General features: G+C 39.3%; 1 protein-coding gene across 5 annotated transcripts; it reads left to right on the top strand.

The window, feature by feature from the left end:
• Window positions 1-86,779: 86,779 nt before the first annotated feature.
• Window positions 86,780-208,072, top strand: LOC147640076 (multicopper oxidase LPR1 homolog 1-like). Of its 5 annotated transcripts, none has more exons than XM_086776796.1 (4): window positions 86,780-87,142; window positions 87,232-87,318; window positions 87,425-88,348; window positions 88,671-89,272. In XM_086776796.1, exons 1-4 carry the CDS (start codon window positions 86,855-86,857, stop codon window positions 89,214-89,216), a joined length of 1,845 nt encoding a protein of 614 aa, XP_086632922.1. In that variant the 5' UTR covers window positions 86,780-86,854; the 3' UTR covers window positions 89,217-89,272. The 5 variants fall into 5 exon arrangements, with proteins under 5 accessions (XP_086632922.1, XP_086632945.1, XP_086632931.1 ...); XM_086776819.1 differs by lacking the exons at window positions 87,232-87,318; window positions 87,425-88,348; window positions 88,671-89,272 and adding exons at window positions 203,457-203,543; window positions 203,658-204,581; window positions 207,707-208,072 and having other exon boundaries at window positions 86,869-87,142; XM_086776805.1 differs by lacking the exons at window positions 87,232-87,318; window positions 87,425-88,348; window positions 88,671-89,272 and adding exons at window positions 203,457-203,543; window positions 203,658-204,581; window positions 207,503-208,072 and having other exon boundaries at window positions 86,869-87,142.
• The last annotated feature ends 80,286 nt before the right edge of the window (window positions 208,073-288,358 follow it).

Raw genomic sequence — 288,358 nt, 5'->3', positions numbered from 1 at the left:
TGGTGATAGCCGGCAGTGGTGGCACGAGCTCACAATCGTCCCTCTACTTGGCACAGAGGGAAGCAATGTAGACAAAGGAGATGGCTTCTGTGAATTCGGGGGAGCCATCTATTCTGGAATTTTTTTAAAAAAAATCTCAGAGCATCATGTAAGCGATGGTTCTATAAGTGATGCCGCTTGATGCATTACAGTTTTCAAGAGTGGCTTTTGGCTTTGTCTATACGAGCATAATTATCTGTCGCTTTGCGGCCCCCATTGCAATAGGATTTTCACGGGACTTTCTCACATTTAAAATGTGTCGCTTAGGCGACATTTGTCATCGCTTAAGTGACGCGTTTGGAAAAATGCATCATTTTGGACCCATGCTAAGGGGGGTTTGCTATAGTGGAGTTAGGAACAAACCTACTTTGTAGTCATAATCAATCTCTCTGTAGCTCAACATCCTAGTGTTGGCTTATTGTATTCGGCACAACTGTATTAGTCATTGCTCCCCCCGGAGCAATGCCGACTAGGTGGTCTGGAACCACGTAAGTGTCAGGTCTAGACTAGACTCCGATAGTCACCCACATCCATGCTTCCGGCATTGCTCCCCTGGAGCAATGCCAACTAGGTGGTCTGGAACCACGTAAGTGTCGGGTCTAGACCAGACTCCGATAGTCACCCACATCCATGCTTCTGGCCACCTTCCCTTCCCCTCTCACTTCTACTTTTCCTACCCTCATACTTCCACTTTCCATACTTCTCGTCCTTTATCTCCTCATAGTGCTCAGTGCACTCCTATCCCAGCCATGGTGCCATCTCCCTAGCATGTGGTATCCTCTTGAGATGCCACTCAAGTGTGGTGATAGCTCGAGGGCTTCTCAAAGCTGTGACCAATGCAGTAGTGGGAGAGGTGGATGTAGCAGAGGCTTTGGGGGAGGTGCACGGTCACCTTCACCTATTATGGGGCAACATGCAATGTGCTTGATGATTTATTACACCCTAGATGAGGAGGGTGGGCCTTATATGGATGACACAGGATGGAGGGTTTATTATACCTTCCATAATTTAGTCAACCAAACCCATAAGGACACCATGGGGAGGAAGAAAAGACAAAGACCTCATGTATGTAGTTCAGTGCATGCATAAGTAGTTTCCAAACCCACCACACACATGTTTTTTCCATGAGTGGGTGAAGAATCGCATTTTAAAGATCCTCACTAACTGCTCCATTAAGGACTAAAAGAAAGTGAAGAAGGAAGCCAGGGAGGGTACTCAACACCCTCAACAAAAGGCGACGTGCACGAGTTAACTAATAAAGTATGGTGCGACGATGAAGTATGGATCCAAAGGAAAGGCTGGTTGGCTCGCACGATTTGTAAGTTTCCTCTTTGCCATTTTTCACTAGGTTTACTTCATGTGTCTTTGTGATTTTCATATCTCATGCATGTTAATTTTTTTTGTAGGAAAAGGTAATAGATCGCTCCCCAACATCTGAGGAGAATGGTTACCACACAAGCACCACAACAACGAAGCGGACACTTGAGAGTAGATCGCTCCCCAACATCTGAGGAGAATAGTTACCACAAGCACCACAATGAAGTGGACACTTGGGAGTAGCTCAAACACTAGGGAGTGGTCACTGAAACAGATATCCAACGAGCTTAGTCGGGCAACTTGGTGAGACTCTAAACTTGATTTTTAATTATCAACCAACTTGTTTTGCTTGTGGCAAATGTGTTGCATTGTATCACTATTTAATGTAGGAAGACAAGGATGTTGAAAGTGACGGTGATGATGATGAAGGTAGCAGTGCAGGTGGTGAAGATGAAGACGAAGACAATGAATTAATTTAATTAGTGTCTTCGTCTTTATTCATTTTTGGGACATAAAAACTTTATGTATTTTTCAACTTTGTATATAATTTGTAAGAAATAAACACCATGGCATCGTCGTATTGTGATTCTTTTTTAATGTTTTAAGTGTTTAAGTGTCAATAAAAAAAGATTAAATAATGTGATTTAAAAAAAAGGGGATAGAATTGATCTCACCCATTCTACCCCCTTTTTTTTTGCAGACAATGTGCGGCTATAGCTGTGCACGGCTATATGCACTCGTGTAAACGCAGCTATATGCACTACTATAATCGTGGATATTTGCACGGTTGTAGCTGCGTCCAATGGCCGCACTTATAGCCACGTGAATGTTTTTTTCCATTTATAGCTCCTTTGAAATTTTCGCGGCTCTTCATGTGACTGTGCTCTTCATGTGACTATGCTCTTCGTTTGTTTTAGTGTAGCCCATCGAACAAAAATATGATAAAAATAGAATTTCATAAATGAAAACTCTTAACCTTGAACCCTAGAGCCAAGGATTTTATGTGTGTTTTTTATGATACTTGATAAAAGTGTTCTTTTAATATAAGGTAGTTAGTTATTCAAAAAAAAAATCATGACCACTCGGGAAAAATATAATACCATAATGAAAACTCTAAAACCTAAATCCTAAAACCTAGGATTTCATGTGTACTTTAGACATTTGCATGAATTAAAATTTGCTGCTACACAAAGTTAAATTTAATCATGTCTTTTAAAAGAACATTCAACGTGTGTCACACAAAGAACGCATGTAGTTTTTGGACATTCTACAATCGTATTTTAACCTGCAAGTTTATAATAGTAGGATTATCCAAGGGTATGGTTGTTGGACCGCCCAATATTTTAATCGCTCGTTCTACACTTTCTCAATATGATGTGTAGTTTTCTCTTGTGAAGAAGCATTAATTATTTGAAAATTATCACTCTTGAACAAATGTATATAGTATTGATTAGTGGCTTATCCTAATTATTTGTCCAAACTCTAATTACCCCATTATAATATAACAAATTTAAAGTTTAAATTTTAAACTTCCACGCAACCTTATCCGTGTCGCTGGCTCTCCTCTCTGCAGGCTCTGTGGCGCAGGTTCGTTGGGCGATGCGACTGCCTGGCTTCAGCTGCTCTCTTCTTGCCCGTACAGACCTGCATCTAGGTTTAGGACTTCTCCCACTTATCTACATGCTCTGTTGTAGCGTTTAGGGTTCACTGCGCAACAATACTGCCATGCGCCTCCCCGCAGTTTGACAGCAGGTGGTTTTCATGTATGGTGGAGGGGGCGGTTCTCATGGACGCTTAAGATGCCTTCCACGATGCTCTCCGGAGCTTTCATGTCGGAAATTCTTTGACGGATGTTCCTGCCTTGGCTGTAGGGGTCCCTGTTACAGTGTTTGCCGGAGTTGCCGTAGCCATGGCCGTAGGTGGTACCCTATTGTACAGTCGGAGGTAAGTCCGGCAGCAAAAACCATTCGATCTATTCCTTCACCAGTCGGTGACCATTCCTCAGGAGCGTAGATAGTTAGGTAGATTTCTACTGCTTCTGCTCGCTAATATCTCCTGCTTCTGCTCTCTACTAGCCTGTACCAGGCCTGTACCAGCTTTTCACTATTGCCCGTATCAGTTTCAATACCTTCTCCCCTGTATCAGTTTCAACATCACCATTCAATTTGCTAAGAAGTGCAACCCAAATCTGTATCAGGTTTTTTCTCTTCAACCATTCCTGGTTTTTTGAATTCTTGCATGCTTTTATTTTCTACTCTATGTCAATGTGTATGATCTGAATTTTAATTGACATGTTCAAAACTTTAAATCTAATCATAGATAATGATTTAATATGAGACAAAAATATGTGTACCTTGTTGTATCGCTGAATTTGATAATGGATACGGTGATGTCCAAGTGCTAGTTGTCAATGACAAGATGGGAAAGTAGGTTTGTATTACATAAGCAACATGGACGTCAAGGAAAATTTGAAAAAGACCAAGACCATTTTAAATTTTTAAAGGGCAGGATAATTTGAATTTAAAATTAGGCGAGATAATTTGACTGCTCTACCACATGCTAGAGCTAGAGAAATGCATTCTAGCTCTACCACATGGTAGAGCTGGAGTTGAAATGACTTAAACTAGTGCAAGATGACTTGAAATGACAAACCACCCATCTAGTATCGTACCTCTATCTTGACTTGAAGAGTCAAAAATCACCTACTCTTACCTACTAGGCCTTTCAAGGTTCTATCCTAGAGCACTCCACCTTCTTCATAGCATAGCTTCTCCCCTCTCTCCTTGCTTGAAATTGTACTTTCCTGCTCTTACACTCTAAGCATGAGATCTATGCAAGAGAGCTCTCATAATAATGCAAGATGTAGCTCCTAATGCAAGACCTAGCTCTATGCATGAGAGCTCTTTCACTTTTTACATGAGATCTATCCATGGGAGCTCTTATAATAATGCAAGATATAGCTATATGTATGAGAGCTCTTATAATAATTAATGCAAGATCTAACTCTATGCATGCGATCTCTATGTATGAGAGCTCTTAATGCAAGACTTAGCTCTATGCATGAGAGCTCTTTCACTCTATACATGAGATCTATCCATGGGATCTCTTATAATAATGCAAGAACACTAGCATGAGATGTATGTAAGAGAGCTCTCATAATAATGCAAGATCTAACTCGATGCATGTGAGATCTATGTATGAGAGCTTTGAATGCAAGACCTAGCTCTATGCATGAGAGCTCTTTCACTCTATACATGAGATCTATCCATGGGAACTCTTATAATAATGCAAGATATAGCTCTATGCATGCGAGCTCTATGTATGAGAGATCTTAATGTAAGACCTAGCTCTATGAATGAGCGCTCTAATGCAAGACCAAGCTCTATGCATGGGAGCTCTATGTATGAGAGCTCTTAATGTAAGACCTAGCTCTTTGCATGAGAGCTCTAGTGCAAGACCAAGATTTCTATAGCTCTCATGTATGATATGAGAGATCTATCCATATGAGAGCTATTAATGCATGAGAGCTCTTACAATGCAAGAGGGATCTCATGCATGAGACCTCTTAGAATACAAGAGAGCTCCATGCATAAGATCTCATGTATGATAACTCTATATGCATGAGAGCTCATCCATATGCATAAGAGCTCTCATGCATGAGATATATATGCATGACAGCCCTCTATGCATAGGAGCTCTCACAATGACTCGCACTTGAATATAGCTGATCTATATACATGAGAGCTCTCTATGCATGAGATTTGAGATCTATATGCATGGGAGCTCTCACAATGAATCACACACAATGATAGCTCTATATTTATGAGATCTATATGCATGGATCTCTCATGGGGGCTGAGATCCACGCTTGAGAGCTTTATGTAAGATCTCTCACAATGCATGAAAATTCTCTATGCATGAGAGCTCTCACACCTTGCGTAGATATATCCTAGATCTATATGCATGAGAGCCCTCTATGCATAATCGATAACACATGCATCAGAGTAAATAAAAGTATGTAAATAAATCTCTATTGTGTTATTCTCTTGACCTCACATCCTGACCATGCTTTGGTGTTAGGTCCTCACCACCTACCGAGTTGTGGTAAGCTCTAAACCCAATGCTCTCTTTTTTATGTTGCAACCCACAAGGGTGCTATGGGAGTTTTTTATAAGAGCATTAGAGATCTCATGGCTGCAAGAGATCTCTATGCATAAGATCTCTTATTTTCATTTATTTGCATTGAGTGTACGAGCTCTCATGCGCTGCATGATATCTCTATATGCATGTGAGTTCTCTATCCATGAGAGCTCTCATTTATTAAGTCTTAGAGCTCTTTTGCATGAGAGCTCTCATTTTCATGAGTGTAAGCGCTCTCATGCATGAGAGCTACATAGAGTTCACATGCATTGAGCTCATGCATGTGAGAGATTGTTATGCCTAGAGTGATCACATGCATTGAGCTCATGCATGTGAGAGATTGTTATGCCTAGAGTGATCACATGCATGAGCTCAATACATAAGATCTCTCACATGTAAGAGCTTAATGCATGGATCTCTCACATACACACTGCTCTCAATGCATAGAGCTCTCAAATGCATAGAACTCTCAGTGCATAGAGATCTCACATGCACATATCTCTCAATGCATAGAGCCCAATGTATGATAAGATACTGAAACATAGTTCATAATATGGTTTTAATTGAAATTTTGATGTATAGAAAATGTGGATATGGGAACGAGAAGGTGATACTAGTGGTTGGAAGGCAACACACCATGACGAAGTAACATTGATAATAACCCAAACGAATCCACTCTCCAAGCCCTCATCTCAAGAAATATGGATCTAGCAGATGGATTTAGTACATGATGTAGAGGATTGTCCCCTTTGAAGCCTCCATCTATGCCCCTATCTATGCCCATGTCACTATGCACCTGGCGGAGTTCATCAGTATTGCTTGGGAAGTCATCCTTGTGCACCCCTCTCCTCTGGAGATATTGGCTCAGCTTCAAGTAGATTCTTGACTATCTACTACTTCTACTCGCCTACTGGCCTGTACCAGCTTTTCACTACCCAATCTTCTTGCCCATATCAGTTTCAATATCTTCTCCCCGGTATTAGTTTCAACATCACCATTGCTAAGAAGTGCAACCCAAATCTGTATCTGATTCAGGTTTTTTCTCTACAACCATTCCTGATTTTTTGAATTCTTGCATACTTTTATTTTCTACTCTATGTCAATGTGTATGATTTGAATTCTAATTGACATGTTCAAAACTTTAAATCTAATCATAGATAATGATTTAATATGAGACAAAAATATGTGTACCTTGTTGTATAGTTGAATTTGAAAATGGATGCGGTGATGTCCAAGCAATGACAAGATGGGAAAGTAGGTTTGTATTACATAAGCGACATGGACGTCAAGGAAAATTTGAAAAAGAGCAAGACCATTTTAAATTCTTAAAGGGCGGGATAATTTGAATTTAAAATTAGGCGGGATAATTTGAATGCTCTACCACATGCTAGAGCTGGAGAAATGCATTCTAGCTCTACCACATGGTAGAGCTAGAGTTGAAATGACTTAAACTAGTGCAAGATGACTTGAAATGACAAACCATCCATCTAGTATCGTACCTCTATCTTGACTTGAAGAGTCAAAAATCACTTACTCTTACCTACTAGGCCTTTCAAGGTTCTATGCTATGGCTGATCTTATTAGTCACACACATTTAAGTCTAGCTCTACCACATGGTTCCACCCCAGCTACTTTAGAGTGTTCTAGCTCTACCATGTGGGACAGCTACATTAATGCAACAAAAGATTTGTGAGACAATCTGGGTATGCATAGTGAATTGATTCTTCTCTTTGTATGGATGATCCCATCAGAGAACGGACCACACGGACTTGTGCTAGGGAAGTTGCTCTATGTCCACATCACTCCGTGCATGGACTTAGGCATTGCAATCACTTCTGTGCGTCAAAGTTGGGTCCCGGGCGAAGATAGTGCAAAATCGCCATAACAGAGTTTCGGATCCGAAATGAGCCCGAATCGCATCTGAACACAACAAGAAAGATCCGGGTTGCTTGCCACACATTTGTCCATGCATGATTCGATTTTCATGCCTCTTCAGCACCGTTTGGGCCACAGTTGGAAATTTCCCCATTTGGCACGCTTGTGCATCTTTTTCGAGAACTCGGATTCGGACAGTTAGAAGTTGAGGATCCGGGACCCTATCAGAGAATGGACAAAACGGACTTGTGCTAGGTAAGTTCCTCTATGTCCACATCACTCCGTGCATGGATTTGGAGATCACAATCACTTCTCCAAGTGCATCAAAGTTGGGTCTCGGGTGAAGATAGTGCAAAATCGCCATAACAGAGTTTCGGATCCGAAATGAGTCCGAATCGCATCTGAACACAACAAGAAAGATCCGGGTTGCTTGCCACGCATTTGTCCATGCATGATTCGAATTTCATGCCTCTTCGGTGCCGTTTGGGCCACGGTTGGAAATTTCCGCCATTTGGCACGCTCGTGCATCTTTTTCGAGAACCCGGATTCGGATAGTTAGAAGTTGAGGATCCGGGACCCCATCAGAGAACGGACCACACGGACTTTTGTTAGGGAAGTTGCTCTATTTCCACATCACTCCGTGCATGGATTTGGGAATCGCAATCACTTCTCCCAGCGCGTCAAAGTTGGGTCCCGGCGAAGATAGTGCAAAATCGCCATAACAGAGTTTCGGATTCGAAATGAGTCCGAATCGCATCTGAACACAACAAGCAAGATCCGGGTTGCTTGCCACACATTTTTCCATGCATGATTTGATTTTAATGCCTCTTTGGCGCCATTTGGGCCACGGTTGGAAATTTCTGCCTTTTGGCACGCTCGTGCATCTTTTTCGAGAACCCGGATTCGGACAGTTAGAAGTTGAGGATCCGGGACCCCATCAAAGAACGGACCACACGGACTTGTGCTAGGGAAGTTGCTCTATGTCCACCTTACTCCGTTCATGGATTTGGGCATCGCAATCAGTTCTCCCAGCGCGTCAAAGTTGGATCCCGATGAAGATAGTGCAAAATCACCATAACAGAGTTTCAGGGCCGAAATGAGGAATCGCATCTGAACACAACAATAAAATCTGGGTTGCTTGCCACACATTTGTCCATGCATGATTCGAATTTCATGCCTCTTCGGCGCTGTTTGGGCCACTGTCAGAAATTTCTGCCATTTACCATGCTCGTGCATCTTTTTCGAGAACCCGGATTCAGACAGTTAGAAGTTGAGGATACGGGATCCCATTAGAGAACTGACCACAAGGACTTGTGCTAGGGAAGTTGCTCTATGTCCACATCACTCAAGACACAGCTAGATCAATGCATTCTAGCTCTACCACATGGTAGAGCTAGACCTCATATGCAATTCTAGCTCCACCACATGGTAGAGCTAGACCTCAATGAAGTCTATCTCTACGATGTGGTCTAGGTTGGATACAGCTCTACAACATGGTAGAGCTAGATCAAATGCAATTCTAGATTCTTGATTCTTATCATGTGAAGTAGATCTCTTCTTGGAGTAATTGATTTTGTTGATCTGCATGGTACACAGCTAATTCTAGCGCCACCACATGGTAGAGCTAGATCGGATGCAATTGTAGCTCCTTGGTTCTCCTCATGTGAAGTAAGTCTCTTCTTAGAGTAATTGGTTTTGTTGATCTGCATGGTACACAGCTAGATCCGGGTTGCTTGCCACACATTTGTCCATGCATGATTCAAATTTCATGCCTCTTCGGCGGCGTTTGGGCCACGGTTGGAAATTTCTACCATTTGGCACGCTCGTGCATCTTTTTCAAGAACCCGGATTCAGACAGTTAGAAGTTGAGGATCCGGGACCCCATCTGAGAACGCACCACACGGACTTGTGCTAGGGAAGTTGCTCTATGTCCACATTACTGCGTGCATGGGATTGGGCATCGCGGTCACAGTGCAAAATCGCCATAACAGAGTTTCGGGTCCGAAATGAGTCCGAATTGCATCTGAACACAACAAGAAAGATCCGGGTTGCTTGCCACACATTTGTCCATGCATGATTCAAATTTCATGCCTCTTCGGTGCCATTTGGGCCACGGTTGGAAATTATGCCATTGCACGCTCGTGCATCTTTTTTGAGAACCCGAATTCGGATAGTTAGAAGTTGAGGATCCAGGACCTTATCAGAGAATGGACCACATGGACTTATGCTAGGGAAGTTGCTCTTTGTCCACATCACTCCCTGCATGGATTTGGACATCTCAATCACTTCTCCCTACGCGTCAAACTTGGGTCCCGGCGAAGATAGTGCAAAATCGCCATAACAGAGTTTCGGATCCGAAATGAGTTTGAATCGTATATGAACACAACAAGAAAGATCCAGGTTGCTTGCCACACATTTGTCCATGCATGATTCAAATTTCATGCCTCTTCGGGGGCCACTGTTGGAAATTTTCGCCATTTGCCACGCTTGTGCATCTTTTTCGAAAACCCGGACTCAGACAGTTAGAAGTTAAGGGTCCGGGACCCGATTGGAGAACGGACCACATGGACTTGTGATAGGGAAGTTGCTCTATGTCCACATCACTCCGTGCATGGATTTGGGCATCGCAATCACTTCTCCCTGTGCGACAAAGTTGGGTCCCGACGAGACGAAGATAGTGCAAAATCGCCATAACAGAGTTTCGGATCCGAAATGAGTCCCAATCGCATCTGAATACAACAAGAAAGATCCGGGTTGCTTGCCACATATTTGTCCATGCATGATTCGATTTTCATGCCTCTTCGGTGCCGTTTGGGCCACGGTTGGAAATTCCGCCATTTGGCACGCTCGTGCATCTTTTTTGAGAACCTGGATTCAGACGGTTAGAAGTTGAGGATCCGGGACCCCATCAGAGAATGGACCACATGGACTTATGCTAGGAAAGTTCCTCTTTGTCCACATCACTCCGTGCATGGATTTGGGCATCTCAATCACTTCTCCCTACGCGTCAAAGTGGGTCCCGACGAAGATAGTGCAAAATCGCCATAACAGAGTTTCGGATCCAAAATGAGTCCGAATCCTATCTGAACACAACAAGAAAGATCCGGGTTGTTTGCCACACATTTGTCCATGCATGATTCAAATTTCATGCCTCTTCGGCGTCGTTTGGGCCACTGTTGGAAATTTCCACCATTTGCCATGCTCGTGCATCTTTTTTGAGAGCCCAGACTCGGACAGTTAGAAGTTGAGGATCCGGGACCCCATGAGAGAATGGACCACACAGACTTGTGCTAGGGAAGTTGCTCTATGTCCATATCACTCCGTGCATGGATTTGGGCATTGCAATCACTTCTCCTAGCGTGTCAAAGTTGGGTCCCGACAAAGATAGTGCAAAATCGCCATATTAGAGTTTCGGTTCCAAAATGAGTCTGAATCGCATTTGAACAAGAAAGTTACGGGTTGCTTGCCACACATTTGTCCATGCATGATTCGATTTTCATGCCTCTTCGGCGCCGGTTGGAACTCGGCAATTTGGTACGCTCGTGCATCCTTTTCGAGAACCCAGATTCGGACAGTTAGAAGTTGAGGATCTGGGACCCCATCAGAGAACGGACCACATGGACTTGTGCTAGGGAAGTTGCTCTATGTCCACGTCACTCCATTTATGGATTTGGGCATCGCAATGACTTCTCCCAGCGTGTCAAAGTTGGGTCTCGACGAAGATAGTGCAAAATCGCCATAACAGAGTTTCGGGTCCAAAATGAGTCTGAATTGCATCTGAACACAACAAGAAAGATCCGGGTTGCTTGCCACACATTTGTCCATGCATGATTCGAATTTCATGCCTCTTCGGTGCCGTTTGGGCCACGGTTGGAAATTATGCCATTTGGCACGCTCGTGCATCTTTTTTGAGAACCCAAATTCGGACACTTTGAAGTTGAGGATCTGGGACCCCATCAGAGAATGGACCGCATGGACTTATGCTAGGGAAATTGCTCTTTGTCCACATCACTCCGTGGATGGATTTGGACATCTCAATCACTTCTCCCTACGTGTCAAACTTGGGTCCCGGCAAAGATAGTGCAAAATCACCATAACAGAGTTTCGGATCCGAAATGAGTTTGAATCGTATCTGAACACAACAAGAAAGATCCGGGTTGCTTGCCACACATTTTTCCATGCATGATTCAAATTTCATGCCTCTTCGACCACCGTTTGGGCCACTGTTGGAAATTTCCGCTATTTGCCACGCTCGTGCATCTTTTTCGAGAACCCGGATTCAGACAGTTAGAAGTTAAGGGTCCAGGACCCCATCGGAGAACGGACCACATGGACTTGTGCTAGGGAAGTTTCTCTATGTCCACATCACTCCGTGCATAGATTTGGGCATCGCAATCACTTCTCCTAGTGCGTCAAAGTTGGGTCCCGACGAAGATAGTGCAAAATCGCCATAACAGAGTTTTGGATCCGAAATGAGTCCGAATCGCATCTGAACACAACAAGAAAGATCCAGGTTGCGTGCCACAAATTTGTCTATGCATGATTCGATTTGCATGCCTCTTCGGAGCCGTTTGGACCACGGTTGGAAATTTTTGCCATTCGGCACACTCGTGCATCCTTTTCTCAAGAACCCGGATTTGGACAGTTAGAAGTTGAGGATCCGAGACCCCATCAGAGAACGGACCACACGGTCTTGTGCTAGGGAAGTTGCTCTATGTCCACATCACTCCGTGCATGGATTTGGGCATCGCAATCACTTCTCCCAGCGCGTCAACATTGGGTCCCCGCTAAGTTAGTGCAAAATCGCCATAACAGAGTTTCGGGTCCGAAATGAGTCCGAATCGCATCTGAACACAACAAGAAAGATCCGGGTTGCTTGCCACACATTCGTCCATGCATGATTCGAATTTCATACCTCTTCGGCACTGTTTGCGCGAATGTTGGAAATTTTTGCCATTTACCACGCTCGTGCATCTTTCTCGAGAACCTGGATTCGGACAGTTAGAAGTTGAGGATCCGGGATCCCATCAGAGAACGGACTACACGGACTTGTGCTAGGGAAGTTGCTCTACGTCCACATCACTCCATGCATGGATTTGGACATCGCAATCACTTCTCCCAGCGCATCAAAGTTGGGTCCCGGCGAAGATAGTGCAAAATCGCCATAGCAGAGTTTCATATCTGAAATGAGTCCGAATCGCATCTGAACACAACAAGAAAGATCCGGGTTGCTTGCCACACATTTGTCCATGCATGATTCATTTCTTATTCCTCTTCGACGCTGTTTGGGCCACGGTTGAAAATTTTCGCCTTTTGCACGCTCGTGCATCTTTTTCGAGAACCCGGATTTGGACAGTTAGAAGTTGAGGATCCGGGACCCCATCAGAGAACGGAACACACAGACTTGTGCTAGGGAAGTTGCTCTATGTTCACATCACTCCGTGCATGGATTTGGGCATTGCAATACCTTCTGCCAGTGCGTCAAAGTTGGGTCCCAGCGCCATTCAACACACTTGTTTATCTCCTTGGTTCTTGTCATGGTCTCTTCTTGGAGTATTTGGTTTTGTTGATTTGCATGGTACACAACTAGATCAATGCATTCTAGCTCTACCACATGGTAGAGCTACACCTCAAATGCAATCGCAATCAGTTTTCCCGACGCGTCAAAGTTGGGTCCCAGCGAAGATAGTGCATAACAGAGTTTTGGGTCTGAAATGAGTCCGAATCGCATCTGAACACTACAAGAAAGATCCGGGTTGCTTGCCACACATTTGTCCATGTATGATTCAAATTTCATGCCTCAGTTCTCCCAGCGCGTCAAAGTTGGGTCCCGACGAAGATAGTGCAAAATCGCCATAACAGAGTTTCGGATCCAAAATGAGTCCGAATCGCATCTAAACACAATAAGAAAGATCCGGGTTGCTTGCCATACATTTATCCATGCATGATTCGATTTTCATGCCTCTTCGGTGCCGTTTGGGCCACGGTTGGAAAGTTCTGCCATTTGGCATGCTCGTGTCTTTTTTTCGAGAACACGGATTCGGACAGTTAGAAGTTGAGGATCCAAGACCCCATCAGAGAATGGACCACACGGATTTGTGCTAGGAAAGTTTCTCTATGTCCACATCACTCCATGCATGGATTTGGGCATCGCAATCACTTCTCCGAGCACGTCAAAGTTGGGTCCCAGGCAAAATCGCCATAACAGAGTTTCGGATCCGAAATGAGTCCGAATCGCATCTGAACACAACAAGAAAGATCCGGGTTTCTTGCCACACATTTGTCCATGCAAGATTCGATTTTCATGCCTCTTCGGCGCCATTTGGGCGATGGGTGGAAATATCTGCCATTTGGCACGCTCGTGCATCTTTTTCGAGAACTTGGATTCGGACAGTTAGAAGTTGAGGATGTGGGATCCCATCAAAGAACGGACCTTGCGAACTTGTGCTAGGGAAGTTTCTCTATGTCCACATCACTCCGTACACAGCTAGATCAATGCATTCTAGCTCTACCACATGGTAGAGCTAGACCTCAAATGCAATTTGAGCTCCACCACATGGTAGAGCTAGACCTCAATGCAGTCTAGCTCTACGATCTGGTCTAGGTTGGATACAGCTCTACCACATACCACATGGTAGAGCTAGATCAAATGCAATTCTAGCTTCTTGGTTCTTGTCATGTGAAGTAGATCTGTTCTTGGAGTAATTGATTTTGTTGATCTCGATGGTACACACCTAGATCGATGCATTCTAGCTCCACCACATGGTAGAGCTAGATCAGATGCAATTGTAGCTGCTTGGTTTTCCTTATGTGAAGTAGGTCTCTTCTTAGAGTAATTGGTTTTGTTGATCTGCATGGTACACAATAGAGCGAAGATAGTGCGAAATTGCCATAATAGAGTTTCGGATCCGAATCGCATCAGAACACAACAAGAAAGATCCGGGTTGCTTGCCACACATTTGTCCATGCATGATTTGATTTTCATGCCTCTTCGGCGTCGTTTGGGCCACGGTTGAAAATTTCCGCCTTTTGGTACGCTCGTGCATCTTTTTCGTGAACCCGGATTCGGACAGTTAGAAGTTGAGGATCTGGGACCCCATCAGAGAACGGACCACACGGACTTGTGCTAGGAAAGTTGCTCTATGTCCACATTACTCCGTGCATGGATTTGGGCATCGCAATCACTTCTCCCAGCGCGTCAAAGTTGGGTCCCGACGAAGATAGTGCAAAATGACCATAACAGAGTTTTGGGTCCGAAATGAGTCCGAATCGCATCTGAACACAACAAGAAAGATCCGGGTTGCTCACACATTTGTCCATGCATGATTCGAATTTCATGCCTCTTCGACGCCGTTTGGGCCAATGTTGGAAATTTCTGCCATTTACCACGCTCATCTTTCTCGACAACCGGGATTTGGACAGTTATTAGAAGTTGAGGTTTCAAAACCCCATCAGAGAACGGACCACACGGACTTATGCTAGGGAAGTTGCTCTATGTCCACATCACTCTGTGCATGGATTTGGGCATCGCAATCACTTCTCCAAGCGCGTCAAAGTTGGGTCTCGGCGAAGATAGTGCAAAATTGCCATAACAGAGTTTCGGGTCCGAAATGAGTCCGAATCGCATCTGAACACAGTAAGAAAGATCCGCGTTGCTTGCTTGCCACACATTTGTTCATGCATGATTCGATTTTCATGCCTCTTCGATGCCGTTTGGGCCATGGTTGAAAATTTCCGCCATTTGGTATACTCGTGCATTTTTTTCGTGAACCCGGATTCGGACAGTTAGAATTTGAGGATCTGGGATCCCATCAGAGAATAGACCACACGGACTTGTGCTAGGGAAGTTGCTCTACATCCACATCACTCCGTGCATAGATTTGGAAAGCGCAATCACTTCTCCCAACATGTCAAAGTTGGGTCCCGAGCAACGAAGATAGTGCAAAATCGCTATAACAGAGTTTTGGATCCGAAATAATTCCGAATCGATTCTGAACACAACAAGAAAGATCCGGGTTGCTTATCACACATTTTTCCATGCATGATTCGATTTTCATGCCTCTTCGGCATCGTTTGGGCCACGGTTGGAAATTTTTGCCATTTGGCACCATCGTGTATCTTTTTCGAGAACCGAGATTCGGACAGTTAGAAGTTGAGGATGTGGGACCCCATCAGAGAACGGACCACGCGAACTTGTGCTAGGGAAGTTGCTCTATGTCCACATCACTCTGTACACAGCTAGATCAATGCATTCTAGCTCTACCACATGGTAGAGCTAGACCTCAAATGCAATTCTAGCTCCACCACATGGTAGAGCTAGACCTCAATGCAGTCTAGCTCTACCATGTGGTCTAGGTTGGATACAGCTCTACCACGTGGTAGAGCGCAATTCTAGCTTCTTGGTTCTTGTCATGTGAAGTAGATCTCTTCTTGGAGTAATTGATTTTGTTGATCTGCATGGTACACACCTAGATCGATGCATTCTAGCTCGACCACATAGTAGAGCTAGATCGGATGCAATTGTAGCTCCTTGGTTCTCCTCATGTGACGTAGGTCTCTTCTTAGAGTAATTGGTTTTGTTGATGTGCATGGTACATAGCTAGATCCGGGTTGCTTGCCACACATTTGCCCATGTATGATTCGAATTTCATGCCTCTTCGGCGTCGTTTGGGCCACGGTTGGAAATTTTTGCCATTTGGCACGCTCGTGCATCTTTTTCGAGAACCCGGATTCGGACAGTTAGAAGTTGAGGATCCGGGACCCCATCAGAGAACGAACCACAGGGACTTGTGCTAGGGAAGTTGCTCTATGTCCACATCACTCCGTGCAAGGATTTGGGCATCGCAATCACTTCTCGGCAAAGATAGTGCAAAATCGCCATAACAAGGTTTTGGATCCGAAATGAGTCCGAATCGCATCTGAACACAACAAGAAAGATCCAGGTTGCTTGCCACACATTTTTCCATGCATGATTCAAATTTCATGCCTTTTCGGCCACCGTTTGGGCCACAGTTGGAAATTCCGCCATTTGGCACGCTCATGCATCTTTTTTGAGAATCCGGACTCGGACAGTTAGAAGTTGAGGATCGGGGACCCCATCGGAGAACGGACCAAATGGACTTATGCTAGGGAAGTTTCTCTTTGTCCACATCACTCTTTGCATGCATTTGGGCATCTCAATGACTTCTCCCTGCGCGTCAAATTTGGGTCCCGGCGAAGATAGTGCAAAATCGCCATAACAAAGTTCGGATCCAAAATGAGTTTGAATCGCATCTGAACACAACAAGAAAGATACGGGTTGCTTGCCACATATTTGTCCATGCATGATTCAATTTTCATGCCTCTTCCGCACCGTTTGGGCTACCGTTGGAAATTCCCACCATTTGGCACACTCGTCCATCTTTTTCGAGATTCGGACAGTTAGAAGTTGAGGATCTAGGACCCCATCAGAGAACGGACCACACAGACTTGTGCTAGGAAAGTTGCTCTATGTCCACATTACTCGGTGCATGGATTTGGGCATCGCAATCACTTCTCCGAGCGCGTCAAAGTTGGGTCTCGGTGAAGATAGTGCAAAATCGCCATAAGAGAGTTTCGTGTCCGAAATGCGTCCGAATCGCATCTAAACACAACAAGAAAGATCCGGGTTGCTTGCCACACATTTGTCCATGCATGATTCGAATTTCATGCCTCTTTGGCGCCGTTTGGGCCAATGTTGGAAATTTTCGCCATTTACCACGCTCGGGCATCTTTCTCGAAACCCGAAGTCGGACAGTTAGAAGTTGAGGTTTCAAAACCCCATCAGAGAACGGACCACACGGACTTATGCTAGGGAAGTTGCTCTATGTCCACATCACTCTGTGTATGGATTTGGGCATCGCAATCACTTCTCCAAGCGCGTCAAAGTTGGGTCTCGGCGAAGATAGTGCAAAATTGCCATAACAGAGTTTCGGGTCCGAAATGAGTCCGAATCGCATCTGAACACAGTAAGAAAGATCCGCGTTGCTTGCTTGCCACACATTTGTTCATGCATGATTCGATTTTCATGCCTCTTCGGCGCCGTTTGGGCCATGGTTGAAAATTTCCGCCATTTGGTATACTCGTGCATTTTTTCGTGAACCCGGATTCGGACAGTTAGAATTTGAGGATCTGGGATCCCATCAGAGAATAGACCACACGGACTTGTGCTAGGGAAGTTGCTCTACATCCACATCACTCCGTGCATAGATTTGGGAAGCACAATCACTTCTCCCAACATGTCAAAGTTGGGTCCCGAGCAACGAAGATAGTGCAAAATCGCTATAACAGAGTTTTGGATCCGAAATAATTCCAAATCGATTCTGAACACAACAAGAAAGATCCGGGTTGCTTATCACACATTTTTCCATGCATGATTCGATTTTCATGCCTCTTCGGCATCGTTTGGGCCACGGTTGGAAATTTTTGCCATTTGGCACCCTCGTGTATCTTTTTCGAGAACCGGGATTCGGACAGTTAGAAGTTGAGGATGTGGGACCCCATCAGAGAACGGACCACGCGAACTTGTGCTAGGGAAGTTGCTCTATGTCCACATCACTCTGTACACAGCTAGATCAATGCATTCTAGCTCTACCACATGGTAGAGCTAGACCTCAAATGCAATTCTAGCTCCACCACATGGTAGAGCTAGACCTCAATGCAGTCTAGCTCTACCATGTGGTCTAGGTTGGATACAGCTCTACCACGTGGTAGAGCGCAATTCTAGCTTCTTGGTTCTTGTCATGTGAAGTAGATCTCTTCTTGGAGTAATTGATTTTGTTGATCTGCATGGTACACACCTAGATCGATGCATTCTAGCTCGACCATATAGTAGAGCTAGATCGGATGCAATTGTAGCTCCTTGGTTCTCCTCATGTGACGTAGGTCTCTTCTTAGAGTAATTGGTTTTGTTGATGTGCATGGTACATAGCTAGATCCGGGTTGCTTGCCACACATTTGCCCATGTATGATTCGAATTTCATGCCTCTTCGGCGTCGTTTGGGCCACGGTTGGAAATTTTTGCCATTTGGCACGCTCGTGCATCTTTTTCGAGAACCCGGATTCGGACAGTTAGAAGTTGAGGATCCGGGACCCCATCAGAGAACGAACCACAGGGACTTGTGCTAGGGAAGTTGCTCTATGTCCACATCACTCCGTGCAAGGATTTGGGCATCGCAATCACTTCTCGGCAAAGATAGTGCAAAATCGCCATAACAAGGTTTCGGATCCGAAATGAGTCCGAATCGCATCTGAACACAACAAGAAAGATCCAGGTTGCTTGCCACACATTTTTCCATGCATGATTCAAATTTCATGCCTTTTCGGCCACCGTTTGGGCCACAGTTGGAAATTCCGCCATTTGGCACGCTCATGCATCTTTTTTGAGAATCCGGACTCGGACAGTTTGAAGTTGAGGATCGGGGACCCCATCGGAGAACGGACCAAATGGACTTATGCTATGGAAGTTTCTCTTTGTCCACATCACTCTTTGCATGCATTTGGGCAGCTCAATGACTTCTCCCCGCGCGTCAAATTTGGGTCCCGGCGAAGATAGTGCAAAATCGCCATAACAAAGTTCGGATCCAAAATGAGTTTGAATCGCATCTGAACACAACAAGAAAGATACGGGTTGCTTGCCACACATTTGTCCATGCATGATTCAATTTTCATGCCTCTTCCGCACCGTTTGGGCTACCGTTGGAAATTCCCACCATTTGGCACACTCGTCCATCTTTTTCGAGATTCGGACAGTTAGAAGTTGAGGATCTAGGACCCCATCAGAGAACGGACCACACAGACTTGTGCTAGGAAAGTTGCTCTATGTCCACATTACTCGGTGCATGGATTTGGGCATCGCAATCACTTCTCCCAACGCGTCAAAGTTGGGTCCCGGTGAAGATAGTGCAAAATCGCCATAACAGAGTTTCGTGTCCGAAATGCGTCCGAATCGCATCTGAACACAACAAGAAAGATCCGGGTTGCTTGCCACACATTTGTCCATGCATGATTCGAATTTCATGCCTCTTTGGCGCCGTTTGGGCCAATGTTGGAAATTTTCGCCATTTACCACGCTCGGGCATCTTTCTCGAAACCCGAAGTCGACAGTTAGAAGTTGAGGTTTCAAAACCCCATCAGAGAACGGACCACACGGACTTATGCTAGGGAAGTTTCTCTATGTCCACATCACTCTGTGCATGGATTTGGGCATCGCAATCACTTCTCCAAGCGCGTCAAAGTTGGGTCTCGGCGAAGATAGTGCAAAATTGCCATAACAGAGTTTCGGGTCCGAAATGAGTCCGAATCGCATCTGAACACAGTAAGAAAGATCCGCGTTGCTTGCTTGCCACACATTTGTTCATGCATGATTCGATTTTCATGCCTCTTCGGCGCCGTTTGGGCCATGGTTGGAAATTTCCGCCATTTGGTACGCTCGTGCATTTTTTTCATGAACCCAGATTCGAACAGTTAGAAGTTGAGGATCCGGGATCCCATCAAAGAACAGACCACACGGACTTGTGCTAGGAAAGTTACTCTATGTCCAAATCACTCCGTGCATGGATTTGGGAAGCGCAATCACTTCTTCCAGTGTGTCAAAGTTGGGTCCCAGCAAAGATAGTGCAAAATCGCTATAACAGAGTTTCGGATCCGAAATGAGTCCGAATCGCATCTGAACACAACAAGAAAGATCCGGGTTGCTTGCCACATATTTTTCCATGCATGATTCGAATTTCATGCCTCTTTGGCGCCGTTTGGGCCAATGTTGGAAATTTTCGCCATTTATCACGCTCGGGCATCTTTCTCGAAACCCGAAGTCGGACAGTTAGAAGTTGAGGTTTCAAAACCCCATCAGAGAACGGACCACACGGACTTATGCCAGGGAAGTTGCTCTATGTCCACATCACTCTGTGCATGGATTTGGGCATCGCAATCACTTCTCCAAGCGCGTCAAAGTTGGGTCTCGGCGAAGATAGTGCAAAATTGCCATAACAGAGTTTCGGGTCCGAAATGAGTCCGAATCGCATCTGAACACAGTAAGAAAGATCCGCGTTGCTTGCTTGCCACACATTTGTTCATGCATGATTCGATTTTCATGCCTCTTCGGCGCCGTTTGGGCCATGGTTGGAAATTTCTGCCATTTGGTACGCTCGTGCATTTTTTTCGTGAACCCAGATTCGAACAGTTAGAAGTTGAGGATCCGGGATCCCATCAAAGAACAGACCACACGGACTTGTGCTAGGAAAGTTACTCTATGTCCACATCACTCCGTGCATGGATTTGGGAAGCGCAATCACTTCTTCCAGTGTGTCAAAGTTGGGTCCCAGCAAAGATAGTGCAAAATCGCTATAACAGAGTTTCGGATCCGAAATGAGTCCGAATCGCATCTGAACACAACAAGAAAGATCCGGGTTGCTTGCCACATATTTTTCCATGCATGATTCAAATTTCATGCCTTTTCGGCCACCGTTTGGGCCATAGTTGGAAATTCTGCCGTTTGGCATGCTCATGCATCTTTTTTGAGAACTCGGATTCGGACAGTTAGAAGTTGAGGATGAGGGATCCCATCAGAGAATGGACCACATGGACTTATGCTAGGGAAGTTTCTCTTTGTCCACATCACTCCTTGCATGGATTTGGGCATCTCAATCACCTCCCTGCGCATCAAAGTTGGGTCCCGGCGAAGATAGTGCAAAATCCCCATAACAGAGTTTCGGATCCGAAATGAGTCTGAATCGCATCTGAACACAACAAGAAAGATATGGGTTGATTGCCACACATTTGTCCACGCATGATTCAATTTTCATGCCTCTTCTGTACCGTTTGGGCCACGGTTGGAAATTCCCGCTATTTGGCACGCTCGTGCATCTTTTTCGAGATTCGGACAGTTAGAAGTTGAGGATCTGGGACCCCATCAGAGAACGGACAACACGGACTTGTGCTAGGGAAGTTTCTCTATGTCCACATCACTCCATGCATGGATTTGGGCATCGCAATCACTTCTCCCAGTGCCCAAAGTTGGGTCCCGGTGAAGATAGTGCAAAATCGCCATAACAGAGTTTCGGGTTCGAAATGAGTCCGAATCGCATCTGAACACAACAAGAAAGATCCGGGTTTGTTGCCACACACTTGTCCATGCATGATTTGAATTTCATGCCTCTTTGGTGCCATTTGGGCCAATGATGGAAATTTTTGCCGTTTACCACGCTCATGCATCTTTTTCGAGAACCCGGATTCGGATAGTTAAGAGAACAGACCACACGGACTTGTGCTAGGGAAGTTGCTCTATGTCCACATCACTCCGTGCATGCATTTGGGCATCGCAATCACTTCTCCCAGCGCATCAAAGTTGGGTCCCGACGAAGATGGTGCAAAATCACCATAACAGAGTTTCGGGTCCGAAAGGAATCCGAATCGCATCTGAACACAACAAGAAAGATCTGGGTTGGCACACACTTGTCCATGCATGATTCGAATTTCATGCCTCTTCGGTGCCGTTTGGGCCAATGTTGAAAATTTCCACCATTTTACCACGCTCGTGCATCTTTTTTGCGAGAACCCGGATTCGGACAGTTAGAAGTTGAGGATGCGCGACCCCATCAGAGAACGGACCAAACGGACTTATGCTAGGGAAGTTGCTCTATGTCCACATCACTCCGTGCATGGATTTGGGGATCGCAATCAGTTCTCCTAGCGCATCAAAGTTGGGTCCCGGCGAAGATAGTGCAAAACGGCCATAACAGAGTTTCGGATCCGAAATGAGTCTGAATCGCATCTGAACACAACAAGAAAGATCTGGGTTGCTTGCCACACATCTTTCCATGCATGATTCAATTTTCATCCTCTTCGGTGCCATTTGTGCCACGGTTGAAAATTTCTGCCATTTGGCACGCTCGTGCATTTTTTCGAGAATCTGGACTCGGACAGTTAGAAGTTGAGGATCCGGGATCCCATCGGAGAACGGACCACATGGACTTATGCTTGGAAAGTTTCTCTCTGTCCACATCACTCTGTGCATGGATTTGGGCATCTCAATGACTTCTCCCTGCACGTCAAAGTTGGGTCTCAGCGAAGATAGTGCAAAATCGCCATAACAAAGTTCGGATCCAAAATGAGTCTGAATCGCATCTAAACACAACAAGAAAGATACGGGTTGCTTGCCACACATTTGTCCATGCATGATTCAATTTTCATGCCTCTTCCGCACCGTTTGGGCTACCGTTGGAAATTCCTGCCATTTGGCACACTCGTGCATCTTTTTCGAGATTCGGACAATTAGAAGTTGAGGAGCTGGGACCCCATCAGAGAACGGACCACACAGACTTGTGCTAGGAAAGTTGCTCTATGTCCACATTATTCGGTGCATGGATTTGGGCATCGCAATTACTTCTCCCAGCGCGTCAAAGTTGGGTCCTGTGGCAAAGATAGTGCAAAATCGCCATAACAGAGTTTTGGGTCTGAAATGAGTCCGAATCGCATCTGAACACAACAAGAAAGATCCGGGTTGCTTGCCACACATTTGTCCATGCATGATTCGAATTTCATGCCTCTTCGGCGCCGTTTGGGCCAATGTTGGAAATTTTTGCCATTTACCACGCTCGGGCATCTTTCTCGAGAACCCGAAGTCGGACAGTTAGAAGTTGAGGTTTCGAGACCCCATCAGAGAACGGACCACACGGACTTATGCTAGGGAAGTTGCTCTATGTCCACATCACTCTGTGCATGGATTTGGGCATGGCAATCACTTCTCCAAGCGCGTCAAAGTTGGGTCCCGGCGAAGATAGTGCAAAATTGCTATAACAGAGTTTCGGGTCTGAAATGAGTCCGAATCGCATCTGAACACAATAAGAAAGATCCGGGCTGCTTGCCACACATTTGTTCATACATGATTCAATTTTCATGCCTCTTCGGCGCCGTTTGGGCCATGGTTGGAAATTTTCGCCATTTGGTACGCTCGTGCATTTTTTTTGTGAACCTAGATTCGAACAGTTAGAAATTGAGGATCCGGGATCCCATCAAAGAAGAAACCACACGGACTTGTGCTAGGGAAGTTGCTCTATGTCCATATCACTTCGTGCATGGATTTGGGAAGCGCAATCACTTCTTCCAGTGTGTCAAAGTTGGGTCCCAGCAAAGATAGTGCAAAATCGCTATAACACAGTTTCGGATCCGAAATGAGTCCGAATCGCATCTGAACACAACAAGAAATATCCGGGTTGCTTGCCACATATTTTTCCATGCATGATTTGAATTTCATGCCTCTTCGGCCACCGTTTGGGCCATAGTTGGAAATTCTGCCGTTTGGCATGCTCATGCATCTTTTTTGAGAACCCGGATTCGGACAGTTAGAAGTTGAGGATCGGGGATCCCATCAGAGAATGGACCACATTAACTTATGCTAGGGAAGTTTCTCTTTGTCCACATCACTCCGTGCATGGATTTTGGCATCTGAATCACCTCCCTACGCGTCAAAGTTGGGTCTGGGCGAAGATAGTGCAAAATCCCCATAACAGAGTGAGGACTTGCTGTTGGGATTCATTTGAGAAGGATCCCTCTTTTTATGTTATTGTTTTCCTTTTGTTTGAACTTATGTCTTGAGACTAATCTGGTTTTCCAAGTCACTTGGGAGATAAGAGAGAGTTGGGCATGAGTATGTTGTCTATGAGGTGATGGGGTTCTAAGATTTGATGCTTTGTTTGAGATGAATATATTGTCTATGTAAGATCTGAATGTGACTTGATGATAGCTGGAAGTTTATAGTCAGCTAGAGTCAGCTATGCACTAGGGTAGGTCAATTGAAGGGAATCTATCTTGTTTGGATGGAGAGTGTTCAAGTGTCAGTTTGAATTAGCAAGGTTGCAGAGGATATCAACAGATCCTTCAGGTGCCTTGGAGTTGTGATTGTGGGGTTCCCCAATTCTGATTTCATTATACTTTCGGGATCCGAAATGAGTCTGAATCGCATCTGAACATAACAAGAAAGATACGGGTTGCTTGCCACACATTTTTCCACGCATGATTCAATTTTCATGCCTCTTCTGTACCGTTTGGGCCACGGTTGGAAATTCCCGCCATTTGGCACGCTCGTGCATCTTTTTCGAGATTCGGACAGTTAGAAGTTGAGGATCTGGCACCCCATCAGAGAACGGATGACACGGACTTGTGCTAGGGAAGTTTCTCTATGTCCACATCACTCCATGCATGGATTTGGGCATCGCAATCACTTCTCCCAGCGCCCAAAGTTGGGTCCGGCGAAGATAGTGCAAAATCGCCATAACAGAGTTTCGGGTCCGAAATGAGTCCGAATCGCATCTGAACACAACAAGAAAGATCCCGGTTGCTTGCCACACACTTGTCCATGCATGATTTGAATTTCATGCCTCTTCGGTGCCGTTTGGGCCAATGATGGAAATTTTTGCTATTTACCACGCTCGTGCATCTTTTTCGAGAACCCGGATTCGGATAGTTCAGAGAACAAACCACATGGACTTGTGCTAGGGAAGTTGCTCCATGTTCACATCACTCCGTGCATGCATTTGGGCATCGCAATCACTTCTCCCAGCGCATCAAAGTTGGGTCCCGACGAAGATGGTGCAAAATCGCCATAACAGAGTTTCGGGTCCGAAATGAATCCGAATCGCATCTGAACACAACAAGAAAGATCCGGGTTTGCACACACGTCCATGCATGATTCGAATTTCATGCCTCTTCGGTGCCGTTTGGGCCAATGTTGAAAATTTCCACCATTTACCACGCTCGTGCATCTTTTTCGCGAGAACCCGGATTTGGACAGTTAGAAGTTAAGGATCCGCGACCCCATCAGAGAACGGACCAAATGGACTTATGGCAGGGAAGTTGCTCTATGTCCATATCACTCCGTGCAAGGATTTGGGGATCGCAATCAGTTCTCCCAGCGCATCAAAGTTGGGTCCCGACGAAGATAGTGCAAAATGGCCATAACAGAGTTTCAAATCCGAAATGAGTCTGAATCGCATATGAACACAACAAGAAATATCCGGGTTGCTTGCCACACATCTTTCCATGCATGATTCAATTTTCATCCTCTTTAGCGCCGTTTGGGCCACGGTTGGAAATTTCTGCCATTTGGCACGCTTGTGCATGTTTTTCGAGAATCCAGACTCGGACAGTTAGAAGTTGAGGATCCGGGACCCCATCGGAGAACGGACCACATGGACTTATGCTAGGAAAGTTTCTCTCTGTCCACATCACTCTGTGCATGGATTTGGGCATCTTAATGACTTCTCCCTGTGCGTCAAAGTTGTGTCCCGGCGAAGATAGTGCAAAATTGCCATAACAAAGTTTCGGATCCGAAATGAGTCTGAATCGCATCTAAACACAACAAGAAAGATACGAGTTGCTTGCCACACATTTGTCCATGCATGATTCAATTTTCATGCCTCTTCCGCACCGTTTGGGCTACCGTTGGAAATTCCCGCCATTTGGCACACTCGTGCATCTTTTTCGAGATTCGAGCAGTTAGAAGTTGAGGATCTAGGACCCCATCAGAGAACGGACCACACAAACTTGTGCTACGAAAGTTGCTCTATGTCCACATTACTCGGTGCATGGACTTGGGCATCGCAATCACTTCTCCCAGTGCGTCCAAGTTGGGTCCTGTGGCAAAGATAGTGCAAAATCGCCATAATAGAGTTTCACGTCCGAAATTTGTCTGAATCGCATCTGAACACAACAAGAAAGATCCGGGTTGCTTACCACACATTTTTCCATGCATTATGCGAATTTCATGCCTCTTCGGCGCCGTTTGGGCCACTGTTGAAAATTTCTACCATTTACCACGCTCGGGCATCTTTCTCGAGAACCCGGATTTAGACAGTTAGAAGTTCAAGTTTCGAGGCCCCATCAGAGAACGGACCACACGAACTTATGCTAGGGAAGTTGCTCTATGTCCACATCACTCTGTGCATGGATTTGGGCATCGCAATCACTTCTCCAAGCGCGTCAAAGTTGGGTCTCGGCGAAGATAGTGTAAAATTGCCATAACAGAGTTTCGGGTCCGAAATGAGTCCAAATCGCATCTGAACACAGTAAGAAAGATCCGGGTTGCTTGCTTACCACACATTTGTTCATGCATGATTCGATTTTCATGCCTCTTCGGCGCCGTTTGGGCCATGGTTGGAAATTCCCGCCATTTGGTACGCTCGTGCATTTTTTTCGTGAACCCAGATTCGAACAGTTAGAAGTTGAGGATTCGGGATCCCATCAAAGAACAGACCACACGGACTTGTGCTAGGGAAGTTTCTCTATGTCCACATCACTCCGTGCATGAATTTGGGAAGTGCAATCACTTCTCCCAGTGTGTCAAAGTTGGGTCCCGACGAAGATAGTGCAAAATCGCTATAACAGAGTTTCGGATCCGAAATGAGTCCGAATCACATCTAAAGACAACAAGAAAGATCCGGGTTGCTTGCCACATATTTTTCCATGCATGATTCGAATTTCATGCCTCTTCGACCACCGTTTGGGCCATAGTTGGAAATTTCGACATTTGGCATGCTCATGCATCTTTTTTGAGAACCCGGATTCGGACAGTTAGAAGTTGAGGATCCGGGATCCCATCGGAGAATGGACCACATGGACTTATGCTAGGGAAGTTTCTCTTTGTCCACATCAATCCGTGCATGGATTTGGGCATCTCAATCACTTCTTGCGCGTCAAAGTTGGGGTCCCGGCGAAGATAGTGCAAAATCCCCATAACAGAGTTTCGGATCTGAAATGAGTCTGAATCGCATCTGAACACAACAAGAAAGATACGGGTTGCTTGCCACACATTTGTCCACACATGATTCAATTTTCATGCCTCTTCTGCACCGTTTGGGCCACGGTTGGAAATTCCCGCCATTTGGCACGCTCGTGCATCTTTTTCGAGATTCGGACAGTTAGAAGTTGAGGATTTGGGACCCCATCAGAGAATGGACCACACGGACTTGTGCTAGGGAAGTTTCTATGTCCACATCACTTCGTGCATGTATTTGGGCATCGCAATCACTTCTCCCAGCGCCCAAAGTTGGGTCCCGACGAAGATAGTGCAAAATCACCATAACAGAGTTTCGGGTCCAAAATGAGTCCGAATCGCATCTGAACACAACAAGAAAGATCCGGGTTGCTTGCCACACACTTGTCCATGCATGATTCAAATTTCATGCCTCTTCGGTGCCGTTTGGGCCGACGATGGAAATTTCTGCCATTTACCATGCTCGTGCATCTTTTTCGAGAACCCGGATTCGGACACTTCAAAGAACGGACCACACGGACTTTTGCTAGGGAAGTTGCTCTATGTCCACATCACTCCGTGCATGGATTTGGGCATCGTAATCACTTCTCCCAGCGCATCAAAGTTGGGTCCCGACGAAGATGGTGCAAAATCGCCATAACAGAGTTTCGGGTCCGAAATGAATCCGAATCGCATCTGAACACAACAAGAAAGATTTGGGTTGGCACACACTTGTCCATGCGTGATTCGAATTTCATGCCTCTTCGGTGCCGTTTGGGCCAATGTTGGAAATTTCCGCCATTTACCACGCTCGTGCATCTTTTTCGCGAGAACCCAGATTCGGACAGTTAGAAGTTGACGATCCGCGACCTCATCAGAGAACAGACCAAACGGACTTATGCTAGGGAAGTTGCTCTATTCCACATCACTCCGTGCATGGATTTGGGGATCGCAATCAGTTCTCCTAGCGCGTCAAAGTTGGGGATCGCAATTAGTTCTCCCAGCGCGTCAAAGTTAGGTCCCGGCGAAGATAGTGCAAAATGGCCATAACAGAGTTTCGGATCCGAAATGGGCCTGAATCACATCTCAACACAACAAGAAAGATCCGGGTTGCTTGCCACACATTTTTCCATGCATGATTCAATTTTCATCCTCTTTGGCGCCGTTTGGGCCACGGTTGAAAATTTTTGCCATTTGGCACACTCGTGCATTTTTTTCGAGAACCCAGATTCAGATAGTTAGAAGTTGAGGATCCGGGACCCCATCAGAGAATGGACCACACAGACTTGTGCTAGGGAAGTTGCTCTATGTTATCACTCCGTGCATGGATTTGGGCATCGCAATCACTTCTCCCAGGGCGTCAAAGTTGGGTCTCGGCGAAGATAGTGCAAAATCGCCATAACAGAGTTTCGGATCCGAAATGAGTCCAAATCATATCTCAACACAACAAGAAAGATCCGGGTTTCTTGGCACACATTTGTCCATGCATGATTCAAATTTCTTGCCTTTTCACCAGCGTCGTTTGGGCCACTGTTGGAAATTTCTGCCATTTTTCACGCTCGTGTATCTTTTTTGAGAACCCGGATTCGGACAGTTAGAAGTTGAGGATTCGGGACCCCATCAGAGAACGGACCACACGGACTTGTGCTAGGGAAGTTGCTCTATGTCCATATCACTCCATGCATGGATTTGGGCATCGCAATCAGTTCTCCCAGCGCGTCAAAGTTGGGTCCCAAATGAAGATAGTGCAAAATCGCCATAACAGAGTTTTGCATCCGAAATGAGTCTAAATCGCATCTGAACACAACAAGAAAGATATGGGTTGCTTGCCACACATTTGTCCATGCATGATTCAATTTTCATGCCTCTTCCGCACCGTTTGGGCCACGGTTGGAAATTCCCGCCATTTGGCACGCTCGTGCATCTTTTTCGAGATTCGGCAAGTTAGAAGTTGAGGATGTGGGACTCCATCAGAGAATGGACTACACGGACATGTGCTAGAAAAGTTTCTCTATGTCCACATCACTCCGTGCATGGATTTCGGTATCGCAATCACTTCTCCCAGCCAAAGTTGGGTCCTGGCGAAGATAGTGCAAAATCGCCATAACAGAGTTTCGGGTCTGAAATGAGTCCGAATTGCATCTGAACACAACAAGAAAGATCCGGGTTGCTTGCCACACACTTGTCCATGCATGATTCAAATTTCATGCCTCTTCGGTGCCGTTTGGGCCAATGTTGGAAATTTTTGCCATTTACCATGCTCGTGCATCTTTTTCGAGAACCCGGATTCGGACAGTTAGAAGTTGAGGATCCGGGACCCCATCAGAGAACGGAGCACACGGACTTGTGCTAGGGAAGTTGCTCTATGTCCACATCACTCCGTGCATGGATTTGGGCATCGCAATCACTTCTCCCAGCGCATCAAAGTTGGGTCTCGGCGAAGATAGTGCAAAATCGCCATAACACAGTTTCGGGTCCGAAATGAATCCGAATCGCATATTTCCACCATTTACCACGATCGTGCATCTTTTTCGAGAATTGAGATTTGGACAGTTATAAGTTGAGGATCCGGGACCCCATCAGAGAATGAACCACACGGACTTATGCTAGGGAAGTTGCTCTATGTCCACATCACTCCGTGCATGGATTTGGGCATCGCAATCAGTTCTCCCAGCGTGTCAAAGTTGGGTCCCGACAAAGATAGTGTGCAAAATCGCCATAACAGAGTTTTGGATCCGAAAAGAGTCCGAATCGCATCTGAACACAACAAGAAAGATCCGGGTTGCTTGCCACACATTTTTCCATGCATGATTCGATTTTCATCCTCTTCGGCGCCGTTTGGGCCACGGTTGGAAATTTCTGTCATTTGGCACGCTTGGCACGCTCGTGCATTTTTTTTTAGAACCCAGATTCAGACAATTAGAAGTTGAGGATCCGAGACCCCATCAGCAGAGAACGGACCACACGGACTTGTGCTAGGGAAGTTGCTCTATGTCCACATCACTCCGTGCATGGATTTGGGCATCGCAATCACTTCTCCCAGGGTGTCAAAGTTGGGTCGCAGGCGGCGAAGATAATGCAAAATCGCCATAATAGAGTTTCGGATCCGAAATGAGTCCGAATCCCATCTGAACACAACAAGAAAGATTCGGGTTGCTTGCCACACATTTGTCCATGCATGATTCGATTTTCATGCCTCTTCAGCGCCGTTTGGGCCACAATTGGAAATTTTCGCCATTTACCATGCTCGTGCATCTTTTCGAGAACCCGAATTTGGACAGTTAGAAGTTGAGGATCCGCGACCCTATCACAGAACGGACCACACGGACTTGTGCTAGGGAAGTTGCTCTATGTCCACATCACTCCGTGCATAGATTTGGGCATCGCAATCACTTTTCCCAGCGCGTCAATGTTGGGTCCCGGTGAAGATAGTGCAAAATCGCCATAACAAAGTTTCGGATCCGAATTGAGTCCGAATCGCATTTGAACACAACAAGAAAGATCCAGGTTGCTTGCCACACATTTGTCCACGCATGATTCGATTTTCATGCCTCTTCAACACTGTTTGGGCCACGATTGGAAATTTCTACCATTTGGAATGCTTGTGCATCTTTTTCGAGAACCCAGATTCGGACAGTTAGAAGTTGAGGATCCGAGACCCCATCAGAGAACGGACCATCAAAGCACCGTTTGGGCATTTCTGCCATTTACCACGCTCGTGTATCTTTTTCGAGAACCTGGATTCGGACAGTTAGAAGTTGAGGATCCGGGACCCCATCAGAGAACGGACCACACGGACTTATGCCAGGGAAGTTGCTCTATGTTCACATCACCCCGTGCATGGATTTAGGCGCGTCAAATTTGGATCCCGCGACGAAGATAGTGCAAAATCGCCATAATACAGTCTTGGATCCAAAATGAGTCCGAAACGCATCTGAACACAACAAGAAAGATCCGGGTTGCTTGCCACACATTTGTCCATGCATGATTCAAATTTCATGCCTCCTCGGCACCGTTTCGACCACTATTGGAAATTTCCGCCATTTGGCACGCTCGTGCATCTTTTTCGAGAACCCAGATTCGGACAGTTAGAAGTTGAGGATCTGGGATCCCATCGGAGAACGGACCACACGGACTTGTGCAAGGGAAGTTTCTCTATGTCCACATCACTCCGTCCATGGATTTGGGCATCGCAATCACTTCCTCCAACGCATCAAAGTTGGGTCCCGGTGAAGATAGTGCAAAATCGCCATAACAGAGTTTCGGATCCGAAATGAGTCCTAGTCGCATTTGAACACAACATGAAATATCCCGGTTGCTTGCCACATATTTTTTCATGCATGATTTGATTTTCATGCCTCTTCAGCACCGTTTAGGCCACGGTTGGAAATTTCTGCCATTTGGCATGCTCGTGCATCTTTTTCAAGAACCCGGATTCGGACACTAAGAAGTTGAAGATCGGAGACCCCATCAGAGAATGGACCACAGACTTATGCTAGGGAAGTTTCTCTATCTACACATCACTAAGTTCATGGATTTGGGCATCGCAATCACTTCTCCTAGCGCGTCAAAGTTGGGTCCCGTGAGTGACGAAGATAGTGCAAAATCGCCATAACAGAGTTTCGGATCCGAAATGAGTCTGAATCGCATCTGAACACAACAAGAAAGATCCGGGTTGCTTGCCACACATTTGTCCATGCATGGTTTGAATTTCATGCCTCTTCAGCGCCGTTTGGGCCACGGTTGGAAATTTCCGCCATTTGGCACGCTCGTGCATCTTTTTTGAGAACCTGGATTCAGACAGTTAGAAGTTGAGGATCCGGGATCCCATTAGAGAACGGACCACACGGACTTGTGCTAGGGAAGTTGCTCTATGTCCACATCACTCCGTGCATGGATTTGGGCATCGCAATCACTTCTCCCGACGCGTCAAATTTGGGTCCCCGCAAAGATAGTGCAAAATCACCATAACAAAGTCTCGGATCCGAAATGAGTCCGAATCGCATCTGAACACAACAAGAAAGATCCGGGTTGCTTGTGCCACACATTTGTCCATGCATGATTCAAATTTTATGCCTCTTCAGTGCCATTTGGACCACTGTTGGAAATTTCTGCCATTTGGCATACTTGTGCATCTTTTTCGAGAACCCAGATTCAGACAGTTAGAAGTTGAGGATCTGGGATCCCATCAGAGAACGGACCACACGGACTTGTGCTAGGGAAGTTTCTCTATGGCCACATCACTCCGTGCATGGATTTGGACATCGCAATCACTTCTTCCAGTGCGTCAAAGTTGGGTTCCGGCGAAGATAGTGCAAAATCGCCATAACAGAGTTTCGGATCCGAAATGAGTCCGAGTCGCATCTGAACACAACAAGAAAGATCCGGATTGCTTTGCCACACACTTTTCCATGAATGGGTTATGGGTATCTCCTTGTCTAGGGAGGATGATGTACCGTCTTTTTTTATGTACAGGATGGAGGGTGGTGCAGGTATTAAGAGATCCTCATAGTTAGAGCACAATTATGGTGATCTTTTTGGGATTTTCTAAATGTTAAAGGAATGCAAGTGTGTAAAACTAGTCATTACTTTCATAGATGCCATGACATCACTTAGATTAGGTAGGAATGGATGCCAATCACTTGTAATATGGCTATATATTTTCCCTTTCTATTGCAATGAAAATATATTGGTTGAGAAAGATGTAGTCTCTAGGAGTGGGTGTACTTAGGTTAGCTTACTCAATCTCTTTTAGTAGATCATAAACTAGTGTGTGTATCTAATTAATGTTTGCATGCTAGTGCTTTCCCTCTCTGCATTTCTCTTATGTATTGTGTGGCCATGGACCTTAAAGCATTCTAGTTCTACGATGTGGTCTAGGTCAATGCATTCTAGCTCCACCACATGATAGAGCTAGATCGAATGCAATTGTAGCTCCTTGGTTCTCGTCATGTGAAGTAGGTCTCTTCTTAGAGTAATTGGTTTTGCTGATCTGCATGGTACATAGCTAGATCGCTGAATTCTAGCTCCACCACATGGTAGAGCTAGACCTGAAATGCAATTCTAGCTCCACCACATGGTAGAGCTAGACCTCAAAGCATTCTAGCTCTACGATGTGGTCTAGGTAGAATACTACTCTACCACATGGTATAGCTAGATTAAATACAATTCTAATAATTGGTTTTGTTGATCTGCATGGTACATAGCTAGATCGATGCATTCTAGCTCTACCACATGGTAGAGCTAGACTTCAAATGCAATTCTAGCTCCACCACATGATAGAGCTAGACCTCAAAGCATTCTAGCTCTACGGTATGGTCTAGGTTGGATACAGCTCTGCCACGTGGTAGAGCTAGATCAAATGCAATTCTAGCTCCTTGGTTCTTGTCATGTGAAGTATGTCTCTTCTTGGAGTAATTGATTTTGTTAATCCGCATGGTACAGAGCTAGATCGATGCATTCTAGCTTCACCACATGATAGAGCTAGACCTTAAATTAATTCTAGGATGAATACAGCTCTACCGCGTGGTAGAGCTAGATCAAATGTAATTCTAGCTCCTTGGTTCTCGTCATGGTCTCTTCTTGGAGTAATTGGTTTTGTTGATTTGCATGGTACACAACTAGATCAATGTATTCTAGCTCTACCACAAGGTAGAGCTAGACCACCTCAAATGCAATTCTAGCTCCACCACATGGTAGAGCTAGACCTCAAAGCATTATTGCTCTAAAATGTGGTCTAGGTTGAATACAGCTCCTCTACCGCGTGGTAGAGCTAGATCAAATGTAGTTTTAGCTCCTTGGTTCTCGTCATGGTCTCTTCTTGGAGTAATTGGTTTTGTTTATTTGCATGGTACACAGCTAGATCAATGCATTCTAGCTCTACCACATCGTAGAGCTAGACCTCAAATGCAATTCTAGATCCACCACATGGTAGAGCTAGACCTCAAAGCATTCTAGCTCTACGATGTGGTCTAGGTTAGATACAGCTCTACCACGTGGTAGAGCTAGATGAAATGTAATTCTAGATGCTTTTTTCTTGTCATGTGAAGTAGATGTCTTCTTGAAGTAATTGATTTTGTTGATCTGCATGGTACACAGCTAGATCGATGCATTCTACCTCCACCAAGATCGAATGCAATTGTAGCTCCTTGGTTCTTGTCATGTGAAGTAGGTCTCTTCTTAGAGTAATTGGTTTTGTTGATCTGCATGGTACACAGCTAGATCGATGAATTCTAGCTCCACCACATGGTAGAGCTGGACCTCAAAGCATTCTAGCTCTACGATGTGGTCTAGGTAGAATACTGCTCTACCACATGGTAGAGCTAGATCAAATGCAATTCTAGCTCCTTGGTTCTTGTCATGTGAAGTAAGTCTCTTCTTGGAGTAATTGGTTTTGTTGATGTGTATGGAACACAGCTAGATCAATGCATTCTTGCTCTACCAGATATGGTAGGGCTAGACCTCAAAGCTTTCTACCTCTACGATTCTAGCTCCACCATATGGTAGAGCTAGACCCCTCAAATGCAATTCTAGCTCCACCACATGGTAGAGCTAGAACTCAAAGCATTCTATCTCTACAATGTGGTTTAGGTAGAATAAAGCTCTACCACAATTACATTACACCCTAGCCGGTTACATATATTGACGTCTAGCTCTACCATATGGTAGAGCTAGAAGAGTGCATTCTAGCTCCACCACATGGTAGAGCCGGACCTCAAAGCATTCTAGCTCTATGATGTGGTCTAGGTAGAATACAGCTCTACCACATGGTAGAGCTAGATCAAATGCAATTCTAGCTCCTTGGTTCTTTTCATGTGAAGTAGGTCTCTTCTTGGAGTAATTGGTTTTGTTGATGTGTATGGAACATAGCTAGATCGATGCATTCTTGCTCTACCACATGGTAGAGCTAGACCTTAAATCTTTCTACCTCTACGATTCTAGCTCCACCACATGGTAGAGCTAGACCTCAAATGCAGTTCTAGCTCCACCACATGGTAGAGCTAGACCTCAAAGCATTCTATCTCTACAATGTGGTTTAGGTAGAATAAATCTCTACCACAGTTACATTCAACCTCAGCCGGTTACATTCATTGACGTCTAGCTCTACCACCACATGGTAGAGCTAGAAGAATGCATTCTGGCTCCACCACATGGCAGAGCTAGATTTCAAAGCATTCTGGTCAATACATTCATTAATCTTGCTCTGCCACGTGGTAGAGATAATATCCATTGAAAAACCATCACTAGAATACTTTGAAGTCCAGCTAGAATGCATTTATCTAGCTCTACCATATGTGGTAGAGCAAGAGTAATAAATGTATTGAGAGCTCCAAGATGGAGTACTTGGTTCTCGTCATGGTCTCTTCTTGGAGTAATTGGTTTTGTTGATTTGCATGGTACACAGCTAGATCAATGCATTCTAGCTCTACCACATGGTAGAGCTAGACCTCAAATGCAATTCTAGATCCACCACATGGTAGAGCTAGACCTCAAAGCATTCTAGTTCTATGATGTGGTCTAGGTTGGATACAGCTCTACCACGTGGTAGAGCTAGATCAAATGCAATTCTAGATGCTTGTTTCTTGTCATGTAAAGTAGGTCTCTTCTTGGAGTAATTGGTTTTTGTTGATGTGTATGGAACACAGCTAGATCGATGCATTCTTGCTCTACCACATGGTAGAGCTAGATTGAATGCAATTGTAGCTCCTTTGTTCTTGTCATGTGAAGTAGGTCTCTTCTTAGAGTAATTGGTTTTGTTCATCTGCATGGTACACAGCTAGATCGATGAATTCTAGCTCCACCACATGGTAGAGCTAGATCTAAAATGCAATAAAACCAATTACTCCAAGAAGAGACCTACTTCACATGACAAGAACCAAGGAGCTAGAATTGCATTTGATCTAGCTCTACCACGTGTGGTAGAGCTGTATTCTACCTAGACCACATCATCGTAGAGCTACAATGCTTTGAGGTCTAGCTCTACCATGTGGTGGAGCTAGAATTGCATTTCAGATCTAGCTCTACCATGTGGTGGAGATAGAATGCTTTGAGGTCTAGCTGTACCATGTGGTGGAGCTAGAATTGCATTTGAGGTCTAGCTCTACCATATGGTGGAACTAGAATCATAGAGGTAGAAAGCTTTGAGGTCTAGCTCTATCCAACCTAGACCACATCATAGAGCTACAATTGCATTCGATCGAGCTCTACTATGTGGTGGAGGTAGAATGCATCGATCTAGCTGTGTACCATGCAGATCAACAAAATCAATTACTTCAAGAAGAGATCTACTTTACATAACAAGAAACAAGCATCTAGAATTGCATTTGATCTAGCTCTACCATGTGGTAGAGCTGTATCCAACCTAGACCACATCATAGATCTAGAATGCTTTGAGGTCTAGCTCTACCAATGTGGTGGATCTAGAATTGAATTTGAGGTCTAGCTCTACCATGTGGTAGAGCTAGAATTGCATTTGAGGTCTAGCTCTACCATGTGGTAGAGCTAGAATGCATTGATCTAGCTCTGTACCATGCAAATCAACAAAACCAATTACTCCAAGAAGAGACCATGATAGGAACCAATCACTCCATCTTGGAGCTCTCAATACATTTATTAGTCTTGCTCTATCATGTGGTAGAGCAAGAATGCATCGATCTAGCTGTAGATCGATGCATTCTTGCTCTACCACATGATGATAGAGCAAGACTAATAAATGTATTGAGAGCTCCAAGATGGAGTAATTGGTTCTCGTCATGGTCTCTTCTTGGAGTAATTGGTTTTGTTGATTTGCATGGTACACAGCTAGATCAATGCATTCTAGCTCTACCACATGGTAGAGCTAGACCTTAAACGCAATTCTAGATCCACCACATGGTAGAGCTAGACCTTAAAGCATTCTAGCTCTACGATGTGGTCTAGGTTGGATAGATCTCTACCACGTGGTAGAGCTAGATCAAATGCAATTCTAGATGCTTGTTTTTTGTTATGTAAAGCAGATCTCTTCTTGAAGTAATTGATTTTGTTGATGATCTGCATGGTACATAGCTAGATCGATGCATTCTACCTCCACCACATGGTAGAGCTAGATCGAATGCAATTATAGCTCCTTGGTTCTCGTCATGTGAAGTAGATCTCTTCTTAGAGTAATTGGTTTTGTTGATTTGCATGATACACAGTTAGATTGATGAATTCTAGCTCCACCACATGGTAGAGCTAGATCTAAAATGCAATTCTAGCTCCACCACACATGGTAGAGCTGGACCTCAAAGCATTGTAGCTCTAGGATGTGGTCTAGGTAGAATACAGCTCTACCAAGTGGTAGAGCTAGATCAAATGCAATTCTAGCTCCTTGGTTCTTGTCATGTGAAGTTGTCATGTGAAGTAGGTCTCTTCTTGGAGTAATTGGTTTTGTTGATGTGTATGGAACACAGCTAGATCGATGCATTCTTGCTCTACCACATGGTAGAGCTAGACCTCAAAGCTCTCTACCTCTATGATTCTAGTTCCACCACATGGTAGAGCTAGACCTCAAAGGCAATGCTAGCTCCACCACATGGTAGAGCTAGACCTCAAAGCATTCTATCTCTACAATGTGATTTAGGTAGAATACAGCTCTACCACAGTTACATTCAACCTCAGTCGGTTACATTCATTGAAGTCTAGCTCTACCACATGGTAGAGCTAGAAGAATGCATTCTAGCTTCACCACATGGTAGAGCTGGACCTCAAAGCATTCTGGTGAATACATATATTAATCTTGCTCTACCACCCGATAGAGCTAATATCCATTGAAAAACCAGCACTAGAATACTTTGAAGTCTAGCTAGAATGCATTTATCTAGCTCTACCATGTGGTAGAGCAAGACTAATAAATGTATTGAGAGCTCCAAGATGGAAATACTCTTCATCTCCTCCACAGTGTTTTCATGGATATATATTGTGATTTTTGAATATGATATTTTAAGTTTTTTTTAAAGTGTAAGAATACAATAACTATAATTAACAATTGTGGTTTTTGTTGCAGGTGAAAGATGTCTCAGAAAAGAAAAGTGGTGGAAGTTTCGGTCAGTGTTAACTTTGCCTTTGGTGATCAATGACGATAGTGGTACTTAGATATCTGGGGTCTTTAGGGTTCACAATTTAACAAAATTCATCTATTTGTTGCTAGTGATGTGGGCGTGGATACTTTTGAGGATCTAGGACCAATGACTCTATCTTATATTTCTGTAGTTGATTCTCATCCCGATATTGAATGCATAAATATTGGGGTACCTCGGATCCATGAGTATCAACTAGATCCCAAGGCATTCATTATTGAACGAATAGTAAGAGATAAACAAGATACTATGTTCTCTCGAGGGTGGAAGTTAGATTGTGCAAGTCAAGAAATAACTCTTGAAGAGTTGCAAGCTTCCATTGCTTATTGTGTGAAAGGCAAACAAAAAAAAGAGAAAATGCCCTCTAAAAATCCAGTTCAAAAAAAGGTAAAAAGCAGTACAGGTATTATGGATGTAGATGAAGCAGTTCTTAAATCTACAGTAGAGAAAAGAGGCTTGGAAAATTCAACAAAAATAAGATTTATGGATCCCAAAGTTTTGGAAAATGAGGTGCAAAAGGCACTAAAGAGTGATACAGGGAGTATGGAAAAATACTCTAAGTATTTTCCATTCAAGTACAAAGAGTATGAGATCCTTGTAGATCAATGTCGGCTAGCTCCTGATCACTATATCTCCCGTCAAATAGAACCTCACCGTGTGGATGAATGCGTGTTATTTTTTGGTGCAAGTGCAAACAGGCCAGGAGCGTGTGCATACTTGATGCTTGTAAAGAATGCTGGCAAGAAGAAAGGAATTCCAATGAAACTAAGTGAGGTAACAGAGGAGAAACTCACTGAATATTCATATTGGATTATTGATGGTGGCCAACATTCCATCTATGCTGCAAAATTCTCACGGTATCAAGAAATGGAAAAAGATGGTCGTGCTCAAGACCTGATATAGGTGTATGAAAAAAGGAAGGCTCGAATTGTTGTAGATCCAGAGCCACAAGTTGCGACGGCCATATCTGCTATAGCTAATGAAGAGGCCCAATCATTATATGTCAAACAACCATACTATGATGTCTTGCAGCACTTGAGGAGTCAGTGGATCTTCGATAATTCTTCGTCAAGGCTGGCATCTAGAGTAACAGAGGGCTCATCATCTCGTGTAGACTGGGATGTATGTCCATATCCCTTGCTCTCTCATAATTATATGTTTTGAAAAAAATACTTGATTTTGATCTTTTTTTCTTTTATTTCTTTGCAAAATTTTTTGCGAATGGCTAGAATTACTGTGGGAGCATCCTTCGTTTCAAAGCAGTCTCACATGGTCATTTATTCTGATGAAGTTTTCAAAGGCTGGCTTGAAATCATGGAGAAGCAAAACAAGAAACCAACTGCCATATGCTGGGCTAGATGAACAAGAAGTCAAACAAATACAATCAGAAATCAGGTCTTGAAAAATTATTCTTTCAAAGGGTACTAAGGATGTAGATGTAATTGACATGCCAAAGCGTATCAAGAAGCTCAAGCAAGATAAAACTATTCAAGATGCATTGCTTGTAGAGTTCAACACTCTGAACAAGGACAAACAATGTCAAGATTGGTCAGAATTGACTATCACCTATAGCATCAATGAGGTTGTATACTTAGTTCCTTTGAAGTTATGTGATGTGTATATAAAGTCAAAGCTACAGGTTGGATCAAAGAAGATTGATTTTCCAGTAGAAGCAAGGCAATATGTGGAGTGGAATATGAGCCTTAGCAAAGAAAGTTCAACCTTGTCCTTGGATCTTCCTTGGTGTATTTATGCTGAGTCTTCCATTCGACGGGAGTTACTACTTGAAGCGCCACCTCAACAATCCGATTTCCATTGGGTTATGTGTTCTAGATAACACTGAAGATTTGGGAAGAAATATGCATTCCAATGTGGAATCATTTTGCAATCTTTTGAATGGCATTATGATCATTACAGCAGAGCAGGTAGATCTTTGCCATCCCAATATGTGTTGCTTACCTTTCTAAATATTACAGATTTTATTCACTTGTAAAATGCTTTAAAAAATTTGAGTGGCATAGCAAAGGAACAGTATAATGGGACATTGCATTTTCGACGTGACAACCGATGCATTGGTGCAATAGAGTTCTTCAATCACATCCTTAGTGTTTTTCAGTAAGGGAGATGCCTTTCAAGGACTAGCAAATTTTCCTGATCCAGGTACACAAGCGACAATATTGGATACTGAACTTCTTGATATAGATAATGAAGATGTTAAAACTATCCCAGACATTGAGTTTCTAAGAATCAAGAAGAATCTTTTGATCAAGCAATGTATTCGGAAGTATTGCAGAGAAGGCTACAAGCTTGTTGATCTTTTCAGTAATGGCTATATCATCGAGCTAGGGCTAGCACTAAATAAGGAAGTGATTTGCCTAGTGGAGAGTATTGAAGATCAAAGAAAGATGGGAACAAGGCTTCTTGACTTTGCAAAGTCAAGAAATGAGCAACCAGTTCCGCCTATTACTAACAATCAAAGGAATACCACGGAAAGATCGAGACATGGTGAAGTTCGTTCAGCTCGAGATTTTTTGGATTTTGAAGACAGTATGTAACTTCTTAATGGGCTTTCCTTGTATCTTGAATACTTTGATTTGGTGATATTTTGACTTGTTATATCCTTGGTTAGTAGTATTTAGTTCTTTTGATTTTATACAATGCTTTTATTATTTTTGTAGCTCTCTCCAAATTGGGCTTTGGAATCTAGAATCACCAAGTTATGGATCCTAAGATGTTCATTGACAAATTCACTTTTTACATAACCAATTAGTGAATTTGGAAAGCCTACTTAGTGGCCGCACAATGGCCAGCTGGTGAATTTGAAAATCTTACTTATAAATCTAAGATGATAGAGCTAGAGATCCTCTCATTTACTTCAATCTTACCCTGTGGTAGATCTAGATTTCAATAGGTCTACAATTTGGTGGAGCTAGCTACCTCTTCAAAGTGGTGGAGCTACCTCTTCAAAGTGGTGGAGCTAGGCCAATGCACCCCCCCAAAGACAGTTTTTGCAGAGCATCCATTTAAGTCTAGCTCTACCATATGGTAGAGCTAGGCCAATGCATTTCTAGCTCCACCACATGGTAGAGCTAGTTCAAATGCAATTCTAGCTCCTTGGTTCTTGTCACGTGCGATGAGCTAGAACCCATTGAAGTCTAGACCTAGAACCTATGGAAGTCTACTGGCTCCACCCATAAAGAAGCTATCTTGATCCCCAACTCAACCACGTGGTAAAGCAAGACTTATAAATTCTAGCTCTACCATATGGAAAATCTAAATCATCTAAAATTTTAGCTTTTCCATATAGTTGAGTGGTTTTGTGTTTCTCACCTCCACCTACTCTTGGAGCTCAAGGGTGGATCTCAAGGCCTACTTCCAACAAGAGCTCCCTTGCAAATTGGCTCAACCAAATGGTAGAGCTAGAATAATGGGTGTGTTTGGAAATCCATTTTAAACCCTCCAATTCTAGAGTGAGCAAGTAGAATTGATAATTGGTATCCAAACATGATTTCCTTTTAGATTACACCAATAAACATGTGTTAAGAGTGAGTGTTACAATTGTAAATTCTTGTAGTTTGAAAGATTGTTAAGTCAATGTTACTTTTTTTTCTTTTAGATCCCGAAATTGAGATAGTAGCACCAAGTGAAGTAGCTACGGAATGCCACAATCAAACTGTGGATGAGAGCTTCTCCCACACATTAAGTGATGTCCATCCAGAATTGAGATAGTAGCACCAAGTGAAGTAGCTACGGAATGCCACAATCAAACTATGGATGAGAGCTTCTCCCACACATTCAGTGATGTCCATCCAGAAGGTTTAAAGACAAATGCTGACAATGAAATTGGGGTACCTAAATCTCCAACAAATGAAGCAATGGGTGAGAGTTTCCAGCCCGAAGAAGAAGTACCAAGAAGTACCGACACTGCTATCTCCAAGAAATCAGTGTTGACAGTTATGTTAGACCTGAATGGTCTACTACTGAAATGTTGTCAACAACAACCATCTTCAATACATGAATCTATTCAAATGGATTCAAAACGATATATTGTACTAAGGCCAAGATGTATCCAATTCTTGAAGATTTTATTAAAAAATATTAATGTTGGGATCTGGTCAACAGCGTGACAGAGAGTAATGTTCTTTAAATATTGAGAATATTACAAGACAGAACAAGTTTGGGCTCAAGAGGCTTGCGAGAAGGACATTAGGAAATTTTTGAGGTCATTTTTGGGCCTTGTAAGGAAGTTTGACCGGAATATTCCCTCCAAAAAGGGGCACCGGATAAAATTTTTGCAAACGAACTCCAAATTTGTCGGACCTCACATATTTAGATTCTACTCTTCAAAAGCTATCCATTGATATATAACACGATAGGATTCGGAGAAGGGACAAGATAGATACCTAGAAGATTCCTTTTTGCTTGGGAAAGATTCACGTGACGTGAATCTTCCTTTTTGCCGCTTCCTTTTTGCCTGGGGAAGATTCACGTGACGTGAATCTTCCCGAGGCAAAAAGGAGTCTTCTAGGTATCTATCTTGTCCCTTCTCCGAACCCTATCGTGTTACCCTATCGTGTTATATATCAATGGATAGCTTTTGAAGAGTAGAATCTAAATATGTGAGGTCCGACAAATTTGGAGTTCGTTTGCAAAAATTTTATCCGGTGCCCCTTTTGGAGGGAATATTCCAGTCAAACTTCCTTACAAGGCCCAAAAATGACCTCAAAAAATTCCTAATGTAAAAGTGGTAAAATAGCTAGACCTGATAATCCAACAATTCAGGCAATGCTAAAGCCATTATCAAAAATCGCTTCATGTTTTGATTATGATGCTCCTAGAACGGTTCTTATTGATGACTCTCCATACAAGGGATGTGCTTCTCCTGATAATAATTGTATATATCCTACAAAGTTTGATGAGGAAAAGATGGTCGACAATATTCTCATTGATGAGCTGCTCCCTTACTTATTGCAGCTTGATGAGAGTGAAGATGTGCGTGAGATCATTGGCTCTAATCGCTACTACAGACAACCTCCAGTATCCAATGAAAATGAATACAGAGGTGTGGTAGATTTTGGAAAAAGCACAATTTAAATTGGTCACAGAAGACAATCTACAAAGATAGGCTACCACTATCAGAGATTATACAAAAGTTTGTCGACAATCAAGAGGTATTAGCGAGACAATATGAAAACAAAAGAGAAGAGATAATAGAAATTATGGCAAAAGAACGAGTTAGTATTGCTAGCATGAGGGGACCACAAGTGATTTATCTAGCTAGAAAATTGGGTTCTACGCAGTTGAAGGCAGTCAAAGCAAGGGCTTTCATAAACAAGGTGTTAAATGAGTACAATCTTCTCCAATGGGATAGAAATAACTAAGGTACTACCCAACATAAATGATAATTATAACCAAATACATGATTTTATACAACAATTTTGTATTCACAATGAAGAAACTTAATTTATGATGGTTTCTTGCAGATTTATTTCAAGGATATTGTTCCAAGGAGTATTCACTTAAAGAAGCCATTTGTCACAAGGATTGTATTTTTTTTGGAGGAATTTTATCTTTTTGTAGTCATGAATTGACAAGAAATTTTGTCCTATTTTTAAAGTAGTGGCAAATGTATTACTCTTCAGATAATTTTATAAATGTTGGAGTGCACTCTACTATAAGGGGCCTCCTAATTTGAAAATGTATGGAAGCTTGATCTTTGTCTTATGATTTTAATTCCTACATATTTGGACTATGGTAGAGCTAGATCAATGCCTTCTAGCTCCACCACATGGTAGAGCTAGACTTCAAAGCATTCTAGCTCCACGACATGGTAGAGCTAGACTTGAAAGCGTTCTAGCTCTACCATATGGTAGAGCTACATCAATGCATTCTAGCTCTTCCACGTCACCCATGGTTGAGTTGGACTTCAAACCATTCTAGTTCTACCATGGGGTCTAGCTAAAATATTTTGATACAGCTCTACCACGTGCTAGAGCTGGACTTCAAATATTATTTCTAATTTTCCATGGGATTGAGCTAGAATACTTTGATATAGCTCTATTACATGGTAGAACTAGATTTAAAAATATTATAACCCTACCACATGGTTGAGCTAGAACAGTGCATTCTAGCTCTACCACATGGTTGATCTAGATCAATGCATTCTAATTTCACCACATTCTGATACCTTCTAGCACATTTTGTCGCATCTTTTTAGAATCAAATGGAAAGAGTCTTTGCATCTTGGGTCATTTTGTAATGCAACTAAAGTCAACATTTCAGAACAGTATATAGTTTAATGTTAGCGTCACATTTGTTTTGTAATTGTTTAAAATCTATCTTTGCATAAGAGTAGTTGTAACATGCCTTCCCTCCACATGCCTACCTTTATCATTAAGCATGCTCATTTTTTTCCAGGTCATGTGATTGATTCTAATTAGCAGAGGCGACTTCTTCGTCACAGAGCATTAGTACGTCACATGTCCAAGAAAATCCAGAGTGTACGAAGACAGTTGGTTCAGCGCTGTCTTGACCGTCTATGAGAAATTGATGCAAGGTTGCGCTTTGTGCATCCCTCTGGGGGTTATCATACTGACATGGTATTTGTCAGACCCAATATGTGTACCCCTGCACAAAGAGGATGATAGGAGGGCTATTATCCTAAACCTCAATGGTTTGTTGTGCCATGTTGTCGAAACCCAATATGATGAGAAGGATCCTCCTTATAGCAACGAGTTGGTAAAATACCCAATTAACCAATATCGTTATGTCCTATGTCACAAGGATGCACATGAGTTCTTAGATTGGTGTATTCAATTCTTTTATGTTTTTATTTGGAGCGCATGTAGGAGAACTAAGCTCTCTGGAATAATTGACACAGTATTTTCATAACAAAAGCCCAAGTTTGCAGATGTTCTCTCACAAGAGCATTGTTCAAAATCCACATGGGTTGTGCAGAATAGACAAGTTTTCTTTAAAAAGCTTAAGACCTTTTGGGGTCTCCATCCTTTGTACAACAAGAAAAATACATTGATAATTGATGATAGCTACTATAAGGTGTTTAAGAATGAGCGAGGAACCTGGTTAATAGTCTCAGAATTGTAATTTGTACCATCAACCTTCCAAGGAAAGGAATAGTTTTTTGACAGAAGATTTAAGAAATTGGTTGTTTTTATGGCTACAGAATGAAGATCGGCAAGAGTATACATGGGATAATGCCTTTGAAGAAAAACCTAACCAATTCTCAGATGATGTGATGAAGAAATGGCTTGAAGAAGAGAAATTGAAAGTAGAGAATAGGAAAAAGGCAGAGGTGTGGAAGCGACAGCAGGAGGCTGATGCTGAGGCAGAGAGGCAGAAACAACTTGAAATTCAAAGAAAGCAACGAGAGGAGGCTGAAGCTGAGGCGGCAGAGAGGCAAGCAGAGAGTGAAAATCAAGCAAAGCAACAAGAGGAGGCATCATGAAAGTAATACACCACCATGAAGCTCATTTTGTTTGTCCCTATTATAATCAAATGTAGAGGATGCTTTCACCGCTGAGCATCACGGCATCAGTCCCATCAAGGACTACATTGGCCACATTTGTTGCTTCTGCACGTGTTGGACGAGAAGACTTGATCATAGACTCTAGCATCTGGGTGGCCGTGACCACAGGCTTACCCGCTGCATTACACTTGTATATCATCATTTTCTGTGCCAGGAAAATTTTCTCCACGGGTATTTCCATGCCCAAATCACCACGAGCAACCATGATCGCATCCGACTCCCTTAAGATCTCATCAAAATTCACCAGACCTTCCTGATTCTCTATCTGCATATGAATGACAACGTCATGATTGAGACCATCAGCTGAAAATATTGAACATAGAAGCCAAAGTTCAAACACAATGTGATGCAGTCTAGTACCCTTAAAGTGGAAAATGAGACCTTGAGGGCACGTACTCAATTCGAAGAAGGAGAAATTCAGCCATCCCTCAACGATGAGCTGAATACACTTAGAGAGCAAATGAAGACCCTCCATGTAATAAAAGTCCATATATTGAAATATGATATTGTAATCAGGCCTCTTATGAAGCATACTATTCAAATGTTTGCCTTTGTAAAGCATTGAACAAATTCTAGCACAAGCAATAAATTCATGTTCATTTACAATGTCGTATTATAATTGAGTCATAAATGAAGTGCATCCTTCTCTAAGGGACTCCTTTTATCCTTTTATCTTTTGGTCAAACTTTGCAAATCATTATTTTTTTAGTAGAGTAGGTGAAAACTTTTAACTATCATTTTGACAAAGGGCATCCTACTGCAAGGAGACTCTTTCTATCTTTGATAATGTTAATTTGTAGTAGTTGTGTATATAAGGATACTTTCACCATGTCAAATTATAAATTCTTATTTATTTAGTCTTTGTTCATTACAATGCAGTCTTAAAATTGGAGAGTGCATCCTACTCTAAGGGGACTCTCAATATACAATCTCTTATATCAATGTTTTTACTTGGGGGTCTAGATTGAACAAATGGTAGATCTTGGTTCTTTCAATGCGTTCTTGCTCCATGTGGTAGAGCTAGATCAGAATTCTAGCTCTACCATGTGGTAGAGCTAGAATCCCTTAAAATCAAGCTCCACCATATGGGATAGTAGAGCTAGAATTCTATGTCTATATCTACCATGTGGTGGAGCTACCATCCATTGAAGTCTAGCTGTATAATTTCATGGAGCTAGCTAGCTCCAACATGTGGTATCTTATTGAGCTCTAGCTCCACCATGTGGTGGAGGTAGTAGCCATGGTCTCTTCATGGAATTTTGGCCTTACCACATGGTGGAGCTAGTATCCATGTGTGGTAGACCTGAACCTATGGAAGTCATACAATACGACTAGAATTTTGAGTCTAGATCTACCGTTTGGTGGAGCTTGCATCCACTAAAGTCTAGCTCTATAATGTCCAAGTGGTGGAACAGGATCTAGAATGGATAAGTCATGGATCAAGAATTCCTTTTCAGCTCTATAATAGACAAGTGCTAGATCTAAAGTGAAGAGATAAAGTGATTGACGTTGGATTGCTAGCAACAAGGCAAATATCTCGCTACATTGTCCATTTCAGACAAATAACTACACGAGTTTTCTTCAAAAAAGTTCATTTCTTTTGGGGTCTCCATGTTTTGTACAACAACAAGAATACATTGAAACTTAATGATAGCTAATACAATGTGTTCAACAATCAAGATGATAATCAAGATCATAATTGAGAGAATAATCTAAGTGTGTGATCTTGTGAGTACACAAAATGAACATGCTTAAAAAGAAGCTCAATACCTCATTTAACCAATACACCCCCATGAAACTAGCACATTTTGTTACTCCCTTTTGTAATTGAATGTAAATGGTCTTTGTAAATGGTCTCTATTATAATAAAATATAACTTGGGTCTTTGTAATCTGGCCATCTTCGGGAGCGTGCTGTTCAATTGTGTGCCTTTTGCAAGGCATTGAACATATTTTAACACAAAAAAATAAATTCATTTTCATTTACAATGTTTGATTATAATGGAGTCGTAGATGGAGTGCATCCTACTCTAAGGAGGCTCCTTTTATCTATTGACAAAGTGCATCATACTTTAAGGGGACTCTTTAGTAGAATAAGCTTCATCAAAATGAAATCTTTTAACCGTAATTTTGACAAAGTGCATCCTACTCCAAGAGACTCTTTCTATCTTTAATAATGTTAATCTCTAGCGATTATATATATAAGTATACCTTCACCACCTCAATTTATAAAATCTTGTTCATTTTGTCTTGTTCATTACACAATGAAGCTTTAAAATTGGAGAGTGCATCCTACTCTAAGGGGACGAGACAATGAGAACATATGGGGTTGCTATACTTGGTGGTGATTGGAGCATATTCGAGCCATATGGGATGTGGAGAAGTGGGTAGAAGGTGGGTGTCATTGCTAGACAGCCACCTTGCAAGCAACCTTGCAAGCAACCTGTGAAGATCCCCGCCCTCATAAATGTTCACAATGGATCGACGTTCCCAGTGGACCGACAGTTGGACAGGAAAAACTATGTCCCAAGGCTGGATATTTTCCACAACAATAAGTAATGTTAAAGGAATTATGGTGATCTTGTTGGGATTTTCTAAATGTTAAAGGAATGCAAGTGTGTAAAACTAGTCATTACTTTCATAGATGCCATGACATCACTTAGATTAGGTAAGAATGGATGCCAATCACTTGTAATATGGCTATATATTTTCCCTTTCTATTGCAATGAAAATATATTGGTTGAGAAAGATGTAGTCTCTAGGAGTGGGTGTACTTAGGTTAGCTTACTCAATCTCTTTTAGTAGATCATAAACTAGTGTGTGTATCTAATTAATGTTTGCATGCTAGTGCTTTCCCTCTCTGCATTTCTCTTATGTATTGTGTGGCCATGGACCTTAAAGCATTCTAGTTCTACGATGTGGTCTAGGTCGATGCATTCTAGCTCCACCACATGGTAGAGCTAGATCGAATGCAATTGTAGCTCCTTGGTTCTCGTCATGTGAAGTAGGTCTCTTCTTAGAGTAATTGGTTTTGCTGATCTGCATGGTACATAGCTAGATCGCTGAATTCTAGCTCCACCACATGGTAGAGCTAGACCTGAAATGCAATTCTAGCTCCACCACATGGTAGAGCTAGACCTCAAAGCATTCTAGCTCTACGATGTGGTCTAGGTAGAATACTACTCTACCACATGGTATAGCTAGATTAAATACAATTCTAATAATTGGTTTTGTTGATCTGCATGGTACATAGCTAGATCGATGCATTCTAGCTCTACCACATGGTAGAGCTAGACTTCAAATGCAATTCTAGCTCCACCACATGATAGAGCTAGACCTCAAAGCATTCTAGCTCTACGGTATGGTCTAGGTTGGATACAGCTCTGCCACGTGGTAGAGCTAGATCAAATGCAATTCTAGCTCCTTGGTTCTTGTCATGTGAAGTATGTCTCTTCTTGGAGTAATTGATTTTGTTAATCCGCATGGTACAGAGCTAGATCGATGCATTCTAGCTTCACCACATGATAGAGCTAGACCTTAAATTAATTCTAGGTTGAATACAGCTCTACCGCGTGGTAGAGCTAGATCAAATGTAATTCTAGCTCCTTGGTTCTCGTCATGGTCTCTTCTTGGAGTAATTGGTTTTGTTGATTTGCATGGTACACAACTAGATCAATGTATTCTAGCTCTACCACAAGGTAGAGCTAGACCACCTCAAATGCAATTCTAGCTCCACCACATGGTAGAGCTAGACCTCAAAGCATTCTTGCTCTAAAATGTGGTCTAGGTTGAATACAGCTCCTCTACCGCGTGGTAGAGCTAGATCAAATGTAGTTTTAGCTCCTTGGTTCTCGTCATGGTCTCTTCTTGGAGTAATTGGTTTTGTTGATTTGCATGGTACACAGCTAGATCAATGCATTCTAGCTCTACCACATGGTAGAGCTAGACCTCAAATGCAATTCTAGATCCACCACATGGTAGAGCTAGACCTCAAAGCATTCTAGCTCTACGATGTGGTCTAGGTTGGATACAGCTCTACCACGTGGTAGAGCTAGATGAAATGTAATTCTAGATGCTTTTTTCTTGTCATGTGAAGTAGATGTCTTCTTGAAGTAATTGATTTTGTTGATCTGCATGGTACACAGCTAGATCGATGCATTCTACCTCCACCAAGATCGAATGCAATTGTAGCTCCTTGGTTCTTGTCATGTGAAGTAGGTCTCTTCTTAGAGTAATTGGTTTTGTTGATCTGCATGGTACACAGCTAGATCGATGAATTCTAGCTCCACCACATGGTAGAGCTAGATCTGAAATGCAATTCTAGCTCCACCACATGGTAGAGCTGGACCTCAAAGCATTCTAGCTCTACGATGTGGTCTAGGTAGAATACTGCTCTACCACATGGTAGAGCTAGATCAAATGCAATTCTAGCTCCTTGGTTCTTGTCATGTGAAGTAAGTCTCTTCTTGGAGTAATTGGTTTTGTTGATGTGTATGGAACACAGCTAGATCAATGCATTCTTGCTCTACCAGATATGGTAGGGCTAGACCTCAAAGCTTTCTACCTCTACGATTCTAGCTCCACCATATGGTAGAGCTAGAACCCTCAAATGCAATTCTAGCTCCACCACATGGTAGAGCTAGAACTCAAAGCATTCTATCTCTACAATGTGGTTTAGGAAGAATAAAGCTCTACCACAATTACATTACACCTTAGCCGGTTACATATATTGACGTCTAGCTCTACCATATGGTAGAGCTAGAAGAGTGCATTCTAGCTCCACCACATGGTAGAGCCGGACCTCAAAGCATTCTAGCTCTATGATGTGGTCTAGGTAGAATACAGCTCTACCACATGGTAGAGCTAGATCAAATGCAATTCTAGCTCCTTGGTTCTTTTCATGTGAAGTAGGTCTCTTCTTGGAGTAATTGGTTTTGTTGATGTGTATGGAACATAGCTAGATCGATGCATTCTTGCTCTACCACATGGTAGAGCTAGACCTTAAATCTTTCTACCTCTACGATTCTAGCTCCACCACATGGTAGAGCTAGACCTCAAATGCAGTTCTAGCTCCACCACATGGTAGAGCTAGACCTCAAAGCATTCTATCTCTACAATGTGGTTTAGGTAGAATAAATCTCTACCACAGTTACATTCAACCTCAGCCGGTTACATTCATTGACGTCTAGCTCTACCACCACATGGTAGAGCTAGAAGAATGCATTCTGGCTCCACCACATGGCAGAGCTAGATTTCAAAGCATTCTGGTCAATACATTTATTAATCTTGCTCTGCCACGTGGTAGAGATAATATCCAGTGAAAAACCATCACTAGAATACTTTGAAGTCCAGCTAGAATGCATTTATCTAGCTCTACCATATGTGGTAGAGCAAGAGTAATAAATGTATTGAGAGCTCCAAGATGGAGTACTTGGTTCTCGTCATGGTCTCTTCTTGGAGTAATTGGTTTTGTTGATTTGCATGGTACACAGCTAGATCAATGCATTCTAGCTCTACCACATGGTAGAGCTAGACCTCAAATGCAATTCTAGATCCACCACATGGTAGAGCTAGACCTCAAAGCATTCTAGTTCTATGATGTGGTCTAGGTTGGATACAGCTCTACCACGTGGTAGAGCTAGATCAAATGCAATTCTAGATGCTTGTTTCTTGTCATGTAAAGTAGGTCTCTTCTTGGAGTAATTGGTTTTTGTTGATGTGTATGGAACACAGCTAGATCAATGCATTCTTGCTCTACCACATGGTAGAGCTAGATTGAATGCAATTGTAGCTCCTTTGTTCTTGTCATGTGAAGTAGGTCTCTTCTTAGAGTAATTGGTTTTGTTCATCTGCATGGTACACAGCTAGATCGATGAATTCTAGCTCCACCACATGGTAGAGCTAGATCTAAAATGCAATAAAACCAATTACTCCAAGAAGAGACCTACTTCACATGACAAGAACCAAGGAGCTAGAATTGCATTTGATCTAGCTCTACCACGTGTGGTAGAGCTGTATTCTACCTAGACCACATCATCGTAGAGCTACAATGCTTTGAGGTCTAGCTCTACCATGTGGTGGAGCTAGAATTGCATTTCAGATCTAGCTCTACCATGTGGTGAAGATAGAATGCTTTGAGGTCTAGCTGTACCATGTGGTGGAGCTAGAATTGCATTTGAGGTCTAGCTCTACCATATGGTGGAACTAGAATCATAGAGGTAGAAAGCTTTGAGGTCTAGCTCTATCCAACCTAGACCACATCATAGAGCTACAATTGCATTCGATCGAGCTCTACTATGTGGTGGAGGTAGAATGCATCGATCTAGCTGTGTACCATGCAGATCAACAAAATCAATTACTTCAAGAAGAGATCTACTTTACATAACAAGAAACAAGCATCTAGAATTGCATTTGATCTAGCTCTACCATGTGGTAGAGCTGTATCCAACCTAGACCACATCATAGATCTAGAATGCTTTGAGGTCTAGCTCTACCAATGTGGTGGATCTAGAATTGAATTTGAGGTCTAGCTCTACCATGTGGTAGAGCTAGAATTGCATTTGAGGTCTAGCTCTACCATGTGGTAGAGCTAGAATGCATTGATCTAGCTCTGTACCATGCAAATCAACAAAACCAATTACTCCAAGAAGAGACCATGATAGGAACCAATCACTCCATCTTGGAGCTCTCAATACATTTATTAGTCTTGCTCTATCATGTGGTAGAGCAAGAATGCATCAATCTAGCTGTAGATCGATGCATTCTTGCTCTACCACATGATGATAGAGCAAGACTAATAAATGTATTGAGAGCTCCAAGATGGAGTAATTGGTTCTCGTCATGGTCTCTTCTTGGAGTAATTGGTTTTGTTGATTTGCATGGTACACAGCTAGATCAATGCATTCTAGCTCTACCACATGGTAGAGCTAGACCTTAAACGCAATTCTAGATCCACCACATGGTAGAGCTAGACCTCAAAGCATTCTAGCTCTACGATGTGGTCTAGGTTGGATAGATCTCTACCACATGGTAGAGCTAGATCAAATGCAATTCTAGATGCTTGTTTCTTGTTATGTAAAGCAGATCTCTTCTTGAAGTAATTGATTTTGTTGATGATCTGCATGGTACATAGCTAGATCGATGCATTCTACCTCCACCACATGGTAGAGCTAGATCGAATGCAATTATAGCTCCTTGGTTCTCGTCATGTGAAGTAGATCTCTTCTTAGAGTAATTGGTTTTGTTAACTTGCATGGTACACAGTTAGATTGATGAATTCTAGCTCCACCACATGGTAGAGCTAGATCTAAAATGCAATTCTAGCTCCACCACACATGGTAGAGCTGGACCTCAAAGCATTGTAGCTCTAGGATGTGGTCTAGGTAGAATACAGCTCTACCAAGTGGTAGAGCTAGATCAAATGCAATTCTAGCTCCTTGGTTCTTGTCATGTGAAGTAGGTCTCTTCTTGGAGTAATTGGTTTTGTTGATGTGTATGGAACACAACTAGATCGATGCATTCTTGCTCTACCACATGGTAGAGCTAGACCTCAAAGCTCTCTACCTCTATGATTCTAGTTCCACCACATGGTAGAGCTAGACCTCAAAGGCAATGCTAGCTCCACCACATGGTAGAGCTAGACCTCAAAGCATTCTATCTCTACAATGTGATTTAGGTAGAATACAGCTCTACCACAGTTACATTCAACCTCAGTCGGTTACATTCATTGAAGTCTAGCTCTACCACATGGTAGAGCTAGAAGAATGCATTCTAGCTTCACCACATGGTAGAGCTGGACCTCAAAGCATTCTGGTGAATACATATATTAATCTTGCTCTACCACTCGATGGAGCTAATATCCATTGAAAAACCAGCACTAGAATACTTTGAAGTCTAGCTAGAATGCATTTATCTAGCTCTACCATGTGGTAGAGCAAGACTAATAAATGTATTGAGAGCTCCAAGATGGAAATACTCTTCATCTCCTCCACAGTGTTTTCATGGATATATATTGTGATTTTTGAATATGATATTTTAAGTTTTTTTTAAAGTGTAAGAATACAATAACTATAATTAACAATTGTGGTTTTTGTTGCAGGTGAAAGATGTCTCAGAAAAGAAAAGTGGTGGAAGTTTCGGTCAGTGTTAACTTTGCCTTTGGTGATCAATGACGATAGTGGTACTTAGATATCTGGGGTCTTTAGGGTTCACAATTTAACAAAATTCATCTATTTGTTGCTAGTGATGTGGGCGTGGATACTTTTGAGGATCTAGGACCAATGACTCTATCTTATATTTCTGTAGTTGATTCTCATCCCGATATTGAATGCATAAATATTGGGGTACCTCGGATCCATGAGTATCAACTAGATCCCAAGGCATTCATTATTGAACGAATAGTAAGAGATAAACAAGATACTATGTTCTCTCGAGAGTGGAAGTTAGATTGTGCAAGTCAAGAAATAACTCTTGAAGAGTTGCAAGCTTCCATTGCTTATTGTGTGAAAGGCAAACAAAAAAAAGAGAAAATGCCCTCTAAAAATCCAGTTCAAAAAAAGGTAAAAAGCAGTACAGGTATTATGGATGTAGATGAAGCAGTTCTTAAATCTACAGTAGAGAAAAGAGGCTTGGAAAATTCAACAAAAATAAGATTTATGGATCCCAAAGTTTTGGAAAATGAGGTGCAAAAGGCACTAAAGAGTGATACAGGGGGTATGGAAAAATACTCTAAGTATTTTCCATTCAAGTACAAAGAGTATGAGATCCTTGTAGATCAATGTCGGCTAGCTCCTGATCACTATATCTCCCGTCAAATAGAACCTCACCGTGTGGATGAATGCGTGTTATTTTTTGGTGCAAGTGCAAACAGGCCAGGAGCGTGTGCATACTTGATGCTTGTAAAGAATGCTGGCAAGAAGAAAGGAATTCCAATGAAACTAAGTGAGGTAGCAGAGGAGAAACTCACTGAGTATTCATATTGGATTATTGATGGTGGCCAACATTCCATCTATGCTGCAAAATTCTCACGGTATCAAGAAATGGAAAAAGATGGTCGTGCTCAAGACCTGATACAGGTGTATGAAAAAAGGAAGGCTCGAATTGTTGTAGATCCAGAGCCACAAGTTGCGACGGCCATATCTGCTATAGCTAATGAAGAGGCCCAATCATTATATGTCAAACAACCATACTATGATGTCTTGCAGCACTTGAGGAGTCAGTGGATCTTCGATAATTCTTCGTCAAGGCTGGCATCTAGAGTAACAGAGGGCTCATCATCTCGTGTAGACTGGGATGTATGTCCATATCCCTTGCTCTCTCATAATTATATGTTTTGAAAAAAATACTTGATTTTGATCTTTTTTTCTTTTATTTCTTTGCAAAATTTTTTGCGAATGGCTAGAATTACTGTGGGAGCATCCTTCGTTTCAAAGCAGTCTCACATGGTCATTTATTCTGATGAAGTTTTCAAAGGCTGGCTTGAAATCATGGAGAAGCAAAACAAGAAACCAACTGCCATATGCTGGGCTAGATGAACAAGAAGTTAAACAAATACAATCAGAAATCAGGTCTTGAAAAATTATTCTTTCAAAGGGTACTAAGGATGTAGATGTAATTGACATGCCAAAGCGTATCAAGAAGCTCAAGCAAGATAAAACTATTCAAGATGCATTGCTTGTAGAGTTCAACACTCTGAACAAGGACAAACAATGTCAAGATTGGTCAGAATTGACTATCACCTATAGCATCAATGAGGTTGTATACTTAGTTCCTTTGAAGTTATGTGATGTGTATATAAAGTCAAAGCTACAGGTTGGATCAAAGAAGATTGATTTTCCAGTAGAAGCAAGGCAATATGTGGAGTGGAATATGAGCCTTAGCAAAGAAAGTTCAACCTTGTCCTTGGATCTTCTTTGGTGTATTTATGCTGAGTCTTCCATTCGACGGGAGTTACTACTTGAAGCGCCACCTCAACAATCCGATTTCCATTGGGTTATGTGTTCTAGATAACACTGAAGATTTGGGAAGAAATATGCATTCCGATGTGGAATCATTTTGCAATCTTTTGAATGGCATTATGATCATTACAGCAGAGCAGGTAGATCTTTGCCATCCCAATATGTGTTGCTTACCTTTCTAAATATTACAGATTTTATTCACTTGTAAAATGCTTTAAAAAATTTGAGTGGCATAGCAAAGGAACAGTATAATGGGACATTGCATTTTCGACGTGACAACCATGCATTGGTGCAATAGAGTTCTTCAATCACATCCTTAGTGTTTTTCAGTAAGGGAGATGCCTTTCAAGGACTAGCAAATTTTCCTGATCCAGGTACACAAGCGACAATATTGGATACTGAACTTCTTGATATAGATAATGAAGATGTTAAAACTATCCTAGACATTGAGTTTCTAAGAATCAAGAAGAATCTTTTGATCAAGCAATGTATTCGGAAGTATTGCAGAGAAGGCTACAAGCTTGTTGATCTTTTCAGTAATGGCTATATCATCGAGCTAGGGCTAGCACTAAATAAGGAAGTGATTTGCCTAGTGGAGAGTATTGAAGATCAAAGAAAGATGGGAACAAGGCTTCTTGACTTTGCAAAGTCAAGAAATGAGCAACCAGTTCCGCCTATTGCTAACAATCAAAGGAATACCACGGAAAGATCGAGACATGGTGAAGTTCGTTCAGCTCGAGATTTTTTGGATTTTGAAGACAGTATGTAACTTCTTAATGGGCTTTCCTTGTATCTTGAATACTTTGATTTGGTGATATTTTGACTTGTTATATCCTTGGTTAGTAGTATTTAGTTCTTTTGATTTTATACAATGCTTTTATTATTTTTGTAGCTCTCTCCAAATTGGGCTTTGGAATCTAGAATCACCAAGTTATGGATCCTAAGATGTTCATTAACAAATTCACTTTTTACATAACCAATTAGTGAATTTGGAAAGCCTACTTAGTGGCCGCACAATGGCCAGCTGGTGAATTTGAAAATCTTACTTATAAATCTAAGATGATAGAGCTAGAGATCCTCTCATTTACTTCAATCTTACCCTGTGGTAGATCTAGATTTCAATAGGTCTACAATTTGGTGGAGCTAGCTACCTCTTCAAAGTGGTGGAGCTACCTCTTCAAAGTGGTGGAGCTAGGCCAATGCACCCCCCCAAAGACAGTTTTTGCAGAGCATCCATTTAAGTCTAGCTCTACCATATGGTAGAGCTAGGCCAATGCATTTCTAGCTCCACCACATGGTAGAGCTAGTTCAAATGCAATTCTAGCTCCTTGGTTCTTGTCACGTGCGATGAGCTAGAACCCATTGAAGTCTAGACCTAGAACCTATGGAAGTCTACTGGCTCCACCCATAAAGAAGCTATCTTGATCCCCAACTCAACCACGTGGTAAAGCAAGACTTATAAATTCTAGCTCTACCATATGGAAAATCTAAATCATCTAAAATTTTAGCTTTTCCATATAGTTGAGTGGTTTTGTGTTTCTCACCTCCACCTACTCTTGGAGCTCAAGGGTGGATCTCAAGGCCTACTTCCAACAAGAGCTCCCTTGCAAATTGGCTCAACCAAATGGTAGAGCTAGAATAATGGGTGTGTTTGGAAATCCATTTTAAACCCTCCAATTCTAGAGTGAGCAAGTAGAATTGATAATTGGTATCCAAACATGATTTCCTTTTAGATTACACCAATAAACATGTGTTAAGAGTGAGTGTTACAATTGTAAATTCTTGTAGTTTGAAAGATTGTTAAGTCAATGTTACTTTTTTTTCTTTTAGATCCCGAAATTGAGATAGTAGCACCAAGTGAAGTAGCTACGGAATGGCACAATCAAACTGTGGATGAGAGCTTCTCCCACACATTAAGTGATGTCCATCCAGAATTGAGATAGTAGCACCAAGTGAAGTAGCTACGGAATGCCACAATCAAACTATGGATGAGAGCTTCTCCCACACATTCAGTGATGTCCATCCAGAAGGTTTAAAGACAAATGCTGACAATGAAATTGGGGTACCTAAATCTCCAACAAATGAAGCAATGGGTGAGAGTTTCCAGCCCGAAGAAGAAGTACCAAGAAGTACCGACACTGCTATCTCCAAGAAATCAGTGTTGACAGTTATGTTGGACCTGAATGGTCTACTACTGAAATGTTGTCAACAACAACCATCTTCAATACATGAATCTATTCAAATGGATTCAAAACGATATATTGTACTAAGGCCAAGATGTATCCAATTCTTGAAGATTTTATTAAAAAATATTAATGTTGGGATCTGGTCAACAGCGTGACAGAGAGTAATGTTCTTTAAATATTGAGAATATTACAAGACAGAACAAGTTTGGGCTCAAGAGGCTTGCGAGAAGGACATTAGGAAATTTTTGAGGTCATTTTTGGGCCTTGTAAGGAAGTTTGACCGGAATATTCCCTCCAAAAAGGGGCACCGGATAAAATTTTTGCAAACGAACTCCAAATTTGTCGGACCTCACATATTTAGATTCTACTCTTCAAAAGCTATCCATTGATATATAACACGATAGGATTCGGAGAAGGGACAAGATAGATACCTAGAAGATTCCTTTTTGCTTGGGAAAGATTCACGTGACGTGAATCTTCCTTTTTGCCGCTTCCTTTTTGCCTGGGGAAGATTCACGTGACGTGAATCTTCCCGAGGCAAAAAGGAGTCTTCTAGGTATCTATCTTGTCCCTTCTCCGAACCCTATCGTGTTACCCTATCGTGTTATATATCAATGGATAGCTTTTGAAGAGTAGAATCTAAATATGTGAGGTCCGACAAATTTGGAGTTCGTTTGCAAAAATTTTATCCGGTGCCCCTTTTGGAGGGAATATTCCAGTCAAACTTCCTTACAAGGCCCAAAAATGACCTCAAAAAATTCCTAATGTAAAAGTGGTAAAATAGCTAGACCTGATAATCCAACAATTCAGGCAATGTTCAAGCCATTATCAAAAATCGCTTCATGTTTTGATTATGATGCTCCTAGAACGGTTCTTATTGATGACTCTCCATACAAGGGATGTGCTTCTCCTGATAATAATTGTATATATCCTACAAAGTTTGATGAGGAAAAGATGGTCGACAATATTCTCATTGATGAGCTGCTCCCTTACTTATTGCAGCTTGATGAGAGTGAAGATGTGCGTGAGATCATTGGCTCTAATCGCTACTACAGACAACCTCCAGTATCCAATGAAAATGAATACAGAGGTGTGGTAGATTTTGGAAAAAGCACAATTTAAATTGGTCACAGAAGACAATCTACAAAGATAGGCTACCACTATCAGAGATTATACAAAAGTTTGTCGACAATCAAGAGGTATTAGCGAGACAATATGAAAACAAAAGAGAAGAGATAATAGAAATTATGGCAAAAGAACGTAGTATTGCTAGCATGAGGGGACCACAAGTGATTTATCTAGCTAGAAAATTGGGTTCTACGCAGTTGAAGGCAGTCAAAGCAAGGGCTTTCATAAACAAGGTGTTAAATGAGTACAATCTTCTCCAATGGGATAGAAATAACTAAGGTACTACCCAACATAAATGATAATTATAACCAAATACATGATTTTATACAACAATTTTGTATTCACAATGAAGAAACTTAATTTATGATGGTTTCTTGCAGATTTATTTCAAGGATATTGTTCCAAGGAGTATTCACTTAAAGAAGCCATTTGTCACAAGGATTGTATTTTTTTTGGAGGAATTTTATCTTTTTGTAGTCATGAATTGACAAGAAATTTTGTCCTATTTTTAAAGTAGTGGCAAATGTATTACTCTTCAGATAATTTTATAAATGTTGGAGTGCACTCTACTATAAGGGGCCTCCTAATTTGAAAATGTATGGAAGCTTGATCTTTGTCTTATGATTTTAATTCCTACATATTTGGACTATGGTAGAGCTAGATCAATGCCTTCTAGCTCCACCACATGGTAGAGCTAGACTTCAAAGCATTCTAGCTCCACGACATGGTAGAGCTAGACTTGAAAGCGTTCTAGCTCTACCATATGGTAGAGCTACATCAATGCATTCTAGCTCTTCCACATCACCCATGGTTGAGTTGGACTTCAAACCATTCTAGTTCTACCATGGGGTCTAGCTAAAATATTTTGATACAGCTCTACCACGTGCTAGAGCTGGACTTCAAATATTATTTCTAATTTTTCCATGGGATCGAGCGAGAATACTTTGATATAGCTCTATTACATGGTAGAACTGGATTTAAAAATATTCTAACCCTACCACATGGTTGAGCTAGAACAGTGCATTCTAGCTCTACCACGTGGTTGATCTAGATCAATGCATTCTAATTTCACCACATTCTGATACCTTCTAGCACATTTTGTCGCATCTTTTTAGAATCAAATGGAAAGAGTCTTTGCATCTTGGGTCATTTTGTAATGCAACTAAAGTCAACATTTCAGAACAGTATATAGTTTAATGTTAGCGTCACATTTGTTTTGTAATTGTTTAAAATCTATCTTTGCATAAGAGTAGTTGTAACATGCCTTCCCTCCACATGCCTACCTTTATCATTAAGCATGCTCATTTTTTTCCAGGTCATGTGATTGATTCTAATTAGCAGAGGCGACTTCTTCGTCACAGAGCATTAGTACGTCACATGTCCAAGAAAATCCAGAGTGTACGAAGACAGTTGGTTCAGCGCTGTCTTGACCGTCTACGAGAAATTGATGCAAGGTTGCGCTTTGTGCATCCCTCTGAGGGGGTTATCATACTGACATGGTATTTGTCAGACCCAATATGTGTACCCCTGCACAAAGAGGATGATAGGAGGGCTATTATCCTAAACCTCAATGGTTTGTTGTGCCATGTTGTCGAAACCCAATATGATGAGAAGGATCCTCCTTATAGCAACGAGTTGGTAAAATACCCAATTAACCAATATCGTTATGTCCTATGTCACAAGGATGCACATGAGTTCTTAGATTGGTGTATTCAATTCTTTTATGTTTTTATTTGGAGCGCATGTAGGAGAACTAAGCTCTCTGGAATAATTGACACAGTATTTCCATAACAAAAGCCCAAGTTTGCAGATGTTCTCTCACAAGAGCATTGTTCAAAATCCACATGGGTTGTGCAGAATAGACAAGTTTTCTTTAAAAAGCTTAAGACCTTTTGGGGTCTCCATCCTTTGTACAACAAGAATACATTGATAATTGATGATAGCTACTATAAGGTGTTTAAGAATGAGCGAGGAACCTGGTTAATAGTCTCAGAATTGTAATTTGTACCATCAACCTTCCAAGGAAAGGAATAGTTTTTTGACAGAAGATTTAAGAAATTGGTTGTTTTTATGGCTACAGAATGAAGATCGGCAAGAGTATACATGGGATAATGCCTTTGAAGAAAAACCTAACCAATTCTCAGATGATGTGATGAAGAAATGGCTTGAAGAAGAGAAATTGAAAGTAGAGAATAGGAAAAAGGCAGAGGTGTGGAAGCGACAGCAGGAGGCTGATGCTGAGGCAGAGAGGCAGAAACAACTTGAAATTCAAAGAAAGCAACGAGAGGAGGCTGAAGCTGAGGCGGCAGAGAGGCAAGCAGAGAGTGAAAATCAAGCAAAGCAACAAGAGGAGGCATCATGAAAGTAATACACCACCATGAAGCTCATTTTGTTTGTCCCTATTATAATCAAATGTAGAGGATGCTTTCACCGCTGAGCATCACGGCATCAGTCCCATCAAGGACTGCATTGGCCACATTTGTTGCTTCTGCACGTGTTGGACGAGAAGACTTGATCATAGACTCTAGCATCTGGGTGGCCGTGACCACAGGCTTACCCGCTGCATTACACTTGTATATCATAATTTTCTGTGCCAGGAAAATTTTCTCCACGGGTATTTCCATGCCCAAATCACCACGAGCAACCATGATCGCATCCGACTCCCTTAAGATCTCATCAAAATTCACCAGACCTTCCTGATTCTCTATCTGCATATGAATGACAACGTCATGATTGAGACTATCAGCTGAAAATATTGAACATAGAAGCCAAAGTTCAAACACAATGTGCTGCAGTCTAGTACCCTTAAAGTGGAAAATGAGACCTTGAGGGCACGTACTCAATTCGAAGAAGGAGAAATTCAGCCATCCCTCAACGATGAGCTGAATACACTTAGAGAGCAAATGAAGACCCTCCATGTAATAAAAGTCCATATATTGAAATATGATATTGTAATCAGGCCTCTTATGGAGCATACTATTCAAATGTTTGCCTTTGTAAAGCATTGAACAAATTCTAGCACAAGCAATAAATTCATGTTCATTTACAATGTCGTATTATAATTGAGTCATAAATGAAGTGCATCCTTCTCTAAGGGACTCCTTTTATCCTTTTATCTTTTGGTCAAACTTTGCAAATCATTATTTTTTTAGTAGAGTAGGTGAAAACTTTTAACTATCATTTTGACAAAGGGCATCCTACTGCAAGGAGACTCTTTCTATCTTTGATAATGTTAATTTGTAGTAGTTGTGTATATAAGGATACTTTCACCATGTCAAATTATAAATTCTTATTTATTTAGTCTTTGTTCATTACAATGCAGTCTTAAAATTGGAGAGTGCATCCTACTCTAAGGGGACTCTCAATATACAATCTCTTATATCAATGTTTTTACTTGGGGGTCTAGATTGAACAAATGGTAGATCTTGGTTCTTTCAATGCGTTCTTGCTCCATGTGGTAGAGCTAGATCAGAATTCTAGCTCTACCATGTGGTAGAGCTAGAATCCCTTAAAATCAAGCTCCACCATATGGGATAGTAGAGCTAGAATTCTATGTCTATATCTACCATGTGGTGGAGCTACCATCCATTGAAGTCTAGCTGTATAATTTCATGGAGCTAGCTAGCTCCAACATGTGGTATCTTATTGAGCTCTAGCTCCACCATGTGGTGGAGGTAGTAGCCATGGTCTCTTCATGGAATTTTGGCCTTACCACATGGTGGAGCTAGTATCCATGTGTGGTAGACCTGAACCTATGGAAGTCATACAATACGACTAGAATTTTGAGTCTAGATCTACCGTTTGGTGGAGCTTGCATCCACTAAAGTCTAGCTCTATAATGTCCAAGTGGTGGAACAGGATCTAGAATGGATAAGTCATGGATCAAGAATTCCTTTTCAGCTCTATAATAGACAAGTGCTAGATCTAAAGTGAAGAGATAAAGTGATTGACGTTGGATTGCTAGCAACAAGGCAAATATCTCGCTACATTGTCCATTTCAGACAAATAACTACACGAGTTTTCTTCAAAAAAGTTCATTTCTTTTGGGGTCTCCATGTTTTGTACAACAACAAGAATACATTGAAACTTAATGATAGCTAATACAATGTGTTCAACAATCAAGATGATAATCAAGATCATAATTGAGAGAATAATCTAAGTGTGTGATCTTGTGAGTACACAAAATGAACATGCTTAAAAAGAAGCTCAATACCTCATTTAACCAATACACCCCCATGAAACTAGCACATTTTGTTACTCCCTTTTGTGATTGAATGTAAATGGTCTTTGTAAATGGTCTCTATTATAATAAAATATAACTTGGGTCTTTGTAATCTGGCCATCTTCGGGAGCGTGCTGTTCAATTGTGTGCCTTTTGCAAGGCTTTGAACATATTTTAACACAAAAAAATAAATTCATTTTCATTTACAATGTTTGATTATAATGGAGTCGTAGATGGAGTGCATCCTACTCTAAGGAGGCTCCTTTTATCTATTGACAAAGTGCATCATACTTTAAGGGGACTCTTTAGTAGAATAAGCTTCATCAAAATGAAATCTTTTAACCGTAATTTTGACAAAGTGCATCCTACTCCAAGAGACTCTTTCTATCTTTAATAATGTTAATCTCTAGCGATTATATATATAAGTATACCTTCACCACCTCAATTTATAAAATCTTGTTCATTTTGTCTTGTTCATTACACAATGAAGCTTTAAAATTGGAGAGTGCATCCTACTCTAAGGGGACGAGACAATGAGAACATATGGGGTTGCTATACTTGGTGGTGATTGGAGCATATTCGAGCCATATGGGATGTGGAGAAGTGGGTAGAAGGTGGGTGTCATTGCTAGACAGCCACCTTGCAAGCAACCTTGCAAGCAACCTGTGAAGATCCCCGCCCTCATAAATGTTCACAATGGATCGACGTTCCCAGTGGACCGACAGTTGGACAGGAAAAACTATGTCCCAAGGCTGGATATTTTCCACAACAATAAGTAGCATGTGGCTCTGCATTCTGTTTGGGTACCAAAGTGGTTGTTGGATACCATTTGAGAGACTGGTTTAACGGAGTATCCCTCCGACTAGACGGAGGATGGACCTCAAAGATCACATAGAGTTCGTGACTAAATTCAGTCAGAGGAGCGTTTACAGAGGTAAATTATGTCTTGATGTATCATATCATTTAGGACAAGTAGCCTACTTTAGTTAAGAAAGCTCTTTCCTAAGAGACTTGGAGGAAATCCATGCGAGTGGAAGTAGAGGCTGCAGAGAAGAATGGGACTTGGGATTTGGTTCGTAGACCATCGAAATGGTCAGTCATTGGTGTCAAGTGGGTGTACAAAACCAAGTATAAGTCCAACGGGTCCGTGGACAAGCACAATGCCAGACTTGAGGCTAAGGGCTATGCTAAGTGCGGCGGCCAAGCATCACTATGAGGACACTTTTGCCTTGATAGCTACGATGGCCACAATTCGAATAGTTCTTGCCCTTGCCTCTCATCAGCAGTGGCTAGTGTATTAGATGGATGTTAAATCTGTGTTCCTCAATGGTGACTTGCAAGAGGAGGTGTATGTTGAGCAACCTCCAGGCTTTGAGGTTCCATTTCATTTCTTTTTAGGATTGGATATTTAGCAGACCCAAAGGGGGTTATTTGTTTCTCAACAACAGTATGTTCATGCATTTTTGGAGGCACTTGGGATGGAGAACTGCAGGCCTATTTAGTCTCCGATAGACCTGAGTACCAAAATTATTGTACCTCATCCTTGTGAGTAGGTTGATGCCTCTTTATATTAGAAACTTCTCAGTTCATTGATTTGGTTACTGAACACCATATTAGACTTGAGTTTTCCAGTGGAGCTGTTGAGTTTTCCAGTGGAGCTGTTGAGCTCATTTATGAGACACCTTTAAAGACTCATTGTTTGGGATCCAGGATTGTGGATCTTGTGGTATCTGTAGGGTACAAAGGATCTTGGACTCTTTAATAACACTAGAGGGGGATCGAAGGACCGAATCAAGGTTGGAGTGACTCTGATTGGGGACAAGATCCAGACACAATGAGATCTACTCGAGGATATAGATTTACCCTTGGCTCGGGATCGATTTCTTGGAGTAGCAAGAAGTAACCAATTGTTGCCTTGTCTTCCATTGATGCAGAGTATCAGTCTATTTGTGGTGCTTCTAATGAGGTGGTGTGGATGAGGAGGTTACCTCACAAGATTGGGTTTCCGCAGAGGAAACCCACGATCACCCCATTGCGATAACCAACGCTATATAGCTATTGCTCGGAACACGGTATTCCATGCTCGGACCAAGCATCTAGAGATACAATATCACTTTGTTTAAGAGAAGATTTTGGATGGTGACATGTTGTTAGCCTTTTGTTCAACGATGGTCAATGTAGCGGACCACTTCAAGAAGCCTCTTCCTCAGCAGAGGCTCTGTCAACATTCCAACTCACTGGGATTGGTTTCACATCCAAAAGCTGAGGGGGGGTGTTAGTATTCATCTCCTATCTATACCATATTATACTATAGGGACTCAAGGCCATCTAGACATCGATATCAATGTTGATGTCTAGATGGCAAGCCTCTTGGATCAAAGGAGACAGAGGAAGCTGCTTCCATTGTTAGGTGATGGGGTTACAAACTAGAAGGGAAGGAGAGGGCACTTACAAAGTTGAAACTGTTACTATAAAGGATGCCTCCAACTATCAGAGGTGTAGTTTACTCCTTGAAGAAAGGCTTGGCCCTTGGTGGTAGGATCAAGGTATGGGGGAGGGAAAGGCAGATTGATAAGCTCACTTGTATTACAACGAGCCTCCATAAAGATTGAGCTTCAACAACACAAGGAAACTTCTCTCTCTCTCTCTCTCTCTCTCTCTCTCTCTCACACACACACACACGCACGCGTGCATGCACATGTATAATATTTTAGCTTAGATACATGGAGTGAGCCATCGTTACCCACCAATAGCATCAAGAAGAACACCTTGGCTTATGTATTTGTGTTGATCTTCAATGCCTTGGTTTCTAGTGGTTCCCTTCCTGCCGACATCAATATCAATGTTGATGTCTAGATGGCAAGCATCTTGGATCGAAGGAGATGGAGGAAGCTTCTTCCATTGTTGGGTGATGGGGTTGCAGACTAAAAGGGAAATGGGGGAGGATGAAGGGAAGCCTCCCTTGATGCTCAGCTTCTGAGAGAGGAGCAACAAACTACTAGAAGAAGCATGCAAGGTGATGGAAAGATAGGAAGTCGAGGGGGATGGTGTGCCGCTTGATGTGGAGTGAATCATGACCAATGAAGATGATTTCGTGTGGGGATGTTGAGATCCCTGAGCTAACGAGGGAGCTTTGAAGTTGAGGACAGCAAGGGGTGGGGGAAAGGGGCCTAGGAACACAGAAGGGAGGGTGTTGAGGGTTGTGCAAAGACATCACAATCTACATTAGGGAAAATTTGCACTCAAATTGGGCCCTTTACGGATCGCTACACATTCTGTATCTGTAAAAATTGGCTCATTGTGAAATTTTTACAAATCAACTCAAAAGTAAGCAAAGTCTTGACATTTGGAATCTACTCTTTGAGACCTTTCCAATTATATATAGCATTATGGGCAATTTTCAATATTTGAGAAGTCCTCGAATTTTGTGATGATGTGGCACGTTACATGCCACATTATCACCAAATTTGGAGACTTTTTGAATATGAAAAATTGTCCATCATGATATGTATCATTGGAAAGGTCTCAAAGAGCAGATTCCAAATGTTTGAACTTCGCTCACTTTTGAGTTGATTTGCAAACATTTCACCATAAGCCCATTTTTGTAGAGAGAGAATGTGTAGCAATCCTTAAAGGGCCCAATTTGAGTCCAAATTTCCCCTAATGCAAACAAAAGTGACATGGAGGCAAGAGATTATTTTTGAGAAGAGATCAAAGGGGAGGTTGCACCATGTGAGGAGGTCTAGCTAAGGGGCATCCATGCTCACAAAAAGAGCCACACAAAGCCTGGTTAGTAGATGTTATTCTTGGAACTAACAAATACAAAAACATAGAGAGTTATTGGGAGCAGTTCCATCGTGGCTCCAAAGGAGAGTGAGAAGGAGAATAAGCTTCCTCTGCAACCATGCTCTTCGAGAGCATAAAGTAGCCTACAATGTAAATAAAAAACAGCATGCTTGTGATAGCACACAGTCCAAGAAAGTAGGATTATATATTCTGTATCCTAGAGAGATTGTGGGAGCTACACTGCAGTAAATGCCCTTTAACCTAGTCGTACTATGACTCTCTCTCTCTCTCTCTCTCTCTCTCTCTCTCTCTCACACACACACACACACACACACACACACAGAACCTCGCTCCAAGCTACGTTGTGGGGGAAGCTAAAGTGAAGCTATTTGATGGGTGAAACCCCCTCTCTCATATCAGAAGCTTGGAAAACACTTCTGAGCTAGCCGACCTCTGCTCTCGGCCAACAAGTCCCCTAGACAAATCCCCCATTTACTGCATAGTTGACAGAGATATGCCTCCATAAATGCTGGCCGATAGCTTCCTCGGTGATTCCACAATCTTCCTATCCATGCCTATCCGTTTTGTAGCTCTAGACTCTAGTTCCAAAGCTAGTTCTTTATCTACCTCCCTTTACGAAATATGTCATTTAAATGCCGCTAACTTTGTCTATTTAATCCTTATGTGACTAGGCTGATTGCTTGATGCTGGCTTTGTTTGTTTGATCCTCATGACTAGGCCGATTGGTGGGATTCCTTTGGGGACTTCTTCTTTACCTACCAAATCTTGTTATGTATCCTAAAAAAGCTACCTAATCAAGGATTAGCTAGGAGACTAGCCTTTGTCAAGGTGTGTGCATGTGACATTCCCTCCTGCTAAACTTGATGATAGGTTGGAACCTATCATCCTTCCTCTGTAGACTACTTTCTCTCTACCTTGACTACTTGACTTCTAACACTTTGACAGAATGAGGGTTTAGCAGTGAAAAAATAGCAGCGTTTTTATAACTAGAAGGGTACGGAGATGTTCGGCCCATTTCACTGCTATTTTCACTGCTCAATAGCAAAAATATCAATGATATTTCACTACTCCGTAGCATAATATCACTACTGGGTAGCGATATTGCGTTGGTAGAGCAGCGAAAAAGCACAAGACTCCCCAATTTGCCCCAGCTCTTTTTTACTAATGTAGACAACTTCATATCGTCCTACTCATCGTCATGGACAAGTTTAATGTAAAAAAAACTTGACAAATACAAAGAAGAAGGATAATTGCAATTCATGGTTTTAGGAATGTCGAAGTTTAATTACAATACTTGGTAGAGTTACATAATTATATGATTCCAAAAAGCTTGAAAAATACACTCAAAACTCTCGCCAAATCTGAAACTAAGTTTGAGACCCTTCAAGTTGATATGTGGATCAATGTTATAGAATTTGAGGAATTCTGGTATGAAATTCAAAATTTTGATCAAGAAGTTTTGGGGATACTGATTTAAGAAATACTCCTTGTACTCAAAATAAAATCAAACTTAAAACTTGCATAGAAACCCTGTTTTCTTAAGGGATTGTCTTACGCCAAAATGCTAGAGGGAGCATTTGGTATATGTTTTTTCTAAGGGAAGTTTGGTTGCAATCAGCTGTAGGGAGTGTTCAAAGGACGGCTCATGCGGCAAGGCGTGCCTAGGTCTTAACCAACCTCGGTATGGTTGAAAAATGATGCGCTTCCGGTACGATGGACGAGGGCCGACGAAACCATCCCCCCTGAGTGAGTAGATGTGATGAGATGTGATGTGAATAGATGTGATGATGAGATGTGATGTGAATAGATGTGATGAGATGTGATGTGAATAGATGTGATGAGATGTCATGTGAATCAGATAGATGTGAATGAATGGATGGATGGGATGGGATGTGAATAGATGTGATGAGATGAGATGTGAATGAATGAGATGTGATGTCATGGCAATCGGGATGTAAATGAATGATATGGGATGTGAATGGATGTGAATGTGTATGTGAAAATGGATGTGAATGTGTATGTGAAGAATGGATGTGGATGAATGTGAAAGAATGGATGTGGATGTGTATGTGAAGAATGGATGTGGATGTGTATGTGAAGAATGGATGTGAATGTGTATGTGTATGTGAAGAATGGATGTGGATGTGTACGTGAAGAATGGATGTGGATATGTATGTGAAAGAATGGATGTGGATGTGTATGTGAAGAATGATGTGAAGAATGTTGTGGATATATATGTGAAAGAATGGATGTGGAAGTATGTAAAAGAATGGATGTGGATGTGTATGTGAAAGAATGGATGTGGATGTATGTGAAAGAATGGATGTGGATATGTGATGTGAATGAATGTGATGTGATGTGATGTGGATCGGGGTAGATATGAATGGATGAGATGTGAATGAATGTGATGTGATGAGATGTGGATTTGGGTAGATGCGAGTGGATGAGATCTGAATAGATGTGATGAGATGCGATGTGAATCAGATAGATGTGAATGAATGGATGAGATGTAATGTGATGGAAATCAGATGGATGTGAATGAATGAGATGTGATGTCATGGAAATCAGGATGAATGATTTGGGATGTGAATGGATGTGAATGTGTATGTGAAGAATGGATGTGGATGTGTATGTGAAAGAATGGATGTGGATGTATGTGAAAGAATGGATGTGGACAATCACTGTTTTATGTCAAGAATGCTGGGGAAGCATTTTGACCATCTTGTGAATGAGATTGTGGAGCCCCTAACTGATAAAGTTGCAACATCTGACAGAGATTCAACGGAGGATGTCTCGCGTAGCAAGGTCGGCCGAGGTCTTGACCAGCCTCGGTTTGATTTAAATGGTGAGCTTCCGGTACGGTGGATGAGGGACTAAGGAAGTGGCCTATGAGTGAAGCGCTAGGTGACCTGCAAACGAAGGATCCTAGAGGGTACTAACCAAACGGTACTCGGGCTCTAGGTCGTCGAAGATACCCACATGTACGTCGTGGAAGATATTGGAACAAGGAGTAAGAGTTATTTTCTAAATTCGGGCATGGATCTCGTTGATTGACCTTGCTGGTCCTCAACAACGGATGAGTCCATGGCTCTTTTTTGGATTTGTTGGTTGATCTTGCTTATCTTCAACGGAGATTCCATTTTGATTTTTATAAGTGAATATATTGCCGGGTACTATGAGCTAGGAACTATCGAAAAGGCCCCTGAGTGGACAGGTGGTGAGCGTTCTGGTTGCCAATGATGCCATAGGTACACCGATGAAGGAAAAATTTAAAATTAGGATTCAATCAGATATTTTGGAGGATTATGATCAATGATACTATAGTTTCATTAAAAGATTATTTTAAAGACTACTGAATCTATGAAAAAGGCAATTTTATATTGGGTGTGTAAGTGGTGTGACTAGTTTTAAGTTTGCATGAATATCCGGCTAGGGGGGCTGGAAACTCTTTTCCCTGGTACCCGAGACAAAACCTAACCAAATTCTTAAATGGATCCCATCACTATAGTGGTTGGGTGGTTGGCTAACCCGGGATTGGATGGGGTTAGGCTGGACTGGTGGATCCCTAAAATGAGACTCAATTCTATTATGGTACGATAGATGAAGTAAATCCCGGATAAAAATTGTTCTATGGAAAAGAATCAACGGCTGTGCCTCTCAATAAGGAAAAAAGCGTTGGTCTCTATGATCCAAGTGCAAGTCTTTTCCTTGATTTGACTATGGGACTTAAGGGTTCAGTCAGATTAGTTCATCTAGTTAAGGCTCTTGACTACGTTAAAAAAAATATCTGGAGGAATCGCCTGTGCTTTCCGCGTGAGGGAAGTTTTTTCCGGGTTCGGTTTTGGAAGAACCGAGGGATTAGTCTCTTGCCCGGATATATGTGGGCAAGGCCCCGAGTGAGGGACCCTGCCCCGCACAAGAAATGCTACTTCTACTGCTAGCACCCCAGAATTCATTGCATGGTGGGGACAGGGATCTTTCAATTAGAGGATAGTGATTTGTTTTCTTTACTTGATCAAGCATAAAGTAAATCAGAGAGGCTTGTGAAAGGTTAGCATGTAGTCTAAATATATTAACACATTCAGTTTAGCCTTCCAAAGCTGGCATTTATTGTTGAAGCCATCAATTATAGTCTCAGATGGGAAGAAGTCTTTTCAAGCTGGTTTGCTTTTTATAGCATTTTAGTAGACCGTGGGACACCAAGTAGGATCGTCTCTTTATTGGCTCCACACTTTTTTTTTGCTAGGAAAAAAAGGAACCCCAAAACTAATGTTTAATTCTAACTCAAGTTTCTCTTGGAAAAGGAAAAATGGTACCTTTTTTTTGTGGTAAAATTTTTTAATCATGAATTTGAACTCTATAGGTTTTATAGGCACTTTTCTTGTCTCTCTTCCATATTGTACAACATATCGTGGCACAGGCACAGTATTGGGTGGTTCTTCCTCTTCGCTTAGTTAAAGAGAAAGCTCCCAACATTCTTCCTCTTCTCATCTCAACCAAACACAAGCCACCCTGACTCTAGTCTTTAGATTGTGAACCCTCTTCAAGTTGCCAGAAGGTGTATTTGTTGTAAAATCTTGGTCTTTCTTTTCTTCTTATATGTTGCTTTACCAGGATGAGGTTATATACTTTATCACTGCCGAGCATAAGTATGAGGTGTGCTTAGTTTATATTGCCTAAGGTATGCTACACAAGTAGCTTGCCAAAAGGGTAGATCATGGATTATGGTGTTTGGAAGGCCATTGTCTATCAAAGGCATCATGTATGTGTTTGCCAATATTGTGTCTAACATTCTTGTTTATGGAAGTGTTTTGATCGTTGGTTCTAATCAAGCTAGTAGTTTTGTTCTCATGAAGTAGGCTTAAAGATACATTTTATAGTTCTGTCTTGATGGCATATTTCTTCAAGATTAAAGTGCTTGACACTACATTGGAGGAGGATCTCGGACTTGTTCAAGTGAAGAAAGACTCACTTCAGCCCACATTTGCTCAGGTTTGAGAAGAAATTGAAGGCGATGAGATTATCTATGAACCCTTTGAGTTTGTAGAGGAACAATACATGGTGACCAAGAAACAAGAGGAAAGATGGGTAATTAGTAGCCAACCCATAGTCTACATCAAGAGGAGCGTATGTGGCGTAGAGGAAACCCTTCCTCCAAGTAAGAGACTTTGCACTATAGCAATTGGTGAAGTAGATTGTGAAGACCGGACACAACTTGCAAGATTTCTAGTAGGTTACGGAGCCAAAATGTTATTGAACAATGGCAACGAGAATGCAAAAGAATTAGGACAAAGCTGAAAGAAATGGTTGTTCCAAGGGATGACAAGTTTGAGTTGCATACGAAAGATTTCAATGGAGAGCCTCTTGTATAGATTAGTTAAAGAAATAGGGAAAGTCCATTGACCGTGCCGTATGGTAAGGGATCAATAGAAGGAAAGCAAGCGGCATACAATTGTTTCTCTAACTTCATGCAAACTCACATTCTAGAGAGCAAAAGGCATGAGGTGAAGTACATGGTTGCTCGAGATCTTAAAAAGGAAGATATGCCCAAAGTAGTGAATCAACCTGAAAACGATGACAAAAAAGCGATAGAGGTTGCATTGGAGAAGCTACATTCCCATATGGAGGCAAATGAATGTATGATTCCATCATTCTTACAAAAAAGATGAGAATGTTGTCATATTGTTGATAGTCTTTAATTATGTGGAGATTGTACACAGGTTAGGATTTCGAAGTGGTAGAGGCCACACTACACGATTTCAAGGACAAACATTATGTTCGGGTGAGATGTAAGTATGATGACAAATGGTTGCATTTGTGTCCGCCAAAATAAGATTCATGCTCCATTCTCTATGGGCACACACAGGGAAATGCTCACATGAAGGCAATCGAGAAGAAGGAGGCAAGTTCAAATCCATTTCTCACAGGCTTACCACGGTGCCCTCAAAAGGACAAGGAGCATGATCCAAGCAGAGGTCTCTCAGCCACTACATGGTTTCAACGAAAAAATGCAAGCTTAAGTATGAATCCTTTCTCTTCTTTTGATAACCATGAAGAAACTCAAGGAGCTTTAGTGTATGTCAATTTGTTCTGCTGGGGTTTATGGAGTGATGAGATCAAAGTGAACAACAAGGACATCAAGATAAAGTCTCTATTGGATGACCTTTTGGGGGAAAAGTGTGGGTTTGCGGAACCCCATACCAAGATAATGCTACATGATGGAGATAGTGTGTTTGAGGTGATTGGATGCTTTAGGCACATTTACTATCTATGCATCTCAAGTGATGGACACCATTTAAAGGCTGTTCATGCCACTATTGTAAAGAGTTACCTAAGCTTGGTGATTTCAGAATGAGAGTGTATAGAGAAAATAAGGTTCATAATAAGAGAGGAACTAGGGGGGGTGAAGGTTCTAGAAGGACACTAGATTATCTCACAAGAATTGAGCTTAGAGAGATGACTATAGTTGTAAAAAAGAAAGCAAGAGACCTTTTCGTGATGCTATGGTGTGCAAAGGCTCATGTAGCTATTTTTTCCGTCAGAGTTCAAAGTTTAAAAGAAGCCAACATGGAGTCCATAAATCGAAAGGATGTACGTTGATTTTGTAATAATATAGTTGAAGCACATAGATTGGGAAAGTTTGGTGGTAATACCGCCTTATGGGATTTCCTATAGGATGTTGCTCAAAACATGTTAAGGTCAAATGGCCAAAGATATAACGCAAACAAAAAGGCTATATTTGAGTTTGAGGCCCAAGGCTACATGACGTCTTGAGTTGTAACCTTAATGGCCCTTCTCTATCTTGAACAATGTGCAGACAAAGAGAGGCCACTCAATTTATACTGGCCCTACACGGCTATATCTTTGATGTCATCATTGAAATTTATCAAAAGGAGAAAGAGAAGCATGGGATCATGTCAAAGATTCCCTTTATCTTGGTGGAAGATGAGACTGCTATCAAGAAGCGAATAAGGTAAGCATATCAAGTCCAAGAAACTTGAAACCGTTTTATTGATCCAATTATTTCTTTGAAATGCCAAAGGACGTCATAAACTCTTGTATTTACTCTTGTTTTCTTACCATAGGTGGAACACATGCAAAGGATGACACACTTGTGGGATTTGATGGGGGATACAAAACAGATGATGATGGATGTATGACAACTTGTATGATCAAAGTTGGAGAGGGATAAAAAGGCTATGACCAAATTGTTGATGCGTTTTAGAATTGTGTTGTTGGCGGGCATGCAAGAGTGTTTGTTGCCAACCCTCTACACATAGCCCTACCATGCTTAGTTCTAGCAGTTCATTGTACATGCAATCATTTTTTGGATGCATTGTTTGTTCGTAGGTAGTGGGGTGCCATCTCAAGCGGGTGGAATGGGAAGGAAAGGCCTATAGTTGGTGTGATAATTGGGCATGCCTCCGATGGCAATAGTAGACAGCAAAAGCTGATGCTTTCTGATTATGTAGATACATCACGTAGTAGATTTGGGATTGCTTGGAAGGGATGGCCACTTTCAGCAAGAATGGTGCACAACAACATCATTGGGCTTCATGACCTGGAATTTTTACACAATGGAAAAAAGCTTGTAAATGTTATCAATAAACCCAAGCGTCAATTGGCTATTAGTGATGTGTGGATTACCTTGAATCATGTGCTCATTGTGTATGATGCTTTTCCCATTGACAAGCACATGCTAAGGGAAGGAGATATCAGGCAAGATGATCATCAAAATTGGGCCAGAGCTAAAAGAATATGAAGTAGGTGAGAATGGTGTTTGGGAGAGCTGGCAAACAATGGAAAGGCTAGAAAAGAGCGGAGTATGCTAGGGACACAAGCTATCTTGAAGTTGCTAGGGATTATATGGACTTCTTCTTGTCTCCACACTTGAGCCTTGTGGAGCGATTTCATCTTGCATGAAAAGTTTCATTTTTCTTTCAAATTTGGAGGTCTTGGATTGCTCAACATCACAATTATACAATGAGTTCAAATTTCATCACTAATTACTTTGTTTAATCTTATGTTTAAGTTTGTAGGTCTTTCACTAATCCTCTCCTACGCTTCACAAAAAAAAGGTAAGCCCTCTTTTTCTTTTAATCGTTTATCTTTTCTCTACGTTTATTGTACTCTTGGGTGTTGGGTTTAGGTTTAGTTTAGGCTTGCATAAAGCCTATGCATAGGCTTGCATAAAGCTTCTTGTAAGCTTTATGCATAGTCTCTATGCATAAGCTTTATACATAGGCTTGCATAAAGCTTTTTTTAAGCTTTATATATAGTATTGCAAGCTCCATGCATAGGCTTAGAGCTTTATGCATAGGCTCTTTGCATAGGATTTAGAGCTTTATGCATAGGCTTGTGGGCTCTATGCATAGGATTAGATCTTTATGCATAGGCTTACAAGCTTTATACATAGGCTTGTGGGGCTTTATACCTATGCATGGGCTCTATTCATATTCTCTATACATAGATTTATGCATAGAGCATATGCATGGGCTTTATGCATAGGGATTTATGTATAATAGTCTATGCATGGGCTCTATAAATCTAGAACCTATGCATGGGCTCTCTATACGTAGGCTATATGCATCCTATGCATGGGCTCTATACGTAGGCTATATGTATAGCTTTATGCATAGAGCCTATGCATAGGCTTTATGCCTAGGCTCTATGCATAAAGCCTTTATGAATGGCCAATCTCCACTCTTTTGATAGGAATAGGTCCAAGTGGTGCACGCCCATCATGCTATGGCTTTGATGATCCTACACTATCAATGTCGACTAGATGCACCCCTACTCCCTCACGTCCATCTTCACCCAACGTCGTTTAGTAGTAGGGAGTTTGGGGGGGCTAGTAGTTGTAGTAACATGTGGGGGAGGAGCAAGGTGATTTTGTTTTGGCAAAAGTAGCACTAGGTCTCCTGAGTCATCGCCCCAACAGGGGGGTTCTCCATCCACTCATTTTGAGCCACCCACGAGGAGATCCATCCCACCATTTTATCCATGAACCCTACCCGGTACAATGTGGATGTCGATGCTACCCTCATGATGGATGCACGAGGGAAATAAGTCATCAGCTGGATGCATGTACTTGCTAACCTCGAGTTCACAAAGTCCTTTAACAAGTGGAAATCACAAGCTTATCTTTCAAAACAATATGTTATTGATGTGCTTAATGTTTAGTTTCATGTTTCACATGTGGGGCTCGCCTTCTGAGAGGGCTGAATGAAGACGAGGATGAAGCTTTTTCTCTCTAATAGAAAGGGTGTCACACTTTCGCTCGAGAGGAAAATCCTCCTTGATTTCTCACTTTGTAAGTATCCATTTTACTATTTTCCTTATCCTCTTTTTAAAATTTTATTTTAAACTATATTTTTTTCTTTAAATAATTGTATATTTTCTTAATTGTTTTTTTGTAGTAGCAAGAGGTTTTTGGCATGACCCAATAAAAGAGGAGTACGATTATGGATATTGAGTCCCCTATCCACAATTGTTGGCATGATTATGGATATCCAGTCCCCTGTCCGCAGTTGTGGGATTGGATGCATACTTGAGGTGTATGCTTGAACGAGTGCACTTTGGGGACTCTAGAAGACAAGGTAAGTAGCTACTAAGCCCTTCTATTATCTATATGTAATTGTATTTTATTGTTTTATACTTACCCTACTCTTGTTTGCATGTATAGAGGATGAAGAGGAAGATCTAGACTACGAACGTGAAGTGGGTGAAGGAAGTGAAGATGAGGATGAAGATGATGATGAGTTGGAGAAATCAGATGAGGATTCCAGGTAGCCTCCTCTTCCTTTATTTCTTTTTCTTATATTGCCAAAGGCCTAACCCATCGAGAAATATAATAAATATTTGGTTCACTTCCATTCTTCCTAGTTTTAGTTTCTTTTTCAAGTTTATGTTTGTATCAAAAAACTATCTGTATCAATAAAAAAAGAGTTGGGACAAATTAGGGAGTCTTGTGCAGACTCCCCAGTCTGTCCCATCTTAAATAATTGTTGAGCAGCGATCCCGTTTATAGTAAAAATAACAAAATTCTAGTAGTAAAAATAGGTCCAACATCTATGTACCCTTCTAGTTAAAAAAGCGTTGCTTATTTTGCTGCTAGGGAACCTCATTCTGTTGTAGTTTTGTGTGCATTGTTTAGTAGTAGATATGATGACATTAGACTCATATCATCCATCTAATCCTCCACTTGAATATCCTTCTGAAACTAATCATGTTTCAAAGTATTGTTGGAGTCAAATTGTCGGAGTCAGAGTGTTGGACTGTCAAAGTTAGATTCAGAATCGGACCGGAACTATTGGAGTTCGAGTTGAACCATTGGATTGTCGGAGTCGTAGTCACATTGTCAAACTGTTAGAGTTGGAATTGGACTAAAACTATCGAAGTTAGATTCAAATTTTGACTGGCGGACTGAGAGTTAGAGTTAGAGTCAAACTCTTAGAGTATTAGATTGTTGGAGTCATAGTCAGACTGTCGGAGTCAGAGTCGGAGTTGGAATCAGACTGAAACTGTCGAAGTCAGAGTTTGACAATTGGACTGTCGGAGTCGAAGTCGGAGTATCGGTGTTTTGAAATAGGAGTCGGACTATTGGAGTTGAGCTATTGGAGATGGATTGTTGGATTGTCAGAGTAGTCTTAGTCAGATTGTCGGAGTGTCACACTATCAAAGTCGGACTATTGGAGTTGGACTGTCAAATTCAGATTGACGAAGAGCCGACACACAAGGCAGTAGGGCATGGGTTGCTACATTGATCTTGCCTCATTAGGATATGAGAATTAGGATTCTCAGCCCAAAGTTTTTGAGACATGGCTACAAGATATCAATTTTTGCCACTCTCAGTGAGGGAGCTATCAATCTTCTTAGCTGAGTAAAGCAAATCTCTATACACCAATTGGGTTACATATGACTCTAGACCTATTTTGCTCATGAAATAGATGTAGAGGGAACTCTAATCTCTCTCTTCCCAGAGCATGCTTGAGGTAAATCCTTCTCAAGATTTTGATTAAGGGACCTGTTTGGCCATCAAAATAGGTGAATAGGCTCTCTCACTCTCTTCAAAATTTACACTGGTTAGAAATTCAAAATTGGTTGCACTTGTTAGAAATTAAATATGGTATATGTTTTTTGTCTCAAGTTTGTTTTAAGGTTCCGGTTAGTTAACACTGAACAAAGTGTACAAAGTTAGTAACGTAAGTAGTTTAATGGTTTATGTCTAAAGTTCTTTTTGGTTTTGTGCCAGACTCGGCAAAAATGTGCTATAGTCCCTACTCAAAATAAGAGAAGTAGTAGGACGAAAAAACAAGATTCCGTGGTAGTGGATGTGGAGCAAGAGGTTGGTGAATCGATCTCCTTAGCTCTTGTAGCTGTGCAAGAAAAAGTGGATGAACAACAAGAAAATGATGTTGGGATGCTAACAAGTGGAGAGACAAAGATGGAGGAGGTTATGACAAAGTCAATAGAAGGGAAAAAGGGGTCAGAAACTCTAAACTCATTAGTGGTCAATCCTAGAGTGGTAGTCGATTTGATTCCTCTTTATCGATTCCCTAGTTAATCTTGCTGTGATGTTTGCATCTAACATTTACATATATTTGTCTGATCGTTTTGTAGGATGAATGAGGACATAGTGGTTACTAACCTCAAAGATTACTTGTTCCATGTTCACACTCTTGTTTCATGTGATGCTAGTCCTTTTGTGGAGAATTTTATAGAGGAGGAGAAAAAGAGTATAGAAGCAATCCGTTAGAGAGATATTACACTAGGAAGTAAAGTTTGGTATCCTTTGACCCAATCCATCTTGGGTAGGATCGTCTTTATGGTAAGTGTCTTTTTCCTTACTTGTTTCCACTTTTATGAATTGGACACGCACCTTAGAGTGAAGAAGTGTTTGTGATCAGGGAAAATGGGATGTAAAGCTTGACGCTTACCTCAACCATGTCTAATGAAGAGTGAGACTCCAAGACTGTACAAATCAAGAAGACAACCAATACAACTTTCAAGCAAAGAATGGCATGAGTGGAACCTCGTTCATGCACATATATAAATTCTCATTGTGGTTGTTTCTTTTTTGCTTTGGCTCACGTGCTTTTGTAGATGATATTCATTGCATGGTCCTACGTGCTTTTGTAGATGATATTCATTGCATGGTCCTAAGTGGTTTGATAACTTTTGTGATCTTTCATTTGAGGACCCTTCGGCCAAGATTAGTGAGGCCAAGCTATAATCAGGTGTCCATTGTGAATTGTTCAAAAGAGTTTTCAAGTGCATATATTGCGGTTGCGGTTGCGGTTGCGGTTGCGGTTGCGCGGTTTTGATTACATATATTGCGGTTGCGGTTGCTTGGTTTTGATTGCATATATTGCGGTTGCTTGTTGATTGCATATATTGCTTGGTTTTGATTGCATATATTGCGGTTGCTTGTTGATTGCATATATTGCGGTTACATATATTGCGGTTGCTTGGTTTTGATAACAACATCAAAAGCTCTTGATTGCATATATTGCGGTCACATATATTGCGGTTGCTTGGTTTTGATAACAACATCAAAAGCTCTTTCAGTATGCCGTCTCAATGGATCATTCATTCATAGATAGGTTGGCCAAGGAGGTCATCATGGACCATGTCTTGATCGAGGTTAGAAGACTCCTTCAGTAGGTTTTGGTGGCTAGTGACTCTACGGTGTCCATCATCTTGCCAGAGAAGCCCACCTTAAAAGGTTACTTCAATGACATTAAGGCAATACACCATGGAAATTTGTATCAGCCATTTGCATCCATGATGTCCATTGGTTCTTTGCGTTTGAAGCAAGTTGATATTACAAATGCTAGTCTCGTCAGTTGGTTTAGAGCGTCAGTTGGTTTAGAGGCATGATGTCTCTATTTTTGGATGCTTGTGGTGGTAAGAGATTGTTTTCAATCAATGATGCATGATGTCTCTATTTTTGGATGCTTGTGGTGTTAAGAGATTGTTTTCAATCAATGATGGGAATGTATGTTGTGTTATTTCTATGGTTTGTGTGTCAAGGTTTTTGCAACAACAGTTGGTGGCTTTGAAGAACTTGGATGCAATGCTAGTAGTGATCTGTAAGGCTTGTACAATGATCTCGCCACCGTCTTACTGCATGTACATTGCAAATACCTTTGGTGAGAATAAGACACCAAAATGGAAACATTGTGGTTTCTGATTGGGAGAGGAAGAACTATCCTTGGTCAATAGATATGGCTCAAGGGACATACATAAAGGAGAAGAGGACCTTATTTGTGAGAGGCATTTAAAGGGATATTGCAAGTCATATTCTGGGTCCAAGGGAAATTTAAATGATGAGCAGAGAAATAAAATAGACAAAGAGCAAAGAAAGATTGTTGAGAAACAAAGGGCTAAAGAAAAAATAGGAGACAAGGACACATCAAAGAGAGGTGGGTGGCCAAATAATTCCCAATTTCAAGATTCGGGTTTGTTGTTTAGCATGGTAATTATGAATAATTTTTTGAAAATGGTTAAGATTAAGGGAATTCTTGTTTTTGTGATGCCAATACAGTGCTTTATTTCATTCTTTTTCCATTTCCATAGGTGTGGATTTTGATGTCCCCATACTACCTTAGTTGTTGGGTGTCACGACTCACAAAGAGTGATACATTGAGAGAGTGTATTTGCCACTTAGATCCTTTGAGAAGTTCTCTAGACTGAGTCCATTGAGGGATATGGTAAAGTTTTGGTGCCATGGTTATGTTATTTTGGGTAGAGAGATACTTGATGGCAAGTATGGAGAGGGTTTCAATGAGATGAAGAACTTCTTTCAGAGCTTGGGACATGTTGGTAAGAGTAGGAATGGGTAGAGGGGTTATTAATGGCAAGTATGGAGAGGGTTTCAATGAGTTGAAGAGCTTCTTTCAAAGCTTGGGACATGTTGGTAAGAGTAGGAATGGGTGACAAGTCTCTTGTAGTGTGGACTTGTGCATCATTGATCTTCCATGGGTGGCCCCAGTTCTTTGTAGGGTGCAATGCCCACATGGAATGTCTTGATAGATGAGCACATTACCTCCTCTATGGGATTAGCAAAGCTACTACCATGGAATTTGGTTTTTTTCTCCCCCCCTTCGATATTGCAGGTTGAGCGCATCTGTTTGAGGATGAGACTAGAGGTTGCATCTAGGTATACTTCTTAGGTATACTTCTTGCTATCTTTTGTGTTCTTGTCTATGTTGCCTATTCTTCACTTGGATTAACAGTTGATTCTATTATTTGATTGATGTAGCTAGGTTGCTGAGACATTGGATCATATGGAGGTTGTTGATAGGATTGGGATAGGAGTCCAGGTGTGTGAATCCTCTTGCTATATCTTTGTGGGTTAAAAGATATCTATTTTGGTTGGTGAAAAGTAGTGCTCTTGATATGTAGGATTGTGCTTTCAAAGTGATCTTGCTTCATCTCCAAGGAAAATTTCCCACTAGTACGGTAACGAGGGCTTCTAGAGTGATTGTTGATAAACTTTGGGTGCGCTTGGAGTCTTACATGATATCTTACTTGTTACCATCTTGTAAGAAGGATGGTCAAGGTGGAGCTTTGTGAGGTGCACTAGAGAAGTGTGATGGGTTAATTCTTATGTTCATGGAGATTTTTTATCCAGTAGGAGGAGTTATAATGGATCCGGGAGCAAGAATAGGACCAACATTGAGGGCCACATTGTTCACTGTTCTTGCATGTTTGGAGATAGAGTGACTATGAAATCTGCAATAGGCGGCCCATTCCACCACTAGAGATCGATCTCTGTGCATTTTAGGAGGTGTAGATGATGGATGAGCAAGAGTTTAATGTTATTATCCTAGCGGACAACTGGTATGAGTCAGTTATTATCCCAGAGGACGACTGGTATGAGTCAGTTTTTATTATCCCAGAGGACGACTGGTATGAGTCAGTTATCTTCTTGTTTGACTTGAGAGTATTTGTACTAGATTTCTTGGTGCAGTGCTTTGTTTAAAAAGGCATTTACCCTATTATGCAGAGAATATAGCACATCAAATGAAAAACGAGCCCTTCTTGGTGTATTGCTTTGTTTAAAAAGGCATTTACCCTATTCTATAGAGAATATAGCACATCAAATGACAAACAAGCTGTTATGACTGTGAGTTAGTTCTAGATTATCCTCATCGATATGGATTTGTGGGTGACATTGCAAGAGAATAGTAGCAACTTTAGATGTGATGGTCTTTTCCGTGCCTTGGTCCTTTTACTAGTAGATATCTAGGTTTTGGTTGTCGCACTATTGTTAGGATTTTGGGTCTTGTCTTTTACATTTTGGCATTTATGCTTTGGTTTTTTTGTTGTGGGTCGTACTCACAGACATCTTTTGGGTTGTTTTTGCTACAAATTATGATGTTAGTGTTCCTGGGTTTGACTTGTATATTAACTTAGTATGTTATGGATTGTTTTCCAAAGACATGTAAAGGTGGGGTGTTTCCCCAAGAAACATAGTTGGGAAGACAAGGTCTTGGAGGCTTGTTCAAGTGGCATACCCTGGAAGTTTTGACTTATGGCTCTGAAGTATTAGCTCAGTGAGTATACATACCCCCATGTATGTATTCTTCATGATACACAGGGTTGATTTTTTATTTTGACAAGTGTTGCTGCAACTTGATTTTTGCATTGCATATTGAAGATAACATTCCACATGCGGATTTCAACTCCCCCCCCACCTATTTCACTTTTCTCTCTAGATGTGCTCTAGTCTATGTGCTCCATTACACTTTTGCATACGAATCCTATGTAATCATGTAAGGTTGCTTGTCGTTGGATAGCCTCTGTGGAATGACTTAAAGGCATATGAAATAAAAGTTACATATCATGGTCAAGACCTAAAAGGTCTTGACCATTACAATACATGATTCCATAGGTGTGTAAAAACATCGAAAATATAAAAGGCTAAAGGTCAACTACGATATGTGATATAAAATGCCTATGGTACATAAGAGATACAAAGAGAGGAATTTGAAGGGCAAATAAAAAATGATCTGTAGTCGAACAAAGACACTTACTATGCTCTCTAGATAGATAGAGAACTTTATAGAGAGAGATCCTTTTAAAATGGATATCAAAAACTAACCTATAGGTGTCCAAAGATACTATGCATGCTCTATGCATAGAGCATGCATAGTCTATGTATGCATAAATAAATCATTCTCTCTTTATGCGTGCATGCTTTATGCATATTTCTCATATGCATAGAGCATGCATACTCTATGTATGCATAAAGAGAGCATGCTTTATGCATGCATATGAGTATACTCTTAATGCTTTATGAATATTCTCTCTTTATGCTCTATGCATAAAGAGAGTAGGATTTATGCATGCATGCATAGAGTATGAATGGTTTTCTGCATGTATAGAGTATCCATAGAGCATGCATGCATGAAGCATGCTCTCTCTCTTTATGATATTGCATGTATACATAGAGTATACATGCTTTATGCATGCATAGAGTGTGCATTGAGTCCAACTCTTCTCAACCACTCAAGGTAAGCTCTTTTGCATAAGATCCTTTTCTATTTATGCTTTTCTTGTTTACACCCTTTGACGTTGGAGTTTTGGGTTTACATGCATAAAGCATGCCATCTTAATGCATGCATAAGGATTTTATTGCTTTTATATTGAACCTCTCATGCATAAGGCTTGTGTATACGCATAGCCTAAAGCACAACCTTAGCATTTCTCTCTTGCTTACCTCATTTTCTTGTTTTGTATTGTAGAGCCTATGAGGCATATTCTATGCATGCATAAAGAGAGTATGCCTTAGAGCCTTATGCATACAAGCTTATTAGACCTGAAAGATTTTGTATACAGCATACGATGCTTGGAACTGATTGAACCAGTGGGTATGGAGCATAATGCTTGTGTGGATCCAGCATATCCTTGTCTTTTATGTCAACCTATGTGCCAAACACTTCTTCACTTCCACAGAGCCCTCTCTCTCTTGATCACCCAATGCATGTCGGCGGGTGTTACCCATTGCATGCGCATAAGCATGCCGGTAGCTACCAACATGCACTGGGAGCTCCAATGCATGCCCTATGCTACCTAAGCATGCTGGTAACCAACGGCATAAGCCATATACATGAGGCTTATGTATAGTCTCATTTATAGACCTTATGCGCATAAGCCGTATACATGAGGCATAAGCTTCTCTTCTCTTCTTCCACTTCTCCTCTTTCTTTCTCACATAGCAAAATATAGTTTACTTATAACTTTGTTTGTGTAGAGAACTAATAAAGTGTTGATTGCTAATTGATTAATTTTGGTTTGATTTTGTAGGTTCTTCTTCTACATCTTCAAGTCAACACATACAAATCTTTTGAAGTAGGAGCTCAACACTTAAACCTCTATTGATGTTTTTCATTCTTATGATGCACTTTCTTCCCCTTTCTTCCCCATGTGAACACCCTTTAAAAAGCCTTTATATTAAAAATATTTGAAATATTAAATGGGCAGCGTGGCCTTTCTCACCGCACCATTAAGGTTTTGAAAAACCTTATTGTTTTAGTATTTTGTGCAGCACAAAATGGGCAGTAGGTGGTCGAGAAGGCGTTGAAGCTGGCAAAACAAACGACCTCTAGGTACTGGATTGGTTGTATATTTTAAAGTACATCAAGTCAATGCTTTTATAGCCATGAGACTCTTCTACATGACATAAGAAATGATGTCAAATACGTATATAATATCTAGATGTTATAACCACCCTAAGATTTTGGTTTCACATGCACTTACACACACACATAATATCTAGCCTTAGAGGCTATTCATACACGGATACACACGTGTAAACAAACACTAGGACACACATACATGAGGCTTCGAATACCCAACAACTTTGACTAACTCTTCGATAGCTATTACTAATGGGCTTACTTCACCTATGAATCTCTTGAAAACTAAGTGTGGGAGAGTGTATGATATTTTTTTACGATAGGATATTTATGGAAGCTATTAGAGTGGTTGGAGGATCTTTCTAATGCTTGTATTTCTGTCTTTTTATATAGAATCACTTTTTAAAAAAATTAATGGTAGTGGTAATACAAGTATTTATTTCTTTCTCATTAATCACACAAAATCAATCAAATATCTAAGAGTATACATGATTATATGACCTGTATAATTAGATAAGAGGATATAGAGTAATACTTTTAAAGAATCTACCCCCTAACAACGATGACTTTCTTGATTTCAATAAGCTAACAAATTTAAAAGACTACCCGAATGGCTACTTGAATGGCATGCTAATGATAGCTAGTAGCATATGAAGGAAACCACTAAGAATCATCTTAAAGAGCATCGGAGTCGATACTACCACCACATCTTCCTTTAGAAAGCACTTTAGCTAGAGAGTGGCACATACTATTTTCATGATTCTCATGTAGCATAGCTAGATTTCATGTCCAATGAAGAGATGTAGAATGCCCTCTACTACTTTGAAAACAAGAAACCAGCCAAAAATGAGAAAAAGGAGTAAGGACAAGAGCCAAAAGAATCAACCTCAATCTTTCCTAAGCATGAGTGATGACTCTCCCAAATATCCACAACCATCTTCTAGCCCTACCACCAAACTGTTGAGGTATCGAGCTCAACTAGTGCTACGACGGACAAGACCAGCTTTTACAAATAAAGACTGAAAGGTATTTCTAAAAAAATTTAGAGTTTAAATACATTGTTAATGCCTTCATATACAAAGTAGTAACTTATAATACAATCTTCTTCTCATTAGGAGGTTTCAAATGGATGAGCATGAAGAATTTGGAAACTTGCGAGTAAAGGAAATTTAACTAGTCTTAGCCCTTTTTAGGACCCAATGCAATATTTATAGTGCATTTATGGACAAACGTGGATGATATTTTTATGAAGGCTAAATTCTATTTTCCTTAATGATAAATATCATTTTTCTTATTAATTTCTTAAAGTTCTCAACAAAGTTGTTTTTTAGTAGATTCTATTGATGTCACCAATCATTGTGTTGTGAGAGTTTTCTTAATTGGTTTTTTAGTAGATTCTCTTGATACCAGCAGTTATCTTGTTGTTTTGTGAGATTTGTTAAAGTGTGAAATTCTACATAGAACTTATAAAACTTTCAAGAATTGTAGGCAAGATAAAAAAAATTGGGGGCATGATAAGCCCTTTTAAGATTTTATCAAAACCCCCTCATACGACATATTGTTGGAAAGCTCTTGAAGAGTGGGTTCTAAATCTACATTCTCGACAACTTTGGAATTATTATGCTCAAGATAAACCAAAAACTGATTGAAAATTAAATTCTCAAAGTAATAGGATTTTTCTAAACTCCCTAATATGGTCATCTTAGTTATATAAGTGCTTACTTTTGCTTTTTAAGATAAGATATAAAAAGATAAGATTTTAGTTTTTTTAAAAAAACAAAGGGCTAGCTCAAGTGAATTCCGTTGAGTACAAGGAATGGTAGGGTTTGGGAAAAGACATGTTAGGCTTTGTTCAATTTCTAAAAAACCATTCTCAAATTGAGAGAAGGAAAAACACCTTCTAAAAAATGTCAAAATTTAGTTATACTTAAATTTAAGTTTAAAAGAAATGATGGTTCAAAATTACAATTTTCTTTTCAATTTTGATGAAAAGGATTGATGTAAAGCTCCGTACAAATTATTTACCGAGGCTTGGTGGAACTTACCTGCACGAGAATAACTTGTGAAGTGGGGTAGCTCGTCAGCGGACTGCGCATATTTTCCCTCCGAAAGCTTATAACAGCTTTTACGATGAGGAAGACCCGGACCACGATGAGGATGAGGGGTGGTGACTTCCAGCTTCTCGCTGCACTGCTTTCTGTGTATACAGGCATAGCAACTGGCCGCCACTCCTCAGCTCCAGCTAGCGCCCCTGCTATTGCTCCAGCCGCTGCCCCAGCTCCAGCTCCAGCTCCTACTGATGTGTGCACAGTTCCCAGCCCTTCTCTGGAAAAGTTCATCGAGCCCCTCACCTTCCCGCCCGTTATCGATGTCTCCCGCGGACAGCGCGTGACGCTCGGTGCATACAAAATCTCTCAGGTGAATTCCTTTACTTGTAAATCGCTACCAGCAAATGATGGTTCATGACCCATCCCACGAGTATATTGTTGATTATCACATTGGCGCAGAAACTGCACCGTGATCTGCCCAACACCACGCTGTACGCGTTTGGAACGAGCCAGGACACCGCTGTATTCCCAGGGCCGACTCTAATGGTTGGAAGATATATTTCACCCTTTTCAGCTAGCTTAGTACCGCAAGCTCAACGTTAATTTGATTTATGGCCTCTCTGGAGAGTTTTGATCCTGCGTTCCTGTGTAGGCACGGCGATACATGCCGGCGCATGTGCGGTGGGAGAATCACATCCCAGACGAACACCACTTCTTGCCGCAGACTATGTCAGTAGAGTGGGCGAATCCAAGCAGGGGTGGGGTGCCAGTTGTGGTGCACCTTCACGGAGCGGAGGTTCCCAGCATCTACGACGGCAATCCGGACGCATGGATCACGGCCAAGAACGAGACGGGCCCGGCGTTTGTGACCCAAGACTACGTCTACCCGAACACGCAGACGCCGATGGCATTGTGGTATCACGACCACACGATGGGCATCACGCGGCTGAACGTGCTGGCCGGCTTGTCGGGCATGTACATTCTCCGGCCTACGGAAGAGGAAGAGCGCATTCTGGGGATGCCGGACGGCGCCCCTCTCGTCTTCAAGGACTGGCGCTTCTACCACAACGGCTCCATCAACCTGCCGGGTCCCGGCATCACCGCCCCCCTCAACTGGTGCCCTGAATGGTTTGATGTGTGGCTCGTCAACGGCAAGGTGTGGCCCTTCGTGCGCGTGTTCGCCAAGCCTTACCGATTCCGCATCCTTAACGCGTGCAACGCCCGCTTCACCGCCCTCTACCTAAGCAACAACAATGTCCCCTTCCTCCAAATCGGCACCGACGGAGGGTTCCTTTCTGAGCCCATGCTCGTCGACGACTACTTCATCTCCAGTCCAGGCGAGAGATCCGACTTCATCATCGATTTCTCCGGGCTCGACGACCAGACGGAAGTGTTGCTGCACAACGCACCCATCGAACCCGACTCTTCGTACCGTTCATACACGAGGCCCCAAACGCAAGTGATCATGAAGTTCGACGTCGTTGACGAGGATGGCCTCCAGGAAGGCTTGATCGAGCATCCCGACTACCTCGACAAGCTTACAGCTTATATAGGGCGGACCACAGTCAAAAACAAGGTATCCCCTGCCTAACCAAAGTTGGTTACGAGTTTTTTTTTTTTTTTTTTTTGCAAGCTACGAGTTTTTTTTGGAAGCTTGCATTTTCTTCCTCTGCGATTTCCATAATGACTTTCCCTTATATATCCCAAATTATCACAATAATTTTCCATAGATGACACATGGTGTCGGCTACTTCAGGAGAAAAATATAGCGAGGCCTTCCATGATCACATGCTCATCATTATTGTCAATGGGCTAATGTTATACTAATGAGTTTATATTAATATGAGTGCATGCAATTAATTAATAGATTATTATTGTTGTCTAATAATATTTTGGAGGTGGTGGAGGTCCTGCAACCTCTTGTACGAGAAATCACAATGGTCGCTCACATGACTGCGAATCAACAAATATATGAGTACACTATAGGCAACATGACATGGGATGATCCTGTGGACATAGAGCCAATCGTGGGGAGCTTTGAGATCTGGGAGGTGATCAATTTATGGAGGTTTGCTCATAACTTCCATATGCACCTTGTTCAGTTCCAAGTCCTAAACGAGCAGGCGATCGACAGCGTGGCTTACAGAAACAATGAGTGTTCCATGAGAATACCATACCCAAAGAATGGCACATGCTTTCGAGGCTGTCCTCACAGTCCTGCCTCATATTATCAAGGCTGGAAGGACACCTTCTCATTGTGGGGAAATTCTATGGTTCGTATCCTCATACATTTTGCAACAAGGGATGGTGAACCTTTTAGCTTTGATCCAACTGAAGGACCCAGTTATGTGCTCCATTGTCATATTGTCCAACATGAGGATCACAGCATGATGAGACCCTACAGGCTCCATTATGATGACACTACAAACTATATGGCCAAATAAATGAGTGTTTTTTTCATCAACTCTATATCACTCCTTTGAAGTCTTTCGTTTTAGCATTCAACTACTTGGTGACTACCACCACACCCAAAAAAATAAAAATAAAAAATCTAGTACTTTCTTTTGCATAACTTCAAAAGTTGCATACATGTAGTGTATTTTACATTCTGGTTTGGTTGCATCAGTTCCTAGATTCGAACTCAAAAAATTTTATGTAGGAGAATCACATTTTATGGGTGCTTAATTTGAGGATACGTCATCGTTTTGAGATTATTCATTTTTAGCGTATGTAAGAAACTTTTTTATGAAAGTTTTTTCATAATTATAAATATAAGCCCCGATCATTGTTTTGAGTTTCTACTTGATTAAGATTTTTTCTCCAAGAATATAGAAGGTAAAACATAATTAAAAAAAAGTTTTATATTTTTCTTATATTTGCTTTGTCTACTTTTACATTTGCTTAAGTTTCCTTTATATGATAGTGTATTTTTCTTATATTTTCTTAAGTCTACTTTTACATTTATAAGTATTATTTTTTAAATATTAAATTTATATAAAAATAAAAATATATATTATTACATATGTCCAAGCCATGCTTTTGTATTTGTAATATTCTATTTTTTGTTAATTAATTGTTGTTTAACATATTACATATACTTTCATTTTTACTGTTGTATTTATAATTATATGAAATTGTTACCTAGATTTGTTGAAGCTTTGCTATAAAATTTGTAGTTATATATTTACTTTATCTTTTACTATTGCATATATAATTATATTAAACCATAATGTACATCTATTTAGTTATATAATTTTACTCTTAGATATATATTTTCATTTGTTGATTTTTTTAACAATTGTAAGTGGGTAATTATTATCATATAGGGTGGTTTCAAGTTTAAGGTGTCGAGTTTGTCCACTTAGGCACCCTATAAATATAAAGGAAAAAGGCATTTGTTTACCTTTAGTAGCCAATCTCTCCTAGCTAGTGAAAGAATTTTCTTTTCAGTTCGTTTAATGGGACGTAAAATGCAAAAATGGGAATATAGTTGTATAATCTAATTGAAAGTCCTCATTTCTTTGGGTATAAAGTCAATGTATACACCTTGTTTCTAAATTTGGATTGATTCTATAAAATGCTAATGTCTTTTACATATAAACTCATAAGTGCTTCCCACTTTGGACCTTGGATCTTCAAATAACATAGAGCTTAACTTGATTTCGTGAGAAACTATTCCACGGGAACACGGATTATGGAAGGAGGCCGGAAGCAATTAATGCGAGAGAGCGGGATTGTAGCCATGGGAACATAAAGACGCACATAATTTTTCCATATTTTTGTGCCGAAGTGCAATGTAAATCATTTTTGGTCAATGTGGGTTCTAAATGAGAGTTCTAAGTGTATTAAGCAAGGCTCACTTATGGGGTTGTCCGCCCATGTGTGAAAGAGGCCTAGGGTTAGGGTTAGTGACATCTTTATAAAAGAGATGTTAGCTAAAGAAAGGGGACGTTCTTTGGCCTTTCTCATAAGCTATTGAGTGAAGCTCTTGAGCTCTCAAGCTATGGCAACTCTCTAACTCTCTCTCTATTGTACTCTAATGAGCATCAAGCTCCAATGAGTATAGCTCCACTTCTTTCTCTTAATTTGTTTTAGCATCATTGAAGTAGATTAATCTATGATTAGTTGAATGCTTCTTTCTTTCTCTTGTGTATGCTGCATGCTTGTAGTGTGTGTGTGTGTAGTCTCCATTGATGCAAGCTCTTGCCCACTTTATTGGCAATGAGTTATTCATGGATAGACTCTCTCTATGAGCTTGTGGGTTTGTAAATGTTACATTCTATGCTTGCTTAAGCTTGTGGGTTAGTAGATGCACACTTATGGATTTGCTGGCATTAGGGAAAGCTAAGATTTAATCAATGTTTGAATGGGACTAAGAGATTGCCATGCATTGCTTGTTCTCTTGATTAGTGTAGTGGGTTTAAGAGATTGAGAGATTGATTGAGGTGTTGAATGGTTGAATCGTCAAGTGGTGGTTCATGTATGTGAGCTCTCCTGCAAGGGATAAGCCTTCATGCACTAATTGGGTCGAGTCCTCGGATTGACATTGTGTTTCTCAATACATTTGTTGATCGGTAGTACTCTATGAGCACTATATTGCACGGTAGAGAGAACCGCTCTACAATGGCACCGCTGCTGGGGAGCGAGTGCCTACATTAGTTGAGCACCATACACACACTACCACTCCTTGTTAAGTTCCAATCGGTTGCAAAACTGTTGGATAGGAGAGTAGGCTTTGGGACTAATTTTGGTACTTATTTAAGACTAATCTGTTGTTAAATTCTCTTTATTTGTCTTGCAATTTGAGTGTGATTGGCTAGCTACGCTTCTCCCTTGAGGTCAGGACAAGGATTCAACACACAGGAAGGATTGGAGGTAGGCGCTAAACCTGCCAATTTCAATTTGTGTGCGAAAAAGGGAGGCCTGTTTTGCATTTCTGTCATTCTGTTTGAGGATAATATTTACTGTCTGAGGTTAATTTTTACAGTTCCAATTTTATGCATGTTCGTTTTATTTTTTGTTCTTAGCTTAGTTTAGTTTTCTGCATCTTTAATTTTGTGCATTTTAGTTCTCTGTTAAACCTGCACCTTTAGAGAAACTGAAATCTGTACACACACATGAAGACTGAACATTTCGAATTTGTTGCAAATCTCAGAGCTGCACACACATTGAGTTCACTGCACACGCACTTCAAAAAAGAAAAAATAATAATAATAATAAAAGAAGGCGGCTGTGTGTGAAAAGCGCACCGCGCGGAGAGACCCACACACCGCACCATAAAGACCGCAAACGCATCAGATAAGGGGGTGCCAAAAAAAAACCGCAACCGCACCGGATAAGGGAGTCTGGAAAATTTTTCATTTTCTGCCGCAAAAATTTGGGAGGTTATCTAACTTTTCGAGAGGAGTTAGAAAACACCCATCGTCAAAATTTCAGTCCCGGAACCATTTTCCCATAGTGAGCTCAGTATGGAAAACTGGTAAATTTTAGGCGATTTTTGATCCTGAAAAAATACGCTATTTTTTTGGCCTAATGTGTTCGAGGGGGTTCAAAATGGGTTCTAGCAAAGTTTGAGGCAACTCGAAAATTTTTGGATTTTTTTGAGAAAATATAAAAATAAAAACCTTAAAATTTGACCTTATTCACTTGCGGTCGGGACGTTATATAGACACTGCCATAGGGTCTAGGGCACCTTCTAGAGTGCCTACGCAGGAAAGTGGAACCCAATCGGTAGGAAATTTGGCAGATATTGCTGAAACCTTTTCCGAATCCCAATCTGATACCCTTTCCAGGACAACTAGCTCATTGTCTATGGACAATCTAGGACCGTCAAATAGTCATCCCTTAGTCCCAAATAGGACACCCACAAGATCTTTTAATCCATTTGAAGCCGACATCATGGGGTTAGCACTCAATGTGAGACTTCAATATGTCTACACGAATGCTTAAGGAGCTGAGATCTTTAGGGATCCACAACAACGGTATCTCGTTAAGATTACGGACTTTTTCTCAGAGCTTGATAGAGCACCTCTAGTACATTTTCAGATTATAAAACTACCACTTCTTAATATATTTTTGTATTATATAAAAAAACCCCATATAGTGAATACGTGTAAGGAAATATCTACAGATTTTTATAATTAATATATACACCCCTTTTATACATTTTGAGATTATAAACTTTTTTAATTTTTGGATTAATAAACACCTTTTGTAGTTTTTTTTAACACTCCCCGCTCTTCCCCCAACCCCCCACCTCCCCCCCCCCCCCCCGCGGCACGCTTTTTCGTTTTGCATGAAAACATACACACATTTGATACTTACACATACTAAGTCTTAAAATAGCCATTCATTTTAAAATCTAAAGTTCTGTAAAGTTTTGTAAGGGTTTAAACATGCCCATGACATGTGAATAATGGCCATATATAAATGTCTTACTTTTGAGAAATGTGATGAAAGGAGTGTGTGTAACACCCTTTGGATCATGCCCCACTTTTATAAGCAAACATTGGGTTTTGCAAGTAGCCCAACTCTAGCACCAAGATATTATCCTACACCAAAAGTGCGACCACAGATCACACCACAACAACGTTTCTCTCACTATGACAATTGGAGGGTAGGGGAGCCAACTCGGCCTCCCATAAATGCACGTCGTGAAATGCGGGCAACAAGATCTTTGGAGGGGGTTGGTGAGGCAGGTAATAGGGGACCCACACCAATTTGGGATGCATGTGGACCATCTTACCAAAGAGAGGAACAGTTCCCACTGAGAGCGAGAGGCTGTAGGCCCAATGATGAGTATTCAAGACGAGTAAGGCCATCAACTCTTCAGAAACTGGTAAAGAAGTACGAAGGGTCGGGAGATCCATATGATCATGTAGCAGCATTTAGGCAAGCAGTTCGAGCTGAGCAAGTGACTGACAAGCATACGCAAATTGAAAGATTTGGGCTCACTCTTGAGGGAAAGGCCCTTGCTTGGTTTCAGGCACTAGAGGCTTCAGACAAATCTTCTTTACGAGTTTTGGAAGAGAGATTCATTGCTGCTTCTTCCTTGATGGGGATTCAGCATGACACAGTAGCAAACATCTACTCTTTCAAGCAAGGCGAGACTGAGAGTGTTAGAGACTGTGTAAATAGGATGAAGCAGTACATTAATCGTTGCTCAGAAGATGAGAAGCCCACCCAGAGTCGATTAATTTCTCTCTTCTTAAAAGGACTCAAAAATTCAACACTGCACACACATCTCTATGCAAAGAAGCATACAAATTTCAATGAGTGTTGCCACCATGATGCTATGGATTTCACAGATAACTTCAAATTCCAAGATGGTACTGGCCCTGAGGTGCAACCTAGAGATCATTGGGGTAATGACCAAAGTTCAGGGTCTAGCGCACTAGTAAATCCAGACCACATAGCTAACCTAGTACTAAGGAGATTGGGACAAACCTATCGCCCACCCATACAGCCACAACCACAGTAGAGCAGAGTGAATGAGGAGTGTACTACCTACAGGTCCTCATCTTTGTGGAGCATGTGGCGGTAACCATAAAACCGAAGAATGTAATACCTTTTCTTCTCTTGTCACAAACCAACCCACAAAGAAGTGGTGCTAGGCCTGTGCTTAGAATTATATCCACACAACACAAGAATGTACTCGCATTGCATGAATGAGACAAGAACGTGAGCAACAAAGGGGGGCATAGCAGACGTGACACGTGGGCCCTCTTCAGAGCCGAGGGATGTATTACGGACGCGTAGTTTGAGATGGCCATGAGACCATACGGTGGACAGGTACTTGAAAACTCTAAACGAATGATTTTGGTTTATTGAATTACATATATATATACTTATATACTATATATTACTTGAACAGGCACAAGCTGCCTACTGCACCTGCTCTGCCTGATGATCCTGCCACGACTGATGATCCACCTGCTGCCACTGCAGAGGGTGGACGTGAGCACTACTCATCGGACATTCCGACCGATGTGAGCTCATCTGATCATGGAGGGAGCAGCGAGTCATCATCTGGGTCTGAGTAGTACTCAGACTTATAGTATCACATTCCATATTGAGGATGTGGTTGTATATATATTTTTGTAACTGAAGCCATGGGCTACTTCAACATATGGACTCCCTTGTATATATGTGTACACATAAAATTTTGATAGTAATATTGAATCGTGAATTGATAGTATTGCATTCATGTCTGTCTTGAATCGTGTATTGACAATGTATGCATTCATGTCGTTCTTGTCTTAAATCTTCCTCGTGGATGGTGCAATGCATCCAAAAAAAAATTCAGAGAGTGCTATTGGTGCTGGAATGCTGGAACAGCATTCAGGTACCAAATAGCACTCTCTGGATTTATTTTTTTGCTCTCTGTTTGCATGTATAGACGCGTCAACACTGCAAAAATCACGTGTATATACACGGATACTTTGTGAAATGCGCGTGTATAAGCGCAGCTAAACTGACAAAACATGTGTATACACCCTCGTATCAGCGCGTCTAAGCGTAGCTAACTTGACAAAATGCGTGTATACGCCCTCGTATCAGCGCGTCTGACTGCTTCTATACACGTGCTTTTACACGCATGTCTCTGGCCGCGATGATACATGCGCTGATACACGGGCTCGTTACTTTTTTTCCACAAGTCATTTTTAGCGGCTAGGAGCGCGGGTATGAGCCCGATCCCTTGTAGTGTGAGGATCTTTATAATGCGATTCTTCACCCACTCATGGAAAAAACATGTGTGTGGTGGGTTTGGAAACTACTTATGCATGCACTGAACTACATACATGAGGTCTTTGTCTTTTTTTCCTCCCCATGGTTTGAAGGTGTCCTTATGGGTTTGGTTGACTAAATTACGGAAGGTATAATAAACCCTCCATCATGTGTCATCCATAAAAGGCCCACCCTCCTCATCTAGGGTGTAATAAATCATCAGGCACATTGCATGTTGCCCCACAATAGGTGAAGGTGACCGTGCACCTCCCCCAAAGCATCTGCTGCATCCACCTCTCCCACTACTGCATTGGTCACAGCTTTGAGAAGCCCTCGAGCTATCACCACACTTGATGAGTGGCATCTCAAGAGGATGCCACATGCTAGGGAGATGGGACCATGGCTGGGATAGGAGTGCACTGAGCACTACGAGGAGCTAAAGGACGAGAAGTATGGAAAGTGGAAGTATGAGGGTAGGAAAAGTAGAAGTGAGAGGGGCAGGGAAGGTGGCGGGAAGCATGGATGTGGGTGACTATCGAAGTCCGACACTTACGTGGTTCCAGACCACCTAGGGGAGCAACGACTAATACAGTTGTGCCCAATATAATAAGCCAACACTAGGATGTTGAGCTACAGAGAGATTGATTATGACTACAAAGTAGGTTTGTTCCTAACTCCACTATAACAAACCCCCCTTAGCATGGGTCCAAAATGATGCATTTTTCCAAACGCGTCACTTAAGCGATGACAAATGTCGCCTGAGCGATGCATTTTAAATGTGAGAAAGTCCCGTGAAAATCCTATTGTAATGGGGGCCACAAAGCAACAGATAATTATGCTCATATAAACGAAGCCAAAAGCAACTCTTGAAAACTGTAATGCATTGAGCGGCATCACTTATAGAACTGTCTCTTACACGACGCTCTGAGATTTAAAAAAATATCCAAAATAGATGGCTCCCCCGAATTCAAAGAAGCCATCTCCTTTGTCTACATTGCTTCCCTCTGCCAAGTAGAGGGACGATTGTGAGCTATCGCCACTGCCGCCTGTCACCACTTCTCCACCCGTCCCGCCCCCTACTTTGTGTATACAGTTATGCCGATCATACAAATGCTTTGTATTTAAAAGAGCCAACTGGCTTTGGCCTTTGTTGTTAAAAAATCGCTAAAAAAACCTAATTCACAAAAAATGTAGAGCACCCCTAGAGTAGAATCAAACCCTAAAGAGGACAGAGGGCTATGGAAGCCTGACATATAGTACATTGTCATAACTTAATCATAAATATAGTAGATGTCATGGGTAAAGTCTGTTTCTAGTTCCCCTGTTTCAAGATCACCATATTAGCTCCCCAATCTTGCTTTAACTTAGCCTGCCTAAACCAGGGTCTTCCAAGGAGCATTGGGTAGGCCAAGTTCCCTGATTACATCCTGAGTACTACTACAAAGTTCCCTGATTACATCCTGAGTACTACAAAGTTCCCTGATTACATCCTAAGTACTACAAAGTTGACCATAAAGTTCAATCCTGCAATGAAGATCTCTTGGTTTCTTAGCAAACCTAAAGGTTGTAATCTCCTCTCATCAGCCATTTTAACCTGAAAAGGTGCTGGATGCAACTTTTGGCTCCCAAATTGAATATAAACTGACTCAGGAAGTATATTAACTCATGATCCACCATCCAAAAGAACTCCATGTATGGGCTGGCCCTGATATTTGACTGATATGGCAGGAACTTTGAAATCAACATCTTCCACCTGAACAATATTACTCATTGAAAAATTACTTTGAGGTCAATCAACACCTTTTCTCTGAAGAATTCTTTGAAACAGCAAATCTCTGAACCCTAGTACTAATGTCAGCAATTGGTCAAGAGAAATATGAATTTCTGAATGTAACAGAGCTTCATAGAGTGAGTCAACCAAAAATTTCCTCTTCTCCTTTGTCTTGTCCTTGTTCTTCACAAACCCCTTCTATTTGTTCTAACAATAGTTCTTCCAAAGCTAGCTTCTTCTTGTCCAACTTCCTCTGAACCTTGCTTCTAACTTTCTCCTGATCCACCCATTGAATTGGACCTTTATTCAACTTTGCAGCTCTTGTCACTGCCAAGGCAGGAATCTGTTGTTTCCCATCCTTATCATTTGCATGGACTACACATCCATAACAATCACAAGCAACATTCTCAACCATATCAGAGTTACTCTGAAACTGGTCCTCTATCACTGTCACTGTATTTACTTGTGTTATTTGTTGGTTTTGCTGCATCTTTCCTCTCTCTGATTTTGATCTGCTACAGGGTACCTTACAATTGGGATACCCCTCTCTGTCCTATGCTTGCACCATAACTCAGAAGCTAGGCCCTGTCTATGGCCCTCTTTGTCACAATAAGTGCACTTCAATTCTCCTCTAAAATCTGATTGCCATGTTTGTCTAGGCTGTGATCTGAACTGTCTATTTGGTCCTCTAGCTTGAGCAGGGAAGACTTGATTAGATGAAGTTTCGTTCTGCTGCTGCTTTGACCTTTGTACACCGAGGGGAACTCTTCCTCTGAAATTTGGGTTATACCAGCAATTGGTTGCTAAATGTCCTTCCTTTGAGCATATCTGACACACTGGTCTGTCATTTGTTAATACTGAGGCATACTTCAATGCTTTAAGCCTCTTTAAAAGTTGTTCATCATCCAATCCTTTCTTCTTCTTTTTGCCCTTATCTTTGGACTTAGAAGATTTCTTCTTCTTTTTCCTTTTTTGGCTAGTTAATTCATCATCTGAATCTGAGTCACTATTATATTCTGAATTATCATCAGAGCTCTCTGAGTCTGTGTCTCCATCAGAGTCAGATTCCAGGTCTGAATCAGACCTCTTTTTCTTTTTCTTCTTCTTGGTAACACCCAACCTCTTTTCTACTCTTACTGCTGCTTGCACCAAAGCATCAAAACCTGCAACAATGTCTACATTAGCCACTGGTGATCTGATTGTCTTCCTTAATCCATTCAGGAAATAGGAAGCTAACATTTCACTGGAAAGCGTATCTTCTCCTTCCAATCTTCTAGAGAGAACCCTGAACTTCTGAGCATAGTCCTCTACTAGCATTTCTTTTTGTTGAAGATCTTTAATTTTATTTATGATGTCACTGGCTGTTTTCTCCCTTTTGAACCTAGCAAGAAAACTATCTCTCAAAGAATCAAAGTTTCCAAAATGTCCCAAACCATACTGGCTAAACCAATCCATTGCTGAGCCTTCTAGGGAAGCAGCAAACTGCCTCTTCATCACCTCTCCCCCATAGAGTGTGTTGTGAGGTGAAAAAAAGAAAAACGAACCACTGCCTCTATAGCCCTTCACCTCCCAAACTTGGAAAATAATAACACAACGGAGGCACCACCAGCCACCGGCTGGAACACTTCTCTCAATTCACCACACCACCCACGCCAGAAAGACAGCACAAATAGGCGGCGACTCATGAACCATAGCTTGACGCTGTAACCACATATGATGGAAAATTCAAGGGACCAGCACCCTCTAGGATCCTTCGCAGGTGACCTAGCGCTTCACTCATAGGCCGCTTCCTTGGCCCCTCATCCACCGTACCAGAAGCTCACCATTTTAATCTAACCGAGGCTAGTCAAGACCTCGGCCGACCTTGCTACGCCAGACGTCATCCATTGACTCTCCGTCAGCAGTTGCAACTTTATCAGTTAGGTCACCACCATGACCTTAATCCATAAGACGGTCAAAATGCTTCCCCAGCATTCTTGACATAAAACAGTCATTTACAAACAGTCACAAAATACAGTTTCTATATCGAACTCCATCTTTCCACATTATCCCTCCTCAATCCACATTACTTATTCCACATTCCCTTCATATGTACTCATTCTCATCCATTCATTCATATCAACGACACGTTATTTCCCATACACATTCACCTTCATTATTCTTCATACACATCCATGCATACATCCATTTTCACATCCTTATTCATACATCCACATCCACATACATACCTCCATACATACACATCCACATGCATAATCCACATCTATATGCATACATCCATACATACACATCCATATGCCTACATCCACATCCTCATTCGTACATCTACGTCTACATGCACATTCATGCATCTTCATCCATACATCCACATTTACATGCACATTCACATTCATACTCCACATACATACATCTATTTTTTCCTTCCCATTCATATAGCCCCATACACCTTCACATCTATTCTTTTACATCACATCCATTCTCGCCTTATGACAACCCATATACATCTTATCTCATCACATACACTTCTTATCTCATCCCATACACATCTTATCACATCTTAACTCATCTTATCACATCCTAACTCATCTCATATACATCTTATCTCATCTTATCACATCTCATACACCTCTTATCACATCTCATACACCTCTTATCACATCTTAACTCATCTTATCACATCCTAACTCATCTTATCACATCCTAACTTATCTCATATGCATCTTATCTCATCTTATCACATCTCATACACCTCTTATCAAATCTCATACACCTCTTATCACATCCTAACTTATCCTTTATGCATACCTCTATACAAGAATTTCGATTGTGATAAAAGTAACACTTTTACAATAAAATAATTATTTTTTTTTGTAATATTTTTATAATAAAATAATAATTTATTTATTTTTTTCATTTCTATGCACGAAATTCGATATGATGAAAATAACATTTTTATAATAAAATAATCATTTTTTTCTTTACAGTTTTATAATAAAATAATAAAATAATAAAATATTCATCTTTTATGGTTAAAAGTAACACTTTTATAATAAAATATTCATCTTTTATGCATACTTCTATGCATGAAATTCAATTATGCTAAAAGTAATACTTTTATAATAAAATATTCATCTTTTATGCATGCCTCTATGCATAAAATTCAATTATGCTAAAAGTAACACTTTTGATATAAAAATTTATCCATTATGCATACTTCTATATATGAAAATAAAAATGATAAAAGTAACACTTTTGATATAAAAATTTATCCATTATGCATACTTCTATGCATAAAAATAAAAATGATAAAAGTAACACTTTTGATATAAAAATTTATCCATTATGCATTCTTCTATGCATAAAAATAAAAATGATAAAAGTAACACTTTTAATATAAAAATTTATCCATTATGCATTCTTCTATGCATAAAATAAAAATGATAAAAGTAATACTTTTGATATAAAAATTTATCCATTATGCATACTTCTATGCATAAAAATAAAAATGATAAAAGTAACACTTTTGATATAAAAATTTATCCATTATGCATAAATTTTTTAATTAATATTAACCACCAAGAAAAGTCTCAAAGAGAGCAAGACTCAAGACAAGAAAAAGATTTCAACTTTATTCATTCTTGGAACATATACAGTAAAGATAAAAGAACTTTTTACACTTTCATAAGCCCGTCCATCATATGGTCACAAAAGCAGCACTCACAAGCTGCACACGTATAAGGTAATTCATCTATGGGAATAATTCAGCCGGTTATTGCAGCACCTATCTCACTGGTATGAGGTGACCTATTAAAAGGACCTCTGAGAGGCAAGCCAAAAACGGGATAAAGGCATATCTTCTGATGAGGAAGAAAACACGCCAGTAAGAAGACCCGCTCAGAAAACCCAACATGCCTTGATCTCATCACGCAGTAGTATCGGGGTCCCAAACCCAAAGCTTCAATCACCATAGCCAAGCAAACATTGTTACGAAAGTGCTGTTGACCCCACGGTGTTACCCTAGTTATGTCTTGATAGGTCCGCCATTTGGTCTGAGCTACAGAAGTTCCCAAGTGAGGAAAAAGTGAGCGCTCATACAGTTCTATAAAATCCTTCTTCATAGACTCACTTGCATCTTGAAGGTGAGAAATCATCATGGATAAAACCAATTCCTGCTGCCAAGCCATGAAGGAGATTAAGAAAGAAAGGAGATCGATGGAAGTAAGATTACTGCGAGCGGCAAGTAAAAGTTACGACTTATATAAAGGAAGGAGCTAGCGTAACTTAGACGCCAACAGTATCTTGTCACTGAAGTTTTACCATCTTTCCATGATTTGGGTTTGGCACATATTTCTATAGAAGGTTCACATGAAATACATTATGAACTTTGATGAGGTAAAAAAAGCTCGTAGGCTAAGTCACCTACTTTCATTGAAATCCGACATGGCCCACAATATCTGGGGGATAACTTCTTATATACTTCCTAAGAGATAAAGAACTTCTTTTGGGCCGAACTCGAATGAAGACCATATTTGCTTCTTTGAATTCTCTAACTGCCCTCTTTTTATCTGCATACTGCTTCTGTCGATCTTGGGCAGTCTTTTAATTGATGACCAAAACCTTGGCATCCAAAACACCGGTTCTCACTTCTGAACTCATCGTTCATAATCCTTAAAACAGGTGGGACTTTTGAGAAGTATTCTGGGAAAAGGGTCTTCCTTTTTTAAACAGAATCTTTCTTTTATTTAGAGAGGGAATAATTTTAAGATCAGAAAGGGAGATTCTTACTCCTGTATACCTCAAAGGCTGGGGAGGAATCTCACATTCTACCCCACTTAAAAAGTGCGAGGTGTCCTCATCTCGCAAGGTAGAGGATAACTTTGTTTCTTAAGATCCAATTTATTCAGGGGTTCCTTATATTCTGGTCAACCCAACAGAATACGGGGATAAATATCCCTTATATAGAACTCATCATTAAATAACAATTCATTCAGATCATATCATCCATATTTTTAACACGATAATGGTCCATTAGACCAAAAAAATTCATTCTGAACATTCCTCCACACGGAAATTTTAGTCAAGCAAGTTCTCAATTTGTCATCCCTTAACTTGATCTACCGGTCAAGTGTTAACAGTAGCAATCTGACAGCACAATCCACTAATCTCATAGTGATTTACTGAAATCATTATCATTATTTATCATCACAAGGACTCGTCCCAATCATCCACATTGTGGTTTCGCTCAGCTTATTACATTTCAACCCATTTTCAGGGATCATTATTTTTCAATCAGAATCCAGATCAATTCATCAATTCCCAAACAGAAATCATATCAACCACATTCGAATTCATCAACTGGATAGCATTAATGCTTATAATTTCAAGTCTTAGATTTACTCGTATATACTACCGGTAAGGAGCTGCAGTTATACCCTTGGTATATACGGGTAGTCATGATACTTGGAACTATAAGGTAAATACCATCATGTCTAGGCCTCAAGCAAGTCAGGGATTCTATATAATTGCGGTATTTCCATCTGAAGACCCAATTACCAATTTATGAATTTCAGTTTGAATATCAAATTGCGGTATTTCCATCTGAAGACCCAATTACCAATTTATGAATTTCAGTTTGAATATCAAATTGTATGAATTATATCACACAATTACAACCTTTTTGTGTTTCTTGATAAATTTTTGACATAATTGGCTTCTCAGTTGATCTTTATTAGACAAATGCTCTGATACCAACTGTGAGATCCCTGTTCCCACCGAGCAGCACATTCGGGGTGCTAGCAGCGGAAGTAGCACTTCTCGCGCGGGACAGGGGTCCCACACTCGGGGCCTCGCCCACAGATATCCGGACAAGAGACTAATCCGTCGATTTATCCAAAACCGAACCCGGAAAAACTTCCTTTACCCGGAAAGCACGTGCGATTCCACCAGGATAATTTTTATTCTAACGTAGTCAAACCATTTCTGATCAAGCTAATCGGACTGCATCTATAAAGATACTTGGTCAGATCAAGGAAGAAACTTGCACTTGGATCATTGGGATCAACGCTTTTTTCTCCATCAAGAGGCACAGCCGTTGATTCCTATCCATAGAACAATTACTATCCGGGATTTACTTTATCTATCGTAGTAACAGAATTTGAGTCTCAATTTACGGATCCATCAGTCCAACCTAACCCCATCCAGTCCCATGGGTTAGCCAACTACCCAACCACTATAGTGATGGGATCCAATTAGGAATTTGGTTAGGTTTTGTCCCAGGTACCAAGGAAAAGAGTTCCAAGGCCCCCTAGCCGGACGTTCATGTAAACATAAAACTAGTCACACCACTTACACACCCAATATGAAATTGCCTTTTTCTCAACATCAGCTAACTTTAAAACAATCTTTTAATGAAACCATAGTATCACTGATCACAATCTTCCACTTTATCCGGTTGATTCAATTTTCCATCATTCCTTCATCAGAGTATCTATGGCATCATTGGCAACTAGAATGCTCACCACCTGTCCACTCAGGGGCCTTTTCAATAGTTCCTAGCCCATAATACTCCGCAATATAATCACTTATCAAGATGGACTCTCGTTGAAGATCAGCAAGATCAACCAACAGATCCATATAAAAGAGCCATGGACTTATCCGTTGAGGACCAGCAAGGTCAGTCAACCAGATCCATGCCCGATTTCAGAAAACAACTCTTACTCCTTGTTCCAATATCTTCCTCGACGCACGCGTGGGTATCCTGGGCAACCCAGAGCCCGAGCACCGTATGGTCAGCACCCTCTAGGATCCTTCGCAGGTGACCTAGCGCTTCACTCATAGGCCGCTTCCTTGGCCCCTCATCCACCGTACCGGAAGCTCACCATTTTAATCAAACCGAGGCTGGTCAAGACCTCGACCGACCTTGCTACGCGAGACGTCATCCATTGACTCTCCGTCTCAGCAGTTGCAACTTTATTAGTTAGGTCACCATGACCTTAATCCATAAGACGGTCAAAATGCTTCCCCAGCATTCTTGACATAAAACAGTCATTTACAAACAGTCACAAAATACAGTTTCTATATCGAACTCTGTCTTTCCACATTATCCCTCCTCAATCCACATTACTTATTCCACATTCCCTTCATATGTACTCACTCTCATCCATTCATTCATATCAACGACACATTATTTCCCATACACATTCACCTTCATTATTCTTCATACACATCCATGCATACATCCATTTTCACATCCTTATTCATACATCCACATCCACATACATACATCCATACATACACATCCACATGCATACATCCACATCTATATGCATACATCCATACATACACATCCATATGCCTACATCCACATCCTCATTCGTACATCTACATCTACATGCACATTCATGCATCTTCATCCATACATCCACATTTACATGCACATTCACATTCATACTCCACATACATACATCTATTTTTTCCTTCCCATTCATATAGCCCCATACACCTTCACATCTATTCTTTTACATCACATCCATTCTCGCCTTATGACAACCCATATACATCTTATCTCATCGCATACACTTCTTATCTCATCCCATACACATCTTATCACATCTTAACTCATCTTATCACATCCTAACTCATCTCATATACATCTTATCTCATCTTATCACATCTCATACACCTCTTATCACATCTCATACACCTCTTATCACATCCTAACTCATCTTATCACATCCTAACTTATCTCATATGCATCTTATCTCATCTTATCACATCTCATACACCTCTTATCACATCTCATACACCTCTTATCACATCCTAACTCCTCTTATCACATCCTAACTTATCCTTTATGCATACCTCTATACAAGAATTTCAATTGTGATAAAAGTAACACTTTTACAATAAAATAATCATTTTTTTTCTCTAATATTTTTACAATAAAATAATAATTTATTTATTTTTTTCATTTCTATGCACGAAATTCAATATGATGAAAATAACATTTTTATAATAAAATAATCATTTTTTTCTTTACAGTTTTATAATAAAATATTCATCTTTTATGCATACCTCTATGCATGAATTTCAATTATGTTAAAAGTAAAACTTTTATAATAAAATATTCATCTTTTATGCATACTTCTATGCATGAAATTCAATTATGCTAAAAGTAATACGTTTATAATAAAATACTCATCTTTTATGCATGCCTCTATGCATAAAATTCAATTATGCTAAAAGTAACACTTTTGATATAAAAATTTATCCATTATGCATACTTCTATATATGAAAATAAAAATGATAAAAGGAACACTTTTGATATAAAAATTTATCCATTATGCATACTTCTATGCATAAAAATAAAAATGATAAAAGTAACACTTTTGATATAAAAATTTATCCATTATGCATTCTTCTATGCGTAAAAATAAAAATGATAAAAGTAACACTTTCAATATAAAAATTTATCCATTATGCGTTCTTCTATGCATAAAATAAAAATGATAAAAGTAATACTTTTGATATAAAAATTTATCCATTATACATACTTCTATGCATAAAAATAAAAATGATAAAAGTAACACTTTTGATATAAAAATTTATCCATTATGCATACTTCTATGCATAAAAATAAAAATAATAAAAGTAATACTTTTGATATAAAAATTTATCTTTTATGCATATTATAAAAAAATCTAATTTTTCCATGATTACAATGAAATTCTTTCAATTAATCTAGGATGATAATTCTTAGAATATGGTAGAAAATCCTCTTTTCATGCTTTGAATGAAATTATTTTATGTGTAAATTTTTATAAAATTTTACCATAGCTCCGCTACTATAACTGATAAATCCCAATTATTTTAAAAGATAAGGCTTATCTTTAAGAGAATGATTAGAATGATCCCTAATTGGATCATTAACCCTTAATGGATTAAATCAAAAATAATCATAAACTAAAAGCATAGATTTAAAAAACTATTAATTTGTTCTCAAGCATAGATTAATCTTGGATTAAGAAAAAGCTTTATGAAAAGCTTCATTTGGATTGAGAATGGGTCATGAGTATGACCATTTTTTAAGTGAGAGAGAGAAAAAACCATTAGAATTAAACATAAATGAAAATTTATGTAATTCTTTACTATCATTAATCAATTAACTTCAATAGCATTCAAAAACCATACCAATTAAGCTTCTCAAGCTTGAGAGGGGTTGAGAAGAGAGAAACATTGAGAAATTATAGAAAAGATCAAAATTCACCATACTTACCTTACAAATTGCTTGATTCTTTGTTCACGGTAGAGGCCCCCAACCAATCAATTGGTTTAGTATATTGATGGAGCCACCAATGGGGATTGAAGAAAGAGGGAAGTGTCAAAAACTAGTGAATTATTAAAGAATTCACAGTTCTTGGCTTAGGTGGAGTAGAGTAACAATGCATAAGACACTATTATTTTTTCAACAAGGGAAGGCTTCTATTTATAGTAACCTCCTCATCCACACCACCTCATATAAGAAGCACCACAAATAGACTGATACTCTGCATCAATGGAAGACAAGGCAACAATTGGTTACTTCTTGCTACTCCAAGAAATCGATCCCGAGCCAAGTGTAAATCCATATCCTCGAGTAGATCTCATTGTATCTGGATCTTGTCCCCAATCAGAGTCACTCCAACCTTGATTCGGTCCTTCGATCCCTCTCTAGTGTTATTAAAGAGTCCAAGATCCTTTGTACCCTACAAATACCACAAGATCCACAATCCTGCATCCCAAACAATGAGTCTTTAAAGGTGTCTCATAAATGAGCTCAACAGCTCCACTGGAAAACTCAAGTCTAATATGGTGTTCAGTAACCAAATCAATGAACCGAGAAGTTTCTAATATAAAGAGGCATCAACCTACTCACAAGGATGAGGTACAATAATTTTGGTACTCATGTCTATCGGGGAGATTAAATAGGCCTGCAGTTCTCCATCCCAAATGCCTCCAAAAACTCATGAACATACCGTTATTGAGAAACAAATAACCCCCTTTGGGTCTGCTAAATATCCAATCCTAAAAAGAATTGAAATGGAACCTCCAAGCCTGGAGGTTGGTCAACATACACCTCCTCTTGCAAGTCACCATTCAGGAACAGAGATTTAACATCCATCTAATACACTCGCCACTGCTGATGAGAGGCAAGGGGGCAAGAACTATTCGAATTGTGGCCATCCTAGCTATCAAGGCAAAAGTGTCCTCATAGTGATGCTTGGCTGCTGAGCATAGCCCTTAGCCTCAAGTCTGGCATTGTGCTTGTCCACGGACCCATTGGACTTATACTTGGTTTTGTACACCCACTTGACACCAATGACTGACCATTTCGATGGTCTCCGAACCAAATCCCAAGTCCCATTCTTCTGTGCGGCCTCTACTTCCACTCGCATGGCTTTCCTCCAAGTCTCTTAGGAAAGAGCTTTCTTAACTAAAGTAGGCTACTTGTCCCAAATGATATGATACATCGAGACATAATTTACCTTTGTAAACGCTACTCTGACTGAATTTTGTCACGAACTATATGTGATCTTTGAGGTCCATCCTCCGTGGTCTAGTCGGAGGGATACTCCATTACCATAGTCTCAAATGGTATCCAACAACCACTTTGGTACCCAAACAGAATGCAGAGCCACATGCTACTTATTGTTGTGGAAAATCTCCAACCTTGGGACATAGTTCTTCCTATCCAACTGTCGGTCCACTGGGAACGTCGATCCATTGCGAACGTGCGCGAGGGCGCGGGGATCTTCATAGGTTGCTTGCAAGGTGGCTGTCTAGCAATGACACCCACCTTCTACCCACTTCTCGACATCCCATATGGCTCGAATATGCTCCAATCACCACCAAGTATAGCAACCCCATATGTTCTCATCGTCTCCAAAGCTTTAAGCCACCTAGCACTCTGATACCATGTCACAATGTGTAGCGAAAATGAGATAGAAATCTGAGAGCAGTAAAATGTAGAAGTGCAAGAGAGGAGAAGCGACGTAAACTCTGCTATAAACACAAGATAGCTGGTACAGAATGTATTGGGGGTAAGTTCCCTATATATATGGGCAAGGGGAAAAAATCAACTAGTAGAAATAGGTCAACAGCCCCCAAAATTGGCCCATGACTAGGTCTATCCTAGTCGGCCCCAGCAGCCCACGACTAGATATGACCTAGTCGACCAGCACCAAAAGTGGGCCCTTTTTGTACAGGTTGGCTCTCCATTAAGAAGTCCCATCCCCTGTGTGGTCCTGATCAGAGCAAGGAAAATCAACATCTTGGAAGAAATCTTATTGGTCCTCTAGAATTACGGGTAGACGATTGGGAGCTCCCGGTACATGCTAATAGCTCATGATGCATGCCAATATAACTTAAGCATTCCGGTAGCTTCTGGCATGCAACAAGAGCTCCCAATGCATGTCGGGTGTTCCCAATGCATGCCGGTAGCTACTTAAGCATGCCATTAGATACCAACATGCATGGATCGTCTTGTTTTTGATATTATAGATGACATCCACATTAGATACTAGGAATAGTTGAAATTAGGGTTGTGGCCATGGATACATGAGCAAGGGGAGAGCTATGGTGGATGGAATGTCAAGGAAGCCATGTATTTGTGGATGGGGAAGAAGATATAGTGTGCTTAATCAACTTAGGGAAGCATAAACAAGAGACCACGAGTTGGATGAAGTAAAATGAATTATATCCTTCATTAGCATGTGGCTCTTAATATAGCCAAAGGTTACAAATCATGTGGATTCAAATGGTGCCACCTCACCTCATAATATCCCAAATATCTTCCTCTTCTCAAGAGGTTGTTCACACACACCCCCCTTAGTAAAAGCACTTGTGCATCTTGGCACCACACTTTCAACACCCCCCCTTGGTGCCATCTTGGACACTTGGGTGAGAGGTACACAACATAGGCATCTAGGCATCACTAGGCAGCTTAGCCTCACACACAACTAGGCATCTTGGTCTTCCACATAAACTAGGCATCTTGGCCTTACATAATCTACCATGGCTACAACATCGATGCCATCAGGTAGAGACAATACAAATAGTACAAGGGGTAGGTGAAATTCCATAGCTTCATAAAATTCCTTCAGTTTCTTCCCTTGCATAGGAGGTTGATTCTTACAGTTTCTCTTTGTGTGTCCCAGGTTCCCACACACGGTGCATTCAAGCTTTGGTTTGTTCTTGAACTTGCATGTGTTGATGTGTGACACAACTTGCCACAATGATTGCATCTTGGCTTAAATTTCCTTTTACCAGCACAGTGCCAAGTCCTTTGATGAGGACTCTCCATTTTCATACTTTCTTTTCATCTTTTGCTCATGTTCAAGCAATACATCATTCAAGGTTAAGTTAGAGTTGTTAGAAAAAATTTCAACTATGCTGGCATACTCTTCTTTCCTTTCACAACTATCAAGCAAGATAGCCTTAGCTTCATCATTATCAAGTACTTTACCAATGGTAGCAAGTTGTTGTTTGATACTTTTATACTTGTTGATGTGGCTTGTTAGAACAAGACTATTACCTAGGTTGAGTTGACACAATTGCATGAGTAAGTGAACTTTGGAGTGCTTTTCTTGTGTACCAAACGATTTGTTTAGCTCTTCCCATTCCTCCTTAGCCTTCTCAATCCTTGTGATGTGATGAATTACCTCATCATCTAATGCAAGTGGTATGAGTCCCAAGGCTCTCTCATTTTTCTCATTCCATGTGGTTCCTAGGCTTGCTCTTGAGTGTCCCTCCTTGGAATTATTCCCCATAGATTTTTCTTCATGAGTGCATACATGATTTTTGACTACCACGTGTGAAAACCCATACCACTAAACTTGACAATTTCATCTTGGGACATGATGAATAGGGGGTCTTACCAATGTCCACTTCTATATGGTGGTACAACTGGTAGTGTCTACCCTTTATAATGGTTGGGCTTAATGAGACTTATGAATAAATCTACACCACTATCCCCAAATGTAGAAGACACTTACATACATGCCAAACTCCTTATACTGATTTATAGGATGCCTCAATTTGATGGCACACACATTAACCACGGGATGCACAACACATCAAGATATGTGGATGCACTAGTGAGTGCTTCACATGATAAGGATGTGATTTTGGTGGTGATTGCACATGGATATATGAGTGCACATGTGCGAGGCTTATCAAAAATATGCTCCAAAGTGACTCAAGATACTTGGGTTTTGCTTGAGATTAATACTTTAACCATTTGATTAAGATAGTGGCTCCTGGGGCAGCATAGCCAGTGTAGGCACCATAGGCAACGGTAGCAAATGGCATAGACCCAAGAAGATCGCAACTCACAACAACTAGGATGGTGTAGTTACTGTCCAACAGCAACAACAACTAAATGATGGTGTAGGCATAGACCCGCGTGTCGGCCAACAAATGGAAACGGCAGCACAACGATGGAGCTAAGGCACAAGATGACGGTGGCCTTTATTTTTGTAAAAAACACGTGGTATGTTTGGAGTATGGGAAGATGTGTTTGTCTTTTTTGGAGAGAGGTTACATTTTGTAGCAGTTTGGATGTTCAACATCCAAATTGCTACAAAACTTATGAACTTTTGTAGTTGCAATTTGGATGTTCAACATCCAAATTGCCACAAATCACAACTACGATGGTGTAGGCCTAGACCAAAGCATCCACCAACAAAAGGAAATGGTAGCACGACGATGGATCTAAGGCACAAGATGGTGGTGGCCTTTATTTTTGGAATGAGCACATGGTATTTTTTGAAGCTGGGAAGATGTGTTTGTCTTTTTTTGAGAGAGGTGAACTTTTTTAGCAATTTGGATGTTCAACATCTAAATTGCCACAAAACTTGTGAACTTTTGTAGCAATTTGGATGTTCAATATCCAAATTGCCACAAAACTCAACCTAGAGTGAGACAGGTCTGGTGTCGCAGCTTCGAAAACATTTACAATACAAGGTCCATTGAAGGAAGGCAAGCAGTGATGTGGGAGACCATGGGACCTTCATGCCTATTGTCATGGTGTTGACGGTGGTGAACGGCCTGCATCTAGGCACCCTCGAATGGCAATGCAGGTCTTGTGTCCCAGCTCTAATGGAATTTGCGGTACAAGGCCTTTTGGATGGAGGTGAGTGGTGATCTGAAGATCTAGGGACCTTTGTGCCTATTTCCATGGTGATGACGCTGTTGAATGGCTTGGATCTAGTGGGCAATACCCTCATATTCACGGGCATGTATAACATCATCAATAGGCCTTTGTTTGGGGCCAATCGATTGATGCAGAGGAGGAGGAGGAGCCCATCCATAACCACGTGTTGCATTGCATGATCGAGAGCTGGTGTGTGTAGAACAATAGCCTAGGCATAGAGAGGGTATTGACCCCCTGATAGCCCCCCAATCTAAGGGAGGTCCCGCAGCTCATCGATCAGATTGAGAAATATAATAGATGTGTTCCAAAAAATGAGTAGGCTAGCGGCTGAGGGCTCACAAGCACATGGTGCTAGCGGGGGTGTTGTCTCAGTTGGGGAAGTTTCTGTCTAGGTCAACCCAGTTGTTGCATGACTCTACTAACCCATGCTTGTTTAACCCATGAAGACCATATAAGAATATGGCATAGCGGAAAGAGATAGCAAGACAAAGCACAATAGAGAATGCAATAGAGAGAATTTAAAATTCTGATTATACCAAAGAGGTACAAGTGATGGTGTTATCCACCCATGCGCTCTCAAGGAGAGCTTAGATGGTGATCTAGACAGACTTTGGATGGAGTATATATACGAAGTGTAGAAGGGGGTGGATACTCACAAGCATTGGATACCTTAGCTCATGGCAGCCAGTATTGTAGGTGGTGTGGTAGACACGTATACAAACGAGGGTGGTTACACTACATAGACATGGTCACCACCCGTGTATCAAGAACACGGCCAATCGACCACCGCCCCACTAATGATGGACCTAGTATCCAAGGTAATATTCTAGAGAATATTCCTCATGCCCTCGCCTTGGGAGTTGCCGCTCCCCTGAACCCCTGCCAGGGGGGCTGCTAGGGACCCCCTCCCCAGCCTTCGAGGTATGCAGGAGTAAGAACCTCCCTTTTTGATCTTATAATTATTCCCTCTCTAAATAAAAGAAAGATTCTGTTTAAAAAAGGAAGACCCTTTCCCCATAATACTTCTCAAAAGTCCCACCTGTTTTAAGGATTATGAACGATGAGTTCAGAAGTGAGAACCGGTGTTTTGGATGCCAAGGTTTTGGTCATCAATTAAAAGACTGCCCAGGATTGACAGAAGCAGTATGCAGATAAAAAGAGGGCAGTCAGAGAATTCAAAGAAGCAGATATGGTCTTCATTCGAGTACGGCCCAAAAGAAGTTCTTTATCTCTTAGGAAGTATAAGAAGTCCCCCAGATATTGTGGGCCATATCGGATTTCAATGAAAGTAGGCGACTTAGCCTACGAGCTTTTTCTACCTCATCATCTCAAAGTTCATAATGTATTTCATATGAACCTTCTATAGAAATATGTGCCAAACCCAAATCATGGAAAGACGGTAAAACTTCAGTGGCAAGATACCGTTGGCTTCTAAGTTACGCTAGCTCCTTCCTTTCTATAAGTCGTAACTTTTACTTGTCACTCACAGTAATCTTACTTCCATCGATATCCTTTCTTTCTTGATCTCCTTCATGGCTTGGCAACAACAGGAATTAGTTTTATCCATGATGATTTCTCACCTTCAAGACGCAAGCGAGTCTGTGAAGAAGGATTTTATAGAACTGTATGAGCGTTCACTTTTCCCTCACTTGGGAACTTCTGTAGCTCAGACCAAATGGCGGACCTGTCGAGATATAACTAGGGTAACACCGTGGGGGCGACAGCACTTTCGTAACAATGTTTGCTTGGCGATGGTTATTGAAGCCTTGGGTTTGGGTCCCCGATACTACTGTGTGATGAGATCAAGGCATGGTGGATTTTCTGAGCGGGTCTTCTTACTAGCATGTTTTCTTCCTCACCAGAAAATATGCCTTTATCCCGTTTTTGGCTTGCCTCTCAGAGGTCCTTTTAATAGGTCACCTCATACCAATGAGATAGGTGCTGCAATAACCGGCCGAATTATTCCCATAGATGAATTACCTTATACGTGTGCAGCTTGTGAGTGCTGCTTTTGTGACCATATGATGGACAGGCTTATGGAAGTGTAAAGAGTTCTTCTATCTTTACTGTACATGTTCCAAGAATGAATAAAGTTGAAATCTTTGTTCTTGTCTTGAGTCTTGCTCTCTTTGAGACTTTTCTTGGTGGTTAATCTTAATTAAAAATTTTCTCTCAGTCTCATACTTGTGCATCTTGCGAAATTACCCCTAGTTTGTGAGATGAGGGCATCTCGCGTTTTTCAAGTGGGAGAGAATGTAAGATTCCTCCCCAGCCTCTCAAAATGTCCAGCATCTTCCCCTGTAATCAATCTCTCTTCAGAAATATAAAAGACCTTGTTTCTAATTGTTTTAACCTAGAGAGAGAAAATATTCTAGAGAGAGAATATTTAGATTTTTAATATTTTTGGATAGAAAACTATCTCATCTTATTAAAATAAGTTCCCCTGAAACAGAAATTAAAAAAGAACTTTCCAATGTGCAATTGGAATTAATTGGAAATGGATATAAAGGACCTTAGCCTAAGGGTCTAGATTTTCAGAAATTTTTGGATTATGGTCCAATTAAGGTTCCTATGGGCCAATAGCATCAATCCATGTGTAGGGAGGAGATAAATCCAATTTGTAAAAGAAGATACCCAAAAATGAGTAAATGCTCACATAAGATGAAGAGTTGAAAATGTACAAGGTTTATTAGTAAAAAACTATGAGCAATATTAAAAATATGAGATATTTTGGGTATCCAAAAATGAGTAAATACTCACATAAGATGAAGAGTTGAAAATGTACAAGGTTTATTAGTAAAAAACTATGAGCAATATTAAAAATATGAGATATTTTGGGTATCCAAAAAGAAGTAAATGCTCACATAAGATGAAGAGTTGAAAATGTACAAGGTTTATTAGTAAAAAACTATGAGCAATATTAAAAATATGAGATATTTTGGGTATCCAAAAATGAGTAATTTATGCTCACACAAGTTGAAGAGTTGAAAATGTACAAGGTTTATTAGTAAAAAACTATGAGCAATATTAAAAATATGAGATATTTTGGGTATAATGATTCCATTTTGACACATATGTAAGGAAGGGGAGTTCTTTAAAGGAGGTGCATATTTCACATGCTTGAATGAGTTTTAAACTCAAAAATAAAGTGATATTTTTATCTCTCCTCTCTCTTGAACCAAACCAAATCAAAATGCAACCAAACCGAATCAAAAAGTAACCAAACTAGGTCCAAATCTAGTCTAAATTCAACCAAACTGAATTTGGAAAATTCTAGAATTCAGTTAGCTTGGTTAGAGCTTCCCTCTCCTATAAATAGAACATGAGTCCTTTGAAAAAAATATAGAAGAATTTTAATATACTAGAGTTATGCTGAAATAATGCTAATTTCTACTATTCTCTAAAATTCTCTCCAAATTGAAGAAATTGGAGCTTCCCTCTTTCTTCAATCCCCATTGGTGGCTCCATCAACATACTTAACCAATTGATTGGTTGGGGGTCTCTACCGTGAACAAAGAATCAAGCAAATTGTAAGGTGAATGGTGAAATTTTGATCTTTTCTATAATTTCTCAATGCTTCTCTCTTCTCAACCCCTCTCAAGCTTGAGAAGCTTAATTGGAATGGTTTTTGAATGCTGTTGAAGTTAATTGATGAATGGTAGTGAAGAGTTACATAATTTGATGAATGCTATTGAAGTAAATTGATTAATGATAGTTAAGAATTACATAAATTTCCATTTATGCTTAATTCAAATGGTTTTTATGTAAATTCTCTCTCTCACTCAAGTAATGGTCATACTCATGACCCATTCTCAATCCAAATGAAGCTTTTCATAAAGCTTTTCCTTAATCCAAGATTAATCTATGCTTGAGGCCAAGTTAATGGCTTTTTTCTATGCTTTTAGTATATGTATATTGATGATTCAATCCATTATGGATTAATGATCCAATTAGGGATCATTCTAATTATTTCCTTAATGATAAGCTTTATCCCTTAGAAAAATTGAGATTTATCAGTCATAGCAGCGGAGCTATGGCAAAATTTTTATAAAAATTACGCATAAAATAATTTCATTCAAAGCAACTTCCTACCATATTCTAGGAATTATCATCCTAGATTAATTGAAAGATATTCATTGTAATCCTAGAGAAATTGATTTTTATATTATCATAATTAGATTTCATGCATAGAGGTATGCATAAAAGTTGATTATTTTATTATAAAAGTGTTACTTTTATCACAATTGAATTTCATGCATAGAAGTATGCATAAGAGTTGATTATTTTATTATAAAAGTATTACTTTTATCATATTTGGATTTCATGCATAGAGGTATGCATAAAAGTTGATTATTTTATTATAAAAGTGTTACTTTTATCACAATTGAATTTCATGCATAGAGGTATGCATAAAAGTTGATTATTTTATTGTAAAAGTGTTACTTTTATCATATTGGATTTCATGCAGAGGTATGCATAAAAGATATTCTTTTTATACTAAAAGTGTGATTTTCATCATAAATGGATTTTATACATAACTTAGATGCATAAGAGAAATTCTTTTATTCTAAAAGTGTAATTCCTACCAAATTGAATTTATGCATAAGAAGATGCATAAAGATTGATTTTTAATTCAAAAGTGTCATTCTCATCTAAATTGAATTTATGCATAGGAAAATGCATAAAAGATTGAAATTTAATTCAAAAGTGTCATTTTCATTTAAAATGAATTTATGCATAGGAAGATGCATAAAAGATTGATTTTTACTTCGAAAGTATTAATCTACTTAAATAGAATTTATGCATAAATAAATGTGTAAAGAAATCTTATATCAAATATAAGAATTCTCTTGTATTCTATAAATAGATATAAGATGTGATAGGATGTGATAAGAGGTGTATAAGATGTGATAAGAGGTGATAAGATGCTTATGAAATAAGTTAGGAGGTGATAAGATGAATTAAGATGTGATAAGATGTGTATGGGATGAGCTAAGAAGTGTATGTGATAGGATAAGATGTATATGGGTTGTGATAGGGCGAGAATGGATGTGATGTAAAAGATTAGATGTGAAGGCATATGGGGTTATATGAATGGGAATGTGAAAATGGATGTATGTATGTGGACGTGTGGATGTGGAGATGGGAGTGTGGATGTATGAATGGGAAGATGGATGTATGCATGAAGATGTATATGCATAGATGTGAATGTGGATGTAGATGTGGCTGTATAGATGTGAATGTGGAATGTGGATGTGGATGTATGTATGTATGTGGATGTAGATGTGGATGTATAGATGTAAATGGGAATGTGGATGTGGATGTATGTGAATGTGGATGTATAGATGTGAATGTGGAATGTGGATGTGAATGTATGTATGTATGTGGATGTAGATGTGGATGTATAGATGTGAATTGGAATGTGGTTGTGGATGTATGTATGTATGTGGATGTGGATGTATGAATGAGGACGTTGTCGTGCCACGGCACGTCTACGGTGTGAAACCATGCATGTGAGGCCATTAAATGCAAATCCAGATGCATGGGATTAAGTGCCTGTGTACATATGGGATGTATGGCGTGTGGAGGGCTTTGCTTTTGAGGGCGTCGCCAGGTGTATAGGTGAAATGGTTTGGCTTTGAGCTTGTTGGCCTGTCGGGTGAGAGGTCAGATGATGGAGATAATATCCGTTGCTCGGATGTTTGAATATGTGTGGGCGCGTTAAAAAAAATATATAATGGGCACTCAAGGTCACATTTGAGATATGTGGAGCATGGGAGAAAAGGGCAATGAGGAGCCATGAACCTTGGACTGAGTGTGAAAAGAGAACATTGTGGCCATTTTTCAAAATGAATAAATAAATAAGAATAAACGTGGCCTTATTCTGGAAAGGTGGCGTGGAGGCAGTGAGCTGCTGCCAACGTGGAGTCTGGAAGGTTGGCGAAGGAATTGAAAGGGCTGGCAACCACGTGAAGTTAGAAAGGAGGAGAAAAGCCAGTAGCCGTGTGTGTAGGGGAAAAAAAAAAAAGATTGGAGAAGGGTGATAACTGATCGCGAGTCTGAAGAGCGGCTGGACGGCGCTCTGAAGTAGAAGGCCGGAGGCTCTCGAACGCGGTGGGGTGTGCAGCAGCAGGTATACACAGAGGGCTCGGTATTTTGTACTGGGCGGCTTTAAGACAGAGAAAAAGGAGGGCCTAAGGGAAGGCGACTCTGAAGAGCAGCGCAGCTGCAGGTATACACAGAAGAATCGCCTTGTGGGGGCAATCTCCTCTAGCTGCACCAAGCATTCGACTTTGGCTCTCTCTCCCGGCAGACCAAGCGAAGGCGAATCACTTTCTGATCGGACGGGCTGAAGCTGCAGAGGGGGTTCGTGTGTGATAAAGAGGGACGGCCGCTGAAGCTGCAGAGGGGGGTCGTCTACAAGGCGGAGGCCGCGAGGAAGGGCCGGGCAGAGGAGATGCAAGGTTGACAACCAGAGGCGCAAGGCCCTGGCCATTCGGAAGGGTAGCCTTGTTGGAGTTGGCCGCTAAGAAGAGGAGAGTCAGGGTTCAGCAGAAAAAGGGAAGTTGCCGCCTCATGAGCTGGAGCTGTGATGACGGGCTGGTGAAGAATAAAGAAAGTATATTAAAGGGCTGCAGGTTCTGGAGCGCAGCGGCAGGCTTATGAAAGAAGGTGCGCTGGTGTATGGGGAGAAGGAGCCGCTAGGAGGTGCTGCAGTGGTGGCTGGGTACATCAGTTGCAGAGGGCACCATCTGTGGTAACAAAGGCAACTGATAAGGGTTGTAGATGCAGGAAATTGTTGCTGCGGATTTGATCATAAATAAATTGAAGGTTACAATGGTTTATCCAGAGCCATGATGTATGCCACGTCTCTTTACATCAGAGATAGCAGCCTTCTATGAGGGCTTTTACCAAAATAAGAGTGTGAAGATTGTGAAGGGAACTGTAGCTACAGGCTTTGATCTGATGCAGCTGGGAATGTGAAGCTTTTGCAATATTTCTTATACAGAGATAAGTTTTTTTTATAAATACGATTTCTAAGTTATAAAAGCTTGAGAGGATGGAGTTCTGAGTATATAAGTTTTTTTTTATTCTCTTTTGTAATCTTAAATAACCATGGTTTTGGAGAGCTTCTGGGATTGGTGATCTTTGAAAGTTGTAAGCTTCAAAACAAAGGAAAGTTGTGAAGATGGCAACATGCAAAATATGTGATGTGCAAGTTCACATGTATTGGGAACTTGTTGAAGTCTATGTGATGCCAATAAGTGACATGTATATGGCATTTGGATAAAGGGTCAGGAAATCTATGCTTGGTTCTGGTCATGCTCTTGGTACACATTTTATGTGCAATCATCAGGCTGAATTTGGGAATGTATTGAAGTGAGTTGGCACATGTATATGTCATCAAAAAATGGAGATGCTTTCTGCTCCTTGGAGAGTTATGTGTGTGTGTTTCCTTGTTGGGATTAGAAGCCACTCTCACAGCCAGAAGCCTCGTGCTTTCCCAGCGACACCGCCCACGTCACGACAGCTTTGGTGAACCCGACGTGAAAGTGCTGGGATGAGAGTACGTAGAGATGGCTAGCAAAATGGAGCATTTATATGCAGAGATGAAAGAGCTTGAACCAGGTGGGAAAGCAGAACCATTTAGATGTGATTGCTAAGATATAAATATCTTGCAGGCTAGGGGGGTAGGTTAAGATGTCATGCTATGTTTCAACAAAGGATAACCCCTTGTGAGTGGCACTATGTATATTCTTCTACTGTTTCATGTTAACTAGGGTGATATCAACTGGGTCAGGTTTGACAGGGTTTAAGACGCCTAGTTGGATGCTTGTACATATACCAATGTTGGTGTGCAAATAATGCATGGACACTGAATTCCAGGACCTGTGTGGCACATACCAGAGGATGTGCAGGTTTAGAGGGGGTGGATGTCGTGCTGTGGCACGTCTATGCAGTGAAAGCATGTTCATGGAACAACTTATGTGGAATCTGGGCCGTGAGCAGCAAGGACAGATATGGAAGGTATCCACTCAGATACAGTGACATGTGTTGGAGCAGTTAATATGTGTAGTCACCAAGGTCTACTAGCAAAAGACCAAGCACTCCCTATGAATATGAGCTCAATTATGGATGTGGATCCAAGACAAATATTACACTGGCATGGTTGACCTTAGGGGCATGAAGACAAGGATTGGCGTACCTCTTGGGTGCCAAGAGAAAAATGGGAAGAAGATGATGCTAGGAGATGGACTTTTAAAAGAGCAATAAAGCTAGATAAACGTGATGGGCCAGCTAGATGCTCTGTTGGCCTCACTTGGGACTTATACCCGGAGCAAGGGTCTTGTGTAAAAAGGGTTTGCTAGAAAAGTGTTCACATGCTGTACTGGTCATGGATGAGAAGCATGTCGGCCACTACGCATGGGAACCACCTCATGAATGCTTTGAGGTAAGCATGATATAATGAGACACGCTGAATGAAGGCCGTGTCGAATGCCTATATTAGCATGCACGTGAAGGTGAGCTGCCTGGTGAACGTGGCACTGCTGGTCGATAGACTGGTGGCTGGAGTGGGGGGGCGGCTCTGGTGTGCAGTAAGATCTGGTTGGAGCCGGGTGACAGAGGGGAGAGAGAAGGAAATCGCCTGGCTGCTGGGGTCGAAGAGGAGAGCCGGCTGCAAACAGTGAAAGGAGAAGGGGGCTTGCTGAACGTCATCAGGGGGCAGGAAAAAAGAAAGCGAGCCGCCTGGTGCTGGAAGGCAACTCAGAAGAGCTGCGCAGCTGACTGGCGCAGAGGACACGTGGGGAAAGGAGGGTCCGGTTCGTGAGAAGAGCTGGGGGCTGAGCATAGCGCACAGTGAGACTGCAGGCACAAGGCGCAAGAGGAAAGGCTACAGAGCAAGAGGAGTTGCTCCCTGGCGATACACAGAAGGGGTCGCACCGCTTGGGAGGGAAGGTGATTAAAGCTGACGGGAAAGCCATCGAAAGAGAGGAGAGGCTGGGGGTTCTGATCGAACTGCAGAGGCGCAGCTGCAAGATAAGTGTGGGAGCTGGCGTCAATAGTGATCAGCTGAACAGAGAGGCTGCAGGCGCTAAGGGTGAGCGTCCAGCTCAAGGCCTCTAGTGTATCGTCTATTTGGAAACTGCAGGCTTTACAGCGTAAACTGTCTGAATCTATGAAAACAGCAACTAGACAAGAGGAGATATGTTTCTCTATACTCCAAGAGACAAGCTATGCAAAATTTGTAGATTGAGATAAGGCAAGTTCTCTATGTTTATTGTCATGTGTCCTGAATATGCTAAGGATTCACAGGATCATGCTTCTACACGATGATTTGGAGCATCACATGGAAGAAGGCAGCCATCTCATCACAGCTCTTGGGATTCAAACGAGGCATGATCATTTGGCCTATACTTTAAGAGTTGGCATATTAGGATCCTTTGTGCTTGTTGTTGCATGCCATATCAGTGGGCTTTGGGCTGTACTGTGGAAGAGAAGGGATGATGAGCATTTCTATAGTGTGATTCTGCTGACGATAACGAGGAGAGATTTGTGAGCCGTTTGAGGCTGTCTTTTCTGTGGATTTGTGGATCAAAAGAGTGGGTTATAATGTTATCTACCTTGGTTTTTGGTTTGAGCCATGATGCTTATGATGGTTTTTGGTACAACTCATATGTTTTGTTGAGATTTGGTATGTAAATATTATGGTTCCATCTTCTGCTGATGATTTCCCTTGATGAGATATATATTCTGATTCCTTGCTGGGATTTGAAGCTACTCTCACAGCTAAAAGTCTCGCACTTTCCCAGCGACACCGTCCACGTCACGACAACGTGATAGTGGATGTATGCATGTGGATGTGGATGTATGGATGTGGATATGGATGTGTATGTATGAATGTGGATATGGGATGTGGATGTGAAAATGGAGGTAATCATGTAGATGTGGATGTATGGATGTGGATATGGATGTGAATATATGATATGTGATGTGAAGGAATCTGAAGTGAAGAGATGGAAAATGATGTGATTGGATGAGTACACATATAAATGGAATGTGGAATAAGTAATGTGGATTAATGAGAGATAATGTGGAAAAATGAGAGTTAATATAGAAATTGTATTTGTAAACTGTTTGTAAATGCTGTTTGTAAATGGCTGTTTTATGTCAAGAATGCTGGGAAAGCATTTTGACCGTCTTGTGATTAAGGTCGTGGAGACCTAACTGATAAAGTTGCAACTGCTGACGGAGAGTCAATGGAGGACGTCTCGCGTAGCAAGGTCGGCCGAGGTCTTGACCAGCCTCGGTTCGATTAAAATGGTGAGCTTCCGGTACGGTGGATGAGGGACCAAGGAAGCGGCCTATGAGTGAAGCGCTAGGTCACCTGCGAAGGATCCTAGAGGGTGTTGACCATACGGTGCTCGGGCTCTGGGTCGCCTAGGATACCCATGCGTGCGTCGAGGAAGATATTGGAACAAGGAGTAAGAGTTGTTTTCTGAAACCGGGCATGGATTTGGTTGATTGACCTTGCTGGTCTTCAATGGATGAGTCCATGGCTCTTTTTTTTATGGATCTGTTGGTTGATCTTGCTGATCTTCAAGGAGAGTCCATCTTGATTTTTATAAGTGATTATATTGCCGAGTATTATGGGCAAGGAACTATTGAAAAGGCCCTTGAGTGGACAAGTGGTGAGCGTTCTAGTTGCCAATGATGCCATAGATACTCTGATGAAGGAATGATGGGAAATTATGAATCAACCGGATAAATTGGAAGATTGTGATCAATGGTACTATGGTTTCATTAAAGGATTGTTTTAAAGTTAGCTGATGCTAAGAAAAAGGCAATTTCATATTGGGTGTGTAAGTGGTGTGGCTAGTTTTATATTTGCATGAACTTCCGGCTAGGGGGCCTTGGAACTCTTTTCCTTGGTACCCGAGACAATACCTAACCAAATTCCAAATTGGATCCCATCACTACAGTGGTTGGGCGGTTGGCTAACCCATGGGATCGGATGGGGTTAGGCTGGACTGATGGATCCATAAATCGAGACTCAATTTGTGTTACTACGATAGATAAAGTAAATCCCGGATAGTAATTGTTCTATGGATAGGAATCAACGGCTGTGCCTCTTGATGGGGAAAAAAGCGTTGACCCCAATAATCCAAGTGCAAGTTTCTTCCTTGATCTGACCAAGTATCTTTATAGATACAGTCGGACCAGCTTGATCAGAAATGGTCTTGACTACGTTAGAGTAAAAGTTATCCATTGGTGGAATCGCCCGTGCTTTCCGGGTAAAGGAAGTTTTTTCGGTTTTGGTTTTGGATGAACCGATGGATTATTCTCTTGTCCGGATATCCGTGGGCGAGGCCCCGAGTGTGGGACCCTGCCTCTCGCAAGATGTGCTACTTCCGCTGCTAGCATCCGAATCCGTTGCGCGGTGGGAACAGGGATCTCTCACTCAAGTAATAATGTAAGATTCCTCCCCAGCCTCTCAAAATGTCCAGCATCTTCCCCTGTAATCAATCCCTCTTCATAAATATAAAAGACCTTGTTTCTAACTATTTTAACCTAGAGAGAGAAAATATTCTAGAGAGAGAATATTTAGATTTTTAATATTTTTGGATAGAAAATTATCTCATCTTATTAAAATAAGTTCCCTTGAAACAGAAATTCAAAAACTTGAAGTTTCCAATGAGCAATTGGAATTAATTGGAAATGGGTATAAAGGACCTTAGCCTAAGGGTCTAGATTTTCAGAAATTTTTGGATTATGGTCCAATTAAGGTTCCTATGGGCCAATAGCATCAATCCATGTGTAGGGAGGAGATAAATCCAATTTGTAAAAGAAGATACCCAAAAATGAGTAAATGCTCACATAAGATGAAGAGTTGAAAATGTACAAGGTTTATTAGTAAAAAACTATGAGCAATATTAAAAATATGAGATATTTTGGGTATCCAAAAATGAGTAAATACTCACATAAGATGAAGAGTTGAAAATGTACAAGGTTTATTAGTAAAAAACTATGAGCAATATTAAAAATATGAGATATTTTGGGTATCCAAAAAGAAGTAAATGCTCACATAAGATGAAGAGTTGAAAATGTACAAGGTTTATTAGTAAAAAACTATGAGCAATATTAAAAATATGAGATATTTTGGGTATCCAAAAATGAGTAATTTATGCTCACACAAGATGAAGAGTTGAAAATGTACAAGGTTTATTAGTATAAAACTATGAGCAATATTAAAAATATGAGATATTTTGGGTATAATGATTCCATTTTGACACATATGTAAGGAAGGGGAGTTCTTTAAAGGAGGTGCATACTTCAAATGCTCGAATGAGTTTTAAACTCATAAATAAAGTGATATTTTTATCTCTCCTCTCTCTTGAACCAAACCAAATCAAAATGCAACCAAACCGAATCAAAAAGTAACCAAACTAGGTCCAAATCTAGTCTAAATTCAACCAAACTGAATTTAGAAAATTCTAGAATTCAGTTAGCTTGGTTAGAGCTTCCCTCTCCTATAAATAGAACATGAGTCCTTTGAAAAAAATATAGAAGAATTTTACTATACTAGAGTTATGCTGAAATAATGCTAATTTCTACTATTCTCTAAAATTCTCTCCAAATTGAAGAAATTGGAGCTTCCCTCTTTCTTCAATCCCCATTGGTGGCTCCATCAATATACTTAACTAATTGATTGGTTGGGGGTCTCTACCGTGAACAAAGAATCAAGCAAATTGTAAGGTGAATGGTGAAATTTTGATCTTTTCTATAATTTCTCAATGCTTCTCTATTCTCAACCCCTCTCAAGCTTGAGAAGCTTAATTGGAATGGTTTTTGAATGCTATTGAAGTTAATTGATGAATGGTAGTGAAGAGTTACATAATTTGATGAATGCTATTGAAGTAAATTGATTAATGATAGTTAAGAATTACATAAATTTTCATTTATGCTTAATTCAAATGGTTTTTATGTAAATTCTCTCTCTCACTCAAGTAATGGTCATACTCATGACCCATTCTCAATCCAGATGAAGCTTTTCATAAAGCTTTTCCTTAATCCAAGATTAATCTATGCTTGAGGCCAAGTTAATGGCTTTTTTCTATGCTTTTAGTTTATGTATATTGATGGTTCAATCCATTATGGATTAATGATCCAATTAGGGATCATTCTAATTATTTCCTTAATGATAAGCTTTATCCCTTAGAAAAATTGAGATTTATCATAGCAGCGGAGCTATGGCAAAATTTTTATAAAAATTACGCATAAAATAATTTCATTCAAAGCAACTTCCTACCATATTCTAGGAATTATCATCCTAGATTAATTGAAAGATATTCATTGTAATCCTAGAGAAATTGATTTTTATATTATCATAATTAGATTTCATGCATAGAGGTATGCATAAAAGTTGATTATTTTATTATAAAAGTGTTACTTTTATCACAATTGAATTTCATGCATAGAAGTATGCATAAGAGTTGATTATTTTATTATAAAAGTATTACTTTTATCATATTTGGATTTCATGCATAGAGGTATACATAAAAGTTGATTATTTTATTATAAAAGTGTTACTTTTATCACAATTGAATTTCATGCATAAAGGTATGCATAAAAGTTGATTATTTTATTGTAAAAGTGTTACTTTTATCATATTGGATTTCATGCATAGAGGTATGCATAAAAGATATTCATTTTATACTAAAAGTGTGATTTTTCATCATAAATGGATTTTATGCATAACTTAGATACATAAGAGAAATTCTTTTATTCTAAAAGTGTAATTCCTACCAAATTGAATTTATGCATAAGAAGATGCATAAAGATTGATTTTTAATTCAAAAGTGTCATTCTCATCTAAATTGAATTTATGCATAGGAAAATGCATAAAAGATTGAAATTTAATTCAAAAGTGTCATTTTCATTTAAAATGAATTTATGCATAAGAAGATGCATAAAAGATTGATTTTTACTTCAAAAGTATTAATCTCCTTAAATAGAATCTATGCATAAATAAATGTGTAAAGAAATCTTATATCAAATATAAGAATTCTCTTGTATTCTATAAATAGATATGAGATGTGATAGGATGTGATAAGAGGTGTATAAGATGTGATAAGAGGTGATAAGATGCTTATGAAATAAGTTAGGAGGTGATAAGATGAATTAAGATGTGATAAGATGTGTATGGGATGAGGTAAGAAGTGTATGTGATAGGATAAGATGTATATGGGTTGTGATAGGGCGAGAATGGATGTGATGTAAAAGATTAGATGTGAAGGCATATGGGGTTATATGAATGGGAATGTGAAAATGGATGTATGTATGTGGACGTGTGGATGTGGAGATGGGAGTGTGGATGTATGAATGTGAAAATGGATGTATGCATGAAGATGTATATGCATAGATGTGAATGTGGATGTAGATGTGGCTGTATAGATGTGAATGTGGAATGTGGATGTGGATGTATGTATGTATGTGGATGTAGATGTGGATGTATAGATGTGAATGGAAATGTGGATGTGGATGTATAGATGTGAATGTGGAATGTGGATGTGGATTTATATATGTATGTGGATTTAGATGTGGATGTATAGATGTGAATGGGAATGTGGATGTGGATGTATGTATGTATGTGGATGTGGATGTATGAATGAGGACGTGATAGTGGATGTATGCATGTGGATGTATGCATGTGGATGTATGGATGTGGATATGAATGTGTATGTATGAATGTGGATATGGGATGTGGATGTATAAATGAGGATGTGAAAATGGAGGTAAGCATGTAGATGTGGATGTATGGATGTGAATGTGGATGTGGAAGTGGATGTATGGATGTGAATATATGATATGTGATGTGAAGGAATCTGAAGTGAAGAGATGGAAAATGATGTGATTGGATGAGTACACATATAAATGGAATGTGGAATAAGTAATGTGGATTAATGAGGGATAATGTGGAAAAATGAGAGTTCATATAGAAATTGTATTTGTAAACTGTTTGTAAATGCTGTTTGTAAATGGCTGTTTTATGTCAAGAATGCTGGGAAAGCATTTTGACCGTCTTGTGATTAAGGTCGTGGAGACCTAACTGATAAAGTTGCAACTGCTGACAGAGAGTCAATGGAGGACGTCTCGCGTAGCAAGGTCGGCCGAGGTCTTGACCAGCCTCGGTTCGATTAAAATGGTGAGCTTCCGGTACGGTGGATGAGGGACCAAGGAAGCGGCCTATGAGTGAAGCGCTAGGTCACCTGCGAAGGATCCTAGAGGGTGCTGCCCATACGGTGCTCGAGCTCTGGGTCGCCTAGGATACCCACGCGTGCATCAAGGAAGATATTGGAACAAGGAGTAAGAGTTGTTTTCTGAAACCGGGCATGGATCTGGTTGATTGACCTTGCTGGTCTTCAATAGATGAGTCCATGGCTCTTTTTTTTATGGATCTGTTGGTTGATCTTGCTGATCTTCAACGAGAGTCCATCTTGATTTTTATAAGTGATTATATTGCCGAGTATTATGAGCTAGGAACTATTGAAAAGGCCCCTGAGTGGACAGGTGGTGAGCGTTCTTGTTGCCAATGATGCCATAGATACTCTGATGAAGGAATGATGGAAAATTATGAATCAATCGGATAAATTGGAACATTGTGATCAGTGGTACTATGGTTTCATTAAAGGATTGTTTTAAAGTTAGCTGATGCTAAGAAAAAGGCAATTTCATATTGGGTGTGTAAGTGGTGTGGCTAGTTTTATATTTGCATGAACTTTCGGCTTAATTGGAATGGTTTTTGAATGCTATTGAAGTTAATTGATGAATGGTAGTGAAGAGTTACATAATTTGATGAATGCTATTGAAGTAAATTGATTAATGATAGTTAAGAATTACATAAATTTCCATTTATGCTTAATTCAAATAGTTTTTATGTAAATTCTCTCTCTCACTCAAGTAATGGTCATACTCATGACCCATTCTCAATCCAAATGAAGCTTTTCATAAAGCTTTTCCTTAATCCAAGATTAATCTATGCTTGAGGCCAAGTTAATGGCTTTTTTCTATGCTTTTAGTTTATGTATATTGATGATTCAATCTATTATGGATTAATGATCCAATTAGGGATCATTCTAATTATTTCCTTAATGATAAGCTTTATCCCTTAGAAAAATTGAGATTTATCAGTCATAGCAGCGGAGCTTTGGCAAAATTTTTATAAAAATTACGCATAAAATAATTTCATTCAAAGCAACTTCCTACCATATTCTAGGAATTATCATCCTAGATTAATTGAAAGATATTCATTGTAATCCTAGAGAAATTGATTTTTATATTATCATAATTAGATTTCATGCATAGAGGTATGCATAAAAGTTGATTATTTTATTATAAAAGTGTTACTTTTATCACAATTGAATTTCATGCATAGAAGTATGCATAAGAGTTGATTATTTTATTATAAAAGTATTACTTTTATCATATTTGGATTTCATGCATAGAGGTATGCATAAAAGTTGATTATTTTATTATAAAAGTGTTACTTTTATCACAATTGAATTTCATGCATAGAGGTATGCATAAAAGTTGATTATTTTATTGTAAAAGTGTTACTTTTATCATATTGGATTTCATGCATAGAGGTATGCATAAAAGATATTCTTTTTATACTAAAAGTGTGATTTTTCATCATAAATGGATTTTATGCATAACTTAGATGCATAAGAGAAATTCTTTTATTCTAAAAGTGTAATTCCTACCAAATTGAATTTATGCATAAGAAGATGCATACAGATTGATTTTTAATTCAAAAGTGTCATTCTCATCTAAATTGAATTTATGCATAGGAAAGTGCATAAAAGATTGAAATTTAATTCAAAAGTGTCATTTTCATTTAAAATGAATTTATGCATAGGAAGATGCATAAAAGATTGATTTTTACTTCGAACGTATTAATCTTCTTAAATAGAATTTATGCATAAATAAATGTGTAAAGAAATCTTATATCAAATATAAGAATTCTCTTGTATTCTATAAATAGATATGAGATGTGATAGGATGTGATAAGAGGTGTATAAGATGTGATAAGAGGTGATAAGATGCTTATGAAATAAGTTAGGAGGTGATAAGATGAATTAAGATGTGATAAGATGTGTATGGGATGAGGTAAGAAGTGTATGTGATAGAATAAGATGTATATGGGTTGTGATAGGGCGAGAATGGATGTGATGTAAAAGATTAGATGTGAAGGCATATGGGGTTATATGAATGGGAATGTGAAAATGGATGTATGTATGTCGATGTGTGGATGTGGAGATGGGAGTGTGGATGTATGAATGTGAAAATGGATGTATGCATGAAGATGTATATGCATAGATGTGAATGTGGATGTAGATGTGGCTGTATAGATGTGAATGTGGAATGTGGATGTGGATGTATGTATGTATGTGGATGTATAGATGTGAATGGGAATGTGGATGTGGATGAATGTGAATGTGGATATATAGATGTGAATGTAGAATGTGGATGTGGATTTATATATGTATGTGGATGTAGATGTGGATGTATAGATGTGAATGGGAATGTGGATGTGGATGTATGTATGTATGTGGATGTGGATGTACGAATGAGGACGTGATAGTGGATGTATGCATGTGGATGTATGGATGTGGATATGGATGTGTATGTATGAATGTGGATATGGGATGTGGATGTATAAATGAGGATGTGAAAATGGAGGTAAGCATGTAGATGTGGATGTATGGATGTGAATGTGGATGTGGAAGTGGATGTATGGATGTGGATATAGATGTGAATATATGATATGTGATGTGAAGGAATCTGAAGTGAAGAGATGGAAAATGATGTGATTAGATGAGTACACATATAAATGGAATGTGGAATAAGTAATGTGGATTAATGAGGGATAATGTGAAAAAATGAGAGTTAAGATAGAAATTGTATTTGTAAACTGTTTGTAAATGCTGTTTGTAAATGGCTGTTTTATGTCAAGAATGCTGGGAAAGCATTTTGACCATCTTGTGATTAAGGTCGTGGAGACCTAACTGATAAAGTTGCAACTGCTGACAGAGAGTCAATGGAGGACGTCTCGCGTAGCAAGGTCGGCCGAGGTCTTGACCAGCCTCGGTTCAATTAAAATGGTGAGCTTCCGGTACGGTGGATGAGGAACCAAGGAAGTGGCCTATGAGTGAAGCGCTAGGTCACCTGCGAAGGATCCTAGAGGGTGCTGACCATACGGTGCTCGGGCTCTGGGTCGCCTAGGATACCCATGCGTGCGTCGAGGAAGATATTGGAACAAGGAGTAAGAGTTGTTTTCTGGAACCGGGCATGGATCTGGTTGATTGACCTTGCTGGTTTTCAATGGATGAGTCCATGGCTCTTTTTTTTATGGATCTGTTGGTTGATCTTGCTGATCTTCAACGAGAGTCCATCTTGATTTTTATAAGTGATTATATTGCCGAGTATTATGGGCTAGGAACTATTGAAAAGGCCCCTAAGTGGACAGGTGGTGAGCGTTCTTGTTGCCAATGATGCCATAGATACTCTGATGAAGGAATGATGGGAAATTATGAATCAACCAAATAAATTGGAAGATTGTGATCAGTGGTACTATGGTTTCATTAAAGGATTGTTTTAAAGTTAGCTGATGCTAAGAAAAAGGTAATTTTATATTGGGTGTGTAACTGGTGTGGCTAGTTTTATATTTGCATGAACTTCCGGCTTAATTGGAATGGCTTTTGAATGCTATTGAAGCTAATTGATGAATGGTAGTGAAGAGTTACATAATTTGATGAATGCTATTGAAGTAAATTGATTAATGATAGTTAAGAATTACATAAATTTCCATTTATGCTTAATTCAAATGGTTTTTATGTAAATTCTCTCTCTCACTCAAGTAATGGTCATGGTCATGACCCATTCTCAATCCAAATGAAGCTTTTCATAAAGCTTTTCCTTAATCCAAGATTAATCTATGCTTGAGGCCCAGTTAATGGCTTTTTTCTATGCTTTTAGTTTATGTATATTGATGATTCAATCTATTATGGATTAATGATCCAATTAGGGATCATTCTAATTATTTTCTTAATGATAAGCTTTATCCCTTAGAAAAATTGAGATTTATCAGTCATAGCAGCGGAGCTATGGCAAAATTTTTATAAAAATTACGCATAGAATAATTTCATTCAAAGCATAAAAAGAGGACTTCCTACCATATTCTAGGAATTATCATCCTAGATTAATTGAAAGATATTCATTGTAATCCTAGAGAAATTGATTTTTATATTATCATAATTAGATTTCATGCATAGAGGTATGCATAAAAGTTGATTATTTTATTATAAAAGTGTTACTTTTATCACAATTGAATTTCATGCATAAAAGTATGCATAAGAGTTGATTATTTTATTATAAAAGTATTACTTTTATCATATTTGGATTTCATGCATAGAGGTATGCATAAAAGTTGATTATTTTATTATAAAAGTGTTACTTTTATCACAATTGAATTTCATGCATAGAGGTATGCATAAAAGTTGATTATTTTATTGTAAAAGTATTACTTTTATCATATTGGATTTCATGCATAGAGGTATGCATAAAAGATATTCTTTTTATACTAAAAGTGTGATTTTTCATCATAAATGGATTTTATGCATAACTTAGATGCATAAGAGAAATTCTTTTATTCTAAAAGTGTAATTCCTACCAAATTGAATTTATGCATAAGAAGATGCATAAAGATTGATTTTTAATTCAAAAGTGTCATTCTCATCTAAATTGAATTTATGCATAGGAAAGTGCATAAAAGATTGAAATTTAATTCAAAAGTGTCATTTTCATTTAAAATGAATTTATGCATAGGAAGATGCATAAAAGATTGATTTTTACTTCGAACGTATTAATCTCCTTAAATAGAATTTATGCATAAATAAATGTGTAAAGAAATCTTATATCAAATATAAGAATTCTCTTGTATTCTATAAATAGATATGAGATGTGATAGGATGTGATAAGAGGTGTATAAGATGTGATAAGAGGTAATAAGATGCTTATGAAATAAGTTAGGAGGTGATAAGATGATTTAAGATGTGATAAGATGTGTATGGGATGAGGTAAGAAGTGTATGTGATAGGATAAGATGTATATGGGTTGTCATAGGGCGAGAATGGATGTGATGTAAAAGATTAGATGTGAAGGCATATGGGGTTATATGAATGGGAATGTGAAAATGGATGTATGTATGTCGATGTGTGGATGTGGAGATGGGAGTGTGGATGTATGAATGTGAAAATGGATGTATGCATGAAGATGTATATGCATAGATGTGAATGTAGATGTAGATGTGGCTGTATAGATGTGAATGTGGAATGTGGATGTGGATGTATGTATGTATGTGGATGTATAGATGTGAATGGGAATGTGAATGTGGATGTATGTGAATGTGGATATATAGATGTGAATGTGGAATGTGGATGTGGATTTATATATGTATGTGGATTTAGATGTGGATGTATAGATGTGAATGGGAATGTGGATGTGGATGTATGTATGTATGTGGATGTGGATGTATGAATGAGGACGTGATAGTGGATGTATGCATGTGGATGTATGGATGTGGATATGGATGTGTATGTATGAATGTGGATATGGAATGTGGATGTATAAATGAGGATGTGAAAATGGAGGTAAGCATGTAGATGTGGATGTATGGATGTGAATGTGGATGTGGAAGTGGATGTACGGATGTGGATATAGATGTGAATATATGATGATATGTGATGTGAAGGAATCTGAAGTGAAGAGATGGATAATGATGTGATTGGATGAATACACATATAAATGGAATGTGGAATAAGTAATGTGGATTAATGAGGGATAATGTGAAAAAATGAGAGTTAATATAGAAATTGTATTTGTAAACTGTTTGTAAATGCTGTTTGTAAATGGCTGTTTTATGTCAAGAATGCTGGGAAAGCATTTTGACCGTCTTGTGATTAAGGTCGTGGAGACCTAACTGATAAAGTTGCAACTGCTGACGGAGAGTCAATGGAGGACGTCTCGCGTAGCAAGGTCGACCAAGGTCTTGACCAGCCTCGGTTCGATTAAAATGGTGAGCTTCCGGTACGGTGGATGAGGGACCAAGGAAGCGGCCTATGAGTGAAGCGCTAGGTCACCTACGTGAAGGATCCTAGAGGGTGCTGACCATACGGTGCTCGGGCTCTGGGTCGCCTAGGATACCCACGCGTGCGTCGAGGAAGATATTGGAACAAGGAGTAAGAGTTGTTTTCTGAAACCGAGCATGGATCTGGTTGATTGACCTTGCTGGTCTTCAATGGATGAGTCCATGGCTCTTTTTTTTATGGATCTGTTGGTTGATCTTGCTGATCTTCAACGAGAGTCCATCTTGATTTTTATAAGTGATTATATTGCCGAGTATTATGGGCTAGGAACTATTGAAAAGGCCCCTGAGCGTTCTAGTTGCCAATGATGCCATAGATACTCTGATGAAGGAATGATGGGAAATTATGAATCAACCGGATAAATTGGAAGATTGTGATCAGTGGTACTATGGTTTCATTAAAGGATTGTTTTAAAGTTAGCTGATGCTAAGAAAAAGGCAATTTCATATTGGGTGTGTAAGTGGTGTGGCTAGTTTTATATTTGCATGAACTTCCGGCTTAATTGGAATGGTTTTTGAATGCTATTGAAGTTAATTGATGAATGGTAGTGAAGAGTTACATAATTTGATGAATGCTATTGAAGTAAATTGATTAATGATAGTTAAGAATTACATAAATTTCCATTTATGCTTAATTCAAATGGTTTTTATGTAAATTCTCTCTCTCACTCAAGTAATGGTCATGGTCATGACCCATTCTCAATCCAAATGAAGCTTTTCATAAAGCTTTTCTTTAATCCAAGATTAATCTATGCTTGAGGCCAAGTTAATGCTTTTTTCTATGCTTTTAGTTTATGTATATTGATGATTCAATCTATTATGGATTAATGATCCAATTAGGGATCATTCTAATTATTTTCTTAATGATAAGCTTTATCCCTTAGAAAAATTGAGATTTATCAGTCATAGCAGCGGAGCTTTGGCAAAATTTTTATAAAAATTACGCATAAAATAATTTCATTCAAAGCAACTTCCTACCATATTCTAGGAATTATCATCCTAGATTAATTGAAAGATATTCATTGTAATCCTAGAGAAATTGATTTTTATATTATCATAATTAGATTTCATGCATAGAGGTATGCATAAAAGTTGATTATTTTATTATAAAAGTGTTACTTTTATCACAATTGAATTTCATGCATAGAAGTATGCATAAGAGTTGATTATTTTATTATAAAAGTATTACTTTTATCATATTTGGATTTCATGCATAGAGGTATGCATAAAAGTTGATTATTTTATTATAAAAGTGTTACTTTTATCACAATTGAATTTCATGCATAGAGGTATGCATAAAAGTTGATTATTTTATTGTAAAAGTGTTACTTTTATCATATTGGATTTCATGCATAGAGGTATGCATAAAAGATATTCTTTTTATACTAAAAGTGTGATTTTTCATCATAAATGGATTTTATGCATAACTTAGATGCATAAGAGAAATTCTTTTATTCTAAAAGTGTAATTCCTACCAAATTGAATTTATGCATAAGAAGATGCATAAAGATTGATTTTTAATTCAAAAGTGTCATTCTCATCTAAATTGAATTTATGCATAGGAAAATGCATAAAAGATTGAAATTTAATTCAAAAGTGTCATTTTCATTTAAAATGAATTTATGCATAGGAAGATGCATAAAAGATTGATTTTTACTTCGAAAGTATTAATCTCCTTAGATAGAATTTATGCATAAATAAATGTGTAAAGAAATCTTATATCAAATATAAGAATTCTCTTGTATTCTATAAATAGATATGCGATGTGATAGGATGTGATAAGAGGTGTATAAGATGTGATAAGAGGTGATAAGATGCTTATGAAATAAGTTAGGAGGTGATAAGATGAGTTAAGATGTGATAAGATGTATATGGGATGAGGTAAGAAGTGTATGTGATAGGATAAGATGTCTATGGGTTGTGATAGGGCGAGAATGGATGTGATGTAAAAGATTAGATGTGAAGGCATATGGGGTTATATGAATGGGAATGTGAAAATGGATGTATGTATGTGGACGTGTGGATGTGGAGATGGGAGTGTGGATGTATGAATGTGAAAATGGATGTATGCATGAAGATGTATATGCATAGATGTGAATGTGGATGTAGATGTGGCTGTATAGATGTGAATGTGGAATGTGGATGTGGATGTATGTATGTATGTGGATGTAGATGTGGATGTATAGATGTGAATGGGAATGTGGATGTGGATGTATGTGAATGTGGATGTATAGATGTGAATGTGGAATGTGGATGTGGATGTATGTATGTAAGTGGATGTATATATGTGAATGGGAATGTGGATGTGGATGTATGAATGAGGACGTGATAGTGGATGTATGCATGTGGATGTGGATGTATGGATGTGGATATGGATGTGTATGTATGAATGTGGATATGGGATGTGGATGTATAAATGAGGATGTGAAAATGGAGGTAAGCATGTAGATGTGGATGTATGGATGTGAATGTGGATGTGGAAGTGGATGTATGGATGTGGATATGGATGTGAATATATGATATGTGATGTGAAGGAATCTGAAGTGAAGAGATGGAAAATGATGTGATTGGATGAGTACACATATAAATGGAATGTGGAATAAGTAATGTGGATTAATGAGGAATAATGTGGAAAAATGAGAGTTAATATAGAAATTGTATTTGTAAACTGTTTGTAAATGCTGTTTGTAAATGGCTGTTTTATGTCAAGAATGCTGGGAAAGCATTTTGACCGTCTTGTGATTAAGGTCATGTGATAAAGTTGCAACTGCTGACGGAGAGTCAATGGAGGACGTCTCGCGTAGCAAGGTCGACCGAGGGCTTGACCAGCCTCGGTTCGATTAAAATGGTGAGCTTCCGGTACGGTGGATGAGGGACCAAGGAAGCGGCCTATGAGTGAAGCGCTAGGTCACCTGCGAAGGATCCTAGAGGGTGCTGACCATACGGTGCTCGGGCTTTGGGTCGCCTAGGATACCCATGCGTGCGTCGAGGAAGATATTGGAACAAGGAGTAAGAGTTGTTTTCTGAAACCGGGCATGGATCTGGTTGATTGACCTTGCTGGTCTTCAATGGATGAGTCCATGGCTCTTTTTTTTATGGATCTGTTGGTTGATCTTGCTGATCTTCAACGAGAGTCCATCTTGATTTTTATAAGTGATTATATTGCCGAGTATTATGGGCTAGGAACTATTGAAAAGGCCCCTGAGCGTTCTAGTTGCCAATGATGCCATAGATACTCTGATGAAGGAATGATGGGAAATTATGAATCAACCGGATAAATTGGAAGATTGTGATCAGTGGTACTATGGTTTCATTAAAGGATTGTTTTAAAGTTAGCTGATGCTAAGAAAAAGGCAATTTCATATTGGGTGTGTAAGTGGTGTGGCTAGTTTTATATTTGCATGAACTTCCGGCTTAATTGGAATGGTTTTTGAATGCTATTGAAGTTAATTGATGAATGGTAGTGAAGAGTTACATAATTTGATGAATGCTATTGAAGTAAATTGATTAATGATAGTTAGGAATTACATAAATTTCCATTTATGCTTAATTCAAATGGTTTTTATGTAAATTCTCTCTCTCACTCAAGTAATGGTCATGGTCATGACCCATTCTCAATCCAAATGAAGCTTTTCATAAAGCTTTTCCTTAATCCAAGATTAATCTATGCTTGAGGCCAAGTTAATGGCTTTTTTCTATGCTTTTAGTTTATGTATATTGATGATTCAATCTATTATGGATTAATGATCCAATTAGGGATCATTCTAATTATTTCTTTAATGATAAGCTTTATCCCTTAGAAAAATTGAGATTTATCAGTCATAGCAGCGGAGCTATGGCAAAATTTTTATAAAAATTACGCATAAAATAATTTCATTCAAAGCAACTTCCTACCATATTCTAGGAATTATCATCCTAGATTAATTGAAAGATATTCATTGTAATCCTAGAGAAATTGATTTTTATATTATCATAATTAGATTTCATGCATAGAGGTATGCATAAAAGTTGATTATTTTATTATAAAAGTGTTACTTTTATCACAATTGAATTTCATGCATAGAAGTATGTATAAGAGTTGATTATTTTATTATAAAAGTATTACTTTTATCATATTTGGATTTCATGCATAGAGGTATGCATAAAAGTTGATTATTTTATTATAAAAGTGTTACTTTTATCACAATTGAATTTCATGCATAGAGGTATGCATAAAAGTTGATTATTTTATTGTAAAAGTGTTACTTTTATCATATTGGATTTCATGCATAGAGGTATGCATAAAAGATATTCTTTTTATACTAAAAGTGTGATTTTTCATCATAAATGGATTTTATGCATAACTTAGATGCATAAGAGAAATTCTTTTATTCTAAAAGTGTAATTCCTACCAAATTGAATTTATGCATAAGAAGATGCATAAAGATTGATTTTTAATTCAAAAGTGTCATTCTCATCTAAATTGAATTTATGCATAGGAAAATGCATAAAAGATTGAAATTTAATTCAAAAGTGTCATTTTCATTTAAAATGAATTTATGCATAGGAAGATGCATAAAAGATTGATTTTTACTTCGAAAGTATTAATCTCCTTAAATAGAATTTATGCATAAATAAATGTGTAAAGAAATCTTATATCAAATATAAGAATTCTCTTGTATTCTATAAATAGATATGCGATGTGATAGGATGTGATAAGAGGTGTATAAGATGTGATAAGAGGTGATAAGATGCTTATGAAATAAGTTAGGAGGTGATAAGATGAGTTAAGATGTAATAAGATGTGTATGGGATGAGGTAAGAAGTGTATGTGATAGGATAAGATGTCTATGGGTTGTGATAGGGCGAGAATGGATGTGATGTAAAAGATTAGATGTGAAGGCATATGGGGTTATATGAATGGGAATGTGAAAATGGATGTATGTATGTGGACGTGTGGATGTGGAGATGGGAGTGTGGATGTATGAATGTGAAAATGGATGTATGCATGAAGATGTATATGCATAGATGTGAATGTGGATGTAGATGTGGCTGTATAGATGTGAATGTGGAATGTGGATGTGGATGTATGTATGTATGTGGATGTAGATGTGGATGTATAGATGTGAATGGGAATGTGGATGTGGATGTATGTGAATGTGGATGTATAGATGTGAATGTGGAATGTGGATGTGGATGTATGTATGTAAGTGGATGTATGTATGTGAATGGGAATGTGGATGTGGATGTATGAATGAGGACGTGATAGTGGATGTATGCATGTGGATGTGGATGTATGGATGTGGATATGGATGTGTATGTATGAATGTGGATATGGGATGTGGATGTATAAATGAGGATGTGAAAATGGAGGTAAGCATGTAGATGTGGATGTATGGATGTGAATGTGGATGTGGAAGTGGATGTATGGATGTGGATATGGATGTGAATATATGATATGTGATGTGAAGGAATCTGAAGTGAAGAGATGGAAAATGATGTGATTGGATGAGTACACATATAAATGGAATGTGGAATAAGTAATGTGGATTAATGAGGGATAATGTGGAAAAATGAGAGTTAAGATAGAAATTGTATTTGTAAACTGTTTGTAAATGCTGTTTGTAAATGGCTGTTTTATGTCAAGAATGCTGGGAAAGCATTTTGACCGTCTTGTGATTAAGGTCATGTGATAAAGTTGCAACTGCTGACGGAGAGTCAATGGAGGACGTCTCGCGTAGCAAGGTCGACCGAGGGCTTGACCAGCCTCGGTTCGATTAAAATGGTGAGCTTCCGGTACGGTGGATGAGGGACCAAGGAAGCGGCCTATGAGTGAAGCGCTAGGTCACCTGCGAAGGATCCTAGAGGGTGCTGACCATACGGTGCTCGGGCTTTGGGTCGCCTAGGATACCCATGCGTGCGTCGAGGAAGATATTGGAACAAGGAGTAAGAGTTGTTTTCTGAAACCGGGCATGGATCTGGTTGATTGACCTTGCTGGTCTTCAATGGATGAGTCCATGGCTCTTTTTTTTATGGATCTGTTGGTTGATCTTGCTGATCTTCAACGAGAGTCCATCTTGATTTTTATAAGTGATTATATTGCCGAGTATTATGGGCTAGGAACTATTGAAAAGGCCCCTGAGCGTTCTAGTTGCCAATGATGCCATAGATACTCTGATGAAGGAATGATGGGAAATTATGAATCAACCGGATAAATTGGAAGATTGTGATCAGTGGTACTATGGTTTCATTAAAGGATTGTTTTAAAGTTAGCTGATGCTAAGAAAAAGGCAATTTCATATTGGGTGTGTAAGTGGTGTGGCTAGTTTTATATTTGCATGAACTTCCGGCTTAATTGGAATGGTTTTTGAATGCTATTGAAGTTAATTGATGAATGGTAGTGAAGAGTTACATAATTTGATGAATGCTATTGAAGTAAATTGATTAATGATAGTTAGGAATTACATAAATTTCCATTTATGCTTAATTCAAATGGTTTTTATGTAAATTCTCTCTCTCACTCAAGTAATGGTCATGGTCATGACCCATTCTCAATCCAAATGAAGCTTTTCATAAAGCTTTTCCTTAATCCAAGATTAATCTATGCTTGAGGCCAAGTTAATGGCTTTTTTCTATGCTTTTAGTTTATGTATATTGATGATTCAATCTATTATGGATTAATGATCCAATTAGGGATCATTCTAATTATTTCCTTAATGATAAGCTTTATCCCTTAGAAAAATTGAGATTTATCAGTCATAGCAGCGGAGCTATGGCAAAATTTTTATAAAAATTACGCATAAAATAATTTCATTCAAAGCAACTTCCTACCATATTCTAGGAATTATCATCCTAGATTAATTGAAAGATATTCATTGTAATCCTAGAGAAATTGATTTTTATATTATCATAATTAGATTTCATGCATAGAGGTATGCATAAAAGTTGATTATTTTATTATAAAAGTGTTACTTTTATCACAATTGAATTTCATGCATAGAAGTATGTATAAGAGTTGATTATTTTATTATAAAAGTATTACTTTTATCATATTTGGATTTCATGCATAGAGGTATGCATAAAAGTTGATTATTTTATTATAAAAGTGTTACTTTTATCACAATTGAATTTCATGCATAGAGGTATGCATAAAAGTTGATTATTTTATTGTAAAAGTGTTACTTTTATCATATTGGATTTCATGCATAGAGGTATGCATAAAAGATATTCTTTTTATACTAAAAGTGTGATTTTTCATCATAAATGGATTTTATGCATAACTTAGATGCATAAGAGAAATTCTTTTATTCTAAAAGTGTAATTCCTACCAAATTGAATTTATGCATAAGAAGATGCATAAAGATTGATTTTTAATTCAAAAGTGTCATTCTCATCTAAATTGAATTTATGCATAGGAAAATGCATAAAAGATTGAAATTTAATTCAAAAGTGTCATTTTCATTTAAAATGAATTTATGCATAGGAAGATGCATAAAAGATTGATTTTTACTTCGAAAGTATTAATCTCCTTAAATAGAATTTATGCATAAATAAATGTGTAAAGAAATCTTATATCAAATATAAGAATTCTCTTGTATTCTATAAATAGATATGCGATGTGATAGGATGTGATAAGAGGTGTATAAGATGTGATAAGAGGTGATAAGATGCTTATGAAATAAGTTAGGAGGTGATAAGATGAGTTAAGATGTGATAAGATGTGTATGGGATGAGGTAAGAAGTGTATGTGATAGGATAAGATGTCTATGGGTTGTGATAGGGCGAGAATGGATGTGATGTAAAAGATTAGATGTGAAGGCATATGGGGTTATATGAATGGGAATGTGAAAATGGATGTATGTATGTGGACGTGTGGATGTGGAGATGGGAGTGTGGATGTATGAATGTGAAAATGGATGTATGCATGAAGATGTATATGCATAGATGTGAATGTGGATGTAGATGTGGCTGTATAGATGTGAATGTGGAATGTGGATGTGGATGTGTGTATGTATGTGGATGTAGATGTGGATGTATAGATGTGAATGGGAATGTGGATGTGGATGTATGTGAATGTGGATGTATAGATGTGAATGTGGAATGTGGATGTGGATGTATGTATGTAAGTGGATGTATGTATGTGAATGGGAATGTGGATGTGGATGTATGAATGAGGACGTGATAGTGGATGTATGCATGTGGATGTGGATGTATGGATGTGGATATGGATGTGTATGTATGAATGTGGATATGGGATGTGGATGTATAAATGAGGATGTGAAAATGGAGGTAAGCATGTAGATGTGGATGTATGGATGTGAATGTGGATGTGGAAGTGGATGTATGGATGTGGATATGGATGTGAATATATGATATGTGATGTGAAGGAATCTGAAGTGAAGAGATGAAAAATGATGTGATTGGATGAGTACACATATAAATGGAATGTGGAATAAGTAATGTGGATTAATGAGGAATAATGTGGAAAAATGAGAGTTAATATAGAAATTGTATTTGTAAACTGTTTGTAAATGCTGTTTGTAAATGGCTGTTTTATGTCAAGAATGCTGGGAAAGCATTTTGACCGTCTTGTGATTAAGGTCATGTGATAAAGTTGCAACTGCTGACGGAGAGTCAATGGAGGACGTCTCGCATAGCAAGGTTGACCGAGGGCTTGACCAGCCTCGGTTCGATTAAAATGGTGAGCTTCCGGTACGGTGGATGAGGGACCAAGGAAGCGGCCTATGAGTGAAGCGCTAGGTCACCTGCGAAGGATCCTAGAGGGTGCTGACCATACGGTGCTCGGGCTTTGGGTCGCCTAGGATACCCATGCGTGCGTCGAGGAAGATATTGGAACAAGGAGTAAGAGTTGTTTTCTGAAACCGGGCATGGATCTGGTTGATTGACCTTGCTGGTCTTCAATGGATGAGTCCATGGCTCTTTTTTTATGGATCTGTTGGTTGATCTTGCTGATCTTCAACGAGAGTCCATCTTGATTTTTATAAGTGATTATATTGCCGAGTATTATGGGCTAGGAACTATTGAAAAGGCCCCTGAGTGGACAGGTGGTGAGCGTTCTAGTTGCCAATGATGCCATAGATACTCTGATGAAGAAATGATGGGAAATTATGAATCAACCGGATAAATTGGAAGATTGTGATCAGTGGTACTATGGTTTCATTAAAGGATTGTTTTAAAGTTAGCTGATGCTAAGAAAAAGGCAATTTCATATTGGGTGTGTAAGTGGTGTGGCTAGTTTTGTATTTGCATGAACTTCCGGCTAGGGGGCCTTGGAACTCTTTTCCTTGGTACCCGGGACAAAACCTAACCAAATTCCAAATTGGATCCCATCACTACAGTGGTTGGGCGGTTGGCTAACCCATGGGATCGGATGGGGTTAGGCTGGACTGATGGATCCGTAAATCGAGACTCAATTTCAGTTACTACGATAGATAAAGTAAATCCCGGATAGTAATTGTTCTATGGATAGGAATCAACGGCTGTGCCTCTTGATGGGGAAAAAGCCATTGATCCCAATGATCCAAGTGCAAGTTTCTTCCTTGATTTGACCAAGTATCTTCATAGATACAGTCGGATCAGCTTGATCAGAAATGGTCTTGACTACGTTAGAGTAAAAGTTATCGATTCGTGGAATCGCCCATGCTTTCCGAGTAAAGGAAGTTTTTCTAGTTTTGCTTTTGGATAAACCAACGGATTATTCTCTTGTCCGGATATCCGTGGGCGAGGCCCTGAGTGTGGGACCCTGCCCCTCGCAAGATGTGCTACTTCCGATGCTAGCATCCGAATCCGTTGCGCGGTGGGAACAGGGATCTCACAGACCATCTCCTAACCATGGTCATCTCTTGAATTAGAATTTAAACCAAGTCTTGTGCCCATTCCCATTTCTTCAATAATGGATAACCTACTAAATTAGAGAAGTTTTCCCTAAGACCCAAAATCATCGAGAAATAGATTAGAAATTTGTTGTAATTGATGGATGGATCACCGAGATACATGATTCGTGATTTTCATTGAGAAAGCATGGGTTGAAAATAAGGGAGTCTCATGAAACCAAACTCAATGGGAAATTCTTACTTGCATAGAAACTCTCTTTTTTTTTTTAAAGGACTATCTTACGCTAGAATGTTGGTGGAGGAAGCATTTGGTTTATGGTTTAATCTAAGGAGAGTTATGTTGCAATAGCTCACGGGGAGTCATCGAAGGACGTCTCCTGGTGGCAAAGCGTGCCAAGGTCTTAACCAGCCTCGGTATGGTTGAAAATGATGCGCTTTCGGTATGTTGGGCGAGGGCCGATGAAGTGGTCCCTGAGTGAAGTACTAGGACATCTAAGAAGGATCCTAGAGGGTTCTGACCAGGCGATGCACGGGCTCGCGGGTTGCTAGAAAACCCATGCATATGTCGAGGAAGATATTAATGGATTCACAAGAAATTATCTAAGTGAACTGGAATTGAAATTAGATCTCATTGGTTAACTAGCTGGTCTTCAACGGAGAGTCCGGATGACATTTTGATTGTAAAATAATGGAACTGGAACATTGAAAATTATGATGGAAACATTGTGGGTTCATTCTAATTCTGTTTTGAAGATAGTTGAATCTAGAAAAGGCAATTTCATATTGGGTGCATAAGTGGTGTGTCTATTTTGTATTTTGTATTTTGCATGAGTGTCAACTAGGGGGCCTCGGAACTCTTTTCCCTGGTACTCGGGACAAACACTTATAAAAAGGGATCCCACCAATATAGTGGTTGGACAATTGGCTAACCCATGGGGGCTATAGGCTGGATCGGTGGATTCCTAGAATAAAATTGAGTTAGGTTTAAGTTATGATAGTTAAAGTAAATCCCAAGAAGATTCTTGTTCTATGGGAAAGAATCAATGGTTGTGCCCCTCGCTTAAGGGAAAAAAAACGATGATTTCTATGAACCAAGTGCAAGTTCCTCCTTGATTCGGCCATGTGACCCACGGGTTCGGTCGGAATACAAAGGATAGTTAAGGCCCTTGACTACGTTAGAAGATTTTCCTGGAGGAATCGCCTATGCTTTCTGGGCGAGGGAAGTTTTTTCTGGGTTCGAACCACCGGATTAGTCTCTTGAGACCGGACATTCGTTGGGCGAGGCCCCGAGTGGGAAGCTCTACCCTACGCACAAGGTTGCTACTTCCACTGTCAACACTCCAGATTTCGATCCACAGAGGGGGCAGGGGTCTCACAAGTAAATTGCCCACATGGCGTTGATGACTGGCCCAATTGTAAGCCTACCTACATATATGATTAAATAATAAGACTTATAGAATGCAAAAAATGTTAACTTTATGGATAAGAAAAGGTTTGATGGAACCTTTGTCTGAGTAAACTGAGACCAAGCTTGCTACCCATATCATTCGCTTATAATAGATAGTAGATTTGCCACATCTGGGTCTTGTGATGGGTCGATCGACATTGCCTATACATACATGCATAAGAGTCAATTTCTTGAAGAATAAAACATAAAGGCCTTATGCATAGAGCCTTATGTATAAAGACTCATAGAGCCTATGCGTAGAGTCTTATGCATATGCCTACACATAGAGACTTATGCATAGAGCTTTATGCATAAGCCTACACATAGAGCCTTATGCATAAGCCTACACATAGAGACTTATACATAGAGCTTTATGCATAGAGATATACATATAGCCTTATGCATAGAGCTTTATGCATAGAGATATACATATAGCCTTATGCATAGAGCTACGCATAGAGCCTTATGCATAAAGCCTATGCATAGAGCCTTATAGATAAATCTTTATGCATAGAGCTATGCATTTAGCCTTATGCATAGAGGTACTCATAGAGCCTTATGCATAAATCTCCCCACTATTAAAGCCAAAGGCAACTTCTCTTTTACAAGAGAAGGATAGTGAAAATATTGAGGGCTCCCCCTCCACTATAGCCACCTACTCGCACAGATAACCACTCCTAACTTGACTTAACTAGCATTCTAGATGGCCTACAATAGTGTCCCATGTCTCTATTCATAAGCCTAAATCCTAAACCCAACACCCAAGGGTGCAATAAAAATGAGGTTTCATGAATAAGAGATCTTACCTCCTTGATAATTTTAGCTAAAGGAGAGGACAAAATGCAAGACTTACAAAACATAACATGAGAAAAAGTGATTAGTTACACATTTAAACTTCATTCATGCATAGCACTACACATTTGGCTTATGTATAAGGGCTTAAGGCATAAGCCTATTCATAAGGCCTATGCGTAAATCCTAGCATAAGCCTATTGCATCATAAGGGCATATGCATAAGGCCTATGAATAAGCCTACTCCATAACAACTTATGCATAAAGCCTATGTAGAAGCCCTATGCATAACGCCCTATGCATATAATGATCTATGAATAATGCCCATGCATAAAGCCTATGTAGTAGAAGCCCTATGCATAACTCCCTATGCATAACGATCTATGAATAATACCCATGCATAAAGGCTATGCATAAGGGCCTATGCATAAGCCTATTGCATAAGGGCCTATGCATAAAGCCTATGCATAAGGCTTATGCATAAGCCTATTACATAAGGGCATATGCATAACCCCTATGCATAACCCTATTGCATAATAATATGCATAAGGGCTATGCATAGTAGGACTATGCATTAGGGGTTATACATAAGGCTTATGCATAAGGAATTATGCATAAACCATAAAGCCTTAAGCATAACCATAAGCCCTAAAACCTTAAGCCCTAAAAATAAGGCTTATGTATAAGTATAGGGCTTATGCATAAGCCTATTGCATAAAGCCTTATGCATAAGCCTTATGCATAGCCTTACGCATAAGCCTTAAACCTTCAGCATAACCATAAGCATAAGGCTCATGCATAAGCCTTATGAATAGGTCATAGGCCTTAAGCATAGGCTTATGCATAACTTGACCTAGCCCTAATCCCGTCACCCAAGGGTGCAATAACACAAAGAGAATAAGCATAAACAAAGAATGAAAAAAGTGGGAAAGCCATAGAAGAGGATTGGCCTAAACCCTTGTTAGTTTTTCACTTGAATAAACCTACAAAAAAGAAACATGATAAATCAAAAAGTTAGTTCATTTTAACATATTAGCCAGCAAAAAGGAGAAGAAGAGGAAAAAGAGGTGAGTATCCTAAACCCTATTTTTAATGCATAAGTGATTAAAAGAAATTGGTTTATGTTTCCCTAACCCTAGCTCTATGCATAGAATGCTTAATAGATACCTTGATGGAGAGCTCTTCATCAAAGCTCTCTATTAGAGCTCTATGCATAAGGCTAGGGTTAGGGCAAGGGAGAAAGGGAAAGAAAAGAGAGGGGAAGGGAAAGAAAAGCTCACATAGAGCTATGTAGAAGCTTTCCATCATGAAAGCTTGGAATGAAAGAAAGAATTGAAGCTTTTCATGAAAGCTTGGGAGAGAAAGCAAGAAAGGAAAGGGACACTTACCTTGGAGAGGAAGAGAGGCTTAATGGAATAGGCTTGAGGGAAGAGGTGTGGTGGGAGGAAATGTTGTTGTGCAGGTGTCCTCTCTGCATGTGCAAGTAGTTGAAGTAGGTAGAAAGAAAAGACTTTCATCGGCAAGAGATTTAGGCGGGAGTCCTAATTTCTAGGTCAGTGCACCCAGCAAAATTTTGCTACTAACTTCCCTGCTGGGTAGCAATATTTTGCTGTTGAGCATCGTATTTTCGCTGTTGTAAATCACTGTCTAGCACAGTGAAATATTGGGTAATATTTTGTCATAAGTTCTAGATAGCTCAAGTGTTTTTTTACAAACCCTAAATCATTTTTTGGCTAGGTTTCAAATGTCTACCAGTGATCACGGACCGGAAGTTGGTTCTGAGGTATGGTTGAGAGAAAAATTCATTATGTGTGTGATCGATGCAAGGGCCAATATACACAACAATGTCGTTATAAACATTGATAATTTCCAGACGTATGGGCTTCATGAGGCATTAGCATGACCAAGTGTGGATGATGACATGGAGGAGAACCATAGGAGAGTGTTAGATAACATGCCACACCATTCAGTGACATCGGGTGGAGTGCAGAAGATGGCAAGGCTTCATATAAAAAGCATGGTTAAGACTCATCTTCACCAACCAACAATGAATGAGGTGCTTCCACCATTGCCACGTGAGGAGAAAGAGAATCTCATCATGGACGACATGGTGAATGACTTCTTTGGACAAGAGGTCATAGATGATAGTGAGCAAGCTCCAATGTCATAGATGATAGTGAGCAAGCTCCAATGTCACAAGAGGAGGAAACTTTGCATAGAGAGGCAAGCACCCCTTTGTATGAGGGAGGTTCATACTCCACAATGCATGAAAACTTGGAGCTATTAATCTTGTAAAAAAATTATGGATGGAGTGATGCAAGTGTGACGAGTCTTCTTAGGTAAGATCGCCTCATTCTATTCTCTTAGAAATAGAAAGTTTATCATGTTTTATATACTCTCCTTGCTAATATTTTGACATTTGATTTCTTATGTTATGTTGTAGGCTTCTCAAGAAGATTCTTCCCCCACAAAATCTATTATCGAACTCATGAGACAGGTGCTGTAAAATTCTCTCTATGCTAGGTACGGACTACACAAAAATACATGCATGTCCCAATGATTGCATGCTAATTAGAGGGGTTTATAAAGGTGTAACACAATGTTTACAATGTGGGGAGAGCTACTATAGGGATGATTTGCAAGGAGATAAAGTTCCTTGGAAGGTGTTGGGAAACTTCCTTATCATTTCTCGCATCCAACACATGTTTAAATGTAAGGGGATTGTAGAACTCATGGCATGGCATGCTAATCATTGCTCAACCAATGGCATCATGAGGATCATAGTAGCTAATTCATCGGCATGGCAACATGTGGAGCATCAATGGCTAGAGTTTAAGATGAGCCCCGTCACTTACGTCTTAGCCTGGGTATGGATGGTGTTAACCCATTTGGCTTCAAGTCCACATCATGGTCCACTTGGCCTATTGTATTAGTGAATTACAACCTCCCTCCATGGATGGCAATCAAGAAAGGTCATATCATGATTGATCTCCTTGTACTAGGCAAGTATAAGGTGGCAAATATGGATGTGTACCTCGAGCCTTTGATTAAGGAGCTTGAGACACTATGGCAAGGTATCAAAGTGCATGATGTTTCAAGGCCAATAAATAGGCGTGAGGCGGAGGTGAAAGGAGTTTTTCTTTGGATGATGCTGACTATCCTAGGTTCTCAGAGTGCTCAAGTACATACGTGAATTGGATAACTTTAAGCTTTAACCTTTAAAATTTAAGTTTATATCTCTACCTCTTAATTGTGACAATTTTAAGATAGGTTTGGCAACCCCAAGACATCATCCATGTCCGATTTGTGGATCATCACTTGTTTCAGAAAGACCCTCTATATTTAAGAAGGTGGTGTATGACAAACATCATCAATTTCTCCCTCCTTCACATCCCAAGTATGTGCCACATGATGTCTCACCACTTGTGATGAGAGGTAGAGATTGATTTGAGGCATGGAGAAGCAACCCCAATCCACCACCGATGGGATGTCTAGACACTCAATCTTGTTTCGACTTCCATATTGGTGTGACATGAAGATCAACAATCTCTTAGATCCCATGCATATATTCAAGAATGTGGCAACAAATATCTGTGACCATTTAATTAGTAAAAGAGATACAAAGAGTGAAAGGGATGACTTACAAAACATTGGATGCCTTCAAAGTGCATGGCCAATTTAAAGTGAGAGTGGTAACGTTAAAATAGGTTTGGCAACCTCCGGACATCATCCATGTTTGATTTGTGGACCATCACTTGTTTTGGAAAGACCCTCTATATTTAAGAAGGTGGTGTATGACAAACATCATCAATTTCTCCCTCCTTCACATCCCAAGTATGTGCCACATGATGTCTCACCACTTGTGATGAGAGGTAGAGATTGGTTTGAGGCATGGAGAAGCAACCCCAATCCACCACACCCAATGGGATGTCAAGACACTCAATCTTCTTTTGACTTTCATATTGGTGTGACATGAAGATCAATAATCTCTTAGATCCCATGCATATATTCAAGAATGTGGCAACAAATATCTGGGACCATTTAATTAGTAAAAGAGATACAAAGGGTGCAAGGGATGACTTACAAAACATTGGACGCCTTCAAAGTGCATGGCCAATTTAAAGTGAGAGTGGTAACATGGTCCTACCAAAGGCACCATGGGTATTAACCAAGAAGGAGCATAATAAGCTGAAAAGTGTGCTTGCCTCCTTTTGTACACAAATGGGAGTAATGCATTCATTGAAGTGTTTCTTCTCACAAAGACCAAAAAGAAAGGAGAGGTACAATTATATGGCCTTAAGACACATAATTGGCACAAGATATTATAGGTATATAAATATTCACTTATTCACTTTCTCTTTATGGTACATAATTTGTAGGCTCGTATACCAACTTCCATTTTTTTCTATGCATAGTTTATTCTTTCAATTGCTATAGTTGGTTGTGGAGATAAGAAGGTGAGAGAGGCTATTTACAAAATGGGAAGCTTGGTGAGGTATGAATCTTGTCTTCAATTCACTAGCTACGTCATATTGCATATTTTGTATTCTCATGCGCTCACAAGTTACGTATTGGTAAATAGTACACATGATTGCTATGTATGTCGATGATACATATCCTTAAAGGAGATAGATCCTACATCCATTGAGATGGCTCGTCTCTCAATTCTATTGAGGCAAATTCTATTGAGGCAGTGTGTATGATTGAGGAGAACTTCCCTAGAACAATTCTCACTAGCCAATTGCATCTTATGGTGCATTTGGTTGATGAAGTGGCACTTTGTGGTGTTGTTCATGTTCGATGGATGTTTTTCCTTGAAAGGTTCATGAAAACCTTAAAGGACTTTGTGAAACAAAGAGCAAGGCTAGATGTAAGCATGGTAGAGGGATGGTTGATGCAAGAGTCTCTAGTGTATATCTCAAAACATCTATCTCACATAGATCCTTCCATGCCACGATTGTGGAGCAATGACCAGAATGCCCGACTAATCACTAATATGCCATAAGGAAAAGGAAGACAACAAATATTGGATGAAGCATTATGTCACAAGGTGAATACATTCTGAATTCTAAATAGTCTCATCATGGAGAAGTGAATTGGGAGATACAAGGATGTAATCAATAGACAAAAGGATGAGAGAAGAGCTTTCAGAAGAGTAAATAGATGCTTGTCATTTTTGCCCGGCTTGGAACCTTTACCAAATGTGATCAATATAGAACGGCTTCGTATGGAAATATCGATGGCATCGCCAAATGAAAAGATAATCACAAGAGAAGAGCATGAGTATGCAAGAGGATGTGACCCTCAAGTAAGTACATTCTTCATATTTGTCTCATGCTTTGATCGTTATATACCTTGTTTGATGCACTATAATAAATGTCATGCTTTTGTTTAATGTTAGTACAAACTATATAATGCAATAATAATGGTCAAAGAAGGGAAGGAACTTTTGCATAGAGTGTGTGGATTCTAAAAAAATAAACACATTTGATTGTGGTGTGAAGGCAACTTTTGAGCAAGAAAGTCAAGCTAGTAAACATGATACCAATGTCATAAAGGACAATCTTGAGTATTGTGTAACTATTCAAAATAGTCTTGAGGTTGGGTTTAGAGCATTTAGTCTATTCATCTTTGATGTTAAATGGTTCAAGGTGATATATAGAGGTGCCTAAGCAACCATGAAGAAACATCCAAATGGGTTCTTTCAAATTGATTCCACCAAGTTTTGGAATGATAAGAAAGATACTTTCGTACTACCTCAACATTGTCAACAAGTTAATAACCCAACCAATCCCAAAATAAATCTTGATGTATTATAACAAAAGTGTAACCCCTTTGCTTTATGATATTAGGTTGTATTTCACACTGATCGAATTGATCCAAAGTGGTGGTATGTTATACAAGTTTCCCCTCATTCAAAACATATCTTTTAAGATTGAGATGTGGAGGTCAAATCTCTAGATGAAGTGCAAGTACTACCTTAAATTGGCTCATTGGAAGAAGACAATGAAGAAAACATTTTGGAGGATTCCGATCATGAGCATGAGGAACATCCATCCGAAGAAGATGATGAGTCACCTATCAATCATGAAAGATCCTCTTGGATAATATTGGCCCATTCTACACCATCCTTGTTGGGTTTGCCCCTGTATAAGCCTTTGGTTAGCTTGGGTGCATTGGTAAGCATGACATACGACAGCTGATCCATGAGGGTGAGGATCTCTGATCAATTTGACATTGAGCTTCACCTGGTGTCTTTGTCCCTCGTTATCCAAGCCTTCACCAGTATGCTGATTGGTGTCATAAGTTTCCGTAAAGTATAAGGTGTTGTATAGGTCAGGCTCCCATGGCTCTAAAGTTGGCAGCCTGCCCTAGCTAAGTCGCTCCATCTTTTGAACAAGAGCAGGATCTGAGGCAATGGCCCTGTAACACGGCCCGATAAAATAGGTGTCTATCCATTTGAACCAGGGGGATTGGTTGGCCAATGACACTGTAATTGGATCTCTACTATGTCCATTCGATCTAGGTGCTTCGAGAGTCATTGCTTTGGAGACTATATGTGGTCACACTTGTATGGATCCACCTTCCATATATGTGGTCACACTTGTATGGATTACCTCATCTTTGGGATGATACTAGTATCTTTTCCATTTGATCCTAGAGGATACTCGACTAGCTTCATCATCGATAGTGGTTCCTTATCCTCTCCACCATCACCGGATTATTATGGGACCATTGCCTTTGGTTTTTCATGCCTCGGAGTTCCTTTCGATCGAAGAGATTTCATAAATAGCCTCATCCTTGACAGGAGTCCTTTATCCTTTCCATTTGACCCTGGGGGTCATATGATTCATGTATGGGTCTTTCGCTACATCGACATTCTGCCATGGATGTGATTTTTGGATTTTGTACATAGCCACTAGTATATGTCTTTTCTTTGGGCATAGCCACCCTTTGATTTTGAGGATGAAATCATTATAGGAGGGGATGGTTTGTAATGAAGCAACACCTTTTAGTTTAGGTCTAGGACCTTGGTCATGGACTCAAGTATAAAAGGGGGCTCATGGAATATCATTGTACCTTTTATACCCTTTATACTTTTTTTGATATCTTTGGATATTGGTCATCCCATGACTCTTGAAGCCTCATGGATTTCAACCTAGGCCTATGGAAGGATGTTTCCATCCTCTTGGTGAGAGGTCAACTCAGTTAGGCATCATGACCATTGTATGAGATTATCCTTAATCTTGTATTAATCCATGATGATTTGTCCTAATCTGAGCTTTATGGATCACTCCTTTCGAGCCCTGGCCATTCCAAATCTGACTCAAAGCCCCCATATATTCAAAGTTACTTTCATGAGCCCTTTACCGTTTCTTTCCAATTTCATGGGCAAACACCCGTTCCCTTCTCCAATTTGGAAGGCCGTGCCCGTTCATTATTGATTTTCTAGTGCTGCGGCCATTTGCTTGCCTTTTCATGGCTGTTCCTTTCTGATGGCATGAGTGAACTCCCATTCCATTTTATTTTTTGGAAGCTCGAGCCCGTTCGCTCGCTGGCCTTGTCGCGCTCGCTTGCGTCCACTTTCCAACTGCCACCACAACCGTTCCCTAGATTTTCCATGGCCGTACCCTTCTGCCAAACCTTTAAATAAAGGCCCCACCCCCTCATTTCCTCACTTTCAGCTCTTCCTCTAGCCAAAATCTTGCCAATTTTTCTCTTAAGCTCTCCTCCCATCCAACCAACTACTACTAGTACCATGTCTGACACTTCTGACTCTTCCATGGAGGTTCTCCGTCATACCACCATCAAGAGAAAGCGACTCGTAGTAGGTGTCCACTTCGAGGAGTACGCCAAGTACCCAACCCAGCTCTCTCATCTGGAGGAGGTTCTCATGAAGCAAGTTAATGGCCACACGGTCCATTCCCTCATGAAGACCAACCACAAGGTGGAGCACAAGCTCCTATATTGATGACGTAGCTCACTATAGCTCCGCCTAGGTCAAATGGATATCCAAAATGTAGACCATCTAACCATGGAATAAGTGTGTGACCACCTTGATCAAAAAGAAAGTATCCAAGCTCCTCGTCCAAAGTGAAATGTCCACCAAAAATATTATCAAATCCATGGTCCAAATAATTGCTCAGGTGAGAATCTAGATGTGATGCTGCAAATCCACATAATGCACCATAGAATCAGATACCATGCATCCTAAATGACATATACTACATCCAAAAGTAAATGTCCTAGCCCCAAAGAAGATAGGATCGTGTCAACATCCGTAGGATCCAAAAGAACATATCTCAAGGTCGGCTTCATGTAAAGTCAAATGTGAACTCATGCCATCGTCACATGAAGCACCACTCAAAAAGTAAAAGCTGGATCATCATAGAGATCACCATCACTAAACACCGACAAAGTGTCTACACAAGAGAGATAAGTACTCACTATCAATGGAATCTCCAAGGCCACTAAGGTCATCCCCAAATGTATAGACAAACTCTATCATTTATGTTCCTATATGACCTAAATCCCGTGATAAGTCAATCTCCAATAACACTAGATCTAAGGAAATACCTAGATCAAATGTAAATCTCTTGAGACCAATGTCATAGGATATGCTAAAAATATGATCAATATGCATACCCCTATGATGTCTCACCTCTATGAACTCATCACTACTCTCATGCACTATCCCGACTGCTCAATTATAACAACTCGATCTACACGAATGCTACCAAGAATGCTATGAAAACTAGTAGTGGTCGTATCCAAAATCTCTCTACATGTGACAACTCTAGAGGAGTATCCCAACACATCTAATACTAGAACCTTAGGTATATGCTCCTCATGGTCTATGATGTGCTCATCATCAACATGTGAAGTATCATCCCCATGATAGTCTAATGCATCACTATCTCCTAATGCATCACTATGATCTGCTGGAAGGTAGGTAGACATAGGCGTATCATTAATCACAATGCTCGGAATGCTCGGTGTCATCCCTCCCATCAAGATTATGCCCGCATGATCTGACTCACACATCACTCTCACTATCACTAACACATACATCATCATCATGTACATATGTGTGAGTGAAAACATGTGCACGTGTATCACTATCATCATGTGTATGTGTGTGCAATGCATCAATATCATCATGTGTATGTGTGCATGATACATCATCATAGGTATGTGGGTGTGATACATCAATGTCATCACATGTGTGTGTATGACCATCACCATGTATACATGTATCATCATCAACATGATGATCATCTCACTATCCACATCATCATCCACTAAATGCATGTCAACATGATACCCATCCTCAGGTATATAGTCATCTCTGCTCAAAAATGTAGGGCACTCAATCAAGTCCCCACAGACATCATCCCATGCAAGCAATGCCAAACCATCCATGTAAAAATAACCACATAGATCCTTAACAAAATCACCATATGTAGAACATCTAGACCAGCTAGCACACATAGACATCCTCCTCATCAGATAAGTGTCTAAATTGGCTAGGCAACGACATCTGAAGCTCAAACATCCATATGTGACATGAATATGATGTGTCATCATAGCATGATATCGGTGAAGAAGGATCTAGAGGTCGAAGCCGCGATGTGCCAAATGTATGTATGAACTCGGACAATGATATGCATCTCCTCACATGAAATGGCAAATCAAGATGATGGGCATAGAGCCAGAGTAATAGGGTATGAGAAGATGTCGCACGATAAATGTTTGGGATGGAGTCGTAGTGATGGTGATGGTGGATAGCATGGCAATGATAGGCGAGGAGAGGTAGTAATGGATCCCCATGCCGTCCTGCCAATACCCGAAAGTGTGCACAAGAATCCTACACCATGTGTGGAAAAGGCACCAATATGTTCAAATGGCCAAAAAATATGCATGTAAACAAAAACTACAATGCTCTAATGCATGTGAACAATCTCAAACAACGCATGCAAAAACGTCACACAAATGTACGTGTAGCCAATGCGCCAAAGCGTGTGAATAAAGCGGGAAAAAAATCCCAAAATTCTACCCCCAAATACTCTATACACGTTAGCCCCACAACCTAAAGAAAATAAAAGAGTAACCAAGGATAAGAAAATGTGGACCAAAACGTGGGTTGTGGGCAATAGAGAGAATGGGAATGGCATTGCTTGCATGGGATGATGTATCTTGGGACTTGATTGAGTGCCCTACATTTGTGAGCAGAGACGACTATATACCAGTAGCTTTAATGATGCTGCATGTGCTTGCCTAAGCATTATAAACGATGCCCGATGAAACTGTGTGCAATGAGGCTACGATGCTTGCCGTAATTCTTTTGTTGTTTTTTGCCTCCATTTGCTACAATATCGTGAAGTTTCTAAGGAACTTTTTTCTGAGCCTGGATTAGGTGATGATGTGAGATGATTGTGAACTGAGATGATCCTGTGAGCTTGTCGTGCTGTCAAGCTACGTTGATGCACTTGAATTTGCTTGCGTTGATGATGATATTCTTGCGTTGATGATGATCTAGATGATGCGCTGTAGAGAAGGAAAGAAAAATATTGAATGTTGTCTACTTTGCTTGAACGTCTCCTTGTTGTTTTCTGCATAAAAAACTGTCCACTATGATTGAGCTACGTGTGATGAAACGGCATCATTTGCACGTAGCTTGAAAGGGTGAAACGACTGCTGAAAAAAAAATACAGTGTGTGTGTTTTGCAAGGTGGCTGATATGGAAGGGGAAAGATGAAGCTCTCATCACACACAATCCTACGCGTTTATCTGAACATTTCACTTTTTGATGGCCACAATCCCAGTTGGCAGGCCAAGGGATTGAAGAAACTGAAAGGCCCTATGCCATCGAGGACATAGCTACATTAGTGGTTAGACGAGAGGGTAGCTGAGCTGAGAGAATGTTGTGCTCATCTGCATCGGACACCGTAGCTAGGCCAACTGCATACGTGGCAGAATAATCTGTGTTGCTTCTAAACCTTCCCAATTCCCCTTTTTAAAAATTTTTTGGTTCTTGCAAAATATTGGAAACAAACTACATGAAAGCGGCTGAGCCTCAAGGTGAGGTGATGAAGTTGTTGCTTATGAAGCTAAAGTAGCTAAGCATGTGTTGCTTCTGACAATGGATCTAGTAGACCCACTGTTGTATGTTGCACTTGTTGCCTTCTCTGTTTGGCACCTCTCCACCTCAACAATTCCCCCACTGTTGTAAATATTGTAGGACAATTGTTGTAAATGATGTCTGAAATCACTTCTGTGTGCCTCTCAAAATGTTATGCTTAATTGTGTTGAAAGATAAGAGAGAAAGAGTGGAGCCAAAGAGTGAGCAATAAGCTCATCTCATTCATTTTCCTTATTCAATCTCTACTAACATGAAAGAAATAGTACAACTAGGTTACCACTAACCATGACTAACTGTGGTCAGATCAACACCAACTTATTTAATGTCCCACACATGAGTACAACTGGACACAGCTGTAGGTAATGTCGGTCACACACACATACATATGAGTAGTTGAGCTTGAAGTCTCAACACTCCCCTTCAAGCTCAAACTAACTGCTGAACTCCAAGTAGCTGTCTAAAGTAGATAAACTTCTCTTTACCAAGTGATTTGGTAAAGATATTTGCTACCTAGTCTTCGGTCTTCACATGCAACAAGTCAATCTGCCCTGCAAGTAACATTTCTCTAATGAAATGGTAATGAACCTCGATATGTTTGGATCTAGCATGATAGATGGGATTGCTAGCTAACATCACACTGCTGAGATTATCACAATGCAATCTGACTTTGCTGTCCAACTGTATCCCCAAGTCATTCAGCAGTTTCATTAACCAAACTGCTTCACATGCTGCTAATGCTGCACCCCTGTATTCTGCTTCCGTGCTAGACAAAGCAACGGTAGGCTATTTCTTACTACTCTAGCTGATCATACTGCTGCCCAAACCAAATGCATAACCACTGGTTGACCTCCTGTCAATAGGCACAACCAGCCCAATCAGCATCAGTGTAACCTGTCAAGTCAAGGGATTTCCCATACTCATAAAACAGCCCATAATCCGCAGTACTCTTCACGTGTACCGCATAATCCTCCTGACTGCATCTAGATGTGGCTTACGAGGCTTCTGCATGAATTGACTGATCAGCCACACTGTATAACTCAAGTCAGGACGAGTGATAGTAAGGTAGATCAAGCTGCCCACCATCTGTCTATACATAGTTACATTCTCTATTTCAGTCCCAACATCAATTGCCAGCTTGACATTTTGATCCAAGGGTGTCTCCATAGCTTTACACTCCGTCATGCCATACTTCTGCAACATATCATGAGCATACTGTTTTTGCAAAATCCATATACCCTGCGATGTAGGTATAACTTCAATCCCAAGAAAATAATTCAGCTCTCCAAGATCTTCAACTTTAAATTCAGCCTGTAGCAATGATTTAATTTCAGCAATCCATTGATCATCATCTCTAGTGATGATAAGATCATCTACATAAACCACCAGAAAAACATAACCATGATCTGTCTTCTTCGTGAATAGACTGTTATCTGTATGAGCTATCTGAAATCCATGCTGCTGTAAATAACTGCTTATCCGAGCATTCCATGCTCTCGGTTCCTGTTTCAACCCATATAAAGCTTTTTTTAGCTCACACACATATGTCAGAAAATCAGGATGAACATAGCCTTCAAGCTGCTCCATATACACTTCTTCAAGCAATTCACCATTCAAAAAAGCATTTTTAACATCCATCTACCATAATTTCCAGCCCTTAGACGCTGCCAATGTAATGACCATTCTCATTGTTGCCATCTTGGCACTGGACTGAAAGTCTCTTCATAATCCAAACTGTACTGTTGTGCATATCCCTTTGCAACCAGCCTGGCTTTATACCATTCTAGTGAACCATCTTACTTGCATTTTACTTTGTAGACCCATTTGCAGCCAATGGGTACTTTGCCTTCAAGCAACTTGACCAAATCCCATGTTTCATTTTTAGCTAGTGCTGCATATTCTTCATCCATGGCAGCACACCAATTCTCATTTGCAACTACATCATCAAACTTCATAGGTCATTTGAAACCTGTTACACTAGTCATGTAAGCATAATGACGGGCTGAATATCCACTATATGTCAGCCTGACAATTGGTTTTCTGAATCTTTCAGACCTTCTTAACTGCGGTTCACTCTGAGCTTGCCTCTCATGAGGTGGCACATACCTCGTATGCCTTACAACAGGTGTCATAACTGAAGGTATTCCCAACTCTCACTATCCAAATAGTCACTGCCAGGTGACTCATATCCTGCAAGCGGACCAGTCACATCATCAAACATCTTTTCCTTTCCTTTATCCAATCTCCCCCTCACTGACATATCCATGTCAGTGGATGTAGGAGTACGATTACGCAACCGTCCTGTCCAAGGACTAATTGTAGATGAAGCATCACTTGTAGGACCACTTATAGAAGTACTCGACGCCCGCTGAAGAAGAATTTTCAACATTAGTAGTGCTGGCTGATCCATCAGAAACCACTACAGTAGGATTACCATACCATGAAGTTAGCTCATCAAAAACTAGATCTCTGCTGATCAAGGTATCATGAGTGGATGGTACATAACATTTGTAAGCCTTCCTGTCTTGTGCATAACCCAGAAAAACACTCTTGACAGCTTTTGGATCCAATTTCTTCCTCTTTTCATCAAGAACATGCACGTAAGCAATACAGCCAAACACCTTAAGATGCCTAATGTCACGCTTGTGCCCATACATCTTCTCATAGGGAGTTACATCATGAATCCTGGCTGTAGGAGTTCTATTCAGCAGCACATAAACAATAGTAACCACTGATTCAGCCCAATAAGCATTTGGCAAACTCTTTTCATTAAGCATTGCCCTTGCCGATTCCATAAGCACACGATTTTTCCTCTCTGCTACACCATTATGCTATGGTGTATAACTGCAAGTAAGCTATCTTTTTATACCATATTTGGCAAGATACCTGTCAAACTCTCTGGATACATATTCTCCGCCTCCATCTGATCTTAAACATGAGATATAATAGCCCAGATCATTTTCAGCATGCTTTTTGAAGTCTTTAAAAGCATCAGACACCTCATCTTTGTGTTTCATAATGTACAGCCATGTGTATCTCTGCTGAAATCATCAATCAAAGAGACATAATATCGAGCACCATCGAAAGAAGCATTATGAGACGGACCCCATACATCTGAGTGTACTAACTGCAATGGACGGGAACTGTTCCTGACATGTCTCATAAAAGGAAACCTTGCTTGTTTCCCGAACTGACAAGCAGAGCATACATGTCCAAGATCATTGTATTTGAACTTAGGTAACGCAAGTACAACCTCTTTTTGCTGCATAGATTTCAGCCTCTGAACATTTACATGGCCAATACGTTTATGCCAAATTTCAACATCCCATACAACTCCATCATCATGGGCACACATGGCTGCCTTCAATTCTGGAATAGATGCATCCAACGTAAACATTCTGCCATCCCTTCTACCTTTAGCAAAATCAATTTGCAGCCATTATCGTATTCCTCGATAAAGCACCCTTCCTTATTGAATCTGACTTGCAGATTCTGCTCTGCCATCTGCCCAACCGACAAAAGATTTTTAGTGATCGATGGTACATGAAGCACATCATGTAGACTCTTTTTCTTGCCGTTAGGCATAACCAATGGGACCACACATGTATGCTGAATATCATACTGGGTATCATCCCCAGTGCAAACATATCCATGAGAACCTACAACCAACTCATCAAACCATTCTTCGTGGGGTGTCATATGATTAAAGGCCCCTGAATCTATGTACCATTTCTCATCTCTGCCTTGCTTAGGCACATTCTTTGATACATGCTGCATAGCAAACAACCTGTCTCCCTGATCATCCTGAGCACCACTAGAAGATGCATAATTTCCATGTTGTCTGCCTTTTTCTTTCATGTCTGCGTGCTTCTTATGACAGTCTTTGGCAATATGTCCATATCTGCCACAATAATGACAGTCTTTGTCCCTGTTAGACTGCTCATTGACTGCCAGGATCCACCACCTCTGCCTCTAGGTGATCTCCCCCTGCCTCTAAAGCCGCCAAATCCTCGCTGGCCCTGCATATTTGAGCTATTCCATGCTGCTACTGTCCATAGGTATTTCGAGTGTCTCCGCGAGCTCGAAAAGAACCACGGCCTCTGCCACCTCTGCCACGCTAGAGTAGAGAATAGTGTCTCTGCCTTGAGACGAACTGGAACCTATGTTAAGACCAAGCTTTACTTCTTCATGCAGCAGTAATGCAAGCAGTTCATCCTCCTAATCAGGGGGTTTTTCTCTTACAGAAATAGAAGTATCAAATGCCCTGTACTCCTTGACAAGCCCATTCAATGTCACTGTAATCATATCATCCTCTAAAACACTAGACCCAATAGTAGCCAGCTGGTCGGCTATGGTCTTTATCTCTGTCATGTATGCTTGAATGCTCTTGCCATTTCTGGACATATTATTAAATTGAATACTCTTGCCATTTCTGGTGGACATATTATTAAATTGAATGCTCTTGCCATTTCTGGACATATTTGTTTAATTGCTGCTTAAGCTGTATCTTCCTTGCATGCATGACATTACCATAATTTTTCATGAGTGTATCCCAAGCATCTTTCAGGGAACAACAACTGGTAATCTGCATAGCCATTGAATTAGAAATGCACAAAGAGAACCAATGTGGTACTTTGCCAGCTCTTTTCGACCACTGTCGGCGGTGAGCTCTTCGCTGATCCTGTGTTGGATTCCGTTCAAGTAATTCGGGTTCAGCTTCAGTCCCCGTGCATAAATCCCAGTATCCTCTGTCTGCCAATCAAAAAATTCTGCATCCTGAACTTCCATAGTGCGAAGTTCTTGTTATCAAGCTTTTCACCGACAATTTGGGTGATGTTATCAGTGACCTGAGCATTTGCCATATTGTAGCAGATAGTTTTTAATCAATGCCTGACTCCCCGCAAACCAAGATGTCTTACTGATGACCAATTTCAGCCTTCAACTTTTATGACAATTTTCTGCAACAAAATCCTTGCTGAAATCATAGTATTTCAGCCCACAAACATGTCAGATACATCCACAATCAAGTGGCACAGCATGTAGGTACATCAACCAGTTCATAGAGCATGTAGTTGCTGCATACCCCTGTGTACATTCAATCTTACTGATAGTAGAGAAACATACAGTTTGCAATCAGCACAACCAGTAAATGATCAACAGCCTTTTCTCAGTCAAAACAGAGATATTTATGTGTCAAACATTCCCCAAAACATCCTAGACATTTGCCACTATATGCAGGAGTCCATACATGAGCTTTCGGACACACTTGCTGTACATGTACAGCATGTACAGCAAGTACAAATGCCAAATATCTTCTCGACTGATAACAGTCAACCCATACATAGCCAAAACAAGGGCATTCCAAGCTCAAAAGCTTCTCGAATCATAGCATACATATGCCAACACATGTAGAGACCAAGACATGATCATACCGACATTCATACATGCCCTGTCTTCAAGAACCAATGTCATATAACTCTTGTATTGTTCATGTACAACCAATAATCATGTCAATGCAGTTGATTTTCAGCTCCAAAAGTCAGCATTCAATGCTCTTTTCAGTTCATACAGCATCCAACATACATATGCCCACAATCAGGGTCCACAGATACTATCCAATGTCATAGATTGCTTCAAGAAGTAATAGATACTTGCTATCCACAGTTCAGGACAGATTTCCAGCCTGTTAAAACCTTCCAAATCTGAGCATTTGACACTCCAAACCTTGCTCAAATGCATGAGAATAAGGGCATATACATTGTTAGGATGAAAGCCATCGGTGCCCTGGAAGTTACTGCAGTAAAAACAACAAGTCTGCACAGGTCTATGCTAAATGTCTCAAAATCTGTGAAGAATTTGAAAAACTTTCTTCTGCAAACTTGTAGACCACGTTGAAACGGTTAGGATTTCCGAGCCGTTTCTCCAAAATCCATTTTTGTAGCAAGATATGGCTTTTGCAAAAAAAAACGGGCTGCAGGCACAGTCTCCTTTGTTGATGTTTTTTCAGATCTGATGTCTTTGATGTCAAATGGCCTCTCACAGGTGCTCAATGAAGCCTTATGAAGTGCCCAAACAAGCCACAGCAAGCTCTTGCACAAGCACAAAGCATAAACCCTGATGCATACCTTGACAGAAACAATGGCAGCCTTTCTTCTTCAGTAGAGACTCTTATCTTCAAGCTCCAGATCCAGACTCCTTCAATGCCATGCTCCAGAGAGCCCATTCATGTTGGCTCTGATACCATGTTGAAAGACAAGAGAGACAGAGTGGAGCCAAAGAGTGAGCGGTTAGCTCATCTCATTCATCTTCCTTATTCAATCTCTACTAGCATGAAAGAGATAGTACAACTAGGTTACCATTAACCATGACTAACTGTGGTTAGGTCAACACCGACTTATTTCATGTCCCACACATGAGTACAACTGGACACAGCGATAGGTAATGTCGGTCACACACACATACATATGAGTAGTTGAGCTTGAAGTCTCAACAAATTGCTTTGGCAACAACTGTTGCTCTTTAAGACAACAAGTGAGCAAAGTAAGAGAAAACCTCCCACTGCTTGTTAGTTGTAAAGAGTTGCAAAAGATTTAAATTGCACACTTCTTTATCAAGATGCATAGGAGTTCTTCACTATGCTATGTTTCTTCACTATGCTCTGTTTCTTGAGAGCCTTTCCTTTCACAAAATCGGTTCTTTACAGAATCTGCAAGAGATCTTAACACTCAAGGAACCTTGTATGCAGGTTAGAAGAACCTTGTGGTATGGAGCACAGTGGCTCACACCAGTGGACTGGTTTCAATTCCCAGCAAAGCCATACTTGCAAACATAGTGTTACTCATTAAACTTTTTGAATTTTTGCACTCGAAATTGTAAAGCTTGTACACTTTTGCATCAACTAGTTATCAACATGCTCTCTACATAATACTAATGCTCAAATCTGTAATAGAATAACATGCTATACATCTTCTTGATGGCAATGTGCTAAAATGCTGTAAACCAGGGTATGTGCTTGTAAACAGTGTTTTCTCAACACTTTTCTTGCTTCCTTTACTTCTAATACAAGATTTATACTAATCTGTGTAGATTTGCACTACTTTATACTAATCTGTGTAGATTTGCACTACTTTAATAGATTTGTAATCTTTGTCTATCTTCTTTGCAAGAAAGTATCAAGATTAGAATGATTTGATCAAGAATCACTTACTATTTGCACTAATCTGTGTAGATTTGCATTACTTTAATAGATTTGTAATCTTTGTCTATCTTCTTTGCAAGAAAGTATCAAGATTAGAATGATTTGATCAAGAATCACTTACTATTCTGCTTTTGCATCAAGATTTGATTTCAACACAATAAACTTGCATGATTTGTAAATAGCTATGTTTTGCACTATAGATCTGCACCAATCCTTGAAAATCTGTATTAACTGCACATAATCTTGAAAATCTGTATTAACTACACATAATCTTGAAATCTGCACCAAGATTTTGCACACTTTCTTGAAACTGTATCAAATTTCTACACAACAGTATTGATTTCTACACAACAAATTGTACTTTGCATAAACTTTGTAATCTGAATACTCTACACAGTAATATGAAAATTTATAATATTATTCTGCACATTTTTCTGAAAACTCTGCACGGCAACCTGGATTTTTTGCACAGCAACCTGTTTCTTGCAATGTTTCTTCCAAGAACTGAAGATCTGGGAAGCTAAGGTTTGTTCTTGAAGAAATAAGAGCTTAAAGGATTAATATTTGAAACTATGGGCTCTCTAAGCAAGATAATACAAGAAAATCCCTCAATATTGATTGGCTAAAATCTCTGTAAAGCCTAATTTCAAAAATCAAGAAAATCAAGATCAAGAAGTTCAAGAAATCAAACAGTAAAGTGGATTAGGGTTTTAAAAATAGTGTTAATACAAATTTAAAAATGATTAATAGAAATTTCATTGCTAATCTTGTCAAACAAGAAATTAGCAAATCTAAAAACTGTGTAAAAAATAATTGAAAAGGATTAACACTAATCAAGATTAAGAACATGCATTTCAAAAAATTGAATTAATAGTAATCCAAAAATGATTATCCATTAATCAAGATCAAGAAAAAGCATTCCAAAAACTAGATTAAGCATAATTCAAAAATGATTCACTAATCACTCCCTAAGCAAAGATCTAAGCCAAAGGCTCTAATCCTAGGGATCTAAGCCAAGAGCTATGATACCAAATTAGAATGGAGTGATCCATAAAGCTAAGATTAGAGACAGATCATCATGGATTGATATAAGATTAAGGATAATCTCATACAATGGCCATGATGCCTAAGTGAGTTAACCTCTCACCACCCAAGAGGATGAAAACAGCCTTCTATAGGCCTAGGTTGAAAGCCATGAGGCTTCAAGAGTCATGAGATGACCAATATCCAAAGATATCAAAAAGGTATAAAGGGTATAAAAGGTACAATGATAGTCCATGAGCCCCCTTTTATACTTGAGCCTATGACCAAGGTCCTAGACCTAAACTAAAATCTGTTGCTTCATTACAGTGGAAAACTTCAAACGGACATGGCAATTGAGTAGAGGTTGGAATGGCCGTGGGAAAACTTCTAACGCCGAAGGCACGCCAGTACCTGTAAAGAGTATGGCCGTGGCAAATTTGGTACGACCGTGGCTCCTTCTTTTTTCTTTTTTCTTTTCTTTCTTTCTTTCTTTTTGTCTTTTCTTTTTTTGGGTGTGTGTGGGCACCTTAAAGCAAGTTTTGTACCCAAAGGCTATGCTGTTAGCACCCCATTGTGGGTTTTGTATCGACTGCATGCCCAATTTATCAAAACAAGGAGTCAATTCCAATTAGGTGATGGCAAGATAGTGGGTATCACTTCCTTGAGGGATTATGAGGCAGTTGGTAAGGAAGTACCTGAGGCTGAAAGACCCTCAACTAATGATAGGAGTGTGGTACTCTGTTGTTGCAGCCTCATAATGATAGGTAAGGGGGTTGCTGATGTTGAAGGTATATCAGTAATAATGAACTCTCAATGGTGGAAACATGGAGGTTTTAGTGTCACTGTGAAGCTTCTACTTTCCTTTTTCCTGGTCAAACTTTAGAGTGGATATCGCCTTGGGTTTCCATTGAAGGAGGGTAGGGGACTGCTGGAGTGACATGGGGTGGAAGTTGAGGTTGGGGAGATTTGGGGATCCAAATATTATGATTGCCCTTGTAAAGTGTTGGGCTCATTGAAGAGGTTTGGGGATCCATCAGAGAGTTGGTCTTGGGTATAGTTAAGGGTTTTATTGAGGGTTGGAACTCCGTGGGGGGAGCGCTTGGGCCTACATTTGTCATGTACCCTATAGGCTTGTGGTTGGCAAATGTGTTGCTGATGTAGGGGACACAGAGCTTCGATTTCTTTTGGATGAAGGGGATGCTTGGATCTTTTGGGTATCCACAATTTAGATTCACCTTCATAATAACCTTGTGCTATGTGAGAAGCATTTTAGGCACCCAAAGGCAAGATGGTAAGTCCTGTAGAGTTTTGTTAAGTAGTGTTAGCCATGTTAGTTTGATTAGTTTGGTTTGGTGGGGAAGCAACTAGTGAGGTGACCATGTGAGAGTGGGTTGCTATCGAGCATGTTAGTGGGGGGGGTGTGAGAGGCATTAATGAGGTTGGAATGAGAAGCAGCCTCTTTTTTGGGGGAATGGATTGATAGGGGTGAGGTGATGTAATGACAGTGAGCGATGAAACGAGAAGCGCTTGGCATGGGGAAGCTGCATGTACGGACTCTTTGTCCATTCATGAGGACCGTAACTTAGCTGGAAGCCAGCTGCTGTAGGGTCGCCATGCACGCATCCTAGTCGATGTTGCACCAATTATGTCCCATCCAACCCCTTCTAAGGAGTATCTACTCACGCATGGTTCTTGCAGGCATCACGTAGAACTTCCCTTCTAAGAGATTATTTCCTATGGGAACAAAAGCGTGATTGTGCCTAAGCAATGAACATGCCGTGATGCCACTATTGTAACAATGGTGGCAGGGATCTCTTTGAGTGAGGGTTCCCCAAGGGAACGCCAAGTTTCATAGGACATCAAATTGTAACTGGCCCATGTATCAACAAGAGCTGGACAAAGCTTGTCAGGGTGGTCATTCCTAACCACAACTGAGTTGGATTCAGCTCCCAATCTTCTTCTTCAAGGTCGACCACTTGGGCCACATTAACCATGATATGTCTCTGCCTAAGCTTAGCTTGTCTTGCTTTGGCCTCTTGTTGTAAGGCTCATTTCATATCCTCATGGTCTTTCTTTTGCTATTTTTTTATCATGGATGGCTTTTAAGGTGGCCTCCTCCATGAGAGGGACGTAGTGTTGAGATATCGAGCTCAACTAGTGCTACGGCAGACATTGATAGCTTCTGCATCAACACCACTAGCATGGTTGGTGAGATTATGGGTGATATGAAGCCACTGGGATAACAGGCTGTGTGACAGCCATTTTGGATTACTAGAAATTGGCATAGTTATAGCGCTAGCTTATTTAGTCGGGTTCACATTATGGACCGACCCTTGTATGTTGTAGTAGTTGAGTACTAACCCATATAGTGTGTACTCTTATCTTTATGTTATGTTGGTTGAGTAGAGAAGAAAATTCATCTATCCATCTCTCTCTTGTGTCTTGCTCTCTCTTGTGTGTGTGTGTGTGTGTTTGCTTGCTAGGGTTTGAAGCTCTCTCTCTCCCTCACATTCTCTTTATGGTATTAGAGCCTAGTTTGTGTGAGAGCTAAGGAGGCAAGAAAGAGGCAAGAGAAAGCAAGGAAGGAAGTAGTACTACACGGGTAAGAGCACCATCATCTCTTTCCCCTTATTGGTTTAGGTACAACACCCTCTCAGTAACTCTGGGAGCTACACATCTCCGATTGAGGAGCTATCTTCATGGGAGTGGAGCTACAGGGCAAGTATATTGTCCTATTGGATGATGTTTTTTCAACCAAATTCGCATTTCGGGTGCTTTACGGGCCTTGTTTCATCATTACAAGAGGGTATTTTTAGTAGTTTTCTAGAAGTTCTGGTAGAGAACTGTTTCTACTCGAAATCTTATTATTGCAATGCAGCAGTGCATTTTGGAAGTGCAACAAGGTTTTCACATGTATTGTTGATACTGGGTGTGTATGTACATGTACTCTAATCACATTTGGTGACACACAAGCTATGCTGAAGTATCACCTACTGACGAGAGGATAGTGCACTGATAGTTAGGCAGGAATAGAGTAAATACTGAAGTAGATGAAGAGTTCTATTGTTGTACACTCTTAATGTTATGGGCTACCACACCTCCAAGAGGGAACTCTACACATTCACCTAAAGGATGAGCAATATATTATAACTGTCGTAGGGCACTTACCAATGCTTTGAACTCGAGTCCCTTGAGGCCTCCGAGCTCACTTGTTAAGCTCCAAGCTCCAAGCTCCACCTCCACGCTGTCAGCGTAGAGTCGCTCGCACCATAGCATAAGGCAATCACACTATCTCTCACTCTCTCACACAAGCATAAGCTCTCTCTCCTTCAATCTCTCTCAAGACACAAGGGAGAGCTCTCTGTAGCACAAAGGGGATTGTGTCTTTTCATTATGAGAAAACGCCTTATATATAGTTGGCCCTTATTCACACTTGGGTGCCAAAAACGTTTACTTACTAGGCCTTGGGTGGCCAATATCTCATAATGTACAACTTTTATGGTGACATTTCATGACACTTATTAATGTCCTCAATTGAGGATCATGTTTGTTAATCCAAAATGGGATTAACATCCCATTTTGGATTAACATCCCCCCCCTTCCTGATGTAGGTTCTGTCCGCTCAGAACCTATTACCGAGGTCTTAAGACCTAGTCACCGAACTCATGTCGATAGAAGTTCCTCCTAGATTGGAGTTTCTTGAGGGTACATCGGAATGCCGAATGTGATCTCCAGAATCCTATATCCACCATGTCTTCGAAAGTGATATGCATATATCATGGAAGACATCAAAGCCGGTGGTAATAAAGCGTGATTCCCCTATATCTGATGGCCCTCAGGTGTTCTACTTCATATCCATCATAAGGCTCTTTTGATTGGTCTATGAGCACCACCACTAATTTCAAAATTTTGATGCTAGCTACAATAGCGGGGTTTGGAATTTTGCGCCCTGCCCTGATCCATGTAAGTATCTGTTGTCTTTGTTCCTGAATGTGTGTAAATGTTGCTGGTGTATAAAGATGGGGATGTTGTAGCACACATGCGAGTTGCGCCTTCTTTTGGCTTCCTCAAATTCCAGCGGCGTCCATCTTCTTTTAACTGGCATGTATAATGGATTGCCCAACAGTGCTGGTGCGGCACTCATGTACACTTGGCTGTATTCTAGAATTTGCAGGTACTCCTTTCTCCAGTCGGGTTGAATTCCAAAATCTTCCAGGCGGGGATGCTCTTCAGTGGTGACTATGTTGGTGTAGCCACCTCTTGTGTGCACAGGATTTACTTTCATCCACTTCCGAATATAGTAGTTGATCGTAAATGTAACTATCCTTATCTCCAGCAAATCAACTAACTGAGGATTGGCCAGCTTTGTGTGCTTTGCCACATTTGCCCATAGTGTGCCCTCTCCAGCCAATGGAAGTAGTTCTTCTAAGTCAACTCTGGGGCGCGGAGAGGGTATGGTACATTATGCTGTTTTATTGGAGTGACTTCTAAATATGCTTCTAGCATGATCTGGCGTGTGGGCTCAAATGGAATAATCTGCATGAGTACCTTGAACATTAACTTTGGCTTCAAAAGAGGATTGCTGACATGTATGAGCCCCTCGTACTCTACAGCTAACAAAGAATCCAAGATGGTATCATCAGTAAATGGCTCAAGATTGTCTTGCGAGATGGTGTGTCTTACCTCTTGAGAGTGCCTTGTTGGAGATGGGTGAGGTGCCAGTACCTCCTCGGGGGCGAGAGTGTTAGTGGGAAATTCTATCTCGAGAGGAGAAAAAGATGAGAAAATGCAGTCAGCCTGAGAGGTGTTAGTAGGTTGCATGTTAGGAAATGGGTTAAGTAGCTTACCAGAGACATTAGAATAGATAGGGTAAGTTGATTTTGAAAATGAAGAAGAAGATTCTTCTTGACCCTTACATGTGCTGGAGGCTGGGTGTCTAGGCTTATGAGACTTATAATAAACTCCCTTAAGTCTGGAATTTCTTCTTCGTTTATAGTGTGGGATTCTCTATATGGGTAGCATCAAAAATGTATTGTACGATTGTCAGCGTGGCTTCTAAATGTTTGTAGATATTAGTGTAGAGTTTTAGAATGCCAAAAGGGTGATAGAGATTGGCCTCACATAGGTTTAGATGTTGGTGAGTGTTATATACCTCTAGCCACATGACCTATGACCCACTGGTAACTATGTGCTACTACTTCGTACTTGGCGGGCATCTCTAGAATGTCATCTAGGACAAACAGGTCTAATTTTTTGACATCATCATCCAGAATTTTTGAGTTTTGGAGAATGCGACACCAACTACAAAGGTTTCGCACATGATAGTATGTAGAGGATAGAAAAAGATATCTTGTTTAGTCAATACTAAGTCGCCCCTCAAAGTTCCCATGATTACGGTAGGATCAGTGTCTCTTTTCGTATTTTGTTTGATTAATGTTAGTTCTCCTAGGCCTATATCTTGAGATAGATTAATATCATATTGAAGTAGAGAGAGGGTTAGTTTAGACAAAAACAAAGAAAGAGTTTAAGGAGGGGCTCAAGGAGTTATTACTGGCAGCTGCCCCAACTCAAAGGCGTGCTCAAGGAGGAGACGAAGATCATCATTGGGTTCCAACCACGCTGACTTCTTTCTTGGATTGCGAGGAGCTGGCGCTCTCATTCTTGTATGATGCAGGAATCTGTGTTACTAAGGAGGTTTGAAATAGATGTTTCTCTAACCATCCTTGTAGCATCCAATTCTTTAAATCTTCGTGTTGCATCTTCTTGGGCTCGTCGGGCAGTTGCTTCCCTTGCCTGAACTTCCGTAATCTACTAGAGCCTTTGGGCCGCGAACCTCTAAGTGTCTTGAAGTTGTTTCGTAAGCTGTGTCACTGTCTCTTGGTGTGCCAACTCATTTTTGTGTGCTTCTACTGGCTTGCACTTATTGTTTCATTAAGAGCTCTGATCTTCTCTACATGAGCCTTGTTGGTGTGTTCTCTTTCATGTTGTAGATAGTTTGCCCTCTCCTCCTCTGCTTTGAGTTGTGCTGTTAGCTACGTGATTTGGTGTTGTAATGCTTCTTCCTTGGCCCTGGCATTGGTTTGGAAGTCCTGTACTTGCTATGCATGGAGTGTCGTTTGTTTGGCTTAATACCATGTTATTATTCTCCAGTGCATTGTACCTTTTCTCTTGCTCCTCTGTATCTTTCAAACTCTTCATAAAATGACCTCTTTGTGGGTTATCTCAGTTGCTTCCAAGTTTGCCTTTAATCTTTGTACTTGTGCGGATGTATCTTTTACTTGCTTCCAAAGGGCAGTGTTACGGTCGTGGGGCATATGTGTTGTCAGGAGGTGGCATCACCAAAAAATTTTGTTTCTTCTCCCACATTTCATTGGTGCTTGATTCTGTCTCCAGCACAATTTGTGGTTGGTTGAGCAGCTCATCAAGGCCTTCCACGGTCTCCTGCAAGAATTGTTGATAGTCGATGTTCTGCAGGAGGCCAATTGGGGTAGTCCTTCTTCATCTTCCAGTCTTCTCTTGTTGCTTGGAATTGATGTTTTTAGAGTTCTTTGTCTTTTACTTGCTTCCATGGGGGCCTCTGGTTCATGTACTTGGGCTGCAGTTGTCTCTACCTCTTGTCTTTCCTCAACTTGTATGAGTATTGCTGGTTCTGGAGCTGTCACTGTTGGCATGTCTACCAGACTTAAGTCTTCCTCAACTTGTATGAGTGTTGCTGGTTCTGGAGCTATCACTGTTGGCATGTCTACTAGACTTAAGTCTTTGAGAGGAGATAAGTCTATAAATATGAGTTGGGCTAGGGTTGTTGGAGGAGTGATTTGTTGCCGGGGTTCCTGGGTGATATGGCTAAGAATATTCTTTTTCAATGCCTCTTGGGGTAAGTGCGGATTTATGTGGCCACTTCCTCCTCGAGTCTTTGTGACTCAACAGCAACATCTGTAAGAACTCCCCTCATCTTCTTATATGTTCTCTTCTTTGCGATCTTTCTTCATCTGCTTTATTATGTCCTTGGTCTCCATCAAGATGGCTTGCCCTTTGTGTACATCTTCAGCTTTGCTGTTGCTGTCAACTTGGGCTAGTCTGGTAGCAGGGCCAACTGCATGTGTTCTTCTGGTTCATGCACCTTGAGAGGTCTTTTTGCTACATGGTTGAGAACCTGTGTGAGAAGGCAAGGGTTACTTATTCTAGATTGGTGGGCCTTCAAGTAGTTCTCCATTTCCTTGTGTAGATAGTATGTGTAGATAGTATGCCCAATCTTCTTCTTTCTCTTCGTGTACTTTTGCAATTCTGTTGAGACTGACTCTGTTGTATCTGTCTACTGGGGGCTTTATTTGCATCATCAAAGACATGGCCCTACAAGCCTTCTTTGTAGCCTCATATTGGATATTCTCACCATTTGAATTTTATGAATTTTTCATCAGCATGGCCTCCAGAGGCATCTTGTCAATGGTGTGTTGGTGGTCTTTGATTGCGCGGCTAGAAGTTGCAAAGCTTCCCTTATTAGGTCCTCTGTGATGAGGAGTTCTTCTGTAGTACCGTCTGCCTTCTTGGTGATTTGCCCTCTTTTGGTTCCCTTGTCGTAGGTCTTTAGGTACTTCGCGGCAGAGTTTTGTGTTGATAGTGTACGGGAGTATCTGCGCCATCTTCCCGAGACCAACTTTGTCTAGTTTTGCTTTAACTTCAACCTCTTCCAGTTTTGGCTGTGGTACTGGAGGGATACCTTTCCATGGGTTGTATGAGCTTCCTTTGCGGATGATGGTCCCATGGAAAGGTTGGGCATAAGGACCCAAGAAGTTCAACTTCGGTTGCTGCTTGTCTTTTCTGGCTAGCTAGGGATCCAGGTAGCACTGCTGGCCTTGAGTTGTAGATGGGGGTTCTCGTGGGCTTTGGACTCCAAGGTTGACATATGCACATAGGATCAATAGAATGACTGGCGCAATCTGCGGACATGGGTCTGTCAACCAACGCTAGACTTGTTCCAAGGCAAGAAGTGCCCATCCAAACGTCAAATTCAAGGCTTTCGAAGAACACCGATACCCTCTGAATGAGACGGGACATGGAAAGTGTGGCCACGATTGGTCAAGTATTCTTCCCAACCTTGGAGGAAGTAGAGTTAGATCTAAAAAGGATCGAGGTGGAGCGACAGCTATGAGAATTGAGCTTAAGGAAACAAGAGCTCGATACTTGAATGGCGAGAGCTGAACAAAAGGAGATGGGAGGTTTAAACTTACTCCAATCATGGGTTAAGGAGCCGGAATGTAAGATTCCTCCCCAGCCCCTCAAGATGTCCAGTTTCTTCCCCTGTAATCAATCCCCTTTTAAGATCTTGTTTGAACCTGTTTTGGCTTAGAGAGAGAAAATATTCTAAAGAGATGTAATTCAGTTTTTAGATATCTTTGGATGGAAAATATCTCTTCTCATTAAAATAACTTCCCCCGAAACAGAAGTTTAAAAAGAAATTCTTAAGGTGCATTAGAAATAAATTAAAATCTACTCAAAAGACCTAGCCTAAGGGTCTAGATTTTCTGAAAATTTTGGATTAAGGTTCAAAGGGACCAATAATATTAATCGAAATGTAGGGAGGAGATAAATTGAAGAAATAAAGAAAAACCCTTCAAACATGAGTAAATGCTCACATAAGATGAAGAGTGGACTAAGGACAAAGGAAAATAGTTAAAAATTTGATTTTTGACACCTTAGAGTGGGGATTCCCCCTCATGAAGGAGAGGTGCCTTTTTTCTCATCATTACTCCCCATTTTAAATCAATAAAACGAGATATTTCATCTCTCCTCTCTCCTATTTCAAGTCTAGTTCTAAAAAGTAAGCTGAACTGACCCAAAAATGGTCAAAAATTGACTAAACAGATCTGGAAAATTCTAGAATCAATTTGCTTGGTTTGAGGCTCAATTTTTCTTATAAATAGAAGCCTCCCCCTTTGTAAAAGCTTAATAGTGTTTATGCACTGTTACTCTCTGCCAGGTGTCAGAGCGCTTTTGATAACCTCAAAGAAAATGTGGTAGCAGATGCCGTCAGCACAAAAGCCTCCTTGCTTGCAATCACAATGGTGTCAAATCCATTGATTAATGAAGCAAGAGAGAAGATAATGTAGGATAGATTCTTTGGCCCTATTGCTACCCTACTTATGCAGGAAAGCAAGACTCCTCAGGAGTTGAACCGAGTTCAAGGGTACAGCTTGGATGAAGAAATTATGTATTACAATAGCAGGCTATGCATTCCCAACAATGATGAGGGAACTAAGGGTCAAATTTTGAATGAAGCCCATGACAACCTTATAGCAGGACATCCAGGTTTCATCACAAGACCTACATGTGTGTAAAGAAAAGCTTCTTTTGGCCTGGTCTAAAAAAGGATGTACTTAATCATATACGTCAATGCCTGATATGTCAAAAATTCAAAGCCGAGAGAGTAAAAATGCCTGGAAAGTTACATCCATTAGACATCCCCCCGCCGATGAAGTGGGAATGCATCAGTATGGATTTTATTACTGGATTACCTTCAGTGCAATCAAGTTACAACTCCATCTTCATGGTAGTTGATAGATTAACCAAAGTTTCCCATCCGATTCCAATAAAAGAAACCTACACTTGGCCAGAGTGTTCCTCAAGGAAATCTTCAGATTGCATGGCCTACCCCCAGGAGAATAGTAAGTGATCGAGATCCCAAGTTCACGTCAAGATTATGGACTGCATTTTTCAAAGCAGTAGGAACTTTCTTGGATCTCAGTACAGCTTACCACCCCAAGATCGATGGTCAAACAGAAAGGGTGAACCAAGTAATCGAAGATATACTTGGGTCATGTTGTGGGGCAGGGAACCCAAGAAGTGGCTAAGCTATCTGCACCTAGTTGAGTTTGCCTACAATGCTTCGTATCATCGAAGTATCGGGATGAGCCCTTTCAAAGCTCAGTATGAACAAGACTACCTAACACCATTAACTTGGTCCGACCCATTGATTAGGGTCGAGATGTCCAGACAGATGCTTGACGACATGGAGCAGCAGATGTGGTCAATCCACAAGGATATAAAATCTGCCTAGGATAGACACAAGCAGCAGTATGCAGATAAGAAAAGGCCAGAGAGAAAATTCCAAGAAATAGATATAGTCTTCATTCGAGTACACCCAAAAAGAATTTCTCTATCCCTGTTGAGATATCAAGCTCATCTAGTGAGGCAGTGGACACTAATGACCCGCCTGGGGGATAGGCCCCACACTTACACCACTGGCATAGTTGGTGAGATCATGGGTGATATGCGGCCAGTGGGCTGTGTGACAGCCCATTCTAGAGACTGGCTTAGTTATAGCGCCAGCTCATTTAGTTGGGTTCACACTATAGAGAACCCTAGTATGTATTTGGTTGAGTTCACACTATAGAGAACCCTAGTATGTATTTGGTTGAGTACCTTTTCATATGTTTGTACTCTTATCTTTGCATATGGTATGTTGAGTGTTGAGTGCAGTAGAAGAAGATTTTCAGCCTCTCACCTTGTGTTCTCTCTCTCACCTTGTGTGCTCTCTTTTAGGGTTTTATGAGTGTCTGTGTGTGCTTGCAAGAGATCAAGCTCTCTTCCCCCCTGCATCTTTTCATGGTATCAAAGCCTGGTTCATGCTAAGGGTTGTGCTACAAGCAAGAGAAGCACAGGAAGCGGTACGAGGGTAAGAGCTTCATCTACTCTTCCCTATTTGTGTTGGTGACTACACCCTTGTCGGGAGCTCTACGGGAGGCACCGGCAAACGATCTCTGATTGAGGAGCTTTCTGTGTGGGAGTAAAGCTATAGGGCAACTATTTGTCCTATCAGACTGAGCTTTTTGGGCCGAAAACGCGTTTTGGGCACGTTACGACCTTCGTTTTTCAGAAAGCAGGCGATTTTCGAGCACTGCGGGTAAGTCATCGATTCTCTACAGAACTTTGTTTTAAGAACTGCAAGAAGACAGATTGGTTGTGCAGACACTGTGTGTGCTGCAAGGAGGTCAACAATTGCCATTGGGTATATGTATGCACATTGAGGTCACTGGTTGTGACATTTGAGTGTACTATAGTAAAAATACAGCAGTTTGTGTAGGACAAACCAGAGTGCTGTTTCTGGTAAATTTGTGTGTTTGGCAAGATGTCAAATGATGGCATAAACCAAATTGTTGCTGAGAAGCTTGATAAGAACAACTTCCATGCTTGGAGGTTCAGGCTAACAAATTTCCTGATGGGAAAGGGTTACTGGGACTATATAGAAGGTGAGCATGAAGAGGCACCGGAGATACCGGAGATCAATCCGACTGCTGCACATGTGAAAGAGTTCAAGGATTGGAACCAAGGAGCCAGAAAAGTTATGTATTGGCTCTCTATCAGTATACAAGACACCATGATTGGGCACATTCAGGATGCCAAATCCCCCAAGGAGGCATGGGACACCTTGGTAAAACTCTATGAAATGAATACCAAGGCACGAAAGATATAGTTGAAGAATGAACTTCATACTGTGGAGAAAAAGAGTATGTCTGTGAATTACTTGAAGATCAAGGGTATTGTGGAATCCCTTGCATCTATTAGTGTTTCAGTAGATGATGATGATAAGGTGGAAGTCTGTCTACGTGGTCTCGGGCCACAATACAAGGCGTTCAGACTCGGGAAAACATTCCCAATTTCACAGATTTGGTGTCTATGTTGATTATAGAATAGAAGAGCGAAAGAGCTTGGGTGAAGACCAACAGCCTTCACAAAACAAAAATAGTTCAGAGCAACAGGCCTTCTACACAAGTTCAGGAAGAGGACGAGGTAGAGGAGGCCATGGACGCAGCCAAGGAGGTGGCCAAACAGGTAATTAGAATTATGGCCAGCAGCAGCAACAACAACAGTCCCAAAATTCACAAACAAACAACAACAACAACACGCAGGTGGAAGAGGCCAATTCAGAGGGCAGGGGGAGTCAAAGAGGTCATGGAAATCGGCAAAGGCAGTATAATGATACACGTGGATGCTTTTACTGTGATAAGCCTGGATATGTGCAGGCAGATTGTTATAAGAAGTAGGCTGACATGCAAAATGGAAAATTGCAGCAAAATAACTATGCATCCTCGAGCAGAAACAATGAAGATAATGAGAGGTTGTTTGTTATGTAGCATGTCGTTAATGCCATGTCTAAAAATGTTGAAGCAGCACATAAAGATGATGTATGGTACGTTGATTCAGGTGCTTCAAACCACGTGACAAGTCATGGGGAGTGGTTCAAGGAGATCAAAAACCTTGAAAGACCAGGTTTTGTGGAAACAAGGGATGACACTACTCATCCAAATGCCCATGTTGGAGATGTGCCATTGTCTATGCAGGATGGCAAAGTGAAGTACCTTGTAGATGTACTTCATGTTCCGAACATAACAAAGAATCTGGTTTCAGTTGGCTCAATGATTGAGCAGGGTTTGCAGGTTCGGTTTAACCCTGATGGTTGTTATATTGAAGACTTTAAAGACAAGTGCAGGTTGGTTGCAAAAGGCAACAGAGTGGGCAGAATGTTTACATTGAATGTAAACATGCCTGAAGTGAGTACTGCGATGTTTGCAAATGGTTCAGGAATTGTTGCAGACACAGACATTTGGCATAAAAGAATTGGACATGTGAATGTGCAGAGAATGAAGTCTATGCAGACTAAAGGAATTGTGACAGGGCTGCCAAAGTTTAAAGTTAAAGGTATGCAGAAAATATGTGAAGCATGCCGATTTGGAAAGCAAACAAAGCATATATTTCCACGTAACACAAATGTGAGCACAAATTAGATGTTGTGCATTCAGATGTATGGGGTCCTACAAAGACCATGTCTATGGGAGGCTGCAAGTATTATGTGACATTTATTGATGACCACACAACGAAAGTGTGGGTATACTTCATGAAGGAGAAGAGTGAGGTGTTCACTCATTTTCAAAATTTCAGAGTTATGGTTGAAAAGCAAACAGGGAAATATGTAAAGTGCCTAAGGTCAGATGGAGGGGGAGAGTACTTCTCTAATGAGTTCTCTGAATTTTTGAAGAAGAATGGTATTCGGAGACAGTTTACATGCATATACACTCCGCAACAAAAATGGAGTTGCTGAGCGGAAAAACAGGCACATTGCTGAGATTGCGCGAGCATCGATGGGAGAGAAGAATATGCCGCATAGCTATTGAGCTGAGGCTATTTTTACAATAGTTTACATCATGAACATGACTCCAACTACAGCCATACATGATGTAACTCCAGAGGAGAGGTTTACTGGTGGCAGAAAACCTGATTTGTCTCATCTGAAAGTCTTTGGATGCATTGCATATGTGCATGTGCCAGATGAGCTGAGAACTAAGCTGGATCCAAAAGCTGAAAAATGTGTGTTTATTGGATATTCCCTTGAGCAAAAGGGATACAGGTGTTATAACCCTGCTCCATGTGAGTTGAGGGTAAGTAAGGATGTTGTTTTTAATGAGATGAGCAGCTGGTATGGTGCTGAAAAAGAAGCTATTGGGACTAATGTGAGTGGAAATGTGGTTGCACAGAATGCAAGTCAGCAATCACAGTCTTTGAGTGGACGAGGAGAGTCCTCATCTAGTGGTTCAGTTGATAGACCAGGAGAGTCCTCATCTAGTGGTTCAGTTGATAGACCATGGAGTGGCAGGCTGCATTATAATACCAATCCTGCAAATGTGATTAGTACATCACATAAAGGTAAAGAGAAAGTAGTTGAGCCCCTTAGTATGCCTGACATTTCTACAGGCCCTCTCCTCTTCCCCTTCACAAGCCTCACAAGAACTTCTCCAACCCTTCTCTTAAACCTTCAAAACCCCTTCTCCTCTTCTCCCTCACAATCTCTCCTCCTCTTCTCCCTTCCCACCTTCACAAGCCCTCCTCCTATCAAGGTATGTACCATGTCCTTATTTGTTTGTTTTCTTTAATCTTTTATTTTTGAAAGTGCACTAATCTAGGATTTGAGACTTACCTCAAATGTATTGATTATTCTCTTATATACTTGCTTCTCTTCTTGTATGCTTGCTTACTCTCTTGCTTGCTCTCTTATATGCTTATATGCTTTCTTGAATGCTTAACTAGTTGTAGTAATATTTTTTTATAAATAAAAACTTTTCTCATCTTAATAATTTTTCTGGCTAGGTTTAGGGTTTGTTCTCCAAATAAGATCAATCACGTACAAGCCCTTCTCACAAGTATAAGAGGTAAGCCCCTTGACCTTGCTCTCTTGTATGCTTGTATGCTCTCTTGAGTTCTTAACTAGTTGTATTAATAGTTTTGTATAAATAAAAACTTTGCTTATCTTAATGCTTTTTGTGGCTAGGTTTAGGGTTTCTTCTAGAAGATCAACCACGTACAAGCCATTCTCACAAGCATAAGAGGTAAGCCCCTTGACCTTGCTCTTTGTTATTTTTACACCTTTGGGTGCTAGGGATTATTTCTTGCATATGTTTTGCCTCTAGTACTTATGCATGAAATCTTATGCATTTTGCATTAAGCTCTATGCATAAGCACTATATGCATAAGGCTTAATGCATGAGGCTCTATGGACAAGCTCTATGAATAGGCTTTATGCATGAGCTCTATGCATAAGGCTTAATGTATGAGGCTTTATGCATGAGCCTTATGCATTATGCTCTATGTACAAAGGCTCTATGCATGAGCCTTATGCATTAAGCTCTATGCACAAAGGCTTTATGCATAAGCTCTATGCATAAAGACTTTTTTGCGATGCTTCATGCATGAGCCTTAAGCATTGAGCTCTATGCATAAAGCTTAATGCATGAGGCTTATGCATTAAGCTCTATGCATAAGCTCTATGCATGAGCCTTATGAATTAAGCTCTATGCATAAAGACTTTATGCATAAGCCTTATGCATTGAGCTCTATGCATAAGCTTAATGCTGCGCATAAGGATTAGGCATAAAACTTTATGCATAATCTTTATGCATGAGCTTATGCAAATGCTTTGTATAAGCTTAATACATAAGCTTAATGCATTAAGCTTATGCATATGGCTTAAAGAACTTATATATATTCACTTTTATCTTTATATGTTCACCTAAGAGAGTTCATTCTTTGGCTAGGTTAAGAGAGTTCATTCTTTGGCTACTGGAAGCTCTTTCAACTAACAATGCCTTAGAGGTAAGCACCCTTATTTCATTTATAGCACCTTCAGATGCCGGGGCTTTTTTTTCTTTAGTAAATTCTTGTTTGAAGCTTATGCATGCATGCTTTATACATGGGCTTATGCATAAAGATTTATTAAGCTTATGCATGCATGCTTTAATAAAGCATGCATGCATAAGAAAAGGATTATACATAAGAAAAGGATTATATATAAGCTTTATGCATAAGCCTTTATGAAGCTTTATACATGGGCTTATGCATAAAGCTTTATTAAGCATGTGCATTAAGCTTTATTAAGCTTAATGCACAATCTTTATTAATCTTATGCATAAGCTTAATACTTTAAGCTTATGCATAGGCTTAATGCATTAAGATTATGCATAGGCGTAATGCATTAAGATTATGCATAGGCATAATGCATTAAGCTTATGCATTATGCTTACTACATTAAGCATTAATTCATAATGCATTATGATTAATACATTAAGCTTAATGTATTAATCATAATGCATTATGATTAATACATTAAGCTTAATGCTTTAAGCTTGTGTATAGGCTCTATGCTTTAAGCTTATGCATAGACTTAATGCATATGGCTTAATGCATAAGCCTTATATGTAATGGTGTAATGCATAAGCCTTGTGCATTACGCTTATGGGGATAGACTTAATTCATGCTTGTGCATTAAACTTATGCATAGGCTTAATGCATAAGCCTTATGCATTAAGCTTATGCATAAGCCTTATACATAATGCTTAATTCATGCATAGGATTAATACATATGGCTTAATACATAAGCCTTATGCATTCAGCTTATGCATAGGTTTAATGCATAAGTATTATGCATTATATTTTTTATGTAATGTATGCTCTATGTGATCTATGTTTTTATGTAATGTTTTTATACATATAGATGTGGCCATCATGGGGTTCATCACCAACAACAGACAAAGATCAGATATATGGAGGGGCATCCTCTAGTGCCATGCCCAAACCCATAGTAGTTGATCGAGATTTACAGCGTGTTTTAGAGGTACGGGTGGCTTTTTAAAACCGCCTAAACTCTAGGTATGGGGCCAAGTAATTGAGTTGCTCAGGCTTATCCTCCACCTAGATGACCAAGATAGAGCTTGAAAAAATAAATATTTTGATATAAGTTTCATCAAAAACAGAGAAGGGAGCACAAAGTTATGACTGTTTTAGCGAACAGTACCAAAATTGTCTATACCCGCCTCAAGCTCTGTGAAGAGAGGCAACGATTTCCCTCACTAGAGAAGTAATTTCCAAAATGCATGGTGGGTTGAGGTCACCCAAGGGAGTAGAGGATCCTCTTATAACAGATCTGGAAGCAAGATACTCATGTGGACACACTAAGCTTTGAAGCGAAGAGGGAAAAGATAGAGAAAGGAAACAAAAGCTTGATTCATGAAGCAAAAAAAAGACTTCCAATTGGAGAGGACTACAAGAGTAGGAGAGCATAATGCTTAAGGGAAAGTCATCGTGCTATACATTGATGACATGCTGCTCATAATCCCTGATGATGATCATATTTCAGCTTTTATAGTAGCTGATTTACATAGGTCTTTTGAAATGTCAAATTTTGGCTTGTTACACTATTATTTGGGCATTGAGTTTTGGCAACATAATGATGGCATTGTTATGCTACAGACACAATACATATAGGCATTGTTGAAGAGGTTCAATCTTGGAGATGTTGTGGAACCTGGTTTGTGACTTAGTCTTGAAGAATCAGGAGACCCTTTTGATGCTAGCATCATGTATCAAGAAGCTATTGGATGCTTTATCTTCTTATGTAAGACGAGGCTTTGCATTCAGTATAGAGTCTCATTATTGAACAGATTTATGCATAGCCTAGGCAAAAAGCATTGGTAGTCTATCAAAATAGGTTTTATGTTACCTAAAGGGCACCAAGTACTTTGGGTCGTTTTATCCCCAGGGGGGTAAATCACAGCAGCTACATGCATTTACAGACTCAGGCTGGGCTAGATGTTATAATACATGAGTGTCCACCACGAGTGGTTTTTTCTTTCACCTTGGTGATTCATGTATATATATCATGGTGGCTCAGTAAGAAGAAACCTATTGTGGCCACTTCAAACTATGAAGCTTAGTATAGGGAAATGTTTACATCTACACTTGAGTGTGTTTAGCTCACACGCCTTGATGATTTGGATATTGCGAGTCCTTAGCCATTACCATCTTTACTAATAGTTGGAATCCAATTTTTCATGCTCTCACAAAGCACATTGAAGTGCATTATCATTATGTCAAGGAGAGATGCTTCGCAGAGGGGAAATCAACTTGGCTTATGTGCCAACATAGGACCATATGGCAGATTCACGGAGGCTCTGTCTCATGAGAGAAGCTTGAAGTTTTTCACAAAGATTTGAACTTACTTCCCTTTGAGGATTAGTCTGGGCTCCCTCTCATAGTCCAAAGAGCCTGGCACATCTCTATACTTTTAGTGCTAGCTCACCCCTTGTTCACATCGTAACTCCCAAAGCAGCCCCACTACCCTTTCCTCATCCACTACATCATCCACAATTGCCTCATCAATAAGATAATTTGTGGGAGAAAATTGGAGCTGATGTTTGGCTAGTATGGGCTGGTTTACAACACCTTTTTAAGCATTCATTTACTCCACACATGGCTGCTCGGCATTGTACAAAGATGTCTTATGAGCATACATTTTACTGTTTTTACCATAAAATCATGGGTTAAACTAAGTTCTGCACAAAGACAACATCTCTACTCACCAAAATCTACTTTGTGGCCAGATAAAAGAGTCTATACCCTTTGGTTTCTGAGCTGTATCCCACAAAAATACATTTTATTACCTTATCATCTAGCTTATTACATTGTTGCTCAAGCATAAGGGCATAAGCAAGATAACCAAAAACGTGTAAATGAACCATATAGGGCCTCCTACCATTCCAAGCTTGTATCACATCTATGTTTGGTGCATGTTTGTAAAGGCTCGCATTATGAGGAGAACCCATTGGTATATGTGTCTTTGGTGGGAACCCTAGCTTAGACACCGATGGGACCATTTTGTGACCATTGATGGTTAGGATATGGTCAAGGGTTTGAGTATTAGTTGGGGCACATGGGGGCCCCATGGCGGGCGTTTGAGGGCAAGAGCTCTCGGCCCGATAGTATGGATTCATTATAAGTGGGCGGTGTGAGATTAGTTGGCCATGTTTTAAGGATGGTGCGACCGTGTCTATGTCATGTATTTGCCCGCATTGTATATGTGTCTACCACACCACTACAACACTATATATGGACATAGCTATCATAAGCTAAGGCATCCAATGCTTTTGAGTATTCACACTCAATCGGCGATCCTTATTCTCCCAATGGTATGAGGGATACCTTGGGCCATTCCCGGGCTTTGCTAACGACGCCGCCCGGCTACACAAGCACGGAACAGAGTTAGTGTTGAAGCCAAAAAAAATCTTAAGATAACAACTTCAATGCAATTTATTAACTATAGCATTCACAATTCGTGAAGATAACAATTTCAATGCAATTTATCAAATACAGCATCACATAATTCGTAACTTCATACAATTTTTATGTCGTCATTTTAAAAGGAAAAGATACCATTCATTAACACTAATTTAAGAAAAATCTCTTCTTTTAAAAATTAACCAAGCTAACCTGGCCACCATTTCCTTGAGGAGCTTGAAAAGGGAGGGCTGGAGCCGCATTGGGAGCATCTTTCCTCATCTCGTTATTGCGCGCTCCTCTTGAGGCAATATTTTGACATCTCCGAGAAGAGGCCATCTTAGGCGTCGCCTTGTAGAGCTCGCTGTTGCGATCGAAACGCTTCAGTCAGATCTGAATTCTGAGCTCGTTTGCTCACCGTATGAGCAAAAGAATATGGCGCACGAACCCTTTCTTAAGGCAAAAAACCCTTATTAAAGTCTACGCAAATGGGGGGAGGAATTGTGAGATGTCCTTAAGGGCAAAAACGTGGAGAGGGCTGGGAGGGCTGCTGTAAGTCTATTCACACAGGGGGGAGAAGAGTTAAGGACACTGCAAGAGGGGAATGGAGGAAAATTGGCCTATCTGAAAAGAGGCAAATGAGGGGGGTGTGAGAGGGTGGCTGCAAGGGGCGGCTGTACTACAGCAAGTACGCTGCACAGGGACACACGGCGGTACGGACAATGGTACAACAGGGCATACGCAGCACAGAGATGCGTGCCGTCTGTGGAGCACCCCGGGGGTTTATATAGCAGAGGGGTGAGGGTACGGGCGCTACGCAAAGCAAGGACGAAAGGACGGTGTACCGTCAAAGGCTATGGATCAGTGGCCTGCATGGGTCTAGGGGAAAGGTACGGTGTCGGTTGTCCGAGAAAGGAGTGGTACGCATGTACCTTATCTGGTCTGGGGCAGCATGGGTGTCCACGTAGGGGTGCGTGTGGACCATACAGTGGGCGGCCGTCCTTTGGTTCTTCGGCGGCCATCGTACGGGCACCCTAGTAAGTGTGTACGGCCTAAATTTTGGGGCGAGGTACCCAAATTTGGGGCACCTGCCTCGATTTGCGTATCATGTCATCCTTCAAAGGTTGATAACATGAAGATTATGGTTAGATCATAGTATGGGTTTCCATCAAGTCTTTAACCCATAATCATATTCAAAGTTAGAACACAATAATATGAAAGCCATCATGGGATTCCATAAATCAATAGCAAGTTACTATGAGTTATCTGAGAGGAAGAAGAACTCCCTAATGTTGCAAGCACAATAGACATGGCACACGAACACATTCACGCGTGAATGGTGAGTGTGGAAGCACTCACCATTCGTTGCTTTTTATAGGTGGAGTCAAGCTAATATAGTCGGTTATCGCCCCCCATGAAAGCTCTTCATCAAGGTCATTCCACTCCTCAGTGTATTAATCGCAACAACCAGCCAGTTATACTGCCCAAAATGAATTTCATGTCAGGCACCATTCCAATACACAAAATGTTAATCCACAATTAGCCATGGCTAGTTAATGCTCAGAGTGAATGAATGTCAAGCGATTGCATGTAGGGTGTTAGAGATATGATTTAGGTAGTTGTACGTGTGTGAATAATACCCTAGTTTTAGGTGTTTGTGTGAAACCATACTCTACCCATTCACACCAATAATAAGATGCTTATCCTAGATGAGAGTAAGTGTGTGTGTATGTGTGTGTGTGTGTGTGTGTGTGTGTGTGTGTGTGTGTGTGTGTGTGTGTGTGTGTGTGAGAGAGAGAGAGAGAGAGACGACATGCTTGCCATGCAAACTGCAGCTTGCTCTCATCCTTTAACATCTCCTTTCGCATCTAATGATACGTAAATAAATTTTTTTATAAGTTTATTGTTTTCTTATAAACACCCTTTTATTATTAGTTATTAGTAAGTGCAACCTTTTGTTTTCTTCTTACTTCAGATCTTACTTTTTTAAGTATTATGTTTAATATTATTAGTAAGTGCAATCTTCTTACTTTTTTTCAATATGATGTTTATGTGCTTTAAGTTTATGTAAGTAATTTTTTTGGGAGTGATAATGTACATGAGAGTGACCATCATAGTAGGCCGCATGTGTGTGTGTGTGTGATACAAAGAAATAGAGAGAGAGAGAGAGAGATTGTTTCCACTTTGTGTGTGTGTGTGTGTGTGTGAGTGAGAGAGAGAGAGAGAGAGAGAGAGAGAGAGAGAGAGAAATAGTAAGTGAAGCCTTTTATTTTCTTTTTTAAGACACTTTAATACCCTTTTTCTTTGTTTAAGTGTGTGTGTGTGTGTGTGTGTGTGTGTGTGAGAGAGAGAGAGAGAGAGAGATTGGTTTTATTGTGTGTGTGTGTGTGTGTGTGTGTGTGTATTTCAGAGAGTTTTTTTATTGAAGGTGATTTTTTTAAATGTTTTAATAATTTGAATAGCAAGCAGGTGGGTTGTGTTTGTGTGTGTGTGTGTGTGTGTGTGTGTGTGTGTGTGTGTGTGTGTGTGTGTGTGTGAGAGAGAGAGAGAGAGAGAGAGACTATTTCATTGTGTGTGTGTGTGTGTGTGTGTGTGTGAGTGTTTTTTTAATGAAGGTGAAAGTTTTTTATAATGTTTTAATAAAAAACTTCTTTATATTCATGGTGGTTAATGTGTTAAAAGACACATTTTACTATCTTATTTGATTAATTATGATGTTGTAAATAATGAAGAAGTGGTCTCTCTCTCTCTCTCTCTCTCTCTCTCTCTCTCTCTCTCTCTCTCTCTCTCTCTCTCTCTCTCTCTCTCTCTAACACACACACAGACACACAAACACCGAGAAAATTATAAGGACTTACATATATTAATTCAAACACACATGGTAGTTATAATTATGAGTTTTACACCCATGCGCACGCATATAGTAGTTACAATTATGATTTATACACACTCACACACAGTAGTCATGCATCTACTTACTTGTATGTATGTATGTATGTTTGACAGAGATGGAAGAGGTGACTCTAATTTTTTAAAGCATATAAGGAGTACACTTTCCTTTGAGGAAAGGTCGAACTTGGCTTTAGGATTTAAGCGTCGCTTTTTTCATAAGCTAAGCTAGTTTGGGCCATGGTCGCCATGGTCGCTTCAAGATGTTGGTGGATCGATGTTTTAAAAATTATAATATGTTTAGATTCAAAACAATTAGATGAAAATATTGCGCTAATGATATTAAAGAAAGTCTAGGCTTGATTGATTTTTATGAAATAGACTATAATGTCTTTGGTGATAGAGATCAAATTCGTCAAGTATTTGACAAAGTTATTAAATGTATCCCAAAGCATAAGTTGATTCGAAAATAAATATGGTTGTTTTCTTATTCTATGACCATTGGTACTTGAATAGTTAGAGGGTATGGTACATTATGTTGCTTTGTTGGAGTGACCTCTGAGTATGCTTCAGGCATGATCTGTCGTGTAGGCTCAATACTGTGTTTGACTTCTCATGCTTTTCTTACACACTCTCTCTCTCTCTTTTACTAACTATAAAAAAAATCATGATTTTTTTTAATGTATAGTTGACACAAATCATTAACATCTCCATCATCACTTGAAGTGTCCCCATAGCAATGGCAATAAGAGATGTGGACTGAAGTGAACTCCTAGTAGAAAGCCCATGTATAGACAGGGTAGGCTTGTAGAAGAGATCCACTAACAACATGATCTCATTAAGAGCAATGTCATGTTAATATCCATGATACATTGGACCATTTGCATGAACTCCTTGCATAATTTGTGCACAAATCCACCTATGATCTGCTTCTCCTCAATGTTAGGCATAAACAAGGAAAGATACCAATATTCCTTGGCATACTTACGCAATGAATCCACATGTAATAATGACATGCATTTTTCCCTAAAGCTCCATTGCTCTTGAGTAGCCCACAAAGTTTTGTACCACTTCATAGGCTAAATTTGCCCAATCCCATTTGTACTCATGCATTACTTGCAGCCACCATTGTTTAGCTTTGCCTCTAAATTTGCATGCCACTTGCTTCACTTTGTCCCCTTCATTGCATGGAAATGCACAAAAGTAGGCATCCCAATTGCGAATCCATTCCTTGAGCTGTATACAAGTGACTCCTTCCCCTCCAAAAGAGAGAAAAGCTTCTACAAATGATTCACCATGTTTGAACCATAAGCTTCCAATAGAAGTAGAAATCATACTATCCACAAATTCATCCTTTGTCAAGGACTTTGGTAACTTGGAATGTATGACCTCATCATATAACTTTGGTAACTTGGAATGTATGACCTCATCATATAACCGTGCATACCTATCTTCAATGGAAATTATGGCTACTTCTTGTTGTTTTGACTCCATCAAATCATGCCTATCCTTTCTTCCTTTCCATAGGACTTTGACAATTGTAAATCAACATGAGAAACATCTTTTGGGTTCTCTTGAAGTGCTATCTTCATACTTTGAGTGTACCCATTGGAAGTTTCCACCTCAATTTCAACCTTTCCATGCCGATTAAGCCCACAAGATGATGATGGATTTGGAAATGACCTTTGTGGTTGTGACCCACCTCTTGTCCTATCAAGGGAAGTGTTAATCTTTTCCACACACCTTTGCACTTCATTTACCCCATCACCTTTGCACTTCATTTACCCCATCACCTTTGCACTTCATTTACCGGCCTCTTGTCCTATCAAGGGAAGTGTTAATCTTTTCCACACACCTTTGCACTTCATTTATCCCATCACCAAGCTTCTTGAAGCCCTCATTTATAGCATTGAACATTTGCACCATGAGAACATTGCTTTGCCGCATATGCTCATTGTTTTGCCTCAAAAGCTCACTGTTTTAGAAGCAAATATCCCTTTGTGCATCCTTTATAGCTTTGGTGATAGTAACCTTCAGCATATCCAAAGTAATGTGCTTCAAAGAAACTTGTGCACTTCCACTTGTGTGCCCTGTCATGCCCTCATTCACCATGTGATTCATGTCATGTAAAGGCATTCCCTCTTGTTCACGGTCACCCATGGTACCAAATTAGGTTTCTTGGTGCTATCGATGTTGGAATTGAAAGATCAAAGTCTTTCCACGTTCGTCTCAATGAGAAGAACACTTCTATCACCTTGGATCACCACTTTGAACACCCCTATACCTCTCTATTTTGACTTTTAGCTAAAAGTCAACTATGAGGGCTTGACCATCCAAACGGTCATGGAATTGGGAACTTGTTGGATCATTGGGAATCTCTTTAGTAGTTTTCTTAAGCTATGTAAACACCTTCAATTCAGTTCGTACCATTTTTGACTGAATTAGGGTTTTTAGCCTGACAGAACTGTCCACTTTGTACCCTGAGATGGTGTCAGAATCCACCACTTGATGGCTAGTTAGGACCGCCTTAAGACACCTTTTTAAAACTTCCAAAGTCCCTTGAGCGATTTAGTACTGAATTGCACTTCTTTGCCTACTAGAAAATCACAAAAATTTTGCCATAGTTTCCCCGCAATTTGGCCCAAAACTCAATCAAAATGTAAAAGCAATTGCCCAATATCCATTCATGATCTAACGCCCCAAATGATCATCATCAAAATCATATGCTTGCTCTTGTGTGTGACCTTTATGCTTTAACCACTAGCAAACATCCATGGCATATCCAATCAAGTGATCAATGGCTACCATAGCCTCGGCATGCTTGTAATATAGTCGATTATATGTCGAAGAAGAGCTTTATGCTTGCCGATTTCCGAGCCAAGCCTTCCCACCCTCGTACCTAGTCCGATTCTAGGCACAAGTTATGGCCAAGTCTTCACATCCAAGTACCTAATCCCCCTCCTTGCCGCTTTACCAAAAGCACTCACGAGACAAGGAGAGTTCATGTCATGCTCCCCCTTGGCCTCTCAACCAATGACAATGGTACCCTTACACACATACTAGATTCTATGAATCAAAGTGAATACAATGTGTGTGAGAGTGGTGTACAATCCAAAATGTAGAGATGGAATCACTTACAATAGTTGTAGCTTAATCCACTTTCCCATTATCAAACTATTAGGAATGAAAAATGTATTTATTTTCTAACACAATGCTTCATTCAATCTTTAGATTATTTCTTTCCCTTAGGGTACATTTTTGAAATATGTAAGCTTGGTTTATGCATGTGTGGGAAAGCACCCTAGAGGTGCAAGATATTGTGGTAAGATAAGAATGCCAGATATGATATTGTATGGTGTGTGAATGTTGAGAGACACATAAAAGAATGTGGAAAAGGGAGTGCCAAATGGATGATGATGTGTAAAGTGGGATAAGGCTAGAAGGCCTATATCATTGTATGGTTCATTGTGAATGAAATAGAGATCTTGTGTTGAGTGTGCAATATCTCTCTCTCTCTCTAGTCATGGAGTTTCTTGTGTGGTTTAATCCACCTTAATTCTTATGCTTAATCTTGTGTCTATCACCACCATGATCAATCCCATATTAGGATTGTTAACATACATGAGAGGTTGATTATTCATCTTCCTCATTACTCCCATAAGTGTGGCTTGATAGAGTGATAGGATCTATTTGAGAAAGATATTTGGAGATGTAGACTTATAAGTGACTCTTGCAAAAATAACCAAACTTCTACCATGCTTCCTTCTGGACTTTTTCTCTTTCTCTCATAAAGTCCTTGAGGATTTTTAAAAATTTCCATTAGCTATGAACAACACCATAAAGTGCCACTTTATGCACCAAGTGCACTACAACATGCACCACAACATGTAATTAACTTAGTAAGTATAGATCGAGGAAAGTTCTCTTCAATTATACACACTACCTCTATATCCATATTTAGTAGTGATGTGTGTGAACATCAGAACCAGCCATGACACTTTTTCCCTCTTTAGGAGGTTTTTTCCCACATGCTAGTATAAACCCATCTTGGGGTATACTTATCATCTTTGTATATCACACATTCATTATCTATCTATCATCTCATTATGTGCTCCCTTGTGCTTCTCCACTATGTATGTGTCTGTGCATTCTTGTTATCCTATTTCCAACATTTGGTAACAAAGCATACGCTCCTTGCCCCTCTACCTACAATTCACCCTGAGTCGCCTATCTTTATGAATCAGATCTTAAATCATCAGATCAAGGATCCCTTCTAGGAGAAGAAAGAGGACCTTGAAATGTGCAATAATTTTGGGACCAAATTTGTACTATTCTTCATCATAGTAATGTCAAAACTACTACACAAGTGTGCAGATACACATGAAAGCATCATCAGACACTTGCCACCAAAATGGATCTTGTCTACAAGCTACACTTCAGCGACATCGATCTCTACATCTTACGAGTAAATTTTTAACTCACTTTACTCTGCATTTCTTTCATACACCTTGCAGGTATCCATTGTCGATGGCCTTATTAGTAGCCACCTTAGTTGTATCGATAGCACTTGTAGATTGCATGATTACTTGGTTCAGTATTATCAAAAATGGTATGCAGTGATGTATTGTGGATGTTATCTGCTAAGGGATAAGGTTAACAGGACCAACTATCTATTATATGGACCTATATGATGCGGCATGTATGGTAGCCAAAAGGCTATGGAATGTTATGGTTGGTACTGAGAAACGTATTGATTCTTCTGATGAACATAATGTAGAAGAAACATCTGTAGACACAAACTCAGTTTCACATGGTATGCTATCCTATGGTATGCTACCATAGGATAGCATACCTCCTATGTAGAAACAAACAAAGTGGGATGGAAGAGATGTGTAGGCATATGTGTTGCTTGCTTTGTCAGTCTCAAGAGGAGTATCATTCCTTACATTCGATCATGCAAGACTATTAAACATGCTTGGTATGCACTTGTGTCATTGTACCAGCCACCACAGCAGGTAATGAAGCATGTGTTGCTCTTCTACGAAAGCAACTAGATTCAGAATTCCTTACAAAAATCAAGAATTTTAAGAAGCAATTGGCCAATGTTGATGAAGTGTACCTTGACAGTCATTGGTGCCTATCATCTTGAATACGTTGCCGGACTCGTATCAAAGTTTTTCTTCTACCATCAAAATCATGATGAAAGGCAATCCAAATGTCTTGAAGTTTGAGGAGTTGGTTTCTGTGCTCTTGCAAACAACAAGAGAAATCCAAGCAAAACAGATATGTCATGCATATAGGAGATCAGGCTTTTGCTGCCAATCAACAAAGAGGCAAAGGCAAATCCTTTCCTCATGGTAGTTGCAAGCCAAAATCAGAGTCGTTGGGCAAGCCTATAGACAAGGAAGGCGACAAGCCAAAGGAAAAGGGCAAATGAAACCTAGTCACCATATTAATGAGTGCAAGAAGCGACTAGAGCTTATACATCTAATGTAGAAAATAACAAATCTATAAACTATATAGGGCTTTCATTGTGCAATGCAATTTTGATCCTTTGCATAAGGATGTATGCATGGCTATTTACAGATGTACATGTCTAGTATTTTGACAATGGTGCTAGCAAGTGCATTACTTCTCATTGTAGTTTGTTCTCATCACTTAAATCTACTCCATAGGGAAACATTATTACATGTGCAAACAACTCCTTATATCATGTAAAATGAGTTGGTAAAATTGTTCTCACTACAACAATGGTGGAACAATCACACTCTCAAATGTATTATGTGTACTAGGGATCAAGAAGAACTTGTTATCTGTCTTTGCCATTACTAAGGCTAGCTTAGTGGTTCAGTCTATGGATGACAATTGTATTATTCATGATTGCAGAGTGATGGCAAGATAATTGTTACATCTGGTACTTTGTATCATGACCTTTATAGACTAGATGCATATTAAAGATAAAAGCACGTTGTATGTGCAATTTCTACCACAAAGAAAATGAGTGATGTTAATCTATGGTATGCACGCTTAGGTCACTTGAACTTTGGTAGTTTACTACGTTTGCATAAGCATAACATGGTATTTGAGCTGCCACATCTTAAATCCCCTTTCAAATATGTTTTTGGGATTGTATTCATGGAAAAATATAGCGGACATCATTTCCTAAAGATGGTTCACAACTAGAGCTATCCAAAAATTATAGCTTATACACAGTGATGTATGTGGTCCTATGAAGACACCATCTATTGGGGGGGGCTACCTCGATTTTGTCACATTCATTGATGATTATTCTAGACATAGCTAGATGTATCCCTATTGAAATAAATATCAAAGGTTTTTATGTGCTTTAAGCACTACATATAAGACTGGTAGGTACCCTATGTACTGATCGAGGCACTATAAGAGATGGGGAGCATTGCCGCGCAGCAAAGCAACGTTAAGAGGAGAGAGAGTAGAGAGAGGGAATTCAAGTAGGTGCACAAGGTGTACACAATTATAGTGCACGGCTATGCACACACGATTATAGCCAGATGTAGCTAATATGCGGCTATATCTGCACGCAGCTAATACACGGCTATAGCTGTGTGTATAGCCGCATACTAGGAAAACAAAATCCAGACATTCTAGAGAGCATTCCAGAGAGCTGAAAATATCCCAATATCACAAAAGAAGATGCACAAAATGTGATCCCAATATCACAAAATAAGAAGCACCAAATGTATTGTAATACAATTAAATATGGACTAAATCAAGACTAACAAATTGAGCAATTGTTTAGGGTTAATTAGGGTGAGCTTGGCCCAACATCTGTTGTATCTTCCATCAAATCCATACATGCTAATTGATCTATCTCAAGATCCATATGTTCCATTGATCAATAAGAAGATCTATCCCACTAGCAGTGGACTCAACATCATCTTCATCATCATCGGATTCAATTCCTTCCTCATTATCTTGGATAAAGTCACCTTCATCTTGATTAGTTGGTGGTATTTTATGTTTCTTCATCTTGTACTTGATCCTCCACATGTTCATTTTTTATTGCCAATTTGTCCATGAGCTCTTTAACATCCCTATCTTGAAAAATACTCTTTGAATGTGGAGAAACTTGTATGACATACCACCATTTCTTATTATTTATATCCGTGTGAAACACAACCTTGTAAGAAAAAACACATAGAATGTAAATTAAACATGCATAAGTATGATATAATAAAAGCTTATGGTTAGAAATTAGAATTTACTGGTTCACAATGGTGAGGTAGCACAATTAGGTCCCTCTTTGTTTCAAAAAATTTTATGGAATCGATCGCCACAAAAAATTTTATGGAATCGATCGCCACAAAAAATTTTATGGAATCGATCGCCACATAATCTCTATGAATAGGCTTTATGCATGAGCTCTATGCATAAGGCTTAATGTATGAGGCTTTATGCATGAGCCTTATGCATTATGCTCTATGTACAAAGGCTCTATGCATGAGCCTTATGCATTAAGCTCTATGCCCAAAGACTTTATGCACAAAGGCTTTATGCATAAGCTCTATGCATAAAGACTTTTCTACGAGGCTTCATGCATGAGCCTTAAGCATTGAGTTCTATGCATAAAGCTTAATGCATGAGGCTTATGCATTAAGCTCTATACATAAGCTCTATGCAACATGAGACTTATGAATTAAGCTCTATGCATAAAGACTTTATGCATAAGCCTTATGCATTGAGCTCTATGCATAAGCTTAATGCTGCATAAGGCTTAGGCATAAAACTTTATGCATGAGCTTATGCAAATGCTTTGTATAAGCTTAATACATAAGCTTAATGCATTAAGCTTATGCATATGGCTTAAAGAATTTATATATATTCACTTTTATCTTTATATGTTCACCTAAGAGAGTTCATTCTTTGGTTAGGTTAAGAGAGTTCATTCTTTGGCTACTGGAAGCTCTTTGAAGCAACAGTGCCTTAGAGGTAAGCACCCTTATTTCATTTATAGCACCTTCGGGTGCCAAGGCTTTTTTTTCTTTAGTAAATTCTTGTTTTAAGCTTATGCATGCATGCTTTATACATGGCCTTATGCATAAAGATTTATTAAGCTTATGCATGCATGCTTTAATAAAGCATGCATGCATAAGAAAAGGATTATATATAAGCTTTATGCATAAGCCTTTATTAAGCTTTATACATGGGCTTATGCATAAAGCTTTAATAAGCGTGTGCATTAAGCTTTTTTAAGCTTAATACACAATCTTTATTAATCTTATGCATAAGCTTAATACTTTAAGCTTATGCATAGACTTAATGCATAAGCCTTATGCATAAGCTTAATGCATTATATGCATAGGCGTAATGCATTAAGATTATGCATATGCATAATGCATTAAGCTTATGCATTATGCTTAATACATTAAGCATTAATTCATAATGCATTATGATTAATACATTAAGCTTAATGCTTTAAGCTTGTGTATAGGCTCTATGCTTTAAGCTTATGCATAGACTTAATGCATATCGCTTAATGCATAAGTCTTATATATAATGGTGTAATACATAAGCCTTGTGCATTACGCTTATGGATAGGCTTAATTCGTGCTTGTGCATTAAACTTATGCATAGGCTTAAATCATGCATAGGCCTAATGCATAAGCCTTATGCATTAAGCTTATGCATAAGGCTTATACATAATGCTTAATGCATGCAAAGGATTAATACATATGGCTTAATAAGCCTTATACATTCAACTTATGCATAGGTTCAATGCATAAGTACCATGCATTATGTTTTTTATGTAATGTATGCTCTATGTGATCTATGTTTTTATGTAATGTTTTTATACATATAGATGTGGCCATCATGGGGTGCATCACCAACAACAGACAAAGATCGGATATATGGAGGGGCATCCTCTAGTGCCATGCCCATACCCATAGTAGTTGATCGAGATTTACAGTGTGTTTTAGAGGTACGGGTGGCTTTTTGAAACTGCCTAAACTCTAGGTATGGGGCCAAGTAATTGAGTTGCTCAGGCTTATCCTCCACCTAACACATCAGCTATCCCACAATCACCCACATCTATGCTTCCCACCACCTTCCCTACCCCCATGGATGACCAAGATAGAGCTTGAAAAACAAATATTTTGATATAAGTTTGATCAAAAACAGAGAAGGGAGCACAAAGTTATGACTGTTTTAGCGAATAGTACCAAAATTGTATATACCTGCCTCCAGCTCTGTGAAGAGAGGCAATGATTTCCCTTACTAGAGAAGTAACTTCCAAGATGCATGGTGGGTTGAGGTCACCCAAGGGAGTAGAGGATCCTCTTATAACAGATCTGGAAGCAAGCTACTCATGTGGACACACTAAGTTTTGAAGCGAAGAGGGAAAAGATAGAGAAAGGAAAGCAAAAGCTTGATTCATGAAGCAGAAAAAAGACTTCCAATTGGAGAGGACTACAAGAGTAGGAGAGCATAATGCTTAAGGAAAAGTCATCGTGCTATACATTGATGACATGCTGCTCACAATCCCTAATGATGATCATATTTCAGCTTTTATAGAAAGCTGATTTACATATGTCTTTTGAAATGTCAGATTTTGGCCTGTTACACTATTATTTGGGCTTTGAGTTTCGGTAACATAATGATGGCATTGTTATGCTGTAGACACAATACATATAGGCATTGTTGAAGAGGTTCAATCTTGGAGATGTTGTGGAACCTGGTTTGTGACTTCGGGCTGGGCTAGATGTTATAATACATGAGTGTCCACCACGAGTGGTTTTTTCTTTCACCTTGGTGATTCATGTATATTATGGAGGCTTACTAAGAAGAAACCTATTGTGGCCACTTCAAACTCTGAAGCTGAGTATAGGAAAATGTTTACAGCTACACTTGAGTGTGTTTAGCTCACACGCCTTGATGATTTGGATATTGCGAGTCCTTAGCCATTACCATCTATACTAATAGTTAGAGCACTATGATAGTTGTGAGAGGAATCCAATTTTTCATGCTCCCACAAAGCACATTGAAGTGCATTATCATTATGTCAAGGAGAGATGCTTCGCAGAGGGGAAATCAACTTGGCTTATGTGCCAACATCGGACCATATGGCAGATTCATGGAGGCTCTGTCTCATGAGAGAAGCTTGAAGCTTTTCACAAAGCTTTGAACTTACTTCCCTTTGAGGATTAGTCTGGGCTCCCTCTCATAGTCCAAAGAGCCTGGCACATCTCTATACTTTTAGTGCTAGCTCACCCCTTGTTCACATCATAACTCCCAGAGCAGCCCCACTACCCTTTCCTCATCCACTGCATCATCCACAATTGCCTCATCAATAAGCTAATTTGTGGGATGAAATTTGAGCTGATGTTTGGCTAGTATGGGCTGGTTTACAACACCTTTTTGAGCATTCATTTACTCCACACATGGCTGCTCGGCATTGTACAAAGATGTCTTATGAGCATACATTTTACTGTTTTTATCATAAAATCATGGGTTAAACTGAGTTCTTCACAAAGACATCTCTACTCACCAAAATCTACTTTGTGGCCAGATAAAAGAGTGTATACCCTTTGGTTTCTAAGCTGTATCCCACAAAAATACATTTTATTACCTTATCATCTAGCTTATTACATTGTTGCTCAAGCATAAGAGCGTAAGCAAGACAACCAAAAACGTGTAAATGAACCATATAGGGCCTCCTACCATTCCAAGCTTGTATCTCACATCTATGTTTGGTGCATGTTTGTAAAGGCTCGCATTATGAGGAGAACCCATTGGTATATGTGTCTTTGGTGGGAACCCTAGCTTAGACACCGATGGGACCATTTTGTGACCATTGATGGTTAGGATATGGTCAAGGGTTTGAGTATTAGTTGGGGTGCATGGGGGCCCCATGGCGGGGGTTCAAGGGCAAGAGCTCTCGGCCGATAGTATGGATTCATTATAAGTGGGCGGTGTGAGATTAGTTGGCCATGTTTTAAGGATAGTGCGATCGTGTCTATGTCGCGTATTCTCCCGCATTGTATATGTGTCTACCACACCACTACAACACTATATATGGACATATAGTTATCATAAGCTAAGGCATCCAACGCTTTTGAGTATTCACACCCTAATACATCCTCCATCCAGAGTCTATTTAGATTTCTATCTAAGCTCTACTTGAGAGAGCACAAGTGGATAGCACCATCACATTGTACCTATCTCAGAATTTTAGATTCTCTCCATTCTAGAGAGCTTCATAAACTTCTTGATGTACTCTCTAAGCAGTATACCTTTTGTGTGAGTTCATACCATTGCTCATGGTATCGATTAATAAGCAAAGACGAAACAAATGACATATTCATTTCCCGCTTCAATTCTTCCCAAGTGTGCGGCATAGTACCTTCCTTAATCATATGTCTCCACCATTGATGTGCATAATCTTCCAAATGTAAGGATGCAAACTGCACTTTATCCCTTTCACTCTTTGGGTAGAGCTGAAAGTATGTATCCAACTTGTTCATCCACTCCTCCAACTCATTTGGGGCTGATCCATCACCCTTGAACTTGGAGAGAGAGATCTTGTCTTTCACATCCTTAGATGCAGTAGATGATGCATTCTCATGATGGTATGAAGGCTTGTACTTTTGCATTTGCACATATCACCCAAAGAATTGTGCAAAATCCTTGTACTCCCTCTTGAGAAAGTGTGTCATTTCCATCCACCTATCATGAGCTTCTCTTTGCTTCTCGATGAACAACATATGTTCCCAATTATGTACATCCACATCATCCACATCACACACCTCTTCTTCAATCATGGAGTATTGATTTGCTTTGGGCTGTCTACAAAGATACTCATCTAGGATCCCCAACATTGGACTCCACATGTTTGAATGTAGGTGCATGTTGTCTTTCATTCATTTGAGAGAAGAACCCGCTTGAAACGAAGTAGGCTTTGTCTCCCTCATCATAGAAGGTCTTTGAGCATCCGCCATAAACCCAAAAGAAACATTCTTGATTGAATGCTCATGTGTCAACTTAGGAGAAGCCTCTTGCATCATTGGTTGTTTGCCTTCCCTTTGGCCTTCAAAAGCTGTCTAAAAATGTTGCTTGTCTTCATGTTGACCACCGCGACCACTATCATATGGATGTTGACTCATTGGTCGAATGACATTCTCTTTCAAAGCTTCCATCCTTGTAGCCATAGTGTTAAGTTTATCATTTACCTCCACCTTTGTAGCCATAGAATCCATCTTTGCATTGATTTCCATTAGCATTTGTAGGAGGGCGTCATTGGAGACGGAATGTGAGGATTGCGGGGTATACTTGGGGACACTCCCAACATTCATTTCTTCCTCCACTTCTCTTAAAGCTTGCCCAAAAGTTTTCTCCGGCACATCCAAAATGCCATGCTCCATTGCTTCCTCCCCTTCTACTTCCTCGGAGGCCAATGCATTGTGCCTCGGTCGTCCCTTGGGTTTCGGTGCCATAAAATCCCTGTTTTTTTAAAAAATGATGATAGATTGGGGTAGGGTTTTCGGATTAAAGAGATATATAGCTTGATAGAGAGCTAATGAGATACTCTAGACCCCTATGCAAAGACCCAAAAGAATTGAAGTGTGCTACTACTCTCCGTTTTCTCATGGATATGGACTAAAATAGTATTTTGGCTATATCTTGAGCTAGAAATATCAGAATTCAAAACTTTCTTGTTCAAATCGAAGCCCTTGATGAGTTCTACAAGCCTATATAACTATATCTATGAGACCATAAACACTGTATGACTGAATTAGGGTTTATCAATCCTGGTAAAACCCTAATTTTTACCCTAAAGGAATATCGGACTTCAAAGGTTAAGGGCTTATTGGGTAGATCTAAGGAAGTACTAAGGGCTTGTGTAATCACCTTTAATTTAGTCCTAAAGGATTTTGATTGAATTAGGGTTCTGACATTTCTGTAGAATCTTGCCCAAGTGTCATTCTTAGTGACCAATGACTTCCCGCTTGTCCCAATTCACTTGTTCAAGCATCCAATACTCCATTGGCATCCAAAAGCTCATAGAATGTGCTCACCAATGCCCATAACTCCAACCATGCATAGGATTTTGGAAAAAATTTGGCATAATCTCCTTTGTATTAGGAGCCAAATCTCAATCTCCTAAGCATGAAAGCTCAACATCAATACTCATTGGCATCTTGCATAAACTGCATAACACATTGCCCCAATGTTTGCCTCATCCAATAGGCATAAAATCCATGCATAACCCAAGTGGATCACTGCAATACATGTAGTACCAATGTCTTCAATGAAGCACGTCGAAGCTTGTTAATCTCCTAGCCAAGCTCTTTCCACCCTCGTATCTAGTTTGATTCTAGGCACAAGTTGAGGCCATGTCTTTACCTCCAAGTACCTAATCCTCCACCTTACCGCTTTCCCAAGGCACTCATGGCACGGTGGATTCAAGCCACTCAGGCCTCTTCTCCAATGCCCGAGGTACCTCACAACATACTAGATGCTAGGAATGGAAAGTTATGAGAACAATTGTGATGTGGTAGTGTGCTTTGCTTGAATGTAAAAGCAAGGAAGATTACTTACAACCACATGGCATGACTCATGCCCTTTTACAACTCATTCATTACAACCAAAGAGCATGGACTCATTCATTACAACTCATTCATTACAACCAAAGAGCATGGACTCATGCTTTTCAATCAAATCCCAAGAATCTTCCCTCCATCCAACAAAACCACTCAATTCCAATCACCACAACAATAGCATGTGAGGGTAAGCAAGATCAATAGCTCAATCCACAATCTCATATGCATGCCCACACTCCATGTGACTCCTCATAGCATTAAGATGGCTATAAGTGGTTCAATGGCATCCAATATCCTTAGCAATGCTCAAAGATATGAGAATATGTGTCATATCAATGCAAAATTGGTGCCAATAGCTCATTCATGGGTTCCAAAATGCTTCCAATGCATAGAATCACATCCATTGCATTCATGTGCATGCATAATACCATGCATTTGATGAAGATTCCCTTCTCTAATGATCAATGGCATCCCAATGGAGTATGGTAAGCCATAGATTCATCATAAGGGCATGAATGCTTGCCTTGATAATCAAACTCTTCAAAAAGGCATCCCACATGTGGCTCAATGGCAAGTGATAGCAAATAATTTGCTATGTACTCCCATTTTTGGCATGTAAACAATACCAACAATGAGCTAATTAAGCATGTAGGAAACCCTAATTTCTGTAATTTAGGGCTTTCTACACATGGAATCCCCAAACTTGTCCTTGATTACAATGGAAGCTTTGATTCATGTGAAAAATGTTGAATAGCCACTTACGAAAGAGTGTTTAGAACCACCATTGATTGATCTTGATGAAGGAAATTGCTTTAATGCCTCTATTTTTGAAGACTTTATTCTCTGATTTTTGGAAGTTCACCATAGTTACAAAAAACACCAAGAACTCTTGCAAATGGTCTCCACTTCTTCTCAACCCTTTGTGCCAAACTTAGAAGGACTCTAGCCATGCTTCTTTCACTTGGTAGCTATCAACATTGAGCTGTGAGGCCCTTCATGAAAATACCCACAAATTGCTCAAGGATGGCTCAAATACATGGCATTGAAGCTTCTAATGTTGAGCAAATGGTGTTATGGAGGGTAAATGACCACGCTCTGGTTCTAGGGTTTGAGTGAGGGAAAGAAGAGGGACTAGAAAATTTTAAAAAATCCCCTCAAAATTGATACTCTACCTCTTCCTCATGAGTTGCACAGCAAAAACCATAAGGTTTCAGCTCAAACGGGGTATGTATGGAGATTAATGGCCATGGAAGCTCCAAGAAATAAGGTAATTAGTGAAAAATATGAGGACTAAGAAAAAGTTAATCAAGATTAGTTAATTTTCTCCTAATTTTGGTCCTGTAGTTCAAATTTTGGTGTAGGTATCCCAAAATTTAGTCCCATAACCCAATTTTTGGCCAAAATTAATCAAAATGGAGCCTCTAGCACCCAAATCTCTCCTAATTCCTCAAGATAAACAGATTTAGAGCATGATTAGGAAGAATTAACCAAGGAAGGACCAAGAAATTCAAGAAAATTTCCAAGAAAATCAAGAAATACCAATCTCATACACCAAGAACCTTGAAAGTGGATCAAAATCAAGGCTCTGATACCAAATGGAATAAATCTAGAGTTAAGGATGAAATCAAACATATGAAAGATGAATTCTAGCATCCATTATATATGAAATTAGCATTTCCAAGCATCATAGCCAAAGATGAACAAGAGAGAGAATCCATATGTGTATGTAGCAAAGAGAGAGATACACAATGGCCTAAGTGTGTAATTAACCTCTCACCAAGAGGATGGCTTGACCATAGATGGCCATCTCTATAGTAGGAGCCAAAGGTACAATGGAATGTCCAAGATTCGTAAAATAACAAAAGGTCCTATCCATGTGCCCAAGGCCTTATTTATAGTGTTTTACCCATGGGCCCATTTACATGTATGCTATAGGTTCATGACACTCCATATAAGATAACTTGTTTTACTGCTTGTGAAGTAGTATGGCTAAATAAGAATTTTAGTGGACATGGGAGCTCAGATTAGTGGGGCTACAGACTTGCAATGCGATAACAAAAGTTTCATGGCTATTGTTAAGAACCCCGTGTTTCATACTCGAATGAAGCACATTAAGATTAAGTATCATTATGTGTAAGAGCTAATTGTGGATGAGATAGTGGAGATGGAGTCTATTCTACAAACTACAACTATGTCAACATCATCTTCACCAAGTCTCCTGGGAAGGATCAACTCACTTGGTATCTTCATTGACTTAGAGTTGGGCCAAGAACATAATCTGTCTTTGGCAGACATTGAGGGGGTGTGCTCGTATAGACTCAATGCCTACCTCTTAGCAAGCATGTTGGTGCACATTTGTAAAGGCCCCCATTATGAGGAGAAACCATGGGTGCATATGTCTTTGGTGGGAACCTTAGCTTATACACTGATGGGGTTGTTATTATGACCATTGATGGTTAGGGGTTTGAGCATAAGCTACATTCATAATAAGTGGGCAATAGTCAATTAGCCGATTTTGAGGGTAGTGACCGTGTATGCTGCGTAACCACCTGTGTTGTATACACGCTTACCACACCACTTGTATCACTATACATTTACATATATATATATATATATATGAACATAGTTGTGTGCACCTACCACACCACCTGCATCACTATATATATATGGACATAGTGACCATGTATGTTGCATAACCACCTGTGTTGTATACGTGCCTACCACACTACCTGCATCACTATATTTGGACATAGTTATCATAAGCTAAGGCATCCAATGCTTGTGAGTATTCACACCCTCTACACTTAGTACATCCTTCATCCAGAGTGTATCTAGATCGCCATTTAAGCTCTACTTGAGAGTGCACAAGTGGACAACACCATCAAATTGTACCTATCTTAGAATATTAATTTCTCTCTATTGTCTATCTATTGCATTGTCTATTACACTTTGTTTTGCTATCTATCTTTCTTCTATGCTATATTCAATGCTGCATAGGCACTGGACATTATCGAGTTTTTCGATTTACTATCTACAAGCCTGTTCAAACAGCATTCATCTCAAATATTGATCCAATAGGATTCATCTCAAATATTGATCCACCAAATGAGTTTTGTAAGGTTTTATCTTTTTTCTTCTAAAATTATACCTTACAAAATCTAATATTTTTATCTTAAATATATTTTGCCAGATGGAGGCGAGGAGTTCAGGCTTCCAAGGAAAGATAATCTGGTTGCCCGAAGATTTTTTTAATGCTTTGTTCAGGTGTGTTAAGATTGTGAACACTATATTGGGTTGGAATGCTTGATGTATATTATACCAAGTTTGGTGCTTTATTCAAAGAAATGTAACTAAAGTGCTTTAGGAGCTTCTACATGGATATATATAGCAAACATGGTGTGTTTGTATATAGGTTGACAAGTTGAGGACCATGATACCCAATGGACTTCAAATATAAAGCTTTATCTGTACTCACCCTCGAGGACCAACCTTTTGTTTTTATGCATACAAGAATACTCTTTCTAGTCAAGGACCAACCTTTTGTTTTTATGTATGCAAGAATACTCTTTCTAGTCAGGACGGGTCATGACACTAATTGACCGTCCCTAACACTAATTGGAGGAGCGGTCATGACACTAATTGGAGGAAGCATGAAGTGAGAAGTTTGCAGAAGTTGGCTAGAAAAAAACAGAGACGAGCCAAAATATTCACGTGTAGGGAGACAGGGCTAGTGGTACGTGGTAAACCTATAGCTGGAGCTCACGGGGTAGGGGTTGATGGGTTCAATAACATTAGGGTAGGCGTCACCATGCGACTTCCCGTGAGATTTTCTGGCACTCGGGTCCAGGAGCCTGCAGGATGATAAATGCATGCGCCTTCCTCGTGGTTTCAGCAAATTGCCTGAGATGTGGCGAGAAAGCTTATAACAGGTATTGTGTTGGAATAACCGGACCACGATGAGGATGAGGGATGGTGACTTCAACCTTCTCGTTGCATTGTTTACTGTGTATACAGCCATAGCTACTGGCCGCCGCTCTTCAGCTCCGGCCGCTGCGCCAGCTCCGGCTCCTACTGATGTGTGCTCAGTTCCCAGCCCTTCCCTGGAAAAGTTCATCGAGCCCCTCACCTTCCCGCCCGTTATCGATGTCTCCCGCGGACAGCGCGTGATGCTCGGTGCATACAAAATAACTCAGGTAAATTCCTTTACTTGTAAATCGTTACCATGCAAATGCAAGCAAGTGATGGTTCATTACTCATCCCACGAGTATATTGTTGATTATCACATTGGCGCAGGAACTGCACCGTGATCTGCCCAACACCACGCTGTACGCGTTTGGAACGAGCCAGGAGACAGCTGTATTCCCAGGGCCAACTCTAATGGTTTGGAAGATATTTCACCCTCTTTAGCAAGCTAATTTCCGCAAGCTCAACGTTACTTTGATTTATGGCCTCTGGATAGTTTTGATCATGCGTTCCTATGTTGTTGTCTTGCAGGCACGGCGATGCGTGCCGGCGCATGTGCGGTGGGAGAACCACATTCCAGACGAAGTCCATTTCTTGCCGCAGACTGTGTCAGTGAAGTGGGCGAATCCAAGCAGGGGTGGGGTGCCAGTTGTGGTGCACCTTCACGGAGCGGAGGTTCCCAGCATCTACGACGGCAATCCGGACGCATGGATCACGGCAAAGAACGAGACCGGCCCGGCGTTCGTGACCCAAGACTACGTCTACCCGAACACGCAGTCGCCGATGGCTCTGTGGTATCACGACCACACGATGGGCATCACGCGGCTGAACGTGCTGGCCGGCTTGTCGGGCATGTACATTCTTCGGCCTACGGAGGAGGAAGAGCGCATGCTAGGGCTGCCGGATGGAGCCCCTCTCGTCTTCAAGGACTGGCGCTTCCACCATAACGGCTCCATCAACCTGCCGGGTCCCGGCATCATCGCCCCCCTCAACTGGTGCCCTGAATGGTTTGATGTGTGGCTCGTCAACGGTAAGGTGTGGCCCTTCGTGCGCGTGTTCGCCAAGCCTTACCGATTCCGAATCCTAAACGCGTGCAACGCCCGCTTCACCGCCCTCTACCTTAGCGAAAGCACTGTCCCCTTCCTCCAAATCGGCACCGACGGAGGGTTCCTTTCTGAGCCCATACCCGTCGACGACCATTTCATCTCCAGTCCAGGCGAGAGATCCGACTTCATCATCGATTTCTCCGGGCTCGACGACCAGACGGAAGTGTTGCTGCACAACGCACCCATTGAACCCGACTCTTGGTACCGTTCATACACGAGGCCCCAAACGCAAGTGATCATGAAGTTCGACGTCGTTGACGAGGATGGCCTCCAAGAAGGCTTGATCGAGCATCCCGACTACCTCGAGAAGCTTACATCTTACATAGGACAGACCAGCGTCAAAAACAAGGTATCCCGATTCCTCTGTCGAAAATTGTTGTCTGTCCTTTAGCCATGGTTTGCGTCGAACACACAACCCCATGGAGTTGTTCATATGGACGTGTGGTGATGGCCCTTCCTCCAACTCCGTGTTGTAGTTTGTGCATGCCTATATAGGTTCTCTCTTAGGCAGATTGGCTGTTTGGCTAGTGCAAGGTCTTTTTATAAAGGCCATGATCCACCTGAGTTCAAGTCTCATCGTTGGTCGTATACACTCTCGTGTTGCATTCTACCACGTTAATACCTCTCTTTTCCGTAGGGTGTGTAATAAAAGAAGACCCTCGCACTTTTTTTTTTGCCACCACAAGTGGGACAGATTGGTTAATAAGAGAGCCCTTATAAAGACCATGATCCACCCGAGTTCAAGTCCCACCATTGATCGTATATACCCTCGTGTTGCATTATATCGACGTTAATAACTCTCTCTCCCTCTCTTAGAATCACACACACGAGTTCAAGTCCCACCATTGATCGTATATACCCTCGTGTTGCATTCTATCGACGTTAATAACTCTCTCTCCCTCTTTTAGAATCACACACACAGAGTTATGCATGCAAAGGCTGTAATAGAGGCTATTACAGTAGTTGTACATTCAGAGGCTATTACAGTAGTTACATTCGCTGAACTCATTGTTAACATTACATTATGATATATAGTGCCCGTGCCTTTTCATATCTGAGTGGACACGTGCATTAATATTCAATACTCCCCCTTCATGCTTGTGTTTTCATATAAGGAAGAATGTACTTATGTAAGAAAGAGATACACACCATTTTCCTCTCAAGGTTTATGGTGCTTCACGTAATTACGTGCTATAGATTCATATAGTATGCAATGCATCAACCTGGATCAAGAGTTGCGTGGATGATCAGCAACATGATAGCTTTATTCTTCATCTTCAATCCGGCATGAACGATAATCTGCACATGAACTTTGATTTTCTTTTCTCTATCTTGATGTGTACCCTTACTCCCCCTCAAGAGAGTGAAAAGGAAACACCTGTCTTCACTTGAAGGAGCTTCGCCATGCCAACCCACACGATTGAAAGAGAAGAATCTCAACGGACAGGTTTCATCTATGATGCCTGCACATCATAGTGCTGAGGTAACCAGGGTGCCAATGAGAAATCCACAAGTATGCATGGGTAATTTACAGGAATGAGGCACCATGAAGAAAGGTTCCATCCACCCGGATCAAACACACGGTAAGCATATAGGACAACATTAATTTCCTCCTCCATTTTCACACGAGCCCTGGGAGTGGGAGTCCTCACAGAACCAGCATAAGAATGAAAGTGTTGCAAAACATCGGCAACATACAGGCCAAATTGATAGCGAGTTGAAAGCGGGATTTTGTTAGTATCAATAGGCAAGTTGCAAAAATGATTGCAACATGCATGGCCAAGCGCTTTTCCTTCACGAGCAAAGGTTCTTGTTCTGCTTCAGCATCGTATTGCCTCCGTATTGCAGGTTTTCTTCTGCTTCAAACTTGCCGAGGCTCTCGTTGGTCATGAGCACAAGGGCTATGTCTTCTTCAACACCCTTGCCCAGGCTCTTTTCTTTCACAAGCGCAGGGTCTTTGTCTGCGTCTTCAATTTTGCCATGTCGCTGCAGGTTGTCCTCTGCTTCAGAGCAAGTTGTGTATGCTTCTCTAAGTTCTCTCTCAAAGTCGCACACACAGAGTTATGCATGTAGAGGTGATTACAGCAGCAGTTACATTCATCGTTGTTTTTATTATCAAACATTACATTATTAATCTGAGTGGACACGTGCATTAGTTATGAACTCCAGCTATAGGGGCTAGTTAGGTTTACCACCAACCCCTACTAGCCCTATCTCCCTACGCGTGAGTATATTTGCTCGTCTCTGTTTTTTCTTGCCAACTTCTGCACACTTCTCACTCCCTCCTGCTGCACACGAATTGAGGCCAAAACCATAAAATTCAGCCTTGGTGAAATCGGAGTTATCATGAAATTCAGCCGGTGGGTACTGCCTACCGATTTCAAGCATTAGATCCACTAGTGCGCTTTGTTGTGCTCCGAGTCCCTCCTCTTTCAAGCATTTTAGCATTTACTCCCTTTTCTGAAATTGTGAGTGCCTAGCATCTAATTTGCTAGCAATTGGACAAAGCAAAAACCCTATGCCCATCCTTACAATATAAGAAGTTCCGTTGAGAATGCGTGCCCAATTAGTAAGTTTGTACACACAATCTATTGCTTAAATTGTTACAAATCATCCTCCTGTTCAGAAACTCACTCTTCTGATTTTGATTTTTTGGTTGCACGTGAATTTTAGTGATTCCATGCATCATTATGTAGTATTCTTTTCCAACCAATCAAGAAGATCCTCCCTTTTTCAAAGTTACACATTTTGATTTTGTAAGTGCATAAAGAAAATTAAGACATAGAGCCCTAATAATAATACCCAAAAATGGGGGCACCAAGTAGTATCAAAACATCGTAGCTATGTATTCGTATTGAGCCACCGCACAACCTCAATACGGTGGCCTGCCCGCATATCCTCAATACAGGGCCTCCCCTTGCAACACTTGCCAACTGCCTCTCTCTAGAGGGGTATAAGCTTGCATTTTCTCCTGGGTATAAGCTTTGCACTTTCTCCCTCTTTGTGATTTCCATAATAACTTTCCCCTATATATATATATATATGTATGTATCCCTAATATATTACCTTCCCTATATCGCAAATAAATTTCCATAGATGACACATGGTGTTGGCTAGTACTTCAGGAGCGAAATATAGCGAGGGCTTATATGATCATATGCTCATCATGGTTGTCAATGGGCTAATGTTAATAGTAATGGGCATAATTACATTAATATGATTGCATATGCAAATAACTATCGGTTGTTATTGTTGTCCAATATTTTGGAGGTGGTGGAGGTCATGCAGCCTCTTGTACGAGAAATCACAATGGTTGCTCACATGAATTCAAATCAACAAATATATGAGTACACTATAGGCAACATGACATGGGATGATCCTATGGACATGGAGCCAATCGTGGGGAGCTTTGAGATCTGGGAGGTGATCAATTTATGGAGGTTTGCTCATAACTTCCATATGCACCTTGTGCAGTTCCAAGTCCTCAACGAGCAGGCAATCGACAGCGTGGCTTATAGAAACAACGAGTGTTCCATGAGAATACCATACCCAAAGAATGGCACATGCTTTCGAGGCTATCCGCAGAGTCCTGCCTCATATTATCAAGGCTGGAAGGACACCTTCTCATTGTGGGGAAATTCTATGGTTCGTATCCTCATACATTTTGCAACAAGGGATGGTGAACCTTTTAGCTTCGATCCAACTGAAGGACCTGGTTATGTGCTCCATTGTCATATTGTCCAACATGAGGATCACAGCATGATGAGACCCTACAAGCTCCATTACGTCGATGACACTACATACCATATCATGGCCAAATAAATGAGTGTTTTTTCATCTCCTCTGTACTACTATCACTCCTTTTTTGAAGTGTTTGGTCTGAGCAATCAACTTTTATGGGTACGTACTGTATGAGACTTTGAAAGAACAACGAGCCTGAAATGTAAGTGCACAAAAAAATTAATGTTTCACAACTTTTAACAAAATAACGTTAATGACATACAAATGCACCTTCTTCGATTTGTATGGCAACATCGATCTAGATACAACCAATAGATATTTCATTTAAACCAAAGTGAGTAGAAAATGTATATTAATAAAATAGTTATCACAATGGAACAAGCTTGAGCAATTATTGAATTGATTACATTTTCTTTTCCCTGATTGTGCAACTCTCTACGAAAAAATGCTCATATTGCGACTCTCTACGGAAAATTCTCTCTCTCGCATGTGATCTCCACAAAATTGCAGATGATTCTGTCTTTTGTGTCAAAGCCGTAATCAAGCAAGCTTTTCATGGAAAACCGGTTGCAAGCTTACATAGCAAATTTAGAAAAGAATGGTGTTTGAGTATACCTTATTATAGATGTACCATTGCTATTGATTCTTGGGCAAATAATCAGGACAAGCCACTAATCAATATTATATGCATTTGTTCAAGAGGGATAATTTTTGTACAATTGATACTTCTCTATGAGAGAAAACTACACATTATATTGAGATTTCGAGTGTATGAACGATCGATTAAAACATTGTTACAACCATAGCCTCAAATAATCCTATTGTAATAAACTTGTAGGTCGAAATATAATTGTAGAATATTGAGAAATTACATGGGTGCTTTGTGTGACACACACGTTGAATTTGCTTTTAAAAGACATGGACAAATTTAACTTTGTGCAGCAAACCTTCATTCATGCAAATTCCCAAGATACACACGTGGAATCCTTGGTTTTACAGTTTAGGTTTCAAGATTTTTCATTATAGTATTATACTTTTCTCGAGTGGCCATGAATTTTTTAGGAATAACTAACTACCTTATAAGCATAAGGGTGGTTGCAAGATGAGGGTACTCACTTTCGTTCACTCTCTCTAAAATTGGGACATCCATGCATCTCGGGCGGAGTACCTCGATCGTGATAGTGCCGCGAATTAAAAGACGACACGTGCCTCCCGAGCCTAAATCGACATATCTCGATCGAGATGCCAACTAATGCCATGCTAGCAGGTCCGGGTTTCCAGGCGTCATCCATGTCACCAATACATGTCACCGCCACCACATTATCTCGATCGAGATATCTATGCCACTCGGATCCACATCAGGGCCACGCTGTATCCCCCTAGGCATATTTGACCAGCACATCTCCATCGTCCACGTATCTCGAACGAGAAATTTACATCAAATCGCGACCATTCATTGTTCGAGGTAATGGGATACAATCTCCACCGTCCCCATATCTCGATCGAGATACTGAGATCAAATCTCAGCCGTCCAAATATCTCGATCGAGATACAGAGATACAATCTGCACCCTCCAAATATCTCGATCGAGATACGTAGATGCAATATCCACCGTCCAATTATCTCGATCGAGATACGTAAACGTAATCTATACCGTCCATTCACGTACGTTGGAAGATGCGATCTCGGTCGTTTAAATATCTCGATCGAGGTATATAATGAATCTTGACCGTCGAGATACCTTGTCGTGGTAATGCCTTTAAATCGTGGCCGTCCATGTACCTCGAACGAGATAGTAATATCAAATCTCAGCCGTCGATCCTTCCCCAACCCTAAAATTAGGTGTGTATCTTGGCCATATGTTGCACTAACCCTAATATCCAGAGCGTTAATCTTGCAAACCCTAAACTGCATGATGTTACCGAACCTCGATCGAGGTTATAAAACCGGAAAACTTTTTTTTTGCCTCATTGTCACAAGTCGTTTTCACTCTCCTTGCTCTCTTGATTTGGATTAGCATTAGTGAGCCCATTAGCTTTGTTTTTTAGCTTCATTAGTGCTACTTAGCACTAAGCATTAGACCCTTCACATTAGACCCTTCACATTGGACCCTTCACATTTGGCTTAGGTTTTAGCATGGAGTCACACAAGGAGGGCCACGAGGAGGGCCGCTCATCTATTGCGGACCTCATCGCGGAGATAGACCGCGAGTTAGCGGCTATCCGTAGGAGTGCTAGAGACACTCCATCTACATTACATATCATGGCAGACTTGGAGGCGATGCTTGCGTCCCTTCGTAGCCTTCACGATATTGTTTATGTAGATGAGTGGATAGCCCACCATCGCGCTGCTCCTGTGTCACATGGCCTGACATATCGTCAGGTCTGTGATCTTGCTCCTATTAGGGATGGAGCCTACCTAGATCTTTTCCTCAATAGTCGTGGGATGAGGCCTGGGGCGGGCAAGCCCCTCACTATTTCGCGGTGTTCGCATCCTCGTATGGCGGCACATATCTATAGTCGATATGTTGCCGCATATGGGAGGATGCCGAACAACCACCAGATTCCCATATACTTCGCAAAGCAGTTATATGCGGAGTTTGTCTTAGGGGAGGAGGTGGATTACACCAGCCATCGTCCGAGTGGTGGTGCTGTCCGAGGCCGTCTCCCGGACCAGGGTAGGCGGCCTCCACCAGCCCTTCGTGTAGCACCTACCACAGATCCTTCATTTGTGCCATTGTCGACAGTAGAGGCTCTTGGCACCCAGGTCGGCATTGACGTACGGAGCACCACGGAGAGCATCCAGCACGTGGTGTGCCTGTTCTCACGATCTATACCGACGACAGATGTGGAGGTATTTACATATATATTACGTCTTAAGTTTTTTTGGTCATTTATCTTCATGTTTATATATACTTTTCTATATTTTTACATGAGTAGCATGGTTGATTGTGTCACGTAGGTTCCCACACCTACCACTGAGAGGCTCACTCAGGAGTTGGTAGAGGCGAGAGCGGAGATTGACCGCCTCAGAGCTGCATTACAGATGGCAGAGGCAGCTACTGCAGAGGCACAGCATCTGAGAGAGTCCGACATCCAGCAGGTAGGTTTCTCTTGCACATAAAAGAGTTATAATTAAGGTCCTAAGTTATAAATTTCTTTAAGTAATACCTAATGAGAGACTAATCAATTATTTTAATGCTTTACTTTTTTGCGTAGGCTCGGACCGAGGTAGAGAGCTCCAGAGCTGAGGCACAGCATCATCAGATTATGGAGCAGATTGCCCAGCACAGGGCAGAGCAGCTGATGCTGCATGTTCGAGAGTATCGTAGATCCTCGGACGTGACAGTGCATTACCTACCTTTATATCCACGGCCTGCAGAGGTTTTTCGACGACCTCTCCCGCAGGATGCACCACCCTTCCTACGTGATGCGTGCTGCTCTTTATGTATCGAGGACATTGATAATACAGGTGGATATGCCCTGGGATGTGGACATATTTTCCACTTGTTTTGCATCACCCAGGAGCTAGTCCGGTTCTCAGCATGCTCCTCCTGCCGTGCACGCGTCGACCTAGCGACGTACAGGGTATTGGGCATCGATGATCTTCACCCAGGCCTCGTTCAAGTAGATGCCAGGACTGGCAGGCCTGTCGACTTTACATCAGCTATGGACTTGGGACTCGACGCCTTCGACGATAGAGCCCAGGAGCCTGAGGTGCCTCCTGAGATAGGGTGGAGCTCACATGAGTTCGACGCTTACCAGAGAGTCCTACATGAGAGAAAGGTCACAGCATATGAGTGCGTGGGTGGTGCTGGCCCTAGTGGCACCTCGGGTGATGGTGCTAGCAGCAGTGCTGCTTCTCATGAGCAGCGTGTCCTTACAGCAGAGGAGCTTACACGAGCAAAGTGGCAGACACGTACCATTACAGATTATAGATTTTGGGTTTACAGACAGAGGCGTCTTGCATTAGCATGATGTAGAGAGAGAGAGAGGGCCATAGCAGCTTTTGGGACTCGTGAGCTCCCGAGTACACCGGCACCAGCTCACGATCCTGCCTTTGAGGCAGACCTCCCCGCAAACATTCGACGACCCCCGCAGCCGGCACAGCCTCCTCGACGTGCACAGCAGCCTCGACGCGCACGTCGACCGGCAGTTAGAGATGACGATTTTGATTGGGTTGCTGTTGATAGTGACTAAACTCAGACTAGCTGGGTTAGCTCACTTACATTGTACTTAGATTTTTGGGCAGTGACTAACCTCAGACTAGCTCGGGTAGCTCATTTTCATTCTGATGTACTTATTTGATGTTTATATCATTATGAGTTTTTTCATTATTGAGTATCATTACATTTTAGTTGATGTTCTTGATTTTATTATATTTTTTAACACTTTGGCTATCATATTGTTTGTTGAAAATCTCCATGCCATCGTACCCAAACATGCTCTGATGGGGACCAAACTTTGCAAGCATGGGGGGGCACCCACCCCCACATGCTTGCAAAGTTTGGTCACAATCAGAGCATGTTTGGATTGGTAATTAGCGCCCAGTGCGGGTTTTTGAAGTCTCTTGGTGCTTAAGAGGCCATGGAAAATCCGGGCCTTCCCCATACCATCGTACCCAAACATGCTCCGATGGGGACCAAACTTTGCAAGCATGTGGGGGTGGGTCCCCGCCACATGCTTACAAAGTTTGGTCACAATCAGAGCATGTTTGGATTGGTAATTAGCGCCCAGTGCGGGTTTTTCAAGTCTCTTGGTGCTTAAGAGGCCATGGAAAATCCGGGCCTTCCCCATACCATTGTACCCAAACATGCTCCGATGGGGACCAAACTTTGCAAGCATGTGGGGGTGGGTCCCACATGCTTGCAAAGTTTGGTCACAAACAGAGCATGTTTGGATTGGTAATTAGCGCCCAGTGCGGGTTTTTCAAGTCTCTTGGTGCTTAAGAGGCCATAGAAAATCCGGGCCTTCTCCATACCATCGTACCCAAACATGCTCCGATGGGGATTAAACTTTGCAAGCATGTGGAGGTGGGTCCCTCCCACATGCTTGCAAAGTTTGGTCACAATCAGAGCATGTTTGGATTGGTAATTGGCGCCCAGTGCGGGTTTTTGAAGTCTCTTGGTGCTTAAGAGGCCATGGAAAATCCGGGCCTTCCCCATACCATCGTACCCAAACATGCTCCGATGGGGACCAAACTTTGCAAGCATGTGGGGGTGGGTCCCCCCCACATGCTTGCAAAGTTTGGTCACAATCAGAGCATGTTTGGATTGGTAACTAGCGCCAGTGCGGGTTTTTCAAGTCTCTTGGTGCTTAAGAGGCCATGGAAAATCCGGGCCTTCCCCATACCATCGTACCCAAACATGCTCGCCGATGGGGACCAAACTTTGCAAGCATGTGGGGGTGGGTCCCCCCCACATGCTTGCAAAGTTTGGTCACAATCAGAGCATGTTTGGATTGGTAATTGGCGCCCAGTGCGGGTTTTTGAAGTCTCTTGGTGCTTAAGAGGTCATGGAAAATCCGGGCCTTCCCCATACCATCGTACCCAAACATGCTCCGATGGGGACCAAACTTTGCAAGCATGTGGGGGTGGGTCCCCCCCACATGCTTGCAAAGTTTGGTCACAATCAGAGCATGTTTGGATTGGAAATTAGCGCCCAGTCCGGATTTTTCAAGTCTCTTGGTGCTTAAGAGGCCATGGAAAATCCGGGCCTTCCCCATACCATCGTACCCAAACATGCTCCGATAGGGACCAAACTTTGCAAGCATGTGGGGGTGGGTCCCCCCACATGCTTGCAAAGTTTGGTCCCCATTGGAGCATGTTTGGATTGGTAATTAGTGCCCAGTGCGGGTTTTTCAAGTCTCTTGGTGCTTGAGGCCATGGAAAATCCAGGCCTTCCCCATACCATCGTACCCAAACATGCTTCGATAGGGACCAAACTTTGCAAGCATGTGGGGGTGGGTCCCCCCCACATGCTTGCAAAGTTTGGTCCCCATCGGAGCATGTTTGGGTGCGATGGTATGGGGAAGGCTGGATTTTCCATGGCCTCTTGAGCACCAAGAGACTTGAAAAATCCGGACTGGGCCCTAATTACCAATCCAAACATGCTCCGATTGTGACCAAACTTTTCAAGCATGTTGGAGTGGGCCCCCCCCCCATGCTTGCAAAGTTTGGTCCCCTTCGGAGCATGTTTGGGTGCGATGGTATGGGGAAGGCCCGGATTTTCCATGGCCTCTTAAGCACCAAGAGACTTGAAAAATCCGGACTGGGCGCTAATTGCCAATCCAAACATGCTTTGATTGTGACCAAACTTTGCAAGCATGTGGGGGGGACCCACCCCCACATGCTTGCAAAGTTTGGTCCCTATCAGAGCATGTTTGGGTACGATGGTATGGGGAAGGCTCGGATTTTCCATGGCCTCTTAAGCACCAAGAGACTTGAAAAATCCGGACTGGGCGCTAATTGCCAATCCAAACATGCTCTGATTGTGACCAAACTTTGCAAGCATGTGGGGGGGACCCACCCCCACATGCTTGCAAAGTTTGGTCCCTATCAGAGCATGTTTGGGTACGATGGTATGGGGAAGGCCCGGATTTTCCATGGCCTCTTAAGCACCAAGAGACTTGAAAAACCCGCACTGGGCGCTAATTACCAATCCAAACATGCTCTGATTGTGACCAAACTTTGCAAGCATGTGGGGGGGACCCACCCCCACATGCTTGCAAAGTTTGGTCCCCATTGGAGCATGTTTGGGTACGATGGTATGGGGAAGGCCCGGATTTTCCATGGCCTCTTGAGCACCAAGAGACTTGAAAAACCCGGACTGGGCGCTAATTTCCAATCCAAACATGCTCTGATTGTGACCAAACTTTGCAAGCATGTGGGGGGGACCCACCCCCACATGCTTGCAAAGTTTGGTCCCCATCGGAGCATGTTTGGGTACGATGGTATGGGGAAGGCCCGGATTTTCCATGGCCTCACAAGCACCAAGAGACTTCAAAAACCCGCACTGGGCGCTAATTACCAATCCAAACATGCCTTGATTGTGACCAAACTTTGCAAGCATGTGGGGGGGACCCACCCCCCCATGCTTGCAAAGTTTGGTCCCCCCATCGGAGCATGTTTGGGTGCGATGGTATGGGGAAGGCCTGGATTCTCCATGGCCTCTTGAGCACCAAGAGACTTGAAAAATTCAGACTGGGCACTAATTACCAATCCAAACATGCTCTGATTGTGACCAAACTTTGCAAGCATGTGGGGGTGGGTCCCCTCCCCATGCTTGCAAAGTTTGGTCCCCATCAGAGCATGTTTGGGTACGATGGCATGGAGATTTTCAACAAACAATATGATAGCCAAAGTGTTAAAAAATATAATAAAATCAAGAACATAAACTTAAATGTAATGATACTCAATAATGAGAAAACTCATAATGATATAAACATCAAATAAGTACATCAGAATGAAAATGAGCTACCCCAGCTAGTCTGAGGTTAGTCACTGCCCAAAAATCTAAGTACAATGTAAGTGAGCTAACCCAGCTAGTCTGAGTTTAGTCACTATCAAGATAGAGATCTAGTCAGCAGCACCCTCTCTAGCTCTCAACTGCTCTAGAATGCTCTCATGGTCATCCACTCGAAGCCGAAAACGAGGGTGAGAACTGTGTTTTCGGCTCTGTACTCGAACAAGAGTGAGCCTGGTAGCAACCACTAGATGAGAGAACTGAAATGCCTCTAACTCCCACTTCCACTGCTGGAACTCAAGACTCCCCGATGAAGTCGAATCTGCTGGTAGAACCGGCCTGCCACAATCATGCTATGGGCGTCATAAGAAAACCCATGATCATCCACTGTATCCTGGTCAAGCATGCACTTTGGCCTAGTGCAACTCATCAGATAGTAGTCTACTCCCTCGCTATTTCCCTCATTGGCAATAACAGCAAATACATCACCCTCCTGTAGCAAATCTGTCAGGTCATCATAACTGACCATGAACGCAGGACCTGTGTGCTCATCAGACACCACTGGATGTGAAGGATGCTCGAGGGAGAGGAATGTCTGTATCCATGCATCTGCCCATCCTCTCGAGGCACAATGTGACCAATCGCCATCCATACATGCTCCACAGAAGCATGCAAACCGTCGTGTGTAAATCGTGGGGGCCGCCATGCACGTGCTCCTGATGGAATGTAAGCCCAAGGTGCCAGGTACTGTGTCACAATCATGGGAGGCTCTACGGTCAATCATGCCACCATCCACATGCCAAAAAAATCTCCTGACAATCCGAGCATCACGTTTGGGGTACGATGATGCTGCACTCCCACACAAATGTTGGGAGCACCACTCGACTACGTGGCCCGCATCTCTGAACCGCTGAGCATCCTGTCGCAGCTGATGACGCCTCAAGGCACATTTCACACACGCGCCCGCACCTTCATGCTCTCCCTTCCCGTGACCAGTCTCAAAGAATGACCAAATCACTGGGATACTAGACTGCACATGCCACCTATAAATCCATAAAAGATAGTCTTAGTTATTGTTTTCTTTAAGATGTTCTAGTGAATTTAGTTTAATTGTAAATGTAAGAAAGCCATAAGTACTACCTGTAGAGCCAATAGAATTGACGTGATGACTTGAACTGTGCGCCACAACCATCCGACCAAACCCATCGCTGGACATGTCTGATCCCACAATCTCCTAAAAAATCGTCATGGAGACGAAAATTGTGTTACACAAAATGTGCATCATGTGAATGATCATCACTGATATAGAAATGATACTCTCGAATAATGACACGGGTCTCGGGGGTACTCACTATCCCGTCTACATGAGCCTCTGCATGTCGATAGCTAATGTGGACCAAAATAGCAACCTGGTGAGGTAAGCAATACATACGTTTAGGACACAAAAAATCAATTAAGTACTGTAGCTCAAACATAAAACAAATATTATAAAATATAACCATTACCTGCTCTGAGAAGTAATACTCAGATTGTATCTCCTGAAAAGGTGTGAAAGTGTAGTTCTCTGCAAAATCAATCACAGAGACGACCACACCAATAGGAAACTCTGCTAGGCATGCTCGGAACTGACGATCCTGCCACTTGACACAATGACTGTGCCGTATGTAGGGGTAGATCTGCTCCCTAAATGTGGCTGTGAAGTGACAACGTGGTGTATGTTTGTCCACGAGCTGCAACTTCCTGGACTGTCCACCACTCTGGAGCTGGTGTGTCACATACTCATAACGTTGCCATGCCACTATCTCTTGGTCACTTGCATCAAGATCTACCATCTGTAGATGTGCAAGTGAACCACATGATGTGCAATTGCTCTCCACACAAGGCATCCTATGGAACTGGGCATCCTCCGTGCGTGCACACAAAAGAGAGTGGATGAAATCACATGGACTACGAGGCAACTCTCTATGCCCACTAAGAGAACGGAACACATCATAAAAAAGTTTGAACTAAACATGGTAGCGACAACAACATGTGTCACGCTGACGTGAGTACCTCACAAACCAAGGCTTACACCCCTCAAATGACCTTTGCCCAATTTTAAGCTCTGGATACGAAGCCACAAACTGAGAATACAACTCAGTTTGGGTCATTTCAAGAAAGCAAGCACCGTGCTCAATGAACACTCCTCTTGTCACTCTCTTACGCAAAGCTTTCTTGAAAACTGGCGATGCACGACAATTCTCCTCCCAAAAACTTTCTATCAAGGTTCTAGTGGTTTCATCTAGTAGGCGATCATGCCTAGCTACACGACCACTACTCGCCCACATAGCACCAACCTCATTGGCATCTAAACTTTGTCGCCTAATAGACCTAACTCTAAGTGCGTGTGGTGCTATGGAAAGGATGCGAGATGTGGCACTAACCTTACCCTTCATTTGGAAGCTACTTATGGCTGCCACAATAGCCCGTCGAGCAGCCAAAGCGTCCGCAGAGTTCCTCTTCTTGTTAACTATATAGGAATGACGAACACTTTGTAGCACCGCCATGCCAGCTCTCCTCTCTCTTCGACCTCCAATGTCGGAAAGCGCCCTGCAGTTGGCCATGTTGGGCAGATCAATCAAAGCATCAAGCACACATGCCTGTGATGAAGATGTGAGGTCTTTGAAATAGGAATGGAAGATTGCATGGGCACGACGATGTGCCCCTGACTTTGATAGTTCTTTCCTATCCACACGAAGGGCGCCCAAAGGAGGGGGGGTGGGTTCTTGTAGAAGAGAGGACTCAAGAAGGGCGGGTTCATGTGGATTATCTAAACTATAAGGGGTAGTGGGAGGGAAGAGGGCGAAGGGAGAGGAAGTGGAAGAGGAGGAGCAAGGCTTGGATCATCGCCAACGGAAGGTGTTGCTCGTTGACGTGCTCTCCACTCTCTCTTTCTCTCACGAGCTACCCTTCTCCTCTCCTCCTCTTGAACTTGGTGGATGGGGGGGAGTCTAGTCCTATCACGTTTCCGACTCCTACGACTTTGAGAACCCATTCTCAAGGAAGCTAAGAGAGAAAATATTACAAAGGCTCAATGATGGGATAGTACTAGAGATAAGTGTGGGATAGTACTAGAGATGTGTGATTATATAGGAAAAATAGGTTATCCACTTCAAATCTCATTGGATTTCCTATCTAAGATTGATTGGATAACTAAGATAAACATAAAGATAATTAAAGATAAACTATTATCCACTTAAAAATTAATATTATTTATAATATTTATTAACAAGTCTAAATATTTATCATTACTAGATATATAAATATATCTTTAAAGATATCTTTTATTTTATAATTATATAACTGCTTTTTTTAAATAAAGTATTTTTTTCAAATTTTATTCAAAGGTTTATTCTACATAAAAAAATTTCAAGAAATATAAAATTAAAAAATTTATTTTTTTAAATTAATAATATGATCTTTAATAATATTTTTATTGATCTAATCCCAAAATATAATCCTTTAAAATTAGTGATTTTAATTTCTTTTATTTAATAAGTTACATATATTTTATTATTTAAATTTCTATATTTTATTATTTAAATTTCTATATTTTATTTCTCTAAATTACTAAATTAACTTTTCCAAAAATATGTTTTTGAAAAAAGAGGGGAGGTGGGAAGGAGATACCACGTGTCACAAGCGTGCATGACACGTGGCATTCTCTTGACATGTGGCACTATTATGGTTGATGTGGCAATTCCATGATGTGGCATGCCATGTCACCATGTGCGAGGTGGCATGCAAAGGTGGCAAGATGATGTGGCATTAATGATGACTAGGATGATGAGGTGGGGAGTCAACTAGGTTGACCATGTTGACATGGAGGGTGGAGGTGGCAAGCTGAGGTGGCAAGCTGCTTATGTGGATCCTCTCGATGCTCACGTGGACATAAAGTGGCATGCATATATAAGGTTTGTGCCTACCCAAGCCTCACACATGGAATGAAACCTAAGCTGTGAAATTTACCAAGCCTAGATTTCCAAACCTAACTAGGATTGGTTTTAGACTTGAAAAGGGGAGAGTGGACACAATATGGGAATTTTCACTTGGGAGGATTGAAAATGGACCTTCCCATACTCAAATCAAGCCAAAGTGTTTTTAATAAATTCATGGCAACAAGAGTATTGATCCCTTGAGTTTTTAGATTGAAAGATTCAATATTTAATTTTCTAGAATTAAATTACTATTGATTTAATGGGCCTCTAACAGTCATAATAAATTTTCCAAAGTAAATCTACAAAAATCAAACCGTTAGATTTGTAATTTTACCTTATACCCACATTATACTAATCTTTCCCAATCTAATCATCACTAGATCCATACAATTTGAGCATTTTAAATGGTAGATGTGGTGGGAGGATAAAATAGTATGTTTTTTAACAATTCTAATATCTTTTAAATAATATAGAAAATAGTAGAACACATCAAAAATTACTCGATAAATCAAGTTAAGCTCTATGTTATTTGTATTTGTGATATGCAAAGTGGGAACATCATATGAGTAATAATGTAAAAGTTATAGGCAATTTACTCACATTCACTATACCTGTCTAAGGACAGGGCCTGTATACAAACTTGGTTCCCAAAGAAAAGAGGATTTGCAATTATTGGATATTCGATCAGATTATAGTTTTAGGTGCCCAACTTTGCATATGATGTTTCATTAGAAGACCTTGAAGTGAAACTCCTTGGCTAACTATGAGAGATTGGCTATTCTTCTTGAAAAAATGCCTGTTTTCCAGCTAAAGCCAAGGGCGCCCACGACATGAAACTAGATAACCTCATCTTGCAACCACCCATAATTTTCTCAAGTATCATAGGGTTTAGAGTTGACAGTTTTCATTATGAGATTCTATTTTTTATCCTATTTTTGTCTGATGGGCTAATGGCCATGAACTTTAATATGAATGACTAATAAGGATCCTTATGCCAAGTTTCATCCAAAAAACATATGAAATCCTTGGCTCAAGGGTTTAGGGTTTTCATGATGGGATTATATTTTTGTATGATGGCCATAAAATCTAATATGAATGGCTAACTAACTTATAAGGACACTTACACCAAGTTTCATCCAAAGCACACTTGAAGTAATCATTTCACCCTTGTCAATGTCACTATGTGGGTGATGTGTCACCCTATTTTGTAAGTCTGGCTAGTCGTGTATGAGGAGCAACCATTGTGTTAAGCACCTCCAATGTCTACTAGTACCTAGTTTAGACAATGGATATTGGCCACGTGTGGCTAGATGGTTAGGAGACAACTTATGCAAACTTGGCAACACATTGGATATTGGCCCTGGTTGGATGGTTAGGAGACTAAAATTGACAACACATGCCAAGTAGGATGCATATTAGTGCATGCTAATTAGTTGTACTATTAGATAGAAGGAGATCTTCCCATACATCTTATCCTCGGGTTACACGAGCGCCCATACTACCTCGAATACGTCTATTGATCAAGAAATGTGATTAGTTCCATTCATATAGATGAGGCCTAGGGTGGCACATAGGCCTACTTATGCTTATGATACGATTAACCTTGAATTATACTAATTCATTAGATATCCCTGAGCACGTTCTGCATTGTGTGCCCTCCTTATATGTGCATGACATCCTCTTTTCTGATTCTACCTAGATCCCCATCAAAGCTCCTTGTCGGAGGGCATACACCATCACTTTATAACTTTAGTTCACAATAATAATTCAATATTATTCTCCATATCTCTTCCTTCAGGTTCTGTTATCTTGTGATTAAGTTTCACATAGTGTATTTTCTTACCTAGTATGTATTAGAGCTCACAGGCCCTAGACAAAGCTTGGGTGCAAGTGATTCTTTGGGAGAAATGGCATAATCTATAGTGGCACAAGGGCTTGACCACCGTTCTTGATGATTGGAAGTTAGATAAATCCAACATACCCTTGAGATTTTTAAGATTACTACAAGGAGACAAGCCCATTAATGTGATTCCAAGATCACAAAATAAGAAGCACCAAATGTATTGTAATACAATTAAGTATGGACTAAATCAAGACTAACAAATTGAGCAATTGTTTAGGGTTAATTAGGGTGAGCTTGTTGTATCTTCCATCAAATCCATACATGCTAATTACTCTATCTCAAGATCCATATGTCCCATTGCAAGATCAATAAGAAGATCTATCCCACTAGCAGTGGACTCAACATCATCTTCATCATCATTGGATTCAATTCCTTCCTCATTATCTTGGATAAAGTCACCTTCATCTTGATTAGTTGGTGGTATTTTATGTTTCTTCATCTTTTACTTGTCCTCCACATGTTCATTTTCGATTGCCACTTTGTCCATGAGCTCTTCAACATCCCTTTCTTGAAAAATACTCTTTGAATGTGGAGCAACTTGTATGACATACCACCATTTCTTGTAATTTATATCCATGTGAAACACAGCCTTGTAAGAAAAAACACATCGAGTATAAATTAAACATGCATAAGTATGATATAATAAAAGCTTATAGTAGCTAGAATCTACTTGTTAACAATGGTGAGGTAGCACAATTGTGTCCCTCTCTATTTGCCAAAATTTGGTGGAATCCATCGCCATAAATCAATTTGGATGCCTTTTCCTCACAGTTGCTTGAGCACCTACACACACTTCACATCCAATATAAAAATTTGGAATATCTTGAATCCAACCTTTAGGATGTTTTCAATCATGCCACAATAATCAAGAATTGCTCCACTTTCTTGCTCAAAGTTTGCTATAATCCCACAATCTTTGGTATTTCTCTTTGTATCTATACACTGACTATGGAAATGCCTTCATTATGACCATATGGTATTGTATACCTTATAATAAGGCCAACACCAAATGAAATATATTTATGATATTTAATAACCATATCATGAGATTCTACTTGAATTTAAAAAAAGAAAGTAGAGACACACTTACATGAGGCTTGTATCCTCTTGCATACTCCCACTCTTCTTCTGTCACTATCTCTCCATGTTCTTTGGCCTTTTTCATTTCTTCATAAAGCCAATCAATAGTACAATATTTTGGAAGTGATGCAAGCTCTAGAGGAAATGGCAAGCCTCTCGAATGCATCCTAAATGCTCTTCTCTCCTCATATCGGTTTCGGGCTCGCCTCTTCAGACCTTGTCACCCACCTCTTCATAACTTCACTATTGAGAATACAAAATGTATTCACCGTCTTCAATATTGATGTGTACATTCTCCTTGATCTTCCTTTGCCTTGTGGTATGTGGGAAACCATGTGTTCATCTTCCTCATTACTCCACAATCATGGCATTATGGGATCCACTCAAGAGACATAGTCTGAAATGTGACACATGCTTCTTGCACTAACCAACCCTTTGCCATGCTTCCTTCTGGCCTAGATCTTTGTCAACAAAATCCTTCAAGATCTTCATGAAACACTTAAGGAAGAACATCCACCAAGCATGCACAACACTGCACACCGACACTTCATCTATCAAGTGTACTACAAGATGTAATTGACTAGTGAGGATAGTCCTTGGGAGGTTCTCCTCTATCATGCGCACTGCCTCCCCTACCATTACTTGGGCTACATCAATAGTGGATGGATGGATCTCCTTAAAACTTATTTATCTGAGATGGAGTTGAGTCCATTTAATTAGCATGACATGTCTCACAAACTAGCACAACATGTTAGACTTTTAGTTTTTCATACCTCACCACCATCCCCATTTTGTAGATGGCCTCGCGCACTTTTTGATCTCCACACCAGCTAATGCATATGGGAAGAATTAACTATGTAACACAAAACATTGCAATCAACGTTATGTACGACCATCATGCCACTTATATAAGTAAATTGAACATACCTAAAACATCTTGTGCTAATCATGCATTTTTAGACCATTCAATTGAGTTGCTCCTTTCTTCTTTGTTTTTGTGAATACCCCCTTTAAAGAATGCATGATACCCATAAGGGTGGTACGAAAGGAGGTAGTTTGATCTTTCACTCTCTTCTCCTCATTCTTTGTCAAGATCCAAGGTAATTTAGGTAAAATTACCTTCCCGTTCTCTTGAACTATTGGCCAAGTGTTGGGGAGGCATTTAATCAATCTCAAGTCCTCCCGAACTGCTAAAGAATCTCTCTTGCCAATTATGTGGTCCCAAATATTCGATGCTACATTTTTTATAATGTGCATCGAATCTAGAAGATGATTGATTCTTACCTTTGTCCAATATGGGAGACAGAAGAAGATTGAGTACATTGTCATTCCCGGTGGTGGTGTATGGGACAATCCTCTTTACAATATTTCCCAATCTCCTACTCTTAGAGGATGTGGGGGGACTCCTTTTATAGATGGAACAAACTTCTCATGATAAAATGAAAAAAATTGGTGATGGCCTTCATGCAAGAACTTCTTAAGATGCATAGGCCATGATGTAACAAGTGATGGCCCACAAATAGGACAAGCATTGTCACTAGATGTTGCAAGTCCTAATTATGCACAATGCACAAATAAAATATATTTAGAGCCATCTAATATTAGATAATTAAAATTATATTGAATTATATTAAGAATAGAAAACATATCGAAGAACTTTCCATATCCCATAAAGTCATGCATTCTCCACATTAAAATTGCATTCACCTCTCTGCTACATTGTGTAAGCAGTCTAGACACATCATGCACTTGGATGCCATACCATAGTGTCTCAAGCTCCTCGATCAAAGGTTCAAGGTACACATCCATGTTCTTGTCCTTGTGTTTTGCTAGGCACGAGAAGAGCTAGCATCACATGACCCTTTTTTATTGACTTCCAAGGAGGGAGATTGTAGTTCACTTCTACCATGTGGTCCATGATGTCAACTTGACACCTAATGGATTGAATCCATCCATACCCAATCTAAGTCATAAGTGATGTGGCTCGTCCTTGAACTTTGACCACTCCTCTTCTATGTGTTGCTATGCCGATGAATCCATAGGGACCCTCATCGTGCCATCGGTGGAACGATTGTGTGCATGCCATGTCATGAGTTCAGTAATAGACTTGCACCGGAACATGTGTTGAATGTGGGGTATGATAGGAAAATGCCTCAACACCTTTTGAGAAATCATCATAACTTGAAAATCTCTTTAGTAACAAGACTCTCCACATTTCAGACATTGAGTTGTTGCATCTTTATAGCATCTTTATGAGCACCCTAAAATAGCACACAATCATTGACACATGCATGTATACATTTTTAATCCATGCCCAAGTGTCATCAATACTCTCATAGCATGCAGACTTGTGCTTGGCATCTTGTTGGTTGTGTCGGGTGGGAGATTGCAAGCAAATACAATCTCTCACATTGTGTTGTTGAGAACATCAGCCGGCAAGCAAAATTTCAGCTGAACCCCCCAATCGCTCAAGACTTCGATCAACTTATCCATTTGTTTATGGCATATTCTGATTCTCGATAACCTGTGCCATCGGAAATTAGACTACACAACTATGGATGGTTAATCTTCCGAAGAAAGAATCTTCTTCATGAGCCTTCAAAGGGTTTGAGAGAATTTCAAATATTATTTATAAAAGGTATGGTATGTCAAAATTGTGAATTTCTAACCACAAATGCTAAGGACTCACCGAAAGAGACTTGTAACACTAGAATTTCTTCAACCATACATGGTTTTCAAGTTTAGTAACTCTAAGGTCACACGAAGGGTGGAGCATGCACACCCCTCGTAGAGTGGAGTACAAGTAGCGTGTCGTAATTGATCTTTGTCAATTGAGGCTTCGGGCTCCTCCTCTCCTGGTTTCTCAAAGAAGTCATCCATCATCTCATCCATGCCCAAATTTCATCAACTTCATGTGCCATTGAATGAGGCATTTATTCCTCATGTCGAGCACATGGAATCACCCCAATTGAATCATGGATGTCTTTAAAGCCTTTACATAGTCGTCCACTAAACACAGAGTAATGAGGCATAAACTCCCTCATTCTACAATGTGCCTCCTCCTCGTCCTTGTCCTAAAAAGCATGGACTACCTTATGAATACCTAAATCATGTGCATAAGAACTTGTGATAGAGAGTATATACACTCACTGAACTAGCCGCGTGTCATACATCTTTGAATCGGCCGTAATCTTGCACATGCTTTATTGTGATTCATTATAAATGCACGATTTCTTCCTTGCATCTCTCGCATGGACATGGAATATTCTGACGTAACCCCACTCATGCCAACTTCACACAGGTACCTGAACCACTCAGTGTAATGGTAGTCATCTTACCACAAACCTTAGCATGCACAAGCTCTAGAAAAGGCTTTGCTCAGTTGTTGTTGCTCTCTTACATAAAAAGGGATCTCAATGATGCTCGTTGATCATACAAGCTTCACATGCATTTAGCATCTTTGAAAATGATGGTAGATGCACAATAATCCCAAACTTCTTTCAAGACAACATGGCTCAAGTGTTTGTCCAAATCACTTATGCCACAGCCTACTAGTGATGCCCATATCGGCCTGGGTAAAAAAGGCTGACAATTTATATAGATTGTTATGACTTATACCTCTCCTAATTACATTGCTAAGATCCAAGAGGACTATACTATCTTAATCAAATTGATCAAAGTGAACCCTCAGCAAGTCATGATCCATTATGGTTACAATGGAGAACATATTAATATCTAGTATATAGATGGCATCTTATAACTTTTGATTATCACCATTACTTGAAATAAAAGAAATAGTATATATGCCTTTTACTGGCTATTTTTAGCATTATTCCTGAAGGATGAACTCCTTAACTGGTTGTAGGGAGCTATATTAGTCCTTCTAACTTGGCATATGTCATGACACTCCATTGGTAATAATCCATGAATTCGCATTCAAATTCACATTCACAAGAGCTCTAAAATGCTTTGGCTTTACACACACACACACACACGTGTGGGTGGTACAATAAGGATCCTCACTTCGATACACCTTCCAAGCTTTTTTGTAGCAAGAAATAGTCATTTTTCACTAAAAATGGCTAATCTTACCCAATTGGCAAAGGAACTTAACATTGAGCTCTTCTAATGAAACATTACATCCTAGTCTTACATTTTAACATATGGTCTGATTGAATATCAAAAATTTCAAATGCCAAAGTTCTTGCATCACAAATATAGTGTATGATCTGGCATATCCCAAATTTGAACAAGTAGAAAGCATAAGGTAGATAGTATTAGGTAGATAGTAGACAATATGATCACAAAATGTTAATAATTCTCTTGTTTTATCTCCAATGGCTTCCCCACTTTGTATGCCAAAAATAAATATAATGATGATCTTAACTTGATTTATTGAGTAATTTTTGCCTACAATTTCTATTTTAAACAAATTATTATATGTTTTAAAGGTATATAAAAAGAGTAGTTTTTTTTGTATAGCACATGTTTCTCACAAACATTATTTATTTTTACTTGATTAAAGAACACAAGGATATGCAATTATTATGGCCATATAGTCAAATTTCATTTTTACTAGTTAGATTTTTCAAGATCTCTATTAGAAGTCAACTATAAAGTCTTAGAGAAACTAAATATAATTAATAATTTAATCATAAAAATTTATTTTTATATAAGTATGAAACAATTTTATGTGAGATAGTAGTGCTAGTCATGGTGAATCTATGAAAAATAATGCGGTTTAGTTTAAATAAGGAAATATCTATTTTCATCCATTTTAAGTGAAAATAACTTTACTTTAGTAGTTTCTTCCCTTCCATGCCTAACTAGGCTTGTAAACCCAAGTTAGTAATATACCAATCCTAGGTGGAGACCCCTAAGTGGCTATGCATGTGCCCACGTGTCTGATATGTCACCTACACACGACATGCATTCCACCTTAATGTGCCACCTCATCATTGATATAGTGTAAGATTCCTCCCCAGCCTCTCAAAATGTCCAGCATCTTCCCCTGTAATCAATCCCTCTTCAGAAATATAAAAGACTTGTTTCTAACTGTTTTAACCTAGAGAGAGAAAATATTCTAGAGAGAGAATATTTAGATTTTTAATATTTTTGGATAGAAAATTATCTCATCTTATTAAAATAAGTTCCCCTGAAACAGAAATTCAAAAAGAACTTTCCAATGTGCAATTGGAATTAATTGAAAATGGGTATAAAGGACCTTAGCCTAAGGGTCTAGATTTTCAGAAATTTTTGGATTATGGTCCAATTAAGGTTCCTATGGGCCAATAGCATCAATCCATGTGTAGGGAGGAGATAAATCCAATTTGTAAAAGAAGATACCCAAAAACGAGTAAATGCTCACATAAGATGAAGAGTTGAAAATGTACAAGGTTTATTAGTAAAAAACTATGAGCAATATTAAAAATATGAGATATTTTGGGTATAATGATTCCATTTTGACACATATGTAAGAAAGGGGAGTTCTTTAAAGGAGGTGCATATTTCACATAAGATGAAGAGTTGAAAATGTACAAGGTTTATTAGTAAAAAACTATGAGCAATATTAAAAATATGAGATATTTTGGGTATAATGATTCCATTTTGACACATATGTAAGGAAGGGGAGTTCTTTAAAGGAGGTGCATATTTCACATAAGATGAAGAGTTGAAAATGTACAAGGTTTATTAGTAAAAAACTATGAGCAATATTAAAAATATGAGATATTTTGGGTATAATGATTCCATTTTGACACATATGTAAGGAAGGGGAGTTCTTTAAAGGAGGTGCATATTTCACATGCTTGAATGAGTTTTAAACTCATAAAAATTGAGATATTTCATCTCTCCTCTCTCCTAATTCAAGTCTAGTTACAAAAAGTTAGCTCAACTGACCTAAAAATGGTCAAAAATTGACCACACTGAGTTGGAAAATTCTAGAATCAGTTTGTTTGATTAGGAACTCACTTTTTTCTATAAATAGAGGCCTTCCCCTTTGTTGAAAAAAAACAATGTTTAATGCATTGTTACTCTACTTCACCTAAGCCAAGAACTGTGAATTCATTAATAATTCACTAGTTTTTGACACTTCCTTCTTTCTTCAATCCCCATTGGTGGCTCCATCAACATACTAAACCAATTGATTGGCTGGGGGCCTCTACCATGAACAAAGAATCAAGCAATTTGTAAGGTAATTAGTGAATATTGATCTTTTCTATAATTTCTCAATGTTTCTCTCTTCTCAACCCCTCTCAAGCTTGAGAAGCTTAATTGGTATGGTTTTTAAATGCTATTGAAGTTAATTGATTAATAGTAGTGAAGAGTTACATAATTTGATGAATGCTATTGAAGTTAATTGATTAATGATAGTAAAGAATTACATAAATTTCCATTTATGTTTAAATTCTAATGGTTTTTATGTAATTTCTCTCTCTCACTCAAGAAATGGTCATACTCATGACCCATTCTCAATCCAAATTTATAATCATGGAGAAATTAAATTTTTATATTATGCATAAAGGATAAATTTTTATATCAAAAGTGTTACTTTTATCATTTTTATTTTCATGCATAGAAGTATGCATAAAGGATAAATTTTTATATCAAGTGTTACTTTTATCAATTTTTATTTTCATGCATAGAAGTATGCATAAAGGATAAATTTTTATATCAAAAGTGTTATTTTTATCATTTTTATTTTCATGCATAGAAGTATGCACAAAGGATAAATTTTTATATCTTGGAGATGGAGGGCAAGTACTTTCTTGCTTGGTACTTCACTGATCCAATGTCGATGTACTTTTATCAAATTTTATTTTCATACATAGAAGCATGCATAAAGGATAAATTTTTATATCAAAAGTGTTATTTTTATCATTTTTATTTTCATGCATAGAAGTATGCATAAAGGATAAATTTTTATATCAAAAGTGTTACTTTTATCAAATTTTATTTTCATGCATAGAAGTATGCATAAAGGATAAATTTTTATATCAAAAGTGTTATTTTTATCATTTTTATTTTCATGCATAGAAGTATGCATAAAGGATAAATTTTTATATCAAAAGTGTTACTTTTATCAATTTTTATTTTCATGCATAGAAGTATGCATAAAGGATAAATTTTTATATCAAAAGTGTTACTTTTATCAATTTTTATTTTCATGCATAGAAGTATGCATAAAGGATAAGTTTTTATATCAAAAGTGTTATTTTTATCATTTTTATTTTCATGCATAGAAGTATGCATAAAGGATAAATTTTTATATCAAAAGTGTTACTTTTATCATTTTTATTTCATGCATAGAAGTATGCATAATGGATAAATTTTTATATCAAAAGTGTTACTTTTATTATATTTGAATTTCATGCATAAAGGTATGCATAAAAGTTGATTATTTTATTATAAAAGTGTGACTTTTATCATAATTGAATTTCATGCATAAAGGTATGCATAAAAGTTGATTATTTTATTATAAAAGTGTGTCTTTTATTATATTGAATTTCATGCATAGAGGTATGCATAAAAGTTGATTATTTTATTATAAAAGTGTGACTTTTATCATAATTGAATTTCATGCATAGAGGTATGCATAAAAGTTGATTATTTTATTGTAAGAGTGTTACTTTTATCATATTGGATTTCATGCATAGAGGTATGCATAAAAGATATTCTTTTTATACTAAAAGTGTGATTTTTATCATAAATGGATTTTATGCATAACTTAGATGCATAAGAGAAATTCTTTTATTCTAAAAGTGTAATTCCTACCAAATTGAATTTATGCATAGGAAGATGCATAAAAGATGGATTTTTAATTCAAAAATGTCAATTCTCATCCAAATTGAATTTATGCATAAGAAGATGCATAAAAGTTTGATTTTTAATTCAAAGTGTCATTCTCATCTAAATTGAATTTATGCACAAGAAGATGCATAAAAGAATAAGATTTCAATTCAAAAGCGTTATTCTCATCCAAATTGAATTTATGCATAGGAAGATGCATAAAAGATGGATTTTTGATTCAAAAATGTCAATTCTCATCCAAATTGAATTTATGCATAGGAAGATACATAAAAGATTGAATTTTAATTCAAAAGTTTTATTTTCATTTAAAATGAAATTATGCATAAGAAGATGCATAAAAGATTGATTTTTAATTCGAAAGTGTTAGTCTCCTTAAATGGAATTTATGCATAAATAAAAATGTAGAGAAATCTTATATCAAATATAAGAATTCTCTTGTATTCTATAAAACGATATGAAATGTGATAAGACGTGATAAGAGGTGTATGAGATGTGATAATATGTGATAAGATGCGTATGGGAAGTGATAAGATGTGATAAGAGGTGTATGAGATGTGATAAGATGTGTATGAGATATAATAGGATATGATAAGATGTATATGGAATGTGTAGGGCAAGAATGGATGTAATATGGATGTATGGATGTAGATACGGATATGTATGTATGAATGTGAATGTGGATGTGGATGTGTATCAATGATTTTATATTCACGTGATCACAATTTTTTTTTTGTTAATAACATGTGTTAACATGTTATTAACATGTTAACATGTTAACATGTTCTCAAAAAAGCCGGTGGCAAGCGACCTGGTAACCGGATGAAATCCCGCCGGGCTTTTGCTATACCCGACGGTCCCGCCGGGAAAAAGGAAACCCCATCGGGACCCGGCGGGGTCGTCATCCAGCCCGACGGGGTACAATTTCCTATATATATGGGCCCGGGGGGCCCTTTGGGAGTTCATTGCTGACAGCATACACAGGTAATAAAACTTGTGTGTGTGTGTGTGTATGTGGGTGTGTGTTCGTGTGGGCAGCCGCCCACTATCGCAATGCGCGACAGGATGTGGGTGGTCCGCCACACGAGGGATGTGTGTGTGGGTGTGTGTTCGTGCGGGCAGCCGCCCATTGTCGCAATGCGCGGCGGCAGGATGTGGGTGGTCCGCCACACGACAGGTGTGTGTGTAAGGCCATTCTTCGGAATGGTGCCTACCCTGGGGCACTTAGTCGATAACGCGGCTAGTCTGTGTCCTATGGTAAGTATGGCATGCCGTAGCAGTACTAGTCGGTAACGCGGCAAGCATAGTATCGTTATGGCGATGTCACCTTCCCTTCCCTTCCCTTTGTCAAATGCGGACATATGGTCGGTAACGTGGCCAGTGTATGTTCGTATCCTATTCGTATTCCCATAGAATCGGGCGGCATTTTGTCGTTAACGCGGCAAGTTGGTGTCGTCCGCTAGTGCATAAATTGTTTTTTGCATATTGCGTCATTTGATCATTAACGCGATCGAAAAAATGTCGTAAATTTGCTTGCATATTACGGCATATGATCGTTAACGCGGTCGAAAAAATGTCGTAAATTTGTTTGATTTGACTTGTATTGTTTTTATTGTGTTTGATCCATGCGATACTTGGTTGCTAACGCGGCATGAGTATTTCATGGATCAAAGTTTACATCATATTGTCTAAACGTTTTATTTTATAATATCGTGATTCGTAACTCGAAAAAATGAATATCTCTCTCTCTTCCTACCCCCCTCTCTCTCTCTCATAATACACTTCACAACTCTTTCTCTCTCTCTCTCTCTCTCTCATGATACACTTCACAACACGATAGATGTGTAGATAAGGATTTCTTTTTTTTTCTCTTAAAATATACATAATTCCTAATAATTTCTTTTTTCTCCCTCTATTTACTTAAAAATTAAAACGGTACATTATTTTCCTCTGTAAGAACTCACAAAAACATTAAAAATGTCATCTAATGTTTCTTCTCTCTATCTGTCTCACAACTCTCTCTTCCTCTCCTCTCTCTCTCTCTCTCTCTCTCTCTCTCTCTCTCTCTCTCTCTCTCATGATACACTTCACAATTCTCTCTCTCTCTCTCTCTCTCTCATGATACACTTCACAACTCTCTCTCTCTCTCTCTCATAATACACTTCACATCTCTCTCTCTATCACGATAGGTGTGAAGATGAGGAGTACTTTAGGATTACAAAACATTATTTTCCTCTCTTTAGGAACTCACAAAACTATTAAAAATATCATCTAATGTTCCCTCTCTCTCTCTATCTGTCACACCTCTCTCTCTTTCTCCCCCTCTCTCTCTCTCTCTCGTTCGATAATGTATACACTTGATAAGTAGTAATAATGCACTTGTTGCGGTTGTCTCACGTTCGATAATGTATTGCATGATGTTGAGTTCAGTAATATTGTTTGATATTCTGTTTTTGTTTGATCATTGATAAGTAATGATACACTTGTTGCTGTTCTCTCACGTTTGATGATGTATTGGATGATGTTGAGTTCATTAAAATTATTTGATATTCCGTTTTTGTTTGAACATTGATAAGTAATGATACACTTGTTGCTGTTCTCTCACGTTTGCTTGATGTTGATTTCAGTAATGTTTGATATTCTGTTTTTTTGTGTTTAGTGATATTTGCTAGATTTACGAAGACGACCAACATGCTTTCCCCCGAAGAGCGTAAAATCGTTCTACGAGCAATTCGCATTGAAGCAGTCATCACAGTGTCACAATGTGCTGATGATGTCGTCAAAAAGATCAATGAGTCTGAGATACTCATGCGAGATCTAATAGACCAGATATGGGAAAATGCACAGCGTCGGCTTCGAAGCGGAGGCAACGTTGAGTTGCTTGATAGACAGAAGATAGCAGATTTCAACCATCAACATATAACACGAACCATTTTGGGGAGCATGCGTGTAGCATGCAGTGATCTTAGAGATGCTGTCCCGCCTGAAGCTAATATACAACGTCTACAGTTATGGAACGTTGTATGGAGCGAGCAAAGAGCCAAGAGCAAGCGCATGAAGGCGTTGGATGCAGAGTTCCTCCCCAAAAGAGTGCGCATTGCCCAGGACATCGCTGCAACGTCCAGCCAGGCAGATGCAAGTGGTACAGGTGTCATTAATCGTACCATCTACAATTCTATGTGCACACACCTCATTGGCATCCCGCACGAGGCTCTGTTCGAAGGGCAAACAATAGGCTCTGGTGTTTTTGGCACAATAAAAGAGTATGCAGTTAAAGGTATATCATTTTTGTCGGAGCACATTAATTTTTGCGAAAAGCACTACAAAGGAGAAGGCAGCGCCAAGTTCGAGAGCTTCCAGGCAGAGCAGGGCATGCAGGTTCTACACCCATCGATTGTCAGGTGTATTGCCTTCACAAAAGAATCTCCTTGGATCACTATTTTCCCGTACTATAATGGCGGCTCGCTTGGTGATACTCTTCTGAAGGTTCCCTTCAGATTCAGTGAGTTCACCAGAGCAATTTTCCGTTTGGATCGAGGATGGAGACAATCCCCGCCTGATAATATTCCTTTAAATCATCTAGAACTTTCTAAAATAAAACAAATAGTAATAACCATGCCACATATTATGCATGCCCTGGTGGAAGGCCTAGCGGCATGAATTGTACATATTATGCCACATATTATGCATGCCCTGGTGGAAGGCCTAGCAGCAGGAATTGTACATATTATGCCACATATTATGCATGCCCTGGTGGAAGGCCTAGCGGCAGGAATTGTACATATTATGTCATCTAGAACTTTCTAAAATAAAACAAATAGTAATAACCATGCCACATATTATGCATGCCCTGGTGGAAGGCCTCTAGCGGCAGCACATCTGGCAGGAATTGTACATACCAACCTACATCCATTCAATGTAGTGTTGGATTTTACAAAAGAGTTGAAGCCACGCATAGGTATTATTGATTGGGGGTTACTGCTGAGAGCGCCCAAAAAATGGGCGTCTCTCAATTTTGTATTTGAAGCAGACAAGAACCCTGAGAAGGTGGCACAGGCGGTCTCCTACGCAGACAGAGAGCGAAATAAACGGCCGTGGATAGCCCCGAAGCTTTATGATCCGTTTTTGGCAGCAGATGCATACACTCCTGCATCTGATGTTTTTGCCTTGGGATATTTAATACAAACTTTATATGACTTTTGGCAGAAAGTACAAGAGTTGTGGATGGATAATAGTTCCTATGACAAAGTTACCATGGATACTATTATTCATAGAGTCAAAAATTGGATGTTTCTGCCTAATCGCGATGAGCGAAAATCAATTTTGCAAGTAGTTGAATTTTAGCGAGTTTATAGACTCTCTAGTCGATTTATCCCTAAGGAGAAAATAATAGCTCCCTTCGCAATTAGAGAAATTATGTAACAGGGCATGACTATGGCCCAGTACCGTCATCTTATGCGTCTCTCGAGGAGATTTTGAATTTTGGAGCCGAGCCACTCTATGTACTTATTGCAACTTATATATAAATATACAAATGTTTTTTTATTTAAGTGATTGTTTACGGACGATCGGATAAAGAAAAATCTGTTTATCAGACTTATGTCATAGATCTCCAATAAGATCAACTAAGGAGCCAATTATGTCAAAAGTTATCAAGACGCACAAAAAGGTTGTAATTGTGTGATATAATTCATACAATTTGTTATTCAAACTGAAATTCGTAAATTAGGACTTCAATTGGAAGTACCGCAATTGTATAGAACCCTGACTTGCTTGAGACCTAGACATGATGGTATTTACCTTATAGTTTCAAGTATCATGACTATCCGTATATACCGAGGGTATAACTGCAGCTCTTTACCGACAGTATATACGAGTAAATCTAAGACTTGAAATTATAAGCATTAATGCTATCCAATTGATGAATTCGAATGTGGTTGATATGATTTTTAATTCTGTTGAGAATTGATGAATTGATTTGGATTCTGATTGAAAAATAATGATTTCTGAAATTTAGTTGAAATATAATAACCTGAGCGAAACCACAATGAGGATGAATGGGACGAGTCCCTGTGATGATACTCATAACTAGAATGATGATAATGATCAATATGAGATTAGTGGTTTGTGCTGTCAAATTGCTACTGTTAACACTTGTCACGGTAGATCAAGTTAAGGGATGACAAATTGATAACTTAACTGAAATTCCCGTGGAGGAATGTTTAGAAGGAAATTTTTCGGTCTAATGGACCATTATCGTGGGAATGATATGATCTAAATGAATTATTATTTAATGATGAGTTCTATATAAGGAATATTTATCCCAGTATTCTGTTGGGTTGACCAGAATCTAAGGAACCCAGAATAAATTGGATCTAAGGAAAAGAGTTGTCCTCTACTTTGCGAGATGAGGACATCTCGCACCTTTTTAAGTGGGGTAGAAGTTTGTAAGATTCCTCCCCCCAACCTTCGAGGTATACAGGAGTAAGAATCTCCCTTTCTGATCTTAAAATTATTCCCTCTCTAAAATAAAAGAAAGATTTTGTTTAAAAAGGGAAGACACTTTCCCCAGAATACCTTATCAAGAGCCCACCTGTTTTAAGGATTCAGAACAATGAGTTCAGAAGTGAGAACCGGTGTTTTGGATGCCAAGGTTTTGGTCATCAGTTAAAAGACTGCCCAACTCCTACCATGAAAAGGGCACAGGGAAGTCCAGAACCCAAATTCAGAGATCAATTCCTTCATACCAATCTAATCAGGGTCCGTCTCGGACAAGATTGCTTAAACTACGTCCAACCCATTGATTAGGGTCGAGATGGCCAGTCAAATGCTTGGCGACTTAGAGCAACAGATGTAGGCAATTCATAAAGATATAACGTTACCCAGGATCGACAGAAACAATATACAGATAAGAAGAGGACAGTCAGAGAATTCAAAGAAGCAGTTATGGTCTTCAATTGAATACAGACCAAAACAGTTCTTTATCTCTAGGGGAGTATAAGTAGTTATCCCCCAGATATTGTGGACCAAGAAAAGTAGGTGACTTAGCCTACGAACTTCTTTTATCTCCTCATCTCAAAGTTCTTAATGCCTCTTATAGAAATATGCCTCTTATAGAAATAATGCCTCTTTTATCTCCTCATCTCAAAGTTCTTAATGCCTCTTATAGAAATATGTGCCAAAACCAAATCATGGAAAGACGGTAATACTTCAGTGGCAAGATACCGTTGGCTTCTAGGTTACGCTAACTCCTTCCTTTATATAAGTCGTAACTTTTACTTATCGCTCACAGTAATCTTACTTCCATCGATCTCCCTTCTTCTTAATCTCCTTCATGGCTTGGCAACAGGAATTAGTTTTATCCATGATGATTTCTCACCTTCAAGACGCAAGCGAGTCTGTGAAGAAGGATTTTTTAGAACAGTATGAGTGCTCACTTTTTCCTCACTTGGGAACGTATGTAGCTCAGACCAAATGGTGGACCTATCAAGACATAACTAGGGTAACACTTTGGGATCAGCAGCACTTTCGTAACAATGTCCGCTTGGCCATGGTTATTGAAGCCTTGGGTTTGGGTCCCCGATACTACTGCGTCATGAGATCAAGACATCTTGGGTTTTCTGAGCGGGTCTTCTTACTGGCGTGTTTTCTTCCTCATCAGAAGATATGCCTTTACCTCGTTTTTGGCTTGCCTCTCAGAGGTCCTTTTATTAGATCACCTCATACCACTGAGATAGGTGCGGCAATAACCAACAGAATTATTCCCATAGATGAGTTACCTTATACGTGCGCAGCTTGTGAGTGCTGCTTTTGTGATCATATGATGGACGAGCTTATGGAAGTGTAAAGAGTTCTTCTATCTTTACTGTATATGTTCCAAGAATGAATAAAGTTTAAATCTTGTTCTTGTCTTCACCCTTACTCTCTTTGAGACTTTTTTAATTGGTGGTTAATCTTAATTAAAAAATTTCTCTCAGTCTCATACTTGTGTATCTTGCGAAATTACCCCCAGTTTGCGAGATGAGGGCATCTCGCGTTTTTCAAGTAGGAGAGAATGTAAGATTCCTCCCCAGCCTCTCAAAATGTCCAGCATCTTCCCCTATAATCAATCCCTCTTTAGAAATATAAAAGACTTGTTTCTAACTGTTTTAACCTAGAGAGAGAAAATATTCTAGAGAGAGAATATTTAAATTTTTAATATTTTTAGATAGAAAATTATCTCATCTTATTAAAATAAGCTCCCCTGAAACAGAAATTCAAAAAGAACTTTCCAATGTGCAATTAGAATTAATTGGAAATGGGTATAAAGGACCTTAGCCTAAGGGTCTAGATTTTCAGAAATTTTTGGATTATGGTCCAATTAAGGTTCCTATGGGCCAATAGTATCAATCCATGTGTAGGGAGGAGATAAATCCAATTTGTAAAAGAAGATACCCAAAAATGAGTAAATGCTCACATAAGATGAAGAGTTGAAAATGTACAAGGTTTATTAGTAAAAAACTATGAGCAATATTAAAAATATGAGATATTTTGGGTATAATGATTCCATTTTGACACATATGTAAGGAAGGGGAGTTCTTTAAAGGAGGTGCATATTTCACATAAGATGAAGAGTTGAAAATGTACAAGGTTTATTAGTAAAAAACTATGAGCAATATTAAAAATATGAGATATTTTGGGTATAATGATTCCATTTTGACACATATGTAAGGAAGGGGAGTTCTTTAAAGGAGGTGCATATTTCACATAAGATGAAGAGTTGAAAATGTACAAGGTTTATTAGTAAAAAACTATGAGCAATATTAAAAATATGAGATATTTTGGGTATAATGATTCCATTTTGACACATATGTAAGGAAGGGGAGTTCTTTAAAGGAGGTGCATATTTCACATGCTTGAATGAGTTTTAAACTCATAAAAATTGAGATATTTCATCTCTCCTCTCTCCTTATTCAAGTCTAGTTACAAAAAGTTAGCTCAACTGACCTAAAAATGGTCAAAAATTGACCAAACTGAGTTGGAAAATTCTAGAATCAGTTTGTTTGGTTAGGAACTCACTTTTTCCTATAAATAGAGGACTTCCCCTTTGTTGAAAAAAAACAATGTTTAATGCATTATTACTCTACTTCACCTAAGCCAAGAACTGTGAATTCATTAATAATTCACTAGTTTTTGACACTTCCTTCTTTCTTCAATCCCCATTGGTGGCTCCATCAACATACTAAACCAATTGATTGGTTGGGGGCCTCTACCGTGAACAAAGAATCAAGCAATTTGTAAGGTAATTAGTGAATATTGATCTTTTCTATAATTTCTCAATGTTTCTCTCTTCTCAACCCCTCTCAAGCTTGAGAAGCTTAATTGGTATGGTTTTTAAATGCTATTAAAGTTAATTGATTAATAGTAGTGAAGAGTTACATAATTTGATGAATGCTATTGAAGTTAATTGATTAATGATAGTAAAGAATTACATAGATTTTCATTTTTATGTTTAAATTCTAATGGTTTTTATGTAATTTCTCTCTCTCACTCAAGAAATGGTCATACTCATGACCCATTCTCAATCCAAATGAAGCTTTTCATAAAGCTTTTCCTTAATCCAAGATTAATCTATACTTGAGACCAAATTAATGATTTTTTTTCTATGCTTTTAGTTTATGTATTTCATGATTATTTTTTATTCAATCCATTATGGGTTAATGATCCAATTAGGGATCATTCTAATCATTCCCTTAAAGATAAGCTTTATCTTTTAAAATAATTGAGATTTATCAGTCATAGTAGCAGCGGAGCTATGGCAAAATTTTGTAAAAATTTACACATAAAATAATTTCATTCAAAGCATGAAAAGAGGACTTCCTACCATATTCTAGGAGTTATCATCCTAGATTAATAATAAGAATTTCATTGTAATCATGGAGAAATTAAATTTTTATATTATGCATAAAGGATAAATTTTTATATCAAAAGTGTTACTTTTATCATTTTTATTTTCATGCATAGAAGTATGCATAAAGGATAAATTTTTATATCAAAAGTGTTACTTTTATCAATTTTTATTTTCATGCATAGAAGTATACATAAAGGATAAATTTTTATATCAAAAGTGTTATTTTTATCATTTTTATTTTCATGCATAGAAGTATGCATAAAGGATAAATTTTTATATCAAAAGTGATATTTTTATCAAATTTTATTTTCATGCATAGAAGCATGCATAAAGGATAAATTTTTATATCAAAAGTGTTATTTTTATCATTTTTATTTTCATGCATAGAAGTATGCATAAAGGATAAATTTTTATATCAAAAGTGTTACTTTTATCAAATTTTATTTTCATGCATAGAAGTATGCATAAAGGATAAATTTTTATATCAAAAGTGTTATTTTTATCATTTTTATTTTCATGCAGAGAAGTATGCATAAAGGATAAATTTTTATATCAAAAGTGTTACTTTTATCAATTTTTATTTTCATGCATAGAAGTATGTATAAAGGATAAATTTTTATATCAAAAGTGTTACTTTTATCAATTTTTATTTTCATGCATATAAGTATGCATAAAGGATAAGTTTTTATATCAAAAGTGTTATTTTTATCATTTTTATTTCCATGCATAGAAGTATGCATAAAGGATAAATTTTTATATCAAAAGCGTTACTTTTATCATTTTTATTTCATGCATAGAAGTATGCATAATGGATAAATTTTTATATCAGAAGTGTTACTTTTATCATATTTGAATTTCATGCATAAAGGTATGCATAAAAGTTGATTATTTTATTATAAAAGTGTGACTTTTATCATAATTGAATTTCATGCATAAAGGTATGCATAAAAGTTGATTATTTTATTGTAAGAGTGTTACTTTTATCATATTGGATTTCATGCATAGAGGTATGCATAAAAGATATTCTTTTTATACTAAAAGTGTGATTTTAATCATAAATGGATTTTATGCATAACTTAGATGCATAAGAGAAATTCTTTTATTCTAAAAGTGTAATTCCTACCAAATTGAATTTATGCATAGGAAGATGCATAAAAGATGGATTTTTAATTCAAAAATGTCAATTCTCATCCAAATTGAATTTATGCATAAGAAGATGCATAAAAGTTTGATTTTTAATACCTTCAAAAGCGTTATTCTCATCCAAATTGAATTTATGCATAGGAGGATGTATAAGAGATGGATTTTTAATTCAAAAATGTCAATTCTCATCCAAATTGAATTTATGCATAGGAAGATGCATAAAAGATTGAATTTTAATTCAAAAGTTTCATTTTCATTTAAAATGAAATTATGCATAGGAAGATGCATAAAAGATTGATTTTTAATTCGAAAGTGTTAGTCTCCTTAAATGGAATTTATGCATATTAAATAAAAATGTAGAGAAATCTTATATCAAATATAAGAATTCTCTTGTATTCTATAAAAAGATATGAAATGTGATAAGACGTGATAAGAGGTGTATGAGATGTGATAATATGTGATAAGATGCGTATGGGAAGTGATAAGATGTGATAAGAGGTGTATGAGATGTGATTGGATATGATAAGATGTGTATGAGATGTGATTGGATATGATAAGATGTATATGGAATGTGTAGGGCGAGAATGGATGTAATATGGATGTATGGATGTAGATACGGATATGTATGTATGAATGTGAATGTGGATGTGGATGTGTATGTATGAATGTGAATGTGGATGTGGATGTGTATGTATGAATGTGAATGTGGATGTGGATGTGGATGTGAAGTGGATGTGGATGTATGGATATGAATGTAGATGTGGATGTGGATGTATGGATGTAAATACGGATGTGGATGTATGTATGTGGAAGTGGATGTATGAATGAGGATGTGAAAATGGATGTATGCATGGATGTGTATGGGAAATAATGTGTCGTCGATATGAGTGAATGGATGATGATGAATACATATGAATGGGATGTGGAATAAGTAATGTGGACTAAGGAGGATAAAATGGAAAAGACGAGAGTTCGATATAGAAACTGTATTTTGTGAACTGTTTGTAAATGAATGTTTTATGTCAAGAATGCTGGAGAAGCATTTTGACCGTCTTGTGGATTAAGGTCAAGGAGACCTAACTGATAAAGTTGCAACTGCTGACGGAGAGTCAATGGAGGACGTCTCGCGTAGCAAGGTCGGCCATGGTCTTGACCAGCCTCGGTGAGCTTCCGGTGTACGGTGGATTAGGGACCAAGGAAGCGGCCTATGAGTGAAGCGCTAGGTCACCTGCGAAGGATCCTAGAGGGTGCTGACCATACGGTGCTCGGGCTCTGGGTCGCTGAAGATACCCACACGTGCGTCGTGGAAGATATTGGAACAAGGAGTAAGAGTTGTTTTCTGAAACTGGGCATGGATCTGGTTGATTGACCTTGCTGGTCCTCAACGGATGAGTCCATGGCTCTTTTATATGGATCTGTGGGTTGATCTTGCTGATCTTCCACGGAGATTCCATTCTATGGAACCCTTTTCCTTGGTACCCAAGGACAAAACCTAACCAAATTCTTAATTGGATCCCATCACTACAGTGGTTGGGCGGTTGGCTAACCCATGGGACTGGATGGGGTTAGGCTGGACTGATGGATCCGTAAATCGAGACTCAATTTCTGTTATTACGATAGATAAAGTAAATCCCGGATAGTAATTATTCTATGGATAGGAATCAACGGTTGTGCCTCTTGATGGGGAAAAAAGCGTTGATCCTAATGATCCAAGTGCAAGTTTCTTCCTTGATCTGACCGAGTATCTTTATAGGTGCAGTCGGATCAGCGTGATCAGTAATGATCTTGACTACGTTAGAGTAAAAAGTTATCCTGGTGGAATCGCCCGTGCTTTTCGGGAAAGGGAAGTTTTTTCGGGTTCGGTTTTGGAAAAACCGACGGATTAGTCTCTTGTCCGGATATCCGTGTGGACGAGGCCCCAAGTGTGGGTCCCTGCCCCGCGCATGAAGTGCTACTTCCGCTGCTAGTACCCCGAATCCATTGCATGATGGGGACAGGGATCTCTCATATAGCATGCCACCTCACTATGCCATCTCACGAACGACTGATGACATGGAATGCCACCTTATTTTATGCCATGTAACATGGATTGACACATCAAGGAGAGGGAGCTATCACCTTATTGTAATTGCCACATCATTAGTCCATGGCTTAAAAACATCCCCACCATGCGGACATATTACATCATTTTTGAGTTGGTGCCGTATGTCACACACGTGTATGCAACGTTAGCAATTTGCCCTACCACATCATCATGCATGTGTATGCCACATCAGCGATTTACTCTACCATATCATCAACTCAAGTTATCATGTCATCATCACACCCCATGCATGGGGACATTCATTCGTAGTTTTACATGCATGTAAAATATATATAGTTAGTTTATAGATAATCCATGCATGTATAATCCACAAGCAATTTACCCTACCATATCATCAACTCGAGTTATCATGGCGTCATCAACTTGAGTTATCATGTCATCATCACACCCCATGCATAGGGGCATGCATTCGTAGATAATCCATGCATATATATATGTAAAGTACTCTTACGATATTATATTTTTTTAAATAAAACATATATGAATTTAAAAAAATTATACCTATATAAATTTCTTCATTTAAAAAAATAACTATTTATTATTTTATATAATATATATAATTTAAGAGTATTTTTTAACTAATTTTCTAATTTTTAAATAAAAATAAATTTAATATTCTTTAAAAAAATAAATACATATGTATCTTATAAATTATCCAATACAATGCAAGATAAGAGAGTGTTCTTTCTTACAAATGCACATACTTCTATGCTCATTTCATTCAATGATAGCTTTGTGTCTAGTCTTCATAGCATTTAAGATAGTCGTAGGAGTAATAAATTTGATAGGAATAGAAAACCCCCCGCTCATGAGGTTTAGGAAGCTGAGAGGAAGAGGATAGATCACAAGAAAAAAAGTGAATGGAGAGCATGCCAATGGTGTGAGATCCCTGTCCCCACCGCGCAATGGATTCGGGGTACTAGCAGCGGAAGTAGCACTTCTTGCGCGGGCAGGGTCCCACACTCGGGGCCTCGTCCCAGACAAGAGACTAATCCGTCAGCTTTTCCAAAACCAAACCCTGGAAAAGCTTCCCTTATCCGGAAAGCACGGGCGATTCCACCAGGATAACTTTTTACTCTAACAACGTAGTCAAGACCATTACTGATCAAGCTGATCCGACCGCAACTATAAAGATACTCGGTCAGATCAAGGAAGAAACTTGCACTTGGATCATTGGGATCAACGCTTTTTTCCCCATCAAGAGGCACATCCGTTGATTCGTATCCATAGAACAATTACTATCAGGGATTTACAAGTTATCTATCGTAATAACAAAAATTGAGTCTCGATTTACACATCCATCACTCCAGCCTAACCCCATCCAGTCCCATGGGTTAGCCAACCGCCCAACCACTGTAGTGATGGGATCCAATTAAGAATTTGATAAGGCTTTGTCCCGGGTACCAAGGAAAAGAGTTCCAAGGCCCCCTAGCCGGAAGTTCATGCAAACATAAAACTAGTCACACCACTTACACACCCAATATGAAATTGCCTTTTTCTTAGCATCAGCTAACTTTAAAACAATCCTTTAATGAAACCATTATGTCACTGATGACAATCCTCATAGTCTCTGGTTGAATCCTTATTTCCAGTCATTCATTCATCGGTATACTTATGGCATCATTGGCAACCAGAACGCTCACCACCTGTTCACTCAGGGTTCTTTTCCATAGTTCCTAGCTCATAGTAACCGGCAATATATTCATATAACATAATGGAATCTCCGTGGAAGATCAACAAGATCAACCCACAGATCCATATAAAAGAGCCATGGACTCATCCGTTGAGAACCAGCAAGGTCAATCAACCAGATCCATGCCCGGTTTCAGAAAACAACTCTTATTCCTTGTTCCAATATCTTCCACGATGCACGTGTGGGTATCTTCGGCGACCCAGAGCCCGAGCACCGTATGGTCAGCACCCTCTAGGATCCTTCGCAGGTGACCTAGTGCTTCACTCATAGGCTGCTTCCTTGGTCCCTCATCCACCGTACCGGAAGCTCACCATTTAAATCCAACCGAGACTGGTCAAGACCTCGATCGACCTTGCTACGCGAGACGTCTTCATTTGACTCTCCGTCAGCAATTGCAACTTTATCAGTTCGGTCTTCATGACCTTAATCCTCAAGACGGTCAAAATGCTTCCCCAGCATTCTTGACATAAAACAGTCATTTACAAACAGTCACAAAATACAGTTTCTATAACGAACTCTTGTCTTTCCACATTATCCACTCTCGGACCACATTACTTATTCCACATTCCATTCAATGTGTACTCATTCTCATCCATTCACTCATATAGACTACACATTATTTCACATACACATTCACATTCATTATTCTACATACATATCCATGTTCGTACGTCCACATCATACATCCGATTTCACATTCATACATACGCATCTACATGCATACATCCACATCCACGTTCATACATTCACATCCACGTGCATACATCCACATCCACGTTCATACATCCATACTTCCATTTCCACATCCACACATCCAGATTCACATTCATACATCCACATTCACATGCATACATCCATTTTCACATCCTCATTCATACATCCACATTCACATACATACATCCACATCTTCATTCATATTCATACATACACATCTACATGCATACATCCACATCCACATTCATACATCCACACTTCCATTTCCACATCATTCACATTCATACATCCATTTCCACATTCATACATACGCATCTACATGCATACATCCACATCCACATCTTCATTCATATTCATACATACACATCTACATGCATACATCCACATCCACATTCATACATCCACACTTCCATTTCCACATCATTCACATTCATACATCCATTTTCACATTCATACATACGCATCTGCATGCATACATCCACATCCACATTCATACATCCATACTTCCACTTCCACATCCACACATCCACATTCACATTCATACATCCACACCCACATCCACACACATCCACACACATTCACATTCATACATCCACACCCACATCCACACATCCACATTCACATTCACATCCATATCTACATTCATACATCCATATTACATCCATTCTCGCCCTAACACATCCCATATACATCTTATCACATCTCATACACCTCTTATCACATCCTATCACTTCCCATACGCATCTTATCACATCTTATCACGTCTCATACACCTCTTATTACATCCTATCACTTCCCATATGCATCTTATCACATATTATCACATCTCATACACCTCTTATCACATCTTATCACATTTCATATCTTTTTATAGAATACAAGAGAATTCTTATATCTGATATAAGATTTCTCTACACATTTATTTATGCATAAATTCCATTTAAGGAGACTAACACTTTCGAATTAAAAATCAATCTTTTATGCATCTTCCTATGCATAAATTCATTTTAAATGAAAATGACACTTTTGAATTAAAATTCAATCTTTTATGCAACTTCCTATGCATAAACTCAATTTAGATGAGAATTGACACTTTTGAATTAAAAATCCATCTTTTATGCATCTTCCTATGCATAAACTCAATTTGGATGAGAATAACACTTTTGAATTGAAATTCTATTCTTTTATGCATCTTCCTATGCATAAATTCAATTTAGATGAGAATGACACTTTGAATTAAAAATCAAATTTTTATGCATCTTCTTATGCATAAATTCAATTTGGTAGAAATTATACTTTTTAGATAAAAGAATTTCTCTTATGCATCTAAGTTATGCATAAAATCCATTTATGATGAAAAATCACACTTTTAGTATAAAAAGAATATCTTTTATGCATACCTCTATGCATGAAATCCAATATGATAAAAGTAATACTTTTACAATAAAATAATCAACTTTTATGCATACCTCTATGCATGAAATTCAAATATGATAAAAGTCACACTTTTACAATAAAATAATCAACTTTTATGCATACCTCTATGCATGAAATTCAAATATGATAAAAGTCACACTTTTATAATAAAATAATCATCTTTTATGCATACCTCTATGCATGAAATTCAAATATGATAAAAGTAACACTTTTATAAAAAAATAATCAACTTTTATGCATACCTCTATGCATGAAATTCAATTATGATAAAAGTCACACTTTTATAATAAAATAATCATCTTTTATGCATACCTCTATGCATGAAATTCAAATATGATAAAAGTAACACTTTTATAATAAAATAATCAACTTTTATGCATACCTCTATGCATGAAATCCAATTATGATAAAAGAAACACTTTTATATTAAAATAATAATCGTTTATGCATACCTCTATGCATGAAATCTAAATATGATAAAAGAACACTTTTATATTAAAATAATAATCTTTTATGCATACCTCTATGCATGAAATCCAAATATGATAAAAGAGACACTTTTATATTAAAATAATAATCTTTTATGCATACCTCTATGCATGAAATCCAAATATGATAAAAGTAACACTTTTATAATAAAATAATCATCAATTTTGCATAACATAAAAATCAATTTCTCCATGATTACAATAAAATTCTTTCAAATAATCTAGATGATAATTCCTAGAATATAGTAGGAAGTTCTCTTTTCATGCTTTGAATGAAATTATTTTATGTGTAATTTTTATAAAAATTTTGCCATAGCTCCGCTACTATGAGTGACTGATAAATCTCAATTTATTTTGAAGGATAAAGCTTATCATTAAGAGAATGATTAGAATGATCCCTAATTGGATCATTAACCCAATAATGGATTGAATCATCAATATTCATGAAATACATAAACTAAAAGCATAGAAAAAAAGCCATTAATTTGACCTCAAGCATAGATTAATCTTGGATTAAGGAAAAGCTTAATGAAAAGCTTCATTTGGATTGAGAATGGGTCATGAGTATGACCATTTCTTTAGTGAGAGAGAGAAATTACATAAAAACCATTAGAATTAAGCATAATTGAAAATTTATGTAATTCTTTACTATCATTAATCAATTAACTTCAATAGCATTCATCAAATTATGTAACTCTTCACTACCATTCATCAATTAACTTCAATAGCATTCAAAGACCATTCCAATTAAGCTTCTCAAGCTTGAGAGGGGTTGAGAAGAGAGAAGCATTGAGAAATTATAGAAAAAATCAAAATTCACCATTTACCTTACAAATTGCTTGATTCTTTGTTCACGGTAGAGGCCCCCAACCAAGCAATTGGTTAAGTATGTTGATGGAGCCACCAATGGGGATTGAAGAAAGAGCGAAGCTCCAATTTCTTCAATTTGGAGAGAATTTTAGAGAATAGTAGAAATTAGCATTATTTCAGCATAACTCTAGTATAGTAAAATTCTTCTATTTTTTTCAAAGGACTCATGTTCTATTTATAGGAGAGGAAAGCTCTAACCAAAGCTAACTGAATTCTAGAATTTTCCAAATTTAGTTTGGTTGAATTTGGACTAGATTTAGACCTAGTTTGGTTACTTTTTGATTCGGTTTGGTTCCATTTTGATTTGGTTTGGTTCAAGAGAGAGGAGAGATAAAAATATCACATTATTTTTGAGTTTAAAACTCATTCAAGCATGTGAATTAGGCGCCTCATTGAAGGCCCTCCTTTTCCTTACAGATGTGTCAAAAATGGAATCATTATACCCAAAATATCTCATATTTTGATATTACTCATAGTTTCTTACTAATAAACCTTGTACATTTTCAACTCTTCATCTTATGTGAGCATTGAAGGGACTCCCTTCCTTACATAGGTGTCAAAATGGAATCCTTATACCCAAAATATCTCATATTTTTAATATTGCTCATAGTTTCTTACTAATAAACCTTGTACATAGTCAACTCTTCATCTTATGTGAGCATTTACTCATTTTTGGGTATCTTCTTTTACAAAATTGGATTTATCTCCCCCCCACACATGGATTGATCTTATTGGCCCAAAGGAACCTTAATTGGACCATAATCCAAAAATTTCTGAAAATCTAGACCCTTAGGCTAAGGTCCTTTATACCCATTTCCATTTAATTCCAATTGCACATTGGAAGTTCTTTTTGAATTTCTGTTTCAGGGGAACTTATTTTAATAAGATGAGATAACTTTCTATCCAAAAATATTAAAAATCTCAATATTCTCTCTCTAGAATATTTTCTCTCTCTAGGTTAAAACAGTTAAAAATAAGATCTTTTATATTTCTGAATAGGGGATTGATTACAGGGGAAGATGCTGGACATTTTGAGAGGCTGGGGAGGAATCTTACATTCTCTCCCACTTGAAAAACGCGAGATGTCCTCATCTCGCAAACTAGGGTAATTTCGCAAGATACACGAATATGAGACTGAGAGAAAATTTAATTAAGATTAACCACTAAGAAAAGTCTCAAAGAGAGCAAGATTCAAGACAAGAACAAAGATTTCAACTTTATTCACTCTTGAAACATATACAGTAAAGATAGAAGAACTCTTTACACTTCCTTAAGCCCGTCCATCATATGGTCACAAAAGCAGCACTCACAAGCTGCACATGTATAAGGTAACTCATCTATGGGAATAATTCGACTGGTTATTGCTGCACCTACCTCAGTGATATGAGGTGATCTAACAAAAGGACCTCTGAGAGGCAAGCCAAAAATGGGGTAAAGGCATATCTTCTGATGAGGAAGAAAACACGCCAGTAAGAAGACCCACTTAGAAAACCCAATATGCCTTGATCTCATCACACAATAGAATCGGGGACCCAAACCCAAGGCTTCAATAACCATAGCCAAGAGGACATTGTTACGAAAGTGCTGCTGACCCCAGGGTGTTACCCTAGTTATGTATAGGTCCGCCATTTGGTCTGAGCTACAAAAGTTCCCAAGTGAGGGAAAAGTGAGCGCTCATACAGTTCTATAAAATCCTTCTTCACAGACTCACTTGCATCTTGAAGGTGAGAAATCATCATATATAAAACCAATTCTTGTTGCCAAGCCATGAAGGAGATTAAGAAGAAAGGAGATCGATGGAAGTAAGATTACTACGAGCGGCAAGTAAAAGTTACGACTTATATAAAGGAAGGAGCTAGCGTAACTTAGAAGCCAACGGTATCTTGTCACTGAAGTTTTACCCTCTTTCCATGATTTGGGTTTGGCACATATTTCTATAGAAGGTTCACATGAAATACATTATGGACTTTGAGATGATGAGGTAGAAAAAGCTCGTAGGCTAAGTCACCTACTTTCATTGAAATCCGATATGGCCCACAATATCTGGGGGATAACGTCTTATACTTCCTAAGAGATAAAGAACTTCTTTTGGACCGTACTCGAATGAAGATCATATCTACTTCTTTGAATTCTCTGACTGCCCTCTTTTTATCTGCATACTGCTTCTGTCGATCCTGGGCAGTCTTTTAATTGATGAGCAAAACCTCGGTATCCAAAACACCGATTCTCACTTCTGAACTCATCGTTCATAATCCTTAAAACAGGTTGGACTTTTGAGAAGTATTCTGGGGAAAGGGTCTTCCTTTTTTAAACAGAATCTTTCTTTTATTTAGAGAGGGAATAATTATAAGATCAGAAAGGGAGGTTCTTACTCCTGCATACCTCGAAGGCTGGGGAGGAATCTTACATTCTACCCCACTTAAAAAGTGCGAGATGTCCTCATCTCGTAAAGTAGAGGACAACTCTTTTTCTTAAGATCCAAATTATTTTGGGATTCCTTATATTCTGGTCAACCCAATAGAATACGCGGATAAATATCCCTTATATAGAACTCATCATTAAATAACAATTCATTTCAGATCATATCATTCATATCTTTAACACGATAATGGTCCATTAGATCGAAAAATTTTCTTTCTGAACATTCCTCCACGGGAATTTCAGTCAAGCAAGTTCTCAATTTGTCATCCCTTAACTTGATATACCGAGTCAAGTGTTAACAGTAGCGATTTGACAGCACAATCCACTAATCTCATAGTGAATATCATTATCATCATTCCAGTTATGAATATCATCACATGGACTCGTCCCATTCATCCTCATTGAGGTTTCGCTCAGCTTATTACATTTCAACCAAATTTCAGGAATCATTATTTTTCGATCAGAATCCAAATCAATTCATCAGTTCTCAAACAGAATTAAAAAACACCATATTGGGGAATATGGGAATTTCCCACAAGTTTGGGACACGTGGTCAAAAGTTTGGATTAACCATAACTTGAACACCACTAATCCAAAATGAGCGCTTTATAGCTCTTTAGATTCTATTTTTCAAGCGCTTTCCAACGATAGGTCATATGATAGGGTTTTGAGAAACTTACAAACATGTTATCCATGTCCCCCTTTTTTAAGTATTCAAAAATGGGAATTGGGAAATTCCCAAATTCACTAATATGGTGTTAAAAATCATATCAACCACATTTGAAATCATCAGCTGTGAGATCCCTGTCCCCACCGCGCAATGGATTCGGGGTACTAGCAACGGAAGTAGCACTTCTTGCGCGCGCAGGGTCCCACACTCGGGGCCTCGTCCACGGATATCCGGACAAGAGACTAATCCGTCGGTTTTTCCAAAACCAAACCCTGGAAAAACTTCCCTTATCCGGAAAGCACGGGCGATTCCACCAGGATAACTTTTTACTCTAACATAGTCAAGACCTTTAGTGATCAAGCTGATCCGACTGCAACTATAAAGATACTCGGTCAGATCAAGGAAGAAACTTGCACTTGGATCACTGGGATCAACGCTTTTTTCCCCATCAAGAGGCACAGCCGTTGATTCGTATCCATAGAAAAATTACTATCAGGGATTTACTTTATCTATCGTAATAACAAAAATTGAGTCTCGATTTACGGATCCATCAGTCCAGCCTAACCCCATCCAGTCCCATGGGTTAGCCAACCTCCCAACCACTGTAGTGATGGGATCCAATTAAGAATTTGGTTAGGCTTTGTCCCGGGTACCAAGGAAAAGAGTTCCAAGGCCCCCTAGCCGGAAGTTCATGCAAACATAAAACTAGTCACACCTCTTACACACCCAATATGAAATTGCCTTTTTCTTAGCATCAGCTTACTTTAAAACAATCCTTTAATGAAACCATTATGTCACTGATGACAATCCTCATAGTCTCTGGTTGAATCCTTATTTCCAGTCATTCATTCATCGGTATACTTATGGCATCATTGGCAACCAGAGCGCTCACCACTTGTTCACTCATCAGGGGCCTTTTCCATAGTTCCTAGCTCATAGTAACCGGTAATATATTCATATAACAGAATGGAATCTCCGTGGAAGATCAGCAAGATCAACCCACAGATCCATATAAAAGAGCCATGGACTCATTCGTTGAGGACCAGCAAGGTCAATCAACCAGATCCATGCCCGATTTCAGAAAACAACTCTTATTCCTTGTTCCAATATCTTCCACGACGCACGTGTGGGTATCTTCGGCGACCCAGAGCCCGAGCACCGTATGGTCAGCACCCTCTAGGATCCTTCGCAGGTGACCTAGCGCTTCACTCATAGGCCGCTTCCTTGGTCCCTCATCCACCGTACCGGAAGCTCACCATTTAAATCAAACCGAGGCTGGTCAAGACCTCGATCGACCTTGCTACGCGAGACGTCCTCATTTGACTCTCCGTCCAGCAGTTGCAACTTTATCAGTTCGGTCTTCATGACCTTAATCCTCAAGACGGTCAAAATGCTTCCCCAGCATTCTTGACATAAAACAGTCATTTACAAACAGTCACAAAATACAGTTTCTATAACGAACTCTTGTCTTTCCACATTATCCACTCTCGGACCACATTACTTATTCCACATTCCATTCAATGTGTGTACTCATTCTCATCCATTCACTCATATAGACTACACATTATTTCACATACACATTCACATTCATTATTCTACATACATATCCATGTTCGTACGTCCACATCATACATCCGATTTCACATTCATACATACGCATCTACATGCATACATCCACATCCACGTTCATACATCCATACTTCCATTTCCACATCCACACATCCAGATTCACATTCATACATCCACATTCACATGCATACATCCATTTTTCCATCCTCATTCATACATCCACATTCACATACATACATCCACATCTGTATCTACATCCATACATCCACATCTTCATTCATATTCATACATACACATCTACATGCATACATCCACATCCACATTCATACATCCACACTTCCATTTCCACATCATTCACATTCATACATCCATTTTCACATTCATACATACGCATCTACATGCATACATCCGCATACACATCTTCATTCATATTCATACATACACATCTACATGCATACATCCACATCCACATTCATACATCCACACTTCCATTTCCACATCATTCACATTCATACATCCATTTTCACATTCATTCATACGCATCTACATGCATACATCCACATCCACATTCATACATCCATACTTCCACTTCCACATCCACACATCCACATTCACATTCATACATCCACATCCACATCCACACATCCATACATACACATTCACATTCACATTCACATCCATATCTACATTCATACATCCATATTACATCTATTCTCGCCCTAACACATCCCATATACATCTTATCACATCTCATACACCTCTTATCACATCTTATCACATCCTATCACTTTCCATACGCATCTTATCACATCTTATCACATCTCATACACCTCTTATCACATCCTATCACTTCCCATATGCATCTTATTACATATTATCACATCTCATACACCTCTTATCACATCTTATCACATTTCATATCTTTTTATAGAATACAAGAGAATTCTTATATCTGATATAAGATTTCTCTACACATTTATTTATGCATAAATTCCATTTAAGGAGACTAACACTTTCGAATTAAAAATCAATCTTTTATGCATCTTTCTATGCATAAATTCATTTTAAATGAAAATGACACTTTTGAATTAAAATTCAATCTTTTATGCAACTTCCTATGCATAAACTCAATTTAGATGAGAATTGACACTTTTGAATTAAAAATCCATCTTTTATGCATCTTCCTATGCATAAACTCAATTTGGATGAGAATAACACTTTTGAATTGAAATTCTATTCTTTTATGCATCTTCCTATGCATAAATTCAATTTAGATGAGAATGACACTTTGAATTAAAAATCAAATTTTTATGCATCTTCTTATGCATAAATTCAATTTTGTAGGAATTACACTTTTTAGATAAAAGAATTTCTCTTATGCATCTAAGTTATGCATAAAATCCATTTATGATGAAAAATCACACTTTTAGTATAAAAAGAATATCTTCTATGCATACCTCTATGCATGAAATCCAATATGATAAAAGTAACACTGTTACAATAAAATAATCAACTTTTATGCATACCTCTATGCATGAAATTCAAATATGATAAAAGTCACACTTTTATATTAAAATAATCAACTTTTATGCATACCTCTATGCATGAAATTCAATTATGATAAAAGTCACACTTGTATAATAAAATAATCAACTTTTATGCATACCTCTATGCATGAAATTCAAATATGATAAAAGTAACACTTTTATAATAAAATAATCAAATTTTATGCATACCTCTACGCATGTAATCCATTTATGATAAAAGAAACACTTTTATATTAAAATAATAATCTTTTATGCATACCTCTATGCATGAAATCTAAATATGATAAAAGAACACTTTTATATTAAAATAATAATCTTTTATGCATACCTCTATGCATGAAATCCAAATATGATAAAAGAAACACTTTTATATTAAAATAATAATCTTCTTTGCATACCTCTATGCATGAAATCCAAATATGATAAAAGTAACACTTTTATAATAAAATAATCATCAATTTTGCATAACATAAAAATTAATTTCTCCATGATTACAGTAAAATTCTTTCAAATAATCTAGATGATAATTCCTAGAATATAGTAGGAAGTTCTCTTTTCATGCTTTGAATGAAATTATTTTATGTGTAATTTTTATAAAAATTTTGCCATAGCTCCGCTACTATGACTGATAAATCTCAATTTATTTTGAAGGATAAAGCTTATCATTAAGGGAATGATTAGAATGATCCCTAATTGGATCATTAACCCAATAATGGATTGAATCATCAATATTCATGAAATACATAAACTAAAAGCATAGAAAAAAAGCCATTAATTTAGCCTCAAGCATAGATTAATCTTGGATTAAGGAAAAGCTTTATGAAAAGCTTTATTTGGATTGAGAATGGGTCATGAGTATGACCATTTCTTGAGTGAGAGAGAGAAATTACATAAAAACCATTAGAATTAAGCATAAATAGAAATTTATGTAATTCTTTACTATCATTAATCAATTAACTTCAATAGCATCCATCAAATTATGTAACTCTTCACTACCATTCATCAATTAACTTCAATAGCATTCAAAGACCATTCCAATTAAGCTTCTCAAGCTTGAGAGGGGTTGAGAAGAGAGAAGCAATGAGAAATTATAGAAAATATCAAAATTTACCATTTACCTTACAAATTGCTTGATTCTTTGTTCACGGTAGAGGCCCCCAACCAATCAATTGGTTAAGTATGTTGATAGAGCCACCAATGGGGATTGAAGAAAGAGGGAAGCTCTAATTTCTTCAATTTGGAGAGAATTTTAGAGAATAGTAGAAATTAGTATTATTTCAGCATAACTCTAGTATAGTAAAATTCTTCTATTTTTTTCAAAGGACTCATGTTCTATTTATAGGAGAGGGAAGCTCTAACCAAAGCTAACTGAATTCTAGAATTTTCCAAATTCAGTTTGGTTGAATTTGGACTAGATTTGGACCTAGTTTGGTTACTTTTTGATTCGGTTTGGTTCCATTTTGATTTGGTTTGGTTCAAGAGAGAGGAGAGATAAAAATATCACATTATTTTTGAGTTTAAAACTCATTCAAGCATGTGAATTAGGCGCCTCATTGAAGGCCCTCCTCCTTACAGATGTGTCAAAAATGGAATCATTATACCCAAAATATCTCATATTTTGATATTACTCATAGTTTCTTACTAATAAACCTTGTACATTTTCAACTCTTCATCTTATGTGAGCATTGAAGGGACTCCCTTCCTTACATAGGTGTCAAAATGGAATCCTTATACCCAAAATATCTCATATTTTTAATATTGCTCATAGTTTCTTACTAATAAACCTTGTACATAGTCAACTCTTCATCTTATGTGAGCATTTACTCATTTTTGGGTATCTTCTTTTACAAAATTGGATTTATCTCCCCCCACACATGGATTGATCTTATTGGCCCAAAGGAACCTTAATTGGACCATAATCCAAAAATTTCTGAAAATCTAGACCCTTAGGCTAAGGTCCTTTATACCCATTTCCATTTAATTCCAATTGCACATTGGAAGTTCTTTTTGAATTTGTGTTTCAGGGGAACTTATTTTAATAAGATGAGATAATTTTTTATCCAAAAATATTAAAAATCTGAATATTCTCTCTCTAGAATATTTTCTCTCTCTAGGTTAAAACAGTTAGAAATAAGATCTTTTATATTTCTGAAGAGGGGATTGATTACAGGGGAAGATGCTGGACATTTTGAGAGGCTGGGGAGGAATCTTACATTCTCTCCCACTTGAAAAACGCGAGATGTCCTCATCTCGCAAACTGGGGTAATTTTGCAAGATACACGAATATGAGACTGAGAGAAAATTTAATTAAGATTAACCACTAAGAAAAGTCTCAAAGAGAGCAAGATTCAAGACAAGAACAAAGATTTCAACTTTATTCACTCTTGGAACATATACAGTAAAGATAGAAGAACTCTTTACACTTCCATAAGCCCGTCCATCATATGGTCACAAAAGCAGCACTCACAAGCTGCACATGTATAAGGTAACTCATCTATGGGAATAATTCGGCTGGTTATTGCCGCACCTACCTCAGTGGTATGAGGTGATCTAACAAAAGGACCTCTGAGAGGCAAGCCAAAAATGGGGTAAAGGCATATCTTCTGATGAGGAAGAAAACACGCCAGTAAGAAGACCCGCTCAGAAAACCCAATATGCCTTGATCTCATCACACAATAGTATCGGGGACCCAAACCCAAGGCTTCAATAACCATAGCCAAGCGGACATTGTTACGAAAGTGCTGCTGACCCCAGGGTGTTACCCTAGTTATGTATAGGTCCGCCATTTGGTCTGAGCTACAGAAGTTCCCAAGTGAGGGAAAAGTGAGCGCTCATACAGTTCTATAAAATCCTTCTTCATAGACTCACTTGCGTCTTGAAGGTGAGAAATCATCATGGATAAAACCAATTCCTGCTGCCAAGCCATGAAGGAGATTAAGAAGAAAGGAGATCGATGGAAGTAAGATTACTGCGAGCGGCAAGTAAAAGTTACGACTTATATAAAGGAAGGAGCTAGCGTAACTTAGAAGCCAACGGTATCTTGTCACTGAAGTTTTACCGTCTTTCCATGATTTGGGTTTGGCACATATTTCTATAGAAGGTTCACATGAAATATATTATGAACTTTGAGATTATGAGGTAGAAAAAGCTCGTAGGCTAAGTCACCTACTTTCATTGAAATCCGATATGGCCCACAATATCTGGGGGATAACGTCTTATACTTCCTAAGAGATAAAGAACTTCTTTTGGGCCGTACTCGAATGAAGACCATATCTGCTTCTTTGAATTCTTTGAGTGCCCTCTTTTTATCTGCATATTGCTTCTGTCGATCCTGGGCAGTCTTTTAATTGATGAGCAAAACCTTGGCATCCAAAACACCGATTCTCACTTCTGAACTCATCGTTTATAATCCTTAAAACAGGTGGGACTTTTGAGAAGTATTCTGGGGAAAGGGTCTTCCTTTTTTAAACAAAATCTTTCTTTTATTTAGAGAGGGAATAACTATAAGATCAAAAAGGGAGGTTCTTACTCCTGCATACCTCGAAGGCTGGGGAGGAATCTTACATTCTACCCCACTTAAAAAGTGCGAGATGTCCTCATCTCGTAAAGTAGAGGACAACTCTTTTTCTTAAGATCCAATTTATTCTGGGGTTCCTTATATTCTGGTCAACCCAACAGAATACGCGGATAAATATCCCTTATATAGAACTCATCATTAAATAACACATCATTTCAGATCATATCATTCATATCTTTAACACGATAATGGTCCATTAGATCGAAAAATTTTCTTTCTGAACATTCCTCCACGGGAATTTCAGTCAAGCAAGTTCTCAATTTGTCATCCCTTAATTTAATATACCGAGTCAAGTGTTAACAGTAGCAATTTGACAGCACAATCCACTAATCTCATAGTGAATATCATTATCATCATTCCAGTTATGAATATCATCACATGGACTCATTCCATTCATCCTCATTGAGGTTTCGCTCAGCTTATTACATTTCAACCAAATTTCAGGAATCATTATTTTTCGATCAGAATCCAAATCAATTCATCGGTTCTTCTCAAACAGAATTAAAAATCATATCAACCACATTTGAAATCATCAGCTGTGAGATCCCTGTCCCCACCGCGCAATGGATTCGGGGTACTAGCAGCGGAAGTAGCACTTCTTGCGCACGCAGGGTCCCACACTCGGGGCCTCGTCCACGGATATCCGGACAAGAGACTAATCCGTCGGTTTTTCCAAAACCAAACCCTGGAAAAACTTCCCTTATCCGGAAAGCACGGGCGATTCCACCAGGATAACTTTTTACTCTAACGTAGTCAAGATCTTTAGTGATCAAGCTGCTCCGACTGCAACTATAAAGATACTCGGTCAGATCAAGGAAGAAACTTGCACTTGGATCATTGGGATCAACGCTTTTTTCCCCATCAAGAGGCACAGCCGTTGATTCGTATCCATAGAACAATTACTATCAGGGATTTACTTTATCTATCGTAATAACAAAAATTGAGTCTCGATTTACGGATCCATCAGTCCAGCCTAACCCCATCCAGTCCCATGGGTTAGCCAACCGCCCAACCACTGTAGTGATGGGATCCAATTAAGAATTTGGTTAGGCTTTGTCGCGGGTACCAAGGAAAAGAGTTCCAAGGCCCCCTAGCCGGAAGTTCATGCAAACATAAAACTAGTCACACCACTTACACACCCAATATGAAATTGCCTTTTTCTTAGCATCAGCTTACTTTAAAACAATCCTTTAATGAAACCATTATGTCACTGATGACAATCCTCATAGTCTCTGGTTGAATCCTTATTTCCAGTCATTCATTCATCGGTATACTTATGGAATCATTGGCAACCAGAACGCTCACCACTTGTTCACTCATGGGCCTTTTCCATAGTTCCTAGCTCATAGTAACCGGCAATATATTCATATAACAGAATGGAATCTCCATGGAAGATCAGCAAGATCAACCAACAGATCCATATAAAAGAGCGGACTCATCCGTTGAGGACTAGCAAGGTCAATCAACCAGATCCATGCCCGGTTTCAGAAAACAACTCTTATTCCTTGTTCCAATATCTTCCACGACGCACGTGTGGGTATCTTCGGCGACCCAGAGCCCGAGCACCGTATGGTCAGCACCCTCTAGGATCCTTCGCAGGTGACCTAGCGCTTCACTCATAGGCCGCTTCCTTGGTCCCTCATCCACCGTACCGGAAGCTCACCATTTAAATCGAACCGAGGCTGGTCAAGACCTCGATCGACCTTGCTACGCGAGACGTCCTCATTTGACTCTCCGTCCAGCAGTTGCAACTTTATCAGTTCGGTCTTCATGACCTTAATCCTCAAGACGGTCAAAATGCTTCCCCAGCATTCTTGACATAAAACAGTCATTTACAAACAGTCACAAAATACAGTTTCTATAACGAACTCTTGTCTTTCCACATTATCCACTCTCGGACCACATTACTTATTCCACATTCCATTCAATGTGTGTACTCATTCTCATCCATTCACTCATATAGACTACACATTATTTCACATACACATTCACATTCATTATTCTACATACATATCCATGTTCGTACGTCCACATCATACATCCGATTTCACATTCATACATACGCATCTACATGCATACATCCACATCCACGTTCATACATCCATACTTCCATTTCCACATCCACACATCCAGATTCACATTCATGCATCCACATTCACATGCATACATCCATTTTCACATCCTCATTCATACATCCACATTCACATACATACATCCACATCCGTATCTACATCCATACATCCACATCCACATCTTCATTCATATTCATACATACACATCTACATGCATACATCCACATCCACATTCATACATCCACACTTCCATTTCCACATCATTCACATTCATACATCCATTTCCACATTCATACATACGCATCTACATGCATACATCCGCATCCACATCTTCATTCATATTCACACATACACATCTACATGCATACATCCACATCCACATTCATACATCCACACTTCCATTTCCACATCATGCACATTCATACATCCATTTTCACATTCATACATACGCATCTACATGCATACATCCGCATCCACATCTTCATTCATATTCACACATACACATCTACATGCATACATCCACATCCACATTCATACATCCACACTTCCATTTCCACATCATTCACATTCATACATCCATTTTCACATTCATACATACGCATCTACATGCATACATCCACATCCACATTCATACATCCATACTTCCACTTCCACATCCACACATCCACATTCACATTCATACATCCACATCCACATCCACACATCCATACATACACATTCACATTCACATTCACATCCATATCTACATTCATACATCCATATTACATCCATTCTCGCCCTAACACATCCCATATACATCTTATCACATCTCATACACCTCTTATCACATCTTATCACATCCTATCACTTCCCATACGCATCTTATCACATCTTATCACATCTCATACACCTCTTATCACATCCTATCACTTTCCATATGCATCTTATCACATATTATCACATCTCATACACCTCTTATCACATCTTATCACATTTCATATCTTTTTATAGAATACAAGAGAATTCTTATATCTGATATAAGATTTCTCTACACATTTATTTATGCATAAATTCCATTTAAGGAGACTAACACTTTCGAATTAAAAATCAATCTTTTATGCATCTTTCTATGCATAAATTCATTTTAAATGAAAATGACACTTTTGAATTAAAATTCAATCTTTTATGCAACTTCCTATGCATAAACTCAATTTAGATGAGAATTGACACTTTTGAATTAAAAATCCATCTTTTATGCATCTTCCTATGCATAAACTCAATTTGGATGAGAATAACACTTTTGAATTGAAATTCTATTCTTTTATGCATCTTCCTATGCATAAATTCAATTTAGATGAGAATGACACTTTGAATTAAAAATCAAATTTTTATGCATCTTCTTATGCATAAATTCAATTTGGTAGGAATTACACTTTTTAGATAAAAGAATTTCTCTTATGCATCTAAGTTATGCATAAAATCCATTTATGATGAAAAATCACACTTTTAGTATAAAAAGAATATCTTTTATGCATACCTCTATGCATGAAATCCAATATGATAAAAGTAACACTTTTACAATAAAATAATCAACTTTTATGCATACCTCTATGCATGAAATTCAAATATGATAAAAGTCACACTTTTATAATAAAATAATCAACTTTTATGCATACCTCTATGCATGAAATTCAATTATGATAAAAGTCACACTTTTAAAATAAAATAATCAACTTTTATGCATACCTCTATGCATGAAATTCAATTATGATAAAAGTCACACTTTTATAATAAAATAATCAACTTTTATGCATACCTCTATGCATGAAATTCAAATATGATAAAAGTAACACTTTTATATTAAAATAATCAACTTTTATGCATACCTCTACGCATGAAATTCAATTATGATAAAAGTCACACTTGTATAATAAAATAATCAACTTTTATGCATACCTCTGCATGAAATTCAAATATGATAAAAGTAACACTTTTATAATAAAATAATCAACTTTTATGCATACCTCTATGCATGAAATCCAATTATGATAAAAGAAACACTTTTATATTAAAATAATAATCTTTTATGCATACCTCTATGCATGAAATCTAAATATGATAAAAGAACACTTTTATATTAAAATAATAATCTTTTATGCATACCTCTATGCATGAAATCCAAATATGATAAAAGAAACACTTTTATATTAAAATAATAATCTTCTTTGCATACCTCTATGCATGAAATCCAAATATGATAAAAGTAACACTTTTATAATAAAATAATCATCAATTTTGCATAACATAAAAATCAATTTCTCCATGATTACAGTAAAATTCTTTCAAATAATCTAGATGATAATTCCTAGAATATAGTAGGAAGTTCTCTTTTCATGCTTTGAATGAAATTATTTTATGTGTAATTTTTATAAAAATTTTGCTATAGCTCCGCTACTATGATGACTGATAAATCTCAATTTATTTTGAAGGATAAAGCTTATCATTAAGGGAATGATTAGAATGATCCCTAATTGGATCATTAACCCAATAATGGATTGAATCATCAATATTCATGAAATACATAAACTAAAAGCATAGAAAAAAAGTCATTAATTTGGCCTCAAGCATAGATTAATCTTGGATTAAGGAAAAGCTTTATGAAAAGCGTCCTTGTACTTGTTGATAGCCACTTATCTGATGCAAGATAATTGACAGTTCCATAAGCCCCTATGAGAGATTATTTCCCAGGATTAGGCACTGCATTCCTCCCATGACTATCAAGGGTAAACATTTTCTCTTCAAAGTTATAGAGACAAAATAATAAGTACATGTGCTGGGCTAATTTTGTGTAGCTTATGGCATTTCCAGTTGACTTGTCTGGCCCTCTCACCATTAAAAAAAAAAAAGACAACCTTTCACACCCTTTTAGATGTGCCATTGGGTGGTGTGCGAGAAGCAACTTCAATAGCATTCAAAGACCATTCCAATTAAGCTTCTCAAGCTTGAGAGGGGTTGAGAAGAGAGAAGCATTGAGAAATTATAGAAAAGATCAAAATTTACCATTTACCTTACAAATTGCTTGATTCTTTGTTCACGGTAGAGGCCCCCAACCAATCAATTGGTTAAGTATGTTGATGGAGCCACCAATGGGGATTGAAGAAAGAGGGAAGCTCTAATTTCTTCAATTTGGAGAGAATTTTAGAGAATAGTAGAAATTAGTATTATTTCAGCATAACTCTAGTATAGTAAAATTCTTCTATTTTTTTCAAAGGACTCATGTTCTATTTATAGGAGAGGGAAGCTCTAACCAAAGCTAACTGAATTCTAGAATTTTCCAAATTCAGTTTGGTTGAATTTGGACTAGATTTGGATCTAGTTTGGTTACTTTTTGATTCGGTTTGGTTCCATTTTGATTTGGTTTGGTTCAAGAGAGAGGAGAGATAAAAATATCACATTATTTTTTAGTTTAAAACTCATTCAAGCATGTGAATTAGGTGCCTCATTGAAGGCCCTCCTTTTCCTTACAGATGTGTCAAAAATGGAATCATTATACCCAAAATATCTCATATTTTGATATTACTCATAGTTTCTTACTAATAAACCTTGTACATTTTCAACTCTTCATCTTATGTGAGCATTGAAGGGACTCCCTTCCTTACATAGGTGTCAAAATGGAATCCTTATACCCAAAATATCTCATATTTTTAATATTGCTCATAGTTTCTTACTAATTAACCTTGTACATAGTCAACTCTTCATCTTATGTGAGCATTTACTCATTTTTGGGTATCTTCTTTTACCAAATTGGATTTATCTCCCCCCCACACATGGATTGATCTTATTGGCCCAAAGGAACCTTAATTGGACCATAATCCAAAAATTTCTGAAAATCTAGACCCTTAGGCTAAGGTCCTTTATACCCATTTCCATTTAATTCCAATTGCACATTGGAAGTTCTTTTTGAATTTGTGTTTCAGGGGAACTTATTTTAATAAGATGAGATAATTTTTTATCCAAAAATATTAAAAATCTGAATATTCTCTCTCTAGAATATTTTCTCTCTCTAGGTTAAAACAGTTAGAAATAAGATCTTTTATATTTCTGAAGAGGGGATTGATTACAGGGGAAGATGCTGGACATTTTGAGAGGCTGGGGAGGAATCTTACATTCTCTCCCACTTGAAAAACGCGAGATGTCCTCATCTCGCAAACTGGGGTAATTTTGCAAGATACACGAATATGAGACTGAGAGAAAATTTAATTAAGATTAACCACTAAGAAAAGTCTCAAAGAGAGCAAGATTCAAGACAAGAACAAAGATTTCAACTTTATTCACTCTTGGAACATATACAGTAAAGATAGAAGAACTCTTTACACTTCCATAAGCCCGTCCATCATATGGTCACAAAAGCAGCACTCACAAGCTGCACATGTATAAGGTAACTCATCTATGGGAATAATTCGGCTGGTTATTGCCGCACCTACCTCAGTGGTATGAGGTGATCTAACAAAAGGACCTCTGAGAGGCAAGCCAAAAATGGGGTAAAGGCATATCTTCTGATGAGGAAGAAAACACGCCAGTAAGAAGACCCGCTCAGAAAACCCAATATGCCTTGATCTCATCACACAATAGTATCGGGGACCCAAACCCAAGGCTTCAATAACCATAGCCAAGCGGACATTGTTACGAAAGTGCTGCTGACCCCAGGGTGTTACCCTAGTTATGTATAGGTCCGCCATTTGGTCTGAGCTACAGAAGTTCCCAAGTGAGGGAAAAGTGAGCGCTCATACAGTTCTATAAAATCCTTCTTCATAGACTCACTTGCGTCTTGAAGGTGAGAAATCATCATGGATAAAACCAATTCCTGCTGCCAAGCCATGAAGGAGATTAAGAAGAAAGGAGATCGATGGAAGTAAGATTACTGCGAGCGGCAAGTAAAAGTTACGACTTATATAAAGGAAGGAGCTAGCGTAACTTAGAAGCCAACGGTATCTTGTCACTGAAGTTTTACCGTCTTTCCATGATTTGGGTTTGGCACATATTTCTATAGAAGGTTCACATGAAATATATTATGAACTTTGAGATTATGAGGTAGAAAAAGCTCGTAGGCTAAGTCACCTACTTTCATTAAAATCCGATATGGCCCACAATATCTGGGGGATAACTTCTTATACTTCCTAAGAGATAAAGAAATTCTTTTGGGCCGTACTCGAATGAAGACCATATCTACTTCTTTGAATTCTCTGACTGCCCTCTTTTTATCTGCATACTGCTTCTGTCGATCCTGGGCAGTCTTTTAATTGATGAGCAAAACCTTGGCATGCAAAACACCGATTCTCACTTCTGAACTCATCGTTCATAATCCTTAAAACAGGTGGGACTTTTGAGAAGTATTCTGGGGAAAGGGTCTTCCTTTTTTAAACAAAATCTTTCTTTTATTTAGAGAGGGAATAACTATAAGATCAGAAAGGGAGGTTCTTACTCCTGCATACCTCGAAGGCTGGGGAGGAATCTTACATTCTACCCCACTTAAAAAGTGCGAGATGTCCTCATCTCGTAAAGTAGAGGACAACTCTTTTTCTTAAGATCCAATTTATTCTGGGGTTCCTTATATTCTGGTCAACCCAACAGAATACGCGGATAAATATCCCTTATATAGAACTCATCATTAAATAACAATTCATTTCAGATCATATCATTCATATCTTTAACACGATAATGGTCCATTAGATCGAAAAATTTTCTTTCTTAACATTCCTCCACGGGAATTTCAGTCAAGCAAGTTCTCAATTTGTCATCCCTTAACTTGATATACCGAGTCAAGTGTTAACAGTAGCAATTTGACAGCACAATCCACTAATCTCATAGTGATTTTCTGAAATCATTATCATCATTCCAGTTATGAATATCATCACATGGACTCGTCCCATTCATCCTCATTGAGGTTTCGCTCAGCTTATTACATTTCAACCAAATTTCAAGGATCATTATTTTTCAATCAGAATCCAAATCAATTCATCAGTTCTCAAACAGAATTAAAAATCATATCAACCACATTCGAAATCATCAGCTGTGAGATCCCTGTCCCCACCGCACAATGGATTCGGGGTACTAGCAACGGAAGTAGCACTTCTTGTGCGGGAAGGGTCCCACACTCGGGGCCTCGTCCACGGATATCCGGACAAGAGACTAATCCGTCGGTTTTTCCAAAACCAAACCCTGGAAAAGCTTCCCTTATACGGAAAGCACGAGCGATTCCACCAGGATAACTTTTTACTCTAACGTAGTCAAGACCATTACTGATCAAGCTGATCCGACCGCAACTATAAAGATACTCGGTCAGATCAAGGAAGAAACTTGCACTTGGATCTTTGGGATCAACGCTTTTTTCCCCATAAAGAGGCACAGCCGTTGATTCATATCCATAGAACAATTACTATCAGGGATATACTTTATCTATCGTAATAACAAAAATTGAGTCTCGATTTACGGATCCATCAGTCCAGCCTAACCCCATCCAGTCCCATGGGTTACCAACCGCCCAACCACTGTAGTGATGGGATCCAATTAAGAATTTGGTTAGGCTTTGTCCCGGGTACCAAGGAAAAGAGTTCCAAGGCCCCCTAGCCGGAAGTTCATGCAAACATAAAACTAGTCACACCACTTACACACCCAATATGAAATTGCCTTTTTCTTAGCATCAGCTTACTTTAAAACAATCCTTTAATGAAACCATTATGTCACTGATGACAATCCTCATAGTCTCTGGTTGAATCCTTATTTCCAGTCATTCATTCATCGGTATACTTATGGCATCATTAGCAACCAGAACGCTCACCACCTGTTCACTCAGGGGCCTTTTCCATAGTTCCTAGCTCATAGTAACTGGCAATATATTCATATAACCTAATGGAATCTCCGTGGAAGATCAGCAAGATCAACCCACAGATCCGTATAAAAGAGCCATGGACTCATCCGTTGGACCAGCAAGGTCAATCAACCAGATCCATGCCCGGTTTCAGAAAACAACTCTTATTCCTTGTTCCAATATCTTCCACGACGCACGTGTGGGTATCTTCGGTGACCCAGAGCCCGAGCACCGTATGGTCAGCACCCTCTAGGATCCTTCGCAGGTGACCTAGCGCTTCACTCATAGGCCGCTTCCTTGGTCCCTCATCCACCGTACTACCGGAAGCTCACCATTTAAATCGAACCGAGGCTGGTCAAGACCTCGATCGACCTTGCTACGCGAGACGTCCTCATTTGACTCTCCGTTGCAACTTTATCAGTGTTAAAAATATGGCAAACACCTTCACTAAAATGATGTGTAGGGCACATACCTTGTAACTAGCACTATGCACTAAAGTCATAGATTATGGGAAAATGGATACAAAGGTTATTATGCAATCTTACCATGATGTAAAAGAGTCATTTAGGAGCTCAACATCAGCCAAAGGGGTCGTGATCCCTTGATTAGGTAGCATTGGTGTGATTAGCAAGATTCTAGGGTTGGTGGTCACTTTTAGGTGCTTGAATCTAGGAGGGAAGGTGGAGATGATTTAGATGATGATTAACACCTAATCTTGAGCTTAATCCTCATGTACTTCAGCCTATATAAAGAGGCTCTCATCTATTGAAATCAACACATTTTATTGCCCCTCACTTATATTGTCATTATGCTCATCATTATGCTAATTACTTCTTGATTAGTAGCTTAACTTCATCTTCTTCATTTCTATTCAACTATGCAATGGAGCTAGTGTTTGATCCTCCTTAGAATGGTTTTTTAACATGGTATCAGAGCATAGGACTAGCCCATGCATTTAGAATCAAGCCCCATCTTATTTGCTTAGCAAGAGATTAGTGAAAATTAGGGTTTCATTAGCTTTTATGGTTTCCTAGAAAATAGGATCTAGAATAGCAGCTGAGTGGAGGCCTTGGTGCTCACAAACCACGTAACCATTGCCAAAATCCTTTTGTGGGCACTTCACCAGCAATATTGCTAAGGGGCATGGTAGCTCAATTGCACCATTCATAGCTCCACGTCGCCGGCAACTTCGTTTTCCCCAAAACAGGCACGTTCTTGATAGGCGACCACCAAAAGTATTGTTGCAGCTCACACACATCAAATTGGTCTAATTCCTCTTAGGTGTGGCTTCATTGGAACCTAAACTTACTCCTCCTAAGAGGGTTTTGCAAATGATTGAGTGTGCTTCACACACCAAGCAAAAAACCAGGGTGCTGTCCAGAACTGCCATAGCCAGAAAAGGTACTTTGGTAAATTTGAGATTACTCATTGATTAAGTTGCTTAAGCAAGTGTTTGTGGGCTCTAAAATCATCTAGACATACTGCTATTCAATGCCCTTGAAGATTTTTAGCTTATTATTTGTGCAACTCCTTCAAATATTGACTCCAAGTGAGCTCATTTCTCTGCATAGTGAGCAGAATATTCTGCTTAAGCAAGTGTTTGTGGGCTCTAAAATCATCTAGACATACTGCTATTCAATGCCCTTGAAGATTTTTAGCTTATTATTTGTGCAACTCCTTCAAATATTGACTCCAAGTGAGCTCATTTCTCTGCATAGTGAGCAGAATATTCTGGTTTTATCTTTTGGAAAGCATATGCTAAATAACTTGATTTAGCACTATTCTTTGGTCTTAGTCTCTCTTGTAAAAGGGTAGACACTGCCTCAATCATCAGAGGTAAGACCCCCTTCATTCCATATCATAATGGCTACCAAGGATTCTCCATCAATGCGCTTTAAAGGTCATGGTTTTCACACATGGCAAACCCGCATCAAGTTAATGCTCATGAAGAAGGGGCTCTTCAACATAGTAAATGGGAATGAGAAGAAGCCAAGGACTCTTGCTGATGTTCCTTGTTGGGAAGTAAGAGATGACAAAGCTCGTGCCATCATCACATTGGAGCTTGATGACACTTACATTCATCATGTGGATGGATGCGAAACTTCCAAGGAAGTTTGGGACCAACTCACAACTCTATTTGGGGCTCGATCTAAAAGTTCAAAGTTTGGTTTGCTCATTGAATTTTTTAAGCTAGAAATGAAGTCTGGCACATCCCTAGCCTCACATTTGAACTACATGAAAGGCCTATTAACACAACTTGCAGGAATAGGTCTTAAGATGGATGAAGATGTCTCCATTGGTGTATTACTTAAATCTTTACCTGAAGAATATGACCATGTGGTCACAACCTTGACCAATATGCCAATATCAAAGCTTGTGGACATTGAAGCATCTCTTCTTGAGGAGGAGAGAAAACTAAAGACCAAGCAAATGGAGTCTCCATCGTCATCAACCTTGTCTACTGAAAATGCTTATTATGCAGGATCTAGTAGGTATGGCAAGAACAAAGGCAACTACAACAAGGGCTACAACAACAACAATCTCATTTGTGACTTTTGTCACAAACCTGGCCATGTAGAGAAGAATTGTTTTGCCAAGAAGAAGATGCAACGAGTCTACATCATGGAAGAAGTGCAGCAGGAAGAAGACCAAGAAGAAGAAAAAGATGAAGACAAGGGCCACCATCATGAGGCCCTATCTATGATTAGATCAAATCATTTATTCTAAAGTGCTAAAAGCAAGGGCATGCCCTATACACATGGGTGTCCTCTTCACTCATACATGTAGCCACGTCTTGTCACACTCTTCTAAAGTCGTCCCATACCTCTTTTGTACGCATGACTAAAGCCTCTGAGTTCACATTGGCATAACCTATGTATGGCATTGCTAGTCAGACCACGCTCATGCATGCTATCACTGAGCATTGGGTGGTTAATTAGGCTCATGAGAGTCAGCATGACCAACTGCATCATTGAGTGGATTCAGTGTTTGAGGAGGGGTGTTAAAAATATGGCAAACACCTTCACTAAAATGATGTGTAGGGCACATACCTTGTAACTAGCACTATGCACTAAAGTCATAGATTATGGGCAAATGGATACAAAGGTTATTATGCAATCTTACCATGATGTAAAAGAGTCATTTAGGAGCTCAACATCAGCCAAAGGGGTCGTGATCCCTTGATTAGGTAGCATTGGTGTGATTAGCAAGATTCTAGGGTTGGTGGTCACTTTTAGGTGCTTGAATCTAGGAGGGAAGGTGGAGATGATTTAGATGATGATTAACACCTAATCTTGAGCTTAATCCTCATGTACTTCAGCCTATATAAAGAGGCTCTCATCTATTGAAATCAACACATTTTATTGCCCCTCACTTATGTTGTCATTATGCTCATCATTATGCTAATTACTTCTTGATTAGTAGCTTAACTTCATCTTCTTCATTTCTATTCAACTATGCAATGGAGCTAGTGTTTGATCCTCCTTAGAATGGTTTTTTAACAATCAGTTCGGTCTTCATGACCTTAATCCTCAAGACGGTCAAAATGCTTCCCCAGCATTCTTGACATAAAATAGTCATTTACAAATAGTCACAAAATACAGTTTCTATAACGAACTCTTGTCTTTCCACATTATCCACTCTCGGACCACATTACTTATTCCACATTCCATTCAATGTGTACTCATTCTCATCCATTCACTCATATAGACTACACATTATTTCACATACACATTCACATTCATTATTCTACATACATATCCATGTTCGTACGTCCACATCATACATCCGATTTCACATTCATACATACGCATCTACATGCATACATCCACATCCACGTTCATACATCCATACTTCCATTTCCACATCCACACATCCAGATTCACATTCATGCATCCACATTCACATGCATACATCCATTTTCACATCCTCATTCATACATCCACATTCACATACATACATCCACATCCGTATCTACATCCACATTCACATACATACATCCACATCCGTATCTACATCCATAAATCCACATCCACATCTTCATTCATATTCATACATACACATCTACATGCATACATCCACATGCACATTCATACATCCACACTTCCATTTCCACATCATTCACATTCATACATCCATTTCCACATTCATACATACGCATCTACATGCATACATCCGCATCCACATCTTCATTCATATTCATACATACACATCTACATTCATACATACGCATCTACATGCATACATCCACATCCACATTCATATATCCATACTTCCACTTCCACATCCACACATCCACATTCACATTCATACATCCACATCCACATCCACACATCCATACATACACATCCACATTCACATTCACATCCATATCTACATTCATACATCCATATTACATCCATTCTCGCCCTAACACATCCCATATACATCTTATCACATCTTATCACATCTCATACACCTCTTATCACATCTCATACACCTCTTATCACATCCTATCACTTCCCATACGTATCTTATCACATCTTATCACATCTCATACACCTCTTATCACATCTTATCACTTCTCATATGCATCTTATCACATATTATCACATCTCATACACCTCTTATCACATCTTATCACATTTCATATCTTTTTATAGAATACAAGAGAATTCTTATATCTGATATAAGATTTCTCTACACATTTATTTATGCATAAATTCCATTTAAGGAGACTAACACTTTCGAATTAAAAATCAATCTTTTATGCATCTTCCTATGCATAAATTCATTTTAAATGAAAATGACACTTTTGAATTAAAATTCAATCTTTTATGCAACTTCCTATGCATAAACTCAATTTAGATGAGAATTGGCACTTTTGAATTAAAAATCCATCTTTTATGCATCTTCCTATGCATAAACTCAATTTGGATGAGAATAACACTTTTGAATTGAAATTCTATTCTTTTATGCATCTTCCTATGCATAAATTCAATTTAGATGAGAATGACACTTTGAATTAAAAATCAAATTTTTATGCATCTTCTTATGCATAAATTCAATTTGGTAGGAATTACACTTTTTAGATAAAAGAATTTCTCTTATGCATCTAAGTTATGCATAAAATCCATTTATGATGAAAAATCACACTTTTAGTATAAAAAGAATATCTTTTATGCATACCTCTATGCATGAAATCCAATATGATAAAAGTAACACTTTTACAATAAAATAATCAACTTTTATGCATACCTCTATGCATGAAATTCAAATATGATAAAAGTCACACTTTTACAATAAAATAATCAACTTTTATGCATACCTCTATGCATGAAATTCAATTATGATAAAAGTCACACTTTTATAATAAAACAATCAACTTTTATGCATACCTCTATGCATGAAATTCATGATAAAAGTCACACTTTTATAATAAAATAATCAACTTTTATGCATACCTCTATGCATGAAATTCAAATATGATAAAAGTAACACTTTTATATTAAAATAATCAACTTTTATGCATACCTCTATGCATGAAATTCAATTATGATAAAAGTCACACTTTTATAATAAAATAATCAACTTTTATGCATACCTCTATGCATGAAATTCAAATATGATAAAAGTAACACTTTTATAATAAAATAATCAACTTTTATGCATACCTCTATGCATGAAATCCAATTATGATAAAAGAAACACTTTTATATTAAAATAATAATCTTTTATGCATACCTCTATGCATGAAATCTAAATATAATAAAAGAACACTTTTATATTAAAATAATAATCTTTTATGCATACCTCTATGCATGAAATCCAAATATGATAAAAGAAACACTTATATTAAAATAATAATCTTCTTTGCATACCTCTATGCATGAAATCCAAATATGATAAAAGTAACACTTTTATAATAAAATAATCATCAATTTGGCATAACATAAAAATCAATTTCTCCATGATTACAGTAAAATTCTTTCAAATAATCTAGATGATAATTCCTAGAATATAGTAGGAAGTTCTCTTTTCATGCTTTGAATGAAATTATTTTATGTGTAATTTTTATAAAAATTTTGCCATAGCTCCACTACTATGACTGATAAATCTCAATTTATTTTGAAGGATAAAGCTTATCATTAAGGGAATGATTAGAATGATCCCTAATTGGATCATTAACCCAATAATAGATTGAATCATCAATATTCATGAAATACATAAACTAAAAGCATAGAAAAAAGCCATTAATTTGGCCTCAAGCATAGATTAATCTTGGATTAAGGAAAAGCTTTATGAAAAGCTTCATTTGGATTGAGAATGGGTCATGAGTATGACCATTTCTTGAGTGAGAGAGAGAAATTACATAAAAACCATTAGAATTAAGCATAATTGAAAATTTATGTAATTCTTTACTATCATTAATCAATTAACTTCAATAGCATTCATCAAATTATGTAACTCTTCACTACCATTCATCAATTAACTTCAATAGCATTCAAAGACCATTCCAATTAAGCTTCTCAAGCTTGAGAGGGGTTGAGAAGAGAGAAGCATTGAGAAATTATAGAAAAGATCAAAATTCACCATTTACCTTACAAATTGCTTGATTCTTTGTTCACGGTAGAGGCCCCCAACCAATCAATTGGTTAAGTATGTTGATGGAGCCACCAATGGGGATTGAAGAAAGGGGGAAGCTCCAATTTCTTCAATTTGGAGAGAATTTTAGAGAATAGTAGAAATTAGTATTATTTCAGCATAACTCTAGTATAGTAAAATTCTTCTATCTTTTTCAAAGGACTCATGTTCTATTTATAGGAGAGGGAAGCTCTAACCAAAGCTAACTGAATTCTAGAATTTTCCAAATTTAGTTTGGTTGAATTTGGACTAGATTTGGATCTAGTTTGGTTACTTTTTGATTCGGTTTGGTTCCATTTTGATTTGGTTTGGTTCAAGAGAGAGGAGAGATAAAAATATCACATTATTTTTTAGTTTAAAACTCATTCAAGCATGTGAATTAGGTGCCTCATTGAAGGCCCTCCTTTTCCTTACAGATGTGTCAAAAATGGAATCATTATACCCAAAATATCTCATATTTTGATATTACTCATAGTTTCTTACTAATAAACCTTGTACATTTTCAACTCTTCATCTTATGTGAGCATTGAAGGGACTCCCTTCCTTACATAGGTGTCAAAATGGAATCCTTATACCCAAAATATCTCATATTTTTAATATTGCTCATAGTTTCTTACTAATTAACCTTGTACATAGTCAACTCTTCATCTTATGTGAGCATTTACTCATTTTTGGGTATCTTCTTTTACCAAATTGGATTTATCTCCCCCCCACACATGGATTGATCTTATTGGCCCAAAGGAACCTTAATTGGACCATAATCCAAAAATTTTTGAAAATCTAGACCCTTAGGCTAAGGTCCTTTATACCCATTTCCATTTAATTCCAATTGCACATTGAAAGTTCTTTTTGAAATTCTGTTTCAGGGGAACTTATTTTAATAAGATGAGATAATTTTCTATCCAAAAATATTAAAAATTTGAATATTCTCTCTCTAGAATATTTTCTCTCTCTAGGTTAAAACAGTTAGAAATAAGATCTTTTATATTTCTGAAGAGGGGATTGATTACAGGGGAAGATGCTGGACATTTTGAGAGGCTGGGGAGGAATCTTACATTCTCTCCCACTTGAAAAATGCGAGATGTCCTCATCTCGCAAACTGGGGTGATTTCGCAAGATACACGAATATGCGACTGAGAGAAAATTTAATTAAGATTAACCACTAAGAAAAGTCTCAAAGAGAGCAAGATTCAAGACAAGAATAAAGATTTCAACTTTATTCACTCTTGAAACATATACAGTAAAGATAGAAGAACTCTTTACACTTCCATAAGCCCGTCCATCATATGGTCACAAAAGCAGCACTCACAAGCTGCACATGTATAAGGTAACTCATCTATGGGAATAATTCGGCTGGTTATTGCCGCACCTACCTCAGTGGTATGAGGTGATCTAACAAAAGGACCTCTGAGAGGCAAGCCAAAAATGGGATAAAGGCATATCTTCTGATGAGGAAGAAAACACGCCAGTAAGAAGACCCGCTCAGAAAACCCAATATGCCTTGATCTCATCACACAATAGTATCAGGGACCCAAACCCAAGGCTTCAATAACCATAGCCAAGCGGACATTGTTACGAAAGTGCTGCTGACCCCAGGGTGTTACCCTAGTTATGTATAGGTCCGCCATTTGGTCTGAGCTACAGAAGTTCCCAAGTGAGGGAAAAGTGAGCGCTCATACAGTTCTATAAAATCCTTCTTCACAGACTCACTTGCATCTTGAAGGTGAGAAATCATCATGGATAAAACCAATTCCTGCTGCCAAGCCATGAAGGAGATTAAGAAGAAAGGAGATCGATGGAAGTAAGATTACTGCGAGCGGCAAGTAAAAGTTACGACTTATATAAAGGAAGGAGCTAGCGTAACTTAGAAGCCAACGGTATCTTGTCACGGAAGTTTTACCGTGTTTCAACTTTCCATGATTTGGGTTTGGCACATATTTCTATAGAAGGTTCACATGAAATACATTATGAACTTTGAGATGATGAGGTAGAAAAAGCTCGTAGGCTAAGTCACCTACTTTCATTGAAATCCGATATGGCCCACAATATCTGGGGGATAACTTCTTATACTTCCTAAGAGATAAAGAACTTCTTTTGGGCCGTACTCGAATGAAGACCATATCTGCTTTTATCTGCATACTGCTTCTGTCGATCCTGGACAGTCTTTTAATTGATGAGCAAAACCTTGGCATCCAAAACACCGATTCTCACTTCTGAACTCATCGTTCATAATCCTTAAAACAGGTGGGACTTTTGAGAAGTATTCTGGGGAAAGGGTCTTCCTTTTTTAAACAGAATCTTTCTTTTATTTAGAGAGGGAATAATTATAAGATCAGAAAGGGAGGTTCTTACTCCTGCATACCTCGAAGGCTGGGGAGGAATCTTACATTCTACCCCACTTAAAAAGTGCGAGATGTCCTCATCTCGTAAAGTAGAGGACAACTCTTTTTTTAAGATCCAATTTATTCTGGGGTTCCTTATATTCTGGTCAACCCAACAGAATACGCGGATAAATATCCCTTATATAGAACTCATCATTAAATAACAATTCATTTCAGATCATATCATTCATATCTTTAACACGATAATGGTCCATTAGATCGAAAAATTTTCTTTCTGAACATTCCTCCACGGGAATTTCAGTCAAGCAAGTTCTCAATTTGTCATCCCTTAACTTGATACACCGAGTCAAGTGTTAACAGTAGCAATTTGACAGCACAATCCACTAATCTCATAGTGATTTTCTGAAATCATTATCATCATTCCAGTTATGAATATCATCACATGGACTCGTCCCATTCATCCTCATTGAGGTTTCGCTCAGCTTATTACATTTCAACCAAATTTCAGGGATCATTATTTTTCGATCAGAATCCAAATCAATTCATCAGTCCTCAAACAGAATTAAAAATCATATCAACCACATTCGAAATCATCAGCCGTGAGATCCCTGTCCCCACCGCGCAATGGATTCGGGGTACTAGCAGCGGAAGTAGCACTTCTTGCGCGGGCAGGGTCCCACACTCGGGGCCTCGTCCACGGATATCCGGACAAGAGACTAATCCGTCGGTTTTTCCAAAACCAAACCCTGGAAAAACTTCCCTTATCCAGAAAGCACGGGCGATTCCACCAGGATAACTTTTTACTCTAACGTAGTCAAGCCCATTACTGATCAAGCTGATCCGACCGCAACTATAAAGATACTCGGTCAGATCAAGGAAGAAACTTGCACTTGGATCATTGGGATAAACGCTTTTTTCCCCATCAAGAGGCACAGCCGTTGATTCGTATCCATAGAACAATTACTATCAGGGATTTACTTTATCTATCGTAATAACAAAAATTGAGTCTCGATTTACGGATCCATCAGTCCAGCCTAACCCCATCCAGTCCCATGGGTTAGCCAACCGCCCAACCACTGTAGTGATGGGATCCAATTAAGAATTTTGTTAGGCTTTGTCCCGGGTACCAAGGAAAAGAGTTCCAAGGCCCCCTAGCCGGAAGTTCATGCAAACATAAAACTAGTCACACCACTTACACACCCAATATGAAATTGCCTTTTTCTTAGCATCAGCTTACTTTAAAACAATCCTTTAATGAAACCATTATGTCACTGATGACAATCCTCATAGTCTCTGGTTGAATCCTTATTTCCAGTCATTCATTCATCGGTATACTTATGGCATCATTGGCAACCAGAACGCTCACCACTTGTTCACTCAGGGGCCTTTTCCATAGTTCCTAGCTCATAGTAACCGGCAATATATTCATATAACAGAATGGAATCTCTGTGGAAGATCAGCAAGATCAACCCACAGATCCATATAAAAGAGCCATGGACTCATCCGTTGAGGACCAGCAAGGTCAATCAACCAGATCCATGCCCGGTTTCAGAAAACAACTCTTATTCCTTGTTCCAATATCTTCCACGACGCACGTGTGGGTATCTTCGGCGACCCAGAGCCCGAGCACCGTATGGTCAGCACCCTCTAGGATCCTTCGCAGGTGACCTAGCGCTTCACTCATAGGCCGCTTCCTTGGTCCCTCATCCACCGTACCGGAAGCTCACCATTTAAATCGAACCGAGGCTGGTCAAGACCTCGATCGACCTTGCTACGTGAGACGTCCTCATTTGACTCTCCGTCACAGCAGTTGCAACTTTATCAGTTCGGTCTTCATGACCTTAATCCTCAAGACGGTCAAAATGCTTCCCCAGCATTCTTGACATAAAACAGTCATTTACAAACAGTCACAAAATACAGTTTCTATAACGAACTCTTGTCTTTCCACATTATCCACTCTCGGACCACATTACTTATTCCACATTCCATTCAATGTGTACTCATTCTCATCCATTCACTCATATAGACTACACATTATTTCACATACACATTCACATTCATTATTCTACATACATATCCATGTTCGTACGTCCACATCATACATCCGATTTCACATTCATACATACGCATCTACATGCATACATCCACATCCACGTTCATACATCCACATCCACATCCACGTTCATACATCCATACTTCCATTTTCACATTCACACATCCAAATTCACATTCATACATCCACATTCACATGCATACATCCATTTTCACATCCTCATTCATACATCCACATTCACATACATACATCCACATCTGTATCTACATCCATACATCCACATCCACATCTTCATTCATATTCATACATACACATCTACATGCATACATCCACATCCACATTCATACATCCACACTTCCATTTCCACATCATTCACATTCATACATCCATTTCCACATTCATACATACGCATCTACATGCATACATCCACATCCACATCTTCATTCATATTCACACATACACATCTACATGCATACATCCACATCCACATTCATACATCCACACTTCCATTTTCACATCATTCACATTCATACATCCATTTCCACATTCATACATACGCATCTACATGCATACATCCACATCCACATTCATACATCCATACTTCCACTTCCACATCCACACATCCACATTCACATTCATACATCCACATCCACATCCACACATCCAGACATACACATCCACATTCACATTCACATCCATATCTACATTCATACATCCATATTACATCCATTCTCGCCCTAACACATCACATATACATCTTATCACATCTCATACACCTCTTATCACATCCTATCACTTTCCATATGCATCTTATCACATCTTATCACATCTCATACACCTCTTATCACATCCTATCACTTCCCATATGCATCTTATCACATATTATCACATCTCATACACCTCTTATCACATCTTATCACATTTCATATCTTTTTATAGAATACAAGAGAATTCTTATATCTGATATAAGATTTCTCTACACATTTATTTATACATAAATTCCATTTAAGGAGACTAACACTTTCGAATTAAAAATCAATCTTTTATGCATCTTCCTATGCATAAATTTATTTTAAATGAAAATGACACTTTTGAATTAAAATTCAATCTTTTATGCAACTTCCTATGCATAAACTCAATTTAGATGAGAATTGACACTTTTGAATTAAAAATCCATCTTTTATGCATCTTCCTATGCATAAACTCAATTTGGATGAGAATAACACTTTTGAATTGAAATTCTATTCTTTTATGCATCTTCCTATGCATAAATTCAATTTAGATGAGAATGACACTTTGAATTAAAAATCAAATTTTTATGCATCTTCTTATGCATAAATTCAATTTAGTAGGAATTACACTTTTTAGATAAAAGAATTTCTCTTATGCATCTAAGTTATGCATAAAATCCATTTATGATGAAAAATCACACTTTTGGTATAAAAAGAATATCTTTTATGCATACCTCTATGCATGAAATCCAATATGATAAAAGTAACACTTTTACAATAAAATAATCAACTTTTATGCATACCTCTATGCATGAAATTCAAATATGATAAAAGTCACACTTTTACAAAAAAAATAATCAACTTTTATGCATACCTCTATGCATGAAATTCAATTATGATAAAAGTCACACTTTTATAATAAAATAATCAACTTTTATGCATACCTCTATGCATGAAATTCAAATATGATAAAAGTCACACTTTTATAATAAAATAATCAACTTTTATGCATACCTCTATGCATGAAATTCAAATATGATAAAAGTAACACTTTTATATTAAAATAATCAACTTTTATGCATACCTCTATGCATGAAATTCAAATATGATAAAAGTCACACTTTTATAATAAAATAATCAACTTTTATGCATACCTCTATGCATGAAATTCAAATATGATAAAAGTAACACTTTTATAATAAAATAATAAACTTTTATGCATACCTCTATGCATGAAATTCAATTATGATAAAAGAAACACTTTTATATTAAAATAATAATCTTTTATGCATACCTCTATGCATGAAATCTAAATATGATAAAAGAACACTTTTATATTAAAATAATAATCTTTTATGCATACCTCTATGCATGAAATCCAAATATGATAAAAGAAACACTTTTATATTAAAATAATAATCTTCTTTGCATACCTCTATGCATGAAATCCAAATATGATAAAAGTAACACTTTTATAATAAAATAATCATCAATTTTGCATAACATAAAAATCAATTTCTCCATGATTACAATAAAATTCTTTTAAATAATCTAGATGATAATTCCTAGAATATAGTAGGAAGTTCTCTTTTCATGCTTTGAATGAAATTATTTTATGTGTAATTTTTATAAAAATTTTGCCATAGCTCCGCTACTATGACTGATAAATCTCAATTTATTTTGAAGGATAAAGCTTATCATTAAGGGAATGATTAGAATGATCCCTAATTGGATCATTAATCCAATAATGGATTGAATCATCAATATTCATGAAATACATAAACTAAAAACATAGAAAAAAGCCATTAATTTGGCCTCAAGCATAGATTAATCTTGGATTAAGGAAAAGCTTTATGAAAAGCTTCATTTGGATTGAGAATGGGTCATGAGTATGACCATTTCTTGAGTGAGAGAGAGAAATTACATAAAAACCATTAGAATTAAGCATAAATAAAAATTTATGTAATTCTTTACTATCATTAATCAATTAACTTAAATAGTATTCATCAAATTATGTAACTCTTCACTACCATTCATCAATTAACTTCAATAGCATTCAAAGACCATTCCAATTAAGCTTCTCAAGCTTGAGAGGGGTTGAGAAGAGAGAAGCATTGAGAAATTATAGAAAAGATCAAAATTCACCATTTACCTTACAAATTGCTTGATTCTTTGTTCACGGTAGAGGCCCCCAACCAATCAATTGGTTAAGTATGTTGATGGAGCCACCAATGGGGATTGAAGAAAGGGGGAAGCTCCAATTTCTTCAATTTGGAGAGAATTTTAGAGAATAGTAGAAATTAGCATTATTTCGGCATATTTCTAGTATAGTAAAATTCTTCTATTTTTTTCAAAGGACTCATGTTCTATTTATAGGAGAGGGAAGCTCTAACCAAAGCTAACTGAATTCTAGAATTTTTCAAATTCAGTTTGGTTGAATTTGGACTAGATTTGGACCTAGTTTGGTTACTTTTTGATTCGGTTTGGTTCCATTTTGATTTGGTTTGGTTCAAGAGAGAGGAGAGATAAAAATATCACATTATTTTTGAGTTTAAAACTCATTCAAGCATGTGAATTAGGCGCCTCATTGAAGGTCCTCCTTTTCCTTACAGATGTGTCAAAAATGGAATCATTATACCCAAAATATCTCATATTTTGATATTTCTCATAGTTTCTTACTAATAAACCTTGTACATTTTCAACTCTTCATCTTATGTGAGCATTGAAGGGACTCCCTTCCTTACATAGGTGTCAAAATGGAATCCTTATATCCAAAATATCCAACATCTTTCCCTGTAATCAATCCCCTCTTCAGAAATATAAAAGACCTTGTTTCTAACTATTTTGACTTAGAGAGAGAGAATATTCTAGAGAGAGAATATTCAGATTTTGAATATTTGTAGATAGAAAAATTTCTCATCTTATTAAAATAAGTTCCCCTGAAACAGAAATTCAAAAAGAACTTTCCAATGTGCAATTGGAATTAATTGGAAATGAGTATGAAGGACCTTAGCCTAAGGGTCTAGATTTTCAGAAATTTTTGGATTATGGTCCAATTAAGGTTCCTATGGGCCAATAGCATCAATCCATGTGTAGGAAGGAGATAAATCCAATTTTGTAAAAGAAGATACCCAAAAATGAGTAAATGCTCACATAAGATGAAGAGTTGACTATGTACAAGGTTTATTAGTAAGAAACTATGAGTAATATCAAAAATATGAGATATTTTGGATATCCAAAAATGAGTAAATGCTCACATAAGATGAAGAGTTGAAAATGTACAAGGTTTATTAGTAAAAAACTATGAGAAATATTAAAAATATGAGATATTTTGGGTATCCAAAAATGAGTAAATGCTCACACAAGATGAAGAGTTGAAAAATGTACAAGGTTTATTAGTAAAAAAACTATGAGCAATATTAAAAATATGAGATATTTTGGGTATAATGATTCTATTTTGACACATATGTAAGGAAGGGGAGTTCTTTAAAGGAGGTGCATATTTCACATGCTTGAATGAGTTTTAAACTCAAAAATAATGTGATATTTTTATCTCTCCTCTCTCTTGAACCAAACCAAATCAAAATGGAACCAAACCGAATTAAAAAGTAACCAAACTAGATCCAAATCTAGTCCAAATTCAACCAAACTGAATCTGGAAAATTCTAGAATTCAGTTAGCTTTGGTTAGAGCTTCCCTCTCCTATAAATAGAACATGAGTCCTTTGAAAAAAAAGGGAAGAATTTTACTATACTAGAGTTATACTGAAATAATGCTAGTTTCTACTATTCTCTAAAATTCTCTCCAAATTGAAGAAATTGGAGATTCCCTCTTTCTTCAATCCCCATTGGTGGCTCCATCAACATACTTAACCAATTGATTGGTTGGGGGCCTCTACCGTGAACAAAAAATCAAGCAATTTGTAAGGTAAATGGTGAAGTTTGATCTTTTCTATAATTTCTCAAGGTTTCTCTCTTCTCAACCCCTCTCAAGCTTGAGAAGCTTAATTGGAATGGTCTTTGAATGCTATTGAAGTTAATTGATGAATGGTAGTGAAGAGTTACATAATTTGATGAATGCTATTGAAGTTAATTGATTAATGATAGTTAAGAGTTACATAAATTTTTATTTATATTTAATTCAAATGATTTTTATGTAATTTCTCTCTCTCACTCAAGAAATGGTCATACTCATGACCCATTCTCAATCCAAATGAAGCTTTTCATAAAGTTTATCCTTAATCTAAGATTAATCTATACTTGAGGTCAAATTAATGGCTTTTTTCTATGCTTTTAGTTTATGTATTTCATGAATATTGATGATTCAATCCATTATGGATTAATGATCCAATTAGGGATCATTCTAATTATTTCCTTAATGATAAGCTTTATCCCTTAGAAAAATTGAGATTTATCAGTCATAGCAGCAGAGCTATGGCAAAATTTTTATAAAAATTACGCATAAAATAATTTCATTCAAAGCATGAAAAGAGGACTTCCTACCATATTCTAGGAATTATCATCCTAGATTAATTGAAAGATATCCATTGTAAGCCTAGAGAAATTGATTTTTATATTATGTATAATTGAAATTCATGCATAGAGGTATGCATAAGAGATGAATATTTTATTATAAAAGAGTTACTTTTAGCATAATTGAATTTCATGCATAGAGGTATGCATAAGAGATGAATATTTTATTATAAAAGAGTTACTTTTAGCATAATTGAATTTCATGCATAGAGGTATGCATAAGAGATGAATATTTTATTATAAAAGAGTTACTTTTAGCATAATTAAAATTCATGCATAGAGGTATGCATAAGAGATGAATATTTTATTATAAAAGAGTTACTTTTAGCATAATTGAATTTCATGCATAGAGGTCTGCATAAGAGATGATTATTTTATTATAAAAGTGTGATTTTTATCATAATTGAATTTCATGCATAGAGGTATGCATAAAAGTTGATTATTTTATTATAAAAGTGTGACTTTTATCATATTTGAATTTCATGCATAAAGGTATGCATAAAAGTTGATTATTTTATTGTAAAAGTGTTACTTTTATCATATTGGATTTCATGCATAGAGGTATGCATAAAAGATTTTCTTTTTATACTAAAAGTGTGATTTTTCATCATAAATGGATTTTATGCATAACTTAGATGCATAAGAGAAATTCTTTTATTCTAAAAGTGTAATTCCTACCAAATTGAATTTATGCATAAGAAGATGCATAAAAGATTGATTTTTAATTCAAAAGTGTCATTCTCATCTAAATTGAATTTATGCAGAGAAAAATGCATAAAAGATTGAAATTTAATTCAAAAGTGTCATTTTCATTTAAAATGAATTTATGCATAGGAAGATGCATAAAGATTGATTTTTACTTCGAAAGTATTAATCTCCTTAAATAGAATTTATGCATAAATAAATGTGTAAAGAAATCTTATATCAAATATAAGAATTCTCTTGTATTCTATAAATAGATATGAGATGTGATAGGATGTGATAAGAGGTGTATATGATGTGATAAGAGGTGATAAGATGCTTATGAAATAAGTTAGGAGGTGATAAGATGAATTAAGATGTGTATGGGATGAGGTAAGAAGTGTATGTGATAGGATAAGATGTATATGGGTTGTGATAGGGCGAGAATGGATGTGATGTAAAAGATTAGATGTGAAGGCATATGGGGTTATATGAATGGGAATGTGGAAATGGATGTATGTATGTGGATGTGTGGATGTGGAGATGGGAGTGTGGATGTATGAATGTGAAAATGGATGTATGCATGAAGATGTATATGCATAGATGTGAATGTGGATGTATAGATGTGAATGGGAATGTGGATGTGGATGTATGTGAATGTGGATGTAGATGTGGATGTATAGATGTGAATGGAAATGTGGATGTGGATGTATGTGAATGGGAATGTGGATGTGGATGTGGATATATGTGAATGTGGATGTAGATGTGGATGTATAGATGTGAATGTAGAAAGTGGATGTGGATGTATGTATGTATGTGGATGTAGATGTGGATGTATAGATGTGAATGGGAATGTGGATGTGGATGTATGTGAATGTGGATGTATAGATGTGAATGGAAATGTGGATGTGGATGTATGTGAATGTGGATGTATAGATGTGAATGTGGAATGTGGATGTGGATGTATGTATGTATGTGGATGTAGATGTGGATGTATAGATGTGAATGGAAATGTGGATGTGGATGTATGTATGTATGTGGATGTGGATGTATGAATGAGGATGTGACAGTGGATGTATGCATGTGGATGTGGATGTATGGATGTGGATATGGATGTGTATGTATGAATGTGGATATGGGATGTGGATGTATAAATGAGGATGTGAAAATGGAGGTAAGCATGTAGATGTGGATGTATGGATGTGAATGTGGATGTGGATGTGGATGTATGGATGTGGATACGGATGTGTATGTATGAATGTGGATGTATGGATGTGGATACGGATGTGTATGTATGAATGTGGATATGGGATGTGGATGTATAAATGAGGATGTAAAAATGGATGTATGCATGTAGATGTGGATGTATGGATGTGAATGTGAATGTGTATGTGAATTAATGTGTTGTCGATATGAGAAAATGGATGAGAATGAGTACACATTGAATGGAATGTGGAATAAGTAATGTGGACTAAGGAGGGATAATGTGGAAAGACGAGAGTTCGATTTAGAAACTGTATTTTGTGACTGTTTGTAAATGACTGTTTTATGTCAAGAATGCTGGGGAAGCATTTTGACCGTCTTGTGGATTAAGGTCATGAAGACCTAATTGTTAAAGTTGCAACTGCTGACGGAGAGTCAATGGAGGACCTCTCGCGTAGCAAGGTCGACCGAGGTCTTGACCAGCCTCGGTTCGATTTAAATGGTGAGCTTCCAGTACGGTGGATGAGGGACCAAGGAAGCGGCCTATGAGTGAAGCGCTAGGTCACCTGCGAAGGATCCTAGAGGGTGCTGACCATACGGTGCTCGGGCTCTGGGTTGCCGAAGATACCCACACGTGCGTCGTGGAAGATATTGGAACAAGGAATAAGAGTTTGTTTTCTGAAACCGGGCATGGATCTGGTTGATTGACCTTGCTGGTCCTCAACGGATGAGTCCATGGCTCTTTTATATGGATCTGTGGGTTGATCTTGCTGATCTTCCACGGAGATTCCATTATGTTATATGAATATATTGCCGGTTACTATGAGCTAGGAACTATGGAAAAGGCCCCTGAGTGAACAGGTGGTGAGCGTTCTGGTTGCCAATGATGCCATAAGTATAGCGATGAATGAATGACTGGAAATAAGGATTCAGCCAGAGACTATGAGGATTATCATCAGTGACATAATGGTTTCATTAAAGGATTGTTTTAAAGTTAGCTGATGCTAAGAAAAAGGGAATTTCATATTGGGTGTGTAAGTGGTGTGACTAGTTTTATGTTTGCATGAACTTCCGGCTAGGGGGCCTTGGAACTCTTTTCCTTGGTACCCGGGACAAAACCTAACCAAATTCTTAATTGGATCCCATCACTACAGTGGTTGGGCGGTTGGCTAACCCATGGGACTGGATGGGATGGATCCGTAAACCGAGACTCAATTTCTGTTACTACGATAGATAAAGTAAATCCCGGATAGTAATTGTTCTATGGATAGGAATCAACGGCTATGCCTCTTGATGGGGAAAAAAGCGTTGATCCCAATGATCCAAGTGCAAGTTTCTTCCTTGATCTGACCAAGTATCTTTATAGATGCAGTCGGATCAGCTTGATCGGAAATGGTCTTGACTACGTTAGAGTAAAAGTTATCGTGGAGGAATCGCCCGTGCATTCCAGGTAAAGGAAGTTTTTTCGGATTCGGTTTTGGATAAACCGACGGATTAGTCTCTTGTCTGGATATTCGTGGGCGAGGCCCCGAGTGTGGGACCCTACCCTCGCAAAATGTGCTACTTCCGCTGCCAGCATCCGAGCCCGTTGCGCGGTGGGAACAGGGATCTCACAGTTGGTATCAGAGCTTTTTGGTTAATAAGGATCAACCGAGAAGCCAAATATATAAAAAATTTATCAAGAATAAAAAAGGTTGTAATTGTGTGATATAATTCATACAAATTGATATTCAATCTGAAAATTCATAAATTAGTAATTGGGTCTTCAAATGGAAGTACCGCAATTATATGGAACCCTGACTTGCTTGAGGCCTAGACATGATGGTATTTACCTTATAGTTCCAAGTATTATGACGACCCGTATATACCGAGGGTATAACTGCAGCTCTTTATTTCAATTTGGAGAGAATTTTAGAGAATAGTAGAAATTAGTATTATTTCAGCATAACTCTAGTATAGTAAAATTCTTCTATTTTTTTCAAAGGACTCATGTTCTATTTATAGGAGAGGGAAGCTCTAACCAAAGCTAACTGAATTCTAGAATTTTCCAAATTCAGTTTGGTTGAATTTGGACTAGATTTGGACCTAGTTTGGTTACTTTTTGATTCGGTTTGGTTCCATTTTGATTTGGTTTGGTTCAAGAGAGAGGAGAGATAAAAATATCACATTATTTTTGAGTTTAAAACTCATTCAAGCATGTGAACTAGGCGCCTCATTGAAGGCCCTCCTCCTTACAGATGTGTCAAAAATGGAATCATTATACCCAAAATATCTCATATTTTGATATTACTCATAGTTTCTTACTAATAAACCTTGTACATTTTCAATTCTTCATCTTATGTGAGCATTGAAGGGACTCCCTTCCTTACATAGGTGTCAAAATGGAATCCTTATACCCAAAATATCTCATATTTTTAATATTGCTCATAGTTTCTTACTAATAAACCTTGTACATAGTCAACTCTTCATCTTATGTGAGCATTTACTCATTTTTGGGTATCTTCTTTTACAAAATTGGATTTATCTCCTCCCACACATGGATTGATCTTATTGGCCCAAAGGAACCTTAATTGGACCATAATCCAAAAATTTCTGAAAATCTAGACCCTTAGGCTAAGGTCCTTTATACCCATTTCCATTTAATTCCAATTGCACATTGGAAGTTCTTTTTGAATTTCTGTTTCAGGGGAACTTATTTTAATAAGATGAGATAATTTTTTATCCAAAAATATTAAAAATCTGAATATTCTCTCTCTAGAATATTTTCTCTCTCTAGGTTAAAACAGTTAGAAATAAGATCTTTTATATTTCTGAAGAGGGGATTGATTACAGGGGAAGATGCTGGACATTTTGAGAGGCTGGGGAGGAATCTTACATTCTCTCCCACTTGAAAAACGCAAGATGTCCTCATCATCTCGCAAACTGGGGTAATTTCGCAAGATACACGAATATGAGACTGAGAGAAAATTTAATTAAGATTAACCACTAAGAAAAGTCTCAAAGAGAGCAAGATTCAAGACAAGAACAAAGATTTCAACTTTATTCACTCTTGAAACATATACAGTAAAGATAGAAGAACTCTTTACACTTCCATAAGCCCGTCCATCATATGGTCACAAAAGCAGCACTCACAAGCTGCACATGTATAAGGTAACTCATCTATGGGAATAATTAGGCTGGTTATTGCCGCACCTACCTCAGTGGTATGAGGTGATCTAACAAAAGGACCTCTGAGAGGCAAGCCAAAAATGGGGTAAAGGCATATCTTCTGATGAGGAAGAAAACACGCCAGTAAGAAGACCCGCTCAGAAAACCCAATATGCCTTGATCTCATCACACAATAGTATCGGGGACCCAAACCCAAGGCTTCAATAACCATAGCCAAGCGGACATTGTTACGAAAGTGCTGCTGACCCCAGGGTGTTACCCTAGTTATGTATAGGTCCGCCATTTGGTCTGAGCTACAGAAGTTCCCAAGTGAGGGAAAAGTGAGCGCTCATACAGTTCTATAAAATCCTTCTTCATAGACTCACTTGCGTCTTGAAGGTGAGAAATCATCATGGATAAAACCAATTCCTGCTGCCAAGCCATGAAGGAGATTAAGAAGAAAGGAGATCGATGGAAGTAAGATTACTGCGAGCGGCAAGTAAAAGTTACGACTTATATAAAGGAAGGAGCTAGCGTAACTTAGAAGCCAACGGTATCTTGTCACTGAAGTTTTACCGTCTTTCCATGATTTGGGTTTGGCACATATTTCTATAGAAGGTTCACATGAAATATATTATGAACTTTGAGATTATGAGGTAGAAAAAGCTCGTAGGCTAAGTCACCTACTTTCAGTGAAATCCGATATGGCCCACAATATCTGGGGGATAACTTCTTATACTTCCTAAGAGATAAAGAACTTCTTTTGGGCCGTACTCGAATGAAGACCATATCTGCTTCTTTGAAT

This window comes from Cibotium barometz, chromosome 3 (assembly GCF_041138505.1).
Source record: "Cibotium barometz isolate CiBa-2024 chromosome 3, ASM4113850v1, whole genome shotgun sequence".
Taxonomy (NCBI): domain Eukaryota; kingdom Viridiplantae; phylum Streptophyta; class Polypodiopsida; order Cyatheales; family Cibotiaceae; genus Cibotium; species Cibotium barometz.
This window is presented reverse-complemented; position numbering and strand designations above follow the sequence as displayed.

Bases quoted from the DNA above. Each gene is read 5' to 3' on its own strand.
- LOC147640076 (XM_086776796.1), top strand. From the start codon at position 86,855: ATGAGGAAGACCCGGACCACGATGAGGATGAGGGGTGGTGACTTCCAG. The intron at 87,143-87,231 runs GTGAATTCCTTT...ACATTGGCGCAG, and splicing joins GTGCATACAAAATCTCTCAG to AAACTGCACCGTGATCTGCC. The intron at 87,319-87,424 runs GTTGGAAGATAT...GTTCCTGTGTAG, and splicing joins TCCCAGGGCCGACTCTAATG to GCACGGCGATACATGCCGGC.